This window comes from Amblyomma mixtum, chromosome 3, assembly GCF_055824585.1.
Source record: "Amblyomma mixtum isolate Tamu chromosome 3, ASM5582458v1, whole genome shotgun sequence".
In the NCBI taxonomy this organism is placed as follows: Eukaryota; Metazoa; Arthropoda; class Arachnida; order Ixodida; family Ixodidae; genus Amblyomma; species Amblyomma mixtum.
In genome coordinates this window covers 32862686-33136242 of record NC_143014.1, presented here as the reverse complement: position 1 = coordinate 33136242, position 273557 = coordinate 32862686, and the positions used below count along the sequence as shown (strand labels likewise).

Genomic DNA, 273557 nt, shown 5'->3' with positions numbered 1-273557 from the left:
ACTTCGCACGATATTCAGCCCATATCCCCCTGTACTGCCTCTTTCGTGGTTTTGCCGTCAGCACCTAGCGCTTATCTTCCAATAGCTCTCTGATTTATTTCTAGTCCCGACTGAACTTCTGCCCTTAGGCAAAAATCGCGTTCCCGAAAGTAAGCCCTGGCACCATTATTATTTCCCAAATACCTCTCAGTACTTCATACGTGTTGTACACCCATAATGTTATTTGTTTCATATCGCGGCATCTTTTCGCCCTTTCTCTCTAATAGTCTTTTCTTGCTCTTCCATGTATATCAGTGCTTCGTTTACCCCTACCCCGAGATATCTGTATTCAGCCAGCCTGGGCATTTCATGGCCTTAGATTGTTAGCACCTGATCAGTTGAATCGTTGAACATCACCAGACATGACTTGACTGCGCTAAAAGTGAAGCCAGGGCATGTCCTTCGCCTCCATAAGAATTAACCAGGTCCTGCAAATCTTCCTGGCTGTCTGATAATAGAACAATATCGTCCGCATACATTAATCCGAGGAGCCGCTGCTCTGCGTTAGACCTTTCCGCCTAATATGTACGGCAGATTATAACTTAGATTACTTTCTTGTAGCCTTCTTTTTATATTTTACATATAAAGCATGAACAGCAGCGGTGATAGAGGACAACCTTGCCTTAATCCTTTGTGTACCTCGACAGTTGTCGTACTTCCTACCTATTTCCTTCCTTCCTAATTCAACTTTATTATCTCGGTACACTTCTATTAGTAAATAAAATATATAATTACCGACACCTTCAAGTTACATAGGAGCTCCCTGCTCACGTTTCCGTATGCACCACTTATGTCCAGGAGGGCTAAATAAGAGGTATGTTTACCGCCCTAGCTATTCCTATGCACTTGGGTAAGCGTGAACAGGCTGTAATCTAAGCGCCTACCACTTCTGAACACGTTCTGATGTTCTCTGAGCACCTGATTATTTCCTATATATGACTGCATATTTAATTTCACCGCCTGCATTGCCAGTCTGTATATAACAGATGTTATCGTAATCGGTGTGAAGGATCTCGTTTCCGTTTATAAATCAAATTCATTTTACTCTGTCGCCAGCTGTACGGAATTTCCTTATTTCTTATGACCATTTACAATGCCTTTAACAACGTTTCCTTGATTCTTGGATCAAGTTCATAAATCATATTGATTGGAATTTCGTATAGCCCTGCGGATGTGCATTAAGAAACATTTGCTTCCATCGTTTTTCAGTTGACATTGGTCAGTCGTAAGGTCCTGTCTATTATGTTGTCCTGTGTTTCTCCTTCAATGGGGGAGATTGCTCTATCATTGCTCCTAAATGACTCAGATATAACTGATGTAATGTCGTCTGCCTCTGAACATTTTCCCTCGGCATTTTGAATCCATTCCTGCTTTCTCTGGGTTTTTTTTTTTTTTACCCAGTAAGCTTGGATAGCTCCAGAATTTCCTTGGCTCCCCTTCAGTCTAGAATGAACTTGTAATTATTTTTAGCCAACAGTGTTTTTAATGTATTCCATTCCATTTGCATTCGATTTGTACCTTTTTACTATGTGCCCATCCTGTAAAAATCCCGCTGGGATTGACAGTATCTGAAATAAACTTCTTGTTACCATCGGTGTATCCATCAAGATCATGGATGTGGCCATTCATGTTCCTCAATAAAAAAAAAAAATCAGTACCGTCTTCAAACTGGTGTGGCTGGCGCCATCTATGGGCCAGTCACTTTTCGACCAATCCGTATTTTTTGTAACAACAGGAACGCCGATGGCAACGCTGGCGGCAACGCCGATGGCGGCTTTCTGCAGAACGGGGCCCTTATGCTGTTGCGTACAACTACCCACTGGCGCGAGTGTGGGCATCCGTTCAGACAACGTTGCTAAAACAGGGACGCCAGTGCAGAAGTGTAGGGGGCATTCACGTGACGTCACAGGCGCCATTTTGCTGTCCAGGGCATGGCTTCAGTAGCGCCGGCCGCCGGAGCAGGAGATGATTATAGATGGTTATATCAAAGCGCGATCCGCGATCCACTACCGTGTTCTATTTCCGCGAGGCGCCTCTGCGCGTGCGCAGAACGCCTCTGAGTGCTCCAGATGGTGTCACGTGCCCGTCAGATGCCTGCGCTTTCCTGCGTCGGGACCAATCAGCGCGTATGTAGTGGTGCCCCGCGGCAACGGATCGCGCTACGCTATAACTCTCAAATCTCGTTAGAAACGTGCGCGGCCTTTCGCAGTGCTTCACAGACAACAAAACGGCGGCCGCTGTGACGTCGGTGAATACTTCGTATACACTAGCGACACCTGGCCACGCAGAATAAACACTTCCAGCTGAGCCGAGTTGAGGGCGTGACCGGCTGCATTTCCACTCACCAGATGTCACCAGGATGTGAATTCCCCATCCCCCTAAATTTACTGGAAGCTTTTGCGAAAACGTAGCGCTGCACCAGTGAGCGAAGTTTATATTTTTTCATACTATTTGTCCATGCATGGTACGAAAAAAAAAAAGTGTTGAAAGCACGAGGCTCATCAGCTGTCGTCTGCTATTGGTATTGTTGATCGCATGGTTAGTGCAGCATGCCCACAATGGTGGATTGTTCAAAACGAGGACGGTGAACAGCAGTGTCATAAAAAGATTTAAAAAGTTTAATCACGTGGTTAAATGCAAACCGAAAGAAAATACGTCGTGGCATGGGTGTGGGTCGAGTCCTCGACATCGCGAACGTTTTTCTGCTATGACCAGGGTGACGTCATCCTCGACGCGCTACGTCATCTGGAGCAGCAAATATTAGCAGAGGACAAAATGAAACGAAAATTAAATGGAACGTTACAAAATATGTCCTCAGCGCGCAGACAGTAGCGGTATGCGTTGCAGACATGTTGCAAGGGGAAACCAGCCAATAAGACGAAGGACAAGAAAAGGAGGCGCACATGAGGTCGCGGTTCTTCTGCATTGCAGACAACTCAAAGAAGCTTTTGGCTCTAGTGTTGTGTGCAAGCGCGATTAATTCCATCCTCCGTACAGCTGCGTATAATGTTGTAACGGTAATAATGCTGTATACAGACATATAGAGGGGGAATTTGTGCGCCAATTGAGCCTGAACATCGGTAACTTTTTCCCACAAGTATAGGCATGGCGCACGAAAACTTCTATCAGATAACTAAATATAAGGGTCGGCAAAGTTGTCATGCTTCGCTAACATTGGCAAGCTGAGCGCAAGCCAAAACATATTGTCATCATTAATATCGACGCCATAGTGAACATTCGAGGGGAAGCGATGCATAAGCCACAGAATAAGATATCTGGGTCTATTTGAGGCCCTAGTAACGCTGTCAAGTTGTACCAAAACAGACCGTCCTTGACAAACCTGGTGTGCTTAATTTTGAATGATGAAGTCGACAACGCTGAAGGAATTGCCCCCCTGTTAGACCCGAGGCTTTGGGCACCGTATGAAGGGCCTTTTTGGTGAGCCCCAGTCCGGGCTTGCGACACAGATGAGGAGAGGGGTTCGCCACTCGGAGAGCAGTTACGCCCATAAGAGACTCCAGGAAGCTCGGAGAGAAAAAATGGTTGAACTCAATGATTGACTGAATTAATACGAAGCAGTGAGAACGCAGAGGACGGCTCTAGATTTACCCTCAAATCCTGCGGTTCATTAGACTGCTCTGAAATCTGCATGTCACCCTCACTGAATGCGGCCATAGGTGCAAGTGGGAGATAAAAGAAAAAATCGCGTCCAGAAAACGATTCTGGCACATGCATTTGGTACACGGCATTCGCCACCACTAAAACGCAGACTGCGTTCTAGAATTCAGCACTTAGTTAGTATGAGCGATAAGGTCCTGTGATTCGAAGAACGGATGTTTCATGGACAGCATTTCAGAACAGGCGGCGCACGTGCGCTACGACAAGCGCCGAAGTGCGCGAATAACACCCTGAGCAGATGGTGGCCTTCACCGCATGCATTGCACCCGTTGGTGAAGCACGCTTTCCGGTATTCTGACCAAGATCACTGCGCCAAAATGCGGTAGCCGCACCAGTCAAAGGCAACAACAACGACAACAACAACAACAAATGAGCAACCAGCCACGGGAAATCAATAATCGCGAAGTGAAAGAAAAATTACAGGATTGCAATTAGGTCTGCGTAGGAGCGGAAATGCGAAAGCCTTTCCCTGTCTTCTTTTTCTCCCTGCATGTTTTTGGTCAACCTTTTGATTGCTAGATTTATTATTTTTGTTTTTATTTTTATTACTTTTCTTATTTATTTATTTTATTGTTCTTAATTTCCGCCTATTTTTGTTTGTTATTTCTGTTCTTTTTAATTTTTGTTTCAAGATCACTGTGCCGACCCGCATTGGAGTAATGGGAAAGCAAAACGCCTACATACTGTATAGACGTCCATGGCTATTTTGACGTCGAAATGTATTTTTTTCTCATTTTTCACGTTTAATTAATCAGCTAATTACACCTCATCAACCAAATTTTTCCCTCAGCGACATTTTATCATGCACTATCTCAGACAAACATTCTCGCACATTCATCTTCTGAGAACGACGGAATCGTGCGGATAAAATTGCGGAGACATTTTGCTGACATGACAGAGCCATATAATGCGTTCGCATTAATAAAAAAAAAATGATAGACGCTCAGATGGTCTGGTGCGATGAACTGCGCAAGCAGAAAGCGCTTTTGGGATGTTGCTTTTCCGTTTGATGCGTTTCCCGTTTGCCGCATCCCATTGCCCGAAAGTAGCGCCTATTAATTTCCCCTTACTTCGGCTGGCTTTATGGCTCGCTAATGATTTTTTTAGTTTTAAATTTGCTGCATTATGCACATTTCGCCTTATCTGGCGAGTCGCGTTGGATCTGCCGATGACGCGCACTCGCTCAACACTGAGTCCCGGAAAGCAAGAACTTACCAAACAACCTACAAAACTTACAAAACAACGACACCACCGAACAACTTGCCCAGGTTACTAAACAGATTACATCAAGAACACTTACACCTTGAAGATTTGACATTCAAAGCACTACGACATGCATTTTAAAACATTCTAGGCTGTTTTATTTCCTTTTCAGTTCTCCAAGTTTCTCTGTTCCGATATTTCCCAATTGTGTGTCTTATTAGTTTCCGTCTTTTCTTGTTTCAAATGACAATGTGTCTTTTATTCGTTTTGTTTTTGCTTGCCTCACCATCACTGTATATGTATTGTTATTATTTCTACTGGATAACTAAAACTGCGTTTGCGATTCTTCCTTTGGTCGACTGCCCCGTCACTGTGTATCTCTTCTTGGTTTTCTATTGCATCAGAAAAATTATAATTTTGTAATTGTCTTCTCTTCCCTAATTCCAGCATATTCATGTCTCTTACAATTAGTTTAGGAAAGAGAATTTCTAATTTCGAACATGTATTGCATTTTTTTTCTCTTGTAAGAAAAAAAATGGCGCTGTGACGCTGTTTACTGTAAGTGGGCGTGCGGCTCTGTCAAGCCGTCTTACATGACAGCTTTTACTGCCGGCCTCCACTTTTAAGTATCTTTTATATGGCACAAATAAAAGGATTATTATTATTATTATTATTATTATTATTATTATTATTATTATTATTATTATTATTATTATTATTATTATTATTATTATTATTATTATTATTATTATTATTATTATTATTATTATTATTATTATTATTATAAGAGGTAGGGTCAGTTGCAAAACTCTCCGGCTTCTCCAGGAAGCTGAAGTGGCCCGAAAATTTAGGCGTGAGGTGGCGCTACCATCGTAACAGGCCCCCTCTGGCCGCCGACAAAACTTGTGCAGACGCTGCGGTGGCTGCTGGCTCGGTCGCCCATTGCCGTAGCATGCAATCCTTCCAGAGTGTGAAATTGAATGGCGTCATAAGCGCCGCACGTGCCCATATTTATCGTAAAGACACCTGTCCAGTCTGAACCCTGCACAGCGACGATAGTTGACGAAAAGGCAAGCTGACGAAAAGGCAATCGAAAAGGGAAGGAGCTAGCTGACGAAAAGGCAATCCGAAACAAACCACGTGCACTGCAGGAATGACTAAAAAAGTTACTGGTAGAATTTCTTTCTTTCTTTCTTTCTTTCTTTCTTTCTTTCTTTCTTTCTTTCTTTCTTTCTTTCTTTCTTTCTTTCTTTCTTTCTTTCTTTCTTTCTTTCTTTCTTTCTTTCTTTCTTTCTTTCTTTCTTTCTTTCTTTCTTTCTTTCTTTCTTTCTTTTCTTCTTTCTATCTTTTCTTCTTTCTATCTTTTCTTCTTTCTATCTTTCTTTCTTTCTTTTTCTTTCTTTCTTTCTTTCTTTCTTTCTTTCTTTCTTTAATTTCTCTCCGCAGAGAAAATGGCGCAGGAGCTAAATGCTCATGGCCTTACAAAGGCTCCTGCTCCAGGTGCTAAAGTTTGGCACACACTGCACAGTACTCAAGTATATAATCGAAAGAGTTTAACATCCAACACATTTGTATTGCAGCATAACAGTGCAAATAAATGCACAATTGCAGAAAAAAAAAGTAAAAATACTGAATGGTTTTCAATGAACTTAAGATATGAAAAAGCACTTGTGCAAATATAAAGCTTCCGCTTCTGTAGACTTAAGAACAGGAAGTGGTCATGGGAAATTCAGAATTCCGAGGCTAAAATAAAATAAACAAGCCATTTTGCTATAGCAAAGGATGACGAGCAGGGTTAAAGGGTCTGTAGAAGCAAAAGTTTGGTTTTACGGGTTTTAGCGTCCCAAAGCATGATGGACGCCGCAGTGGGAGGCTCCGGATAATTTGGACCACCCGGGGTTCTGGCATCGCACTGACATCGCACCGTACACGGGCCTCTGGCATTTCGCTCTATCGAACCTGTGTCTTTCGGGTTAGCAGCCGCGAACCATAACCATTATAGTGGAAGAGAGTTAAGGCAATGTCATTAAAAAGAAAGATGAGTTCTTCATCGGGTTCGCACAATAGGTAAGCTAACCGGAGATCTATATATTGAAATTTTGGCGCCGAAGCTACAGTTGTGACTAAAGAAATAAGGAAAGCGTTAAAAGTAAACGCAACTCCAGAACTGATAGCCGCAAGATACCGAAAGCGCAATCGATCGAGGACGACGTTGTTATGTAGTAACGAGCTTCGGAAATTTGCTGGGATGATGTTGTCGCAGTTGGTATTGGAGCGGTTGGTGCGAGGGAGGCGCAAGGAATAACTGTAGGTCATTGGCCAATCACTTGCAGACAGCTCGATTCTAATGTTGATTATGGCGATCACTTACCGGAACCGACACTTGAGTGGTATCCCAGTGGTGCCCCAGTTCATCTGTGTACACTAAAACACTTCTTGGCATTACAGCAGCGAGTGGTTACGTCAGGAAAACACGAGATTAAAAACATACTCGTTATTTTGTTTAGCTTTGCCCTGACAATCTTTTGCGAGTAACCATTTGAAAGCGCAGTGAGATTTCTATGCATGACGCACAAGGAGCGGCTGAGCAGAGCACGAACTAAAAAAAAAATGTTTTTTTCTTGTTTACTGCAGCCGTGGAACGCCGCCGTACACGCACCCTTGCCGAGCTTTCCTGGACGCCAGCAGCCAGCGTCATCTGTCGGCCGCCAGTAGCAGGCATCGCTTAACTGTATGGGAGTATTTTAAGCTAGTAATTTTAAAAAGATTAGAGTATCTCGACAAATTCTGCGTGGACATGGGGACTATCATGGCCGACTCTTCTTCTGGCAGCAAAATCTGACCTATAAATTGCTTTCTGCGCTCACATCGACTACTCCCGACGGCCACAGGCTATCAGTGGGGTGTGCTGAACATTGAAAGTCCCCGCGGTAAGCTCCACGCGAAACGTTGTGGAAGCCGTGCGAACTTGGAGCGTTTGTCCAGATTTCCTGGGCTTGTTTACTTTAGCGGATTTGTCCCGTTGAACTTTCACGCATTGCACATCCTTAACGACGCCCTCTTCAAAGGGACCGTGATTTAGAAAACCTCTCCCATATAACAGATTGGCCTGCGAACGAGAGGTGGCAGACTTATCAAGTTTCCTAGGTCTCAGCCCTGGGCGCTTTCCAACGCGGAGCCGCCCACAGTTCGAGGACGGAGGTGCTTTGAGGTGAAGGCCTTTCAGAATGCCCAGACAGTGGCGCCCAGTGACGGTAGGGAGACGCACTAGTTAGGCTGTGCGCTTGTCTACATTGCAGCACGCATGGCAGGCGCAGTTTGACATCCAGTTTGATACGTGAGAGACACATCCGCTACGCCATCCTCCAGCAAAATCTACGATTGACCCCTTGCTACGTGAGCTGGACATGAGTTTTGAAGACCTACGCTATTTTTATTTTCATCCTTTTTTTTTTTTCTTACGCTAGATTGCTCGTACAATGAAACTCCACTTGAGCTACACGCAAAATAGCCCGGAAAATCTTTATCCAAAGAGAGTAAAGAAAAGCGAACGAATCGAGCTCAATACCAGCTTCAGTGCAGCAGGAGCGGCCTTCTTCCTATGACACATTTTCCGTGGATGCCATTATTACGTGCAAAAACGGCAGCTGGCGCCAATCAGTCGGGCAGTCTTGGATAACAGGCCTCCGCACCTTTTGGATCCGCGCGTTGAAGGAGAGCCTCTTCGAGTACGTACACAGCACCTTCACACCGATCCTCACCATCTCATACTTCTCCTTCTCCCAAAGCTATAGTAAGCAGAAGACGAAACTGTTGCTGAGGCCGACCACCTATCTTTTCTTAAATGGACCCATTTCTTTCCTTATTTCTGAGAGTGCTCTCTTTATGCTGATTACCCTAAAAGCCGTTAAGAGAAAAAAGCCACCGCCTTATGCCGCAGCCTTATCCAATTCATTCTTTCGCCTCTACTGTCATCGGTCGCCGCCTTTGGAATGAAAGATGGTACTGACCAATGCCAGAAGAACGTATCGGGAAAAGTACTGATACATAATGCGGTCCCTTGCTTTACCTTAAGTTCGCAGCTGAGCTGTGTCGAAGTTTCCGTGAAGCCGTTGACTCAGCGCATCGCCAAGTTTGCGCAGTACGCGAGGGCTCTGACCAAATGGACGAGGCCTTACTTGAACCGCTGGTTAGCGGTTTTTGTTCTTCAAATCAGTGGGATGGGGCAGCGGGACCGTTGATAGTGAACGCCGCTATGCGAGCGTATGACGAGCCAGCTCGCGACCCTGCGTTCAAGCCCAGCGCGATGCCAGATCTTCGGGAGAAGTAGAGGTCTACGAAACGTGTCAAGCCAGCAAGAGGAGCGCATCTCTTCTCGTTTCTTTTCAAAATTGAAAAAAAAAATGAAAGCAGCGTCTCAATTTATTTTTCAACCCAGGCAGCCCACGTACAGGAGGCCTCTCACGCTCCCTCTTCCTCCTCGACGCCCTTGGTGAGGATCGAGGCGAACTTCTTGAGGTCAACGTTGCCGGCGCTGTCGACGGGGGCCTCGGCGAACGCGTCGTTGGCCTACGAGGTGAGAGGGCAGGTGTGTCAGCTCGGGGGCGTATGCCATGCGCCAGCCCGAAAAAGACTCGCCACTTACCTCCTGGTCGTTGAGCTTCTCGCCGAAAGTGGTCAGCATCTGCCGCAGCCTGCAAGGTAAAGTCTATCAGCACCACTCAAGAGCGCGGTATTCCATTCGGGCTTGTCAAAGACTTCGTCTGCCAGCTAGGAGCGTGAAAAGGCGCAAACAACATTCCCAATGGCTTTCTTTTCCCCTCAGGTTCACATCACCCAACCAGAGTTCTAAGCGGGTCCTATCAAAAGCGTCCAGTATATGGACGACCGTGCCGCTTCTCCGAGTTCTCAACTGGCTTGTCACTCTCAGTCTTCACAGGTAGACCGAGACAGCACGAAGTCGCTAGAAATGGTACGCCGCACTGTGATGACACGTTAAGAATTGCTCCTTTCATCGTGTATCGTTGTAATGTAAGGACTACATCCAACCGCGGTCCTAACACGAGTTTTGTTAATTAGTGTAGCGCAAAAAGAGTGCACCAGGTTTGCTTGAATGCTCAAGTTCTCACTAAACAGCGCTTTGGCAAACTGCCATGTTGCGGCCTCACCTGTCCTCGCTGCACATGCCGTTGCCTTGGTCAAAGAGGTTGAAGGCGTTAACGATGACCTCCTCGTCGTCGACACCCGTGATGCGGTCACCAAAGATGGTCAGGAACATGGTGAAGTTGATGGGTCCCGGCGCCTCCGAGATCATGGACTCAAGCTCGGTGTCGTTGGTGAGCCTGCCGAGCGAGTCGAAAGTGGCGCGGATGTCGTTCTTGCTGATGAAGCCGTCCTTGTCCTGGTCGATGAACTGGAAGGCCTCCTTGAACTCCTGGACCTGGTGCTGGGTGAACATGGCGAACACGTTGGAGGTGCTGCGCTGGGCCCGCTTCTTGGTCGAGCTCTTCGCCGGCGCGGCGGCCGGCGCGGCGGCCGGGGCCGCAGCAGCGGGAGCCGCCGCGGGGGCCTTGTCCGGCTCAGACTCCTTCTTGCTCTTCTTCTTCTTCTCCTTCACTGAGTCTCCCTGCACGAGCGACTCTCGTCACACTCGAGGCTAACAAGACTTCGCACGATATCTGCGACGTGTGCGCCACCTGACCGTTCCGCCACACTGCTCGCAAGCGAGGCTACCAGCACGCTTCTTGCATGTCGCGACTGTGCATGCATAGAAGCCATGCACAAGGTTTGCGTTAAGATTCAGGGCTGTTAGGGCAGGCCCGGAGGCTGTAGACCGAGCGGGGGTGTCTGAGAGTTGTATTTTGCCTACCAAACACCTCCCTCCTGGAGTGCCCGCTTGATCTCGGATCAGATGAAGGAACACCTAGGCCCACTGGCCCCCCTGGGCGACCAACACAAAGTCGCTGGCTGATTAAAGTGCTTCCTCTCTCTCGCTCTCTATGTAAGCTTGTCATCACATGTAACTGTTACATGTAAGCTAACTGTTTTTTTTTTTTCCTTTCCCTTAGAGCTGTATATATTGCCACATCATCCTTGCAAGTGCCACGTCATTTGTTGTTAAGTCATTGTTGTAGGCGCGCTTTTTTTTGTAACAGCAAAATCGCCAACCAAACGTTCCGAGCGATTCAGAGCGAAATGTATCTGCTGTGACTAAACCCCGTTGCCTTTGCTTTTTATTCTTTCCGCAACCACCGCGTCCATAACACGTCGCAAGCGGCTCCCTGTAACACGAGCTTTGCGAAAACCCTCCAGAATTCGCAACGTTAGCAAAAGGAAAAAAAAAGAAAAAGGAGCCGCAACAGCCAGCTGTCGGCATCCAGCCTGATAGGAGCCGGCCAAGCGGCAGGACCCCGTGGTGCTCTGAAGAGTTTGGGTGGGGGGTGGGGGGAGGGGGGAGGAGAGGGGTAGAGGCCGCGATCAGAATCCCGGGATCCCACTAAAAATAGCGAGCGCCGACTCCGCGGCCATATAAGACTGAGCGCGAAGCCGCAGGCTGCACTACTATTCTCGTTCTGTTCCGCGCAGCCGCGGCGGGGCAGAGCGCGCTGACGAAGAGCTGTGGCTTGGCGGTGGCGAAAATAGTACCCTGCCGAAGCCGCCGCTGCCGTGTTGTGCGCCCTTCCCCACTCGCTCTATTGTCGGAATTCTCCGTCGCGTCTGCGTGCCTGGCCAAGTTGCGTCATTTTAGAGCTCCCGCGCGTTTTGGAAGCTGCAAGAAGCTATGATTGCGAAGCTACGGCTTGCTTGTCATGTGTCTGAGAGTCCAATGCCCTTATGTTTCTCGTAAACATACTCGTCTTCGTACACTGCATAACGCGTACTCTCCTGAATTCCGTCTGTAATACTATACACGAACGGTTCCAAGCGACTGTCGTACTGTGCCAATGATGTGAAATGCAAAAACGCCAGCCAAGTTCTCATCATTATTCCTCACTCCTGCACTCTGACTAGCCCACGGAACATGCCAAGGCACTGATTACGCAGTAACGTCATAAATGACCATCGGCTCCAAGCAGGCGCCTTCCATCCTTCCTCTGCGCTTCTTTGCAGATTTAGAACGCCATGTCCCGCTTAGGCGGGCGTAACGGCAATGGAAAATGTGACGTTAAGCGGGCAGGGGATGCCCAAAGTGATATTTGTACTCTTAATGTCCCTCTCCCTCCACCCTTCGTTGAAAAAAAACAAACAAGAACGAGCAGGCCCCATCAACTGAATCACGGACAGTTTGGACAGGTGAGTAATGATAGCAGCCGTGTTTTGTGAGTAAAAGCTATGAGCATGGACCAAGTGGCAGTGAGGTGGGTTAGGCACGCCGTCTTCACAAGCGAGTGTTTTTATTCTACATTTTACTTTCTCCTGAAGCATGGGCTTCTTAGCATATTAGTCGTGCATGAGGAGAACTGGTAATCTTTAGCCAGCCTATCCGCAAAACCATGTTTTCTTGTAGCGAGATTCTTCGCAACGGTTACAAGGGCGACAATTTGTCGTCCGCAAGGATGTTCTTATGAAGCCGACCAGGAAGCTGCTCTACCTGCTTCTCTTGCATGTTTCATCAAAGGAGACGCAAAGGTGAACAGGGATCAACGTCAACCTAGCCCCTATTAAAAGGGTCAGATAGGGTCACACTGCCGAAGCATCTCTCTGGAACTGGCCTTTAGTATCAGATTTATGCTTCTGGCAAATGGCCCTTTAGTGATGCTATTCCAAAGCCACAATTCTCGAAGTGTACAAGGAACACTAGAAATACAAGTATGAGGTCTTTCGATAGCGCGATAAGAATAATTAAGAAAGTACAAATATTTTCTGGCTCATCAGCTTGTTTAGGCCTAACTCAAGTTCACTGTACTCCAAAGCCGTCAGCAGAAACTGCAGCAGCACATTTCTCCTCTGCAGTGTTGTTAGCGTTACAATCGAGTAGCCCCGCCATTGGCACTGCTCCAGGAGAGGCGTAAACGGTATTTTCTCATGCCAAAAACCGCCCCACATTACAATCAACATCCGCATGCAAAGCTACTAAAACGGGCAACAGTTTAACACTTTCAGCAAACACAGCTGTTGATGCACGTATCAAAACGCATTGACATGATTTGGCAGATTGAAGGAAACCCAATGTAAAGGGCTCACCAAACTACACTGGCCAGCGACCCTATGGAGGCTGGGTACATATATGGAAACTGCGGACGGATATAGCATGCACGAGGTGAAACAGCTGCGAACCACGCAGAAGCGCACACCTCACAAGGGAAAGTGTCCAGCGTATCGTGCCCTCCAGCACTCGTCTTGAGCCCGACTCTTAATTAGCGAAGGAAACGACCGCTGAAGCGCTCCCAGATCGCGCACACACGAGCACACCGCACCAGAGAAGCGCGCATCGAGGCACTGCGGGGCCGTCTCCCGGGGCAGGCAAGGTCACCTTGGCTGGCAAAACCAGAGCGGACGGCCGCGAGCGACCGCGCCGAAGCCGTCGGTCGCGGCCTCGCTGCGGCCAGCCACGGTCGCGATCTCCGCGGGGAAAAGCCAGCGGGGGGTTGCGTCCTCCGGCGCTACTCACCATGGCTGCCGGTGCGAGTGTGTGCGAGAGCGCGGCTGTTCGAGCGAAGGCGAGCGGCGGAAAGGCCCGACGTTCCTGCTCGACCGGGGCTCAAGTACTGGGCCGCGGCTCACGTGGTCGGCGCGCCATTGGCCCGCCCTCAAATCTACATATATGGCGGAATGCCAGGCCGGCGGAGCATTAACAAACAAGACGACGTACCCTCCCCTCCCGCGCCGCCGAGGCTGGGGAGGCTATATCGGGCCCGGCCCAAGTTAGCTTGGGGCGGGGAATTACTCGCCTTCTACAATGGTCCCGCCGGCAGCAGGTTCCCCGCCACCTCGGTACCTGCGGCAGCTGCACTTGGCTCGCCGGGCAGCGCGTGGCACGATGCCGTTGTCGCCCGGTGCACGGACCACGCGTGAGCGCGGATGTACTGCACGATGGGTAGGGTATACACTCACGCTTCGCTTCCCTGTGCACTCCTGAGTGAGGTACAGCCTTTCTCGAAAGTAAAGAGGGTCTGCTTCTAGGGCATGCATCCGTGGAGGTAACATTATCGCAGGGTTCTTGCACGAAAGCCCTCGCCCACTGTCGCCCGCCTGGTGTGTGACACTGCTGTCTAAGGGTCTGGCGAGCCATGTTCTGACAAGGACGCCCACCATCTGCGTCGACGGCGGTTGAACCATTTGAACATCGATACAACACTGGCAGCGGCGGTGACTCAGGCTGAACAAATGCCGACAGACCACTGTAAGGCTAATCTCGCGTGTGGGAAAACACCACGACCACCACAGCCACCGGAGGACATCACTCGGACCGAGCATCTTTCTTAGGGCAGCCGGCTGGCATCACCTCCGTTGGACTCAATTACGGATGAATTCGGCAGCAAAAGTCTGGTATTCGATATACCGAATATAGATTTTACTGCGTCTAATATTTATTATGATTTTGCGGCAAACTATGCCGACTTAGCATTTTCACTTCGAGTAGAGTTCACAAACGAAACGTTCTTTCTGCGGACTGAATATGAATTTCTGTGTCGTCACTGCGCAGTTCTGGGTACTTTAGTGATCACAAATCATTAAGCACCGCTGCGAGCCATCGCAACGCAGTAGTGAAGTCAGGGCTTGACCAGCCCTGTGCCTTCGTGAGAAAGCCACGACGGTGACGTCACCGACTGCCGTTGCCCTTGCCGGCTGTGCTTGCTCACACAGACGCGGGCATCGAGCCAGCCGCTCCTGCAGGCCAGGCACGCAGTTACACCCGCCAGCTCCACCGGGCCTCTCTCACTGCCCTGCTCGACTGGAAAGATCCTCTTGAGTCGCTTACAGGCTGACCAACGAAAGTAAAGTGATAAAAATGGGTTCAGGTGTGATATCAGCACGCAGGCTATCGGAAATTACGTTATCCCGACGTTCTATAGAGCAGCTCAGTGCATTTTTCGTCATCCGTATGGTAGGACGGTTCGTGATTGTGCGACGTCTTGGCTTTTTGTACCGTGCCTTAGATTTCCGGATACCCCATCTCTCATGTCTATAACCTCACACTGAAGGCTAGTAGCGCACTGAAAGTTGCCAAAACGATAAGCGCTCCTTCGTAGGCGTGAGTGTATTCAGGCAGGAGCAGATTGCATTGGGACTCGTGACTGCGACTAGCCAGAAGAAATTGTACTATATATGGAGGAGGCTGCAAAATTCACGTTGTCTGTCCCCGCGTCATCTGTACTGTAATGTTGCTGTCGCTTTTAAGCCCACATGTGAGGGCGTTCTGTGCATCTGAACAAAGAATAATGAATGAAATGTTGTGTCCTAATCTCCTGAGGTACGATTAGTAAACAGCACTTCGCTTTCCATGATATGGAAAACACATCGCACGTTCATGCAGCAGACACCAAAACTTCTTTACTGTTTCGTGCTAGGGCAGGTGACGTGCGCTGTCATGTTGTCCACTTTCAGTTCCAACGAGAATGGACTGGAGGCGACGTGAACGTCCGTACTATAGTAGGATGCAACTAAAGAAACAGCAGTTGGTAACAATGGCCCATGGTCCGCAGCGTTCTGTATACTCATCTGATCTATCACAAGAGCAAACAAAATCAGCTATTCGAAGGCTTACTACATCATACAAGCCAGAGGCCTCAAAATCCGTGACCCTCTAATTTTGTCTGATGGTTAGCTTTTTGTTTAGGCAACAAGAAAAGCTTTAACAGATGTCTGCTTCTTTTTACGGAGGAATTCTGCGCGAAGGTCACTGCATACTTAAGCTGTATCCGACAATAGCACCGTCCGGCCGTGGCTCGACGAACGGTTCAACCTATACGAACTGGGGCCAGTTGGTTCCTCTAGCAACTGCACTTTTTAGTGCGTAAGAATCCGATGGGTACTGTCCCCGAGCAAAATCGTCCTTTGTCGCGTTGTCTGTTGGCCTAGCGCGAGCGCTCCGTCAATAGTCAGCGCTAGTGCTGGCATTATATGGGTCATTTCCTCTGCAGCAATTCGTACTGATTCTCTATTGACGCAGCTATCGAAATTCTGCGCGCAACAGGAACCATGAAGCAGCGCCTGCTGCGGAGAGCGTTCGCCAGGGTTTACCTTTCACGTTGCTAACGAGTGGCAAGGCCGGAACGGTCGGAGCCTGAGGAGTTATTTGCGGCCTGTGTAAACATACACGGGCCAGCTCGCCGTTCCAGGATTAGGTAACACGCGGTCTGCAACGACCGACTCGAGAGCCCTCACAAAAAGGATAAAAATAAAGAGCGACTCCAAAAACGACCAATTCTTGGGCTCATCCGCCGCGCCTACTGGTATATCACGTCGATAAGACGTGACGGTGCTTCAAAAAATAGATTTTATCTTCGTTCCAAAAAATCATGGAAATATGCTGCGTCACAAAAATGAGCTCGAACCACCGGTGTTCAGCGTTAATAGTACATTTGAAACGATTTTGTACCGGCAGTTTCGGTCTCGCTCAGCGCCAGCGCAGAACTGCTCTTTGACGTCACGGTCGAACAGCCAACCGCCTGTGCAACCCAATACTGATGACGTCGGCGTCGTCGGGAAGCACTGTTTGTTCACGACTTCGATGAAGTAACAATAATTGGGGCGAGCACACCTTTAAGTCACTCGCTGCGTGTCGACTTGTCTAGCGGCTCCTAGGAGGGAATTCGAAATAATATTACGTTATGTTCCACTAAGCGCCTGCCACTGAAACTTGCTAGGTTTCTCCTTAGGCCCATGAAACAAATCATATCGTTTGTTCACGTTCGAAATTTTATGTCTGTACCCCTTCAAAAACCCTCTGAGGAAAAAAAAAGCGCGTATTATGGGGAGACGCTTGGGAAACGAATGAAGCGCATACGGCAACAAGAGCCCATCGTGTAGGCAGCCCGTTAACACCGAATGAAGGGCGTGCCGTCAGCAGCCGCAGATCGCGGCGTGCCCGACGGTGGAGCTGCCGCTGGTGCGACAATGCAGGGCTATTTCCAGTGTGCAACGTCGCCTGCGGGCTACGCGACGCCGGCATCTCGTCGCAACTGGCCGCCGACAAGCTGGCGGCGTGCGCTATTTTGCGCCTCCACTTCGGCTCGAACGCCCGAGCCAAAGCCCGCCCAGGAATTTTCTCCGCGCGCCAACCTCGGTACTACTCCGAAAGAACCGGCATGTATAGTAGAGACTGTCACGTGTTTAATGCCAAAACAACGGATCGAGCACGTAACCAAGCCGGCATGTGAAACCCCGCATGATCCGTTCCGGTGAACTCGGGAGAGCCGGCGTAGGAAAAGCTGTGAATAAATACTTTCCCGTCCGTTTCTTTTTTTTTTTTTCTTTCTGAATTTCGAAAACTCTTCGTCCAATTTCGCAGGCATCAGAGTCATAGAACATGAAGCAATATCTTCCAAAGCAACTGCACAGCCAACGTACGCAGGCCCGTAGCTTCATGCTGATACCCCATAAAACAATGGCCTTCTCGATGTACAGTCGGAGACGAAAGTCTCCGGACCACGTGTTCCTCTAACGAAGCCGATAGCTCTGCTATAGGTCGGCGGCTGGATACCACACTTGTGGAGGTAAAAGTTAAATTTTTGTTCTTTCATCTCCACGAGTGCAGTCTCCAGCCGCTGTCTGGTAGTAGAGCTATAAGCTTCGTTTGAGGAACACGAGGTCCGGAGACTTTTGTCCCCGACTGTACAGAGGGCAAAACACATGTCTGGAACGACCGAACTATTGTGTGTTCCGCAGATGGCAAAGCCGCTGCGACCGAGAAGGCAAGAAATGATGAAATCCTGTGATTTTAACTGAACATGCGTACACCTAGACCATTTTTAACCAAATTTTATCGCTAGATATCGCGCGCGCACGCACACGCACGCACGCACGAGATGTTGAGAGCTTATGACATTATAACGCATACCGTGTGTCGAACTGGAATTTTTACGGGTTCCGCTCCAGCGCGGTAGTCTGTTCCTCTGGGATCCGGAACTAAAAAAAAAAAAAAAAGTTACGTACGTGAAGCGAATTTGATGCCTTGTTTCCTGTTGTTGCTGTTTTTTTTTCTCCCTGTTTCTATCTCGTCTTCTTGCATTCAGTCCTCGCTCGCAGTCAATCAAAGCCAGAGATGCATAGGTAGCAGGTCACCATTCCTGAACGTGACACTGAAGGAGGGCGACACCGAGGCCAAAGCAAGATGCATCGGTGGACCCCTTTGTCTTCAGCTTTGGGTCGTAGAAGTCCTGAAGTGGTGTCGCCGCAAATGCTGTGGTAAGGTCGTTCCAGACATTGGAGAGGCCGGTGTTCCAGTTGAACTCCGCATCGATTTTCAGCAGTGCACAAGGCGGGGCTGTTACACCCCTATCCATGGGCGTCCGGAGGGGGGGCAAGGGGGGGCGGCTGCACCCCCCTGGAAAATCACTCACTCGAACCGTGAGTGATGGCCGCACGCCAGGGACGGTGGTGCGCTCAGCCAAAAGGGTAAAAGCAGCCCCTCTTCCACGCTTTGGGTCACATATCTCCGAAATGCCGCGTCCGGGCGCGCGTCGTTCCGCAGTTTTCAAACCACGCCATCGTTAACTCTACTGAAGGGCGACCTGTTGCAGACATACAGCGGCACCAGCGAGCATGTGTTTCGAGCCGTCTTGAGATGGGTGTCTGTTTCTTTGATCTCTAGAGAGATAGCGACACGGAGGCAGACAGTGCACAGGGCATCTTGTTTTCGCCTTCGTTACGCCGGTCACCGATGAATCCTTCAGGAGGGAAGGACAAATCAGCCGTGTCCACCCCCGCTTTGTCCGACTGCTCAGGGGCAAGCGGGCGATCAGACGGCGCCACCGCCGCTCGCTGTCTCCTCCGATCCTCGGGAGAGCGCAGTTCGGTAGAAGCGCCGCTTTCAGAATCTTCGGCAAAGGGGATTAGCTGCTTTTGTTCACGGCGACGCAGTCTCCAGAGGCGCCCCACACCAGCGTTCCTTACGTCTTCTCCGAAAACCAGCGCCTTTGGTCAACGCAGCCCGATAGCGCCCGCCTGGCTCGCCTGTCCCCTCTGTCTGGGCCTCAAATCACAACAGCGCCCATGTACTGTGCGATGTCAGTGCATGGTAAACAAACCCAGGTGGTCGACATTGAGTCGTTTTGGGGCTCTGAACCCCATAAAAACACAAAAACAAATTTTCCGACAGGAGTGGCGAGTGTCCCTTCCCCTCGGAAGTCGCGCGGCGTTCCTTTCACCCCCAGAGTGCGCATTCGGGGATATTACGGCAAGTAAGCCCTTGCACGTGTGCGCGCCTCTGTGTTTGTGCTTCGGTGTTTTTAGTGGCCGGTTGTCAACGAAGCTGGAACAACCAAGACAGCGGACGAGAAAACGACGAGCGGCGAGCAGTGTGTGTGCGGTTGCCCGACTGTGCGGATGCGCGAGCAAGATGGAGCGAGGTGTATGAAGTTGCGAGCGTGCATTTATCTTGTAAATAAGTTTTAGTTGTATATATAGTCATCTTTTGTTTTCGACGTACGCGTTCAACCGTTTTTCCAATCAATATGTATGATGAGTGTGCATCGAGAGCGTGTAATGAAGCACTGAAATGAATTTATCACCCGTGTAATTACGCAATTCGCCCAGAAAAATCCGAGGCGCCTACAGTTGCTGTTCAAGGAAGACTGACTGAGTGAGTGAGTGACTGTAGTTGCGTGTTTGTGAACATATTGTGCTGTGTGCTGGTCATCAATCCGGGTGAGTCGAGAACCCGTATGCAGCAAGACTGAGCACACTTCTCCACGAAGTGATAGTATCTTTTTGCATTTTTTTATTAGTTTTAATGGTTTCTTCGTTGATAAACTCCAATGTATCTCTCCTAGCCGCGCTTTAGTTTTCTGTTTGTACTTTTTCTTTCATGTGTGTTTTTTACTTATTTTTTATTTATATACAAATAAATAAGTTTATTCCGCAAATAGTGCCTTTTTGCTACGAATATACCCCCCCCCCCCCCCCCCCCCCCCCTCCGGCGCCAACAACCAATGGGCCCCCCCCTGCAAAAATTTCTGCGGACGCCCTTGCCCCTATCCAGTGTATTATCCATTCGAGGAATAAACTTTTGACGATAAAAAAAAATGTTGTGGTTTTCTGCGACAAATTTGGAAGAGAAAGCAGTATAAAAAAAAAGAAAAAGCTATCCAGAGAAACCGGAAGAAACAGTTATCGTCACACTGTGAAAAATAAAAAGGTCGAAAACCAAAAGAAAGAACCGATAAGATCTATTTTGAGAGAAAAAATAACGAAGATGCCATGAACAAACAATGAAAACCACAAAGTTGAGGCATATATTTATGCTACGTAGGGCTTTATGACGTAAAAGAAGCTGGGATATCTTGCGCCAAACCCAGTGTTGAGCGCAAAGTAAAAAAAAAATGAAAATATTTTTTTTGTTGCTCTGCAAACTCTGCTAGAGTACAACAACTAAAAAAGTATTTTATGGAATAGGTTGTTGAAAACCACATCGACTTAAGAAGCCATCACATCGGAATATCTACCAGATATGTCCTAGCTCATTCTTACTTATTTTATTTATTTATTTTATTTACAGATACCTTACAGGCCTCCAGGGAGGCATTGTGTAAGGGGGGAGCAATAAATATGTACAACAGTAGCTAGAAAAAAACAAAAAATGCGTAGGAACACAAAAACTGTTACGTTCTAAAAGCTGATTAGTGATTACAAATTATCACGACTGTACAAAATACAGGCAGAAAAACATTGGATCAAAAAAATAAAATATAAATAAGACATAATAGTAACGGCAAAAAAAGAACATGAGCAAATACACAGGAAGGCAAATGGGCTGATAAACAGGGTGTGACAAAAAAAAAAGGCATGACTCGGGCAAAGAAGAAAACGTGCTAGGTGTTATCGGTATAATGTTTGACCAGATGATTATGAAACGTGCCGTGGTTGCGCTGCAATGCAATGCAGTTTGGAAGATCATTCCATAGACATATACCACGTAGGAGCGGAGAAAAGTTAAAGGCCTGAGTACTGCCATAAATGCATGAGTAGCTGAGGTTATTGTGCGATCTGGTTGATGAATAAGAGGGTCGTTGCAGGTGCGATAAAGGTGACCGAGTGGCATGGATTAATTTGTGAAACAGAGATAAAAGGGCTATGTCTCGACGAATTCTTAATGGAAGGAGTGAAAGTTCCAGCTTCATTTGGGTAACGCTTGATTGAAAACTATAATTTCGCGAAATAAATCGACTAGCCCTATTTTGGATTGCTTCTAACATGTCAATTAAGTATTTCTGGTGAGGAGACCAAATGGAAGACGCATACTCAAGCTAGGATCTAACAAAAGTTAAATAGGCTTGTTTACGCACATTAGCAGTAGAGCTTTGTAAGTTGCGGCGCAGGAAACCTAATGATCGCGAAGCATTGGCAGAAATGGTAGTTATGTGAGCAGTCAAAGAAAGGTTTGGTGAGAAGTTAACACCTAAGTATTCATATTGAGTAGCCCGACCCAATATGTTGTTATTAATGTGGTAAGGGAAGTAAGAGTTTGCTGATTTTCGAGAAAAAGAGATTATTTTACACTTGGCAACATTTAGGGTCATTAGCCATGTTCTATACCAATCACGAATTAAATCCAGGTCACTTTGAAGTGAAATGTGGTCGTCAGTACCCTTTATGCATCGGTATACAATACAATCGTCAGCAAACATCGTCAGCAATCGTCAGCAAAAGTCGAGGAATGCACAATCAGATTGTAAGTTGTTCATGTTGGAATGAAGGTCAGTAGTGAATTCGAATTTATTTATTTATTTATTTCAGTACCCTCAGGGCCCGAGGACATTACAGAGGGGAGTGGGGTACAATATACAAAATGACAAAAGAACAGCAGTCACAAGTAACACAAAATGTGAACAAAAATATGGCTCGCGCAAATCAGTAGGTTACAGCAAATACAATCAAACAAATTAACAGTCATTTAACACGAAATTATGAGCAAAGAATAAAAGTAAGCATACCACGCAAACAAAAAAAAACACGAGGAAATTGTTGAAAATGGCAGGAAAACACTGGTGCACACATTCTGTGATTCACATAACTGTGATTCACAGGAAAAGCCTTTCCTAAAGCCATGCTGATTGGGGACAAAGAAATGAACAGATTCCAAGTGACCGTAAATATGAGACGCAATAATGTGCTCGAGCATCTTGCAGCAGATACATGTTAGAGAAGTCGGTCGATAATTTTCACATGAATGTTTATTTCCACTTTTGTAAACTGGTACCACTTTTGCTATCTTCCAGTCATTCGGAAGCATGCCTGTTAATAATGACTGCCGAAAGACATGAAGTAATATGTTACTAGACGTGGATATGGTGTTCTTTAATATTTTGGAATTAATTTCATCGACGCCACATGAAGAAGAGACTTTCAGGTTAGTGATCAATCGGGTTATGCCTTCGAAAGTAACATGAATCGGAGCCATGTATGGGTTATCTAGTCTTTCATTATTTTTCTCCTCAATGAATGCTTGGCCATGTAATTGCACACAAGAGCCGCTTCGACTATCTTCCTACTTGTGAGAAAATTATTTACCAGTCATTACCTTAACTGCAGTACATTACTTAATACATCTTATAATTTTCAAACCCACCTGTCTGCAGTACCTCATGATCTCCTCAAATGTTTGCTGCAAGTCAATTCTAGAGTTACTCAAAAGGGTAATGTCATCAGCAAACTACTAGAGGTCGCTGAGGTACTTCCCACCGATCCCCATACCTCATTCTATTCAATTTATTGCTCGGAACACATATTGGAATGCGTCAGTGATTAAAGTTTTGGAAGTGCATCTGCATGCGTGATAAGTATTTTCCCACCATTTTGCTGAAGAATTATGGTGGCAGTGTGGTCTATGTAGATACTTAATTGTTCACAGATACTGGGACACCCTGGTTATGAAATGTGCGTATGATTGCAGACACATTCATCAATCAAGTGTTCTTTCATCATTATGAAGTTAATATAGAATGGTTAGATAGTGTAACATTTTTTCTATATCCTGAATGTCATGAACATGATTTATGGTTGACACTAATATGCAAAGATACACTCCACTACTTTCAAGGGTAACTTATGCAGATTAGGGAATTTATTCAAGAGAAACTGGCACAGATGTACTTATATTCGTCACAACTAGCAAATAAGATAGCAGCTAGTGCACTGATTCACTAATTCTCGCTTACATTTCCTGGTTATAATTTGAGGTAGTCTTGTCGGTCTGGCGCGGTCATTTTCCCCATGACGCTGCTGCTATGCGGTAAAGCCATCTTACATGAGGACACTGTTATTATGTAGTGAAGTCCACACGGCATGCGTGTAGTTGCAAATTTTTCTGAAGAACACTGCGCAAGAGTGCAGAACATTCCACTGCCTGCACAGACTGACTGGCGACATATCATTTGATTGACACATGCGCACTATACAAAATTCAACGCTCTCCAATTGTCAGATGATTCGGACGCGCAGTCGTTTCTTTTCGCATTGCCTCTCAGGCTTTCTGGGCTTGAAAATGAAGGGGTCCTGTGCAGCTAGCTTCTCAGATCTTATTACCTTCCATATTCAAAATGTGCATATTATAAAAACAGGGTTACATGTTCATTTCCCCTGCGCCAGGGCACCACAGAGTTCAGGCGCTGACTGAAGGCATCAAAGCACTACGACCGGCACGAGAGGCGAACATCAGTTGCGTGATGCCCTTAAAAAAAAAAAATCAAAAGCTTTGTATAGAGTTTCAATTCATCAAAGAGAGTTGGAAAGCTTGCGGAAGCGAAAGAAGGTATGTCGTATCACTGCATGCACTGGTCTACACTGAACGGTTACCAGCGGATGTGGTGTTCCTCTAAGTCGAGCTCGCTCAAAAGAGCGCGTCGTAGTCACATCGTTGTTTTATCGCGTTGCTCATGCCACCAGCAAGCAGTACTGGGATTTTTGCGACTTCTGAGTACGCGCAGCCAAGGCATGCACTTAATAATAATAGTTTGTAGATTCAGGCCTGCCTAAGCCAAAGAAGGCTTGAGGGGCAGAGCCTGTCAGTTAGCGACAAAACAGGCATATAAACAAATATTTAGAGAAGAAAAAAGCACACACAAGAGGGAGAAACAAACAGATCATGGACTACTGCTCAAGAACAGCTTGTTTTACAAGTTTCCGGCTTGTTAAAACAAAGGCATCGTCCCGCAAACTGTTCAATACCAACGGTACATAGTATGGTCGTACACGTTCTCCGTACCTGGTGCGCGTACGGGGCAAAAGAAAACGTTATCGCGGGCGAAGTCCTCGTGCTGGAGTACACAAATGACAAAATTCTTTAGTCAATATATATTTTAGAACAACTGTTAATTTATACAAAAGATCAAAATTAGGAAGATGCAGGTGTTCGAAGACATTCGTAACCAAAGGTAAAGACATACCATAGCAGACAGATTTGAGCAGACTTTTTAGAAAACTGTTAAGTTTATCACGTCAAAAAACTGGGCAGTAAAAAAAACAAAACAAATTACACCATATCGCAATACACTGTAAGCAAGAGCATTGACAATGTGTTTACGGATAACTAATGGGCATAGAAATTTAATAGAATACAATAAACATGCTACCTCGCCCAGCTCGATGCACACATGAGCTAAATGTGTGCTCCAGACAATATCAGCATCGAGATGAATTCCAAGGTATTTGATAGATGATACACATTCAATAGGGTCGCATGTGCATATTATCGCACGTAGGTAAGTGTATGACAGAAGCCAACAGCCACAGAAACCAAGGGGCACAGGGGATTTTTTTTTCTTTTATGATTAATTTCTTTATTTTGTGGTGTTGATCAATTTATAATATTACTGAATGTGCCATCGCTTAAAGCTAATTGATTAGAAAAGCAGAAGAAAAAACAACCACATGCCGCCGGTGGGATCCGAACCCACGACCTCCGAATTACGCGTCCGGTGCTCTACCTCTGAGCTACGGCGACTTTTTTTTTCTTTATTGCTCTGAGCTACGGCGACGGCTGTCAAACCTTCTGCTTTCGGGGGTATTTATGTTTACAAGTAACCTAACGTTGAGGTCGTGGGTTCGGATCCCACCGGCGGCATGTGGTTGTTTTTTCTTCTGCTTTTCTAATCAATTAGCTTTAAGCGACAACATATTCAGTAATATTCTTACATGATCAACACCACAAAAAAGGGGAAAAAAATTAATTAAAAAAATCCCCTGCGCTCCTTGGTTTCTGTGGCTGTTGGCTTCTCTCATATCTAACCTTGAGTGTGTTCATCAGCGCCACCCACGTTCATAAGCGGCGGACCTAGAACGACTTGAGTTACCGCAGGTGTGACGTAGAACGTCATCGAACGGAGAGGGTGGAAGCTGTGTGAGAACCCTCTTATGCTTCCTATGGCGTCAAGGCTGCCAGAACCGAGGCCCTCGCTAAGCAATTAAGCAAACAAGGGAAGGGGAATGAGGGGCTCGTTATAAATATGAGAGAAGCCAACCGCCACAGAAACCAAGAAGCACAGGGGATTTTTAATTTATTTTTTTTTGTGGTGTTGATCAAGTAAGAATATTACTGATATGTCGTCGCTTAAAGCTAATTGATTAGAAAAGCAGAAGAAAAAACAACCACATGCCGCCGGTGGGATCCGAACCCACGACCTCCGAATTACGCGTCCGGTGCTCTACCTCTGAGCTACGGCGACGGCTGTCAAACTTTCTGCTTTCGGGGGTATTTATGTTTACAAATAACCTAACCTTGAGAGTGTTCATCAGCGCCACCCGCGTTCGTAAGCGGCGGACGTGGAACGTCCTGAGTTACCGCTGGTGTGACGTAGAACGCCATCGAACGGCGAGGGTGGAAGCTGTGTGAGAACCCTCTTATGCTTCCTACTGGGTTATCTGTAGCCATAATCTGAATTTCAGCATCTTCGTGCCTTTCCTCTCCTCTAGTCACTTTTGCACTCTGAAAGGCCGGCGTTCCTACGCCCGCCACACCGCCGACGAACGCGCGATGGCGCGCGGGAATTTCCCGGAGGACGGAGCTTCCCGATTCACTGGAGCTACGCGGATTAAGGCCCATTCACCGACTATACACGACAGACGAAATCGGTTTCGTCCGGGCGCAGACACAGCACCACGTGACCCTACGTCCCTGGCTCCGCCTATCCGCGGACGGCGCAGGCTTCCCAAGCCAAGAACGGCCGCGCGGATATGCCACCATAGCGCGGATTGCCAAATGCCGCCTGAGCTGCAGTCTGCTGCGCTTTTGGAGTACAACTCTTGAGAGTGCGCCCTCATTCCCGAGCGAGCCCCCTGAATAACCTCAATTATTGGCATTTTTGCTTATTTCCCCTTTCACTAGAATAGGGGTTCCCTGGACTGCCCATTTCATTTGTGCTGGTGCAGTTGTGGGGTGCGGCACTGGCGCCGCTCTTGGGAGGGAAGTGCGAGAAGGGCAATAGAAGGCAACGAGAGGTCGACGGCGCGGGAGGGAGAGGCTTGCCCCAACTACTTTTCAAGTCCGTCCGCGCGGTCCGCGCAGTCGTGCGCTCTCGCCGTACGCCATGCGCATGCAAGCCGCTGCCGCCCGCGAACGAAGCAGAGCCAGTGACGTGTGGCGTGGTGCTCTGTCCGCGGTCGGAATCAGTGCTTTCACTCGTCGTGTGAATCGGCCTGCCTGATGCCTGAAAGACTGTAATAGCCAACTCTGGACTGGCATATACGCAGGAGCGTGCGACAGAGGAGGAAAGTCGCCGGAAAGGGTTCGCTAACTCTCGCGCGCGATTGTGGGCTCTAGAAGTGCATTATTTGGCTCAAGTGTTCATGGCAACACAATGCAGTGATTGAGCGAGTTGTGTGCTCTCCTCAAAAGGTGTTTCGGAGCCCCTTTAAGCGGAATCAATTATTTTATAAAGTTGCACCATTTGAGACATGCGGTGATCTTTAATCGCATTAGATGTCGTTTTTTAATGATTTTCATTCCACAGGTCCACATGTGAGTGAGCTGCGCTGCACGACGCCGCCGACTAGGCGAAGCCGCTTTGTCCGCTGAACGGGACCCTTAACGCTATGGCGTTAAAATGCGATTATCGGGCTTCAGGGAGCCCTATCGGGCTTGCCCAAATGCCTGTCAAACAACACTCATTTAATTTAGCTTATATACGCCAAATCTAAGACCCTGCTGTTTGTGATTCTGTGATGACACAAACGAGAAATGCAAATGAGTGGATTGCATTGCAAGTACCTTCTATTAAACAAAAAAAACAATTTTCCCGTTTACAGCCTTTGTTGTGAACATTATGCAAACGTAATGAGACTAGATTTCTTCAGGCACCACGACTGCGCGACATTCGCGTGTCATGGTCATACTTTTGTATACATTAAAAACGTTCCACCGGCTGTTACACGTAGGATTAAGACGTAGCGTTCTGACCAGCGGCTGTGCCCTAATTACGCATAATTGTCTCAACTTTCCTTAAAGGGCAACTCCGCCGATTTTTCGATATTCATCGATCGAAATGAAATTTTAAGTCTCTATTCTTTATGGTAGTCTGATATCTCGTAAAATTTCGCACCTGAAAGCGGCGTAGTTTTTCGCAAACGAATCTTGAAGACAAGTGCTCCTCGACGCGAGCGGCACCCATTGATCGAGCAACTTCTACAGGCCACCCTGTACTGTGACGTCACTAGCGTGTCGGCGTGTCAAGCTGGTCGGGCGCGCGCTGGCGTTGACAGTGCAGGGGAAAACTGAAAATTTATTTTGAGGAAAGTAAATGACGTAGTAACGGACACCCGAACCGCGACGTAAGGGAGGAGTGAAAGAAGAAAGGAAGAAAGAGGTGCTGTAGTGCAGGTCTCCGGGAATTATTTCGACCACCTGTGCCATTTCGCGCCATCTCAACGTGCCTGATGTGATGTTTACGCCACAGTGATGGGTCACGGCAACTTCTGATGTGTGGGCTGCACAAATTCTTCATCTGTGACAACGGGCGTGATCTACCAAAGGTTTCCTAGCGATAAGAACCTTCGCGACAATTGGGTAAGAGCTGTCCGCCGTGTCAGCTGGTCTCCGAGGAGTCATTCCCGCTTGTGCTCGGAACATTTCGCGCCAGATTGATATGAAGACAGCGTGTACCTCAGAGGGAGCTTTGGACTCGCCAAGGCTTCGTTCAACCGGAGCTTGAAGGCAGATTCTGTGCCAACGTTATTCGAGTACAACCGCCCATCGCAGCGGCCAGCTGAACGAAGCGCGGCCGTCAAGAGGAAGCCGACCACAGTGAGCGTGCTCAATCTATGTTGGATTGTAGAACTGTAGCTTGCGTGAATTCGCTTCCGAAAGCTCGCCGTCGAGACAAAGCTTCGCAAAGAGATGACTGCTGGTGATGCATTCCCCTGTAAGGACGTTGTGCACCGCGGCAACGTTCCGGCAGCAGATTCTTTCATCAGGCTGGGTCGGCCGGCACTCGCCAAACAAACAGCTATCAGCGGGAGAATCACATTAACTTTTGTTCTGACCACTGTGTCACAAATGCATGTATGAGAAATGATTCAAATACTTACTTCTCCGAGTTCAGACCGTCTCCATGCTGCAGGTGACGCGGCCTGTGGTGTGACTCGGCTAGCTAGCGCGGTGGTGGATCATACCTGAAAGGCGACTCGTCCAGTCCGAAATCGTCGAATGAGTCGTCTTCTAAAGTCTCGCTGGTCTCGGAAAAGCTGTTCTCCGCGCTTCAGTCACATCGACAGCGCGGCTTCGAACTTCGCAGCGCGGCGAACACGCTAGTGACGTCACAGTGAATACCGCACGTGATACCGAAGGCATCTCCCCGGTTTCGGTTTCGCGGTTTCGGTTTCGAATTTTGCGTTTTCTGCTGTTTAAAAATTATTTTAGGGTTTCTTTTGAAAACCTTGTATCGTACACATTACAGGAGATTCATAGGAACACAAAAGAGCCAATAACTTAAAATGGCTGAAAAATCGCCGGAGTTGCCCTAGTGGTTGGTGGCCAGCGGTGGCCCGGTGTCGGCCTGTGTTTGCTTGCCTATGCGTCGGCGGCTATTGCCAGGCGTTTGCCAGCAATCGGTTGTTTGCCTTTTGCCAATCATAGGCCGACAGAGCAGTTGGCGAGCCGTTGCCCTACGCTGGCCCGAGCAAAGTCGGCCGAGCACATCCATCGGCTACCAACTCGAGGCCGGCGAGTTACCAACCATCGGCCCTTGGCAAATTTCTCTTGGGTGATCGGTAACTGCGTGCTGCCTCGGGAATAATTTAGACCACCTGGCGTTATTTAACGTACGCTTACATCACAATTCACAGAGGAATTTTTTTTACGTATTTCGCTTCCATCGAAACGCGGTCGCCGCGGCTGGGATTGAATCTTGGTCCCGATTTAGAAGCGCCCCGCGGAAGGTAAACTGCTCTAATCAACTACTCTGAAAAATTTTCACATACCGCGCTTGAGAGGTCTGACATCACAACCGGCCAGGTACAGTCTAAAGCCTGTACAATGCAGAAATCTTAGATGTCAATAACATGCGAAGCTCACATATGTTCCGACGAGAAACTACACCCTTCCTAGCTGTAGTGCAGCTGGGTACCTGCGATGGTCATTCGACCGATTTGGCTGCTCTGTCGAAAAATTGTTGCACGCGCTCCCGATGAGGTCTGAATTACTGCGAGCTGCCTGGTGTAAGCTCACTTGACATCGCTCTTGGAAAATTTTTCACATTTACAGACACCAATTTGCATAACTTTAGTATATGTGCGTGATTTACTTTCACTCATATACCACTGCAACCTGTTTATAAGTTTGTTCTGCAAGATGTCAAAATAAAAAAAAACTAGAGAGAGTGTTTACTACATTTGGATCAATGCAAAGCATCAGGGCTGGAGCAGCCCTTACCCCGTCGGTCACGTGCTGATGGGGCTCTGAAGAATACACAGAGCCCATCACTTGCCCGAAGTGTTCCACACCGGCTACAGAGGTGGATGTTCACCACCTTCTGTGGACTTGTGCAGGGATAAGAGCTTCAAGGACACGAATTTTATAGGAAGTGGGACTCAGGCGACAAGGGAGGAGGATATCTCAAAGTGGTTGACTGACAACATTAAGAGAAGAAGCCTTCATCGGTTCGATGCTGCATGAAAACAGCTTACATCATTTCCTTTAGTATGCAGCGAACCCAAATTATGCCTTGATGGCAAGTGTGCGAAATAGAAAAAAAAAAGAAAGCACAAAGCACTTACGCTAGGCCAGCTGTGGATATGCAAGAGACGATTTTGCTCGGGTCAGAACCATCGGATTAGTGCCACGTCATCGACAACGAACGGTTTTGCTCGAGGTTGGTAGTTAGTGCTTATGCACCAAAAAATACATCCACATGTAAATCATAACAGCTCTTACAACAGCTCAGCTAGTTATTAGACTCCAGTGTTCCCTAATAAATCTAAGCACTGAAATGGCTCATTCTTTTCCATTTTATGTAAAACCTTCTTTACAAGGTGTACATAGATAGTTCAAACAGCATTTCAGGAACATAATCTCCGTAGACAAAGTCTCTTGCTTTCCACCACTTATTTAATAATATGCATGCGAACATAAAAATGGATTATTTTTCTCCATGATTTCATTCTGGAGAAAGCACCTGGAGTATATATTTGCACGAGCGTTTATTGAAGCAAAAGCTTCACTACGCCATGTAAAGCCAAGGCCGCGGACTGCAGGACTCTGACCTTGAAGCGAGTCAGAGTTCAAACCAAGAAGCAGTCGTGGTATAAGTATGGTGTTCTACCACACGGCACCAAAGTCAAAGACCAAGGTCAAAGAAAAGGAAGTGAGAGGAGGGGATGATTGTGTGTAGATTCACATGACCACGTAGCCGATGACGTGTCGACAAACCCCCTGCTGGTGGAGCTAAGACTAACACGTGACTACTGGCGTCAACAATTGTGAGTATAAAAGTGGACACTGCTGCGTCTAGCGGCAGGCTCAACGGCATTCATTGTGTTCATTGGTGTTGACGTTTTAGACTGATGATTTCATAGAAAGGAAGTGTGCATAACTGGCTCCCTGGGTCAGTGAATGCCTGAATCGCGCTTTGAGGTACATGGGGTGGTTAGAGAGATGTGGGCTGCATTCGTTAACACTAACAGTTAACGTTGCGGCAGACACGTGGCACTGCAGCAATAGGCCACAGCATTCATATGGTGAGCAAACTCTCGCGATCAACCATTAACTGCACCAAGGTGGCAGGGTGGCCGCACTACCTATCCAATGTTGGGAACACACTCAACGTTGCAGGCGCCAAACCACGTATAGTTGCCCGATACGCCATAGCTTTCACTCTCTAACCAGGTTCAGCAGTAGTTAAACCGCACCCCATTTTTTTAGGCTCCTTATAAAAGTCAATTTATGGGCTGAAAGTCATGAATAATCAGTGCTTTTATTGTTGTGCATCAAAGGTGCCGAATTCCTGAACATTTGAAACAACCTACTTCACCGTGTGAACATAAAAATACTCTATGGTAATCCTGGCAAGCCGCAAACGCTAACACAAGCAAGAAAAAAGGAAAGTCTCCTAGCTGGCAATGAAGCTAGAAAGCAGTACCTAACCACCTCTTTCTGCAAAAACAATCACCAGCGCAAGGCAACTTGCTGCAGTTGGTGGAGATAGTCTCGCTGAAGAGAGACGATAGACATAGCTCAAATTCATGTTTGCACTGAACAAGATAGTGAAGTGCTAGTGAAGATAGTGAACAAGATAGTGAAGTGCTATCAAGGATGTGCTCAACATGGCTGCATTTTCACTGAAACAACTAGTCAAAGGTCAGAAATTTAATAAATCCACTCTACACTTGACAACTGAGGAACGGTTGATTGAATAGACTACAAATGCAAACGATAATAAATCTGTGGAGCAGTAGTGCACTGCAGTAAATGACTTCCCTGCTGGACACAGAGAGACAACATAGATTTTAACGTAATTTACGGAAGACATGTTTTGAGTTTTTAACAATGCCATCCGATTGCTTTTCATCAGCCTAGAAACAATGTTCAAATGCATTCTCCCCTAAACATACACTAGGGCGAATGACCTGGGCGTGCATATAATCCTAATTTCTTTATAGTTTTTCTTTTCTACACAAATTTTTTTTCCTGTTCTACTCTGCAAGTCTTCCAGGCTTCATCAAGCTGTTCTGAAGGAACTTATGATCCACAAGAGAGACCAGGGTTGCTCAGATCAGAATGAAGGGAGCTGATCACTAAAATGCACATCAACACATGTGAATCTGGCATGTCGCCACACAACATTTCACATCAGTAGCAACCCACGCCGGGTAGCAGGTATGTACATACAATCAGAAACAGAAGTCTCCACGTTGCGCAAGTGGAAACCAAAGTCAGCAGCTGCATTACAAGCTGTGGCTAGAGACCACAACGGTGGAGGTGAAAGTGATCCACATGCTCTGTGTGGTAGTCAAATGAGGCGATGGTCGAGAAGCAATACCTATGCACCCAGATCATTTTTCACGCATCCTGGAGACTTGTCCCCGATAGTTGATAGTACATCATATATTTGTAACTGGAGGCTGAACAGAGGAAAGTTGGCAGAAGTCAATATATAGGTTTGTATTAGTACTCATTACCACAACACATCCTACAATCTCTTGATGCGCTGCAAGCTACCATTTGATACATGCTCAGCAAACAAGAAAAGGGTCAAAGGCTAATGGGGGTTTGATGTTTAGAAGATGCGGGAGACAAGGCCTTGGCATGTTTGGTCTTCAGCCATAGGTGGCAAAATAAGAGCCTAACCCAACTGTGGTTATTTACAAATACTATAAAGCCATTATGCGGCTGCAATGCTTCCATGCGACCATCAAGTGAACGAACTAACAGTGATTACCTGCTTCACAACAGTAAAGTAACCACACCACAGCAGTATAGTTCTTGGAAAATATTTTATTACCTAAAAATTGGCCAATACAAGGCAGATAAACAGTTAAGAATTGTATTCAATACAGGAGAGGAGGAAAATCCAGGATGAGCAAGGAGCTGACAAGGCTAGTTCCACAAAAGGAGCAGAAATTTGATATTTCCAGAGAAGCCATTGCATACTGCAGACGAGCAGATGGCAAGTGAGCCAAGTGGATTGCGCTAGTACATATATATAAAAAAAATTTACACAATGTACATATCTCCTGCTCGAAAGAACACAAGCTTGCCACAATGCAACTCTGGGCTGGCGCACTCTTCGAACATGCATGTCCTGATGAAAAGGCCAGCCCAGCCAAGACCAGCCTAGCCCAAGTGGGCGCTACTTGTTAAGGCCACTGATTGGCTAGCTGCCTTGTGGTAGATGTGCACATGCGCGCAGCTAAAAATAGGGGAGGAGGCGAGTCAAACAGCTGCCTACTGGTGTTGTGTCTCAGGCGCACGCTCTGCATCTTCATCATCGTCATCAGTGTCATGGTGGTGCGTTATCTGACTTGGTGTCTCCGGAATGCGATGAGGCACCTGCGCATGTTACAGGCATGCAAGCATCAACATCACGAGTTTATTTTGTCCTTCACATTTTGAACAGATGTGCTTGCCCCCAGCACGTCAGGTGCTGCCACTGAAGAGTGCTGATCAGAATAAAGAGAAAAGAAAGATTGGACAAAAAGGAAGCTGCCATTACAAACTTTTATGCTCGAGTGTCTCCCCCTTCTGGCAAGCAAACTCACCTGTTCGCGTTTTGGAAACTCGCGCATAGACTCAGCTGTGCCCTTGAACACTTCACCATCCAACATGCTGTCGCCATTCATCTGGTGGGTTGGGTCCTGCTCATGGTTCACAGTAGACTCGTGTGGCATCTGAAGAGAGTGCAGTAAAGAAAGACATCTAAGGCTATGAGCAACATATCATGAAAATCGAGGGACTATGCTATATCCACCAATGGCAAGTGATCAATGTCACACCAAGTGTTGCCATACTCAAGGGGTGTAAAAAACAAAAGCCAAACAAGCAGCATCTGGAGGTGCATGTGGAAAGCAGTGGCAGGTCAGGATAGCAAGTGCTGTTTACTACATTTTACTACGATTGCCACGATACTTAAAGGGTAAGATGAAATGAAAGAGGACACAAAGAGATGTTCATATTATATATGACGTTCCACGTCACACCAGCGGTAACTCAGGACGTACTACGTCCGTCGCTTATGAATGTGGTGGGTGGCGCTGATAAACACTCTCAAGGTTAGGCCACTTGTAAACATAAATACCCCCGAAAGCAGAAGATCTCACAGCCGCCACTGTAGCTCAGTTGGTAGAGCACCAGACGCGTGATTCGGAGGTCGTTGGTTCGGTTCCCACTGGCGGCATGTGGTCTAGGAGAGACGTGGAGCTATCCAAGCCAGCGACATATGTGTTCCAAGCCATGGCAAGCCCGCTTAAATTCAAAGGGGCATCTAGCCTCCCAGGATTGCAACATGTCAACAGTGCTTCAGTAAATTTGAAGGAATGATAATTACCTAAAGCTTACAATGAATCAGTGAAGCTGCTGAATTGGGCAACCTGGTTAATTAAAAGACTAGCACATAAAACTAGGACAAAGACAGAGAAGGAGACAGGACGAGCGCTAAACATCAACTGAAGGTTTACTACACCAAACATGTACTTAAAACACAAAATGTTGGAGGGAAGTGCGGTGTGGACGTCATGTTCACCGCCCCCGAAAAGCTGGTGCGCATGTGCAAAGCCGTCAATGAGAAGAGGAAACTGGTATGCACCATAAAACACCTGTGCAAGTTCGTTCCGTGCACTGCTGGCATTGTATACCGCATACCCCTCTCATGCGGTAGATGCTACGTGGGACAGTCTGGACGCTGCCTAAATGAACGGCTACGAGAGCATCGCACGCTGGTGGATTCATTGGCGGGGGGCAGCCATTTGGCTACGCATTGTAAGCGGTGCGGGTGCGTGCCGGCGTTTGATGCCACGTGTGTGCTTGGTAGGGGAGGCACAAGGTTAGGTCGTGAGATCTGTGAGGCTTATCACATTATCAGGGAAGGTGACAAGTGTGTAAGCACGACGTCACTTGCCCTGACCAGGAAAGAAACCATGTATCTTCGAAACAGTTTGCCACTTCTTGATTAGTTTTTTGTAACTCAGTGTGCGCATGTGCCACTGAAGTGTTTTAAGTACATGTTTGGTGTAGTAAACCTTCAGTTGATGTTTGGCGCTCGTCCTGTCTCCTTCTCTGTCTTTGTCCTAGTTTTATGCGCTAGTCTTTTAATTAACTATGTCAAACCAACTAGCCCAGCTTTCCGCCTTGATTGGGCAACCTGAACATACTCCAGCTTCATCTTCTTCGTCACAATATTGTTAGAGTCTCCGAGTTTGACACTCAAGAACAGCGGATGAAGCAGATACTTTTGTTTTCAGGGTATGGCAAAAGGTTCAAAATTTTTCTTGCAGCATGAAAAGTGATGCAACGAGGCTGCCATGTGCGAACATTCTGATCTACAATTATCTACACAATGTTCACCTACAGTTGCCCCTTTTGAGAGGGCTGTGGAATTATGGCAATCTTTTTCACTGTCATCAAAAGCCGTCCCCACTAGTAGTGTACCCCTTTTAGACACTGATTATGTTCTACTGTCGACAAAAATTCGAAAATTTCTGTGTGTATATTTAAAGCCCCCTGTTTCACAAAAACAACATGGAGGCCCCAGAAACTTAAGGAATTCTATACTGTGAAAGTATGTGGCATACGAGAATTTGCATGGAGGCCCCAGAAACTTAAGGAATTCTATACTGTGAAAGTATGTGGCATACGAGAATTTGCAGCCTTATTCTTCGGTCAAACACATTAATGCCAAATTGATTACCTGCCTTATCTGTAGCTGTTTCCACAGTGAAAACTCAGATACACTTTAGTAGGACATCACACCATGCCAACATAGAAAGGAGAGACAGCACAAGACAGCACTTCCTAGGTGTGCTGCAGAACCTCATGATGTCAACCTCCACTTCTTGGTTTGGAAAAGAGATTTTGTTCTCTAGCCTCTAAATGGTCGTGACATTTGATTCAGCAGAAATTTCAAATGTAGCCGGCATCACTGACTTCCTGAAAACAATGCTAGATGCTTTAAAAAAATTTTTGTAATGTCACGTGCACAAACGTAGACGCCGTGCCGCAAAGGGCTCTGTAAATGTAAAACAACTGCTCTGAATGTCACTGAAATTCAAATGACCACATATAACGGTACAGAGATGCCCGTAAAAATTAATACTTCGGTCTAACTAAAGCTGCCAGATCTGTGTGCAGTTTTTGCAACAATGCTTGTGTTTACATTTGGCTAGCATTAAGTTTCTGGCTTGCAGTGGTTTCAGCCCAGCAAGTGTATAATATGCAAGCAGCCACAATCTCGTACTCCTCACACATAGAAACCAAATTGTTCACAAAATACAACAACTTAAAATAGTGGCATACTGGTCTTGAAAATAACATATCCACATTTCGTCTATCCATCTAGAACCACAATCTGAAACTGACATGGATTTTCAGTGGTTCATACGAACTAATCTTGAGTCTATTAACTGGCAAACAAGACTGCGCCAGCAAGACCTCCAAAAAGCCACCTCTAGTCCACAGAGCTCAAAATTCTGGCTCCAGTTATGTGGCGTTATCCTGTCTAATGACAAGCACACTGCTAAGGCTTCCAACAAAGGGTCTTGTGCAGTCTACTTCCTAGTCCCCAAGAACAAAGGCTCTATTTTGTTGGTAGCAGTGTCCTACAATGAAGGCAGCTTACCAGCATCGGTGGAGCCCGAAACATGTAGCTGAACGGGTAATACATGAGGTTGACAAAAGTGAAGGCATAGATGTCAGCATAGCGGCAAATTTGGTTGGCGAAAAATGTCTGCCGAGAACCTGAAATAGCCCAAACATGACAAGAGTAAAAGCCCTGGCCTAGCGTGTGCCCCAAAGAGAATAATTCCGTCGCACTCACCACTACGGAACATGCTGCCAAGAATTCCATAGCACATGTCCAACTCATGAGAGGTTTCCTAAATAAAAGAAGAGGTAATTCAATTGCCTAATGCCCTCTGTGTAACCACAATGTACTACTTGGCAGCCAGTGCAACCACTCACCCGGATAGACTGACGCAGCTTGCCTATGTCAGGCACATCCGTGGAACTGCTGTCCAGGTTCCTTCACGAAGAATAAAAAACACATAATGAATAGAACGCACTAAGGAAGTGAAATGTACTACAGGAGGAATAACACTGACTTGTAGATATCGCCCAAGCATATGTCCAGTTCCTGCAGCTTCTCAAACAATGTCCATCTGTTTATGCTGACGTTGATTTCCTTTTCCAGCTCGGGAATCATGAGGAAGGTGCGCCAGCCACGTGTCTTTTTAGACTTGAGAATGTCTCCATAAATGTGGTCACCGATGTAGAGGACATCCTTTCCCTTTGCTCCTACAAACTCCGTGAAGACATCACAGCTGCCTGCAATTGACCACAAGAACATTGCACTCCTGACGCAGCTCATGTCTAAAGAAAACATGATGTTACCAAATTAACTATTCTAGGAGCATGTGATACAAACATTCCAGGAAATTCCGAGGGCTCTGCTTCACTGTCTTGAAAATGTATACAGGCTACAGAGAGATACAATACAATACTCACAATGTGGTTAATGTTTCTCTATGAAAGCTTGAACAGATTTAAATCTGCAGTTCTCTGTATATGATCTTTTTTTATACACGTTATGAGCTTTTTTATATAGAAGTTCATTTAGCCGCCGCGATGGCTCAATGGTTATGGCACTTGGCTGCTGACCCAAACGACGCGGGTTCAATCCCGGCCACGGCAGTCGAATTTCGATGGAGGCAAAATTCCACAGGCCTGTGTACTGTGCGATGTCAGGGCAAGGTAAAGAACCCCAGGTGGTCGAAATTTCCGGAGCCCTTCCCTACGGTGTCCGGCATGGCCCGAGTCGCTTTGGAACGTTAAGCCCCCATAAAACAAGCCAGAAGTTGTTTCACTCTCAAAGTCACTTTGTTGCAAAAATTTACTTAAGGCTTTAAGTGCATTAGATTTACAAGCGACAAGCACACACAACATGGCAACGAAGTTCTTTTGATCAAGTACTTTTGCTAGCTACCCCCCCTTGTCCCCCTGGTTTTCAGCATCATGTTTATAAACACGGCAATTCATGTCTGCTACTGGCTACGTGTTGTCATGTCGTAAAGAAATAAATCTGTTTGCACAACAACAACAACAACATGGATTCAAGGTAAGAGGTGAATACACTGTGCTTGGCAGAGAAGCAACTGCAATGCAAATGCATATCAGCCATTACAGGCAGAAGATATCTATAATCAGGAATGAGAGCCATAGGAAGAATCAAGAATAGAAACAACCTCCCATTATTGCTCATAACTTGATTTCAAGGAAACATTCGCTGGACCACGTTCTTTCCAATAAACCCCAGTTGCTTGTTACCGCCCATCCTGTCCACTTCTCTTCCCACATCCTGTTCCAGTCATGGCTCTTTTTACCCTTTGAAATTTTCTGCAGGGAATACATACCACAATTTCAGGCTTTTCAAACAGCGAAATTGAGGAACACATGCTTTAGAGGCCCAGGTTAGGAAGACGTTCAAAAAAGCACTGAAAAAGCACCTGAGCACATTGTAAAGTTGCTAGTACAATTCCATAGTAGTGGCCACCTTTCAATTTTTTTCTTTTTTCTGCATCAACAGAAACTACACTGCAGCCAGTCAATAGCACTGAATTCAGGTTCCTACGCTAGAGGCAACCTGAGGATTGTGCACTAGTCACCAAAGCTTGCAGCTCTGCACGAGGCACATTGTATGTACGAGCAGCTGATGATACAATAAAGCTATCTTTCCAACTTAAAAAGAAGGTAAGAGTCATGATGCTATACCTTCACTTCGGTGCAGTGTGTGCAACAATAATGACACTTCCCTCTTTTGCTCTGCGCAAATCAATTCAACAGATTTACTTCCTCCAAATTTCATTCAGGTGGAGGAAGCAGCATGTAGAGCTTTTGCCAAATATATGCAGTCCAACCCCATGCTGTGTGGCTCGTTCCGAGTCATCAGCACTTCAAATCTCTTGAAGGTGAAAGAAACATTCGCCCTCGCCCTTCCAATGCTTGAGACTTAAAGGGATGCCAGAAAGCATCACTGTACAGCTTAGAAGCAAATCTTATGGGCTGTGTACTCCTGACAAAGGCCATACATCTGAGCACTTAAAAACAAATGCTTACTTGAATATTCTCGAATGCCGGGACCAACCATATCAAAGTAGTACTTTCTGAATTTTTAACGTTAACTGTCTTTCTTAGCGAACACAGTTCCAAGATATAATCGGTACCAACTGAAAACTAAAAACTATTTCAAATTGGTTTGCAAATGTTTGGAATTTTTTTGCTGCATTACAAAACTTCAATATAGTGCTATATAATTACACTTTTTTTTTATGTACAAATGCTGGTTCAGGTTAGCTGACTTATCCTGCATGCGGTCCACAGATGTTCAAGCCAAGTGTTCAGCACTGCAGTTGCTACTAACATCACTTTTTGCAAGCAACAGATGGGAGTTAACAAAGTGAGTTTTCGCACAATTTGTACAGTTGAAATGTCTTTTGTGGGGTGCTTTGTTAAACATTTGTCAATAACTTGTAAAAGGATAAGTAATGGCCTGTATCACCTCCTGCAGAAATTCCCAGGCCAACATGTATGGAGTGCGGCCACAAGTGCATGCTGCCAATATGGCTCCATTACTTGGTCCATACAACTTCATGAGCAATATAGTGAAAGTCTTCCTAGACATATTTTGAATTGAAAAAAATAGCAAGTGGCACAGTCTTTGCATAGTCATGCACTCACTACGGTCGGGAGTGCCTTTAACCTGGCAATTTTTGCAACAGACGAGACACATAAGGTAATATGCGAGCTAGTCATGCAAACAAGAAATCCCCCAACCCCTAACTGATGGCTCCATAGACCAACATCGCTACTTTCTCAGTTTCACTGAAAAATTGACTCGACGAATATTCAAGATATAAAATCACACTCGCCTCCAGAGTAGACCTGGCCAAGCTGCAGAGGGCCAATGTGGCTACCAATACGAAGGGCTCCTGTGCTCTAAAGACATGAAACAGTTCAAATAAATAAACATAGAGTATGAAATACTCTGCATGTCTTCTCTACACTAAGGCTGTTTCACTTACCGTGTCTACCTGCCGCAAGATTGTGCCCTCGCCAAAGAACAAAGGCTTTCGTGCATCGACGACAATGTAGTCGAAGTACGACTCCCAGGTTCGCTACAAAAAACAGCCGAATGGTTACTATTCTGACAAAGCTGAAAACAAAGCAGTTTCCATAACTACTTCAGATACTTACATGGTTTGTGCTTGGAAAGTCAAACAGGTACTGCATAACTTTCTGCAAAAGCAAGTGAAATTTAAAATATGCTAGAACTAGCTCTTGGAACAAGCTCTAAACTATAAAAGTGCAACGACTTAATGACTTACTGCTGTGTATGCATAGTCACTGTTGGTCAGCAAGAAGAGCTTCTTATCGTGTGCACGCATCCTAAGAAAAAAAAAGAACTCTCATATAAACATGCCATCAGATTATCAGTAAACCGTCAGAATTTCAAGGCACAGTTGCACAGAACAGAGCCATATAATGTATGGCTGAAAAAAAAAAAAAAAGCAGTATAGCTCTGTCTTGATATTTTGTTCACAACTTGAATATTTTAAATGAAGCATTTGGTACTGCCTAGTAAAGAGACCAGAACATGATTTCGGAAACCTGAGTGATCAAAACAAAAAAAGTGATCAAACAAGCATAGTGTGGTTGCAAGCATCTTGTATACACAGAACTTGAGCCACAAAAAACAACAGGCAAGGAAGAAGCACACCTCAAATTCTGGTTTCCACTTTTGCCAAGATCTTGCAAGGCTCCTGTTAAATTGACAACCTGTCATGACCTTCAGTAAGGGTTAACAGTATGAATAAATAAATAAATAATAAATAAAGCACACAGCTGCAAGGCATGCTTGGACCTGTGATATGTCATGGAGCCACTCAAACTTCCAAACAAAGTTGTCTGTCAGTGGCTGTAGTCTTTTCTGCATCCTTACCTCTGTGTACACCCCTGCAATAATGCTCCTTGGCCACCGCAAGTAGCGTAAGTAAATACTAAATAAATTTACCAAGGCTACTTCAGCATGTCATGCTTCAAATTACATAGTGTTTTCTTCTAGTTATTCCATGCATTTCACCATGGTTTTCCTTAGTTTTTAAACAATTGAATCAGCACGAACATAAACATCTAAATAACTGTTGAGTTACTCATGTTCTCTGCATTCAACAGCTGAGTGAAACATATTATGACAATGCTGAAGAATGATAATGATAAACTTCAGGCTATGGTTGAAAACAGACTTTTCTTGATGCATAATTTCATTGCTATTTATTCGTATCCACTAGTTTGTGCATTTATGTTATCTGTGTTCTGCTGAAGGCATGCATCACCTACCATGCACAAAGCAATACTACAGCTGCCTCTCATGGGACTACCAGTATCAAAAATAAGCGAGCATACTTCATTGCATGAAGCACACAGTTTTTCGGAACTGTAAAACTTCTAAATATGCATACAGTAGAATCTCGATAAACGGAAATCGGTTAAACGGAACTACCGCTTAAACGGAACAAACGCCTCGCGATTGGTTGGTTTTGTATTAAGCCAATGTAAAAAAAATCTCGTTAATTGGAACTCAAATTTTGCGACCACCGCGTTAACGGAACCGAAAAACTCGAAACCGCAACTAGTTGGACAAGCGCAGTGCCATCGCGGTACGCATCAATGCTCCCCTCCTCCTCCTCCCCGCGTCACCTCTCCGGTTTCCGTCTCCGGCGGTTTCCGGTTTGCTCGTACACTGCCCTCCGCATCGCTCGCTTGGGTTCACGGCGGTTGTGTTCAGTTAGGCCTAAGCCCTAGAGCTTTTGTTCGGTCCGATGGCAGCGCAAAAACGACCGCACAATGCACTTGCGTTGGAAAGGAAGATGGAGATCATCAACGACTTCGAGAGTGGTCGCTTCACGAAAACAGCGCTAGCGACGAAGTACGCCGTCCCCAAAAGCAGCCTAACAAGAATTCTTCAGGACAAGGACAAGCTGCGGGAGGCGTTCGAGACGTCACGCTTTGGTCCTCAAAGAAAACGACTGCGAGCGGCTGACCACGAAGACTTGGAGAAATGCCTGGTGCTTTGGCTGCGCAGAGCCCGCAGTGAAAACATCCCAATCAGCGGGCCACTAATTCGTGCAAAAGCGGATGAATTTGTTCTTCACCTCGGCATCGAGGGTTTCTCGTGCAGCGAGGGGTGGCTGACCCGGTTTAAAGAGCGCAATGGACTGGTGTTTCGTGCTGTTTCAGGGGAAGCTGCCGCTGCTGACGCGACGGCATGCGGAGACTGGCGAGAAAGACGGCTGCCCGAGATTCTGGAGGAATACGATCCAGAGAACATCTACAATGTAGATGAGCCTGCACTCTTTTACAAGTTGCTCCCCTCAAAATCGCTATCATTTAGAGGAGAGAAATGCACCGGAGGGAAGCTGAGCAAGGACAGGCTGACCGTCCTTATCGGTGCCAACATGACGGGCAGCGATAAGTTGAAGCCGCTAGTGATTGGCAAATCGAAGCATCCTCGTTGCTTCAAAAACGTCGCAACCTTGCCCGTTTCATACCAGGCCAATGGCAAGGCGTGGATGACGCAAGCCATTTTTAGTGAGTGGATTTATCGCGAGGATGCGCGCTTCTCTCGCAACAAGCGGAAAGTTTTGTTCCTGGTGGATAACTGCCCTGGACACGGAACTGTGCCAGGTTTGAAGTCCATACAGCTGGAATTCCTGCCAGCGAACACCACAGCACTGCTGCAGCCTATGGATCAGGGTGTGATTCAAGCGCTCAAGTCGCGCTTCCGCAAAAATCTTCTTAGGAGGATGCTCTTATGCATGGATCAGGGGAAAGAGTACAAGGTAGATGTACTGCGTGCCGTTTACCTCCTGGATGATGCTTGGCGGCAGGTTAGTGCAACCACCATTGCCAGCTGCTTCAGGCATGCGGGGTTTGCCGCAACCACAGAAAAACCCAGCACACAGAGTGAGCCTGATGATGTTCACGACGCAGCCGAGGAAGATTTGCTACTAGAGAATTGTGCTGCGATGGGCATTCAACTTGATGAATATGTCCAGATCGACAGCGATGTGGCAACGTGCCCAGAAAATACCGTGCACAGCATTATAGCTGATGTCTGCCCCCCTGATGAAAGTGAAGACGAGGAGGAAGAGCTTGAAAACGAGACCGCTGACTGATCCTGTGGTGACACCTGCGCAGGCGGAATCGGCAGTCCAAATGCTGAAGAGTTTCTTCCAACGAGAAGAAGGTTCGGAAGTGTTTCTGCACAGCCTGTCAAGTATGGGTGATGCCATTAACAAAAAACGGCTGCGAGAGCTCAAACAAGCAAATATAAAATCCTTTTTCACTAGCCAATAAGTGGTAATTCCCACTCTTTTGACATTTTTTTTTAAATTTCAGTACTAGTACTACTGGAAAAAAAATTCACTGCTTATTTTTCTCTAATAAAGTTTGTTCTCATAGTGTACCGTTCTCCTTATTACCTAGATTTCGCAAATTGAGATCAGCTGAGACTGCCAACTGCGCGCGCGCGCGCCAGCCGCGTAGGGATCACGCGGAAGCGGATTGCGCAATGCTGAACCTATTCTCTCTCTAAACGAAACTCCTGATAAACGGAACATATTTTCCCGGTCCCTTGAGGTTCCGTTTAACGAGAGTCCACTGTATGTACTAGCTTTCTCCCTAGCCACAGTCTCCTTTATATCACTCCTAATATGTCTGCCCAACTGCATTAAAATGCAAGGGAAGTGTGTCACACTGAGGCAGAACCACTACTATACAGAACTTGTGCTGTCGATGCACACCCTGACAGCAAAAACAGCTGACACAGAGACAACTAGGACACAGATTACATTTTTTTTTTTTGACAATTACCAATGCTGCAGCATGCATTGATACAGGATTGTCACCACGCCCACCACACTTTTCCAACAGTAACAAACGTCTAGAACACTGGCAACCTCAAATGCCAAAAAGTGGATTTGGTATTGGCAATGACTCAGCAGACATTATAGCAGTAGTATAACGGAGGCTATGTTCTACTCACAGCATCCTCTACATGAACTTGCTTCATTTAGATGCACTCTGCAACAATTGTGAAAGTGAGGTGGCTGATTGGTATATGCAGCTACAGAATACAGCAATTAGTGTAATCACTACGAACCTATCAAGTAGCAAAGGTAGCCTCTCATCCTTCTCCAAGTACTTGTCAAGGTTGTTAATGGTCTCAGTCTTAAGTTGACCCTGTGAACAGAGCAATGCAGAAAAGCACCAGTGTATATGTAACAAGGAAAACCACATACTGGATAGCTAAATAATTACGGATGACAAAACCCATATATCAGTTCCACTGATGCTCAGAATTTTGTTACAACAACAGTGCATGTTGGTTGGTAGCAGCACTGCTTAAAATATATTCTCATGAAAATTCATGACAAGCCAGAGTACAAAGCAGTGAAATCATATGGCAACTGCTAGTCAAAAATGGGCTCAATAGCTTTCCATATCCTTTTGCCATGTGCCGCTAGCAGCAGAGGAGTGCAGTGCTCAGCAGTGGCGGCACATGGAGCAGGGGCAAGATCAAGGACAAAGTGTACCAGTGCTCCTTGATAGTGCCAATGTCGACATGGAGGTTTCAAAACAGACAGTTTGGCACTGTTCAAGCCAGGCAATGGACAAGTGTGAGCAAGCACACACGTGCACACACTTTCTACACTAGGGGATTTTCACAATCTAAAATTTCAGACCTCAGCAGGATTCACAAGCCTGAAGAGTACATTACCCAGTTCAGATTGGCAGGCATAGAAATGGAAGCTACAGTTGGCATCAGCAAGTCAGCAGCTGAATTCTAAACAATGTACCTGTGTTGAACCTCTCTGCCATTAGCTGGCATCTTGGCCATGCTCAATTACCTTTGTCATTCGTCCTGAAGTGCCTGGCTGGCACCCATCATCCAAACCTATTATCCTTATTACGCCAAACCACTGCTTGAAATACAACTTACATTTCTGTTTCTATTTATGTGTAGCACTGTGGATTGACTTGGACATATTCGTTTGTGCACCCTGGGCATGTCACGTGATGTTAACATAAACAACAACCATGATGCAAACAAACACCAATGCTTTGGTTCAATAAGTCGCTTTTGTTGGTGCTCCAGTTTGTGAGCCTCTGCTCTCTTACTTGGAACCCCAGCCAATTAAGAGTCGAAGGCGAGCAAGCGAGCGCCCTTTACATTTACCTGTTTGTTTCCATGGGCGTAGTACCTTGTTAGCAAGCATCTCTTTAGTGTCTTATATATGTTTCTGTGAGGGGACCTTCCCTCCGACTTACGACCAGAGTGCAGGGTGCCCCTTTGGTTCATAAGTTGGGCGGAGCACTTTTTCGGCCCCGTAGCCAGGTGTCCAATCTTTTATGATAGCCAAAACATGGATCCAAGAACTCTCTGCATTTCTTGGAAAGAGCCCCTGCACATGTGCGCGCCTCTGCGTGCATTTCTTTTGTATATATTTGTGTGTTTTCAGGGCCCTGAAGTGCGCAAATTTCAAAGGTGCCATGAGAAACAAGTAAAGCAGCAGAGTAGATGTGAAAGTGATAAGGGGAAGCACTGCATGTGCAGTGCCCGACTGCAAGTGCACAAGCGATATGTGCAACTTTGTCAACATGTATTCTAGCACTGTAAATAAGTTTTCCTTGCAAATATAGCCTTTGGTGTTTATCCACACACAAATTTAATTATCTAATAATCCGCGAGTTTCTAACAGGTGCTATACATTCATGAATGTGCAAGATGCTCACAAATTTCAGCCCTAATTTCCTGGCGTCACCTGCAATTTAGTTTTAGCGAACTGTATTTTGAAGTACAGTATGCTGTACTTTGATATTCGTTGATTAATTGTCAGCAAAATGCATCAAATTGTATCTCAAAAAAAACTATAGCTAAGTTTTAGGTTTATCAGTAGACTCCATAATGCAGAACATTTTAACAATTTTTTTTTTCTTCTTTCACATATCAATTTTCTTTACAAACACAGTTACTGGGCACAGCAAATAATGACGCACAGCAAATAATGCTGCACAGTGGTGCATCATATATTCCTTTGTACAGAAATCGCAACAACGAAAAATTTAGAAAAAAAAAGTGAATTATATACTGGCAACAATGGTATATACACCTTTCCAACCTGGGCGCTGCCATATAGTTCCCTGGACTGCAGTGGGCACTGCGCTAGCACGGTGGAAGCGGCGGCGGAACCGGTTTCCGACAGTCCAGAGAGGAGGCATTTCGCCGCTTCCACCGTGCTAGCGCGAGGTGCCCACTGCAGTCCAGGGAACAATATGGCAGCGCCCAGGGAGCCCTTTTTGGAAAGGTGTATATACTTCACCTCCCAAGCAGTCTGTAGCACTGTAGCTACTATGGCAATTTGAGCCAATCAGGATAGCATGCACTCCATAAATGTGTTCCTCCTCACTCTAATACGTATTAGCCAACCGGTCGCTCCATCTCTGGGCAGAAAGGAGTACCAGAAGTCAGCTGCTCTACCTTCACAGTAAGTGGTGCTTGGTGTCTCTAAGCTTTTTTTTTCGACTGGAAATGTGATGTAAAGAGATTTGAGGACTTTAAAGGTAAACAGCTGCTCGCTTGCTTGGCGAAAAAAATTGGCTGTGGTTTGACCAATGGCCATCCCGAGAAGAATTGCGGAAGCAAAAGCACGGCAATCACAGCGGTGGCAGCATCTCAGGGGGCACTTTGACTGCGTAGAGTGAAGTGCGTAGAGGCGAAAGCGTTTTCCGCACCACTTTGACTGCCTCTGTGGCACTGGTGACGCCACCACTGGATGACGTCACACATAATTATTGACTAATTACTAAGTAAGGGCAAGTTACTAATCAATTGTTAATTACTGATTAATGAGTAAATAATAATCAACTGCTAATTAATTACACTTAAGCTTCGCCTTTAGGAGTGGAACGCGACAGAGTGTTGTAGCGCTACCAGGGAGTCCACGGAACGCCACCACCCATTCGGAACGATGCCTTGCTCTTTGAACACAATGCTTTTTGAGGAAAGGAAATGGCGCAGTAATTTTCTGTCATCTCGGTAGACACCTGAACCACACCGTACAGGAAGGAAGGAAGTCTGAGTGAAAGAAGAAAGAGAAAGAGGGGCCGTAATGAAGAAAATGAAAATTGCATTTGAGGAAAGGAAAATACGCAGTAACTGTCTCGCATATCTCGGTGGACACCCGTCATCGTTTGTAGAGGAAGGGAGGAAGTGGGAGTGAAAGAAGAAAAAGAAAGAGGGGCGTAATGAAGAAAATGAATTGTATTTGAGGAAAGGAAATTACGCAGTAACTGTTTCTCACTCGCTCCTCGCACATCCACATTTGGGGCTCTCCGGGGCTCCGCGAAATCACTCACACCTAGCGTAGTGTTGCTTCCACAACAAAAGTGAACTTTCAACAGATGGCGTATAGGAAGCATGACCAACTCGATGAACGCTATGCTTGCGAATGGCAGCACACCACTTTGCAGCAGGCCTCCACAGAGCTGCATCCATGTGGGATTTCTCTGCTAATTTGACCAGTTATTTAAACACCCGCAGCATTTGAAAAACACTAGCCTGAACTACAGGTTCAATTATTATTTTAATTATTCGAAAACAATTCAACATTGTCCACATATCTGAGGGACTGTTTGTTGTGTTCCTGCAGCACTGACCACACTGCTGCAATCTACTGGCGAGATGGAGTACAGTTTCTACCCCCTCCCCCCCCCCCCCCCCCTCAAACAAAACAACAGCAGTGCTAAAGGTTTGTAGATCTCATCCTCTGCACGCAATATAAACTGCTACAGTGAGCAATCTGTCATACAATCACGACAGAGAAGATTTCCCTGAACTCTTAATGACACAGTATTATGCCTCATATTCCACTCTACTATGGCAGAACAGGATCAGAACGAATGACCAGCTCTTATAAGCCAAAAATTATGCCTATTGATTCCTTAAACACACAAAATACTTACATGTCACTGTAATGATTTACACAAATTATCCAAAACCTCAATGTAAAATATTATGAAACACTCCAAACAGTCAGCATCATGAAACATGACAAAAGGTGCTCATCACAAAAGAAGCCTTTTCTCAATTTCAATAAAAATACTATTAAGGAAGATTCTGTACAAGCTTACGTAGGTGTGGATGTTGTCCACAGCCCCACGGACATCCTGGAAGATGGATTTGTAAGACATGAACAAATTGCCAATCTTCACTCCAGTCTTTGTTCTGAAAAAGAACAAGAAAATGAAGCCAACTCAAGATATGAGCCCATTTTCAGTAATCCGTACTACCAAAATGATCTACCAGGTTGAAACAATTCACTAGTTCACTAGTCCTCTTGCCGACTAGTAGGAGGTTGTTCAACAGTTCTGGGGGGTTACAAATCGGATTCAGCTAATATTCCAGTGACATCAGTAGGACAATGCAAATACAAGCTGAAAGACAGACTTTTAGAAAGCTTAAGTCCCTGCCAAGAGTCCACTCTAAACAGCACCTGCTGCTGTGTACCAACACATACCTAATAAACATTAAAAACTTAGTTAAAATTTTGTTAACCAAGGTGAGGTACCTACCACAATTTCAAAAATGAGATATGGCTGCTGTAGATCACATTTCCCCAAAAATATTTCCCGTTCCACAGAGCAGTACTATAGTGTTCCACCCACTTAATTCACTGCCTGTGCATACAACTATGCTTAGATATTTTTCAGCACATCTTGCTGAGAAACCAGCTACACAGAACACTTTGGCTCGTGAGCATCACGCGTGGATAAAATTTGTCAAATGTGAGTTCCGAATTGGATATTAGCGTACAACATGCACAGTTCATCATCAGTTAAATGGTTAAAGCCAGCCCTGACCACATGTTCTCTCAAACCATGTCTTTCGGGTCAGCAGCCAAGCACCATAACCACTGAGCCACCATGGCGGCAGACTGTCAATATCATTGACTGAATAAAGCTGTAGTCTTCCTGTAAACCAAATGGTACAAATGCCCAAGTCTTAAACAGCGCCCTTACCAAGTACTGGAAAATAAGCAAAGTGATTCCATTCAATAAATCTGGTGACAAGCACTCAGCTAACGGCTATCGACCACTCAATTTCACATCTGTTTGACGAAGCTTTAGGAAGCTTATTTCATGCGACATCCAATTAATAAATTAAATTCTCCCTTCTCTTGATCGTAATTCTGCAAGCTGAGTGGAAGGCATTTGACAAAGTACCTCATGCCTTACTTCTGCATAAACTCAGTTCTCTTTGCATTGATCCAGATGTACCAGGATGTAGTCATAGCTTTCTGACCAAACATTTGCAAATTTTTCATTACATGTCTACTTAATACATGTCACAGTCAGTGTTGGGGCACCATTTTTTCCAGTTTATTCTGATCTACCTGACAATATAACAACATCAATGAGGTTGTTTCGTAACAATCGTTTATACTAGGAGATATTAATGGCACAGCACAACTACACGACGACCTTAACATGATACCCAAGCTGGTGCTCCAAATGGCACATGACCCTTAATATAGAATGTAAAGTAGTACACTTCTGATGTAAGATTCTTGAAAAAATCTGTTACTAATGCTAATCAGATGCTGGATTTTTAAAATGCTATTATACATGGCATCTCCATCAGCAAAGTTATTACGTTACATAGACACAGCACATTAATTTATTAAATCCCTACTCATCACACTGCAAAGTTAAAAGCTTCAGCATTCTCTTAATTCTTAATCATCATCACTTGTCTAGCGTAGCACTCGCAATGAATACAAAATCATTAACAGCCTTCTCCCTCTAAAACAAAACTGCCTGCCTGTGCATCTCTAATACATATAACAATAACAAAACCCTTTTATTAAAACCTAAACACACATTTCATCATGAATAAATTATTCATGATGAATGCTGCATCATGTTGTATGAAGATTAATTTCCTCTTAAAGACCATCAATGCAGCAAAACCACTCGACAATTTAGTTTCAACAGTATTGAAAAATTTTTAGAAGGCATTGAGCACTACCTACTTGCATCCATGACCATTTTCATTTTTTATTGTTTTGCTGCCTGTGGCCCTTTAATTTTCTTTTTCCAACACTTGGCAATGACTACCCGGAAATGATATTGTCCGTTATCACTTTTTCCTGTTTTTGTGTTTACTTGCAACACTGTTGCTGTATTCTGTAGAAATGCATTTCTCTTTTCTTGCATTAACATCTTTTTCTTCATTGGGCAGCTTTTTATATGTCCCATTCCCCTCAATAATGCCCTCTTGGTTATGACAGTGCTTGAAATATGTTTGGTTCTAGAGGTACATCATAAAATCCTCAATAAAAGTTATGTGAGCAACTCTACAAGGATAAAAACTCAACTCACGGGATATATTGTGGAGATGTGGAGAAGAAGTCGACAAGGCAGGCAAGCAGGTAAGTTTCTGTAAAAAAATAAAAGGCAGAAAGCAATGCAACAAGAAAATAAGTCAGTGAAATCACAAAATTATCACCTGTGACTCCCAGACTATACGCTAGCCTTGAGATAAGTTGGCAAGGTATGGTATAGTACAAGGGGTTTAATGGCCCACATCCAAAATGTGAACTAGGGCGACGAGAGACTCCGTGTGGATGACTCAATTTTGACCATCTGAGGCTCTTTAACATGTACTGACATCACACAGCAAGCAGGCATTTTTGCATTTCACCTCGTCCAGTGCGGTGCCATGGCTGAGGTTTGATCCCCCAAACTTGGGCTGAGCAGCCAAATGCACTAGCCACTAGAGAACATAAGGAGGTTAAGATATGGTTGCCTTCGATTGGTTCAAAACTCCACTCTGAAGAAGGAAAGTTGACTGGATGTTACTCTGATGGTTCAGACAAGATCCAACAAACACCTAATGAAAAACAAACATGCAACTAACTTTCACCATGGAATCAAATATACAAAGCTACTTAAAAAATGTTTTCAGAGGCTACTGCATATAAGTCACCATTAAACGCACATGAGCATCAGGGGACTTTATGGCAACATAGGCAACTGTGCATGTCCTGCCAAAAACAGGTGAAACAAAGAGCAGATTAAAAAAAATTGAGGGAGTGCACGAATATTTGGAAAGTTCAAACACCGAATCAAACATCCTCCTATTCAATTATTCGAACGAATCAAATAGTGTATGTTCAAAATTCTTCAAAAAAATCAAATATGTCCTGAAGTTTGACTAATTTTCAAATAACTGGCGTGAAGTTTGAATAACGTCTGCCGTATTTTTCCTCCACGACTATTCCAACAACAGGAACCATACACGCTGTGTACCATGCTGCCACAATCGGCATGTGCAGGTTGGAAGTTTCAGCACCACGATGCAGACCATTCGTGCGGCAGTGTTCATAATCATACACCACCTCCGAGATAGGATGAGGCAAACCCGGCCTTAATGCCTGACCTCAGAGGCCATGCCTCACACGTAGTTATCACCCGTCTCATGCACCAAGATGTGGCACCAGTTTAGATGATTACATTAGTGGCACAAGTTTAACAAAAGGTACTTTTCCTATGTGCATAACGTGACAGTGATAAAGTTGCGACTTCGTGTTGCGACCCTCCACGTCGCAACACGAAGTTTTAAAAGATACAGCTATAACTGCGAAAGCAGTGCTTCGCTGTTTCTCACGATTGCTCACTGAACATATGCACAAGAAGCGAATATTCATAAAAACATTCTATTTGTACTAGATTGAGTTCTCTCACTATTCTATTGATAATTGAATCATTAGCAAAGCTACACTACTGATATTTGATTCATTTCAGAAAAATTACTATTTGCTCCCCCCCCCCCCCCCCCAAAAAAAAAAAAAAATGTTACTGGAAAGCGTTAAAAGCCCAGTAGGACCTCAGAAAAGAGACGTTTGTTATGCGCTATCACAATCTTCCCAAAACTGCCCTAAAACTGCTTCATCCAGCTGACATGTACATGATATCTGTCCAGAAATGCAAAGGCTTTGTAGGCATTCCAAGATTTGTGAATGGGTGGCTACACCAGAAAAAGCAGATGATGCACACAGTTCTGAATAGAGCCTTAAATCAATCCTGCCCATTCCAAGAGCATGTCAGATGTCAACAAGAGATTCCTCCAGGATAGCCTTATTGCAAGTAAAATTAATTCTTCTGGCCGGGCTATCTTTTAATGTCTCCACAAAAATAGCAAACTAAAAAAAAAATAAGTGACGGGCTGTCTTTCAGGGTGGATCACATGAAATTTTGCAGCAGTGCTGTCTGTACATGACTGTAATGCTAATAGATAAGTAAAAAGACTATATAATCCTTAAAAGGTTGAAGACACCAGATTTTTGTACCATAGTCTTCCTTTAGAACAATGCACAAGACATTGTTCATGAATCACTACGTAGAATGTGCCCATTCCCAGAAAATGTTTCAAAATCTAATCGTTGTGACGTTGTGAAAGGATGGTTGTGACATCACACGTAGGTTGAAGGTTCTGTAAGCCATACAAAAACTGCAATATAATCGCTGCTTCATTAGTTCAGTCTGCTCCAACTCTTACGCTAGCTTTCCTTTGTAGCCAGAATGGCAAACCTACCTGTGATGTCACAGCCGCTGTTCGACTGCTGAAACTGAAACGGAGACTTCATTGGGGATGAAATTAAATTAATGGGAACAGGCAACTTCCACCTGGATCAATATTAAATAACATCTTGCAGATCATTTCGTAGAAAAAAAAAAAGAAGTTCAACTACAAACCTGGTGCTTTTATCTCTTCAGAGAAACATTTTACCACCAATAGCATGCAAGCCTATAAAGCTGCAGTCAAACAGCTGTAAATACATAACTGAAAAGCTTATTAAGTTATGTTTGGTTTTTGATGCTTCCCCTAACTGTCGAATCGATTTTTTCATTCAAGTTCAAAAGACAGCAAAGGTAAAACAGGAAAGCAATCCTCAAACACTTCCATGTAAACAGAAAAGCAAGCCAGTGCCGACCTTCTCAAGCATGATGGCATGGAAGATTTGAAAATACCAACTCCTCTCCTCAACTTTGAATAATGCTCAGTCAGTTCACTATTAAAAGGTAGCGCTGAAGTGTATAAAGTATAACACTACAGGACAGAGTGACAGGAGCATGGTAAACTTTACAATTACTCACCAGGTAAGTTGAATAGAGTGTTGAGCACAAATACCCTGGATTCATCGAGCTTGATGAACTTGTTCGGGTAGATCTTGTAAATCTCTCCTCTGATAATGAGCAACAAAACTTTATAAGCAAGGAAAATTCCAAAAGAGAGTCTCTTGCTTGCTCCTCAAATTGCATACTCACGTCTTCAGAAACTGGAAGCCATGACAGCACACCAAGATGTTTCCATAGGGATCAACTTTGAGAAGGTTTCCGTACTGAGAATCAAACCACAGCCCCCTGCAGAAGCACCATTAAAGATAAAGTATGAAAAAAACTATGCCATTTTGTTGAAGAGAGTTTGATCATTCAATTAAGGATTACGTGTGCAAGCATATTTTTTCCCATTTTATAAGTTTTCCTCTTGGTGTATAAAATTCAGAAGTCATTTTCAACTTTATATGTATGTATCAGCAGCGCGAACACCACACAGGAAGAAGAAGGAGAAGAAGGTAAAGAGCGCTGAACTTCCAACTTTTATTTGAGCAAAAATTGAACCCGCACTTTTATACACATACCAGGTAAAATCCCACCAGGGGGTAATCAAGGCGTTCTATCGAATTGAGACCAACACGATGTCCAGGGCATCAAAATGATAACTACTATCACACTATTCAAAGACTTCCATGAAAAGCACGAATGACATGCGGAAAAAAACAAGACAATGTAAAAACAGGGCTGAGTGTGCGCGAATGGAAAAAATGGAAAAACAGGGTTGAGGGCGCGAATTTTGCTAAAACCATGAGAAGGCAAGAACACGGTAAAAAGGTAAAAAAAGGGTGATTACCCCCTGGTGGGATTTTACCTGGTATGTGTATAAAAGTGCGGGTTCAATTTTTGCTCAAATAAAAGTTGGAAGTTCAGCGCTCTTTACCTTCTTCTCCTTCTTCCTGTGTGGTGTTCGCGCTGCTGATACATATGGATCGCAACCAACTAGCCCGACAGATGGTGTTATTCATTTTCAACTTTACTAGAGAAATAACCAAAACATTAAGTCTTTTTGTGCAAAATTGCTGATCCTTTTCATTTGGAGAGAGATGTACATGAAAATAGGGCATACAACTGATGAAATTCTTACAAAACGTACACCCAGGGTGATACTACTTAGCATGCAGGCTACATATTCAGTATGCCTAACAGCAGGCACATGCTTGCTTAAAATACAAAAGGATGCAGCTGCTTTCATAGTTCCTATCCTATTTATATTATTTCCATCAACCTGTGATAATTGGAGCCCCTACACCATGAATACCAAGATAAGCACTTCTAACAACATCCTCATACCTCTTACACCCACTTCACCCCAAAACCAGTACATTGCATAGCTGCTCAGCACTGGTGGAGTGCAGTGTGGAGGTCAGGTCAATGCCAAAGTGCACCCACCAGTACTTGCAGCTGGTACCTATTAACAACAATGACTATATATCCTGCTTGATAGCCAGCACTGCAATGTGCCATTTCCATGTGGCCACATCTGCTATGCTGTTTTTTCATTACTTCACCACCATATGCACTAAATGTGACCCATGTGCACACATACATGCATATCAGGCTCCAGATTAACACTGACCACATGGGTGACATTTTAGAACACTGGCATTCAGTTCATAGATCATGGTGAAAAAAAAAAATAAAAAATTCAGACACCGTGGTGACGTTGCTCTTATTTTACCTGCCCTATTTTCACCCACACCATCGCATGACCTTGACAGAAGCATACAGCAGTGGAACAATACCTTTGACAGGTCAGCTGATCTCGAATCATCTCACATGCGAGACCACACTTTACATAGCAGATAATGTATATAAACGGGCACGAGGGCAAAAAGCACGAAAAATCAAAATAACCCTCACCTAATTGGAAACAGTGAGTCATACTGAAACTGCTTGAGCTCTGTTGGGTATCCTATGGACAGCAGCTGGTCGACTAGCAGATGAAACTGGAAGGCTTCATAGTCGGGGGACTTGTACTCTATGGACAAGAAAAAAATGTCACTTCTGAACGGACACAAATGGATGCCAAAACTCACGAGCAATGGTATAGTCCATGTCAAAGCCAAAAAACTTGATCTTCTCCAGATGAAGGCTCCGGTTGACAAAGATCCTGAAAGTTGGCGTCACGTGTAGTTTTACTCCCTCCCAGGAGTCTGTGTACTCCGGGATAAGGGCATCTTTACTGACCTGTGAAGCGGCGCCCGGTAATACTTCTTGGGGGCCCCCGACTGGGTGCCATCGTCGAAGGGAGCTGCCGGCATGCCGTCGGTTATTGTTTGCGACGCCCTGTGAACCTAGAAAAAGACCACAGTCTCATTTACTGGTCACAAACCACCGGCACGACAAAGACAAGATTTCACGTCATGATGCACGCTCTGGATCAAATTGCACGCGAGTCGCACTGTGCCTTCGGCGGAGCCTGTAACCTGTCCAGTCAAGGCCAGCACTGGCCTCCGCGCGGCCTACAAATCGCGCAGGCTCTTAGACACCGCGAGAGACAGCCTTCGGCATTTCACCGCCGCCCCAGCGGGCCGCTGTAGCCACGATAACGTCGCCGGGGCTGCAGGACCAGCCGCGCACCTCTTCATGGGCGGCGGGCCACTCGGCCTCCATGAAAGAGGCTTCACGAAAGCGATCCTTGCGTAAGCAGCTATCGCCGTCGTCCGCACAACCGAGCATGTCAACAGGTCTCCCGCGCTCGGGCGCGCCACGAGTCAAAAACGCTCGTGGTCAGCGGCTGCGCTTCTTCAGCGCCACCCGAATGACCGTCTGTTGCAGCGAAGAAAAAGCATCGCTTACGCGCGGCATCCTTGGTGCAGCGCCGACCCCGATCTCGCGCAGTGAAGCAGCCCTAGACGACGATCGCCGTCTTATCGGGAAGATATGGTGCCCCCCCACAAGAGTGCCTCTGGGGTGCAGATAAAGCGAAGGGTAGACTTGGTAGCTTTCCTTCCGGGAAAGTCCCGCCCTGGCGTCGCCTATCAGCCTACGATGCGTGGCCCCCGGCGCAGATTGCCACAATAGCCGTCTGAGACGACGCCGCGCTTGCGCCAGCGCGCTTATCTGATGCAATCGCCCTCCTCTCCACGGCGCTCTTTGCGAAGGTCCATCGGCCAGCAACCCGCGCAGAGACCTCCAGCTCGACTTCGGCCTCCCAGTCGGCGACAAACACTGTCCAGTCTACCGACAGTCGATTGTGGAAATTTGTACACTACTGCTGGCTGCTAAAAATCTACCGCAGCTACGTGTAGTGGTTTTCGGAGGAGGAAAGGATAGCAACCTGACGGAAACATGCGCATTGACGATGGCTCAGAGCATTCCACCGTGGAATACTGCAGCCTCAAAAGAAGAAAAACTCATGAACCGACTTTCGATGATCTACCCTGGATGACTGCCAACAAAGCGAAGCGAATCCACCAAATTTTCTTCTGCCCGCAATCCACACAGCATCCGAGGGATTCAACGAATTCAGATAAGAACTCGCAAGCACCAATTAAAAACGAGCGGAAAGGCAGTGACACAACTTAGATACGTTCGTGCTGACAATCTAGGCGGCTATAAGACGCCGCAATACCCTCGAAATGGGCCAAGACAATAATAACACGTGATGTGCAGTCATCCAACAAAGGAAGAAGAGTTTTTTTGCTGCCAATGCTAGAATAATAGCACCACAAAGTCGCCTTCATAGCTCTGTTAAAATAAAAGTTGTGACCCCCGCCACCAGCCGTCCAATGGCACATGCCCGCACTACCCACACAAGCGGATAGGTCACGAATCGAGACAACAGGACATGAAGAAAGTCATTCTTACGATCAAAAAGAACGAGAGACCCTCCCGCTCTTGCCTTCTGATGAATACATTAGTAAACATGGAACACCACTTGGGACTTCGTCAACACTAAATAAATAATTTGCAACCGATTTTCGTTTCTCCTGTAGTTTTCAATTTTGGTTTCAGTACCCGAAAGATGGTTGCGACGTCACAAGTATGAACGAGATCACGTGATGCATACAAAAGCTACAATACAATCGCTGTTTTGCCGTTTAAATTCACGCAGATTCTTACGCTAGCCGCTCCACCAGCCGGAATGACAGCGAGCGAACAAAGAGCTATTGCAGACTTGCCTCACGAGATCTCATACCTAACTGTGACGTTGCAACCATCGTTCAACTACCGAAACTATATGGCAGAACAAATTCAATTATAAATCACTTATTCTAATAAAGCAGTAATTGCTCATTAGCATGTACCCAAGCGTAGCCACAATACTACAAAGAAAAGCTATACAGTTTCCACAGAAGAACTATTCGCCCTGGTCCGGGGTTATTACTTATTGAGCGTAGGCTATAATTCACGCGGTCATACATGTTACTAATGTCTTACGCAACATTCGAAAGCAAAAACGCACTAAGAAAAATATGGTGTCTTTACCTCTTCGACACATAAAATTGCCCCACGTGCCATCGGCTAGCTGCCGCACCAGCGAACGACAGTCAGTGGTAATAAGATTCGCGGTAAAGAGTACAGACACTTAATTGCTTATTTCCTTTTTTGTAAGGATGAGTAAGGCATTAGTATACATGGACTACCACGTGGTATCCGCCTACGACCGCTAAATAATTTGTAATCGAATTTCTATCATGCGGTTTCGGTTTCCACAACCGAACAGTGGCTGTGACGTCAAAGTTGCGTATAGGTCATGTGAGGCATGAAAAAAAACTTGCGATATAATTGCTGCTTCGTAGTTTAAATTCACTACAACGCTACGGCCAGCCTGCCTCAACAGTTGGAATGACAGTGAATGAAGAAGCAATGTTGAAACCGAAACCGACACAGCATGAGAAAAAAAATTCCACTATAAATTATTAAGCGGTCGTAGGCGAATACAACGCGATGACCCACGTACGCAATGTCTTACGCGTCACTGCAAAGAAGAAAACATATACGCCACCAAAATCAGGAGTCTCACTGAAGCGCGCCTGCGCACACGGCTGCCCTGAGAGCGCCTTAGAAACACAATGACGAGCTAAGACTTCCATTTGGATTTGCAATCATAAATGTCACACTGCACAGAAACGGCCCCCTCAAACCTCTGTGCACGCTGTAAGCTGCCAAGACATAGCAGGACTAAGTATATTCTAACGCAGACTTCAAGGCCCTTGGAAAAAAAAAAAAAAAACTATCACCGGCGGCCCGCCAGGACTGTTGGTGGCGCATAGCTAGGCACGAGGTGCTTCGGTGGCTGCCGCAACCTAGTGGTATATCAGAAAGCGGATGACATTGCACCTAATGGTTACCTTTATGACACGAGTACTATTTACCAACAAATGAAGCCCGAAGTGAATACGGCATAGTGACGAATGACAGAGATGACAGAGTCACCTTTGCCTACTCGAAAGGTACAATTCTGAGAATGATAAATCCGCGGGAACATATCACCGATACGGACGGAGTGTTGAGACGAAACGCGCCGCCGACCGCCGACATGCGTAAACACTTGATCGTGGCACGCAGAGGACGAAAAAAATAACAGGTTTTTGGCCCCGCCGACCACTGCAGCATGCAGAGTCAAAGCCCTAGAAAAGCGCTTGTTTTCGTTGCTCAGCGCAATTGGCTTTCTTTCAAAAACCCCCTAAACCCCCAAACGGACTCCTCATCTCTTGTCCAAAATATTTTCTTCCTCCCTCTGGCCTCATCTGAAAATAACATGAAAAGCCTTTTCATTTTTTTTTTTATTTTCTGTTTCCATCTATAGCACTCCAGCCTCTCAAAGGGCTTTGCCTCAGAAATCCCGGCTTCTCGCGTATCATGTGCAGACGAAGAACGACGCTCCATCCTCCAGTCAGGAGCCCCCTCCCCGTTATGTTGCCTACACCCTGCCTGTCTGTTTCCGAGGGGAAAGCGGCGGATCACAGCAAGGACAGACAGGGTGCCTCGATGGGCGAGCGCATCACCGAGGCACAGAGGTGGCTGACACTTGGTTGGCGATCAGGGGCCCCTCCGTGCCACGGCGACATTTGTGGTGCTTGTGTAAAGCCGACATTTGGCTTGAAATCAAAGAAACTGCCTAAGCCGATAGAGCCAATTACACACAGCGTGCGCTTCGCGAATTCCGCAGAAACTGCCCCTGAAAAAAATCGGCAGAGTCACTTAACACTGCTTACGTGCGGGAATGCGAAAGATTTACTGTCCCTCGGTGCATTGTTTACGCGTGATGTTTGCACATGCATTAAAGTTCTTCTCTACGAGTTTGTGTGTTTGCGTATTACTGCGCACCAGACCGCGAACGTTCGGACCCTCTCGCTGCACGGCGATGATATGGTGGACGAGTTTGCACGTCGTGGTCACGAGGCGTGGACGTTTGGGACACACACACGCGCGCGCGTATGACACCACCCGGAACGCTGTACGACGAACGATCGCGTCACAATTTTGATACGAAAGCTGTGGAAAGCATACAACTGAAGGTGCATATGCTGTCAGTTCGAATCCCTGTCGCAAGCTAGCCTCCAACTTGACCAGTACATGTAAGCATATATGCAACGAGAAAGGAACACTGTGCGATAAACGACTGCGTCACAATTTTGGTACGAATGCCGGGAAAACTGGCACCACATGGAGGTCGGCCAGTGGCCAGTATATATAGACGAACGATAAGTAGATGATTGACTGAAGTGGCGGTGCTAAGCTTGCTGTGTGCGTCATACGGCCGCTTGATGACATCACCCTACTTTTCTTGCCATCGCTCGGATTTTCTGTACCATCTGCGAGTACACACACACGCGCGCCGCTCGCTTTTCGCGTAATGGGACCAGTAATGCTTCCGCATTAAAACCCACTTGTTGCACCAGCAATAGGCAGGAGTTGTCACTTTACGAGTCCTTAGTTGAAGGCGCGTGCTGCGGGTACTCCTCCGCCTTGAGTTCACTTTAAAGGAGCATAGACACTAAATTTTTTGCTCTTGTAATGATGCGTAAGATATTATAGTCGTATGCAACTGAAGTCTGCAAAGACCATCGCACAAAATTCCTCCGTGCCAAATGTAGTCCCCGGTTAAACCATTTCTTGTTACCTTTAACAAAAGGGTAACCACCAGACGAAATTATAAACTCAAGAATTTTGATGTCTCTGGCTTATCTGACGTAGTTGAACATAAAAATGATGATTTCGTTCACTGCTGTGATTGGGCAGCGGAGCATTACAAGACGCCGCAGACCATGGCCCATTGTTACCACGTGCTCTTTCTTTTTAAGTCAGTATGCACCTACGACCGCTAAATAATTTATAACTGGGTTTCTTCTGTGGAACTGCTTTGGCATAACCGAAAAACGGACGCGACGTCAGAGGGGGGTTTACGTCACGTGAGACATGGAAAAACCGAAAAATAATCGCCGCGACTTCGTTTTAATGCACTACAACGCTTAACGAATTATTGACACCTAATTTTAGTTGCGTGTTTTCTTCTAGCAAATTGCCGGGTATACACTGAAATACATGGATCCATACATGGATGTTTCGGTTTCATCAACCGAACAATGGCTGTGACGTGTAGTCTGCCTTTAGGTCAAGTGACGCACGAAAAAAAAACAACAGCAATATAACTGCTGATACGTTGTCCGTTTGCATTCTAGCTCTTCAAGCAGGCTGGTTTAAGTGTTGTATGGTGTGGAGGTGAGTTGGTAAGGTGCTGATGTAGTGTGCATGGTGACATTGAGAATACAAAGCAGCAGGTGTGTGCTTTGCCATGTCATGTACTGCTTTCATCAATGAGACTTGTGCTGTTGTTTTGTAGTGAATCAAAACCACCTATCAGCGTTCATATTGCAGATTTTTTTTTTTTTTTTTGCGTGCCTCATGTGGCCTATGGGCCAACTACACGCCACAGCCATCGTTCGGTTGATGAAACCGAAACAGCTTCAACAAGAAATTCAATTGTAAATTATTTAGCGGTCGCAGAGTAATATCACGGGGTCATCCATGTATATAATGTCTAACCCATCATTTGAAATAAGGAAACGCAAGCAAGCATTTGGCGTCTGTACTCCTTCAAGCCGGCCTGCCTGAAGAGCTGGAATGATGACTAACAATGTGCATGCGATTATATTGCAGTTTTTTTTTATGCCTATCGTGATCTAAACCCATCTTTGACGTCACAGTCATTGTTCGGTCGTTCAAACGAAAACAGCACCAGAGATGAACACGTTCGGCATTCTTGCGGACAAAAATTTTTAATATTGTAATACTGTAAGGTACTGTTAAGGAAATATTGAAGGTAATGGCCCACTCTTACGATGCGTAGCAAAATCTTTTTTCCCTCGCTCGCATCCGGCACTTAAGACTGCCATAGAAAACCAATCGGAAACGTTTTTTGACGATACCGAAACATTAATAGCAAAAAAAAAAAACGCAAGTTTGCCGACGGGGGATCTGCGGATATATTGACTGCTATAGTTAAATCTTCCAATATATGAAAAAACTGCGTTCATGAACCCTTTCCTGCTGAAAAATGCTTTTGTCAGAATCAATTACAAATGACTTAGCGATCGCATGCGAATACCACGTGGTGATCCATCTATACTAATGTCTTATGCGTCATTACAGAGAAGCAAACAACAAAAATGAGGTTTTTCAAAGGGATAAGAGAGTGCGGGTCTACCTTGCCTTAAAGGGAATGTGCAATACATTAATTGAGATTACGTGAAGCAGACGGGAGATAGGCGTTCCATCCCTCGTCACCCCAGCGCAAGAATTTCTGAGCTAGTATCAATAACAACGAAGTTATGGACGATTAAAAATTACGCTCCTCCTCTCCCCCTCAACTCGTACGCGCGGGGCACCAGAAAAAAATAAAGAAAGACAGCTCTGGGACTGGGCCCTGCCCATGAATACGTCATTCGCTGACGTTCGGTTTGCGACTTCCGGTTGTCGCACCCAGAACCCCAGCAGCAGCATCGGCAGTGTCTCTCCGGATTATAGCGAGTGGCTCCGGAACTCCCAAGAGAAAGAGGCGGCAGAGGCAAATTGAAACTATATGCGCGAAGGGGCGCGCGCTTGCCCGAGGGAGTCGCGCGGCGGCACGAGCAGACGATTTTCACGGCTACAGGAAGTGTGCCCGTGACGTCGTGGCTGCCGTGGCTCCAGCGAATGACAGCGTGTGGTGGCCTGCCGACGTCACGGGACTAGTGACGTCTACTCTCACGATTTTAGTTTCAAAATCGTTCACTACGAAGACACCATCGGCCCGCGAATTTTAAAAAACACGGTTTTTAAAAATTCATAATAAATCGCCAGCTCAGCTCCGAAGACTCACACTTGGTGTGAATGCTTCTTAGCATCATTTCTAAGCACTGAAAATATTTACAAGCGACTTTTAATTCGTTGCATAGTCCCTTCATCGAAAATAAAATTGATTGGTAATGAAGAACCCAGTTACCTTTTTCTTTTGTGTGACAAAATTAAAGAAATGCATGACAGTTAAGGTGGAGTACATTTCAATTAGAGAATAGCTGCTCACTAGCGGCAACCCGAGTCCAGTCATACGGCTACAAAAGAAAGCTATATTCCACAGAAGCTTCGCAGTTGAAGAGAAATTCGTCCTGGTCCTCGCTAATGAATAATTATTCCGAAATTAAAAAAAAATATATGCATGGTGTACATGGAATCGCCCCCTTCTCTTATCACAAAACGCTCAGAACTGCGCGTACTTGAGCTGGAGACATTTCGTATAGTTCATAAAACCCGGATACATCGAAAAACCTGTTGCTGTTCCGAAACGCAGTAACATTCTTAGCAAGCACTCCGCGTAACTGCTGTGTGTCAAGCCAAGCGAGTTTTTCCTTTTGTCTCCTACTCATTGAGTTACTTCTTTCACTTAAAAGGACACAACGTAAAGCCCGTGTGCCGAACAGGCATAAACAAAAATGCTGCGCACAAAATAATGCAGCCCAATGGAAACCTCAGCGGCCCACAAAATTACATATACGCAAAAGGTACGCGCAGGTAAACTTATTGACGAAGGAGATAAACAAATAGGGCGCGATGAACCGCGGGAACAAAGCTTAGAGAGACAGCCTAACAGTGTCACAACGACGGAAACCAGGCCAGGGCCAGCGGCTTATCTCACAAGAGCCGAAGGCCCACGAAGAGAAGGCAGGCAAACCGTAACGCAGAGCTTCGATCCCTTTATCTTCGCGCGCTGTATTACTAACGCCGATCGAAAACGCGCGGCTGACATGACTTCATAACAAGGACAGTTCAAAGCATCTGACACGCACGGGACGAAATTTGGCCATTCGACTGACACGGCAGCCGAAAACTGCAACAAACGCAAAACAGTACACCATTAACTTCTGAAATGTACTAAAAGCTGAGCCGCATCCTCGATATCTGCGAAAGTGCGAGTCTCCACGTCGGCAACGTATGCGAGGAGGTAACGGGAAGAGAATGCCAACGAAGTGCCGACGGAGCGCTTTCGACAGCACCTATAGCCACCGGCCTCGGACTGCACAGAGCTGCTTTTTCTCCCTCTCCCCCGTTACACCAGCATATTACAGTAGCGCGTTTCCTCGCATGTTGTATATTTTTATCACTCGCTGACTTGCAGAAGGAACAGCGCTTGACAGCTCGTAAAGCTGAGCAACCGCCAATCAACAGGCCAAGCACATGCCGAGCGGGGCAACAGACCGCTGACGACATTCCAGCGGTAACTGCGGCGATTAGCAGGGACGAAACGCTGACATCGTAATTACGCTGCTCATGCCTGTTGATAAGCCAACAGAAAAGGTCGCAAAGACAAATAAAATGACGAAAAAAGAAAAGCATGCAGCTGACCTCGTCAGTATCCACTATGTAAGAAAGTTATTTGTCTACGGGACCTGCCAATCTCAAACGACAAATTCATCAAATTTTCAACGGTAGCAGCGTAATATGCAGCATTGGGTCACATTAAAAATATACATCAAAAAGAACGCCAACTAAGAGCCCTCACAAAAATCAATGTTTTCGCACAGGTAAGCACCGAAAGAACATATCGACATAACGAAGTACAACAACAGAATATGGAATAAAAGTAGCTCGCAAAAGGCTGAACCAATGTAAACGCTCCAACAACCTGGTTTAAAGGCCGATTCACACGACGGACCGTTCGCCCGCGGCCCGCGTACTACGTGTTCATACGTCAGCACATTTAGAGGCGCGCTGCCGGCAGCGCGCCTCTAAATGTGCTGACGTATGAACACGTAGTACGCGGGCCGCGGGCGAACGGTCCGTCGTGTGAATCGGCACCGTTCGGAGACCCCACACGGGGACCTGTGCTCGCTGCGCGCCAATACAGGCTGAGCTGCAAGCATCGCGCTTCAATACAATCAGGCAACGAGTGCGGCCATGCTGGAATGTGCGTTAACGGAACAGCTACCACACTCCCAGCTGACGCGGCGCGCTTGCTTGTCAGACACGTAGTGGCAGCGAAACCAGCCGCGCAAAATGAAACGGCACGCGGACAGAACCAGGCATCATTCATTACTGGGCCCATTCACACTCGCGGCTGCAAAAGCGGCCGCTCTGCCGCAGTGAGATCACGCTTTCTCCGCGATGCCACGGCGCATTCAACAAGACAGCAGCGCCAGCACAGCGCCCCAGCGGAATCCGCTCGGCCAGCCGCCAGTGCGAATGGTACGCGCGTCAGCCGACGGTGATCCCCCGGGACACGTCAACGCTCCTCTTGACGCAAGCGGCCAAGGCCGCAGACGTCGCAGCAGTGGCGTGATGCCGCCCCGACAAACATCGTTCCCGTTTCTGGCTCAGAGGAGCGCCCCTCTCCTCCGCGGGAGGAGCGAAAGGCTGCTCGGCGCCGCGGCAGCAGCAGCAGCAGCAGCAGCATCCACGGGCGGTCCTCCCGCGGAGTCCACACGAAATAAACACAAAATCGGGAGAAAGGAGCAGCCGGCCACATGCGTAATCGCCTCTCTCCGACCCACTTCCCCCTCCGCGGGGTGTCATCAACCCCAGCTGCGACTTACGTCGTCGTAGAAGGTGTGCGACGCACTGCATTCCGTGGTCCGCATCGTGTGCCTGACGGGCAAAACCACCGCGACGACACGCCGGACGGTCTTATATACGACGCCCTCGCAGCTTCCGCCGCCGTGAACGGCCAATGGCTGCGCCGGCAGCGGGGAGGGGGGAAAGACCGCCTCGAGACTCCCTCGCCGCTCGCTCAGCGCGGCTCCGCATAGACCGTTCACACCGCCGCACCTGTGCGGTCGCCGAGTCTAGAGTCAGATTAACTCCAGCTGATCGAAACTGATCAGAAGCTACGGACCGCCTCATAGCCCACGTCAGGAAAACCACGAACCAAAGAGCCGGCTGGGAGCGAGCTAAGTGCACAGCAGGCAGTTCCACGTTTAGGCCAACATCATGATCCACTCGGGCCACACATCTACCGCTCGGATAACTTACGCCCGAGGACACAATGAACTATGATGACAACGCCAATTCATTCATGCAGAAAAAAAAAAAAAGTGACGATAAGTCGGAAGTTGATAGCAAAGCCTAGTCGTCTGCGCAGTCACCGCAGTTCTGCGATGGACTGAAACTCTCGCTCCCCCGTTTCGCTTCATAAGCTAGGAGGACGTGAGCAAATTCCATCGAGTTGAACACTCTCACGGATAACATGAAGATTTTACAGCAGCTTTTGGTGAGAATTGGGTAAAATGAAACTTTAAAAATATACGGGCTGGTAACTAGCCATACACTCAGATTCCCATTTAAAAAAAAACGGACTGATAGTGCGGATACCAGCATTTATCTGTCCTCTATTCGCAAATAATGTCACTTTGGCCGCGTTCAGAAAAAACGAAAAACTGAAAATTACAAGGGTGACGGAATTTCTGTGCAATGAACGCGGCAGTTTTCGCTGATTCCTTGAGAACAAAGGGTGCTCGTACGTGTCGTCGCGGAATGACTGTACCTGTGCGAGGCGTGAAGTAGGCCGCGTAAAGGAGACGTACGCTTGAAAGGTTCAACAGCCAACTGGCGTCCACTGAGTACAATGGACGAGTCTTCAGCCCTTAACGCCAGTCGAATAAAGATAATGCTCTTGCTGCTGCATATTTGCGATAATACAGCTCGAACTGCAATCTATCAAGGCTACCGCTCAGAGAACGTCGGTGCATAGCGTTTTGCAGGACTTTTCTGGCGCGTTTACAACAAAGGGAAAATTCATCTATAAGCTGTTTTCTTACCAACCAAGCGCACACAAAGTGGAGGCGTAAATTAAAAAAAAAATAGACAAACACACATAAGTCGTATTTTTTTTTTAAGGTCACGAGGGTTTTACAGACTTTCGATCTGAAAACAACCACGATAAATACGATAGTTAATCATACTGACGAGCACGTTGTTCGGTATATCTGTCGCCAAAATTTTTTTCTCTCACTCGGCCTAATCTTTCGCCGTCAAAAAGCGGAAAGCCTGCCCACACTCAGAGGTTGGGTGTAGGCTGGCCGTATTAAGTTTCCAACCGGCAGATACTCTTATCTAGAGTGCGCCCGCACCGTGGGCAACCCCATATGTGGCCGCCTTGCATCACAATGGAAGCGCGGCGATGGGGTGCAACTCGGCACGTACTCAAGTAGAGTGAGGGATAAAATATGAAACGTCCGTTTCAAGAATTTTGCAAAACTGTGCAATCTTCAACAAGGATTACTTTAAACGGCGAACTGCGAACACCCGCTGCACAGTGGGCGATATAAAAAATTATTAAAGGAACATTTGTGAATCGGTCCTTCCTCTGGAAAGCTGATGCATTACTTGGCAGCCACCACAACAAACAATACAGCTGCACGCGTGCAGTTTGCGTATTTTGCAGCTGCTGCTGCTACAAGTGCATGCGCATTTGATCGTCATCCAGTGCTTTTGAGGACTGAGCACACGCCAGTGCCGTCGTTAACGTCCCTCTTCAAAATCAGGCTCTTCGGTGCGCTTCAGAAAGGTATTCACGGCGCAACGCTGTCCGGCTGAAATATTCCCTTACCTTCCTTGAACGCGCTGTTTCAAACGGTCAACGAAAAAAAAAAAATCAATGCAGCATCGGCACGAGCTTCGAAGGTCGTTTCATGGAACGCGGAAGCATACTGTTTCGTACGTACCCGCATAAATTTTCAGAGCACATAAGCCTCGCAAAGGCTGAATTTTATCACTGCCTGGAAGCGTGGTCGGACACTCCGGGGAGTCGGTCGAACAAGTGCTGAAATTTAGGCTTTTCGCAGCTTCCGTGCAACGGAAACTTTTTCGGGTACCCGGAGGTTTGCCGCCGCTCAGGCAGCGATACGCATCTCTGTACAGGCTTTCGCCGGTCAGTAAGCGCATCGATCATGGAGACGCTCAGCGCGACATACACTATACGCAGACACGCATTACGAACTCAAGAACGAAGCGGCAAACGCCCTTCAAAGAATGCGCTCCAGTCAACTGGCACCCAACTTATAGTCATGATGTCGCTTTGCACCTATCAGCACGAGCATGACAGCGCCTGTGGCAGGTGTCAAAGCGGCTGACCGCGATGTTACGGCAGTAGGTCGACGCCACTGGCTGGAACGCCTTCTTTGAAGGGCGTTTGCCGCTTAATTCGTTCCTAAGCTCTATCCGACAGTAGCCTGTAAGGTGCACGCTGGCTCAACATGTGCAAGTCGAGCATGGAAGTCGGATGGCCAGAGCTTCAAGCCGTTTGTCTGAGACCGAACAAACAGCTCTGCCCTCGAGACGAGACCGACGCAGTCATTCAGAACACACAGCATACCCAAGATGCAGGGCCAAGCCTCGTCATGGAGAACGAAAAGTCAGGGCTGCTTAATCATTTCCTTCCACAGCTGCCATTCGTTTCACGCATAGTTAAAGAGCATAAAAAAATAACGCCAAGGCAGCGGCAAGAGAAAGGCGGGGCACGCCCAACTTTCAATCATCACCTCGCATTTCGCGCAGATTCGCAAGAGACCCCACAATCGCCGTCGCAGGCTTACGCTCGGAGAGAAGATTACGGCCCGGGGCGAGCAGTAGGACGGAAGCAGAGCGGTTACCGAAACTGCACTTATGTAACCCAATTACTTCCACCCCCTCATCACGCTAGCGCGCGCGCGCGGAAAAGCCGCCGGCGCGACCCCTGTACGAAGCCACTCACCACGACGCGCCGCTATCGTGCGCCGCTATCCGACAGCAGCTGGAGTACCAGAGACCCCCTCGACGGTGGGCGTGCACGCTGCCGCCGGACAAATGGATAGAGTGAAGAGCAGAGGCTGCTCTTGGAGGCCGGCTATCGCGCCGCACGAGATCGGCGGGCAGGGAAAAGGACAAAGTATTCATCTTTTTAACGCAACTTGAAACTGATTTATTGAAGGTATAAAACCACGGTATATATACCCACAGGCCTGCGCAGCCGCAGCCTAACAAGTAACCAAGAAACTAGCCATGCAGAAAGCTATCGCACTAGACGCGATAGAAAAATCACCTCAGCATTGCGCAGGGCAATTGAAGTGTCACAATCCGATCCCGCTTTCCTTATAAAAAAACGCCTCCAAGATTTCACGAGCGGTTTTTTGATGACTTCTGCCTAGGATTGACGCGCAACGGAAATACGGTTCACAAGCTGTGCGAGCAAGGCAGTGGTCAACAAGATTCGTGCGCTCCCTATTAGCCAGGTCTTCTGCTGCTCCCCGAGTCGGTCGTTAACGCAACGCCCCGTCTGGCCGATGTATACGTACACTTTGCCACAAGACAGGGGGATCTCGTATACAACGTTCATGGCGCATTTACCAAAGCGGACAGAACGCACGCAGCTATGTCGACTGTTTCTTCCACTCGGCTCTATAACGTGACACCACCGATCAAGTTTCGAGAATCCCGCAGCGCTTTCCGGGGCGACAAGGAAACGGTCAAACTGACCGCCACCGATATCGCTGCCGCCCTTCGCTAGCGCCTGCGAACGGAGATGCAGGCGCCCTCAAGATGCACAGCCACACAATTCACATCCACCTCCGTGCAGCCGTCAGCATGGATTGCCATGCAAGAGGACGCAGCGAAACAAAGTAACCGCCGCGGACGCACAGCGTCCATCCCAGCTCTTCTGGCTCGGAGACTAACCAGCCGCTGCTGCGATTCAGGGAAATATTAACACATTATAGCGACAACCACCGCCTTTTCCCGGCCCCTGCAAAAGGGCTGAGTAAGACGGAGGAGCGAACTTTAAGGCGCCTGCAGACAGGTACTCTACTCTGTCCTGCAATAATAAAACATTACGATCCTAACATGGATGGGCGATGCCCACACTGTGGGGAGACCTGTGATATCTTCCACATGGTGTGGGCATGTACTCAAAATACCCACCTCCCCCCTTCCCCTACCCCTTCCAGAGAGGCATGGGAGACTGCCCTCCTCAACTGCTCCTCGCTTGAGTCCCAAAGGGCTCTGGTGAAACGGGCGAGAGACGGGGCCTCGTCGTGCGGTGTCCCGGACTAGGGACGCCGACCATGTAGCGGGGCCACTCTGTGGCTCCCAAACTCTTTTTCACAAAATAAAAGTTTTCACCACCACCATAACGGTGTCCCCAATATCGGGTCGCACAAGACGTCAAAATGTCCGACCACAGAAGCAAAGTCCCGGGCGCTTACAAGACCGACGCAAGTTTCCGCGAGCAGGCTTCGTTACTATTACCAGGAGCCACGAAAACGAACCCTCGGAGACAGACACTGAAGGGCACGTGATACTGTGCTGTCGGATACAGCTCAAGAACGAAGCGGCAGATGCCCCTCAAAGGAGGCCCTCCGGCCGGTGGAGTCGACCGATTCTCATTTTGGCAATGCAGCAGAGGCTAGGTAGGAAAGGGAGAGAGGCTGGCCTTTGAACCCCGTGCCGTGAGGGGTGAGGTTTTCGTTGTTGGGCCGCAGGGCTAAGAAGCCCACTCCCAACAGCACGGGGACAAAGGCCCGACTCTCGCTTTTTCTTACCTAGCATCCGCTGCACTGACCACGACGTAACAAGAATCGGCCGACGCTACTGGCTAGCGGGCCCCCACTGAGGGCAATTTGCCGCTTCGGTCTTGAGTTGTATTCATCTATACAGAAGCCATCACTTTGCGCCGCCATGATCGAAATGCCGCAGTAATCCTAACATAGCCTACATAGCGCATGTTAGCAAGAAGTGGCCGGATTCTTCTACAACAAAGCAAACCGGTTTATTTAAACTTAAGGATGAAAGAATAAAATAACTGGATCATTGATACGCAGGAGGTTAGGCGGATCTGCAGAGTTGGGGGGACTTTTCCGACGAGTCTCGTTTCGTCGGCGTCTCTCGGTCGTCTCTCCTGGGCCTCGCTCGAAGCATTCGTCGCTTGGTGCTCTCCCCAGCGCGCCTGTCGACGGCTCACGTTACGCCGGCATTCTTCGCTTGCGTGGTGCAGAGGCTTCGGAAATTTACGAGTTCGGAGTCCGAATGCGGGCGCGGGCACGCCTCGTGAGCGCGTGGTTTACGTTGCACGGCGCCGAATGTCCCGGGCCGCGGGGTCTGTGTTTTGACAGGCTTGGGAACGAATGTGCTGCCCATCCCGAGTCAGCGTGGCTCGAAGGCAGCCCCCCATGCGTTGCTCCGCTCGGCGCTCACCGCGTGAACCTTAGAGTCGGATGCGGGGCGCCTCGTGGATACTGTGCAGGAGCGCTGTCTCGCGCGGGCGTGTTGAGACCTCGCGGCGTGTAAGTTATGGGGGTGCTAACCCACACATCCATTGCACACAGTACATGCCTTGCGCCAATACATGCACCAGCACCCCCCGGCTACACGTCCGTCTAAATTGATTCCAGAGCACCATTCCAGGGAACAAGGAGGAAAGATCCGCAGCTTAAGCTGGCGATAAGTGGCCTTACCACACAAACGCACTCGATCTACAACACGCCGACACCGCCTCCGAGGGAGACGCTGTTCACTGCACGATCCAGGTGCAGAGCTGCGCAACAAGCACGAACCCTGAAGACAAGCACAGAGAACACACGCACAACATCAACCGCCCCTGCCAGGTCTGAGGCGGATGCACGCTTGCTGGGCACGCCCTCTCGTATAGTGCTCAAGGCCGCAGGACGAGCCACATTGTAAAAGCGCAGCATTTTAATTAGTTCGCGACAACTGATTATGGGGAAAGGAAAGACCCCTGCCTTATTCAGGTGGACACCGGAACCGCGCCGTGAGGGAAGGGATGAAGCAGTGGATGGCTTCTCAGGATTAATTTCGACCACATAGCACACGGGAGTCTTGAATTTCGCCTCCATTGAAATGAGGCCGCCGCGGCCAAGATTCGATGCCGCGTCTTCATGAAACCGAACGCCACAACCACTGAGCCATTGCGGTGAGGTGGTCAAATGGAGCTTCGCAGATGTTGTTTCTAAACGTCCCATATCCAACAATGAGTGAGAAAAAAAACTGATGTTCCTGGCGCCAAGACATACGCGAGGGAAGAAAAAACGAAGGGAGACATCGAATTAGGCCAAAATGGGGAACACGATCTCTCTCCCTCTGTGCTTCGCTTGACCATGGCATACATAACCCGATGGCGTCTCTCAGATAATGATACGCATGTCGTTCACGTAGCATTTTGCAGCTGTGCGCTGTGAATGGGCAAACAGGAACAAGCTTCTGGCCAGGGAAGGTTGTCCCCGAGCATATAACCTATACGAATTCCCACTATTTACGTGCGGTCAAGGTAGGGACGTCTTTTGGCGCCGCCTTCTGCAGGCATCTAAATGCTTCTCCAGCAAACGGAATACCACTGTTTGCCTCGGCGGGCATGCACAGCCGGCAGCAGAAGTCTGAAGCGCAGCAGTTTCTGACTAAGTGTTTACTGTTTTCATGGCTTCAACGAATGCGCAGCGCGATATACAACCCGAGCAGCCTGAGCAACAACCACCGCAGCAGCACATCCGTTCTCACGCGCGCCAGCCGAGTCATCCTCCCTACCTGCGCGGGAAGCGAGCTAGCACGGGCATGCCTCGCAAACTGCGCAGCACTGAGGAGGCAGCACGGTCGCCGGGACAAGCGAAGAAGCGCGCATCCTCCCGCGGGTGTATGGTTGCCGCGTTCGCTCTCCTCGGCGCCGCCGCGCGAAACAGGATGCCGATCGGTTGCGCGCGGCCTCCGTGGGAACATGTCCCGACGGAGACGTCGACACGACGGCACTACCACAAGCCGTGTTTTCACGCGTCGAGTCTCTGTGAACATACAGCACTGCGCGCGCACTTTTACTGAGCTGCGAAATCCCGGGGTTTTACCTGTCGCATGCAGGCAGTCATTGCAGGAAATCACACAATCGATGCACATGCAAGGAAAATAGCAGCAGTAACACAGCGAATGGAAGCCGCACTGATTTTGTAGAAAACGTGAACCGACGGCATTCTAGCTTATAATTAGGAGGAGGACGGGATGTGAATAGAGGAGAACAGAGAGAGAGTGGATCCCAAGTGAAGGGAGACGCAGCAGGCATCGACAGACACAGGGCGGGAGAGGATGACACAGAAAAAAAGGCAGTCGGAGAGCGCTGCCCTGCATTGGGCTTGATTCGGTTGATGACTATTACGAATATATACTGAACTGGTAGAGTAACGGGAGTTACCTTCACACAGCTAGGGTGCCTTACGTGTTTGCGAAGGATTGCGAACAACCTCCGAAACAGAAGGAAGAACAACGTAAACGCATATCAGTTTTAGTTCTTTTCAGCGCACTTCAAAAGGAGGTAGACGCACGCGTCGACCGACGGACGCCTGGCTACATTCTTTCCGAGCAGGATCTCAAGTGCCTGCACGTTTTAAGCTCAGAAACTAGTCGCCCACTTCAGCTCTCAACGCACTATCGCTGAGAGACGCAGGGTTTTCTATCTGGCATGTTTTGGAACCACGCGACAGGCTACTCACTGTTAATTTTCTTTTTAGTCCCTTTTCTCGCCCATTCTACTCTTCGTTATTGTTTACGAGCAGCATATCCGGATGAGGAAGTCACGGGGCGCGACAACCCAAAATCGTCTGCTCCAGGAGCTGTGCGACGTCAGTGCACGTCAATATCCCCAGGTGGTTGAAATTATTCCGGAGCCCTCAACTACGGCAACTCTTTCTTCTTTCACTCCCACCTTTCACCCTTCCCTTACGGCGCGGTTAAGGTGTCCATCGAGAAGTGGGACTGCGCCATTTCCTTTAATCAAAAACCCCTAAAACATAAATACGCCTCGGCAGGGGAATGCAGTTATGAAGACGATGTACGTATAGACCAGAATCCAGAGCCGCTCCTGGGCGCGGCCATTTTCTGCCGACTGGTGCGCCGCGGTGCGGGCATTTCTTTGGGGACTGCGGGGCTGCGGCAGCTCCGCGGCCGTTCGGGCGGTAAAAAAACATTGCCGAGCATACTTCCGCTGCGTGGCTGTGTTGCAGGAAGTATTCACGTTATCAAAGGGAGCACATTGATGCGTTTTAATGACATTTAGTTTGACATTCACGTGAATTGTGCTGACGCTTAGAACGCGCACGTGCTTATATCGCTACCGTCTTGGTGCTCCACTGCAAAAAAAAAAAAAAACTTTTTGTTCAATATAAAGTATTAGGTGTGCGGCTAGCATGCAGTTCCAATTCCAATGCACTCTTAATCCTTCGGCCATAAAGTACCACCCGCAAACAGGGCTTTCTTGTCGCATGCGTGGTGCACCAGTTTATAAACAAATTACCGCTGTGAGCTTAACTGAGTCGCAGCGCCAACAAAAAACAAAATTTGCCATGGTTTATGCAACCTGGTGCATAAAAACGTACTTTTGCTCAAATTATCAAAGCTTGAATAGATATTAGCAGCGAATCCAGCTTTCACGAATTGTGAGGTCCGAAGTTGCGTTCATTTTATTCGGTAGCTCTCGCCGCGTGTGACAGCATTGCGTAGGCGTTTGGCCAAGTGTGAATGAATGTATTAAAATTGCGCATATTTTTCTATGATTAAGGTAGATAGCAAAAACATAAAGACACTACGGTAAACTCTTTACCCCCCCTTGATCCCTATGACATGCGTGCGCAAAGAGCAACTGAAATCGGTAGCGGTCGTGCTTACAATCCTGTGCATGAAATGTGTTCGATGGGAACTAGAGCAAGCTCAGCGCAAGGAGGTGATCGAAAACACGCGCTTCGTCGCGACAACCTTCAGTCTGCACCTCGCCTATCCAGTTACTACACCACTGATTCAAATCAATAAATCCACAATCCTGCGCCTAAAATTATCATAGATGCTAGCGCACGTAAAAGACGGCAACAAACGACATGCAGTGCAGAAATCTGCTTAGAAGTGCCAGTTTCCAGTCCGTACGGTACCTGGCCGACTACTCCGCGGGAAAAATCCTTGCTGTTTGCAATACTATTCCAGAATTTCCCTGAGCAGCGCCGCCGCACCAGCGGCTCGGTGGAGTAGCGTCGCCGCTGCGGTGCCAGCGTTTAGAATTCTGAGCCAACAGAATATCATCATTGAAAAACGTAGCGCGAAAAACGAGATACAGAAAAGGTGAAGACAGGACACGAGCGCTAATCATCAATATCAATATCATCATGGTGGGCACAAACAACGAGACATTACTCACATCCAAATGAACGGGAAAAAACTCGGAGATGTCACGTTAACGACTAACTGCGCGCAAGATAACCGCAGTACTGTCTGGTAGAGGGAAAATGTGAGTAGTGACGCACAGCACACACCCTCATACGTTATGATGAAGCACTACAACGACAGAAGCGAACACGTAAACATGCATTCTACGCGCGGCGCCGGCGCGACCCGCAGTCCATCGGTCCGCGCGCGCCGATAGATGGCGACTGGTGTCGAGAGTAGGGGCGCGCCAGCAGCCTGCGTGTGAGGGTAAAAGAATCTGGTCTATATCGGAAGATAATTTATATTTACTCTGCAAGACGAAGCCGCGAAGAAAAACCATGAGCTCGGTAATCGCCAAGCCGTTATCTAAACTTTCCTTTTCGCATTTTCCGCCCTTTCTTGGTCGTTAGAATGCACGCTTCCGCACATGAAAATTCACCCGCTCGGACTACCTTAACCAATGCAAAAAGCACCAGTGCGTCTGGGGCGACAGGATCGCCATTCTTATTTCAGCCTCCAAAGCCGAAGCACGCCCGTGAGGGTAATCCAGACGCCCCGCCAGGTCTTTCCGCTGTCTTGTTCCTGGTTACGACAGAAGACTCGCTAGGCGGACAGACCGGCGGCGGCAGAGCTCCCTCTCGACGTCGCTCGATGGACGTGCTCGCCGGCACGGCGCGCACAGAGACGCGTATGCGGACACTGTTAGGGCCCCTTGAAGGGCGCGGCCATGGACTGATAGAAAATTAACAGGTAGAGAAAGACGGCGCGCGCTTTAGCACACCCCACTCCACAGGACGCACACACCATTGCCTCTCCGCCCTGACAGCCGCTGTTACATTTTTTTTCTCAACAGTTAAGCTGTCAACAAAACGATCACAACGAAAAACTCACAATGCCTAGTCTCGGAACGAATGGCATCCGTTCAACGTTCGATTAGCCATCTTTCTCTGCCACTTCTATGCGCAGATAAAGGCGTTTTCCCGAGACAGGAGCGCGAAAGTGCAGCCATCCGTAGCGAGACTGTTCCGCGTGAGCGCTCCCTGTAAACGAAGCAGAATTACGAGCTCGGGAGCCGCATAACAGACTTCGCGTGTAGCCAAAAAAAGCGTACTGCCGCTGCTGCAGGACGCGGCTCCCCACGGCGAGGCTGCCCGCTGCGACGCTGCCTGTCTCAATGCACGCGCAAACGCGGCCCTCGTCTTGCAGGGCTCACGCGCGAAGGCATCACAGCGAATCGCACTTTGCTCGCCGCGGGTCGCGCTACTTTGCCGAGCAGAAAGGGCGCACACTGTGTTCTGTTCCTAGCTACTGAACGAAAAGGCTGGAACTAGAGTCCTTTCCAGTGTGTGTAGCTTCTACGCGTACAGTGTTGTGTTTATTAAGGCGATGGCGTTAATGCTGCCGTTCTGCAGAAAGTCCGGCGTCTTCGTCGGCATTACGAGCTAAAAATCGGCCGGGGTAGGGCGGCCACCTTGGGGCACAAGATTTTGCTCGGCCTCGCGCAACCCGCCACGGTCGAAAAATGGGCCGGTCACACGACCTTGTCCCGTCAACCTAGGTAAAGTGGCATTGTGGCGTCATCATAACCTGCCCACCGAATTGTGAGCAAAAAGCCCGCCGTGGCAGGTGGCAGTTAGATTAATGACTGGTCGCGAGAGGTTGCTCGGGAAGACCAACCTGGGTCGCACAAGCTCTACCGGTGGCAGGCAGTGGCGTTTGTATCGCTTAACGGCTGCACCATTGCGCCAGCAGTGGTACGAGGACTCCCAGCGATCTACGAATGTAGAGTAGAGAATGAACAATTCTGCGTACATAGGCATTAACGCTATCGCCTCATACCCTTAAGGCCGCGCTCCTCCAACTGTTTGTTCTCCGCTTTGCTAAGCAAGCTGGCGACGTTCCCGCGACAGTATTCCGGGTCCCACGTCGCCTCGTCGTCCAGTTGTGGGCCAAGCAGTGTTGAGAAAAACTGCAAGCGGGAGCGTACTGCACGTAGTATTACAATGATGGATCGGAACCCCAGCTGACACACCAAAAGACACGTCTATCGCTGACAGGCACGACAGGCTGTGAAGCGACAGCCGGTGAATAACAGTCCTGGGCGCAACTGCACTGGAACGCGGGCCAAAGCGTTTACCTCACGGTTTGCCTCAAGCGCTAAAATGTATGCAACGTGTGTCGCAACAGATGAACAAAACAACCCCGACAGCGTCATTTCTGACGACAGGCACCCAGTGGAGGCAGCAGTTAGGTAAAACCTCGAGCGGCTTTTCACCGTCAAAGGGCCCCCCTCCCCTTCCAGCCAATGGCGTCGGCCCATTCTCATGAGCCTGCTAGCGTGACAATGCAAGGAGTGGAAGACGCCCCGCCCTGCACTGTCACTATATTGACTATAACTGTCACACTAGCAGCTTCATGAGAATCGGCAGACGCCATTGGCTGGAAGGGGAGGCGGGTCCTTTGACGGTGAAAAGCCGCTACGTTCTCGAGTTGCATGCGACTGTACAAAGGAAACGGGATGAGCAAACAAGTGCACGGGTGCAAGGTGAAAGATTAAGCTGGTGTGTCTAAAGCTTTAAAAGATACACATTTATCGAGGAATGCGCGGTTCCGCGAGCAACGTCAAGGTGTTCATAAGTGCATTCAGGATCCTACAGGCGCGATTCGGTTGGCAGGGGGACGGGTAAGCACCGACGTGGGAGAGAATTGCCAGCTGCCATTTCCCTCGCCAGGCTACAGAAGCGTCTACGGCAGTTAGCCCGGTCGGTGCACTATTCGAAGGCACTGCGTTAGCCAGGGTCGAAGAGCGGCACAGGAAGGAAAAGATTCCACGCAGGGGCCAAGAAAGAAGATGGGGAGTGAGAGGGGAAATACAAGGACGCAACTCAAGTGCACTACTCAAACAAAGAAAACGATTGCGACTCGCCTTGTTCTCTCGAGCAGAAGCGTTCTGCAAGGAGAAGGACAATGGTTGTGGTAAAGTGCTCACAACATCAGAAACCAACACACAGCACATAACACAAAATAAACACAACCATAACAATTCATGCAGCCTCACTTGCACCTCCGTTGCTGTTGTTATTGTTGCTGAACGTGGTGCTCAAACAAAGCAAATGATTTAAGGACCGTGAACAAAGACCGTCTGTCACAAAGCTATAGTATTAAGGCTCCAGTTGTGCACTAAACCTGGCGTCGTCGGTGTCGTCCCCGTTGTGACCGAAAAGTCCCCGAAGAGGCAACCAGGTGGGCCACTTTCGTCACGTGACCTTATGGCGTCATCACAACCTGCCCACCCGATTGTGAGCAAACTGACCACTGTGGCAGGTTAAATTAATGACTGATCGCTACTGAAGGGTAACCCGGGTCGTTCGAATGTTTGCGCGCGCATACACGAAACAAACCCCGGCTGTCTTGTGAGATCGGCGACCTCACAAAATAGCCGAGCGCATGCAATGCCAATTACGCCATGCCATGGCCAAAGTGTTAGTTCGTGCGCCACACACGTGTATCCGCTGTGGTTTTGCACTGAACGTCAAAAGAAAGGGTGGCACAAGCCCTCCGGTTAAAGGCGTTTTAAACTGTACACAAACTCAGTCGAGTTTAAGCGCACAGAAGATAGTCTTTTATTTTAAAAAGCTAATACGAGCATAACAGCAGTAAGCACAGTATGGGCATCGAAAACATTTTCGCTGCACAACTTCCACTTAATAACGACAAACAGCTGCCGACCATGGGCGGTACACGGAGAAGGCAGACGAGGGGGGGATCACTCGCTAGAATAATGCACCGCTGAGTGCAAGCAACCAGAAAAAAAAAAAAAGGAAGAGCGAAACATGAATGGATGAATGGTGCTCAGAGGAGCATTTGTGTTCCTTCCGCCAGGACATAGTGAGGAAGACCCCGCTCTACTACGCCAATGTGGGCCACGCAGGTAGGCACACTAACTCGACACAACGCAGGCGCGCGCGTTGAGCACTGCTTACGAATTATCAAAGTTGATGTCAGCTCGCAAAATCGCGCCTGTCCGGCGTGGCCTATTTCGAAATGGACCCGCCGTTAAAGCACGAAGCGACGTCTTTTTTTTTTCTTTTTTTTCTGAGCTCCGTCTACAGCGGGCGAGGGGCTCGGGACACGAGCGGTGAGAGGACCACGGCCCGCACGCATTTCTTTTTTCTTTTTCCTCTCCCTCGACTTGCCGGGGACCGAGCGGAGTCGGATGTTCGCTCGCGCGTCAGTCAGAAGACGGCCCTTATCAGCGGCCACGAGTCCGCATGCAGCAAAGCTAAAGAGGCGAGGGAGCAAGATGGCCGACAGCTGACGAGCCAGAAGGGAAACAACTGGAGCCTCACGGCCCGCAGCATTCGCACAATCCACCCGCTGGACATGCCGCAGCTGCCTTCGCAAAGTGACAACATTCGAACAGGAACTCGCAGATGGACGCTCGCGTTGCGACAGTCCTGCTTCTGCGATCGGCTACTCTGCAGGACCGACCCAAAGAGAACACTCCTCGCATTTTCATTCCAAGTCGGCGGCGCGGCCCAACGCAAGCCGCCCGGAATGCGCGCCTCTCTACTACTCGCGTGTGTCGCGGTGGCATCATCGTAAAAGGCCTGCCTCGCCTCGGGCGGCGGAGGAAAAAAGACCTCCGGCGAAGATCTCTGGCCGATTATTGTGCCCGGGCATTTCCGCCAAGAGCCACGTCGCCCGAGATAAACGCCGAACGAGAGCAAGTGCGCCACGGGGCCCTGTGGCTTGTTTTCACTCCGCACACACACACCCTGAAGCACGGCGTCTGAACACGAACACGATTCACCGCCGCGCGACATGCGACCAACCGAGCGAGTGAAAGCCACGCCGCGCCGATCACACCTCCGCCGCAGCCCTCTCGTGCACCGATACGATCGCATGAAAAATTCACGAGGCGTCCGGCCACCGTATTATATCGTATCTCGCGAAACACGCTCGTGACGTCAAAAGAGGGGCGCCTTTCATCACAGCCGGCAGTGCTCGGACGGGTATACCAGCAGGCATCCCCGCCATAAGAGCACCGCCTCTCACGACCAGAACGGCGTCGTCCGTCTGGCCGAGCGCGAGTGTCGCCTTCCTGCACAACGACTAGCAGGCCACGCAGAGAAGCCCGTCACGGCCGAGTCACCGAAATTAGTGGCCACACGTCAGCTAACGGTGACGCTCATCATCACAAAGCGCAAAGCGGGCACGAAGCCCTCTTTGGCCTCATCAGCCGCGTTCCCTGCAGGGCCCGACGGCTGACGTGGCCCATTCGATCAGCTAAGAAAGGCGGTATCAAGACCACACAGCGTTCGCTCGTGCTTTGTATCTGCCAAGGACGATGGCGTTTGCCAACCCTCGATGAGTCGCCCCTCTATACACTGGGCACTTCCGTGAGCAGCGCTTCCGTGGCCTTGCCAAAGCGCGAGATAGGACTATCGAAACTAGACGGACGCCCGCAGGTGTTTACGAATCAGCATATCAGTTATTTTAATGTTTTTATTTTTTAAAGATGACGTGAGCTTGTCCCGCGGCGGTTAGATATTTAACTGTCTTTTTTTTTCGATTAAACAGCCAGTTGACAGTTCGGCGCTTGTACGTGCCTATCCTTTCCCTCGTCCTTCGTTTTAGTCGCGCTGTTTCGTTCTTTCAAGATGTAACACCAACTCGCCCACTACGCTATGTTGCTCCCGCTTATCCCTCCCGTTTAATGCATACACCTCACACACAGCGCGCGGAAACTCCACGTCTCCGCTCACGTCCCTACTGACTGGAGTGATATTAAAATCACACCCTAGTTCGACGCTGCCAGTCCAAGCAAACAGGGAACCTTGCTATCGGCTAGACTGGCCGGAAAGTGTGGGAAGTCGCTAGTCGACTCCGGTCCTGACCCCTGGGAAACCGCGCTCTTACAGGCTGCTACGCTACCACACTTCGGAGTCCGCCCCTCAAGGAAACCACCGGCGGCCCTGCTTTTATCACCACCTGCGCCCAGCCCTCAGCCGGGCCGATAAGATAGAGCACGGCGCAATTTTCGTCATCACGCCCCTCTCTGCGTAAGCGACATTCACGGTTATCTCCAGCTGCCATCAAAGCCAAGAAGAGAAAGAAAAAAGGGACGACGCGCAGACATCACATCCGGGCTCCGCGCCGCAATGAGCGCGCCCTGCCTGCGGAGAAGGCGGCCTTCACCGCACCCCGCGGCGCTCACATTCACTTCTACCTCGAAGCTGCGGCAACACGGGAAGGACTGAAACCACTACACTCAGAAGTAACAGTAGTGACGACCTCAAGCGCAAACACCCCAAAAAGAAAAAGCACGCGCCAACATTAAGGTTGACTGCTCCAGTGTTCTCCTACATACCCCAAAACGAACCCCCCCAAAAAAACATACCCGCTGAAACAGTTCACCGCTGAGATAACTGCCGCCAACTAAAATAAAGCAAAGTGCAAATAGGCCTCACACGGTAAAGTATTGTGGGAGCCCAAGAACACCGCCAACCGAATCGTTGTTCCCTTGCTGCGTGTCCTCTGGAACAGCTTCAGAGTGGATCCACACAGCGGACCGAACAGCACACTAATGGCGTATTCAAATCGGTGATCCGGAGCAGATCCCCAATCCGCGAAGGAGCAGTGGGTCTACGGAGCCAAGGGACCACACCATCGCGGTCTGTCCAGAACTCAGGATCTGAATCCAAATCGTCCATTGAAGCACGCTCTTCGCTACCGCCGAGCAAGACAACTTGCTCTGGATCCCGAATTGGAATACGCCATAAGTCTACGGTATCTGCCGCGAACGGCTCGCTCACAGTGTCTCTTCAATCCGTGCCGCTGAGTCACGTGACATTCATTCAGTAGGTTGGGGCAACCAACAAGAATGGAAAATAATAGCCCCTGCCTGCACCATGTACGTGCAACCGGCTTAAACCAACTGTTAGATTAGGATAGCCATGGGTCAATTTTAAGTTTTGCCACCTGAAGGTTGAAAAATAAAATAAACGTATACCTACTAGCTGTCGAGTGGTTTTCGAGGTTTTTCGATGAGTCACGTGAAAATCGATCCGCAGAGCACAACTGTGACTCGGTTTGTATGGAGGTAGTCCAGTTTAGAACCTTTGCCCAACAGCTTACTCTCTTTCGCCTGCGCGCGAAATGGCCGGAAAGCAGGGATCGCTTGATTGCCTCAGTTTTCACCGTCGTACCTGTGCCGAGAATAAAGGTAGCCCAGGCTAGCCCTCGCAATCAACAACCGCATGGCGACCTTTTCACGGACCAGTGCTAAGGTAATGTCCGATGTCCGATACGGAGCAAACTGAACCAGACCTGCCCCCCCCCCCCCCAAAGAAAGAAAGAAAGAAAGAAAGAAAGAAAGAAAGAAAGAAAGAAAGAAAGAAAGAAAGAAAGAAAGAAAGAAAGAAAGAAAGAAAGAAAGAAAGAAAGAAAGAAAGAAAGAAAGAAAGAAAGAAAGAAAGAAAGAAAGAAAGAAAGAAAGAAAGAAAGACGACGATGCTCTCCGTGTGCGTTTTCCGTACCTCCCAGCATGTTCAAGCTGGATTTTTTTTAATTGAACGCTGAGATAATCAGTCTGACCAATCAAAGTGATTAGATGGGTCACCTCTCGCACGTGCTGATCCTATCGCAACGAACTACCAACACAGCTCTGTGGGCCAGAAAGCCAGGTTCTGTAGGACCGCCGAGAACTACACGGCCGCATACCTCCTTTCTCTGCTATCGAGACGAAGGCTGACCTCGGATGCCTTGCTTAGAAAAAGAAAGAGGCGCATTGGCTGCGCATACGAATTAGTATTACCAGGTTGCAAATGCGAGGCGTCACGCCGACTGCCATGCGACACACTGCAAACGATGCCGCGTGCTAGCGGCTGCCGCAAAGAACCGCGAAAGCTAGACGGAGGCCCATCCTCTCCTTACAGACTGCACGGGGCCGTCCAGTCGAGTACCAAGTCCAGTTATGCCTGACGACAGTCATATTGCACAAACAACACTATGTGTATTTACTAAATTTACAAGCAAGCAACTGGATAGGTTATACATTGCATTGCTTCCTTGCTCACTTACTTTTAATTGGTTTACTTGCTTTTTATTGATTGTGTCATTGTGACTCCCCCCCCCCCCCCCCCCCCCTTTTCAATGCAATGCCTCACGGCGCGGTGGGCACAGTAATCAATAAATAACAATAATAAATACAGTAACCGGCCAGAAGATTGTGGTCCCTCTGCTCGTTTACTGGCGCCGGACGACTTGTCGCAGTGACACAACACGGTGACAAAGGGCCGTCTCATTCACTTCCCTGCCTAGAATTGACTACAGAGCCACAGAAAGTTTACCGCGAACAGATGTTTTAACAGCTATCCCCCCCCCCCCCCCCCCTAACGCTTCAGTGTGCCCCCCCCCCCCCCCCTTGCCGACGGGCTGAGATGCACTCGCTCCCGCCCATACGCACAAAACACGGCCACCTTAATGAACCCACTTGCAGTTCGGAGGTGCGAGAACGTCAGCAGCCGCATAGCCAGACGGACGACACAACTGCGCTGCAGATCTACGCATGCATTTCTCGTATTTCGACTCAGATCTGCCCTGTTTTACACGACAAACGATCTTAGCACATGTAAACGGCTCCCAATGCGTGAACCACATTTTGAATTCAACCGAAAATAATAAGAAATAAATTGGTTTTTGAGGAAAGGAAATGGCACAGTATCTGTCTCACATACCTCGGCGGACACCTGAACCGCGCCGTAAGGGAAGGGAGGAAGGTAGGAGTGAAAGAGGAAACAGAGAAAGCCTGTGTTGTCCGTTTCTTTCTCTGCTCTCTTCTTTGGCTTTCGGCCTTGCGCTGCTTCAAATCAAACAATGAATGACCAACTCGCCCATCAGCTTGTGCTTTCAGAGAAAGGGGTGCCGTAGTGGAGGTCTCCGGAATAATTTCGACCACCTGGGGATCTTTTAACGTGCACCGACATCGCACAGCACACGGGCGCCTCTTGCGTTTCGCCTCCATCGAAACGCGGCCGCCGCGGTCGGGTTCGAACCCGGGTATTCCGGCTCGGTAGACGAGCGCCTTACCACTGAGCCACCGCGGCGGGTCAAACCCTCGACTGTCGCATTGGGGCCAACATGCCGCAGTAAAACAGACTAAGGCCCGAAGCAGCAACAACCTATTTAGTGCTGAGGCCAGAGGCTGCAAGATTCACCCCACGAAAAAAAAAAGAAAAAAAGAAAGACATACAGGGACGGCGCAGCGGCAAAATATCCAAAGCAACCAGTAGACAATCTGCCTTATCTCTGACGTTTCCCGAGACGAAATGGCGCGACGTCTTATCTAGGGGCTCGGCAAGCAAGAACCTTGCATAGACACCGACTTGCATCAGCATGCCGTGCACCCGCGAGAAGCACCGGGGCTCGCTCCGCTATCGACGATGAAGATAACGGCTCAGTGCCCACTGAGCATTACGCAAAAGATAACCGCCCTCACCGCCGAACTCACGGCGACCGAGCTCGTAAAGGAGAAACTAAATGAGAAAACAAAGGGGGCGTGGGGTTCCTTCTTCAAAAGCGTGCATGAAAGCACACATCTTTGAGAAGTTGAAACGCGTAGATACCACGCAAAAAAAAAAGAGAAAAAATCCGTCCACAAAACCCGCAATAACAAACGGACAAATTTCTGTCCCGCACACCCGTGAGCCCAGAAATGTGAGGAAAAGACACTCAGTACGCAGAACACGGAACGAAGTGCTCGCCTTGAATGCGTCTTCCCTCTTCTGACCAAAATCATTTTCCTCATCAGCATGTAGCAAAACGCTCAAAAGTACGAGTTCTCGAACCGCGCGTTCTCCCTTATATGATAAATCTGTCATCGGTCTCTGTTTCCTCCTGCTATTGATTGGGAACTATATAAAGCACTAAACAGAAAAAAAATTTAAGTTTCTTTCTCAAAAGCGGGAGAGCAGAAGGAGGGGTCCTCTTACGAGTGACACAAGGCTGCAAATTCAGTTCGCCTAACGAAGCCCGCAAAGAGCCGATTACACGTGTACTGGACTCTAATTATGTATGACTGCTGGCTTTCTCGCGTGTTATTAGAAAGGCGAGGGCTGGGATCAGAGATACTGAACATATATTAAACATTTCGCGCAGCGCTCCGCAAGAAGGAAGCCATTGCCGGCCACGTCAGCGTAGTGTGACTGTTCACGCCATAGTTTCTAAGTATTACCTAGATGGAAAGATGGCGCCACCGATGCCGGTAAGGCGAGATTTCATGTTTGGCTTGGCTAGTGTTGGTCCGAAAACGTGGATTGTACCTCGAAACTGGTAGGTAATGATCTCCTCTGTGCGCAGATTAAATTATTTCAATATTAAGTTTTTCACTTCTTAAATAGATTTAACGCAAGTGAAAGCGCAGTGTTAGGATGAAATGGAAACTTTGACAGCATTTCTTCGAGTCCCTCGTGAAAGGTCGCATTTTTACGACTGAATCCACGTTTTATGCCCAACAATAGTCAAGCCAAGTGAGAAGCCTCGCCTTCCCGGCATTCCTGCATCCCTCCATGGTGGATAAAGTGTAGCGCCGCCAGCTTTCCCTCTAGTTAAATTAAGAAATTTACGGATTCCAGTCATCCTTTTCCAGTTGTGGTCCTTTTACATGTCGGACCAACTGGCCCAGAACTTCGCCATGCTGATTCAGCGGACTAAATAAGCGGACAATTTTGACGCAAGGAAACTTTTACAGCGGACATTTGTGACTCGTCGTCACAAAGGCAGGGAGGGAAGCCCCATCACATGTGTCAACTCTGCCAGCCATTAACGATGAAGATAAAGGTAGCAATGAACCGAGCGGATCCAAGGTTAAGCTGAGCTTGCACGACGTCGTTCAGCACATCACAACTTTCAAGGCCTACAGCAGCAAGACGACGGTTCGGCTCAAGTTCTGCAACTTCCACAAATTAACGAAAAGCTACTGCAGGTTCGCTTGTAGAATTCGCGCAGCGTCATTCAGCACATCGAGACAGCCAAAGGAATTCTCAGAGCAGCGAGAACACTGCACTGCTCAAGTTCTGCAACTAGGTGTTAGAAATGCAGTGCAAAGTTACTGCAGGTTCGTGCAACTGACTCGGGAGGCCCTTCATCGTTCAGTTTTTTTTTTTTTAATATATAGCAAAGTTTCGTGCCGTGAGGTTGCGTTGGAAAGAACTTATTTTTGTGCCCCTCCCTTTTTACTCCGGACACTACGGATGTTTTCTTCCTGATCATGCGAGGCCGTTACAACGAACTTTGCACGCACGCACGCACGCACGCACACACGTCACACACACACACACACACACACACACACACACACACACACACACACACACACACACACACACACACACACACACACACACACACACACACACACACACACACACACACACACACACACACACACACACACATATGCGCGCGCGTACTTGAGGGAAGCTTAGCACTAATTTTTAGAAAGGCTTTTTGAAGCAAGAAGATTGCTTATGCGGCAAAGTAATAACAGTGTTGGCGGACGTCAGAAAACCGCTGAATCATGTAAACTAGTACGTCGTCTAATTTCTAACAGTTAACTTTCAACTATTACAGACAGACGGCTGGTTGCAATTAGAGATCTAAAGCTTACCATTAGTAATACCCATATGTTTCGTAATTAGAGATCTGAAGCTTATCATTACTAACACCCATAAGTTTCCAGAATTTCAAAAGCCTGATTACCCTCAGCGCTAAGGCTGGACGATGGACCTCTCCCTGTTTGCAAACAATCTGGCGTCAGTGGAGCACGTGGGCAAGCAGGCGTGCCAAAAGAAAACAGGCTTGGTTGGCAAAAGCGGTCTTTCCGGTCCGCGGCCTGCCGCCTGCTGTGCAGAGCATCGCGAGCTCTCCGACGAAGTTTATTTTCTGCCTGAAATTATGCATTAACTATAATAAGGTAAGCCGAAGTGCGCGGCACTTCAGTGGCCGGATCCATTAGGGCCCTGCAGCTGGAAAAAATGATCTAGAGTCTGGCAAACATGCACTTCAGGTATATTTTCGTGTATCTAGTTAAAACAAGCCTGGCCTGAGCAGTGAGCAGGCATCGAAATCGCATCATCCACTTGAAAAATATAGGATCTCGCAGAGGGAGGCATGGTGGCAAGGGCGTTGGCAAGGGAGGCGCGGTACGCGAAGGACGTAGGGGCTAAAGCCCATCCATGACGTTTTCTGCCGAGCAGGGGCTTTAGTATAGGCCGCCACAAGGCAGGCGTAGATCGAACAATACCATCTCAGCTAGACAACAAAGCAGACTGCGCTCAAGCTGGGGGCGGCTGGACCTCTCCCTCGCGTGCATTGGGCGAGGGGGGTCACCGTCCCGAAAGACGATGTGGTACATGTACACAGTGGCGTGCGGCTCAGCGAGACACCCTATAGAAAATACGACACCCGCTGTCGTATTCACGTAAACGCGGCTTATGGAGCCTTCATCATCCGAAGTTGGCTCGCTCGCGTCTACATAACCAAGCGAGAGGGAGAGCAAAGCGTGGCCGGAAGCGGCAAAAAGTTCACTGCCGACGAAGTACGAGACCATCGCAACGCAGTGAGACAAAATTCACCCCCCGAGCATCCGACAACAGCACAAATACACACTCAGGACCTTCTAAAAACACACCGGGCGTTTTTAGAAGGGCCAAGATTTAAAAAAAAAAAAAGTAACTTGCATTTTATTTTTTTTTAGCCCTGGGGCTATATTGGGGGCTAGGGCGGGCACTAGGTAAGAGGCAGAATGCGTTAAGTAGTTCGCTAATTAACTACGTTAACTTTTCTAACTGTTACTTAGGGGAAACGTTGTATTTGCATTACTGGAGATAAACCTCCAAACAGTCTAGCCAAGAAAAAAAAGTTCATGAACAAATTTTTAGCGCACATTACCAAGCGAAAAAGATTCAAGGGGAGCACTTAAGTCACCTGAGGTGCCGCAAGGCCAAAGCCTCTGTGCCATTCTGCTGAGCTGTCTGGAACGCTTCTGATTCTTCATTGTGTGCATTTGTTTGGTGTTATGCTCTTTATAACCGATTTCGAGTTTCGACATACTACACCTTCGTTATATGCGGTGTGTTCGTTATAACCGACCTCGAGTTACGACATACTACACCTTTATTTCCAACGTTTGTGGTTTATGGGGGTTTAACGTCCCAAAGCGTCTCAGGCTATGAGGGACGCCGTGGTGATGGCCTCCGGAAATTTCGACCACCTGGGGCTCTTTTACGTCCACTGACATCGCACAGTACACGGGCCTCTAGAATTTCGCCTCCATCGAAATTCGACCGCCACAAAGACCAACAAGACAAATCGTTTGACATCACTTCGTTTGCGCGTGATGGACGTTTGAAGTTTCAAGAAGTCACGGTTTAAGGAAACAAAGGTCGTCGGTGCGAATCCCATGGCATGCTATGGTTTGAATACACTAGTAATTTTATGCTCCGTACCGCGCTGAATCGTTTGATACCCCTCCGAACATTCTACGACAATTAGGTGGTCCACAATCTGTGTACCAATGGTAACACCCACTGGTCCATAGGGGAACGAAGGTGTACTACCATATGCGGAGTGCCGCACTGTTTAACTAGGTTTGATTGACAGCTCGCGTGATTTCGCATGACTTCGACTTGTGACGTCACAGGTATGACTGACAAGTTCGCGCGGACGGACACGCAGGCTTTTCGCCTTTATAAGCAATATATGAAAAAGGAAAGGAAAGGCCTATAACGCCTATAAAGGAAAGCAAAAGGCTTTCGCCTTATACAGTAGGCAGCTTCATACCGTAATCCAGCGGCGGTGAGCGCCTCTGGAGTAGATTTCTCCGCCCTGCGCTTTGCACCACACTGATTACGCCACCTGTCGCCCAGGCTGGCCAGGGCCGGCTTTCTCGCTGCCAGTTTCGTTTCGCTCCGTGTCGGAACTGAATGCATGCTGTTAAAGCCGGCCATAACAAAGCCGGCCGGCTATAACAGCATGCATTCAGTTCCGACACGGACGAATCAAGAACGAAGCGGCTTTTCCCCATCAAAGGACCCCCTTCCAGCCAATAGCGTTGGCCGATTCTCACGGACGGGTGGCGCCGCCTCTCGGCGCTTCCCTCGTCGCCGTAATGGGCCGCGGCGCCAGACGGCGTTGGAGTGAGCAGTCTGTCGTTGGGTTTCTGTGGAGTTTGTTTCGGTGCTCTTAATTTAGGTAGTGTTGTGCGTGAAGATGTCCTGTGAAACGAAATCTAGGCCTTATTGTGTTGTTGGTAGCACTAACAGCTACGCAACCTCGTCGGATGCTTCTAAGCCAATACATTTTTTCCCTATTTTGGCACCGCATTTTGCATACACACTTACATACAATATATCACGTTTTCTTGCGAAACTTTAATTAAAATGCAAGCTGCGCTTTTTTTCCCGCAATAAAAAGTTGCGAGTATGTGCACTCTAGGTCCTCAAAGCTCATGTCTCTCAAGGAAGTCATAATATGAGCAGCGAAAATCTCAAAACTTTGCAACAAAAATCGCGATCGCACCATTCGGTTGTGAAACTGAGGGAAACTCTTCGGAAGCTAGCAAAGTACCCCCACGCATTATTAATGCGAAAGCATTTCTCGTCTCATGAGTGGCGTGTACAGGGCCTGTCATCAGAGCGTGTCGGCAGAGTGTGTCATCAGAGCGTGTCGGCAGAGTGTGTCATCAGAGCGTGTCCACATGAACTGTCAATCGTTCATCATCGGATTAATTAGCTACATATTTTATTATCATGCATGAATAATTAGATAACTAATATGATTAATTAACAGCAAATAATTAACTTGACGAAGTAATTAATGGGTTGAAATAATCAATTGACGAATTAAGCGGTAATTTAACCGAACCTGTGAACTGGCTAATTACTTATTTAATCAAACAATTAAACTGCACTGATTTCAGCTAAGTCAGCAAAATGGTTAATTAAATTATTGACCGAATTAATTAGTCCAATTAGTGAATTTCATAGATTCATTGTTGTGCTTACTAGACGCCCTAGCAACGGGACCCGCGTCTTCGGATGCGGGATGCGTCCAACTGCATGCAGGCAGTAATACGGCATGTAAAATCCGTTTTGTGTATTACAACGGTTTTGTCCGAAGGAATGAAGTTGCACTTACTTCCAGATACTACATATCCGAGCTTAGCGCATTCAGCTTTGTCTGTGGTATGCACTTACCGCGTATGAGCGCGACCACGCCTTGAACCTTGCCCATCGCAGAACGACCGCCACGGACATCCTCGCTGAGTGCAGCCGGCTACGTCACTCCCCCCTTATTCCTCTGACGAGCGTTTTGCCACGGGCGGCGCTGCTCCGCTGAGGCGACGGTGGCGCCACACAACGGCCGCCCGGTCCCTATAGCGTGACAGGCAGTGGCAGATGAAAGGGGATAGTCCCCTTCCTGCATCGTAACGCTACCAGGTTCATGAATACGCCGGAAGGGGGCCCTTTGACGGGGAGAAGCCGCTTCGTTCCTGGATCCGACTGTTGCGACCCGATGCCAAAGCGACTGCGTGGCCGTTGTCGTTCGTGGAAGCATCAAAAAGAAAGGCTAACGCTCATGTGACAGCATCGGCCTCGGAATGTCGTCGCGGAGTGAAGGAAGGTTATCTACAGAAGAAATAGAGGACATGGTTGACGCATATGTAACCATGAAGAACGAGCGTCTGGCGGCGCAGTTCTACGCTTCCAAGCACCCGGGGCGCCGGCTTCCAGCAGACATCGTTTGTGAGGATGAACAAATTTGCTTCTACAAGCTCTGTGGAGTGAACTAAAGCCCAAAGCATACGTTCCAGACGAATAGTTCGAAATCGGCGTGCATGCATTCGTAAGAGCGAAGCCGGAAGTCAGCATTCGGCAAATAGCCCACTGACATAGTGTGGGAAGTCCTTGTCAAGAACTGTATGTATCCGTTTCATGTGAGACGGCACCAGGATCTGAGTGCGACTGACTTTGAAGGAATCAGGATTTCTGTAACTGAGCCCTGATTCAGTTATACAGAGATCCTGGCTTTTTACACATGCGCTGTCAATAAGTTTGTCGTGAGCACCTAAAGGGTGCTCCATCTAGTCCGCCAGCATCGGGTGATGGCTCAGTTATCGAGTGATTTAGTTATTTTGCCTCCAGCGGAACAAGTACCTTGAACAGAAAATAAAATATTAATCCTCTTGGAGCTGTGCCCAAACCGCGGTTCGCAATAATTATTCCCACAAAGGGCTTCAAGCTCAAGGTTGTTCCGTGCAGAGTATGGTCAAGACAGATAATACATCTTAAGCGCTTGTGCGCAGTTCAGCGAATAAAAAGCTTTGCCGCTGCGAAATCAGCTGTCCACGTCGCGCACTGAGCGGTTGAAAATGACGTGAGCCTTTCTTTTTGGCGCTCCAACAGACGACAACGACCACGCAGTAGTCCTGAGGTCGCATGACAGCGCGCACTGGGCTCCGACGCAGCGGCAGTCCGAGAAGCCGCGGAGCGAAGCGAAACTGGCAGCGACATCGCCGGTCCACCCGTCTGGGCCTCAGGTGACGTCTGTAGTGTGATGCAAGGCGCAGGGCAGAGCGATGGACGTCAGAGGCGCCCATTGCCGCTGAGGTATACGGTGTCAGCTAGACTGACTTTTTCTCGCCACGTAACGCGCGCTAAAAATTTGTTCATTACTTTTTTTTTCTTGGCTAGACTGTTGAGAGGACGATCTCCAAATCTGGAAATACAACATCCCCCGGAAATAAAATTAAGAAAAGCTGACGTAGTTAATTAGCGAACTAATTAAAGAATTCTGCCTCTTACCTAGCGCCCGCCATTTCCCCCAATAAAGGCCTGCAGGGCTGAAAAAAATCTAAAGCAAATTACCTTTCTTTTTTTTTTTAATTTCGGACCTAAAAAAAACGGCCGCCCAGGTAGCACCGAACATTAGAATAGTGTTATAAAAATGTTATGTAAGTTGGAGTAATGTTACATGTTGCATTGTAACTTTACATTAACATTAAAATTAACATAAAACGTTATAAATTATACGGGAAACGTTACTTTCACGTTCTAAACAAACATTGTTTTAATATAATCTTCTGAATTTTATTATAATGTTAGAGTCGCAGCTACAAAACAACATTTCAAATATATTTCGAGCATGGATTTCCAGACATTTTTTCACTGTTCTTAGAGTAAAGATGTTTTTCAACTAACAGTACCTTGTAACCACATATCTTAGATAGTACTCGCCATAGATTACATGAAGAGCCCCATTATTCTGTCACAAAACTTTAGTTATTACCCATTCCCCACTATCACTCATGGGACATCCCGCAGTAGCGAGTATATAAGCTCGACGGCATGATATCCGTTTGGAGGTGAGTGAATATGAGTTGCATGTTGTGCTGAGTGGAAAAGGTGTCGCTCTTGTCGTTGGTTCTTGCAAAGTGTTGTAAGTTGAGTGCCGTCACCACTGGCAGGCCTGCATGCTTGTACGGGGCTGCTTTCATTTTCCAGAAAGTTCCATTTATGTTGTTTACATGTTTCACGAATATTTGGGGAAGGTTATTCGAACATTTATATGTAACATTACAAAAACATTAGAAAAAAAGGACATTAAGTACATTGAAATTACATTTGAGCATAACAAAAATGTAGCATTATCGCAATGTTTCGGTACTACCTGGGCGGTATTAGGGTGTTTTATTAAACTTGCGCAAAGGATTCAAAAAAGAAAAAACAATGGCAATCCACAGTTGGGCGAAACCAACGACACATTGTTTGCCGTCATCGGAGAATAGTTTGGAAGAATTTTTTTGTTTCTAGTTTTTTTTTAGTAAGTCCTAACAAGATTACGTTTGCCTCAACGCGTGCGTTCTACGCTTCTCGCTAATGGGAGTCAGAATTTTGCAGCATTTCAAAAGTATTTCAAGGTAATTTGGCTTCGAATGACTCATAAAAAGCATAGCTTAAACTTCCACGGCGTTTAGCTCAACCATAGCGCCTTTAATTAAACGAAAGTTTCGCGAAATGATATAGTCGTGCTTTGTCCTTCTATATGTACTCCAAAATGCGCCAGGAAAGCCCCTTAATCCCAGAAATAAGAAGATTGTGTAGATATCTCGGCAAGCTAGTGCCGCCTGCGTCATCGGTTCCAGCAAGCGTTGCACAAAAGATCAACTTTCGCCTTAAAACAATTTAAATTTTGTAGTGAGCACGAATACCAATGGCAACTTGCGAGTCGAAACGGTTAGTTATATAGTTGTGTCTTCTTTATTGCTATTAAAATAAATTTTAACAAAGGCCGCCGAGTTACTCCCCACAAGTACAGAGGATCTATTACAGCAGAATTTATGCATGAAGGAAGGCATATAGCTGTACGTAAAAAAATATAGTTCTGCATTTTCGCTATATCCGACAGTAAACAGTTCTGTTTTCAAATGCAGTCAAAACGCGCCAATGGCAAAAAAAAACAAAAACAAAACAAAAAACGTTATCGTTCTTCGCATGCGTTTCCACCTCAAAATATTCGCTGTGGCTTAGCTTGGTTAAGCCCGGTAATTGCGAAAGCAATATCCGTACCTACGCCATGGTTCAGCTGGTAGTGTAGCTGGTGGTGGTGCTTGTGGTTAGACTTGTGGTGATGCATCGGTTATACAATCCAATTCAATCCAATGTAATGTAATTTAATCTAATCTAATCTACTGTAATCTAATCCAATCTAATCTAACCTAATCCAATCTAATCTAAGGACGCCGGTGGTGGCACCGCCACTACTCGCAGACGGCGCGAGATGGTCGCCCAGCTCTTCGGCGTGACGTCACACAGAGGTCATGCGAAAGGTCAATGGTGGCACCGCCGCGTCACGGCAAAGGCTTGAAAGTGCAAGTAGTAAAGCTTTCGCTTTAAAAACTGGACGCGGAGATTCGCTATTATTTCCGAGGAAATGTATGACGAGGCGGCACATATGCGTGCATGGCTCCGTCGAAACCAAAGGCGCAACATGCATCAACACAGCGAACTTTTGCCCGCGAAAGGACTCCCACGTACTGTACGAGCAAATATTAAGGCGAAATCCTTTAATGCTTCATCGTCGTCGACAGAAGGTTGTCAGCAGAGGTGTCACGTTTTTCTAGTCAGACCAGAAAAAAAAATCTTTTGTGCTCGATGGGATTCGAGCCGCCATCCTTCCGCTCCGCAGCCGAGCGAGCTAATGGCTACGCTATACTTCCTTTTTTTTCTTTATTGCATGGAAGAACTTCCGTAGAAAGGAGGAAAACTTCAGTCAGACTGGTTCGCGTCACAAGTTACCGGGCTGCTTAATAGGAGCCCGCCATAGCCCTACCTCAACACTGCATCTCTATCCAAACATCAAAATTCAGGGAGGCACACACATTCATCTAGACACGGCAGCCAGCTTGGAGGTTCTTCGCGTGCAGCATATACACTCCTCACCAAAGCACACTGTTCACGAAACACAGATTTGGACGATCTTGGTGGCTTGGCATGTCTGTCCATCATACGGCTTTTCCAAAGACTGAATAGTCCCATCAACATAAACAGATCATAAGGCACAACAGAGTTTTTGTCAACAGGCAGAAATCTAATAGTGTATGGTGTAATTCCAATGTCCTTCTTAAGAGTTCGTTGTAGTATGTCCCAAAAGAACATGGCATCACGGCACAGGATGAAGCAATGATCAATTGTCTCAGGCACGTTACACAGACGGCAATTCACATTCCAGGGTACAAACATCCCCTTGTCACAAAGAAATGTCTTGACAGGCAGCGTCGCTGTGTGTAGTTTAAAAAAGAACGTTTTAGCGGCTGCCTGAATGCACATCCGCCTAACACGCTTTAGAACACTGATGTCCAAAGACCCCAGATAAGGCTGCCGATACAATGGTGTAGGGAAGAAAGACTCAGTGAGAGCCTGGGTCATCTGTTTTCTCGAGAGGCTATACAGGTAATCTAAAGAGAAGCGCACAGTGAGGAAATTGAAAGTGTCAGCAACCTCCTTAAGGAATCCCCACTACGCTATACTTCCTGCCAACGCATGTGTAGTTCTCCTTGTCTAGGACGCTGGAGTGTGTGTGCAGAAAGGTCGAATCAGAAGGATGCCTCCCGAACGCCCTCCAGTGTCTCCAGTATTTAAGATTCACAAACAATTGTGTACTTAACACCTTAACCACACATCAGTGACACAAGCAGCAACATCGCGCTAAAGGCTTTCGCCTCACCGCACTTTAGGTCAACAAAGTGCCCCCTTGAATTTTTTTTTTTTGTCGCGTGAGCTCCACTACAAAAATACAAAACGACAAAGGCGAGGTTTCCGGCCACAGGGCAAAACAAAAGTGCGTGCAACGGCGATGGTGGGGTAGTTAAAAAACGCTACGCACCTCGATCTCGATTGGATATGAGGGCATGGAAAGAGCCACAGGCTTCGTAGGCATACTCAAAGGAAAGCTAAATGATATTAGCATTCAGGGCATTCGGCATAGTCAGCTTACTGACTTGTAGGCCAGGACGGAAGAGTGGAAGACGGCAGAGAAAGTAAACGACAACCACATGCATCGAATGTAAAGATGGTGAATCCAATTTAGGCAATACTGGCTTAAACCACAGTTTCGGAGTGGAATCAGTTATGCACTAGTTAACGATCTTGTGCGGGGCCACTCCTTGTGGGGACAGTGACTTGAACGATTCCCCTTCGTTTGGTAGTTATGGGGTCACCCGCGAGCAGCCGGCCGGGAAGGCGCGCTTCCGTGCGAGCTATGCGCGGGCGTTCTCGTGTCCCCAACCCGTGGCGCAAAGTCACAGCCACGGCGGGTTCGGACGAAGTAGGCAACGAACAGAGTACGCTAGGAAACCGTTTATTTACCTAGCGCAAGGCAAAGCACACTGCGGAAGAATGTTCTATCCGATAATAGATGGTTCAGCAGCTTACCAGGTCGTCGTCGACCGGCGTTGAATAATCCGGGAGGACGCGGGCAGGACGGGGTCGGCAGGGCAGAGCGGCAGTAGCACCGCGGCGAGAAGAGAGGGCGAGTCCCTCGTTCCCGCGCGAACTTCGCCTTTTAACCCCTACGACATTACCTCCCTCTTGAGCAACTTGTTGCAATCAAGAGGGGTCGTTCACCCGTCCCTAAGACGCCAGAGCGTAGGCGTGACGTCACGTCCGAGCTGAGGGTGAGGAGAGTTGCCGGGTGCCCTCCTCTCCCCATTCTCTGCGGCGGGCGCTCTCGTCTCGTGACTCGGCGCGGGGTGGCGAGGGATATCTGTATATCCCACATAGTACAGTTTACGGAAACGGAGTCATGCGCCTGGAAAAGCTTTTTATTTGAAGACGTTCGAGCTTCGTTTAATACAATGGAATTCGAGACGATCACTTCAGTGCAGGATAGAGTTTGTCGACAGACTTTGGCATGTAGGAACATCATAACCTTAAAACGCTGTATACGCAAGAGACGAGAGCGTTATTGGCATAGAGTTAATATAACCAACTCTAGAGGGAAAGCTGGCCATTGAGCCCATGCATACCAGTGGGCAACGCATGAACGCCGCCATGATCCAGCGGTTTGTTCATGTTGCCAGCTGTTTAGACACTCTCTAAATCTGGACAAAGAACAGAGTTGGAACCTCGCAATGTAGACCGTGGGAAGATGGCGGTATGCAGAGTAGCTATCGACTACTCTAAACTGCTGTAAACAACGGGAAAATCGCCGCGTTTAGACCATTTCCAATTGTATGCAGTGTCGCATACCGACTGCAGTTTCATGTAGGTGGCTTGTGTGTACTGAATTGTTATTTGAAGGCAAGTACCGCGATTGTGACGCGCTTGGAGTGTATTTCGTCCGTAGAGCGCGCGGGATTTTGCATGTCCTCTGTTGCCGAGTGCAAATACACGTCGGAAATTTGCTTTGGCCCCTAAAGGACGAACACAATTCGCAAAGGAAACGTATGCCCAAGGTAAATGGAGCAACTGTTCTGCCTGGTTTTTTTATGTTCAGCGTTTTGTTATATTAAATGTCGAAGGTTTGTTGAACTACCGCGGGCCTCTCGCATTTTTTTTTTATCCTTCGCCGAGCAAGACTGCGCCGTGTCTTTACTCGCGCGGCACGAGCTCATAATGGTTTTTTTTCGTACGCAGCAACGCCCAGAGCTTCATCACGAACGACTGAAACAAGATGGAGGCAGAAATATATGAAACAGCATGTACCGCTCGAGAAACTTCCGTTCGATGTGTAGCATTGTGCACACTAAATTGTGGGTGCTTGGTTGGTTGTTGTGGTGCTTTTGTGTTTTGTGCTTTTGCTTCTAATGTATGACACTACTTTTTTTCTGAGATTTTTTGTATTCCTCTGTTTGGCTTAAAAACCTATTTATGAGAAGCTAGTGCCGCTAGTGCTTTATACGCACGGGATACGAAAGTGTCCTGCGATTACATGTATGCTGTCTTGTTTTCATGCCGATTTCCTGTCACTGCCTCTGTTCGGAGCGATAATGAGCTGTGTCACATGCTTGAGCTGAGGATCATTAGTGTGCCTCTTCTCCGTCTAATAAACAGTTTGTAGAGTGCGCATGTGTTGTCCTTCTTCTTGTGCCGTTGTCGTTGCGGGGCCGTTCATTTCAACAGTGTTACCTTTAATACCGCGTGCATTAGTGCTGAAAAACGTAATAAAAATGCATTTAAGCAAGAACACCTACATCCTTTATAAGTAGCACCGATTTGTACTCTGTCAAGCAGATTGAGGCAATGGCGTTAAGAAAGCCGAATACCGTGAAAAAGTAAACGGCAGCAAGGTTGATTCGCTTCGTGTCATCGGCCTTTAAAGAGAAATTCCGAGAACGGGAGATTTTCGTTCACACCCTTTGCAGTACACATTTGTCGCGAACTGTGCATATGTACCACTTCCCACGTTTACTCACAAAATGATGCGAAATGTCCGATTCTTTTGGAGCTTTTGACATGCATCAACGCACGAAGGTGGCATCGCGGTGCACGAAAGCGCGAGTGACTCCTGGTCGTATGCAGCTCCTTGCATTAAGTGCCTTGATCCCATAGCTTAAGCAACTTGAAATCAGATTCGAAAGCAGAAGTTTAAAACCGAAACTCCGAGAGCGTTTTCTCAGTTTACTCGTGAACATGTTCACAATCGTCCGATATTAAAAGAAATGACCGCTATCAGTATGCTAAAGATTACAAAACGTATTTAAAACATTGAAAATACGCGTATGAGTGACATAAAATTATTTTCTCTGCCGCAGTTTTCCGAATTTAAGTTCAACTTCACCCATCCTTGACTTCGCGAGAAAAAACTGTGCTGGTCACATTAATGTGCTGTAAGATGGCGTCCAAGATGGCGACTTACATGCGTGGACCGCTTTGCTGGCTCAGCTTTACCCGCCTGGTTATTGGGCTAATGCGCAATGCCACTGTCCTCTCAACGTCCACTGTGTAATAACCTGAACCCGCTCCGGCTTGAAGCTCAGCCTAAACTAACCGGCCAGTTAAAAGAGCCTTTTCACATCAAGATACTGATATTTACATTCGATGAGGTCTATCATCTTAAAACACGTAAATAATAACTTTTATCGGCAGTCAGTGGTAGTATAAAAGTCATTAAAAGAAGATAAAGTGACAGATTTTGCCTAACTTCTATTAACGTGCGAAAGCAGGATTGCATGAACGATAACGACGACGATGAAGACAGACAATTATCTGTGTCTTCGCGCCGCAGATGTAAGCTGATGAAGACGACGAAGTGCAATGCCCAGCGCAAGAGTGCGTTGCAGTTTAACACAAGCCCGCGGAGTTTAAAAAATACCACGTGACAGCGCGCTCCGTGCGCCCGGGATGCGCCGCGATTGCAGCGCTCTCATCCGTGCTTCGTAAAAAACATCACCCGCTTCGCGCCTTTCGTGCTGCCCAAGACAGGGCTTCGCGTTGTGCTCGGTTCCAAGATAAGCGCTAGTGGGTTCGGGCGGCAGTTGAAAGAAAGCGCGGGTCCTGTTTTTCAGAGTAATTCACACGACGTTATCAAGCTTGTTATATGCGTCTTTGCTTGTTGGGATCTTGATCCCAAATTCGAACTCATGAGATTGCCATCGTTCCTCCGCATGCATTCTGCTAACGTGAGGGCGCAATTATCGCCGCAGAAACGGGAGCCGCACTTTCTTTCAACTGCCGCCCGAACCCACCGGCGCTTATCTTGGAACCAAGCACAACGCGAAGCTCTGTCTTGGGCAGCACGAAAGGCGCGAAGCGAGTGATGTTTTTTTTTTTTTTTTTACAAAGCGAGAGCGCGGATGACAGCGCTGTAATCACGGCGCATCCGGGCGCACGGAGCGCGCTGTCACGTGGTATTTTTTAAACTCCGCGGGCTTTCGTTTTTCCCGAATAAAAATGGCCACGCTAGGTCTATCTCGTTGGAAATGCCTGGGTTGGACGATATTTGTGGAGCTCCACAACTTTCCTAATGACGCCTGAACGTTTCAAGCTATATTTAAAAAGTTTATTTATTTCGACTAATTGTTGCAATAGGACGAGCGAACTTCATCCACGCAATTTCAGTTCTGAAGAAAGCTTAGGTTTTTTTAAATTTTGGTCCAAGTTAGCTGGGACACCATGTATATTTTTTTTTTAAGTGATGTTTGTTTGTTGCCTCCGGGCATAAAAGGATATGTAACGATGGATGACGAGGATGCTTAAATAAGTGAAAAAAAGTTTCGCTGATATATAATTAAGTCGAGGAGTGAACGATGATGTGGTCCCTGCGTCCAAGCGGTATATGAATCAGGAATGTTCGGCGAGAGGCCAGCTGCCGCCAGCTGTTCGCGCCGCCGCGGGTTCGACTCACAGTCGCGGCAATATTTGTTTGATTTATTTTATTTATTTATTTACTTCTCTTGGCACAAGCCCACAAACATCGCAAGATGCGTGGCAAACTGACAAACATCGCGAGATCTTGCTCAGAGTTTATCCGTCGAAATATTGCTATGACACTTATTTAATAACTGACCAAGATTAACGGCACCTAAGCAATAAAATAACACTATAACTTTCATCTTGGGTCGGATTGAATATTTCATTTTGCTGGCATTAGCGAGACCTAGAGATTACACGAAACTGAGGACATACGTATATTAACGTTGAATGTGATTAAAACTGAGCTAACCAAAGCAATGCTTATTTCTGAGGTGATGCCAATATGCCAACTAAAATGTAACAGCGTGCACTCTGTTCTAAGTCGAATCACAAACGGTAACTCTTTTAACGCACCGTAACAAGTAATGGCAACTGAACGAAATATGGTCTGCATCGAGCTCTTATTTTTACAGCTTGAAACAATAACATTCAACACTTTTTTCTTGATATTGGCGCAGCTTCTTCTCCTCTGTCATGTTGGGGTCGGCGCGCTTGAAAAGACGGGCCATGTCTTCGGTGTACATGCGCACGCTTTCGTTCGTGCGCTGATTTCGGGAGTGCAGCGCAGCTTCGGCCTTCTCCCGGCGGTCAGCGTTGGGGAACGTAGCCAGGAGACTCCGGCAAAACGTCTCCCAGGTGGGAAGTGTAGCCTCGTGGTTTTCAAACCACGTCCGAGCAGACTCTTCCAGGGCAAAGTAGACGTTATTCAGCTTGCGCTCGTCGCACCAGCCGTTGTAGCGTGCGACCCGCTCGAACGTCTCCAGCCAGTCCTCAGCGTCTTCGAACACGTCACCGTGAAAAGATGGCGGTGTTCGCGGTGGGTGGCAAAGGATCGGCGCCAGGGGCCTGGTGTCAGCGGCCATGGCAGTTGGACTCGACGGTAGAGGCTGGATCGGCGGCTGGGTCCTGGTGTCAGTGGCCATGTCAGTTGGACTCGGCGGTCGAGGCTGCGTCGTCCTTGTTGGCGGGGGAAGGGGCCCAAATTCAGGCGACTCTCCGCGGAGACGGCGGCTGGGTCGCTGGTGAACCGGTGTGAGGTCCGTAGTGACGCTGTACGGAGTTTGCAGGTCGGGAAGCGTACCCAGCACTGCTCCACCAACATGACAGAGGAGAAGAAGCTGCGCCATCTCATGCGTGGGGTTAAGCAGGAGCTGTTCGCGGGCCTCGTGCGCAGCCCACCCCGCACGGTGGCGGAATTTCTAACCGAGGCGACCACGATGGAGACGACGCTGCAACAACGGGCCCGCCAGTACAACCGGGACATCAACTGCATGGTGCCCGAAGGCTTTTCGTCGTGTCTCGGCGGCAGTGTAGACACCTTGCGTGAACTAATTCGCTCCGTTGTCCGGGAGGAACTGCAACGGATCCATCTGCCTCAGGTTGCACCTGCGCCGCTGGCAGCGCTCTCCGAAGTTGTCAGGGACGAGGTGCGACAGGCTGCGCAGGCACCTCCTGTCCCCGAAGCGCCATCCCGGTTCGATGACCGACCCACGTACGCATCTGTTGTACGTCGCACGACAGGCTACGGTCCCATTACCCCAACGCCTGGCGTGAGCAACATCGGCACATGTCACGCAAGCGTGCCTGGCTACGGTGTGACCCCGTCGACCTCCGTGAGTAACATCGCCACGTATTCTGCAACCGCATCTGCTACAGCTGGGCCACGCCCTCGCAAGTCGGATTTGTGGCGTACACCGGACCGCAGGCCTCTCTGCTACCACTGTGGGGAGCCTGGTCACCTCTACCGCGCCTGTCCGTACCGCCAAGTGGGCCTTCGCGGTTTCCATCCCGACGCACCCTGCCCTCAGAACGGCGAACGACCGCATGAGATTGCACAGCATCTCTGGGCACGCCAGAACCCTGCCTACTCTGGAAGGCGCGAGTCCCGTTCCCCTTCGCCTCTCCGTTATCGCTCTTCCAGCCCTGGCCGCCAGAGTAGCTCTGCTGGCCGCCGCTCGCCGAGTACGCGTCGGGAAAACTAACACCAGCGACCTCTGGAGGCAAGGCCGCTGACATCGGGACGTGTCAAGATCCTCCATCGCGGAACCCTCGAGCCGACGATACCCGGACAGAGAGAGGCAGTGACAGTATCAGATACGCTGCATCCGATTTGCGTGTGACAATTGATGGCACTGACATTACCGCGCTGCTCGATACCGGTGCTGATTACTCTGTTATGAGCCGTGCCTTCACTGGAGAACTTAAGAAGGTTCTGACACCGTGGACGGGGACCCCCATTCGCACCGCTGGTGGCCACCTAATTTCCCCTGTGGGCAAGTGCACGGCTAGAGTTGGGATTAGTGGTTTTACGTACGTTGGTGAATTTGTCGTACTCCCCGAGTGTTCCAGAGACTTGATTCTGGGGATCGACTTCCTGCAGTCGAACGGCGCTGTGATTGACTTTCAGGAGGCACGTGTCACGTTCTCGACCAAACAGGCCGTGGCGCGCTTTGACTCCCGCGATCCCTGCAGCAACGCTCTGCGCATTGTCGAGAACGACGTCACGGTGCCGCCGCGGTGCAGTGTTCTGGTGCTCGTGCGGAACGACCTCTTTCATGACTACGAGGGCCTAGCGGACAGCCATAGTCCACTGCTGCTTAAGCGGGGACTTGCCGTTGCAAGAGGTCTCGTCCAACTACGTGACGGCCGCACCCACGTCCTCCTGACTAACTTTGCCAATGAATATCAGCACCTGGCCAAAGGCATGGCTATTGCCTTCCTCCACGACGTTGCTGAGGTTCCAGGTTTGTGCACCGTGGGAGGACCCTCTCCGGAGTATGCTGGCCCACATCACGTTCTTCAGTCAGTCAGAATAAATCCTGCCTTGCCGTCGGTTCAGAGGGATCTTCTGTCGGCCCTCTTGGCAGAATTTGCGGACTGTTTCGCTACGTGCTCGAAGGTCGGCCGAACTCCACTCGCCAAGCATCGTATCAACACTGACGAGACTACGCGACCCGTCTGCCAGCGCCCATATCGTGTTTCCCCGGTGGAGAGAGAAGCCATTCAGAATCAGGTTGCCGAGATGCTTGCAGACGATGTCATTCAGCCGTCCACCAGTCCGTGGGCATCGCCTGTGGTTCTTGTCAAAAAGAAGGACAATACTCTGCGTTTCTGCGTGGACTACAGGAAACTTAACAGCGTGACCAAAAATGACGTTTACCCGCTGCCCAGGATAGATGACGCGCTCGACCGATTGCGGAACGCCAGATACTTCTCGTCATTGGATCTTAAAAGCGGGTACTGGCAAATCGAAGTGGACGAGAGAGACCGGGAGAAGACGGCTTTCGTGACGCCTGACGGCCTCTATGAGTTTAAAGTGCTACCATTTGGTCTGTGCTCAGCACCGGCCACTTTCCAACGCATGATGGACACTGTCCTCTCCGGCTTGAAATGGCAGTCCTGCCTGGTGTACCTGGACGATGTCGTTATATTTTCGCCCACCTTTGACCAACACTTGGAGCGGTTGCGCATTGTGCTACAAGCGCTCAAATCCGCGCAACTCACCATCAAAGCCGAGAAATGCCATTTTGGCTTTGAGGAACTTCGCTTTCTTGGTCACGTTGTCAGCGCACAAGGTGTTCGCCCGGACCCTGACAAGACTGCTGCCGTCTCAGGTTTTCCACGCCCAACTGACAAGAAGGCCGTTCGCCGGTTTTTAGGCCTGTGCTCCTATAGGCGCTTTATTCAAGATTTCTCGAAAATCGCGGAACCGCTGAACGCACTGACCCGTGACGACACGCCCTTCCTGTGGGGGACCGACGAAGAGGCTGCATTTGTCGAGCTTCGCAGCCGTCTGCAAAGCACTCCGATACTCGGCCATTTCGACGAGCATGCTGCCACGGACATCCACACAGACGCCAGCAATGTTGGCCTTGGTGCAGTACTGATCCAGTGGCAAGACGGTGCAGAACGGGTCATCAGTTATGCTAGTCGGACACTTACGCGCTCCGAGACCAATTATTCTACGACGGAGAAAGAATGTCTTGCAGTGATATGGGCCATCTGCAAGTTCCGACCGTACCTCTACGGACGACCCTTCCGTGTGGTAAGCGACCACCACTCCTTATGCTGGCTGGCGAGCCTCAAAGACCCCTCAGGACGCTTGGCTAGATGGAGCTTACGCTTGCAAGAATACGACTTGACAGTAGTTTACAAGTCTGGCCGCAAGCATCAGGATGAGGATTGTCTGTCGCGCGCGCCTATCCCAATCAATACCGAAGAAACCACCGATGATTTTCCTTTCCTGGGCTCTGTTAGTACCACCCAAATGGCGCAGCTTCAGAGGGCGGACACGGAGTTGGCGCCGCTCATCGATTACCTCGAAGGCAGTGAAGCTCCCATTCCGCGTGTTTTTCTTCGAGGGCTTCACACCTTCACTTTACGGTCTGGTGTTCTCTACAAGCGCAACTTTGCCAACAGCGAAGAAGTGTTCCTACTTGTCGTACCATCACAGCTGCGGTCTGAGATCTTGAGTGCCTGTCATGATGCACCATCCGCCGGCCACCTTGGAGTCAGCCGTACACTCGCGCGGATTAGACAAAAGTATTATTGGCCCAGGTTACTCCCATCGGTGCGGGCCTACGTCAAAACATGCCGTGAATGCCAACGTCGGAAGACTCCTCCATTGAAACCGGCCGGATTTCTTCACCCCGTCGATCCACCGAAGACCCCTTTCCATCAAGTGGGCATGGACCTCCTTGGCCCATTTCCGAAGTCTTCGTCTGGAAAGCGTTGGATAGTCGTTGCGACTGACTACCTCACACGGTACGCTGAGACCACGTCTCTTGCCAAAGGCACTGCTGCTGAAGTGGCGCAGTTCTTCGTCCACAACATTGTCTTGCATCATGGAGCACCCGCCGTTGTTGTTACTGACCGGGGAACTGCTTTCACGGCCCGCTTAACCCAGTCCGTGATGACTCTGACGCACACGAGCCACCGACGTGCTACGGCGTATCACCCGCAGACAAACGGGTTGGTAGAGCGACTCAACCGCACACTAGCCGACATGCTATCAATGTACGTTGACGTCGAGCATCGAACTTGGGACGCCATTCTGCCGTACGTAACGTTTGCGTACAACACCGCCCTGCAGGAAACAACCCGACTGACCCCCTTTCAGCTTGTCTTCGGTCGCCAGGTGACCACTCCGTTGGATGCTATGTTGCCCGTCGACCCTTACTGCGACTCTGACGCTGACATCGACGTAGATACCTTCGTTCAGCGTGCTGAGGAAGCGCGTCAACTGGCCCGCCTGCGCATCCACCGTCAACAGGAGGCTGCCGCCACTAAGTACAACTGTGGACGCCGTTTCGTCAGTTATGCTCCCGGCGACCTTGTGTGGATTTGGATACCTGTTCGTCGCCGCGGGCTCTCTGAAAAGCTGCTGCGCCGATACTTCGGCCCTTACGAAGTAGTGCGCCGCATCAGTGATGTGACTTATGCAGTTGCTCCCGCCCCGACAGCTTGTTCATCGCGCCGGTCGCACCGAACTGAAGTCGTACACGTTGTTCGCATGAAGCCTTACCACGACCGGCTACCTGACTGAACTGCGGTCCACTGCAGCTGTGTTCTACCCTTTCGCTGACTTTTCACTCCCAGCCGCATCGTGTCGATGCTGCAGAAGAGGGGGGCAGTGATACACATGGGCGTCCGGAGGGGGGGGCAAGGGGGGGCGGCTGCAGCCCCCTGGAAAATCACTCACTCGAACCGTGAGTGATGGCCGCACGCCAGGGGCGGTGGTGCGCTCAGCCAAAAGGGTAAAAGCAGCCCCGCTTCGACGCTTGGTCACATCTGCGAAATGCCGCGTCCGGGCGCGCGTCGTGCCGCCGTTTTCAAACCACGCCACCGCCAGCTCTGCTGAAGGACGACCTGTTGCAGACATGCAGCGGCACCGGCGAGCATGTGTTTCGAGATGGGTGTCTGTTTCTTTGATCTCTAGAGAGATAGCGACACGGAGGCAGACAGTGCACAGGGCACAGGTCGCTCGCTATAATCATGATACGTTCGTACGCCGGCCACCGATGAATTCTTGAGGGGGGAAGGACAAATCAGCCGTGTCCACCCCCGCTTTGTCGGGCTGCTCAGGGGCAAGCGGGCGACGAGTTGGCGCCGCCGCCGCGCGCTGTCTCCTCCGATCCACGGGAGAGCTCGGTGCGGTAGAAGCGCCGCTTTCAGAACCTTCGGCAAAGGGGATTAGCTGCTTTTGTTCACGGCGACGCAGTCTCCAGAGGCGCCCCCACACCAGCGTTCCTTGCGTCTTCTCCGAAAACCAGCGCCTTTGGTCAACGCAGCCCGATGGCGCCTGCCTGGCTCGCCTGTCACCTCTGGCTGGGCCTCAAATCACAACAGCGCCCATGTACTGTGCGTGTCAGTGCATGGTAAAGAGACCCAGGTGGTCGACATTATCCGAAACTCTGTACTACTCCGTCCCTCATAGCCTGAGTCGTTTTGGGGCTCTGAACCCCATAAAAGCACAAAAACAAATTTTCCGGCCGAATTAGTTGCGGGTGTCCCTTCTCCTCGGAAGTCGCGCGGCGTTCCTTACACCCCAAAAGTGATTGTGGCAAGTAAGCCCTTGCACGTGTGCGCGCCTCTGTGTTTGTGCTTCGGTGTTTTTAGTGGCGGGTTGTCAACGAAGGTGAGAACAACCAAGACAGCGGACGAGAAAACGACGAGCGGCGAGCAGTGTGTGTGCGGTTGCTCGACTGTGCGGATGCGCGAGCAAGATGGAGCGAGGTGTATGAAGCTGCGAGCGTGCATTTATCTTGTAAATAAGTTTTCGTTGTATATATAGTCATCTTTTGTTTTCAACGTACTCGTTCAACCATTTTTCCAATCAATATATATGATGACTGTGCACTGAGAGCGTGTAATGAAGCACAGAAATGAATTTATCACCCGTGTAACTACGCAATTCGCCCAGAAAAATCCGAGGCGCCTACAGTTGCTGTTCAAGGAAGACTGACTGAGTGACTGTAGTTGCGTGTTTGTGAACATATTGCGCTGTGTGCTGGTCATCAATTCGGGTGAGTCGAGAACCCGTATGCAGTAAGACTGAGCACTTCGAGTATTGATAGTATCTTTTTGCATTTTTATTAATTTTAATTATAAACTCCAATGTATCTCTACAATCCGCGCTTTAATTTGCTGCTTGTAATTTTCTTTCATGTGTGTATTTTACTTATTTTTTATTTATATATAAATAAATAAATTTACTCCGCAAATAGTGCCTTTTCGCTACGAATATACCCCCCCCCCCCCCCTCCGGCGCCAACAACCAATGGGCCCCCCCCTGCAAAAAATTCTGCGGACGCCCTTGCTTGCAATTAGAGATTTGTAGCCGGTTGTTTTGTTAGTAATAGCCATATCAGCTTTTATAACTTCGAAAACGCGATTACGCTCTACACAGTAGCTCAACAAAATTTGGCTATTATAGTTACGAGCACTGAACTGGTTGCTTTGCCTGCATGCTTTTTGAAAGCTTATGTATTTTGGCGCGATGTAGCCAAAATTTGTTGGGCCAGAGCGCCGAGGGTAAGCGCGTTTTAGAAATTCTGAAAACTGATATGAATATTACTTACGGTGGGCTAGACGCCTCTCAATAATTACGGAGCCTATACGCTTACAGCGGAGCATATAAATTAAAAAGTTAACTATTCAATATTAATTAGTTAACACGCCTGCTAGCTAGCACGTCTGAGCTGTATTTTGACGCAATGCACCGCTGAAAATGTTATGCCAAAAAAAGCGCTCTTTTAACTCAAAGAGAATATTTTTAAAGTCTTAGGTGCAAAGACTTTGTACCTAAGAAAAAGTGCAAAGTGCAAAGTCTTAGGTGAAACACACTGCATATTCGGCGGCACTTTCACGAGCAGAAGGATAAACTCCGCCCATAATACCAATCGATCTATTGAATAAGGCGTACAGAGACACCGGAGGGGCACCTAAGTGGTGCCCATCAGTCTCGGCCTTCTGCGGGTCGATACTTTTCGTTCGCCGAGTGCCGTAGACTGGAACAGCAGTCCCTCACACGGTCCCGTATCCGGGGGACAATAGCCCTCTCGTCAACGAACGGCGGGGCTTCGGGAAGTGGCGAACACAGTTCGGCGCCCGCGTCCGGCGGCAGGCAAAATCAGATCGACCTTCGCAGTGCGGCCAATGCATTCCCCTTTCCTCGTGCCGCCGGTGTCGCGGCGGCGGCTGCCAGACTCGCGCGTGCGGAGGCGGCTTCGATCGGGCGGAAGAATAGCCGAGCAGAAACCGGACGGCGGGCGCCCAGGTTACGCCACACGTCCGCCGCTCACTCTCACCCACATTTTCCACCGCCCGGCCTTGGGGACCCCCTTTCGCGCCGCAGCCAGTGCGGTTTATGGGCCTCGCTAGCGGTAGCCGCTCCGCTGAGCAACCTCGACTGCAGTCAGGAACTCCGATATGGGTCGCTCATCTGAACGGCGGACACGGCGCACCCGCCAAAATATTGCGACTTTTTCTCCCAAGTCCCATCGCGCAATCTTAAATACCTCGATAAGTACACCTCATTTTCCAAACAAATAGTTTGGTTTATGGAGGTTTAACATCCTAAAGCGACTCGGGCTATGAGAGACGCCGTAGTGCAGGGCTCCGGAAATTTCGACCACCTGGGGTTCTTTAACGTGCACTGACAACGCACAGTACACGGGCCTCTAGCATTTCGCCTCCATCGAAATGCGACCGCCGCGGCCGGGATCGAACTTGCGTCTTAGCCCCCTCCTTAGCCGAATCTGCACGGCCGACAAACGAGATGGCGCCACCGGTGCAATCACTGCAGTGTGGGCTTGTTTTGTTTCGTTGCCGCCAGAGACGATGCGAATATTCGACTTTTTTTTTATCGATTCAGCAAAGTACCTCGAACAAATCTAGCACACAACAATGCTGCCGACCAAATGCCATTTCTGTGCAAAATTTGAGCTCGAACAATGCGCCCGTTTAACTGGGAGAAGCATGTGTTCAAATGCAGCACAGTCTGTAGACCTTTCCAATAAGGACTCCTTGGGCGTCGCCACATTGCTCGCTGAGCTGTTTTGTGTGCGCCCCGTGCTAGTGTGGTGGAAGCGGCAGTAGAATCGGTTTGCAACAGCTCAGAGGGGCGCGTTTCGACATCCTCTTCGCCCGATGGAAAGGTCTATACCGTGTACAGTATGGGAACGAAAACGTAATCGCAGGATGAAGCGAACTGAGGACAAACTGAAATTGGCCTGCATCGATAGACTATGGCATTCTAACTTCGAAGAGATCACTCTCAACAAAAGCATTTATAAGCTGGAAAAAACCGAAGAAAAACGAAATACAGGTGTCGCCACCACCGGTCGATTTCGCAAGTAAATTAAGTGCGTCGGGCCAGATTTTTTAGCGCGGATCATAGGCTACGCTACACTGCCATGAACATTTCTAAACGGCGGCAACCAATCCTTGTAGGTGTCGACGTCACATGTTTCATTCTAGTGGCGGGAAAATTCAAACATTCAATTTCCTCAGCCATGATGCCTTGCTGCCGGACAAACGTTAGAAAGAGGCAGATAATTTTTATAAAGAAAAAAAAATTGATGGAGTTGCCCTCAGTGCCCCATTTGCTGGAACAACGCGATCATGGCAGGTGCGGGATAAGGATAAATGGAGGTTATTGGAAGAGGCCTTTCCCCTCTGGTGCACTGCACTCGCTTGATGATGATGACGCTAAGTGCTGACACATGGCAGAACCAATGACTTTTTCTTTGCAGGCGTTTGCGTGTACATGTACTCTTTTTCGACATATGCAACTCTAACATCCGGCCTCGATTCGGCAGCTTCACATTTCGCCACTATAATGCCACTCACGAGCCTTCTGTCTCTATAAGGAACTCGCTAGAGCAAAGATATTTATATTTCATTATGTTCGATATAGGTTTTTTTTTTGTCATGGACGGAACTAACACGAGACCCCCAGACAGGCCAGCAGGCTCCGAAAAAAAGTTGCACGGGACGATCACCAGAAGTGTTTTGCGAATGTCAGCGGCGGCTATGCCCATGACATATGGTTAGAGAAGCTGGAGCGGCTGAGAGGGGAGACGGAGTTCACAGAAGAGGATTTGATAGATTACACTGCAACATGGTATTGCGGGAGATGCATTTTGAGAAACTGTTGACGCGTCGTTTGTACTGTATGGACATTATTCCGCAATTTCGAGGGCCGCTTCGTGGTCCATGCAATATGCCAGCATGTGCTTGCAGCGTAGAATGCGGACGCCCCTGGCTAATTGGCAGTAGTTTAGCTCTGGTTAAACCTGGAGGATTGCGAAAGCAACCAGGAAAGAGAGAGAGAGGCGATGGAGAGCGCGCGGCGACGGCCCCGGCCACCCCGGCACGCTAGCTATGCACCGCTACTGCGCATGCGCAACTCGCGAGCGCGGCGGCGGCGCGCGCGGCACCGCCGCCGCCGCTGGCATGTAACCTTAGTAGGAGCCAAGAGGTGGCGACACAGACTCTCCCCACGTGACAAAACCGGGCGCCCCTCATTGGTCTCCCCGCTCCGCGGCACGCGGCAAGCCGCCGAGAATGGCTCCTCGACCCATTCGCTGCGCGGCAGATCAACCCGCCGCCGCGGCAGGTTTCGCGGCAAGCGGCTTGCCGCGCGCGTTTTGCCGCCTGTGTGTCCGTACCCGCGCAGCGACGGCGCGCCAGCTGTGCGCCGTCCTCGCGCATGCGCAGTATGGCCTTGCGTCAGCTCCGCCAAATTGCTCGGCGACTCGCGTAGTGCGTAGTGTTGCTTTCGCAACAAAAAAGATCGATGTTTCCGCTCTTTGACTTTTGCCTCACGCTCCCGTAACTCCACGTCTTTGCCGGTCCTCTTTGCGCATCCTGCCCGCAGACCTCGGGGTCATCGCGCGTTGCCACCTACGCGCCGGTTCCCATGAGTGACCCCTCTGCGTTCTCGCGCTACCGCGTTAATTCGCCTATCCTGATCATCGCGTGATCTTGCACCTACTTGTATACATTAGCTCCCATATTACTTCTCGCTATCCCTCCTATCTGTGTTTCTCCTACCTATCTTTTCCTCTGCCCATTTTATTTCCGCCGGCCGCACCTGAGGTGTTGCCGCGGCCATCACTCATCTTTTCCTTCCGTTTTTGTTAACTATTTCAACAGTCCTCGGACGGCGCGCGAACTTTGTGCGAGCGACACGCCATCCAGCAAGCGGCGAACGAGAAAGAACGGGGGGGCATTTCGCCGAGATGGCCAGCTAACAGCTCCCGCTGAAAAAACATAAAAAGCAAAAGCGCAAAGGCCCCATCGAGCGCTCGCGGGACCATCAGGGGCTGAATGAGAGACGCGAGCACGTTACACAGCCACGGACGCCCCCATCACGAGGCAGGGTCGTAAAACCAGCGGTCGCCGTTAGCCGTGCCCCTATCGAACTAGACCAGGCTGTAAAAGGGCGCGCTGGTCGAAGGCAACACCAAGCCGACGAGATCTGCGCGAAAAATGTTACAGCTTGCCCGCTCACCCGAGCTTTCGCAGCGCAAGGGGCGAAAGCCCGACCAAGAAACCAGCCGCTAGAACACTCCGTCCCACTCATGCTGTCCAGGCTAAGAAAGCGTTTCAATTTATCTTCCTTAAGTGACAGAGGGAATAAGCGCGCAGGGAGTACCCCATCCTTTTTGAAGTGTCATGTCCGGAAATTTAGAGAGAGAGAAAAAAAGAACCAGCTCAGCAGCTGCTCAGCTTTGTCGAATCACTGTTGCAGTGCTCAGAAATACTGGGCACTATACCACTGTGGATAGCCTATCGTTGTAAAATAATCCAGTGCAAGGCAGGTTGTTTCGCTGCGGAAGTCAATCCCGAAACCATTTTTGGCGCCCACAAACAGCCGAGAGCACATCAGGGCAGAAATGAGCGTCGCGTTACTTGCATATTATTTCATGTTATAAAGAAACAAACAGAAAGTGCTGCCCTGACAAAAAAAAAGATATGCCCAGGCAAGAAGCCAAGAATGCGTTGCATATTGCGCGGTCTTTTTGCGCGCGGTATTGCTTGGCGGCACTCGATTTTCTCAGCAGCTTTTCCTCCGTCACGTATGGATGGATGGATGGATGGATGGATAGGAGCGCCCCCTTTGAAACGGGGCGGTGGCAACCGCCACCATGCTCAGCCGTCATTTTTATTTTTTTATTATTATTTTTTATTTTTTTTTCACGTAGTTTGGTGACGTCACGTCACGTGGTTTGGTGGCTGCCCGGCCGCGCCCAAGGGCTGAACTGAGTGATTGCAATATGCTACGCATAAAAGGGTGACCGCAAGGAAGGCTAATGTTCGTCTGGTCCGGAGGGAGATGGAGCCTTTAAGCGGAAAAAAAAATTGGCTGTGGTTTAGCTTTGGTTAAACCAGGAGTTAGCTACAGCTGGCCGAGTGGAACTCGCTGAGATGAATTGCAAAGCAGTCTTTCGCCGCTCCGTTTGATGATGATGATGTCCTCGGGCTGAATGGCACATACCCACGGCGGGGGATTGGCCGTTTCGCTGGGCGTTCCTTCTTCATCTTCGTCCCTGGACGTGGATTCAGTTACTGCGCAATTTCCTTTCCTCAAATTCATTTTCTTCATTGCGGTCCCTCTTTCTATTCCTTCTTTCACTCCCACTTCCTCCCTTCCTGTACAAACGGATGACGGGTGTCCACCGAGATATGTGAGACAGCTACTGCGCAATTTTCTGTCCTCAAATACAATTTTCATGTTCTTCATTACGCCCCCTCTTTGTCTTTCTTCTTTCACTCCCACTTCCTCCCTTCATGTACGGTGCGGTTCGGGTGTCCACCGAGGTGCGACCACGGCCGAGGTGCAACCACGGCGAAAGTGCGACCATGCTGCATAGGCGAAGCGGCTGGCGTAGTGTAGCTATCGCTACAAAACGCGCGGCAAGCCGCTGGCGGCACAAAGCGCGCTGCAAAAGGAACGGCCATACCGGTGGCGAGGAGTACGCGGGTAAGCGCCGCCACATCTGGAATGCAACTTTAGTAGGAGACAAGAGGCGGCAGCACTGACGCTCTTCACGTGACTAAGTCGGACGCCGCTCATTGGTCTCCCCGCTCCGCGGCGCGCGGAAAGCCGCCGCGGCAGGTTTCGCGGTTCCACCAGTGCGTTCGTACCTTTCTCTGATGGACGGCACGTGCGCGGTGCTCCCTGAGAACAGTCGTCTTCCCCTGCGCGCGAACATTTAACGCGATAGCGTAGAGTGGACGTTCGGAGGAAAAGCCGTGCGCGTCGTTACGCTCATTCAGGTTTGGTCGAGAGGGCTGTGACGTCACACGTTGAACTGCGGAATGAAAACAATTAAAACTAGTTAAATTGTGACTGAGCTCATACCATGACTGAAATGTCAAAGTAAACTAATTACGCTTAAAATAAAATTGGGGAATTAGTTAGAAATCCAACCATGACCCTTGGGTTTCGAGTAAGACACGCTACCCCTGAGGCACGTTCGCTCGACTTGATTAAAGGAAGACTGGGTACCTTGTGGTGCATCACGTACTCTAGTATGCTTACTGATGTATACTAATGGGTGCGTGCAATTAGAGAGAGACGAACACAAAAAAGAAAGTATCATCCGACCATTAATGCTGTCTCGACATACGGAGCTTGAGTGTTCCCCTAATTTTCTTCCATTAATGTAGAGATGCACTCTGGGGGCTTGCACCTATGGGCGTTCGGAAAGCACAACATCCGGATAGCAATTAAGTGCGTGGTTTGGTTTATGCGGGTTTAACGCCCCAAATAGCGACTCAGGCTATAAGGGACGCCGTAGTGAAGGGCTCCGGCAGTTTCCACCATTTGGGGTTCTTTAACGTGCGCTGCCATCGCACAATAACAAATACGTGGGATTTAACGCCCTCAAAACTGCACGCAACTAGCGGCAACGGAGGGCTCAGGATTAATTTCTACCATCCGGGGCTATTTTTGGACCCAGCAGCCGAACGCCAAAGCAACTTAGACAGGTCTTTGTAAACAGGACGCGTAGGCTTCAAAGAAGAGGAACGAGTATACATGGATTACCGCGAGTACGAAGAGCAGTGTAAAGGAACAAGCTCAGTCGGCGGGAATGCATTTCTGCAGCGCCCAGAGTTTCGCAAGTGTATCGGCTTCTCCTGTTTTATCCACAGTAAGCTGGCTACGCACTCCACTAGCTCTTGACACAGTTGAAATCGTGAAAGGTGCCGTCGGCCAGAAGCGCGGCGGCGCCTTCCCTTGGTTTGCGGCAGAGGAGACGCGCCGACCAGCAGCTTCGGCGGTGGTGGACGTACTAATCTCGCTGTTGGGGGAGGACAAAGCCTCCCGTCTCCCCTGCACAGGACGACGGAGACCAAGAGGAAGGAGCCAATCCAGCGTATAATATGGCAGTCCACAGGTAGCCATTACTGCAAACGTCTCTAACCTGGTACAGGACCTCGAACAAGGCCAGCCCGACTACGCCTCCTGCTTTGGGCGGCCACCCAAGGCAGCACGAGCATTCAGCCGATTGGACCGTTCTTAACTGAACAACATTCCCCAGCTGGGGGAATGGGGAATACAAACGCTATAAAACCAGTCGGATGGAGCGCTGTCGGATGTTTATTCCAACTCCTGTAGATGCGTAAATAAACAGTGCAGTCGTTTCGCTGCCCTCCGGCTCACGGTAATCCTTCAACAGGACAACGGGGTGCAGGACCTGCGGACCTGAGCGAGTCGGACACCCAAAGAACACCTCATATCCAACTACTTCGTTAACCATCATCATCATCATCACCAGCCTGACTACGCCCAATGCAGGACAAAGGTCTTTCCATGTCTACCCAATGAACCCTTTCCTGTGCCAGCTACGGCCACCCTATGTAAAAATACTAAAGATGTCTATAACGGCTGCATAGTCACCATAGTCCTCCATAAAGTCGGCAGTAAAATTGCAATACGGAAGGTGTCCCGCATGTTTACAGGAGGCATTCAGAGGCCTGGACTGGGAGCAGTTGGAGATAAAGAGTTAATGAAGAATACCTTAGCAATCTGCGATTCGCTGATGACATTGCCTTGCTAATCAGCAGACAAGGGAATGGAAAGACGTGCTCGTTACGACATAAATGACGGAAGCGAACAGGTACCGAAACCAAGCAGCATATGGATTTTTTTTTTCAATTTTGTAGCTTTTATCAAGGGGAGAATAATAAAAGGAGAAGAAAAAACAACCGCATGCCACCGGTGGGATCCGAACTCACAACATCTGAATTTCGCGTGCAGTGCTCTATTAACTGAGCTACGGCGACGGTTGTCCGTTGTTTTGCTTTGGGAGTATTTATTTGGGAGTATTTGGGAGTATTTAGTTGCCTTGGCGGATGAGTGATAAGTTCCCCCGCCAAGCAACAATAAATAAGCCCAATTTGTGGCCCTTTTGCTTTGTCTACACGACTCTCTGCCCATAGTGACGGGATTTGAAGGCGCAGGCTCCATTCCTAAGCAATGTAGCCCTAGTAAGCCGAGCACCAGGCCGGGCCATAGCTTGTACCCATTTTGAGAAAACCGGTGGGTTCCCGGCCGGTGGCGGGAGTCGAACCCACCACCTCCCGAAGCCGAGGCGGGCGCTCTGTCACGAGGCCACGACTGCGGTATTTATGTGCAGTGTAAGCAAACTTTGAAAGTGTTTACCAGCGCCACCCTCGTCCATAGCGGCGGACGTAGTACGTCCTGTATTACCGCGAGTGCTGTAGGAAAGTGGTCGAACGATGAGGGCGGAAGGCTGTGCGAGAACCCTCTTATGCTACCTATGGCATCAAGACTGCCATATTCAATTAAAATAAAAATAAAAATTAGAAATAAAAAAATCCCCAATGATCCTTGCTTTCGGTGTCATAACGAGCACCTCTTCATTCCTGCTGCACAGTTCATCGAGGGCCTCGAATCTGGCAGTCCTGTTGCCATAGGTAGCATAAGAGGGTCCTCGCAGAGTTTCCGTCCTCATCGTTCGACCACGTTCCTACGTTGGCACTGGCGATAATACAGGACGTACCACGTCCGCCGCTATAGACGAGGGTGGCGCTGGTGAACACTCTCAAGGTTCGCTTACACTACACATAAATACCCCCCAAAGCAGAACAACGGACAGCCGTCGCCGTTGCTCAGCTGGTAGAGCACCGGACGCAAAATTCGGTGGTCGTGGGTACGGATCCCACCGGCGGTATGTGGTTGTTTTTTCTTCTGCTTTGATTACGGCTTCCCTTGATAAAGACTACAAAATTAAGAAGAACATCCCCTAAGCTCCTTAGTTTCGGTCACTGTTGGCTTCTGTCATTTATTGCCTTGCTAAGTCACTCAGAGGATGAATTGCAAAGCATGACAAATGACTTAGGTTGGCCTAAAAATAAATATGCAGAAAATCAAAGCTATGTTCAACAGTTTAGCAACGGAACAGCAGTTCGCAATTGATAGCGGGGTGCTGGAAGTGGTAAGGGAATACATCTACTCATATAGGGCAGACGGTGACCACAGATCCTGATCACGAGAGTGAAATAACGAAGAATGGGATGCAGCGCATTTGGCAGGTTCTTTCAGATCATGAAAAGCAGTTTACCAATATCCCTCAAGAGAAAAGTATACAGGGCGTCCCAGCTAACTTGAGCCAAGGGTTAAAAAAATAAAATGAAAGAGGCAGGGGAGGAAAACCAGTTGCGTATTGCTGGCAGCCATCTTGTGCACCACAGGCAATTTTGTTTTGCAATTAATTGATTAATTAGATCATTTACCTACATTGCTAACTATGGACTTCACACTATAAATGTGGTTCGCAAAGTTGGACAGCAGCTACCCTCATTTCATTATTTGCAATACGGAATGCCTCCCCTGTGCCTTTTTTCCCAGCTCCAAAGAAAGCCCGCTACATACAACAACAAAAAGAACACGTGACTAGCGCATTCGCGCTCCAAGATCGTGCTGCGCTCAACCGTGGTTTGAGCAAACGTAATCAGTTGTGGCCGTGACTTCACGGCCCTGTTGAGGAGTAGGCCGATATGTTGGCGATGGTTCCTTCGCCCGAGTCAGGCAGTGGGCGCGCGTTGCGATTGCAGAGAACGCGCTCCCACTGGCTGACGCGGGCGAAGAAACCATTCCCAACATATGGGCCTACTGCTCGTGTGACGGGTGCGAGACACTGCCGTTTGTAAATGTCGCGATGTTTCGCCGCAAGTTTGGATGAACAAGACATTCGTAGTTTCTGAATATTTAAAAGGTTCGAACAGCGAAAGTGCGGTGCGAATCGATTCGAATAGAAAGTACTATTGGAAAAGTATTCCATAAGGGAGTAATTACTCGTTGGCATCCACCCAAGCGTAACCATATGGCTACAAAAGAACCCCGGACCTGAACGAACTTTTCTGCAAAAGCTGTATAGCGTTCCTTTGTATCCGTATGGCTGCGCCTGAGTGGATGTCAATGAGTAATTACTCTCTTATTACAAATCTATTCCACCTTGCGGGATTCCCCTAAACATTTGACCGCAACTATTCCAAGTTTCGCATATTCGCACACCCGTACTATGAACTGGAGTACATGTATAGAGTACAGCTGAGTCAGTCCGGCCACCGACAGCAGCCGCTCGCGTCGTGCCCGCTCAAAGAAGAAGTGATCCGGGATACCCGGGGAACAGAACACCTCGCTCGCTTCGCCGCGCGGTTGTATCGCGTTCCGACACCAGTCACGCTGATTCACCCCGACCAAAGAAAATGACAATGCCCACGGGGAGAAAATGAACTTCGTGCCTTGCGGACAGCAGAGAAAGCAGGGACAGTACTAGGACACTATTCCGTTCGGAACTGTTCCTTTCAATGCGTAAGGTGGTGTTACGACCACTCATCAGTGTCTCTTATCCTTGGAATAAAACTCCGTGCCGGAAGGGCCAATCGGAAGGCGCCGCTCCACAACGAGAAGAGTATACGGTCCTAGAGTGTGCTCATACAAAAACTAAATGCTAATCCGGTTAACCTTCCCCAGTTTATATAGAGTTATAGCACAGCGCGATCCGCTACCGTGATCCGCTTCCGCGGGGCGCCACTGCCCGTGCGCAGAACGTCATGGGGGCGACAGATGGCGCCACGTTGCCATCAGCTGCGTGCGCGCCTGCGCGTCGTGCATGTGCAATACGCACGCACGCACAAACAAAAAAACGCCTGTTCAGATAGATTATTAATCAGCTTCCCTCTTCTTTTTTCACCTCACAAGAAAATTATCTACGGTTGATCTGAATCTAATTAGGTTCTTGTCGAAAACTTCATATCTGAGTATTTTACTCCGACTGCTACATCTAACAAGTTCACCAGCACCAGTGAACGACAACGCTGTCACCAAATCTCGAGCTTAGAAAGTACCAACAGAAAAGGCCTAAAGACTGTGTTGGTAGTTCTGCGCCAGGCTTTTAGCAAGGTCTTAGAAGCCCGTTGCCTTCCGTTACGTCTGCAGGCCTCCAAAAAACTGCTTTTACAATTAGTTCACCCTGGAGACACCGGGACAGGTCAGGTGCTGCTTCGTCGACTACCGGCTAGGACCCAAGGTCACTTCTCTGCAGCCCTTCACACCCTAAGCACAGAGGGGTTGGTCACCCAAGGGACGCAGCTAGGTGTCAACAAAACCCGCCATGGTTTCACGATGACATTCACTGCCGCCTCGACATCCCAGGTTTACGCACAAAACGATCGCTACCCCTGGTGGAAGTAAGGTCCTTTGTTTCTGAACATCTGAACAGCGTCTACGATGACCATCTACAAGTTTATACTGATGGTTCTGTGAGCAGGCATGAACTCCTGATCAGCCGCATTTGTAGTGCCTGACCTCGAAATATCTCGGTTTGGAGACCTGCAAAGAGTAGTGTCGTGCACTTCGGCTGAATCATTGGCCACTGCAAGGTCGCTTAAACGCCTGTCTTTCTTCAGGCCACAAAGAGCCGTCATTTTTTCTGACTCAAAGGGCGCACTACAGCGCCTGCAACGAGGGACTCCCGATAATTTAGCCTCTGTTGTATCGAATGCGCACGAACTCTGCCTATACGCTGGTATGGTTGCACAAGACCGCGCAATCTCACCAATGTAAGTACACTATGATGCTGTGGGTGATGACCATTTTGTTTTAGCGTGCCCGCGTTTTTGTGCTGAGCTTGAGACACTCCTGGAAAACCTGAGGAGACTGAAAGAAAAAACAGTCACACGCACCTGTACCCTGAGGGCTGCCGAACTGAGCGGCGATTAGTGTCACGATCGCTGTTGACATTTTCAGAGGACACTGGCCTCATGGGACAGAAGTAGAAACGCAACCACTTAAATCAGTGACTCAGGCGGAGCAACTGCCGACAGGCCACTGTAAGGCTAATCCCGCCTGTACATTTACACCTACATCACCAACGAGCTTAGAAAGATAGAGCAAAATGCAGAAAGAGCATGCTTTAATCACAGTTCCACATCGTGAACACGACACGCATATAAGCAAAAAAAAAAAAATTCAGGGGGCACTTTGTCTAAAGAGCGTAGAGGCGTAGAGGTTTTCCGCATCACTTTGACTGCCTCTGTGGCACTGGTGACGTCACCACTGAATGAGGTCACACATAATGACTAATTACCAAGTAATGGCAAATTACTAATGGATAATTACTGATTCATGACTAAATAATAATTAACTGCTCATTAATGCCGTTTAAGCTTCGCCTTTAGGAGTGGAACGCGACAGCGTGTTGTAGTGCTGCCAGGGAGTCCACGGAACGCCACCACCCGTTCGGCGCGATGCCTTGCCCTTTGAACGCAACGCTTTTTGAGGAAAGGAAATGGCGCAGTAATTATCTGTCATCTCGGTGGACACCTGAACCGCACCGTACATGAAGGGAGGAAGTGGGAGTGAAAGAAGAAAGAGAAAGAGGGGCCGTAATGAAGAAAATGAAAATTGTGTTTGAGGAAAGGAAATTACGCAGTAACTGTCTCACATATCTCGGTGGACACCCGTCAAAAGCGTGACACCTCTGCTGACAAGCTTCTGCTGACAGCCTTCTGTCGACAACGATGAACAGCCCGAAGCGACACACCCATGAGCTATGAGTGACGTCTCACGCATAGAAACGCGAAACTAGCGCTGATGCAGGTTGGCTTAGGTATGTTTTAAGTTAGCCGTTTTCAACATCCACTGCGCTGCAAGAATTTTCCACCGCGAAGAGATGGTCGTATTCAAATATAAGCTTGTTTTTCTGTTGTTTTTTTTTTCCTACACGTCTTCCTTCTCCTGCTTGTGCTCACAACGACGTATTCAATGGGGTCAGACATTTCGCCATAATGCGGTGAAGAGGGATGAACTCGCTGACCACACGGAAGCTTATAAACAGAGAAATCTGATTTGCTGATTTACTCAACGTGTGACTCAAGGATTGATCCTTAATTACAGCGGTCATGCTGAGGTCCGAACATTACTACTCGGGGCATCTTAGCTCTGAGCGGTATAGTTCTAGGTCCATAACGATTTTCGAACGTTAAACTGAACGCATAAACCTCGCATCGAAAAAAAAAAAATGATTCGTTTCCTTCGCCTCATTAACGTGCTTCTGTGTAACCCGCTAGAGCCCTCTGGTTTCAAGAAGCCGCACCCTGGCTGGACCAGAGTTTGAAGGTCTACGTGTTTTGGATCGACGTATGGGCTCCTTTGTTCTTCGTACGGGCGTGCAGACGCAGTCAGTCACAATGAAATGGCCGATACCGAAGCGGAGTTTCACGCCTGCAGGCACATATGAGGAAAAAAAAAAAAGAAATGCGCTGCGCTTGAACGGGTCACCACGGGCTTAATACTTGAACACACCGCGAGATACATCTTGTAGCACAAGAATAACCACTCGCAGACCAGGACTTTTATCACACCAGTTGCAATCGAAAATCCAGCGAAAAAGAAAAGAACGAAAAGAGCTTTAACTCAGATGCAAACGCTCTGTCATTGATGTTCTGCTCAAAAAGCTAGAAAGCGGATGGGATCCGAAGTTATTAGAAGTTTTTGACTCTTGCACCGTTTGCAGCATCCCCAATATGAAAGCGAGAAATGTGGCTCGATCTAAATGCCGAGCGAAATTCGATCTTCCGCTGAAGGGGTGAAGCTGCCGACCGCTTTCTCGGACCTTAATCAGCAAGAAATGTTGTGGAAACCCATTTCGGTCCCTTCCTAATCTGTGAGGACTACGCTAAAACAAATCTAGGCAGGTACACAAACACAATGCTGTGTCTGGCCAAAAGCAACTGAGGAAAGTGTAGCAGTATATTCGTGCCGTCTCATTCTGCAGTCAACAGTTTGAACTGACACCTGCCGGGGTGGCTCAGTGCGCTGATGTACCGCATTTTGACGGAGGCGATTATAGGCACCTCGATACAGCGTTCGCGATGTGCAAAAGACAACCCCGTGCTGTGCAGTGCCAGTACACATCAAAGAGCCCCCCGTCGAAATGCGGCCGGTGCAGTTCCGATAACAATCTCCAGAACTCCTGGGCCCGTATTCTAAATTGCGTCCCTATGGAAAATGTCCCTTGCGGCGACACCTAGAATACGAGCCCTGATTTCGCGACAAGCGGTAGGCTAGTCATTCAAATGTTGAGCCCATTGGGAGTTCCGCAACCGGTACATTTAACCCCGTCCTGTCCGGGAAATAAATATAACGAATAAAACTTCTCGCCTTCCAAAATTTCGTCACACTGCGTTAGGCGACCCTTTCTCAAAATGCAGTTTGCGTATACTGTAATTTTATATACTGCGAGCGGGAACAATAACTGCTGGCATCTGTACAGTCTATATCGTAAGTGACAGGATGCCCAGCAAATTTGTCGGGCTGCAAAACCAGTGAAAGGCAGACAACGTTTTCACACACCGTGTCGACGCCTGGATATGCTAATCTCAGTGACGGTCAACGCACCAAGCCGTGCAAGCCAATCTAGCGATGTCAGAGAAGGCAATCAGTTACCGCGCGTAAGAAACTTATTAGCGGCACAGTTCGAAACATTCGCGTCGGCTGTACTTGCCATAACCGTACTGAGTGGCTCAGTGGTTATGGTGCTCGGCTGCTAACCCGAAAGACGCAGGTTCGATCCAGGCTGCGGCGGTCGAATTTCGATGGAGGCGAAATTCTAGAGGCCCGTGTACTGTGCGCTGTCAGTGCACGTTAAAGAACGCCAGTTGGTCGAAATTTCTCGAGCGCTTCACTACGGCGTCTCTCACAGCCTGAGTCGCTTCGGGAATAAATGAAACCATAACCGCACGAATGCGGAATGAGCGTTAAGTTCACACCGTCCTGCCACTGGCAACCCGAAGGATAAGGCGACTGATCACTGACCACCCCAGAATGGCAACTCCAGTCAACCAAAATTACAACCAATGGCCAACACGCGCCGTCACAGGCTCCAAAAGCAAGCACATAAGCTAACACCGCTTCATGGGTAAGCTGCTACCTGGCGCCTGCTTAACACATGCAGCGCTCAAACGTATAGACTGTTGCAACGCTAAAAGTGCACCGTAAAATGCTGCTCTCTGTTAAACCGCTGCTTATTCGCGCTGGAACTTGACGCAGAGGTGGCATACGACAGTCTTGTTTTTACAATACCAAGTTTGGATGATGTACTTTCCCGATTTGATCAGAATTAATTACATATACTCGTCGTCTGCAGCATTGGCCACACCCCATAAAAGCAGCTTTCGCATAGTGCGCATTTAGCGTTGCAAAAGTCTGCAGGGTCCTACGATATGAACGACAAGCAAGGTCTGAGCATTCAATTAACGATTACTCCATAAGCATGTTTCAATGCAGGCGAAACGCAAGGCGCCCGTGTACTGTGCGATGCCAACGCATGAAAGAACCCCAGGTACACCAGGAGGTCGGAATCATCCGGAGCCCTCCACTATGGCGACCCCCACAGTCTGAGTCGCTTTAGGACGTTGAACTCCACAAACCAAACCATACATAATTATGTGTGACAAACGCTTTTTCCTGTTTTCTAACTAGTTTTCCTCCTGGCGTTTAATACCTGAAAGTACTTTTTAGCTCTAGAAGAGAAATAACCCAAAAATTTGCGTGCGAACTGGTTTTTCCCTTACATCATGTGAGGCTACTAGCAAATAGCAACACGCGGCGGTGCTCTAGTCACTCAAATTTTGAAGCGAAGGCTTCACTACGGGACCTGGGGCTTCAATCGCGGACCGTGCAAATTTGACCTTCAGCTGAGTTAGAGGTCGAACCATGAAAAAGAGAGAAAGAAACTAAATCAATATCCATGACTGGGAGTCGCACCAGCGACTGCGCGAGCAGACCTCCTTTACGGGCCGCTCAGTGAGACCACTAGGCTGTCGCCGCTTTTTTTTCCCCCTGCTATCGCCGCAGCCAACACGCCTCGTGCTATTGTTGTTGTTGTCCTCTAGATAATGGCACCACGCTCTCGCGCTGTGCACTGGAGAACGTCGCCTTCGTCAACTTCCATCTGCTCCATCCCGCGGCACTACCTGCTCACCGTCGTCTTCTACGTAGCACAGATCGCTGCTTTCGCTCCGATTCGAAGGTAGTAAAAATTCTCTGTAGACTTTTGTGTGTGTGTGAAATGCTTGCGGTGGCAGTGAAAATAATTTTACTTCCATTCCAGAGCGACTGAAGCAGAAGAGCAATAACTGCCTCATTCACACTGATTATTACAACGATTCCAACTTGCTATATGCAGCAGGTCATTCGCACGGAGCCAATGAAGTGGCTACAGCTGCTACACAAAACACTAACGCGCGTACAGGCGCGGCTTACTGCAGACGTGTGGCGCATGCATGACACTGTCTTTCCGAACTGATGCAATAATAAAAAAAAAATTAAGGGTGGGAACAAAGGCCACTGTAACAACACGACGAGCTACTTGAGCCACCTTTCAGCACACGCCGCTCCCATCATACAAGTGCATGCAACTTCAATGCTCTCCATCTGTGCGCTTGACAAAATAGTTTTGCAATCAACCATTTCACTTATCATTGCCTTGACGTAATGCACAGCTCTGCCTGTCTAACACGACACAGCGAAACAGGGGCGCTGCGCGGCCGCCGGCTCTGGAGTCTGGTCTCGGTCGTCAAAAAGACCGCGAGCGCCACGATTTCTGCGAAAGCCGGAGACCGACTCTGTTTAGGACGATCAGCTGCTCGCGGACAGACCGTCGAGTCCAGACGCCACAGCCGCGACGCGCTTGCGCAACTAGGGCGCTTTCGTGACTCAGCTAGGCGCTTATGCATGCACTGTTGAGCGCCTCCAGCTACATCGATGGACAAAAGACGTAATAAATGAAGATCGGTAACTTACGCAGATCTCCTCGCCGGATGCCATGCCTCGGAATTACAAGAGAGTTCACGCTACGAAAAAGCACAAGTTTTTATTTGTTGCATGTTAGCTTTACAGAAACTCACGCGTCACTACCCAACAAATTTCAGAACCCGTATTATAGGAACGCTCTACCATTTCACAAAGCACTAATATGAGAAATACTTTTACTTTCACACTGCACAGCCAGCGAGCTTCCCATATTGCCAAATGAGAGGAGAGACATCAAAGCACACAATGCTATTTTTTATATCTGGAACGCAACCGCAGCTAGCATTGAGACTGTTTCTCTTAGCGCCGATTCATCTGCTGGCTGAGCACACGAGTTTTTGTATCTAGAGCAACGTAACCGCTTAAGAGTGCGGTCGCTAGATTTAACGCGGCACTTGGTTAAGCCTTTAAATTCCTGCAATTGTTAACTTTTCAGCGGGCTACTAATGGGTTCTATCAGCACTAACCTGTAGAAATGCAAGCACGTAACAACCGATTACCGCATTGGGCGGATGAGCAGTATCGGCTGTGTCACGAGCTCCTGTCTCCACCTCCAAGCGTCCAAATTCGTTCAACGTAGAACAAACCATCCGACCATTTGACCGTCCGTCACTGCGCGCTGATACGGAAACAGTGTTGCTGGTGTCGTGGGCGTCGTTGCGCAAGCGCAAGTTCGCAGCTCGCATGCGTGGTTCGTGACGAGCCGGCGCCAAAAGCTGCCAGTGGCTTCCAGATTCGTTAGATATTATAACTTCACTAACAAATACAGCGGTCCAATCCGTCTCGAATACCGCGCACCGACCTTCGTTTTCATCGTCACAAACGTGAGCTTACATATCTCATGTATCATACCCAAGTCTTACCTCCTGCACTTTATATCATTCAGCCGTTTTGCGCCGGCTGTGGACGGGAGAAAGCTAGTCAGTAAACAGCATATTTTCACTGTTGTCATTAATGAACACAATTATTCTTAAGAACAAATTGTCCTATTTTACGCTTACAAACGCTTCTTCAAATCGAACTGTGTGCCAGCCGCCAGGGGTCCTGAAATCGCTGTGACAGCTGCTTAGCTCAGAATGGCTCGCGCTGCCTGAGGTTGCTAGCCGAGTACTCCATGTCTAGTGCCATGTAGACTTCCAGCTGCTCGCGAATACCTGTCAGCAAGAGCGTGTATCGGTAGCGTACCTATGGTTAGTATATCTGCGATCTCCTGTTCGCGCCCCTTGAGTGTCTTTTTAATTTGCGTGTTTGCGTGTGGAATAGCTGGGAAGCTGGAATTTAGGCTTAGGAATGTTCGTACCTCTGTGGATCTCTGCTTCAGCAGTAATTGGTGCCTTACTCTGAGCGATAAAAACCACTAAGAAAAGTGAGCAGCCTGTGCCGCCTTTCGTGCGGCCGTTCACCGTTCTATTTTCATGATGACTTTGGCAGCCAAGAACGCACCAGGCGCATTTCGCAGCTGTCACATTTGCAGGCAGCATCTTTAATCGTCGAACGAGCCGGCTTGCGTGATAGCTGTTTGTGCTGGCATCTTGTTTTCCGTATTCCGGACTGCTTGCATTTCTTCGTAGTCTTGAGCGAGAACCAGGTTCGCGCACGAGCTAGTGCCTAACGTTTAGCTTCGATAGCCGATGTCTTGTGGCTTGGTGACTGAGGATTGTCAGGTATTGTGGACGACAGCGGCTCGCTGTCTGACCCGGACAGTTCTTTCTCGTCAACGGGGGTGCCTGGTTTGTCCAGGAGCCGTGCTGCCGCGCTCTTTTCTGATCTGGAAAACACGGCACAGCTGTCCTGAGCTCCCAGGCCGAACTGCAGACACCGAAGTAATAGGATGGATCATACAGACTGACGGTAAGTGTGTTAATAGTGATATAGTGAAACTCGCCGCGTTTCGTGTTCAGCACGTGACGCGGCGTGTTCTGGATGGTATTCGTATCCTTCAGCCTTTTTTTTTTCTTGTGAACCTTGTGTATGGCCGCCTTTCTGGACCTGTGAAGCGTATATCGACCAGTGGAATGCAGTGGACTACACTTGTTCGAACATCGACCACCGGTTAGCTGTTTGTATGTTTTGCCTTTCGTTTTTGCGATTGATTGGTTTTGGCTAAGGGCAGGAACATGCGTGCCTGGGATTGCGGTTTTTTTTTTTTTTTTTTACTTACCACTTCACGCTGTAGTCAGGGGGTGCATGACGTTTAGTAGTAGATTGTGCAGATGTGTATGCAACGGGAGAGGATGCAGTGTTGAGCCATTGGATGAATGCATAACTCTGAAAGTAATCAGATTAAGCATCGAAAAAGTTTTGCACTTATTCATGAAATTGTTCACAAAATCATGCACTGTTCGCAAGCAAGACTAACTTCAGTCAGATGAAAGGCATATGAAAATGAGTTATTCAACCCTTCATATTTTGTGTGTAAAAAAAAAAAGCCTGTAACTGTTCCAACAAAAAATTGCGAATCTGGAAAGCCTGCTTCATCGTTTGTAGAATATTCAGCACTTGTTTGTTTGTTTGAGTCAGAATGCTTTTTAGGTTGAATTCTCGCTTAATTGGTGCATCGGAACAGCATAGAAATAGTTGAAGGGCACAGATTAAAATTGTGATGTTAAGTTTAGTTAGATCGACTGCCATCTTTTTGTGTGTGCAAAATTCTTTTAATGCCACAGTTAGCATGGTAGTTTGCTGTGTTTGTGTGCATAAACAACGCTGCCTTAAGCTGCCAGCAGTACTTGTGTGTAATGCTGTGGCAGTACTTGCAACCTTAGTGATGACTTGTGTGGTAAAGTCACTAAAGATATTTTGCTATTCCAGAAATATTTATGAAAGCAATAGAGTAGTTCATTATGCATAGTTAGAGGCCAGGATGCAGGCCGGGCAGAGGAAAGCAGGCCAACCTGTCAGGTCGGTCTGCTATCTGTTTGCTACGGAACAAGGTTTAGCCCCGAGAAGTTTGAGCAGTGCCATCTCCTGTCCAGCATATGTGATGTCGCTGCAGACTTGATGCATGTGTGCAGTGCTTTGTAAAGGCCATTTACTGGTTGCAGCTGCGTCTCAGCTTTAGGTTAAAAAACGCTTTTTTTTTAAAAGACCTCTGACGTTATGGTTATGGCCTCTGTCAACCAATAAAAATTCAGGGGGCACTTTGGCTATCTAAAGTGTGTAGAGGCGAAAGTGTTTTCCGCACCACATTGACTGCCTCTGTGGCACTGGTGACGTCACCACTGGATGACATCACACAGAATTAGGCACTAATTACAAAGTAATTAATACTAATTACTAACTACTAAATTCTAATTAACTGCTAATTAATGACGCTCAAGCTTCGCCTTTAGGAGTGGAACGTGACAGCGTGTTGTAGCGCTGCCAGGGAGTCCACGGAACGCCACCACCCATTCAGCCTTGCCCTTTGAACGCAACACTTTTTGAGGAAAGGAAATGGCGCAGTAATTCTCTGTCATCTCGGTGGACACCTGAACTGCACCGTACAGGAAGGGAAGAAGTAGGAGTGAAAGAAGAAAGAAAGAGGGGCCGTACTGAAGAAAATGAAAATTGTATTTGAGGAAAGGAAATTACACAGTAACTGTCTCACATATCTCGGTGGACACCCGTCAAAAGCTTGACACCTCTGCTGACAGCCTTGTGTCGACAACGATGAGGCATTAAAGGCTTTCGCCTTAATATAATTCTAAAGCCTGATGCTGTTGAGCTGAGGTACTCCCATGTATGCCAAAAAGTTTGACAGTAAAGATGATGCGAAAGGCACGAGTTTGTCCTTGGTGTGTGCTTAACTTTTCTGTTGTGCCTGATATGAGCCCACTTTCATATGCCACATGTGAGCGTGATCTAGCCGTTTAGCACCATTTATGTGCCTTTCAGTTTGGAGAAATTACCTGAACAGAGTTTTTATTAGTAACTGTGAGCTTGTGAAGCCCTACTTCTGTACCTGAGTGCCTTCTAAATTGTGTGCAAGAGCAGCCTGGTTTACAGCCTATCATGCATGTGCCACACTAGCGAGGTTGGTGACACTAAAGGATTGAGGACTTCAGTTCCTTAATGTCATCCTTTTTGTAACTGGTGCCACACAGCCAGACTTGGGTCGTTACATGCCGTGATGATTTTTTGGATAACGTTGCATGCCCTGAGCATCCTGTGAGTAATTGATATATGCGTGCAACAAAAGGCAAAATATATGGCTATGGGTGCCTTCATGGTGAGTAGTGCCTTTTTTGTTTTCATCTTTTCTTTTTGGGTTTCATGCTTTTGACTGCACCTGCCAGCCCTTCCCACATGGACACAAAGAATGGAATTTAGTTCTTAATATTTGAAGTTTGTTTGTGCAATTTATTTTCAAAGCCTCTGCTACATGTTCGTGCATAATACCATTATATGCCACAGTCATGAAAGCTGTTAGAAACTTTTTAAAGGTTTCACATCAATCTTGAATATAGTCTTTGTCTATCAGCTCAGGAGATTGTGGGTATTTTTATAATTGGTATTTTGGTTGGTATTTTTACAAGCGAAATGTGTTGGGACATTACGGTGGAAGTGAAAAGCTCTTGTCTTATATTGATAGAAATTGGATGTGATGTGTGCAGGAAATGAGGAATTGCAATTTTAAATTTGCATTGAAGATCATGCAAAACAAGTGAAGTGACATTCTGTGGTGAGACTTGGGTACATAGTGTATCCCACAAATGTCACTACATTACCTAACTAGTATTAATTAATAAATTATGGTTGTTAGGCTCTCTTCAGTGCATCCTCACATGAAACTGCCATAGCGTTGACAAGTAGAATGCTAGAGTAGCGGCAGCCCTTACAATTTCACACATACCAGTGTGCTTACAAGAACCTACAAGTGTGCATATGTTAGCCTAGAAGTAAAGCGGCACTCATGTAGGAATGCGACAAGACTACAATCACAGTATTGCTTTCTTGTGGCTGGAACTGTGTTTTTGGTTGCAGAATTTTGCCAGCATCCAATTGCTGCGGCATTGTGGACGCACTTTATATGTATCCCGATCCTGGAAACAGTCATCAATGTTTCCAGCATAAAAATAAGTGAAAATGAGTGCGTAAACCGTTTGAAGAATTGTTGAAAATGTTTTAAGGCACTTCTGACTCACCTTGTTTCAAGATGGGGTTATTTGGAGACCAAGCTTTCCATTGCACCCCCCCCCCCCCCTCAAAAAAAAAAAGAAAATGAAGGGCCGATTCCTTTAATGTTAGAATTAGTGAATAGCGTCGTTTTTCTTTAGTACGTGAGGAAATTAGCCATTACTCCATAAGTCATCTCACTAGCTGAACAGCATCAGCCTGAAGTGTATTTAGGAACTCTACTTGTCATATACACTCTTCAGTAGTATGTTTTCTGACTGAAAGTTGGAAATAAATTATTTGTTACTTAATGGTATCTTGTTTGCAAAGAAGTGTGTCTCGGTGTCTATGCATGAAATTATTGGGAGTTATAGCATAGTAGGGCCTGTTTTGGTCAGGGAAAGTGAAGTTTGATCTTCTTTCATGGTGAGTGAAATCCCCATAGTGGTTGCACTGCCAGTTAACTAGCATGTTGTTCGGTGCAAGTGTTGGAAATGAGAGCATGCGTTTCATATTTTTTTGCTTGTATTTTGTGTAGCTTGGGCTTTGTGCTTGTGTATCGGGTGAAACACCAAACATGCATGTATGCGTGTATAACAAAACCTAGCCAGTATAGGCGCTGGGACTATTAAGTGAAATGGTAGTCACGCTGCAATACAGAAAATAGTTTTTAGCAGAGCTATTCTTTTTGTTCTTGCTAATTGTGGATCATTGATTTTAATGGTTGAGGTACACCTGCTGAAAAATGGTTAAGAATTTTGCATTTTTTAGAATTTTACAGAATGTGTGCTGCTTTATTTGGTTAATTCTTTTAAGCTCAAATGGTGTTTGTGGCATTCTGTGTTGAAGTTTTTTTTTTTAATTATTTAGTACCTTTTGATAAAAATCCAAGTTGAAATTTCATTAATCCCATCGTAAGCAAGGAGGAATATACTGGGACTGCATGCAGCTAAAAGAAGCAGGAACCGTACTTGCATGGAGTAACAGAAAGTGTCAAATTTGATACGCACAACCTTACAGGAAGTGTGGCTGTGCCTGGAAGAAAAATTGTCATGAAGACTACAGACATGCTAGGCTTTGCTGAGCTCTGTGATCAGGAGGGATCGCTGTTTCTTGTTTGTTAAACCATTGTTTTGCCTTTGCGTGGGTGGAACATACCGGACCAGAGAGTGGTGTCTAAAGAATGGAGCTTGCACATGCAGGGCCCTGAGTGGCGGCGGCGGCCTGCCCCCATCCGGGCAGCCGGCCGGCAGCGGCCTGGCCAGCCTTGACGGGGCCCTCGACGGCCTGGCCTTGGTGTACGAGCCTTCCACTCGGCTACTACGCCGCGCCCCTCCCGACGGGCCACCAGACTCGGTATCTCTCACCAGTGGCTCCTCCGTAAGCACCGACTTGTCAGCCTCGGACGACGGAGCCAGGCAGCATGGCCGCCTCTCTGCAATTCTCAGCAAAGGCCTGCTGGTGTGGAAGTCTAAAAGCTCTGCAGACGAGCCGAGAGACCCTTCTCCGACTCCGTCAAAGCAGAGCGGTGAAAGTTGTGTCCCGAGTTCAACAACAGCACTCATCCTGGAGAAGCGACCATCGTAAGTGGTCTTATGTTGTGCTGCATTCTGGTAATTGTCTGTTGAGCAACTGCATGTGATGGCTTTGCAGCAGCATGTGGCACAGAACTTTGTTGGCAACGTTTGTGGTGGCAGTTTCATGAAGCATCATCAAAGTATGGGTGACATTACATTTACTGGCATGTACATACTGTTTTTGTGGAAGTAATCTTTATGGCAGGGTTAGTAGCTTGATTCTGTTAGTATATGTACTGTATACAAAAGACAGTAACCTAATGGCAGTAGCTTTTCAACTTGGTTGCGATCAGTTTTCTAGTCTTCCATAGCTATGGGAGATTTGGGGACATGATGCGTTGTGTGTACAGGGTTGCAAGCTTTCCTAGCTTGAGGTTTCTCAAATGATATTGTTGGCTTGATCTTCACATGCCGTTGCCCTCTTCTCATTGCTCAAAACTCTTATTTCTTCTTTAGCTGGAACTGAAATTTTTATATTTTCAGTGCCAGCATGTCTAGGAATAGTTCTGTGGTTGCTTTTGTTGTTGTACAACTTAGTATAGCATTTCTCTCTTGCCTTGGCTATCTTATCCAAATTGCTAACTTCAAAATATTATTGCCACTACGTACAAGTCCCTCCAATATAAAAGGGAACAAAAAGTATGCACACAAAGATGAATTTATTGGTTATTTCTCCACTAAAGTTGAAAATTGCTTTTGGATATTATGTGCCATGAGGAGAACTAGTCAAGTGTGCTTGTTGCATATAATTATAGAGCAATCATTAATAGAATGTTCAAACTTTGTTTCCTTTCATATTGAAGGGGCCTGTATGTCTGGTATGTACTTGAGCCGAGTTTCTTCCTTGCTGCTCACAGTCTTCCTTTGTGCTTTAGTGCTTCCTTAAAGGTGCACTAAGAGGATTCTGAGCTTACTCTTTTACCGCGGGAACTCGATCTGCACGCTCCGAGGATTCTTGGAAACTTAGAATTATTGTCCTGTGCGTCCGAGCTCTCGCCTTTTAAGGTGAAAACTAAGTGCTCATACTCGCGGCCATGACTGTCCGTCCGTCCGTCCGTTACATCTGAAGTGAAAGTCGTAACTAGTTATTACTAGTCGCAAGTAATGACTAAGTAGTCATTAACCAGCCATGACTAGTTATTCATGACTGGCTAGTCATGACTAGTTAGTCATTAACCAGTCATGACTGGTTCGGCATGACTAATTAGTCATCAACAAGTCGTGGCTAATTAGTCGTGACTGGTTTGTCATGGCTTGTCAGTCATTATCCAGTCGTGACTAATTAGTTATGGCTAATTAGTCATTAACCAAATCGTGACTAATTTTCGTGACTGGTTTGTCATGGCTTGCCAGTCATTAACCAGTCGTGACTAATTAGTCATCAACTAATTAGTCATTGCTAACAAGTCATTGACCAGTCATGGCTAGTTAGTCATTAACCAGTCATGACTAGTTAGTACGGTACCTTTGACACACCATATATGCCATGAGAACTGGTATGGATATACAGAGGAGGAAAATGTGATATGACATTTGTAAAATTGGTCTCTTGTGAGAAACATCTGCATGCGTCATGTCTTTACAGCAATACTTGTAAGGGGGCTTCCTCTTGGGTTGATGGGGTTGGTGTCACTGTCGTATACCATGACCAACAACTTCCACTTTCATTTGCTGGCCAACGAGAGCGTTATGGAGGCAGTGCAAGCAGTGTCATTGATGGGTGCCCTTGCCGGTCTTGTGATGCTCTCATAGATGGCAGTGGGCTACAGCGTAGTTGTTACTGTTTCTTCATCATCCCAGAGGAGAGAGAAGTCTTGTTGTTTTTCTTTAAGTTTTGAACTCTTTCTTTTATCATTTTGTGCATCATTGAACTTTGGTTGCCCTTTCGCTTATGTTTACAGGAATTTGCCAGCGAAGAATCCCGAAGAAGAGCAGAAGCATAAGCAGGAGTATGAGGAGATGGTGAAGGCCGCCCGTAAGAAAGGTGGGTTGCAGTGCCCTCATCCTCCCTGCAGCTTTTGCTGCCGACTTGTGCGACAAAATTGGAATATTCTGGTTGCCTGCCTGTTAACATCGACAGCTGTCTCATGTTGTGTATTATAGTTAAAAGTTATAGTTAAAAAGAGGAAAGAAAGGAAGAATGCTTCAGCGTTGTTACCGTAACACAGCTTGCAAGCCATTTGCTAAAATGTGTAGGCCACTTCGATCAAAGTGCTTGTGCTGCTTGTGTGTCATTTGCTATGGAACTCCTCTTTGTAGGGTATAACAGCATGCCAAGCCGGTTTTGGTTTAGCCCTTGGACCTTTTGCTACATGTGTACTATTCTCCCACTGTGTCCAGAGTTGAAAGATGCCCGTGCCCGCAAGAAGCAGATGCAGCAGCAGTGGAAGCAGGAGGAGCAACTGGCACAGGCCACACGCACTTGGCTTTCTGACGTACTACCCTGTTGGGACGTGGCACGTAGCCAGCGACGAACACGCGACCTCTGGTGGCAGGGCCTTCCACCCAGCATACGGGGCCGTGTCTGGAAGTTGGCCATTGGCAATGAACTGAACATCACGCCTGAGCTGTATGAAATCTGCGCCTCGCGCTCACGCAGAATTTGGCGCAGTGAGGCTGTGCCTGAGGAGGGCCCTGTTCTGCACACACGTGAGCAGTCTGCGCACCTGATCCGACTGGATGTGTCTCGTACCTTCCCACAGCTGGGTATCTTCCAGGAAGCAGGTCCCTACTTTGATGTCCTGCACTGCATCCTTGGTGCCTACGTGGTGTACAGGCCAGACATTGGCTATGTGAGTATTATGCTGCATTCATGCTGTGAAAGATGCCTCAGTATAAATGTGTTACCTTATCATGCCTTGCATTGTTAACATTCATAGAGAGGTGCACAGGTACTAAGAAGAAGTGTTTTCTTTTATAAGTTGTTCATCAACTGCACTGTGTAAAGGCATCAGCTATGGAATCATGATCATTGGACTAGGCTGACTGAAAGTACCTTTCAGTGTTGAAGCAGTATGTGTAGTTTTTGCAAAGAATGTCTATCTGTGTGGAACCTGCACACCCAGATGATGCTGAAATTGTTTGACTGTGCAACCAAAAAGAGCTGGTGACAGCCACTTCGGTTGCAAAAAAAAAAGCAAGGTTCCATCCTGAACTTCGACAGATGCATGCCTGACTCATAATGTTCATAACACTGTCCCCTACACAGATGCAACACCGTATGTGGCTTCAGTAGAGTGCAACACTCATGCCTTGAGATGTTCTTCTGCAGTTGGCATCATGAAGGATTTGCTCATCTTAATCAAAGCTTCTTCCTCTGCTCACTACACTGTGTGTTAACACACTGTGGTCAGCATGGAAACTTGCAGCACAGCTTCAGTGTATGTATGGTGTATTCAGTTGTGAGCATGTGTAATTTTAGTAGAGTTGGTACTCTGCATTATCTGCATTTATGAGGTCACATTGCTATTACAGTTATCACAGTGATGAAATCTGAAATGTAGAGATTGTAATTTCTGTTTAAGGTTCCTTTTTTTTTTCATAGCTTTTTCACGGCTATACTCCGTATCATACATAGCAGGCAACACAGCTGAGGCTGCGCAAGTAGTGCACCCGCAAAACCATGTTGCTCCGCCACATGTCATTCATTTCTCTAGAAGCCTCGGTGAGTGTTTGAACAAAAACAAAGAGATAGCATTGAGAATCATGGTTGAAGCTTTGAGGCGCTCAGGGTTTTGGCCCTCTGGCTGTAATTTTCACTGAGTGTGCACTGCTTTTTTAGGCACGGATAAAGCCCAAGTGATTCTCCCTACTACGCCACTTGTCATTCTTACTTCTTGAAGTCTCGATGAGTTGCAGGATGAAAATGTGGCAAGAGGTGAAATGAAGTGCAGGAAGTTGCCAGTAGCAGTACCTGATAATTTTCGAAATGAAATATGCCTGCGTTCACTTTGCTTGTGTAGCGAACTACTTTTTGGGCACGGACTCACGAGCAGGTGCACTAGCTTTGCCAGCGTTGACTGCTATGTATGCAATGAAGTATAGTGTGTTCTTACGTCTATAGAAAGCTGGATGCTGAAGGGTTAAATCAGGCTAACTCCTACTAATGTTTGTCACTTTTACTAAAAGGCTATCTTCTCATTTGTGTGTGTGAGGGCCACAGTGGTGGCCTAGTGGCCTGAGCATCCGCCTCACATGTGGGAGGTGCGGGGTTTGATTCCCAGTGCTGCTTGGGAAATGGGTCTGCAAGCCCACCACGTGTAACATAAATACTTGTGCCTTGGCGTCCACTGCCCAAAGCTGTACTTCCACCATTAAAATCCATCACCATCATTATCAACATCATTTGTGAGCATATGTCGCGCTATGTAGTTATTGTAGTTTGTGTGAATGGTTGAGCTGCACAAAAATATGCCTCAATAGCAGCAGCATTCTTGAGTGCTTACTGATGTCACAGATCAGCACAGCTGCTTACATATTCTCTTGGTTGTCAACTTTTATTTGGACGTCAGATATTTTGAACTTTTCTTTTAGTTTTACTTGGTTCGAAAGAGTCCGCGTTTTTCAGTGGAGGAAGTAGTTTGTTAATTCAAGTGTCCGTTATTGGGTATTTGAACTAGAGACTTGCCCATGAGTACATTGCGAGCACATTGTGTCATTCTAGCCATGCCATGAGAAGAATCAAGCTATGAGGCCCATGGCACCTGATGCTAATTTAGTGCTGCTTGTCACTCAGATAGACAACTCGACGAAGATGCCTAATCGTCTATGCCTGACAATGTCTGGGATCTGTAACTGAACATGGCTAAAGAAAATGCCACTTCCTCTTTTCTTTCATATGAAACACTCCCCTCTGCATTCAGAGAGAGTGTTTAGCAGGCTTTACACTGCTTAGTATTAGTATTGCATGACTGTTTTTACCTACCTAGTGCACCTACAGGCATCTGTGCTCATGTCTTGAAGGGGGGACACTGGTCTTGAAAAAAAAATGTTTATTAATGAAGTCACAGTTACAAAATCTTCAGGGCATATGTATTTTTGTGTGCTGATTCCGAATATATCATTTAATTTCATGTAAAGCAATTCCTTCAGCACTTGTGCACTTTTTATGCTAGTATTTTGCGGAGAGTTTTGAAGAAAATTTGCTGCGGGAAACTCGCTGAAATGTATGCCATTGGGTTCTCTTGACACCAAGGAATGCAATAAGGGTGAAATTGTCTTCCTGCCTATCAAAGAACTTAAGTTATAGAGTTTTGAAGTTGTCGCTTCAGAAATGAGAAGGAAAATGTGTATTCCTGTGTGTGAAGTGGCAGCTTCAGTACCCTATTACTCAAGTTCTATGAGAGCCAGGATGATAATTTTACCCTTATTGTATTCCTTGGTGTCAAGAGAACCCAATGGCATACATTTCAGCAAGTTTCCTGCAGCAAATTTTCTTGAAAACTCTCCGCAAAATACTTGCATAAAAATTGCATAAGTGCTCATGGAATTGTTTTACATGAAATTAAATGACATATCTAGAATCAGCGCACAAAAATACATGTGCCCTGAAAATTTCATAACTATGACTTAATTAATAAAATTTTCTTTTCAAGACCAGTGTCCCCCCTTAAACGCAGACTTTTAGATTGAATTGACTGAAATTAGCTTCATGTAAACAGGAGGAAGGTGCTTGGGAGAGATACGGCTGATTGCTAGAAGCAATAAGTTGTGCTAAGCCTTCCGCTTTTTTATAAAAAAAAACTGTTCTCCTGTCATTGTTTGCACTATATAGGCTATTGAATGAAATCAGCCCTCTCCAAGTGGTGTTTGCTTATGCATTCATAATCTGCCAATGGCAGGTTTCTACAGCGACATCCCTCAAGGCCGTGTTTCCCATTTATGTGGCACTGTTGACGTTGTAACACACCAGGTGATGTTGCACGTGACGTGGCATCATTACAGCATGTGACGCTGATTGGCCAGAATGCCTATCAATGATTGTCATAACGTCATGAGTTCGCCCTCTCCCCCCTTCCACCCATCTCCCCCACTGCATTAATCACTCCAGATGTGCGCCTTATATGGATGGATGGATAAGCGACCTTCCACCTCTATCTCCACACCCCATGACTGGTTATTGCACCTGGCTAGTCCAACACACTTGGAAAAAGGCAGCCCTACCCAGAGTTACTAAACACTCTAACTGGCATATATCACCACCATAGCTGTCGCTGAACAGCTATGGTGGTTTTTGAAGCAGTAGCTTCACTACTAGAGGTCTCGGGCCGAGATTGCCATCCGTTGCCGATAGCCTTTAAGGCTCAGCTAAGGTCAAACCTTAGTTTGAACCTTGGAGAACCGGTGGATGGTCAATGGTCATCCAATTGAACAAGTCAAGGTCAAGTCAAGGTCAAGCCGGGATGTCAGGGTCACATCAAGGTCAACCAAAATTTGGTCACGTGATCGACGCTCGCCGAGGAGCCTAAACGCGGTGTTTACGTGTTCGGGTGTGACGTCATGCCATCTTTAACAGAGCAACTGAAAGAGCGCCGGCGCACCTAGGAACAAGTCGACATGCGGTGTTCACATGCTAGGCCGTGACGTCACGGCCTTCTAAACTGAGTACATAATGGAAGTAGCACCGGCGCCCCTGTCACGAAGTGCACATGTAGTGTTCACGTGCTAGGCCATGACGTCAGGGTATGCATCAGCAGCGCGCCTTCGCACGAATTACACATGTGTTCACGTGCTAGGCGCTTGAGCAGCGGCGCACCTACGCACGAAGTCCACATACGGTCTTCACGTGCTAGACCATGACGTCATGCGTTCAGGCGAGCATAAAAAATTAACGGTGCTTTAGCTTTGGTTAAGGGGGGACATGGGTTTTAGATCATTTTTTTATTTACAGACCAAATGCAATGAAACTGCACATACTTATTCAGTTTTTTCTGCTGATTTCAAATATGCAATTTATTTCTAGGCCAATTAGTTCCTGAGATATTATATATATCATGCCATTGTCTGCTGAAACAATAGAAAAGAGATGGGCCACCAGAAATTTAATTTTAATGTGTGGGTAGATACTACAAAGTGTGAGGAATGCAACGCTGGAAGCAGTTTTCAGTTTTTTGTCCGTGTGGACAAATGGGCTTAATAGTTAGTTTCATGTGTGTCATGTTTTCTGGCACTGTATGTCTGGTCAACTCACTTGAAAACTAACTACTAAGCCCATTTGTCCACACGGACAAAAAACTGAAAACTGCTTCCAGTGTTGCATTCCTCACACTTTGTAGTATCTACCCACACATTAAAATTAAATTTCTGGTGGCCCATTTTTTTTATATTGTTTGAGCAGACAATGGCATGATATGTATTAATATCTCAGGAACTAATTGGTCTAGAACTAAACACATTGCATATTTGAAATCAGCAGAAGAAACAAAATAAGTATGTGCAGTTTCATTGCATTTGGTCTGTAAATAAAAAAAAATGCTCTAAGACCCATGTCCCCCCTTAAACCGAGTGAGCAGCAGTAGCTTCATGATGGTTTAGCCTGGAAAATACCAAAGAAACAGTCAACGAACAGCATAACAAGACTTTGCCAGGCTAAACCATCGTGAAGCAACCGCTTCTCATTCGATTTAACCAAACCTAAAGCACCGTTAATTTATTCATGGAGCTCAACTGAATCACGTTTTATTCTGCGTTAAAGCAGAACCACATGACAGTTAGCATGGTATAGTGCTGGTTAATATTGTTTGTTTATCTTCTACAGTAGAATCTCTATGATACAAATCTCATGGGGTCACGAAAAAATTTGTATAATCCAAAACAAACAAAATCCTTGTGTAGAAGCTTGGGAAATGCATTCACACATATCTGTTATGCGGCTAGCGGTATTTATTTGCAGCCGTGCAGCCACAGCTTGCTACTGGTGGTGCATTCAGTGCGATGCGATCTTAACATCGGCGATGTGCGGGCCGCGCGCCAACACTTACTGCTCCCTGTGCGTACAATGCAACTTGCAGTCGTGGAGCCTATGATGTGCGGCGGGCCGCGTGCCGCCGCTCACTGCTCGTGGTGTGTACCACACGACTAGCGATCGTGGCATCGATCGATGTTTAGGCAGTGCTTAATGGTCAAGGGCGCCTGCACGGCTTGTGCGTTTGTATCATCTGTAGTGGCGTGGGAGAGTGTTCGGAACATCCAAAACTTTGCACATTGTACACAGTGCACTCAGGCTGGGGGATTTTTACGAATTGGTATCATCCTTGTTTGTATCACTGATATTCTGCTTTATTATAGTGTCGAAAAGCTGTGCTGCTTTTCAGCATCATCTGGGAGCCGCGTCACCCTTAACCATGGTTTAGCAGCCATGGTGGCTCAGTGGTTATAGTGCTTGGCTGCTGACCCAAAAGACACAGGTTTGATCCCGGCCGCAGCGGTCGAATTTCGATGGAGGCGAAATTCTAGAGGCCTGTGTACTGTGCAGTGTCAATGCACATTAAAGAACCCGAGGTGGTTGAAATTTCTTGAGCCCTTCACTACGGCGTCCCTCATAGCCCGAGTCTCTTTGGAACATTAAACCCCCATAAACCATAAACCAAACTTAATCGCGTGGCTGTTCTCTGTTCTGCAGGTGCAAGGCATGTCCTTCCTGGCTGCCATGCTGCTGCTCAATCTGGAGGTGGCTGATGCCTTCATCTGCTTTGCTAACCTGCTCAACAGACCCTGCCAACTGGCATTTTTTCGTGTCGATCAGGCACAGGTAATTTCTTGTGTTATAGCACTAATTATTGTGTGCAGCTCGAATATATCAACGATACATGTGCTGTTTTTGTTTGTGTGCACATGTGCAACTACATGTGGTCACACAATTTAGACACTTCTTCACAAGGTGATCAGAGCAGCAAAGACTCCTAAATCTTGGGTAATTATTAGTCATGTGACTCGTGAAATTTCAGCTTTAATTCAGATTGAGTCAATGCTGCTGAATGGTGGCAAAAAAGTAGAATTCAGTTTGAACTCAAATATTGAGACTTTAAAGTCAAGTGCTCAGAAACAAATGAACCAAAAGAAGGCTGCTTACAATAAAAAACTAGGCATATGTGAATAGTGAATTTTCAGTTCGAAGCGAATATTTTCTAAGCAAAGCGAATAGTTAGCAACTCCAAATGTGGTAGTAAAAAGGCAATTCGTTAGAGCTGAGTAGCATATGCCGAAATGGATGGTTTGCAGAATTCACTTGCTGCAGATTTTTGGATGCTGAAATTTCTGACACGATTCATACTTGCACGGCACCGAGTAGTGCGTCCTACAGAGTTCAGTGTACAACCGTGGCTGAAATTTCAGACGTGTCGCTTCTGATGCTGCACTTTCTCAGACCTCATTCACGTGGCATACAGTCACGTGGACCCACTGCACTGGCACGGTATATGCATTCGTGCCACTGCTGGAAGAGGCTATGGCGTAAGATGTCAGTGCAGGCACCATTCGCACCACCGTATACGAATCAGAGGACGCAGTACCAGCGATTTCTGGGATGGGCCTTTGCATAGACCATACTCTCGACTTTACATGTTGCGCTGCTCCTGGTGGAGGCGCGTTGGCATCATGGGCCAGCACAAGAGACTCGAGCATGTCCCCTTCCCCCGTTCACATGCGCCACTGCGCAAAGGCGCGGGGTGCACTATCCATGGAGAGTAGCTTTAAATGGAGCTCTTCTGAAACATCCTTTCGTCTAAACACGCGAAAAGAAGCGTGGGAGGCATACCCCTACGTCAAGATTGTGAGCGCAATAAAATGGCGGTGCTCTTCGAAGTGAAGACTGCGCACCTGTATCAAAACGCTTCGTAGTCCCGGCTGTCTCATCATGGTCTTTACAATTACTGGCGTTTCACCTCAACTAATTTCAACCGTTGAAGGATGCAAACAGTGAGGTGTCACCTGCTTCAAAGTTGCTTTCCCGTGACACCACAATTATATGCAAGCCAACACCGACGGAGCGCTCGCCTTGGTCATATTGATAGTGCTGGATCCTTATCTTTTTTGACATCTTTGTTTTTGAGGCCTTCTGTGCGGCTGGCTCATTTTCGCCTTTGGGCTTTGTCCCATCACGTGCGTTCATCAGCGACATGCAGAACAGTGCAGCTGTGAAATGAGTTTGTGGACGCGGTGGCCATGTGCACGACAAGTGCCGACATCCAGCTCGGTGCAATCCCGCGGAAGTGCCAAAGCGTGCATAAGACCATCAACTGGTTCTCCGTGCAGCTTCTTTTTCTAAATTCACGAACTTTGAAAATATTCGCGGTTTTCAAATATTGCTATTTGATTCAAAGCCCGAATTGAATACCACATTATTTGCTTTGATATTCAAAATGTTTGAATGTTCGCACAACCCTATAAAAAACAAGTTCATTTCTTTTCTTCATGGAATGCTCGTCAGATCAGTCCTGTAAATCAGTGATGCTGAATCAGAATCATTGAAGGCATAAGAAATGGCCAATGTCTAAAACAGCAATGAATAAAAGTCTGCATGACGTTGCACTTGCTCGTGGTCCCTGTATACATTTCACTGTGGAACTGGGGTTCCTGAAGCTTAACATATTTACTCGATTCTAACAATGTTGCAGTGCAGTGCAATGTTTTCACTTGTAACACACACCAGGTTTTCATGCTTTGATAAAGAAATGAATCTTCTCACTTGGAACAACCAACTTTTATTGCAACTGCTTTGTCAAATGAAATAAACTGTGCCACTGCCTCACTCAAACTTTCCCTATCTGGCTGGCAAGATAGTCAACTCTCCTTGTCACTCATAGCAGCCCAAAGCATTTCATCCTCGGTGCTGTCTACGGCATTTGAAATTCCACTCTTCTTGAAGGCCTTGTTAACCATGGCAGACAGGATCATGCACCACGCATCCTTCACTTATCCTGCAAAGCCCTGTAGCCTGGCACGCTTCATCCTGTTGCTTGTCGTTTCTGGAAATCTTCGGCCTGTTGAAATGCTTTCTTGGAATCTAGTCCGTTACCCTTAACGACCATTGGCTATCTTGCCTTCACAAAAATCCTGTCCCCTTGCTCACGCCAGTCACGTGAACAAGTTTCAGGAACACCAAACACACGAGGTGGCCCAATTGTCATTTGCCTCTGCTCTCGAGATCACTTTTTCAACTCAGCATTATAGTGAACTCTGCACATCTTTGTCACCAACGCTTCCATGTTGGCTCAAATCCAGGTCAGAGCCTTCCCGATGGGACACTTTGGTGTCCATGAGGCATATTCATAGCCATGTCTGTGGTAGTCGATATGGTGATATCAGTGCACAAAAAATACTAAGCCACCATTCTGTAATGGCGACGACAGTAGGGTGTCGCTGACGCAGTTTGATTTTTATGCTCGATTGTAACACATCATTTTTAGATATTTTTTTTTCCGGAAAAAAGGTGAGCATTAGAATCGAGTAAATATGTACCCGATGCACGGTAGTAACTGAAGTGCAGCTTAATATGTGGCAAAGCACTAGCATGGCATGTATTATGGTTACTGTAGCACTGAGTTGTAATCATTAGCTCATTTATAGTCAGATAGGAGTCTGCAGTGAAGCTCCGCCCTCATTCAGGACCACCAAACGGAATTTTCTCATGACAAAGTGGCAGGGTTTGTAATGTAGTTAAACTGAGTAGACGTGTGAAAGCATGTGTTTAGCCTGGTTGGCTCATGGTTTTGCTTTGCTGGGTCGTCGGCACGTCTGGCGACGATATTAGATCCGGGTTAAGGTCTGATCGAGGTTGAGCTGATGTGATCTGCTTGCGTCGGAAGTTGATGAAGACAATGATGTGCACAGCGTTAGAGTATATTGCAGTTTAACATGGGGCGTGATCGGCTGCACCGATAGCATAGTGCTCTCATGCAGTGGCCAGCGAAGCTGATCTGTTCACGCCACTGTGGGTTTCAAACTCAGTTGAGGCAATATTTATTTTAGTTCTGCACCCTCAAGGTCAAGGCTGCACCCTCAAGGTCAAGGACACTGCAAGGTTCTTGGTTGGGTTTGACCCCGTGAACTAATGCTTTTGCTCTAAAAGTAGGCCGTTTAAAAGTTTTCTTGCTACTTAAATGATTATCACGAGACGAAATTATAAGCTCAAGAATTTTGATGCCTCTGGATTGTTTGATACAGTCAAGTTTAAAGATCTGATTTTGTTCATTGTTGTAATTGGCCAGCGCAGTAATCTGGGATGCTGCAGACCGTGGCCAGTGTTGCCAACTGCAGTTTTTTTTTTCTTTTTTTTTAAGTTGTATCCTGCTATAGCAACACAAGCTATATCATCATTCGCTGGGGTAGCTCAGTGGCAATGGTGTTCGGCTGCTGAACAGAAGTTGGTGGTTTGGTCCTGGATGCAGTGTGGCATATCAGTAGAGACAAAATGTAAAAGCGCCTGTTAATGATTTCATTGCATGTTGAAGAACCTCTGGTGGTCAAAATTAACCCGTAGCCCTCCACTACAGTATTCCTCACAGCTCGAAGAGTTGCTTTGGCATGTAAAAATTCATTAACAAGCTGCTCTATAATTTTCCACTGAAGGCACGTCTTAAAGCGCTGGCTTCATGTTTGTGTCGGCATAATTCTCGTGCAAACTACAGCATTTTTGCAGCACCACCTGTGACTTCAGAGGCCCTGTAGAAGAAGAAGAAAAGCATAGAAGCTGCTTGTCTTGTTGATTGAAAAACCCACGAATGCACCATAACACATGCAGCCTGTGACTACACTGTCTCATCTCTTAGGCTTAGCCTTGGTGTACAGTCTGGATCAAAGGTCCTGCCCCCCTCCAAATTCCGAACCGTGCTGCCCTGCATGCAGTCTGACGATACACTCCTGGTGTCAAGACCGGCACATGGATGGGGGGTCAGAGACTTTTAACCTCGACTGTACATGCTTTTGATGATTGTTTTCAAATGCAATACCAGTTGCAACTATTCACATAACTTGAACTCGCAAAGTAGGTTGTACTAGTGCCTCGTTTTTGTCGTAGTGCACCTCCTTTGTTCAGTGGTGACTGTTGGTAGCCGCAAGAACATTGATACTTTGGGATCGGCAGGATGCATTGCTGGGCTACTTTGGTTTCTGTCAAATACAGGGATATGAGTTGAACAAATAAGACACTCACAAAAGAGAAGATGGGACGGGTGCCCATCCTGCCTTGTCTCTCTTGTGAATGTCTCATTTGCTTGAGTCTCCCTGTATACTTTGAGTACACCAGTTGTGATGTCAACATGCAAGATGTGTGATGTGTCAGGCAGGCATTGTGGATGCTATGTCCCCAGTAGTTGCAGGTGGCAAATTTTCGGTAGCAAAAAGTGGAAAAAAGTAGCTTCATTCAGCAAAGTCAGCAAACGGCATAGCACTGTGGCCTCCAAAATATGAATCTGCAAGCATTGGTCTCAGAAGCCACGTTTTTGTGCAATTATTTGGAGCTCAAATTGTTTGTGAACTTCTATACTAGGTACTCGAAAGCTGAATTAGTTTATTTGCCTGACTGCTATTGGAATTCGAATGCAGGGTCAAAATTCCTGTATATTTGTACATGCGTGAGAATAGACCAGTTTCTGTTTTCAAATAATATGACATCAGGGGAGCAAGTGGGCAGGCTGAAAGAAACCTGGCTTGGTTCGCAAAAGCACCCTTTCTGGCTCGGTATTCCTGCTGCACAGAGTCTCCCGGAGCTATCCAAAGATATGCATTTTCTGCCTGAAATTGGGCATTAGTGATAGGTAAAACTGAAGTAATGGCTCTCCTCAGTGCTGGCACCATGAGTGATTGGCAGCCGGGAAAATGATCTCACGTGTCCGCCAAACGTGCATTTCAAAGATATTTTCCTGTACCTAAAACAAGCCTGTCCCATACAGTGCTCAGGCACTGAAATCCTACTACCATTCGAAAGGCCTTGCTATGGAAGGGCATGTTATCAAAGGGGGTTATTTCAGACCTTGGCATCGGGTACTGCTTTTTGAAGGCCCTTCACAAAAGCGACTATCGAGCTTTACGAAGCGTGGGCACTTGTGAGCGAGGACAGCAGCATATGCATGAGCGCCATGCTTGGCTGAGTGCTTTCTCTCTCAAACATGGACATTTCTAGTACGTCTCATTCATATTGATACATGAAATTGTAGGCGAAGTAGCGCATGCATGCTGTCGGACCACTTTGGGACTGCCACAGTTTTTCGGCTCTGCTTCGTGGTTCTTGGGTACGCTTCCCGACCTGCGCACTCCTTCCAGCATAATACGCAATTACTGGTTCACCAGCAACCCACCCGCCGACTCCGCAGAGTCGCCTGAATTTGGGCCCCTTCCCACGCCCATAAGGACGACGCAGCCTAGACCATGGAGTCCAACAGCCGTGGCCACTGACACCAGGCCCCCGGTACTGATCCTCTGCCACCCATCGCGACCACCGCCATCTTCTCATGGCGACGTGTTTGAAGACGCTGAAGATTGGCTGGAGACCTTCGAGCAGGTTGCCCACTACAACGGCTGGAGCAATGAGCGCAAGCTCACTAACATATACTTTGCTCTTGAAGAGTTTGCCCAGATGTGGTTTTGAAACTACGAGGCTACCCTTCCCGCCTGGAATACATTTTGCTGTAATCCCCTGGCCACCTTCCCCAACACTGACCGCCGGGAGAAGGCTGAAGCTGCACTGCACACTCGAAACCATCGCACAAACAAAAGTGTGCGCATGTATTTTGAAGACATGGCCCATCTTTTCAAGAACGCCGATTTCAACGCGACTGAGGAGAAGCTTCGCCATCTTATGCGTGGGGTTAAGCAGGAGCTGTTCACGGGCCTTGTGCACTGCCCACCCCGCACTGTTGCGGAATTTCTTATTGAGGCGACCACCGTGGAGACAACGCTCCACCAATGGGCCCGCCAATACAATTGGGACGTCAACAGCATGGTGCCTGAAGCCTTTCGTCATGCCCCAGCAGCAGTGCAGACGCCTTGCGCTAACTAATTAGCTCCGTTGTCCAAGAGGGGGGAAAAAAAACGGAGAGGAGGAACTGCAAGCCCCTCTATCAGAAAAACTAAAAGCAGAACTAAGAACAAATTTAATGTGCAGCACGTGCCAGATCTGCTGCTGTTTGATGTTCTCGGGCGACTGCTTTTCCAGGTGGCAGAGCATTCATGATAGCCAACTTAACGGCCATAACATTGTACTGTGTACACAGCCGAAATTGACAAGGATGGTAGCTAAGAATGTGGGCAATGTTTTGTATATGTTTTGCAAACGACTTCCGGCTGGGTGCAGCCGCTTTTTTGCTTGTGATTTTTTTTGTGTGTATGTTACCAGCATATTTAACCAATAAATTTTCAAAAACATTTGAACACGCAACTCTGGAATTTTGAACAAAAAAAAGTAACTAATAAGCTACAGTTTGATGCATTACAATGTGCAATACATTTGGCACTTCTTGAAGGAATAATTTTTATTTCGAAACACTGAAAATCGACCATTTTTTTCGTAGTGGTGAGAGTTAACTCCTTGAAATGAGGCAACTAGCACGCAAGAAGGTTCTTCAAAGGCACTCATTGGGGTTTATTGTGTGACAGAGAAACGTTTGGCTTGGCCAGTATTTCAGTATGCGAGCTATTCAATGTTTACTGTACATACTGAAACCAATGTTGTGTGGCACATTGTTTGCTGTAATGCCATCTTTTGTTTAATGCAGATGAATGCCTATTACTCCCTGTATGAAGAGTTTTTCCGTGAGAACCTGCCCAAGCTGTTTGCGCACTTCGAGAAGCACAACCTCACTTCAGACCTGTACCTGGTTGACTGGTAAGCTCAGATTTTGTAGATGTTTGCAGGCAACTATTAAGAAGTGCCTTCTTTGCAGGATATACACACTTTACAGCAGATCGTTGCCCCTGGATGTGGCATGCAGGGTTTGGGATGTCTTCTTACGGGACGGCGAGGAGTTCCTGTTCAGGTCTGCTCTCGGTGAGCCTTGTACAGATTATTCTAGGCAGTCCACTTAATGCATTTCTGGTTCCAGGCATACTGCGGCTGTATGAAGATGTGCTCATGCGCCTGGACTTCATCAACCTGGCTCAGTTTTTGACGAAGTTGCCCGAAGATATGAGCGCCGATGTTTTATTTGATGCCATCAGTGCCATTCGCATGACTGTAAACAAGCGAAATTTTGCCCAGGTGTTGGCCAAGCACCGAGAGTCAGCTGGGACTTGCCAGAGCTGAGGATGGCTTGTACATTTGCGACTGGGCCTATGTCGCCGAGCTGTGTACCATGAAAAAAAGATGTTCGCAAAAAAAAAAAAAGAAAAGAAACTCAAGGGGACACAAAGTGGCATGTCACACAACTTTCTTTCTTCATAGCATCCTTTTCCTGTTTTTCTTTTCTCACTGTTGTTTGAGTTCATTTTCATGGAGGTAGAAGTTGACGTCACCTGGCTCGCATTTGTCTAGTGTCCAGTTCTAGTCAATACTCACAACCAGCTGGGAAACTTTGGAGGAGGGGAATCTAGCGTGTGAAGGGGCTGCCAGGGCCCTGCTGAACATGGGTTGTGGCAACCACAGTGTCTGGTAAGTACATGCTGTTTGTAATGGGGAGGGAAGGGTGGTGCAGGCTGGCTAGAGCTGGGGAGTGTTGCGCCTGGCACTGCCCAGAAAACATCGAATCACAGTGTTATGCAGAAGTATGTATGGTGCAGTGTTTTCTGCTGCTGTGAGTGTCTTGTAGTGTCCCTTTTTATTTTGGGTACTGCATCTGTTCCAAGGACTTGAGGTTATGATGGGCTGTCTCATTGTGGTAGTTATTTTTATATCTCTGACCATTGCTTCCGGTGACATGAGGTACTACTGCAAGGGCATATCAATAAAGTAATGTGATGCTTGCAAGCTAGTAGCAAAATGCAAACTTAGATGGTTCCGACTAGTGAACTGTGCTGCTAACCCGTGGGCCTGTAAAGGCCACCCATGCTGGGCATTCCTTCAGAAGGAACTCCCACCATACAATTTTTCTCAGTATTTATACCATTCCACGAGTTTGGCAGAGTACAGTGTTGTTGCTGGTAGGCCAGATTCTGTAAGCAGCAAGGCTGCGTCATCTGTTCCATACCATGGTATGCATTCTAGCTGATGGAAGAACTGTTACTCTCTAAGGCAAGAAAAAGTCTTCCATCCAGCTTGATGTACAGGAGGTTAATCTCTCAAGTGCAGTGGAGTAGTTGGAGTTATTGGATCTGTTTTTCAGTATTGTGCTCTACAAAGTTTGTGCAGATGAACCATGTGGCCTGTTATTGATGAAATGAACACACACCAGTGATGGCCGATATGCATGCTGCTTTATTTTCTTTTTTCGGCAGAGAGGAAGAAACAAGTTATAGGTGGGTTAAAAGATTTTATACAATGTTTGCACCCACATGAATGAACATGTGCAACTCAGCGGTGAGGTGCTGCTACAATCAAATGCATACCTGCTGGTTTTTTTGCAGGCTTAGACTTAAGCTTTTTTTGAAGTTGTAAAGACAAGGAGGGTATACACCTGTATAGAAATGCTTAGGTGCGTATTGAAATGTACAAATATGTATAAAAATAAATAGACCTTCTGTACATACAGCTCGTCTTTACTCCATTACTCTGTTTCATCATGGCATCACCTAAAAGCTATACACTGTCAGAAAAAATGCTTCACATCAATCCAGATAATTCTGTCGGCTCTGTCCCCGCCAACGCCCATGCAAGCCCATGGTGTCGGACGCTCGCCGATTCAGATGCTACTGGTCTCGCACTAGTTAATTTAAACGAGCTCCCAAAAGGAGGCCATGTCCAGGAATGACCAGCGCGGCAAGGGATTGTTGAAATAGTACTGCTTAAAACCTGAACTCCATGCTGCATAGTCTCTCACAGCTCTGACGTGCTCGGCACGGAAGGCATAACGACAACCTGGCAGCAGCAACGTAGCAGAGAGCATTCCGACCGCTTAGTTTTGGTTTTCCGTTCCTAAGCTTCGCAGCAGCCTGAGCAACTCAATCAGCCAACCTAACCGGCTGAGCACCGTTTGGAACAATTGGTGCATGCGACATCAGCACAGTGGAAGCTGCAGCGGAACCGGTTTAGGTGCTTCAACAATTCCCTATGCACTCTTTGATGTCATGAGAAACCAATGGTAGGCATTTTGGCAAGCTTCCTGCAGCAAAATTTCTTGTAGCTCTCGACAAAAAACAACTTGCTACTTAAGTGCACAAGGATACTAGATGAAAATAAATGGCATATTTGGAATCGGAGCACAAACGTTTGCAGGGATAACATGGCCTCAGCTGGCACAGGATAGGGTTACTTGGAGGGATATGGTTTGGTTTGGTTTGGTTTATGGGGTTTAACGTCCCAAAGCGACTGAGGCTATGAGAGACGCCGTAGTGGAGGGCTCCGGAAATTTCGACCACCTGGGGTTCTTTAACGTGCACTGACATCGCACAGTACACAGCCCTCTAGAATTTCTCCTCCAAAGAAATTCCAGCCGCCGCGGCCGGGATCGAACCCGCGTCTTTCGGGTCAGCAGCCGAGCACCATAACCGCTGAGCCACCGCGGCGGCACTTGGAGGGATATGGGAAAGGCCCTTGTTTTGCAGTAAAGGATGTTGGGCTGATGATGATGACAGTAGTGAAATTTGGTTGGTCCCAGCTATTGTTTACTATTTGATTTACGAAGGCCTCCTGCACTCTTGTTACATGCATTCTGTGCATTTCCGGAGAACAGCATTCATCATATGGCAGCACTGCAACCAATTGCCCTGAATGAACAACTTATAGCTCTGTACCTTTCAAACTCAAGTACAGTGTCGGGAATGTTGTGCGTCCATTAAAGCTTTGGCAGCATGCTGAACGCTGCCTATTTCATAGGCATTTCAAATATTCTGGAGATGGTGACTGCTGTGAAACATTACCTGTCCCAGACACTACAGGTTGCAACACCACTTGTGCCACAGCCTTCCTCGCATGCGTACTGGAGCACACGCAACTTCTTGGGCATCTGCAATACATAATGCTTCTCAATACAAGCAAGTTTTACGAACAGTTTAGTAAGTTGCAACTGTAACCCACATTTGACCCACCAAAAAGTTCTTGGGTCAATGCACCCTGCAGACATTAACCTGCTCCCATTCATTTATACACACATTCAACAGTCAAAGGAACCGGGTCAAAGTAAAAATGCTCCAAGTGGCTCCATTTGGTTATGGCACATGCAACACAGGCTATGTAATCTGGGAAACTATTGCGACTATTGGGTAGACGACCAGAGCTTATACGCACACTCACCGTTCGTTCTGAGCAGGGGAGATACCCTGTTTGAGGAGAAAAGTCTCCCACTTGTAGCAGAAGCCAGTGCAGTACGCTGAGCAGGATGAGCTAATTCCAACAACTCTCGGTAAGTGCTCAAATCCTGCAAACCACTCTTGGCACTGTCATTCAAATCTGAATGTTCCACACGAGCAATGCACAAAGCTGCGTCATATTTAAGTTGAGCTGCTGTCTGTTCACTGAAAGGGAAAAAAAAAAAAGATTTCAGTATCTAAGCACAAGTCTCCACTCGGGCTCCACTGACTTTCAAGTGGCAACAAATGCAGAGAACAGCTCACCTAAACTTTAAATCCCTTACTTCCAGTGTCCTTCTCCAGGCCTTGAATACTGCTTCTAGTGTAAGCCTCACATATAATGTTTGCATATCTGCTGGCAATCCAACAAGAGCCTGTATCACTGGATCCAAAATGTGATCCAGGGTAGGTGTTATATAGTCACATTTTTTGCTCTCCACTGCAAGGATAAGAAAAAAAAATGAAACATTATTCACATTCTGCCTCTATTTGCGAACAAGAGGTGGTGCCATGTTTATGAATTAAGATGGTGTACCTTGCTTCTGAAAATGTTTAGCAGCTGGCACCACAGAGTTCATTTTCTGCTGGCAGGCTTTGTAGCAGCTATCTTGGTAACGTGCAGCAACTGACGTCTGCAGACACTGGATTTGTAGAAAAAGGAAATGAACACGATGTCCTCAGTGAGCAGGTTTCATAGGCATTTTGAAAGTATGGCGACCACCGTTTCAATGTGTGCCACCTCTGGCAAGTTTTTTCTCATACCTCTAGTGCATCCACAGCTGAAGCGCATGCCGAGTTGACACGGGCAACCAACTCTGTTGGGTCCTCAGGCTTGTCCCATGAAGGTTTCGCGCACTTTGCTGAAGCAATGATTGACTGAAAACAAAATGTTTGTGTGAAATAACGCAGCAGGCACAAACCAGCTGCACATTTTTGCATTTATGTGAATGATACCTCTGCACCTACTTAATATGAGCAACTTATACATTCCAAGGAAAAGTAATGGAGATGCACTCCAAATCAAACAGCTCCGCGGGCATAACCACATTTAAACCTGCCAACTTGTGCAATTTTACCACAAAATGCCCGAATTTCTAGGGTTCATTTACGGTACCACATTGATACTAATTATTTAAATTTTTCTTTTTGCATCTTGCTTGAAAAGAAAAAAGGTGGATCTTAAAAATACAAATATCACCCGTGGTATCAAATTATAATGCATTGTGTATTTCTTTGGTGATAGCAGCAGCCAGTCTTGTCTGGAAGTTGGAGAGAACTTGCAGCTGAAATAACGGAGCAGTGACGAATGGACAAGCAGTGGTGCCTAATTAGCAGCCTTGAAACACAGACGGTACCTTGATGTGAATGATGTGCTTTCAGAAGTTATGCTTGCACTTCTGAGCAAAAGAGGCCCTTCGATAGGGTAAAGAATACCCACCCTTATTCCGTTCCTCGGTGACAAAAAAATGCCATTGAGCAGCTGCTGAGTGTAAAAAGAAACTAGTCCAAGACGTGCTATAACCAGTCTCTTTCAGAAACGCAGCAAAGGCAATTGCATCATCTTCACTTAAGAAATGGGTGCTCAGAAGTTGTATGTCCGATTCATAGCAGTTTTGATCAAAATGCAACTTACGCCGCAAGGAGACTTTTTGCAATCTTGACATAATTTCAGGATCTTTTGACTTTGACCTCAGCAGTTGCAGCATTTTGGAGTTGGCAAGTTTAAATTTAATTATAATCACTGTGAAGCCTAGAGAGAAGCTTCAGCTTCAACTCTTCTAGTAAATATTTTCTTTGAATCAGCACACAGCCTGTGAGGGAAAATTCACTATACTCAAAAAGGAATGTTAATTCTAATGACTCATATGCAAAAGAAAAAAATTGACGCGGGTTTGTCACAATTCCGCCGAACCTTAATGCAGAGCAAAAGCTGCTTTTTATTTATTTTATTTCTATTTTATGCTCATTGCATTTTTGACAATTCTTTTTGATGCTGTTATTTTTGTTTTTATTTTATTTCACTATTCTTGTTTTCATTTTTTTTTTTTTGCGCTCTGCTGCCTCCCAAGGTTGTTTGCATACCAACGTGACCCCAAAGAACCAAAGCAGTAGAGCTCTCGCTCAAAAAAAAAAGCAAGCATAAAATATATAGGCACACACAGAGCAGAAGGGGCATCACAAGTGTAGTACACCAACTAAGTGTTTATGGCAAAAATATTCACAGTAAGAGACTAAGAAAAAGCATGCACAAAGCAGGGAGCCATGGCAAAGAACCATAAGTAGAACAAACAAAAAGGTTGGAACTTTAGTACTAACCAACACCAAATGCAACATACACGAAATATTTCAACAAATGCCACCCAGCACTGCTGAATAGCCCTTTTTTTTTTTTGGAAGGGGGGGGGGGGTAGCAAAACTAAGTTTTTTGTGATCATTCATTAAGCAGCTGGAGCAGCGTCTTCAAACCTCCTGCAAAACACATCCCCTGCTCTGCCGAATCTCCACAGCTGACAAACGAGATGGCGCCACTGGTGCAGTCGCTGAGAGAGCGGCTTGTTGCGTTTCGTCGTTACCACAGACGATGCGAATACCTGACTTCTTATCGATTCTGGCAAGTACCACAAACAAATATTGTATAAAACAATTCTGCGGACCAAATGCCATTTCTCAGCGAAATTTGAGCTTGGACAATTCACCGGTTTAGCTGAAAAAAAAAAGCATCCTATGGTGCACATTTAATTGCAGAACAGTCTGTATTCGTTGCCGCATTATTTACTTGTAAATACGGCACACCAATTTGTTTGCACAATACTCTTTTGGTTCACACTCTTGTTTTAAGTATAGCTAACCATTACTGTCATAATGAAATTGTTCTTTGCCCCAGCCAAGTTACTTGCATAGCTTTCAGCCTGAAAGACATTCTGCTGTTTCTAAATAATGACTGACTTGACTGAATTCCAATGCAGTGAACCTGATGCGAGTAATACACAGGTGACCTTAAGCAGACTTTTAAGTTCCAAGCTCTCAGTGGTTACTACACTCCGTTTCATGCATATCGGGCAACACTGCAGAGGCTGCGGAAGTAGTGCGTGCACGAAACCATATAACTCAGCTACTTATCATTTGTTCTTACTGAAATCTCTGTTAGTGTTTGGACGAAAACAAAGAGCAGTAATAAAACGAAGTGGTCACATTGAAGAAAATAACGGTCAAAGCTATGAGGCGTTCAGTGCTTGGGCCCGCTGGCTATAATTGTCACTGAGTGCAAACTGCTTTCTGGGTGCAGATGAAGCGCGGATTCTTACTTCTCGAAGTCTCGATGAGTCGCAGGACAAAAATGTGGCACTTCTGGTAAAACGAAGTCCAGGAGGTGCCGGTCACAGCACTTAAGGTTTTGTCGCAACGAAATATGCCTATGTTCACTATGGCTGCAAGGCAAACTACTTTTTGGGCATGGATATAGCCAGCGCAAACAGACGTGCTAGCTTCAGCACAGTTGACTGCTATTGTATGAAACGGAGTATTAGTGCAACTACAATTAGTGTGGTTAAAATGCAAACTTCATCATGGTAAACCGAGTAGTTCAGCGATCCACGCAAGAGCACTGCTGCACCCTCCTTGACCTGCAGTGCAATAGTGGTGAAAACATTCTCAAATATGGAAGCACTTGACCTCGTGCTTTCTAATCTTTTCTGGATGGCCAATAGGAGAACAGCATTTTTTCAAGCCATCAGAATGAACACGCTCTTGTCACTGCTACAGGAGATAATGCTGCCACCACACTGAGATAGGCACACAAAGCTAAGCATATGTTGTACAGCAGGTTAGCACGTGGTCTGCAGCTCAAAGGGATGCAAGTGGCATAAGTAAGGAGGTTGGTGCTATGTGCCCTAAATTATCCTGTCCTCTTTATGCTATTCAGAACACGCTAAAAAAAAAAAAAAAAAACTTTCCCAACCTCATTCGTTTCCTGTGACACTACTGCTCAACTGCACAATATAAAATCAGCAGTGACGGTAAAATTAAAAGGGACGGCGTACCCTACTGAGAGGTACCCCCTTTACCAAAAGTTTGGAGCCCGGGCGGGGTATGCTACTGGGCCATGCTGTGAGGCTAATTATGCATCCCCAGCGTACCAAGTCTGCTGAGCATAAGAGCAACTCTGGTTCTACCCTTTACGTTAAGACTTTCACAGATGCTGCAAGAGCTCCATTACACGGCTTAGAAGCAAACCCCCCTGGGCTTTAAACTTTTTACAAAGGCTGTGCACATTATAGAGCTTTCAATAGCTGCAGCAATAACAGCCGATCGCTCCTGAAGCAATTAGAAGGCACCTAACCCAAAAATGTCTCTTGTAGTCATTGTGAACTCATTAATTTGGAAGATTAAAGTTAGTTCAAATTTGCAGCACCACGAGTGATGAGGAGTGACAAAGGCATTTGCAGCAAAACTTGCCTGCAAGTCGCAGGAAACAACATGAGGTAGCAAAGGTGGCGCCCAAGAGCGTAGGTTGCTCCGTAGGCTAGCTTCAGCCCAATGCAGCCCATACCACAAAGTCAGGGCCAGATGAACCTTAGCTGCACATTTGAATAAGAACGTCATTAGATTTCTTCTGCACTGACACCATGTGCAATGGCAAGCTTTGTGCATAGACAGCAGAAATTCTAAAACAGCTTTTACCTCAACTGTGTAGATGTGCACTAGGACAGGTTCGATTGCATGCAGATGTCACTGCCTTCCAACAAAATTTTACCCAGCTAAAAAAAGATTTTTAATTTCTGTATGGGCTACACCTTCAAAATTCCCTCCAGAATTCAAAAAGAAAAGTGCAGCCCTTACAAGAGTTTATAAGGTAAACATGTTAATCAATAAGTTATATTTAGGAAATAAATGATTTGTAATGTAGCAGAAAACAATTGACTTAAAACAGTAGCAACTATGATGTTTGCATCTGTCAGTACCAGCAAGCTACAATAAATACAAACAGCAATGCAACTTGTACAGCCACTAGCAAAACCACAGTTTGCTGCACCTAGAGAGCTGTCTTTGCAGTCTGTCCTTGGTGCTGCAGCCAAGTAGGCACTCAGGGGCTGCACTGCCTGAAGCAACAGGTCCCTCATGGCCTGTTTGACTGTTCCATGGTAAGATTTGACCAAGGCTGAGCTCAGGCCTGCAAAAGGCACACACCCACATTCAACAAAAAGCTAAAAAATTCTGAAGACAATTACGATTCTCCCTAATGCGAAATTTGAGTGCAGCTCTGTCGGTGTCTCAGGCTCTGTGGGCTCACTGTTCTGCTTTGCTGGGCCATCGGCATGCCTGGTGATGACACTAGTTATATAGTAGTATTACTTGATGAAGACGACAATGTGTGATGGTTTGTTTATAGTTTATGGGGGTTTAACGTCCCAAAGCAACTCAGGCTATGATGGACACCATAGTGAAGGGCTCCGGAAATTTTGACCACCTGGGGTTCTTTAATGTGCACTGACATCGCATAGTACACAGGCCTCTAGCATTTCGCCTCCATGGAAAATGCGACCGCCACGGCCGGGATCAAACCCACATCTTTCGGGTCAGCAGCAGAGCACCATAACCACTGAGCCACCGCAGCGGCCCGACGATGATTGATGCACAGCGTGCGAGAAAGTGTACATTAGTTTGATAGCAGTATTAGCAGAAGACAACGATGATGTGCAATGCACAGCGCAAAGGTGTGCTGCAGTTTAACACAAGGCGGGACCGGCTGCGGCAATAGCCTAGTGCTCTCGTGCAGTGGCCAGCAAAGCTGATCTGTTCGCAGTGGCGCAGGTTCAAATCCCAGTTGCAACAATGTTTATTCTTATTTATGGTTTGGCTCGTTTTACACCGATGGTGTCGACACGGCTCAACCCACGAACAGGCGCTGCACTCTAAACGAAAATTAAACGGCAGTAATGAGGTTAACCCTGCAGTTATTAAGTTTTAATGAAGCACTTCCATACAGATTGAGAGCCTTCAGCCAAGATCTGCTTTGCACAAAATTTATTCGGCGACTGCCATAAGATGCAGACAGCACCTGCTCTAGTTTGACAGCAACTAGTACATGCCCCCTAATGCACATAGTATATTCTAGACGCTGTTAATATCTGTGCTGTTGTTTCATAATGCAAGTGTCTACCTCTGTGCAAGTGCACCTCTTGCAAAAGGTAGCATATTTTGGCCATGACAGTGCCCAGGATGATTCAAGACGTGGTGCATATTATAGGGCATTTATATTCAGCTGGCCAGCAGATGGCTGTGCACAACCAGTACTGTGCAGGAAGGAAGAAAACACTGTGCGTTCACAAACACCAGTAGAACCCATTCATTGAGCCTTATTCCTCACAGCCGTGCACAAGTATGCCCAACATAGGATGCACAGGTCACAGTGTGCGGAATGGTGTGCATGCTTGACTGAAGACTGCTGGAAACCAGGACTGGGTTTAGAAGAATTATTACACAGAAAAAGAGGGTCCACATCAGTACACAGAGACGCTGGTATCCAACAGAACTTGGCTAAATGAAATCAAAAACTTGAGTTCACCATGCATACCCTGTTTCCAAGCCACCAGTGAGAGCTGAGCAAGAAGGATCTGGGAAACACACTTCATTGAGGCCACTGCACCATTTGGCAAATCTGAAATGTGTTGGTCAAAGCACAAGAAAGAGCATGATGCCACCAAAGTGCATTGTTTGCAGAAAAAAATGTATCGGCATACTACTGTTTGTTCTTATAACTTATTTGTGCTGGGCAACAGTAATAGCTCAAAGGCAGATTTACGCATCAACCTCCTCTAGGAAGCTAAAATGAGCTAAGTGCATCATGCTCCTCTGGAGAACAAACAGCTTGTGACTGTGACACGAGCACTAATGAGACCCAACAATTCCAACTAGTGCACCACTCTACGAAAGCTCAGCAAAGCTTGATGAGCAAATGTGAAAAATATGCACCACTAGTTTGCTAGCATAGTGCATTGCACGGTAGCTGTGCTCGCAGGAGGAAACAACTTAGTGGCCTCTGCAGTGCTTTCTGCATTACTGCATCTGCCGGACAATAGTCTATGGACAGTGTATATTCACGAGTTTAGAAATTTTGCAGTGTGAGTAATTTCAGCTGTAGACTATATACATGATTTCATCCTGCAAGATACTTCATAACAACAATAAAGGGCCTCTCTTGCGTGTCAAAAATATTCCCTTTTACTCTGGACATGCATCACAATAAGACCCTAAAATTCACTGACATTAGGTGGACATTTTCATTTATTTATTTGTGTGCTAGTAAACATATTTTCGAATAGGTTGGTATGCATGTGGACTGAACAATGCATGCAAACTAGGTAAGGTAAGGAGTCGGCTCAAAAATGTGCCTGCAGACAATGCACCAGCTGCAAAATGTAACCTGGAAAAAGTAGCAGAAATTGCAAAAATTGTGCAGTTAGATGACCTGCACCAAAATACCACTCTCATAATTTATACCCCAGAACACTATCAAGACAGTATTTCATGTGTCAGTGTATTTCACAGGGCCTTCCTGGGAACGCAATTTGTTTATGTGAAAACAATGGAGACCTGAGAACAATATTTACTTGCAGTACTGTAACAAGGCAAAGTGGAAGGTCCTCCACTGAACCCAAAGTATGAATCTCCCGTTCAAATTCACAGGCCACCGGGTTTGCTTCTGGGCCCTGCAGTGTACAGCATTCTCCCCATCCCTGGAAGGTAAGGAGGGAATCCCTCCTCATCCCTTCCCAGCTTTCAAGTGCCAGAGGTGCTACAAGCTCTCGGCAACATAAGCCAGCAGTAAACCGTGTGGCCTGAGAGCTTGAAAAGAATGGTACAGTCAGGCCGGAATGAAACGCGAACAGAGCATGTCAAGAAAACAAAATATTTTACCTGCCTACTTTCAGCTGAAGTGTACAACTAGCCTGATTCATGTGTCTGGATAAAGGGCCGACTGAAATGCATAATCGGAAATAGGTTGTAAAGGAATATCTCGCTGCAAAGCAGAAATGTATGACATATGCGTGTTCGCGTTTCATTCCGGCCTGACTGTACATGCATACAGGAACTATTGTAGTATGCAATCTTGGCTACGCTACAGCACCAAGGAAAAAAAAAGAGTCAGAATATGTAAAGGGATGCACCATGGCTCTGGCAGGCCAGCATGTGGAGTAGCGAGAAGTCTGACTTTGCTGGGGCACCCACAAGCTCCCCAAACTCAGGGCTCGAGTTCAGGGTGGCCAGCCTGGCAAGCAGCTGGCTGGCAAAGCAATCCCAGTAGTGGTCCCAGTACAGGTTTTCCAGCTCAAAGCAGCTGGGACGGGTTGCCCTTGGCGGCTGCTTCTGCCAAAGTGCCCTGCCTGCAGGCAGCGCCAGGCCATCAGAATGTGCAGCAGTGACATGAGGAGGAGGAGAGAAAGAACGGTATGGCTGGCTACTTTTACGACGACGATAAACACCACACAGCCACCTGTGGCACTTACAGACATTGTAATAGGCCCATTCTGAGAAATATGCACACATAGCGCAACTAGGGCATTTTTAAATTCCCAAAAGATGCAGGTTCACTTTCCTACCAGTAATTTGGATGATTGGTGTGGGGGCCACATTCCTGAAAGATAGAAAAGCAAAAATGGCCTTGCATGCAGATTTGTAGCATATTAAAAAAATTCCAGGCAGCAAAAATAATACACAGCTCTTCGCCACGTTATTACACACAGTTTGTATTCACATTCAAATGCAAAACCTCGCATGGCATTATTGCAAATCGTAAATAAGGGGGTTTAAAGGGACAGTGAGGTCAGCATTATCACATACTTTTTTTTTGTTAGTGAAATCCGACAGTTCGGCATTTCGTGCATTTGCTGCCACTTGTCCGGCAGCAAAAGATGCATTTACTGCTAAAAGATTTGGATTCGAAGTAGAAAAACTTTCCCGCTACTCTGATTCAAACTCTGGACTCTCTGATGATGAAATAGGAGAAAAGTGATGTAAAGTGGCGGAAACGGGCACTCCATGATTGCTGGCTGCGAGCGCTGTGCTGCCGCCTAGCAGCAGCCGAAACGAAAACTACAACCAGCCGAACGTTGCAGGCCTTTATCAGCCGCCGTCGCTTCGTTTACATTACGATGGATCCTGTTACCAGTTCCCACAACGAAGTTCTCACAAAGAACTGCAGCCTGCACTTCAGCGACCTCAATCCCACACAGCGTGTGATGCTTTTGAGGGCTGAGGCGGCGGGTCTGGCAAGAAAGTCCGAGCACCGAGGAGTCAGCAGCGTCGCTGTCACTGCCAAGCCACCGACAAGGCTGACGTGGAGAGATTGGCACTTGCAGTCATATTTAAAGGGGCTGCGAAACACTGCTTGGGGGGATACCGGCTTATACTTCAGGTGGATTCTTTATGTCACACAGATGCTGTCTTAAAAAGAATTACAGGAATCGATGCACAGGAATGGGAGTTATTCAATGAAGAAATTTCAAAATACAAGCAAACAAAACGCTGCCCTCAACTCTATTGTGGCGGGGCTTCCCACTCCTATTTCGCTCTCCCAATGACGGCACCTGGTGCAACCAATCAAAACAGCCTGCCATAGCACGTCGCGGAAGTTTGCACTCCATGGTTGCCTGCTCTCTATAACTCGTTCTTGCTGACACTGGCAGCGTCGTTTCCATGCCAGAGCCCCTGGTGGTGTATTTTTATTTTACTTGCTTTGCAGGGCTTTCATCTAAGACGAACAAGTTGTTTTTGTTTATCTAATATAAAAAACCGACAGGTGACAAAATGTGTCTCTATTTATTCACACAATTTGCAGTATATTTTCTGTTTGTCCAATCATCAAACTCGCGCCAGGTGATGTCATATCCGCTGCTAAAATCCGCCACAGTGTGTGGACACCATCAGAGCCATGAATTTGTTTTTGGGAGGGCAATAAAATATTAAAAAACGGACTATACGCGGTATTACCGATGCTAATAGCAGCATTATAACTCACTGTATGCAATCGACAGGCAAAACAGTCAACTAAAATTGTGTTTCTGGGCCCCTTGAAACTGTGATAATAATTCTGTAATAATAGGCCTGGTTATGCAGCCCAGCATTTTGGTATGTTGCCGAAGCAAACACGCCCAGCAATGTGTTTGCTAACGTGCAGAGAGAGAGAAAAAAAATCCATTTCTTCAATCAAATTCGAGAAGGTTCTGACCTCCAAGGCTACGAGTCAGCAAGGCTCCCTTGGGACCTAGTGACTGCCTGGGCTTGATTTATGACTTCCTTTTTGCTTATCAGGGTCCGAGTTGAGCACCAGGGCCTGTGCGTGGAACATTAACTATCCGCAGCTCTTTTTCCTTGTCGCAAGTGAATGCCTTTGCACGAACTTCGTCCGAGGAGCACTTAGAGAGGCACTTGGAGGTCCTCTGCTGCTCCGCCCTTGTAAATCGAGATGCGTCAAAAAGAAACCACAGGGGCGTGTGCACAGCTGCGAGGTACTTCAAAGCGTACCGAAACTCAGCTGGCTGCCCACTGTGCCGCCAATTGTGATAAAAGTGAACTAGCGGTTTCAAAACAAAACTTATATACTTCAATACCGATCAAACATGTAACCTTCATGCACGTTCGCCAGCCTCAGAGATCCATGGTGCCTTCTCTCCTGTTTCGTCATCATGCTTGTACTTGCGAGATGGGCCTGTGGCGGCGATACCTGTATTTTAGTTCTTGCTCTTTTCTACCTTACAAGAGCTGTGTTTTCAGTAGTCGTGTTTTTGTGGTTAGGAGCTGTTATTCCATCAATACAAGTCAACTTCAATTTCTCCTCAGTGTCTCCTTAATGTCTCGAAGCGAAACACGGGCTATGAGGGACGCATTAGTGAGGGTTATTTAATGCGCGCTGACACTGCACATCACATGGGCATTCTTTATGATGCTGGGTTTTTTTGGCGCAAGGGCATCTAAGGCCAAAGAGCGCCAAACACAAGGTTTTTGGTTGGCTCAGGCTAAAATATGTGCACATGTCAAAATCAACACTGGGTGTATAGGGCCTAAGAGTAGAGAGCATGTGCATGACTATATTGTGTCAGGAGGGTGTATAAGTCAGGTAGAATGGTTTAAAGTGGTGTATAGTGCCTAAAAATTGTGGTAAGAGTCCCTGCATATAAAAGACAGAAAGCAAGGTAGCCTCAACCACAGTCCTTGCTTGAGCAAGAAGGATGAGGCATCTGGCAGCTAAGGCTAAGCCCAGCGTTCTCCTCAGCAATGAGGAGGGGCTGAGGTTAGTTGGAATAAGAGATAACTTGTAAAAAGCCTACATGAGTTAAAAATTTAAAAACCTTATCCAATGAAACCATGCGGTCACCATCTAAAAATAAAGAACGGTGCGTTGGTATTTTAAACGTGTATAGTTCTGGGAAGTGCTGTCGTCTTTCTGTCTCCAATCTCGGGCACATGATTAATGTGCGGACAACTGAGATGTGGGCTCCACATCTCAAGCATTGTGGTGCCGGTGGATCCTGTAAAAAAGTGTGAATGCGTGACATATGTATGTCCTATCCTCAAGTCTGCAGGGAGCAACTTCTTTGAATCTATTTTGTTTTTCTGTGGCATACCTTACAATCCTTGGTTGTACTGTGTACAGTTCGTCCTCTGTTTTGTTCGTCCCAATCCTGCTGCCACTGTTTGCAGAGTGCAGTCCTAATATGTGGCCTGAGGCCCTGATATGGAAGTTGGTTTATATCCATCCGACTCACTTTGGCAGCTGACGCAGCAAGCCTATCAGCTCCTTCATTTTCATCTATGCCACATTGACCTGGTACCCAGCATATTGTAATTTTAAGGTTCAGTGTGCATGCAGACATAAGGCATTTCAAGAGGGAATTCATCACAGAGTTTTTATAGGGTTCCCCACAGGACAGGGCCATAACCACACTTAAGGAATCTGAGTAAATAACAGAGATTGGGATTTTCTTTTGCAGGATGGTTCTAACAGCCATCAGGATACTATGACATTCTGCAGTAAATATGCTTGAGTGTCTATTCACTGTTTTTGTTTCCGAATATTGACAGCTGTGAACTACACAAAGAATAAGTCTTGGAGACATCAGTGTAATAAACTGTGCGCTGATACTTTGTTTGTAGGGACATTAAGGGCTGTTTTATGCCATTTGGCGACCCATGCTTGCCAACCTCACGAAAATATGTGTCACAGTCAACTGGATAAACTTCCCGGGGAGCAATTATGTGTTTAGAAGAAGTCACCAGAATATTGGAGAGTGGTATGCTCATGTCTTGGACAAGTGTGATGGGGTTTCAGATGGTTGGTTTGAAAACAGCAGTGTACTGGTTGGGTTTCGCTATAGCACGTTGCATGGGTGGGCAGCATGAGATAATACCTTTGTGGAGTATGTTATTCTTGCAAACTTCTGCCGTCATTCAAGTGACCATCGGTCTGCCTCAACGTACAAACTGGCAATTGGGCTTGTACAGAAAGCACCAGTAGCCAACCGCAGACAGAGGTGGTACACTGCATCAAGCATTTTTAAGATGGTTCTTCGTGCTGACTCTTACACTACTCAGCCGTAGTCTATACGTGATAGAACTACACGATTTAGAAGACTCAGCAGGCAGTTTCAATCTGCATGATCTACACCCCAGGACTGGTGTGACAGGATCTTTAGAACGTTCAGTGCCTTCATGCATTTAAGTCGTAACTGCTTAATGTGTGTGACGAATGTTAACTTTTTTTCGACCATGACGGCAAGAAATCTGTGGCCTTTTTTGGGTAGCAATACTCTGCCCGGTAAGTGCGATGTCACGTTTGGGTCTAACACCACATTTTTTTGTGAAGAGTACACTCACTGTCTCTTCTGTGCTGAGTTTAAATCCATTTTCGTGAGCCCAGTTTGATACATTTTTTACTCCTAGCTGAATTTGCCGCTCACACATGGACCAATTACATGACTGTAGCTTATTTGTACATCGCCAACATAAACAGAGTAGGATATTGATCTAGGGAGAATGCTCTTTGATGAATTCATTTTGACTATGAAAAGTGTGCAGCTAAGAACGCTGCCTTGAGGGACTCCATTCTCTTGTAAAAACTGCTTAGATAAAGAATTCTCTATATGGACCTTGAATGTTCGTTCAGACAGGTCACTCTGAATGGTGGTCAGCATATTCCCTGACATCCCAAAGACTAACAGGTGACGGATGATAGCATAGTGCCATGTGGTATCGTATGCTTTATCTAGATCAAAGAAAGCAGATAAACAGTGCTGTTTATACACAAAAGCGTCCCCTATGTAAGATTCGAAGGCAACGAGCTGGTCAGCGGTTGACCGATTAGCCCTAAATCCAGCTTGATGCTGGTCAAGAAAACCACTAAATTCAAGTAAATGCACAAGGCAACGATTTATCATTTTTTCTAAGAGTTTACAAAAACAACTGGTTAGGGCAATTGACCAATAACTGGCAGCAAGCGTGGCTTCTCTGCCTTGCTTAATATCGAAATAATAATCGCTTCTTTCCCGGTTTTGGGAAAACGTCCAGCGGCCCACATCTTATTAAACAGGCACAGGATAGTTTCAAAGGTTTCTTCATGCAGGTGCTTGAGCATTCCATTAGTGGCCCTGCCAGGGCCTGCTGCTCTTGGGTTGCCACATGTGCCTAAGGCAACCTTCAACTCTTGTCAAGTAAATGGGCTAACTGTATCCTCCTACAGACGGCTTTTTTTTTATAATAGGTTTGCGTTCCTCAGCTGGCTTGTATCTCAAGAAGGAATCTGCATAATGCAATAAGCTAAAAGTGTATTCGAAGTGCTTGCCTAGTGCATCTGCTTGGTGCTCCAATGTATCGCCAGCAGTGCTAACAAGAGGAATTGGATATGCGCTATGCCTTTTAGGTGCTTTTAGTCTATTGTAAACTTTATGCATACCTGTTTAAGAATTCAGAGGTGAGAAACGACTGCCAACTTTCCCGTCTGGATATACGTCGAGTACACCTGCCATTTGCTTTAGCTCGCTTAAAGTTTATGAAGTTGTCAACTGTAGGATAACGGTGGAATTTTGACCATGCATTATTTTGGTTATGACGAGCTTTATTGCACTGTGCATTCCACCATGGTTGTCATTTGTTTTGTACTTTACCTGATGTCTCTAGAATGGATTTCTAAGCAGCATCTATAATATGCAGTGTGATCAAGGATTGAGATTCATCTATACCTAGGTCTGTAATTGATGAATAGGGCAATGTTGAGAGTTCCCGGAACAACTGCCAGTCAGCAATCTGTTATTTAAACTTCCTAGGATTATTTACCCTCGGAATTATATTTTCTGTGCATTCTAAAGAAATGGGAAACAGAGTCACTTCCGTGGAGGTTTTCAATAACAGCCCACTCAGTCTTCTTTCATCTGATTGTCTCTTTTGCACAGCCCATCTTTACATATGTCTTCCTGTTTTTGGTTTCTGCATTTTTTCTTCCTTTCTTGCAACCAAATTGATGTGAACAATTTATTTTTTATCTCTGTGTTTTCTTAAAAGCCGATCTTTGAATTATGTTTTTTCTGCTAGTTTTCTTAATGTCGCTTTCACTGATTTTGCCGGGCCTAGTCCCTCAGGCCATTTTTGGCTTTGACAGCCATGTAACTGAAAAATGTAACATGGAAGCTAGCAATAAACATTATTATCATTATTATTATTATTATTATTATTATTATTATTATTATTATTATTATTACCACCACCACCACTACCACTTTTTGTGAAGACTAGCTGTTCAGACCCCACAACGCCTGTGGCACTAACAGTTACACATTATAATAACGCAGTTCTGAAACTTAGAATGTATGACGGCATGCCACTCACTAGAGCACATTTCTACTGATCCAAGGCCATGGTTTTAATTCGGGTTCCTACCCCCCACCCTCTCTATCCATCACCACCTGGTTCGACTGGCTTGGCGCTGAAGGGGAAGAAGAACAGCGACTTCTGGTTGCCCAGGCGGTCGACATGCTCGGCCTATGAATTATGGTCGAATAAAGGTCTTTTACTACTACTTAATTCTCTCCAAACAGTTTAGTTGAAGGATATGAAGGCTACATTCAAAATTGATCAGAAAATGAATCAAACTTCTCCACATAAGTTTGAATGTAAACACCTGTACACCACCATCTCCAACATCCCTTTGTTTTCACGAAAAGTCATGCTTCCAGACGTGATCTCAACCTGAGCAAGAGATTAGCAGCAGTTATTGGTATTTAACCAATTTCCTTTTCCAGGGCTTAACTTCTCATCATTATTAGTGAACTTAGGCAGACACAACATTGCTACAAATAGGGAACTTATATGGAACAGCTCTGCCCATAGAGAACCTAAAATCTGAAATAAGGTGCATTCTGTGTTGACCGTAGCAAAACGAAAATATAAACTGTTGCATTAACTAAAGAAAGTATGGCACAAGCACACAAGAGTGGTGTCTGAGAAACAAACCAATGCCTAAAAACAAGTTGCGCATGAAACAGCTAAGATTTAAGTTTTGAATGAACATGCCTCATAAAAGGATCCATTAAAGTTCCGCAGTATTAATTAAGTGCAATAAATGGTTTGGTTTGGTTTGGTTTATGGGGTTTAACGTCCCAAAGCGACTAAGGCTATGAGAGACGCCGTAGTGGAGGGCTCCGGAAATTTCGACCACCTGGGGTTCTTTAACGTGCACTGACATCGCACAGTACACGGGCCTCGAATTTCTCCTCCAAAGAAATTCAGCCGCCGCGGCCGGGATCGAACCTGCGTCTTTCGGGCCAGCAGCCGAGCACCATAGCCACTGAGCCACCGCTGCGGCCAAGTGCAATAAATGCTTAATGCAATTAAATGTAGCATGAAAGCTTATTAATCACTTCACAGACAAATAACAATTAATAATAATGTTAATCTTGAACAGCAAGCAGTGGCGCTGGCCTTAGTTCAAGCATTGAACTGTACATTCCCTGCGACCTTCCAGCAGTTCACAGCCGAGTGCATATTAAAGCCTTTCAACACCCAAAGGAACATCCCAAGAAATAAACATGCATGCCAAAAAGAACCCAGACATACATGCACAACAATGCTTGACCAAACTGGCCTCTGGCCGCCACTGCATGGGAAATGCGTGAAACAGATTACACGCTCATAAACCTGGTCTCCACGCCACTCTAGAAACCTCGGGGTCATTCTGTCCAACCACGGCAATAATGCCCTAATGGAAGGCTTGCAAGAAAGGTCTAATTAGGGACAACAGGCACGTCGCTTCAGCGCGAAGAGGAAAAGACGTGTGCCCCTGCGGGTGTGGTCCGCTGTGCCGAGCAGCAAAATGCCGGGGTGCCCCACCCACACAAGACAAGTGCAATTAGTGTATTGATTTGAGGGCCAGCTTTGTACACTACTCCTGCAATCTGGATTTGTACAAATCAATAGACTAGACATACCTAAGCCGGGACAAGTAAAGCAACAGTAGTACTACATATGTGCCAAGATCTTAAGTGCAATAACCAGTGTCGCAAAACAGCAAGCCAAATGGGCAATATTGGTGGATTTCACTCATAATTAGAAAAAAACTAGCATGAGGAAAAGGTACTTTTCACTGCAGGTATCAATTGCTAAGTGACTAGCAAAACTTTCAGGAAGCACACCGACGTGCTTGTTATTGGCATATAAAAAACCAGTCTACTTAAAGATACTTTATAGTTACTGTATTAACAAAACAAAATCTATGCTTCATGAGTTAAATAACACTTTATGACGTAAAGACAAGATGGAAAGTAAAACAGCGGGTGATGTTCAGTAGGCCCTCCTCGTCACTTTTAGTGCAATGTACCAACTGGTCTAGCATGTAACACTGGTTAGAACTAGAAATTAAAAAACATTTTCAGCTTTCTATTAAACATTGTAACATCCTTAACACTTATTGTTCACACAGAAAAATAATGAAATGCCCATTACAATCATCTAGCGTCGCATGTGACCTTCCCTACTGTAAAGCCCTTTCACAAAGAAGGTGACAGGGGCTAGGATAACTTGGATGGCATTATCAGCAGCATTTCATGATGCTCTCAAGGCAGCTCATGGTGATAATGTGATGTCTGTTACTTTATATTAGCAGGTTTCATCCTTGTAAGTCTACTGCACACAGTCAAGCAGGCAGAAACTCTGTGCGGCAAAGAGGTGACCACAACAGCTTCTCAGCATATAGCACCGGCCACCCTCCCGCCCTTCTTCCCTGCTACAGATTCAGGAAAACCTAAGGCCCTGGATACATGCCCATAGAAGGCACATATTACACGACGGCGACGCCCACTACATTTATAAACCCCAGCTATCGCTCTGAAAGATAATGCAGTTTCAGGCACCTTGTTTCTGCCTGGCAGCTTGAGGTGGGGCTGAGTGATCAATGCATGTGGCAGCATAGAGGTACTTGAGAAGCAACGTCTGGCCGGACTGGATCAGGGCAGTCAGAAGAGCGGCGGTGCTAGGTGCGTCGGAAGCCATGCTCCAAAAGTCGATACCGCCGACATCTTCCCAAGTATATGCTCGCACAGCGCCTTCAGGACCCTTCCTGCCTTCGCCACAAACGAACGCAGCAAGTCTGGCCGCAGAGGTTTCGGCCTGGTGCGCTGCAAGCGTGTAGAGCACCGTTGACACAAGCAGAGGAGTCACTCTAGATCCGTGAGCGCCGAGCAACTGGTTGAAGAAGTGGCACGATGAGAACACGCCGCCAATCCAGTCAGCGTGCAGGTCAGCAGCATCCATTTGACACAGCAGCAAGATGTCGTTGCGCAAACTCAACCATGCCCACCGCAGCGCTTGCTCAGTCAACGAGTCTAGACGAACCTGCGTCCAGCGCAGCACGACGTCCAAAGAACTGTGCCACTGCGCGTCGAAGCTATTAAACGTGTGGCCGAGAAACTTGAGGAGGCAAGGCCAGGCGAAGGTGGCCGCTTGCAAGTTGTCAAGAAACGCAGACTTGCGAAGGAAAGACAGGTGCAGGACGTCCTTGGGTAGGATGGGGTGCCCCGAGGACAGCAGCTGTCCAATCAAAGTGTCTTCAGCCAGAGCTAGGTTTTTGATGCGGTCGCGCAACTTTCGGACTGCGGCGACCTGGTGGCTGCATTCCTTTTTAATTACCAGCAAACAGCGTTCCTTCATGAGCGACTTCATTTGGTCGTGCAGGGCCTTGACGCGCTCTTTATCGCGCGCGGAGCACAACTCCTGACGGCCGTCTGTCCCAGACGAGGAGCTGCAAACAGAAGAATCGGACTGAAGCAAAATGCTGAGCGTCTCCATGACTTCGGCAGTGTGGAGGAGAATCTTCTGTTCTCCCAGCAACGCGGGCGCGCTGCTGCATGCTTGATCTTCAGGTGGCGGAGGTTTGGTCACAGGTGTCACCGGCGGTGCTTTCGGCTTCGGTCCAGCTGGTTGTTTCTGAACAGCCTGAGGCGCCTTGTCGTAACTGGAGCTTGAAGAAATTTGTTTGGAAGACCGAGAGGACGTGAGAAGGAGGTGCTGCTGAATTTCTACCATTTTTTTCCACTCTCGTCGTTCTGAGGCGAAACGACGCCGCTGAACAGGCGGAAGTTCAGCTTCTCCCATCTCACTAGGAAATATATCTTACGTGCGTAAAACATAAAAATTTGAGCTCCCTAGAACACAGCTTCATTACTTCAGTGCATACTGCTGATGAGGCGGCCAACTTCCAACACGTTATCGACGACATGCCGGCGCACTTCCAATGAAATGATGCACTCCACAAGAAAATCCGACGGTACGCCGGTCGCCACGGTAGCCACGGTTTTTTTTTTTTTTTCTTTATTGGCCACGGTAGCCACGGTGTCGCGCTGTTGGCGCTGTTGCGAAGCGACAGGAGGCATGTACACACAGAAGCGTTTGCGGGACGGCAGGCTGGAAACGCTGATTGGTCGATGGGATGCGCTTCTCCGTGACGTTTTTTGACTTCGCCCTCGTTCTCAACCGGACGTGGCGTCAGCGCGCCTTTCTCGACCTCTCCCTAGAGCGCCTGGGGAATCGCTAGGTGCACCCGCCGCGCCGCGCGTGCGTGCGTGGTGAGCGGGCATTCGTTTCGTGATCCTCGGCGCGCTCGTTTCGAGGCGTGTGCAGCTATGGCGTTCGTGCGTGGTGCGCTCGGCGGCGGCAGCCAGCTGAAATTTCTGTGCAGTTTTTGCTTGCGGCTTTCGCAGTTTCCCCAGGAGCACGTGGCTAGTGTCGTGCTCGTATTTAAAGTTTTTGCCGCGGCACTACAAGGATCCGCATCAGGCGCGCTTTGAGGACCGCCGTTTGACAGCTACGCTGACGCGCTTGTCGGGGGTGCGCATTCTCAACCCTGAGGTAAGGACTGAACTACATTGTCGCAAGTTTTCTCGTGCATTGAGGACTCACCAAATTGCGGTGCTTGTAACGAAACTTTTTTTTTTTTTTTGCAGCGTCGTTCCCTGGATATGCTTCTCGGAAGCCGATGTCATTGTTCGCCGCGGACGCTGGGCCTACTGCTCGCCGCCACGCCGCTGTAGGTTGACGTTGAAGAGCTGCTCCAAACGGCCCTTTTCAGGGCCGCTTCATTGCTTCCTGGAAGATTGCGGGCATCAATCTCGCGGCCGTGTTCCCTCTCTTTGTCGAAATCGGCGCCAGACATCAGAACCCGCGCTAGGCCTCGTTGCAGGGTTAAACGAGTGCATTGTGGCTTTAGAGAAGTTATGACTTGCGCTTAGTCTATCTATATCATTCATTCAGTGCAGTGTGCCTTTGCTTCTTTAGCGACTTCTCACGCCTTGTCGAAATCGGATTTAAAGCTCACGCCACGCCTCGTTGAATGGGTTAACCGAGTGCAGCGCCTAGCTTTGTTTTTGTGTTCTAACCTGTAAGCAGTGCACCTTTCTTCGCTCCTTACTTTTGTTCTTTTCAGTCGTTTCCTGAATCCGTCGAAAGAGCCAGGCTTGCCGGATGGTTGTTCGCCGTGAATGGAACCACGAGGCGATCGCATCTGCATACACAGCACGACTTTGTTCCCTCGTGTTTTTTTTTTACCAAGGATTGCTTCGACAGCTCGTGCAAAACGAGGACTGCGCACGCCGTGTCGTCGCTGCTTAGTGAAGAGGCACAAAACGGATGTCGTCCTTACTAAAGGCCCTTCTCGGGGCCACCTCAGTGTTTCCTGGCAGACCACGCACTTTCCGCCCTGTGCACATGTTCCCCTCATTTCCAATCATTTGTAAGTTGCATATCAATGAATTAATAAATCAGTCAATGCACTTTATTTACCAGAAAAATCTGGCTGGTCACCCTGGGCTAAAAGCTGTGCACACAGCTTGACAAGGCCCAGGGGACCATTAGATGACAGTTTTGAACGTAGGAAAAACAAGTTGGTACTTTAAAAGAACATGGAAAGTACACCAAACAATATAAGAGATAAACATTACAATCGCGCATTACAGTAAAGAAAAAGAAAACACTTTGACAGCAGACATACAGTATCAATTTACACTACAATACATACAAAAATCACGACATTCAGCATTATGGCACGAAATATAAGAACAGCACATAAAGCAAAAAAGAGAATGCAAGTTACAATAGTACAGATAGATTAGCTGTTTACATTTGCATATGCATAAAATTAGTCCTCGTCTCCTTGGGCCTCCTTCAAATCCTGCAGAAGGCTTGAATTTGCAACTGCTAATATCAAAGAAGATTTAGAAGAACTTCAGTTTGGGATACACGGTGCATAGTACTTGAGAAAACAAACAATAGCGCCTACAATGACACACACAGAAGAATAACTATGCAGCACAAGCGCTATCCTGCGCTCTACAGTATGGAACTGTGACTGAAAAATGAACCTTCACGTCAGTGAAATATGAGCCTTTAGGCTGTCTACAAATTGTTATTACAGAAAGAAAGAAATATTAGTGAATGTTGTGTGAGAGGCTTGCATATTACTCTGTTTGTTTATTTATTTATTTACCCCTCAAGGCCAGTGGCATTACACAGATGTTAGGGTGGGCTAGTCTAAAAGGAAAGTAAAATAATAGAGCCCGGCCCGCACCGCTTAGAGCACAACGGGCTAGTGGCATTACACAGGGGGAATGGTAAATATACTAAAACTGAGAGAAAAATACAGTTGATTACATGAACATTAAACAGCGCCTGAATATACAATGTTAGCTAGTGCTACGCGGAACTGCTCGTAATTTTCAGTGCCGGCAACTTCTGCGGTAAGGTGGTTCCAGTCGCATGAGGTTCGCGGCAGGAATGACTGCGAGCAGCATTTTCTGTTGCATGACATACTTCCAACTTTGTGATCATGATCAATGCGGCGGGATACAGAAATTGTACGGGGGATGAGGTGATCACGAAGAGCGGGATGATGGTACAGCTTGTGGAACAGGGTGATACGAAACACTTTTCTACGCGATGTCAGTTATGGGAGGCAGATATTAGACTTCATAGCTGTGCGGTTGTAGTTAACAAGGATTAAACGCACAGAGTTATTTTGCACCAGCTCAAGATCATTAATGAAGTCATGAGCAGGGTGCCATACACGTGTTGCATGCTCGAGTTTTTATCGTATTAGTGTTTGATAAAGCAGTAGTTTCAAATTGGAAGGAACGTTAAAGAAGTTGCGACGTAAGTAGCAAAGCATGCGATTAGCATTTTCAATTATGTTCTCGGTATGAAGAGACCAGTTAAGATAATAAGTAATGTGGACGCCGATGCACTTATATGATGAGGCTGATTCCAACGAAATGTTATCGATGTAGTAGTGAGGTGGGACGGAAGTTTTTCTAGATACACGCATGACTTTGCATTTGTTCATATATAGCTGCATTCACCATTCTTCGCACTGAAGTCAGTGGCGGTCTCGTCAAGTAGTCCCCTGCTTTGTACGTTCACCTTGTTAGCGGCTGTCTTATTTCACACAATTCCACGTTCTACACGTTGATAGGTATCGTGTTCCTGCCTTGGTGGTAGTGGTTTATTTTTTAAAAAAAAGGAAGCAAAAGAGTGTTGCCGGCTGCGGCAATTGCTATCTAATATCTTAAGCACCCGAGCTGCAGCCGGCGGAAACGACAGGGAAAGGGAGAGGATAGTAAGGAGAAGTATAGAGGGGAGCGACAGCAAGAAAGGGCAGGGGAGAGCTTTGTACACTATTTACAAAATACAAAAGTAATCAAGTTCCCGCCACCGTTGTCTTGCCATGCCGCCGGCGCGGCGGCGACGGCGGTGCCATTTACCTGCGGTTGCGGTGGCCAACAACCTCGTCGGCGGGAGGGGGGGAGCCACCCATTCATGTCTTTATCCCACCAGGGACACAGCGACGCAAGCGAGGGGACCATCCCTTTCTGGCTTGACAAGGAGCGCCGACCAGCCGCCTTGGGGACTGAGGGCAGAACAAATTAAGCCACTTCCCAGAACTGATAAATGAAGGCCGCTAAACCCACTGGTGAAATGTCCGGGCAGGTGCTTTGACCTTAGTGGACATGTCGTGGCAATTATCTCAGACGTCGACTCGTTTCGCCTGGTATCGAAATGAATATTGCTCGCGTAAGCGTTAACATTCAAAGATTGAGTAATGGTATAACGTCTATACCTTTCGCCATTTATTTTTCAATAACAAAGCGCAAAAAATTTTTGTGCAAATAAAATGAAAAATCGTTGTTTCTATTTTTTCTTTTTTTATATACAGCAGTCTGTCCGCTCCCCCTAAAACCACTCTCTGTGACCGCCACTGACTGAAGTAATGTAAGGTTGTTAGTGTTGGTTATTTCTCTAAAAATGACGCAAACATCAGCGAATAGGTGAATATGAGAATCCATAAGAGAGCGGGGATCATTAATGTTAGATCAGGAACAGTAGCTAGGGTCCAAGAACTGAACCTTGTGGAACTCCGGAAGACACCTCTGTAAAACAGGTGTTATAACCGTAAGCAATAACTAATTGTGAGCGATTAAGTAGACATTCAATCCATTTCAATAAGTTACAGTCAATATTAAGATGTTTTAGTTTGTGAGCCAAAAGGTTGTGACATACATCGTCGAAAGCCTTTGAAAAATTCAGAAATATACAGCCAGTTAGTGATGATAGGTCTAGAATACAGTGCAATGCATGTGTAAACTATATTAACTGTGTTTCGCAAGAGTAAAGTTTTCGAAAACAATGTTGCGCTGACATAAAAAGTTGTTCAATGAAAGGAAGTTAACAAGGTTGGTGAATATTATATGTTTGAACATTTTGGGTCAAGTATTGGTAAGGGATATGGGACGATAATTAATAGGGGATGCTTTGCTGCCGGATTTGTAGACTGTAACCACCTTTCCGATCTTCCACTCAGTAGCAGCGTTGACTGGTCAATGCTGGAAAAGTTTGGTTAGTATAATGGGCGAATAAGCTGCAGTGCTTTTTAAGTAACGCAGTCATAACCCGGAGCGGAATGAACACTGAGTCCATCAATAAGCTTATTCACACCAGTAGGAGCAACAGTTATAGGTGGCATGAAAACATAGTTGAAGTGGTGAGTTGTAGGCATATGTATACATCAGATATGGGTGTAAAGTTGTCAGTGATTACGCGGTTAAGAATCGTGACGCGAACGTCGGAAGGGATGAGGTCGCCTAACGGGTCAGATAACGCAAAACTATCGTCGGTGGAAGGATTAATGACCCGCCAGAATTTTTGACATTGGTGGTTACATGTGAGTGGAAGTGCTTTTAGCGCTTTTGAGCGCCTGAACATACATGTTGGAAGCCGCTGAATACGAAGTCCGATCGCTCACTAGTTGGCGAGAACTTTGCGATGCGGTAGAGGCTTTCTTTTTGTTAGATAAACGTTTAATGTGATTATTACACTAGGGAGCTATTGAGTGTGTGGTAGCAGTGCGTTCAGGAGTGTATTGTTCTGTGAGTTGGGTGATTATAGCTGTGAACATGCTCCAGTTGGTTTGAATGCTGCGGACACCAAAGCTATGGGAAAGCATCGATAAAAAAAAATAGTTCATTATTTATCGCCTGAAAATTTGCTCCATTGTAGTCTCGTATTATTATTTTTTTTCTTTTTGTTAGTGTTCGGAGTGGCTAGATTAATGTCATAGTGCATTAGCAAGTGGTCGCTGATGCCTGGCAGGTATGTAATAGGTGAGACTATGTCAGATCGATTTGTCAGGATTAAATCTAGCGTATTAGCCGCGTTGGCTGTTATAGTCCCTTGTGAGCACAAATGCACTAACAAGAATACTGAGCGCACATCTAAAAATTCGCGACTTCGAGACGAGAACGGGGACATTAAAGGGGAGTTGGTATCCCATATTATCTTCGAAAAAATTAGATCGGCAAATAAAACAATACTGAAATAGATCATGGTGCTTTGTTTTTAAGTGTTTCCATAAAAAAGTATGGCAACAGATAAGGAAAGGCTTAGGTGATCGTGATCGAGGAGGTTAGACTGAATTATAGTGCAACAGCTTGAAACAGGTCTTCACATCATTCATATATACTAGAACATTGCAGGAGCCCGGACAAAGCAAAATTACACAAATTACGTTTGAATAGAGATTATGGCAGGAAAGTGGATGAAATATAGCTAACAGAAGAATTGTGAACCGAAGCAAAGTATGTAATGAGCCAGAAATATGCATATCAAAGAAGACACTGCACTGAGAAAATGGACAGCATGAAATAAATGAGCAGCACAAGTGCAGCGTACAGGCCTTTATCAAAGAATTTATTTTTTGTTTATTTACCACGTCCTGGTAGTGTTAGCTCCATAAAGCATTATCAAAATTATCACAATTTTCAGTTTTATTTGCTTAGGAGAACGTTAGAGCAATAAGAACTTGGCTCATAAATGCACCTCAAATATTGCCATAAATCATCGTACTCTTCGTCCTGGGCCACAAGAGCTGGGGCTTCATGAGATAATTATTACGGTGCATTAACGAAAATTTCAACATGCCGTCAGCATGCAAAGATTTTATACTGGCGCTGAAAAACCCGCATTTTTTTAATTTTCGCTGGCAGGAGGGAGTAACTTTCTTGACTGCGCTGCTTTCTTCCTAAGCAAATGAAAGACGTGTATGCCGAGCAAAAACAATTCGAAAATATGTAGCGTAAGATATAACACTAATGCACTGTGAAGCTTGATGCCTTATTGGTCCAGTAGAGTGGAGAGCTGGGCGAGTTAATTGGTTCACGATTGTAGAAAGAAAACCAGCGCAAAAGACGGGGACACAGAACTCGGAACACAGAATACAGGAACACAGAACACAGCGTCGTCCTGTGTTCCTGTTGTGCGTCTCCGTCCTTTGCCCTTGTTTTTTTTTCCTTAATTGGCCATGCACTTGTGGCAATTTAAGTGCACTTCCTGTGAATTTTGCACAAAAGTAGTGTATTTTTGCATTCACCTTTTTTACACGCTGAGTTGTTTTATCTTTTGGTCACTTCAGAAGGGAGGAGTTAGTATAGAAGTAATTTACTTGGAGAATACAAGGAAATATATCTTGCGATGAATTTTCTCATATTTTAATTCTGCCTGATGGGAATGCATTACGCGCCATACGGTGTTACTCACAACCAAACGCCCAAGGCTCTAAGTTGGGCAAAGCATGTATCATATATGTGGAAGTGCGAATATGGCTGTGGTGCGCTGGGCGTCTTGCATGCACAGCAGGAAGTGATTTGTGTCTAGACCATCCAGGAGGGCATGTACAAGGACGGGAGGATAGTACAAACGCTAAAAAGAAAAAAGCTAGCTGGGGCTAGAAACGCATTTTTCGTTCTAGCAAGTACCAACGTTGGGGCAAAGCAACCAGTTTTGGGCGCCTTGTAAGAAGAAAGGATGGTTCTGGGAAGCGGAGGCAGGGCTGCGTACGGCGCACGCGAGGTCGCGGGGTCACGGAGTAGCGCTGCAGCAGCACATCGGGAAAAGGTTAAATTCTTCCACTCGCCACTCGCAGCGCACCGCAGAGCCGGCAGCCTTCTCTCTTGTCCGCCTACCCGGCAGGTTCCGGCCGGGGAGACGGACAATAGTCGCGGGCGAGAGCGAAGGAGGGGGGGGGGGGGGGGGGGGGGGGGGGGCCCACCACATGAAAGGCATTAGAAGAATGTCACTGGCGCCTCCACTACGGCTCAGCTTGTACTATTCTGGCGCAGTGCTGCGTTTCGCCGTAATCGCTTGTCAGCAAAGTGAACACAGCACCGTGCCTTCCCGTGAATAGTACAAGCAGGGACGTCGCGGCCACATCGGCATTCGCAGTATAGCGCCGCCCTGTCGCTTATTTGCTCGCTTATCCTCTAACAAGTCAAAAAGTCTTCCTGTTGTGGCACACCATCCATGGCTTACGACACCACGTCTGTCATTCCCCTTCATACTTCAAGCGTTTCTCTTGCTATGGAAGTATTAGCCGCTGCGGCCACCAATTCAAGCAGCGAGAAAAATTTCAGCGCCGCAGGATTCGTAATGAAAGAGCGCCGCTCTTGTTTCGATCAAGCCATCATCAATGAACAACTTGCATATTTAGAGTGATAAATCTATACCTTTATGCGTTGTGTCTTGTGTATAATCCCAAACTGTGATCTGGAATGCGAGGTCAAAATTTGAATGTCATTGAAATAAACTCATTTTCCTGAAATTCTCTTTTTGTGTCGTCGCCGCTTTGCAGGTCGGGCCGAGCACGAGCGTGCTCAGGGTCCTTCAGTGTCGGGCCGGGCTTCCTGTCGGTAGGTTAAGTCCCGGGCCGGGCGCGGGTTCGAAATTGCGGCCCGTGCACAGCTCTATTCAGAAACCTAATCACATTTCCTTTTGTGAAAAAAGAGCTATGTGCAGAGTTTAAATGGTGCAAGTATGAAGCTACAATGAAGTCAATTACCAAACACATCGAAACATCAGTTGTGATGCCTGAAAAAAGATGTACTGCAACATATAAATACTTAAGTCTGGATAAGCAGGAATACTGAAGGGGAATAAAAACAGTTTTCTTTTGTTCGGGCTCACGCACCTGCTACAAACATATTCTTTATACATAGCAATAAAACTTGAAATAACTGTTTAAGAAGCCTTTTGGTCAAAGTATAGCTAAGTATGACTGAAAGGAGTCCGCAAGAAATGCACGGAAGCAGGCATGCAGTGTGACAGCGCAGCGCGACAGGTGCGCTTTTTAATCTCGCGCGCGCACTGAAGAACATGGGTTTATGGTTTATTGGGGTTTTAACGTCGCAAAACGAGTCAGGCTATGAGGGACGCCGTAGTGAAAGGGGTTCGGAAATTTCGACCACCTGGGGTTCTTTAACGTGCACTGACATCGCACAGTACACGGGCCTCTAGAATTTAGCCTCCATCGAAATTCGACCACCCCGACCGGGATCGAACCCGCGTCTTTCGGATCAGCGGCCGAGCGCCATAGCCACTGAGCCACCGCGGCGGGTCGAAAGACATGACGGGGACACGCCGAGGAGGCAACGCTGCAGTGAACGCTGCCTCCTCGCCTCTCGGCTCCTCGCGAGCAGCCCCGTCCGCTGACGAGCGGTGGCGGGAGAAAATCTAGGGAAAACATGCCTGTCCCCAACCGGACATGACGTCATTAAATATCACGTGACCTATGACGTCACGCGTATGACGTCATATTTTTTTGACCAATCAGCGTTTCCAGCCTGCCGTCCCGCAAACGCTTGTTGTACACACACCACTCGCAGGAAGCGGAACTGACGACATCGGCCGAGGATCGGCATTAAAAGTTAAAAATTTGAGTTACATAGATTATTCTTGATTCTTTGAAACGAACTGCAAATTTTATATCAATATGAATGATAAGTATGCTAATAGGTGAGTGAATGCAAAGGACCATGGGAAAATCGTCTGCCAGCTACTTCTGGTTCCAAATTTCTCCCATGCCTTTGCCGTGCATCGTTTATTCGCTAATCTATTTGTGCTGCGACATTGCGTATTGCACCGCATCGCCGTAAGATTAGTGCGTGCTGCGTATGAACGCGTCCTGAGCGCAGAGAATGACATTAACGAAAGGCGCGGGGATTTTTTCGTGGTTATTATATGCCAGCGTAGGCTGGCTGTTCCTGTTCTGCGTATGCACGGGAGTCGGTTGTGTGTGCGGTTGAACTATAGTTTAACGCGTTGGTCATCATTAGTTTTTTTTTTTTTTTTCGCTGCACTACGAAGGTAACGAAGGGATGAGCTTGCGCAGTTTAGCAAACGATAGATGCATTTTCCTCACAGCGTGTAAAAGCTGCCAGCGGGCTAGCAGCTCCATACATGCAGCTGTGCGCACAGGGCGTCTCAACACATCGCACTGCATACGCATAGAAAGCCTTCTACCGTTTACATCATTTTGGTTGTACTTCATGCAAAAACACGCTACGAAGCAGAACAGAATCGACGTCTATGGTTGGTTTTGCGATGATGCGATACAATTAGCGGTGTTGCAGCGAAAATAAATTAGTGTAAGAAGCGAATTAGCACAGCGACTGCCGTGAAGCAAGCGAGCAGGGGCCCGATTCTCGATATTCACATTCGCCTGTCGGCGCCATATTGCCTCTCTGATTGGCTGTCAGAAGTGTCAATCGCCGTCAATGGGCGTGCCAATCAGGGTCGGTTACACGAGCACTTTTTGCGGTGACGTCAATTTGACGTGGAATTGAAAATGCATTTTCGTAGCGCTATTCTTGGTGCCCGGCTGGTACATATATGTGATTGTGAAGAGAAAAGAAGCTTCAAGTGGTCCGCCGCGAGAGCACTTGCGCTCGACTTGCCAATTTGGAGAAAATAGCTGCACACCGGAAATGGCAACATCCTAGAATCTGATTGGTTGGAACAATATCACGTAAAGCACGTGATAGGCACACATTTTGGAGTGATGTCAGAATGACGTTTCATCACGTTTACGTTGTGCCGCCATTGCAAAAAATGGCTGAAATTCGCCGCCATCATTTCGCCCGGCGAAAGCTACCCGAATCATGCAAATGAGTTAGTGAAATGCTGATTTATACGGCGTTAGGTAGCCGCACTTTAATGGATATTTATTTCAAGACAAAACTAAGCTTATAAAAGTCTTGTTTTGATTGCACAATGTAATGGTATGGCGTTATAAGAGCACATCTGAAATAAGCAACCATTGAGAGCGTTAATAATGAAGGCTTAAGCGTACAGCCGCATAGGGGCGCTGACTGCTCTCCCGTTGCAAATCCTTCGCTCGCAGTGAGAAATCATCGGTCCGTGCGGTTAGTGAAGCGCGAAAATTGCTCGAATGGCGGTGCCGGCGCAGCGATTTGCTGCTCGTTGCATTCATTCGTCGTTTGTTAAATCCTATCAGTGGGAAAGGTGAGCGACCTTCGAGGTCACCGCGATGCTTTCGAGTTGTCTCTGACTAGACAGCTCGTCTGTGCAATCACCTGACGAGGCATATGGTGTGGTGGCTATGCAAGAATGCATTGCGGCGAGAAGCAGTGCCGAACTGTCGAGCTCTGAGGGGCGATCGCCAGCTGTGAAACTTCGCAGAACGGATGGGCTTTGCGCGCGTGATGAGCGGATGACACGACAGGTGCTCGCGCGGCCGAGCAACAAACTCCAGGAATGTGTCGTGCTTCTCGACGAGACATCCGTGTGTGTGTGTAGCGTCATTCTCATTGCTTTTGCATGCATGCTGCGAATCCGAAATTTTTATTCGGCATTTCGCGTTGCTTTTTTTTTTCATCATACTGTTTTCAGTTCTTGCACACGGCTCAAGTTGAGAAAACGAAGTCAAGCATGCTAGTACGTTGGTCGATTTCTTTGTTTTTGGTGTTGATGAATGAAAAAGGCAGCATAGGTGAAATCAGCTGGAAGGCGTCGTTTCCTTAAGTGTGGAAAAAAAAATTGCGTGAAACTCTAAAAGAATACTATACCCTGGCTTAAGCATTATTAGTGAAGCACACAAAAGTGATTTTGCTATTCAAGGTAATATTTTCATAACAGTGTTACATTATCAGTTACACAGCAGTCACGTGGAAATGACCGTAGGAGGGTGAAAAAAATCATCTCTCTTAGGGCGCGCGAAAAACAAACATGTACGACTCTTGTACATTTTATTTACAGGTGTGTTGTTCCTGCTGGTGAAGGTTCCAGCTCACTCGAAGTCTGTGCGGGATCCATCCATGACCCGTTTATGTGCAATCTCTCTTCATGTGCTGCCCGCATGGAAATCGTCAAGCTGGTGAGCACGCGCTTAGTGTGTTGGGGCAAGCATTAAGGGATAACATGTTTGCCTTTAGTAAGATTGCATACGGCTAATGATATCTGATTGCATTTATATATAGTTTATTCAGCAAGCAAGAACAGTGTAAATAGAACCACATATGAAAATAATGTAAATTAATCATGTCTGTACTTTTCAGGTGACAGCGGAGATAGGTGTGCATGACACGCAGTGTTGTTCTGTGGTTTTGAATTTCTCTCAGTGACTGCAATGTCAAGGTAGCCCCATTTCGATTGGTGCAAAATGCGAAAGCATGCATATACTAAAAAACTCAAGGTAGTCATAAACAGTTAAACTTGTGCCCTTCCTTGCAGTGCATTCTGTAGCGGTTTTCTTGAGCATAAAAAGACTGTAGTAATTATTTCTGTGCATCAGTTTGGGAAATCTGCCATCAAGTACCTCTAGCTATATAGAAACAGTTTTCTTTGATACTAATGATTGGTTTTGCAGTGAGCGTATTTTACATTTGTACGTAAAACTAAACAACTGAAACTATTTCTGAACACTATGTCTAGCTCGTTGGAAGATTTCAGTGCACAGCATTGATTAGTGTGCAGGTGATGGTGTGCATCTTATGCAGATGTGGCAGACCACCCTCACCATGGGGTCTCATGTGCTCTGGAGCCAGGATACCAGATTCATGTTTGGTCACCTCCCAGCTGGTCTGGTTACCAGCTGGGTGGCCATACCGGGCTCCTGAGGTGTCTGCAAAGGCCATGGTACAGCATGATCAAGAGTCCTCTGCGAAGGTCACCACAGCTTGCATTGTGCAACCCAACATATTCATCCACACTCAGCTGCAGGACCATGACACCTCTGGCATGTGGTGATAATAGCAGGAGCACCAACATCTACAACAAGGAGGAGGACACAGCACCATTTGGGTTCTGCCTGACAGACCGGAAGTGCATGATCAGCAGCTGCGTGCGGGAATTGCACTCACTGTCACGGTTTTCACGTGTAGCTATGCCACAAGTAATCAGTGTACATTTGCTCTGCTTCAAGTTTGATGGCATACTGCTAGGAAGACGGTGAAGTCTTCATCATTTCGGTGTTCTTCATTAAACTGCACCATATTGGTGGTATCCATGACAGTAGAAATCAGTTTTGTCTGGTGCTGCAGTTTTTTGTGAGTCAGGAAGTGTCCCAAGTGTTTTCAGCCTACCGTCTGCCAACTTGCTGAGTGCGTGCTTCAACACATGCTTTGGTGATTGTGAAGTGCTTTCCTTCGAGTGGTGCCTCCCTATGTGCTCTGCTTGTACACAACGCACATTTTATTTGGTGCTTAAGTTCAGTGAAAGACAGGAAGTCACCAAAATGTTTTCCTTCTAGCACCAGGGTGTTCACTGCACATGCGTTCACCAGTGCTTTTCTGTTTGCTTTGGTGTTTGTTGAGAGCCAGCAGTCCGCAACATCCTCAACATACAGCATGGTCGCTGTGTCTCTAGTCATTTACAACATCTGTTCTTCAGGGTGCAACATGCCTTGTGTGGCACTGTTTGTGTGATAAGATCACAACATGCTTTGTCTCATGGCATCTGGTTGCCTCTGTGTGCCTGCTTTTGACTGCCTCTTTCACAAGCTGCTTGTAGTTATACAGCAGTGAACTATTTTTCCTGAAGGAGAAGTCAGTAATTGTTTCATGGTCATTTTCCCAGATGAAAATGCAAGGCCTGGCCAGCGTCTTCACACGTCTACCCATTCCCATCTTCTAGCTCAAATTTGTACCTGTGACGAAAACCTAGAATTTGTATATTAATTCAGTTGAAGGTAAATGGAGGTATAAATTATGCAGCTGGACGTAATTTGTGTTTCAATAATAAAGCTCCAAATGGCATTTTGTAGCTGGAAGGGCATGATCCGGTTCAATAATTCTACAGGAAATGGATCATAATAGTCATAGTAGTAGTAGTAAACTTTGTTGATCTTTCTGGGTTACTCAGGCGGTCTTCCCAGGTTTGGGATCTTTTTCTCCTTCCAGGATTTGTGGTCTGTGTTCTTTTTCTGTGCTGGGCCATCAACCTTGAATGCATGCATTGGAAGATCACTGCCCACCTGTCCTCCCAGTGAAACTCTGTTAGATCCCATTTTCATTGACATGTTTCCATGCGTTTTGCTTCATGAAAATTGGGGATGCTGTTTGGTCATTTTATGAAAAATCCTAGACAACCTGCTCACCCCCTGAACCCTTAGTGTGACTGGACCATATCAGTGTACGTGCTGCCATTTTTCTGTTTAGCAAAGGCGACTGCTGGCTACTTAAGTTTGCGAACTAGGCAACACTAATGTGCATGTATACCACTGTCAAATGGTTATGAAAGACGGGTCTGTCCCAAAAAAATTCTTATCTTTGTAGACGCGACATATTCGTCAATGTGTATTGTTGCACTAGGTAATGATTCGCAGTTAGGCTGCATAATGAATTCTAGGATGCATGAAGTTCAGTGATGGAAATAAATTATTTTGCCAATAATGGCTTCCACAAACTTTTCACTCTGCGTGTAAAAGACACCTCACTGTTTTTAAGAAAATTGTAACACCTAAGAAGCAATGCAACTTGTCTCGCTCCCCAAAAATGTAGGGGCACACTTAAGCTCAGCATTCATGGGTATCACACAACAGTGTTTATGGCTCCCTGCAGCGGTTTCTCTTCACACACACAGTCACTGTTCTTCATTCGTGTTCACACATTTATCACAGTTGCCTCAACACAGGTTCTTTGAACTCTTCCACACTGTAGTTCACCTACATAATGTTATTGTAATTAGTTTCTCACTAATTGGCACATCTCTAGTTCACTGCAGTAATTACATAGCTAGGCTTCAAATTAAGCCAACAGCACCCGTGCATCACTCCCTCCCACTTTGTACCTCAGTAAAGTCAATGTGCCTGCATGGCCTAGTTAGTAGCGTGCCTGGCTGGCGATCCAGGGGTCATGGGTTTCAAGGCAGACAGAAATTTATTAATTTTCTGTACGTAAAATCTATTATTTTATAAAGTGAAGTAGTTTCAGACATGTGCTGACGTTTGATTCAGATTACAAATCCTCTTTTCAGTGTCTTTCCCTGCCGACATACACGCGTGAAGCACGTTTTTTGACACAATGCTGGCTGGATAACACTGGGTCTTCTGCAGAATCGCAGCCTCTCTCCTTGACAGTGGTGTGTGCAGGCTTTCCGTACCTTTCTTTTCTGGTTGCACATGGCACCCAATAACTTCTTAGCACTAATTGCGATGCCATCACATACCATACAGCACTAATGATATTACTTGGTGGTAGTCAGAAAAAAGAAATTATTCTTATAGTGTGAAAAAAGAATAGCAGCCTGTTTCCACCTGACTTGGTTTGGTTTCATACTTCTGCTAGAACTTTAAGAAAAATTAGCCAGCAAAGCTGTACAAGACGGTAATTTTTCAGGGGGCTTAAATTTTATGCACAGGCACTTGCAATGACTCCAATTTCATCAACATTTTGCAACCTGTTCTATCATTATATTGGTGATGAATAGCTTCTGTTCATTAATTTAACACTCTCCTTGTGGAAACTCTGAGTCAAACTTGCTTGACATTTTTCAAGCTGCCTTAATCATGCTAAAAAAAAACAATTTACCCTCCATGCGCATACACCACTAGGCATTTTAAGTGTTGTATTTTTTTTTTTCATGCAGTGGAGTGTAATACATACATAGAAGGGAGAAATCTCCAACCTGTCACTTATGCTCAAGCACCAGAGTGGATTTTAAATGCACATATCAGGCTTGCCCAAACAAACCGAAACCTCCTTTCCAAGGGATGGAATCACAGGAGCGATGGGAGGCTGCTCTGCGCATTGCATCATGGCCTGGGCCTTGAAGGTCACCGCAGCCAAACAGTGCCTCGTCACCTAGAGTGGCCTGAGGGCCGTCACCGACCTGTTCAACACCCCTTCACCCACCCTCACCTGATCCACTGAAGTGGGACTAATAAAGTTGTTACCAACCAAGGGCTCCTTCCTGCCAACGCACTTCACCACAGTAATTTTGAACTGCTTCATTGAACAAATAATCTCTGAGCTGTACACAAGCTTTGTTCTCAGTACAGGTAGGCCCTTTGTTATTGGAATGTGGTAATCTACTTTTGCAGAGCAACTTTGATTGGTCCTCAGTGTCCTTTCAGACATTTGCCGACATTTCAGCACCTACATCTGGTATGGTGCCCTTCACTGAACTGTAGATGTCATATTTTGAGTGTACATAGAGGGTTATCTATTTTAGTTCACAGTAAAGGAAAGTACTTTGAGAGTGAACGCATTTCATTGAGCATTACTCTCCTGTAGTGCACAATAGTGGCATCACAGGGTCTTTATTGCATCAGCGTATGGTGTAAATGTTGCCTAACGGCATTGTGATCCACCACTCAAAGAGAACCAACAATGGCCCTGATATGTATGTGATCAGGAGTTTGCACAGAGGGAAAGTCATGCACTTGCACATCAGGCTAGAAACATGACTGAGGCCTCTTGTAGATTGCTCGTGGAGTGCACATGGCTTGCCAAAACGAATCCACATTATCCAGTGTTATGCTGCATTAATGGACCTTCTGCCAGAATACCACTGCTTGTCTGTGATGCCGCCTCCCTCAAATACTGTGGGCCATGTTAGCCTTGCATTTCATGCCCCCTTTGTGTGTTATCTTGCTGCTGTGCAATGCTTGTGCTCTTCTTGTTGTGTTGCTGTTCTTCCTTCTTAACTCACCATTGGTTTTATTCTCCTTCAGCTCCTTTACCTGACACCGAGGCATGTTCAGGCTTAATATGACATGTGCACTAGATAATACGCGTGTATGTGCATCCTATGATAATAACTTGCATGCACGTTAAAGAACCCCAGGTGGCCGAAATTTCCGGAGCCCTCCACTACGGCGTCCCTCATAGCCTGAGTTGCTTTGGGACATTAAACCCCAATAAACCAAACCAATAACTTGCATGAAGCGAATAAAGCAAGTGTCCTGCACACTGCATTAGCTGTTTGTAATGTGGCATCACCCTCCACTTTCACTATCCTCTTCTATATTAGTCCCACTCCCCAATGTTGAGTAGCATATGTGAAGATATCTTTTTCCAGCCGACTTCACCTCTCTTGACATCATACGATGCCCTCTTACAAGGAATTTTGCTGCATTGAAAGGAGCTGCCTGGTGCTGCTGTAGATGCATTACTGTTGTCCTACAGCAAAGGAATTGTAGGGATGGGCATGACAAATTTTGTTTCACCTCTCACATTTTGGTGCGTACTTGCATCACACGAGTGGTGTAGCTGCCTATATGCCCTTGGTAAGTGCTGTGTGCTCATTGTTAGACAGAATTGAAGAGATTGAGGGCCTTTTCAAACATTGAAATTAAATAGCATTATTGAGAGCCTTTTTTATTTGAATGGAATAATGTACCTGCCACTCTACGACATGCATTCGTGAGGTGCTTTTATATAAAGTCCGTGAAGTCTGCTTGCAGGCAGACTTAGTTAATGTTCACAAAGCAAAAGATGAGTGCCATGTCCTATTCAGATTAAGTGAAACGCCAACACTGTGAAATACATGCTTCTGTTGACAGTGGACTTTTAGCTGTGTCTTTTTCTTTAAGTACTGGCGGGAAAAAATATCTCCCTATTTTGCTTTCGCATTTGACGCTTTTGATAATAAGAAGTACGCGCTCATAGCGTTGCACTTGACGCGATTCGCAGTCGCGTTTCGTGCGCGGCCGCCTGCAAACGTAACCAAGGGTAGCGTTAAGTTCTATGCACCTGAAGAAGTGACACGGTGAGGTAAAGCTTTCCAACGCCACTGACGCGTTGAGGTTACGATCGAGAGCCAGCCGTTTCTCCGCCAATTCCTCTCCCCGTGACGCTGATCGCATCTCAAGTACGGAGACGCGACACGCTGCGCGATGGCTTCGGGCAATAAGCGGTCGCTCTTATTTCCGTGACGACCGGCCACAGGGTCTTTAGCGTCGCATTCAGCACCATCACTCAGCTAATGTGTGCGGCGAGTACGCCGAGACCGCCGCCGCAACGCATTTCACCGTCCATCTCTACGGTGCTACTGTGCTAACTCACCTTCGCGCCGCAACTCGGCGTTGTTTTTTGTACTTGGCGCCAAGTAGCAGACGACACTTCATTTTTTTGTCGTACTTTTTTCTTTATTCTTCGATGTCGTCATTCTATTCTGCTGTTACGCATTTTCGTACCGCCCCGATTCACACGTCACGGGTATGCCCCGCTCATGGCGGATTGGCGAATATCGAGAATCGGGCCCCAGGGGGAGAAATTTGGAACCGGAAGTAGAGGTAGCAGACGACTTTCCCATGAGCCTCTGTGCTGAATCTGTAAACGCACCTCACCCATCATACATACATACATACATACATACATACATACATACATACATACATACATAATTCACTGTACTTCCTCTATGACTGTACTCTTAGACGAAGGAAAATTTATGGTGTCTTCAGCTGACGGCACTCGTGGAGTTTTCTACGCACTCGTGCGGTGCCCTACGTTCGGCTGGATGCCACTCGTGCAGTGCCGTGCATTCGGGTGGGAAGAGCACGACACGCGTGCGCGCCACCGCGCCACCGTGAAGACCGACGGTGGAGCGCGGTGCCATCCCGTCGTGCAGCGCGCGCTAGCAGACGACGCTGTTCACGCTCGTTGGTTGACGCAGCATCGACGAAGAGGAAAAACGGACGAAGCATTACAAGTGGACACATTTTAAAGAAATGGTGAATATTATAGCAGCTGCAATGCATTTATTCGCGCTGCAATCACGCAGCCACCGGCCGGCGAGCCATGAGCCTTCCGTTATGAGGAAATTAAAGGTTTGACAATATTTTTAGTCTTGCAAGTTCTGCCTTAGCTCTTGCAGCGAACGGCATATGCTGTTCATCCGGCATGCCTGCACTTTATAACATCGTACTTTTTGCCAACGTATGCGCAGGTTAAAGGATATCAATAAAGCGACGATGTGAGGCGCTTAGTGGATTGAGAATCACCTGCTGATGAGCTCTAAAGGCGTATGCATCGAAACCGGCAAGAATAACGCCTTGGTGTGGTGCACGTGGTGTGGTGTCTTACAAACCTGCGCCCCCATAATTAATCGCAGTATCTTACGAGCACGCTCGTGGGTCCCGCGTTTCCCGCCGATTCTATCAACGCCTGTTGCAAGCGCGGTACTGCACTGTTCTGAAGAGGTGTGGACTGCGCTCGTTGGCGTCGGCCGCTCGTAGGAATAGCCTCTGAGATTATCGAGGGTCTCGGAGGTCTCGGTTAACAGACGGCAGAAAGAGCAATGGCTGGCAGTGGCACTCCGCGAGTGTTTCGCACGTTCAGCTGATGTGCAAGGAGACGTGCCACTCGTGTAGTATTTGACGTCACTTCCTGCGCATTGGCACGTAGGCAGTGCGTGTCAGCCGAAGACACCATTAGATTTTTGAAGCGAAAAGCTTCTCTAGGCTCGTCAACACCGCGCTTCGCGTCAGCCACACTACAGATTTGCCGCAGCTGCGCATGCGCGAAACCATGGAGGAAGGAAAACTAAGGAGAGGCCCTTCGTAATGCATTGGCGAGAATGTGGCGGAAGTGACGTCAAAATTTAGGCTTAAAAAGTCGGGCCACTAGCAACGTTGTCGTTGTTGCTAAGAAAACTCGGGCCACTAGCAACGGCGTACGGCGTCGTTCGTCGTTGTTGCTAGGGGCCCGAGTGTTTCTCGGTGGCGGTGGACGGGCTTTCGGCACGGTGCGTTCGGCCTTGCGTGTTAAAGTCTACATGCCTGGCGTCGTAACGTTACGCACGCATCTAGGATTGCTTTTAAATGCGGCAAATAACCGCTCATTTGATATCTTGTTCGTCAAACTTGGTGTCGTTACGCGGAGCGATCGATGCATTGCAATGAATCTCGCGAAAAGGTGGCACTCCAGAACCGCGCTTCGACACGCGAAGAAGCGTTGATTGTTTTGATCAGCGAACTTTCGCACCTCACCAAAAAGCACAGAAACACGAAGCCGCTCTCGGCGATGCTGAGCTGCGTTTCGAAGGCCACACGGCGGGTGTACGGTAGCCCGAGGAGGATGGTGAGCTGAAGCGGCGCGCAATGTCGTCTTTCTTCGCCTGGCGTCGGAAAAGGTTCACCGCACCTGTGCTCCGGTCTGTGTCTAGGTGCGTGTTTGCGGGGAGGGAGGTGTAGGAGTGTAGCGGCGAGCGGCGCGGTTTTTTTGATACCTTTCTTTTACGAAGTGCTTGCGAGCCGCGCGCGAAACCCGCCCCGTAGCTCGGTGGAGAAGGAAGATAGTGAGGAAAGCCGAGCCAACTTCCGGTTGCGGGGCGGCTTCACAAAATGTGACGTCAGGGCCTCTCCTTAGTTCTTCCTTCCTCCATGCGCGAAACCGAGTGACGTCACGCGGAGCGCAGCAGGTGGCCGCTGCTGCCGCAGCCGTCGTCGTCGCCGCGTCGCAGAAGGAAGCCTATGCAGCGCTTCGCCAGATAATTCCGTCTGGCGAACAGGTTGAAAAAGTGCTGAACTGCTCTCCGGTCACCAACAGAAATGTTTCTAACCAAAAGCGACGCGCACGCTTTGAAATATGCGCGCCCACGAGTTGGTTTCGAAGGCAGCATCGCTTGGCGCGGGGTAGGCATGCTACGTTTTTGCTACACCCCGCGTCGCTGCCGACCGCAGCGTCACCTTTGTTTACAAACATGACGCGTCACCTTTCGCCGCCGCCGCGCGCTCGCCGCTACTGCGCATGTGCGTCGCTGCTTCTCCTCCTCGCCACCGTTTTACCCTTCGCCGCTGCCGCGCGGTCGCCGCCGCCGTCCCAAGAAGGAAGGAAGGAAGGAAAAACTTTATTTTACTCTAGTCCTTTTTCCTGCGGTTTGGGAGCATCTTCAGAGACGTTTTCTCCTTGATTTTACCCCCAGGAGTCTTCTCTGTCGAAGTCGTCCGCCTCTAATCAGTGGTCGGTTGCCCTCAGTCCAGGGCTCCGCTGGCCACTGCCGCCCGTTGAGCTCGCTGTACCAGACCTTCTTGGTCTTCACAGCGGTCGCTGGACAGCAGAGTCTCCCACTGCTCCGCACTCGGGTTTTGTATTTTGGGGACCACGTCTATCTTTTGGCAGGCCCATGTGATGTGATAGAGAGTAGGTTTTCCGTCGCACCAGGGACATTTGTCCGCGTATATGGTAGGGTGCATTTTGTTTAGTATATGTAGGTTTGGGAAAGAGCCTGTTTGTAATTGTCTCCAAGTGACAGCTTCCTCTCTGCTGAGAGATTTGTGCGGTGGGGGATACCGCAATCTTCTGCCTCTGTAGTTTTGTAGTATGGCCGAGTAATCCCTGGGTGCTGGCGCGAGTTCCGCGGGCTCATCGGATGCTCAGAAAGTAATGTATCCTCGAGCTATCCTGTCGGCCTCTTGGTTCCCTGCCACCCCCGTGTGCCCCGGTACCCACACAATTTTGTGTGGGATCTTGTCGCTTTGTTCTTCCTGGTTTTTAATTCTGTCGCTCGCTGCGAGGAGTATACGGAGCACGTGACGACCTATCCTGCCATTCATGTAATTTCGGCAGGCTGTTTGAGAGTCGGTGAGTATTGTTAGCGACCGCCCGGTTCTATAGCCCTCCGCCACCGCTAGAGCAACGGCTACTTCCTCGGACTCTGCAGCTGTGCAGCCTCGGAGAGACGCGCTGGTCATTTCGCGTAAAGACGAATCGACCACCGCCGCCACAGCGATTTTGGTGTCTCCTCCTCTCCAAGACGCGTCTGCATACACGGTCGTGGCTTGAGGAGCGTATGTTCTTTCGATGAAGTCGGCCCTCGCTTCTCTTCTGCCTCGATGGAGGTTGGGATCCATGTTTTTTGGTATTGGCGCTACCTTGAGGGTCTTGCGAAGCTCGTCGGGGATCGTTGCCGTCCTCGTCATTTCTCGCATCTGCTCGCGGTATCCGAGCCTCTGCAGGAGCGCGCTTCCAGTCGTTGTCTGCAACAGCCTGAGTTTTTGCGACTCAAGCTGCGCCTCTCGTAGCTCCTCAAAGGTGTTATGTAATCCCAGGGCCATGAGTTTTTCGGTTGACGTGTTGCGCGGAAGTCGGAGCGCTGTCTTATACGCTTTGCGTAGCAGGGCATCCGCTTGTTGTATTTCGTTTTTGTTGAGGCACTAGTAGGGTAGGCTGTACGTGATTCTACTAACTACAAAAAGTTATTTCGCAAGGCTAGCAAGGCGTTGCGAGAACGCGTCAGCGGCGGCCATAGGAGAGGCGGCCATCCTCGCCACCGTTTGACTAGTTTGACCTTTCGCCGCAGCCGTGCGCAGTGCACATTTGAAAGGAGGGGTATATAAGGCGCGCTTGTCCATAGAACAGGCGCAGACACTCGCCATGCAAGGAGAAGAAGAAACAACAGTCGGACGGCGCAAGAACACCGATCCAGAAGTGGTATAGCTTGGGAGTTGGCTGAAAAGCAGCGAGAGCTTTTCGCTTCGAGATATCCAGGCTTAGCCTTAGCTAAGCCACAGCCAATTTTTTTTCCTTCCTCCATGACTGTACCCATATTAATGGCCGCGTTTTTGGACAACGTTGTCGCACCTGAGCCCAATGCCTGAGCCTGTAGCGCAGCCATCGCTATGTCGCGAGTAGTTCGAACACCTTTGATGTGCGACGAGTTGGTTGTGCAGCCCAGGGAACAGACTAGGGGGTTTTCTCTTCGAAAGACAAAATACTGCGTGCGGGTCCGACAGAGGACATAAACTGCCAATGCAGCGGGGCGCTGCGACTGTCGATTAGGGGGACTGACCGGAGGCCGTGGAAGTAACGAGGGCTTCTGGTGGGTGCCAGTGCCGCAACGCTAAGTCCTCGGGTCCGAGCGTGGGGAGTCTACACTGCCTCGACCGGGAACCATCGGATCAGTGAGGGCTTCTGGTGGGTGCCAGTGCCGCAACGCTAAGTCCTCGGGTCCGAGCGTGGGGAGTCTACACTGCCTCGACCGGGAACCATCGGATCAGTGAGGGCTTCTGGTGGGTACCAGTGCCGCAACGCTAACTCCGACGGCCCACGGCGAACTAAGGAGAGAGGGCTTATGCTCCCTTCTAGCTCCGGGGACCACTGGTTCCCTTGTTGTTGTTGTGACTGAGAGAAGGATGAAAAGGAAATTGCACGGGCCTGCTACTGGCTCTAGCCAAGCCACCACCGCTGCCAACGTGCAGATAGAGGAGAGGTATAAGAGATCAGAGGAAAGAGAAAACGGCAAGAAAAGACGCGCGTCGCAGCAACAACTGCGTCCGCCGGAGCGCACGCTGCTGAAAAAATCAGATAAGCGGCCGAAGCCGCGCTCGCCGAAGCGAGGTCAGATACTCATCAGGTTCCCTTCGCTCCCGACTTGCACCACGGGAGTGAAAGGAGTCGTTAACTTTTGGGTTGTTGCCGATTGCACCACGGGAGTGAAAGGAGTCGTTAACTTCCGTGGCTCCCCCTGTCGAACCTCATCGCAGGCTGTTCGTGCTTTTTATTTCTACTTCACGAGTACAGGTGGCGCTGCTGCGCTACATTCCTCCCCGGTACAAAAACTGGTGAGTGTCCTCACTCACAGGTTCTCGGTACAACAAAACACACACACACACAAAAAAAAATTCACAACGCTGCACACACTCTACATATGGCGGTAGTTTTTGAATTGTTGCACTTTCTTTGCTAGTTCCACAGCGTGCAGAGCACAGTCAGTCACGCAGCCGTTTCGCGCGAGTTCACTGTGAGCTTCAGGGGAGAGGGAGTGAAGCCGAAGTTCCTTCTTCCGCGGAGCACAAACGCGTGCACGCACGCGCTACACTTGTTCACGCACGTGCGCGCACACAATGACGGTTCCAGTTAGCATGATGTAGATGTGGTTCCTGCGTCCAGTTTGATTTCTCGCGTACGCCTTTTCCCGCACTCACACACGCACGTATGGTGTTTCGCTTACGAATTCACTCACATGCACACACGCCGGTTAATAGTAGATAAAGTCATCACGTCGTGGAGGTACTATATGGCGACGGGTCCTTTCACTGGTAGTCTCGGTGTTGTGGCATGGGAACGTGTCCGATGCATCGAAGAATTCGTCATCGTCACTGTCACTACATGGGAGCTCATCTGTGCTCGCTTCTGGTTCTGTGGCATCCTCTGTACCGGTGGTGGCGCGCTCTTCGGAGTCGCGTTCCTTGGGGCTGGGGGCTGGGTTTTCATCGCGGTCAACGTAGGGCTTGATCCGGTTAATGTTGACAATGTCGCGACGTCCGCGGCGATTCTCTACTTCCCAGTCGTTTTCTGCGGTTTGTCTCACAAGGCGGAAGGGACCATGGTAGGGGTGCAGAAATTTCGATATACGGCCTCGCTTGGATGTAGGCATACGTACATAGACGAGATCTCCAGCGGTCAGTGGCTGCATGCGGTGTGTTTGATCGTACCGCAGCTTATTTGCCTCTTGTGCCCTTCGTTCTCGTTCTAGCACCAGGTCTCTCGCGTTATTCCATCGGCGCACTCCCTAGTAGCACAGTATGTTACTGCAACGTTGCAACAACATTGCCAATGTTGTACTATGTTGCGCTAACATTCTTCAACATTAGATAATGTTGCTGCCATGTTACCAAGCAACATGCTGATAACGTTGCCCTAAAGTGGTCTTTTTACATTGCAGCAATATTGTCAAATGATGAGTAAATGTTGAATCACATACGATGACATTGATATAACATTCATGCTATAGGTTAATTGTCTGCCCTCTCGGGCTATTTCTGAAGCCCAAATAGAAAAGCCGGTACCAGATCACTTCTACTCACCATGACAGTATTAATTTATTTATTTATTAATTTTTACTTCGAGGGCAAGTTTGCATATGCAAATGGTGAGCAGTCCAAGTGTACTTGCACTCCGTGACACTAATGTAGAAAGATATATTTCTATCTAAAATATTTTTAATGAGCTGGAAGTACTTTGTTTTTCAATTAAACATGCAGACAAAATTAAAACTGCCGAAGAAATTTAGTTCTCGTTTCACTGACGCCCCGCAGTCTAATGGCCATGGAGATCACTATCACAAATCCAAATCCAAACCGCGGCCGCGCCGAGAGCCAATCCTGCGATGCGCGCTCATCGGACAACCTGCGTTGCGTGTCAGCGGCAGTCGTGGCAAGATATTCACGTTTTTTGTTCTTCTAGTACAGTTTTTCTTGCGGTCGCCGTGCCCGCGCTGCTGTGTTTCGTTGTGGTTTCACTGGAATTCAGCTGAAACAACAAAGGCTTGCCCAGAGGATGACCTCAATGGTGAGTGATTTCTAGACTTCCATTGTTGTGCTGTGAGTTGTGTTGGTTCTTCGTGATAGTTTGATAAAGTGTTACATTCGTTGTATCATGAAGAGAATGAAGTGTTCGCTAAGCGAAGTGTCCATTCAGCAACGACGCCGAAGAACAGCAGAGGTTGTTCACGACGAACTAGAAAACTGTTTTTCTGTTGTTAGGCTTGATAATGGTCATGGCAGCAGATTGTACGCAACATGAGCAGAACAGTCTCAAGATGCCTTTTGATCGCATAATATTATTTTATCCTCTTTATCAGCGCCAGGCGAGGACGCAGTTGAAAGCCGCAGTTCGCTTGTCGAATTTTAGCACCGCTAGCAGCATCTTTGACATAGAAAGGGCAACATAGGAGTTGTCGCGGATTTCTGACAATAAGGAGTTGGTGGTTTATGAAGATAGGATGACACTTGAGTCTGGTGCCGCTACTCAATGTCTAGAGCATGACTTGCGCGTGTGGGCAATTAATAGCCTGCTTCTCACCTGCATTCCCTGCTTAAAGTGCTGAAGCCATACCATCCAGAGTTACCCACGGATGCTAGAAAATTACTGAAGACGCAGAGGCATACTGATCCAGCAGTGATGACCGATGGTCATTACCACTACTTTGGAATGTTTCGTTCTCTGGAAGAACATGTGCATGTTCCTTAACGTCTGCACTTTGTGCGAGGGCATTACACCAGTTCTCATGCATTCTACTGGAAGATAGCATAAATCCAGCGGCATTTTAAGCAAGGAACCAGAATTTATTCTTTCACTCGAAACTGACGCTGCTGCATTATACTAGTCTTTGCCCTCTCATTCCCAATCAGATGTATACCCTTATAACCAACATTTATGGGACTGTGCAGCGATTTGCGCCAAGGGTAAGAAAAGTGAAATATTCATTGGTGTTCAATCATCCTTCATCATCGTCAGCCAGACTATACCCACTGCAGGGCGACAGCCTCTCCCATATTCCCCAAATTAGTTCTTTCCTGTGCTAGCTGCATCCACTTGACCCCTGCACCCATCATCAGTTTGTGATCTAGCTTATGTAGCTCAGGAAGAATCGGCCGTTAGCAACTTTGCCTTTCAAATTGTGCACAGCAGTGAGACTGAAAAAGACTATAGGCTGTGCCTGCCCTCTTCGCTCGGTTTACTTTGTCGGCCACCTGCCATGGCACAATTGAGGGAAGACAAAGGGAGTGATGTGCAACCACCTCCAGCCAGCTACGCCTTCATCTACAAACACCCTTGTGGTTTTAAGCAATTGAATGGTCGTCCCCATGGATGACATCAGTATGTCCGCTTGTAAGGCAAGATTCAAGCGAGACAGCAGCACTGGCCATTGCTGTGAGGTGCGGGAATGGGAATTTTTGTTTGTAAATTATTTGCTTGCTTTGGAGGAATTTTAGGTGGCATCAATAGTCGCTGTCTTTTATGTAATGAATGCATTTTTTAGCCACTTTCAGAACAATTTGTTGCTCAGGCTGTTAAAATATGCTCACGGTGCCAGGGAAGGGCATTTTTTTGTTCACTATTTTGGTTTGAGCCAAGTGACTGGACATAAGTTCTTTGAACAGAGCTGTCCAATGTCTGTGTTCCTTGAGGAGTGTAGAAGATTTGTTATTAGACGTGTATGCTTATATTAGGAAATTTTTGTTCTTTTTTTTTGCAGGGATGCAGCTTCGCTTGTGACATCATGAATTAGAAGAGACCATCATCGTGAGCAGCTGGAGGCTACCAGAAGACAAGCATATTTTAGACGTGCTAAATTGTTCAGGCAAATGTTGACAGTACTTTAAATTTGTAGTTTTCCAGTGCAACGGTGCATGACCAAAGAAGGGAAGAAGGATACTTGAAGAAATCAGCGCAGCAACAGGGACAAGAGAGATGATGAGACAGGTGCTGACCAGCAACTGAAGGTTTATTGAAAAGGAACTCATAAAACATACTCTCTTCACAACCAAAAGCGCGCATGAGCTGCAGGAACAACACTGATAACCTGTCAACTTCAGTCATGGTGGTCAGGATACAATAGTTCACAATCATGAACAAGGACGGACAGTCGTTCATGACTGTGAACTGTTGAATCTTGACCACCATGACTGAAGTTGATAGCTTATTGGTGTTGTTTGCGCAGCTCATGTGCGCTCTTGGTTGTACAGTGAGTATATTTTAAGTGTTCCTTTTCAATAAACCTTCAGTTGCTGGTCAGCACCTGTCCCATCTTCTCTCTTGTGCTTGTTGCTGCGCTGTTTTCTTCAAGTATGTACCAACTTGCTGTTTTACTGAAGTTAGGAAGAAGGATAAAACACAGCGCTCACCGACAACTGGTTATTTAACGGCACAGACACTGCTTAAATGCCCTCAGACCAGCCTTTATCATAAAAACTATGAAAGAAACATCATATCTGCATTATATGATACAATTGAAGTATTGCTCGCACATTGTGAACCAGCTTTTTTAATATAATGTGTCTCTGTCGCTTCACATGTGGTTTGTGGTCTGCTTCTGCTAAGGATCTTCGCACTTGAAAATCTCTGTACAATCACTGCAGTGCTTGACAAGTTTGGAACCTGTCTTCATTCTTTAGATCTCTTGCATGCAGATTGCATTTACGGGCCTCTAGCATTTTGCCTCCATCGAAATGCAACCGCCGCGGCCAGGATAGAACCCGTGTCTTAACAGGCCAGCAGCCGAGCACCATAACCACTGAACCACCGCGGCGGCTCATGTATCTGTGTGTGTGTGTTCCGTAGGGCTGGAAAACTATGCACTTAAATCAGTGATGTTAAACAGCCCAACAACTAACTCTGCTGTTCATAATACCTCTGCTCCTTGTTTCTGAATGGCCAACTAGGTTGAACTGCTACTTTGTTTATTTGTTGCAATTTTGTGCACAAAATGAATGTGTTATATTTGGGAAATACAAAGTCCAGGTGGTGCATGTTTTCAAGGTGGGCTATTGTTGTGTAAATAGTTTACTCAAGTGTTTTGTATTTATAACATGCCAGTTGAGAGGTGTGTGCACGTTTTCATGCTATAGTAATGTGCCTAGTAACTGTTTAAAACATTAGCTCTGGTTCTTGTTCCCGAGTAGCTCACATGTGTACTGTTTTTTTTAGATTTGTTGCAAAATTCTTTATGAAGTAAATAAATAAATCATATTCGTGAAAATGTAAGCCCTCGTGTTGCATTTTTCAAGCTGTATTGTTGAGTGTATTATAAGTCTGCTTCCTTTTTCGAAATTATATTTGTCTATTTAAATAAATCAGTCTAATTGTCAGAATAACCATGTCATGGAATCTTGTTGCATCTAAACGATAGGAGCACTGGTAGAGAGCTAATGAATGTAACATTTAAGGATTTATTTAGAGTAAGCGGTCTGGAAAGTATGGAAATACAATGTGTTGTGCAGTGCAGTCTTGTATTTGTATTCTATAGCAAGCATCGCATTACTGTGTAGCAAGGAGTAATGCTCAATTGCTCATTCTTGTGACCTTAAGCTGCTGTAACCATTCTGGTATGATGCCATTGTACACAGTTTAGTCTTTCAAGAGATCACTTTATTGAGCAGCAGCCATTATTGGTCGCTGAAATATTTCAGTAATTTAGAATGCTGTCTGAATGTTTCTGAAACATTATGACAGCATTGCAGCAATATTGTAGTAACATTGTCGTGGGAAGGTTGCATGTGTGCGAATAAAAAGTTGTATCAACATTAAGAAAATGTTGTAGCAATGTTGCATTAATATTGTCTCCAGAAGTTGCTTTAACATTGACTGAAAGTTGATGTAACATTGGAGCAATATTATCTCAACGTTGTCTTATGTATGTTGCGTTAACGTGGCAAAAAGAGGACGCTAGCCACGTTAAGGCAATGTTAGAAGGTAACGTTGTGGCCACACTGAGGCAACAAAGCGTGCTACTAGGGCTGTCTCCTCGTTTGTCGGACCCATCGCACCCCCAGGGACTGCCCCTAGGGCTGCATCAATTGGCAATGTTGGCTCGTGACCATACAGCAAAAAAAAAAAAAAAGGAGAATAACCAGTCGTCTCTTGTATGGATGAGTTGTAAGCGAACGTCACGAAGGGAAGAAATTGATCCCAGTCGCGGTGATCGGACGAGACATATTGACTGATCATCTCGGCGAGTGTCCGGTTGAAGCGCTCGCAAAGGCCGTTTGTTTGAGGATGATACGCCGTTGTACGCGTGTGGTTCCTGTTAGTGAGATGGAACAGCTCTTCTATCATATCAGCCACAAAATGCTGTCCTCGGTCTGTGCTCCGGCGCTCCGTGCCGTAGAACCACTCTTTCCAGGAATGCCTTCGCGGCGTTTGCAGCTGTTGCTTCCGGCACGGCGACCGTTTCCGCCCACTTAGTGTGATAGTCAATTAGTACAATCACATGCCGGTTTCCTTCCGAGGACTGCGTTAGGGGACCCAAAAAATCCATTCCGAGCCGCTGAAAAGGGCGCCGAGCGGGCGGTACGGGCTGCAGCAGGCCGGATGGTTTAGTCGGTGGGGTCTTACGCGTTTGGCAGTCGGGGCAGGACAGGACGTATCTCGTTATTTCGGCAAACATTTTTGGCCAAAAGTAGCGCTGGCTGATTTTCTCCAAAGTTCTCTTCATGCCTAGGTGCCCTGCCGTTATGTCATCGTGACAGGACGCCAGAATTTCTCGGCGTAGTGGTTTTGGAACTGCGAGGGCCAGTCTATCTTCTTCGAAACCTTTGGCTCTTCTGAACAGTACCCCATCTGCTGCTTTCAGTTTTGTGTGAAGAGGGGGCAATTTTAAGCTCGTTTCAGTGGAGCTGGGGAACTTCGCTGCACAGACAGTACAAAAGAAGTTGACGTTTACGTGCATTTATTCACATATATTTACAACAATTTACAGTAATAGTATATACAACTCTTTGTATTTATAGCCATTTACATTTTTAGAATTGGTGTCTATTTGCTTGTATTAGCAGGTATTTACAGCCTTAAGAAGTTTGCATTGTAGCGCAACCACTTTTGTACGCACGAGGAGGACAAAGCATCTCGTGCGCGAGCGGAGCTCAACAACAATCAAAACACACCTAACGCCCGGGTGGAGACGCCAGTTCGTACGCCCTCTCTTGAGGCGCCGAACGACAACGCCGGTAGAAGAGACGATGACGCGGCGCCGAAGAAACTCTGCCTTGCGGTTCGGCCTTTACGGTGACTGCCCCTGAACACGTGCTGAAGAGGTCTTGAATTCCGTTTTATCTGCCTCCTTTTCTTCAGGCGCTTTTCTTTGTTTTGTATTGTTTTATTAGCGCCTGGTTGCAGTAAGGACAAGGCAGAACTTCCGATATGCTTTGGCAACAGCTGCTGCGCCGTATATTTGCGAATGAAGTTCATTTTTCGCTTCTCAAAACAATCGTAGCTGCAGGCTGCCAAGGACAGAGAATAATCTTTATCTAGTCGTCGTAACAATGACAGCTTATCCTGACAAAAATACAGCTACGACTTCAAAACTATTGCTGTCTGGTAGTCTTGAACAATGCCTTGTCATGGAGATTTGTCATGCCTTCTTCATTTCATTCTCCAATTTTGCTTACTGAACATATGATAGAATCCGAAGCCAAAATAGCTTAACTTATTACTAAATACGTTTACCATCTGATTTCATATTTTCGCCAAGCAGTTTCAGTTCATCTCCCGGAATGTTTCAGCGTTGTAGCTTAGCTAAAAGACCGACATGATTCGGCAAAGCCGCCACACCTTCCGCTGCAATGCCAACGCCGCTGCGCCGCTCTCTCTGTGACTCCTTTTAAAACCAGCGCCTGCAGCGGCTTCGCAATGACCAGCGCTCCACGGTGAGCAGCGCTATAGGGGACCGCAGCTTCGCAGGGGGGCGCTGCGGACGCCAGTGAAAAGCGCCCTCTCCGACCGACTCCGTATTTTTGTCCGGGCAAACCGGTCACCCCTCCCATTGAGTAGCTGCGCGAGCAGCGCGCTTTCCCCTGAAAAAAAGCCAGTTCTGCACGTACTTTGCACGTGTTGGCCAGCGTGCAAATCTCTTTGTGCAGTCCCGAGCTTTTTCCCTCGTGCTTGAATGCTGGCGAGCTTCAGAGGATTAGCAAAATGTACAGGGGCGCTAGAAAAAAATGCGAACAGCACGGCGCCCACGCGCTGCGCAGTCGGAATTTATCTTCAATGCGTTTTTATCTCGGTAGTAACAAAAAGACGCTAGAGTGGTACGTTATTGTATCACGGATGTCTCTAGCGTATTTGTGTTGCGAGCCAAGTATAAGCGTGACGAAAATAAATTCCAACAGCGGAGAGCCTAGGCACTCCGCTGTTCGCACTTCTTTCGGTCGCGGCAGTACGCTCTGAGATGTAGGTTAAAAGAAATAGTGGACAGTGAATTTTTTTTTTCGCTGCGAACTTGAAAAAAGAACTGCTAGTGGATCAGGCCCACTACGTGAAGCAGATTGTTGACGAAAAAGCCGGTACCGTAACGGCGAAATGTGTATCGCAAGTAAATGACGAGATCATTTAAGACGTGGAATTCGAGGTAAATACCATTTTTTTTTGGCACGGCCATCTTCGCAAGATGCTTAATTTCGTTGGGTGACTGAGCACTTCGGTGCATGCAGGTTTGCTGGCCAAATAATAATGATTTTGTTACGTGTTTCGATGAATAATGATGGAAATAATTTTTATTTTAACTTAAAATAAAGTGGCCGTAAGGCGACACGCGAGGCTGAGGAGAAAAACGAAAACACGCACGAAATGCGCCTACCAGCTGCTTGCTATATACGGCTAAGATGGTTTGGTTTATGGGGTTTAACGTCCCAAAGCGACTAAGGCTATGAGAGACGCCGTAGTGAAGGGCTCCGGAATTTTCGACCACCTGGGGTTCTTTAACGTGCACTGACATCGCACAGTACACGGGCCTCTAGAATTTCTCCTCCAAAGAAATTCTAGCCGCCGCGGCCGGGATCGAACCCGCGTCTTTTGGGTCAGCAGCCGAGCACCATAGCCGCTGAGCCACCGCGGCGGCTAAGAGAAAAAATGCTCGTTTGTCAATCGCTACAACGGAGATAAGCGGTTCGTATATTTATTTTAATTCCGATTACAGCGCACGCGCATTCCCAAAACAATTATTTGCAGAGCCATCGCTCATATGCAAACGCTCATTCATGTGCAAGCAAACATTTTGATTATTTTTATTTTTTTGAAATTTTTTACATGTAAAGCAACTTCGAAAATTGAGCCCGGCGTCACAAGTCGGAACATTCAGGCGATCATTGACCTTGCCTCACACGCGTCTGCATAATGCCGCTAGCTGCAGCCAGTCTCCAAAATAAAAAACGGTAAAAAAAATGAGTTTCGTTAGCGCGAGCTTTACTAAACACTGCATGCTTAGTGAATTACAGCAAAAACTGCGCAGAAATAATATTACGCGTGCGACATACCAAACGTGTTTAGTAACAGGAAAAAGCTTACTTCACCCTGCCCATACCAGTTATCGAGGCCTGCCGTTTCTCGTTCTGATCCATTTCATACGCAACAATTCCGGACAAAAACATTTTTGAATAGTAAAAAATGTATGACCGCATTTTTTTTCATATACTGGAAGATTTGACTATAGCAATCTCCCATCGATAGGCTTCATTTTTTTTTCGTATTAACGTTTTTCCTATCGTCAACTGCTCGATACGAGCGATGAAAAATATTTAAGATTTTGCTGCATATAGAAAGGGTGGACCATTACCTTCAATATTTCCGTTACTGTACGTTACAATTTTCCAATATTAAATTTTTTTTCCCAAGAATGTAGGACATCACCAGGAAATCTGTAGATTTACACGGGCATTCCTTGGCCGTTGATGTTCAGAGAACTATTGTGACAGCCGCACACACAACCAGTTTCTCCACTCTTAGAACGTCGCGGAATTCACAGCGAGCGGTAACACCACTTTTGTGCGCCCGCGAGCAGGACGGCACGTGCTCACAATGAAAGAGAGAGTGCCAGCTGCGCGAGCAGCACGCGCGTACCAGCCGACAGGCTGCTGGCTCAATGCGCTCCGCCGGCGACGTGCCCGGACAGCAACGCCAAAATGACCGGCAGGGGAGAAGTGGCGCTGGTGCAGTGGAAGCAAACTTCAGGTGCGCTTCCCTATGCCACCATAGCAGCGCCACGAACAGCGCGCTCAATGACGCGTCCGTACCTGACAGGCAGCCTGATTGTCATGAAGGATGCAGAGCGCCGCCTCACGAAGAAAGATAGAAATGATAACAAAGTGGCCTCGTCCGCTTTCCGTTGTCTGGCGCCACCCAGATGGTCCTCTCCCCCACAGACGCACAGCAGGCGCGAAGGCTAGCCGACGGGAGAGGGTAGGAAAGGAGGACAGGAGAGGGTTTTGGACGGTCGGATCGGCCCTACTCGGCAGGCATTGTAAAAATAGAGGAGGCGCTGGCTCGGGCAGCCGCATTCGCAGCTTCGTTTCCGGGGGCTCCCTGGGCTGTCGAAGGCAGACGAACTACAGGCGAACACCTACTGGTGTCCCGCTATGGCTGCTCGCTATGACCCGAAAGTGAATACTTTGTGCCCACACTGTGACGAGCTATGGTGTGGGCCTGTCAACACAGTCCCCACTTCCCTCCCCACCCCCACTAAAGAGGCTTGGGAGACCTTCCTCCTCGAGTGCGATGGTGCAGCCTGCCCTCGCGAGCCCGGCGGCGTGATCTTGTGGCATCCCGGTCTAGGGACGCGGACCAAGATGATGCCAGCTTTTACTACCTGCGCCGGCCCATCCTGTATATTTGTATATTAAAGGTTTGCTCTCTCTCTCTCTTTAACTGACATTTCGTTTACGAGGTGATGGTGAAAAATATTAACGCGACGACAGAATTCCTGAAACCCAAACTCCAAACGTGGAGTCAAAATTTTTGATACCAAGTTTAATATGTATCAAAAGATGGAGATAGTGAACGGGGCAAGAAAAACACCTTTCGGGCTGTTGCAGTATTAATACTAACCAAACTCGCCCAGCTTTTTGTCTTACAAAAATATCTGTAATGAGCTGAGCGGCTCTCCGCGACATGAAGCCCGATCACGTTTTCCCGCCTGAAGAGATCAAGTTGAGGTTCTCACGTGTCCTTCGCAGCTTTGGCCAAACCAGAGTGCCGTCATCCCACTCCTTTACAACCATGGTAATGTGAAACACTGCCTGTCGGAACCGAACGATCAGACGCAGCAGACGTTGCGACGAGTCGCGCGCCGAGTGAGTGAGTGAAAAACATTTATTGCTCCAAAAATCAGGTTTTAGCGGTGGGCCGATGTATTCATGTCTTCGGCCTCTTCACAAGGTCGGCGCCCCTATTCCAGGGCACCGCTGAGTCTTGCTGCTTCGCAGGCGTGCTGCACCAGTGCCCTTTGGGCCGTGAGCTCGCTGCTGGTCAGCAGGCCCTCCCATTGTTCCGCATTCGGGGCATTTAGCTTGTGAAATGCTCTGTTACGTTCACATTCCCATGTGATGAGATATAGCGTGGGGGTTGCTCCGCACCACGGACATGTGTCCCTGTATTGTGTAGGGAACATCTTATGTAGTATGTATAAATTGTAGAAAGTCCCTGCTTGCAGTCTCTGCCAGCAGACCGCCTCGTGCTGTGTTAATGATGTGTGGGGTGGTGGGTATTTGAATCTCCGCCCTCTGTGGTAGTTTAATATTGTTACGTGGCCCGAAGTCTATGTCGGCACAAGGACGACCGGAGCACAGGGTCCAGATCACAGCTATAGCCCCGAGCGGCAAGCGCGCACACACCGGGCACTTCCTCTGCGTCGTCTTCAGGGAGATTATCCGTTGCATGGCCCCCCGGTCGGAAAGGCACCGTCTCGGTGCTCATCAGGGCAGTGAGGGGGACTGCAAGACGTAGGGCTCGAGGCGAGAGACGTGCACAACATCGGTCTGATGCTGAGAGGACGTGGCACCGGGGAAGGCCGGAGCGATCTCGTAGGTGACTGCGGTGACTTGGCGCAGGACACGGTACGGGCCGATGTAGCGGGACAGAAGTTTTTCAGAGAGCCCCACGCGGCGAGATGGCGACCAAAGCAAGACGAGGGAGCCAGGGGTGAAGGAGACCACACGGTGACGGCGGTTGTAGAATTCCTGCTGAGAGGTCTGGGAAGCGAGGAGCCGGGAGCGTGCGAGTTGGCGAGCGTGGTCAGCGCGGGTAATGGCGTCGTGGGCGTATGCAGACGGCGGAGCAGTAGAAGTGGGAAGCAGCGTGTCCAGAGGCAGCAGGGGCTCGCGGCCATACAAAAGATAAAAAGGGGAGTAACCGGCAGTGTCATGGCGGGAGGAGTTGTAGGCGAAGGTCACATAGGGGAGAGCGGTATCCCAGTCGCGATGGTCCGGAGAAACGTACATAACCAGCATATCGGTGAGAGTGCGATTGAAGCGTTCTGTGAGGCCGTTCGTCTGCGGGTGGTAGGCGGTGGTGAGCTTATGTTTCGTAGAGCACGATCGAAGAATGTCAGCGACAACTCTGGACAGAAAGCATCGGCCTCGGTCGGTCAGAAGTTGACGGGGAGCTCCATGATGTAGGATAAGGTCGGTCAAAAGAAAGTCGGCAACATCAGTAGCCGTACTGGTGGGCAGTGCGCGTGTGATCGCGTAACGGGTAGCGTAGTCTGTGGCAACAATATTTCTGCATACGTTGGTTCCACCGTCATGGGGTCCTCCAGGGTTTCTGACTGCCCTGCTCGGCTCGTGATCTCGCGAACTAGGCTGTCTACGCTCGAGTTACCCTCTATCCCGGTGTGTGCCGGTATCCAGAAAATCCTGTGTCTTAAGGTCTTATTTGGAAGCTTTGCTTCGAGGAGGATGCTCAGCGCTTCCTTGCTTATTTTGCCCTGTATGTAGTCATGCGCGCCGAGCAGCGTGTAATGGCGGCGTGATCATGTGATCAAAGATGGCAGCCCCCATGACCTATGCCCATGACACGGCGCTGTAAAGCGTCTATAGCATGGTCTATAGTATATAAGGCGCGCTTGCCCATAGAACAGGCGCACGCTGCCGCGCGCTGTGCGTCATCGTTTGACGTTCGCCGCAAGCGCGTGTTTAGCGCAGAGGCCGGCTGGAAAGCAATAGCTTCTCCCAGGCGGCGGATTGATAAAAGGCGGGAAGCGCTTTCTCTCGTTCTAGCCGAGACTGAGCGAATGACACGGCGCGATTTTACTAAACAAGGCAGACGTATAGCATAACCACCAAAGCATAACCATAAGTTAAACCGTAAGCATAACGTACATAGGCTAAATCATAAGCATAACCATAACTTAAACCGTAAGCATTTCCATAGGCTAAATCATAAAGCATAACCATAAGCTAAACCGTAAGCATATCCATAGGCTAAATCATAAACCAAAACCATAAGGTAAGCAGTTTGTCAATGGCACGATGTGTATGCCATTGACAAACTGCGGGCAGGGCGAATCTGAGCGTGCTTTGCCACAACGGCCGCGCGCGCGGTTACCTTTCCTTGCTGCGCTAAGCATGCATGCAGATGTCGCAGGTATTTGCCGCCGCCTGGCCCTGCCGCTTCGGCTAAAGGGACGCCGCCGGAACAAGCGCTAAGCAGCGAGGAAGCCCTCTAGAGCTACCGAAGGACTTTTTTTTTTTAATCAGTACTTATAAAGAGCTAAATGAGTGGCGGGACCCGAGGCGTTGGAAAATATATGCAGAGGCCTTGAATCGCGTCCAAAGTTCCTCGAACCTCTATCTGGAGAGTCTGATTAATTAGCCTCGTGATTTCGATATTGAAGTATCTTGCAACCACGTTTTCATAGTACTTCGGAATTCGACTGCGGTCTGTCCGACGAACCAACGGCGTCGGTTTCCTCATCTTTACTGTCGAAGAGAACTCCATAACAAGGAACTATGTGATGTCGTCGTCGTCGTCCGTTGCTGACTCAAGTCACGAAAACGACCACGCACAAAAAATGCAAAATGCACGCGAGAACTGAACACCTCCCCGGCGAGCCATATGAACATATGATCTTTCTGTATGATATATGAACGGCGAGTAGACAAGGCCTGTGCCTGCAAGCACTCGATTGAAAATTGCCGCGTGTGGCACTGCTGATGCGCTGCACGTGCACTACAGAACTGGTTCTGCACCGCGCTAGCACCAGCGGCACTTCAGGATCGGTACCTCGAACCAGCTCTGTATCGAATGCAGCAGATTTCTTGAACCACACCTGTACGACGCCTGCACTTTTTTGGAACGAATGGCGTCGTGCAGAGGCCCCATCTTGCAACGTTGAAACTGCAGTGTTCTAGAAAGGCCTTTAGTTGAAACCATGGCTGGAACGAATGTCGAAGTGCTGCTGCACCGCGAGAACCAGCTCATGTAGGACCACGACGTGTGTAGGACATAGGAGCTGTAGGAGCATGTGTTGGAGTCGGTGCCGCTAGGTGGGCTAACAACGCGGGAAAGCGAGGAAAGCATGGAAAGCGGGCCGCTCTTCTCTCCAGTAAATATGTACTATGCGATGAGGGCGCCCTCATGCCGAGCCAGCGGCGCGGCGGCGCTGGTTTGCTTGCCGCCACCGTAAACCATTGGCACGAGTTGTCCTTACCCCTTACGACAAGTTATTTCTGGTATTTCTAAGCAAAAATGTAGGGGTTTTGGACGCTATCACGCACCTGTATTTCTAAATTGTGTCCTTAAGGTTAATAATTCCAAGGCGGCCTTTTGATCGTCTCTTGATCTTATGGAGTTCGAGGACTATGAAAGTCTACCGACGACCAATGTGGTTACCCACATGCTTGCGGGTGCCGCGGCAGGAGTCATGGAGCACTGCGTAATGTACCCTTTGGATTCTGTCAAGGTGAGTTCATACCAGACACGTGGAGCTCGGAAAACGCGATGCCTGCTTGTGCACGTTGTGGGAAGCGCTTTACACGTTTCATTGCTAGTACTGTAAATGCGTTGCGGTTACTAGTTTGTCTTAATTTGTTTGTAGGACAGCGCATTTGCTTGCTTTGCTTGTGATCAGTTTTACGGTAACGTAAGCGACTTGTCTTGAAGGCTGCACTGAAAGTTGCCATGCTACGAGAGTCGCTGTACCAGTTTCGCGAGTGTTGAAAAACGCGACCTTGACTGCTGTCGGCCACAGGTGCAGACTACTTTGGCGATATGGGTTCATTTGCTTAACAAAAGTGGACTGTCTTGTTCCTGGACGCAGCCACAGAACTAGTCGCGCAGCTGTGAGCAATTTGGTGGCTAGACGACGTCGCAGTGTAGTCTGCTGTGAGCGCAGAGTTACGCAGATGAGCCTGTCTCAAGTCGCTTGAGCATTATCGTGCTCGCAGGTTGTAACGGCGTGCTCGAGTTATGCCCTGTGACATCTCTACAAATGGCCTTTTTTGCCCAGTGCGTGCACATAGTGTTTGAAAACTATGGGCTTAGTATGTGTTCAAAAGCGAATCAAATGTTGACCATTCATTTATATATACTCGTGTGTAACTCTCATTCTTTGCAGACTAGAATGCAAAGCTTGCGGCCTAGCCCCGGCGGTAGATACAGCTCAATTTCTGATGCATTCTACAAGATGGTACGACATGAAGGTGCACTCCGACCTGTCCGGGGGATGAGTGCAGTGGTTATCGGTGCTGGCCCAGCCCATGCCTTGTACTTCTCATGTTATGAAAAGCTCAAGCGAAGTATCAGCGGCACGGAACACGGAACAAACAGCCCCATTTCTCAAGGTGCTTGGGTCATTTCATTTCTGTGCTGCATGGCGGAATTCCTTGCAGTGCCTTCTTACTGATGACGCACTTTGCTGTTACACAGCTGCACTGGTGGGCTTTTGCTGTTTGTGGAATAACATTGGTCTGTTGAGTTGCTCTATGGCAGTGGAATTTTTGCAGTGTGAAAGCTATATTGTGTAGTTCATAAAGACCTAACCTAATCTCCACGTATTCCTGTGCTCAAGCGTGGTGGTTAGTGTCTGTAGGCTGAGTCTTTCACTGCAGCTTCTGCAGAAAGGCTATTCGATGTTTTTGTTTTACAAATGCACATATGGTGTATTTCAATCGGCGATATGGAGCAGAGCCCTGAATCTGTGAAGGAGCACGAATTCTGTCTCTGCCAGTTACTCGGGATTTTAATCCAAATTGTCCATTAAAACACTCTTCTCGTTTCACAGAGCATGAAAACATGTTCCGTATTGCCGATTGGAATATGCCGTAAAATATCACTGGGTGATGCACAACCACAAACATTTGACCAACATTGTTCCCACTTCGAGTTATTGATCAATTCGCTCTCGCCCTACCATAAGCTTGCCGTCCCGGTTAGCTCAATTGGTAGAGCGACTGCTCCGGTGAAGCGGTGGTCCCGGGTTCGATCCCCGGATCAGGACGAATTTTTCTTTAACTACGAAGTTTCTGAGAAAGCTGTATAGCTTTCCTTTGTAGCCGTAAGGCTGCGCTCGGGTGGATGTCAATGAGTAACTACTCCCTTATTGCACAACCTTCTTGCACATATATTTTGGTTTTATAAAGTTATTAAAAGGGCTGTGAAACACTGCTTGAAGGGATGCGGGCTATACTTCAGGTGAATTCTTTATGTCACACAGATGCTGACACAGAGAGAATTACTGGAATCAGCGCATAGGTGTGAGAGTTATTCAGTGAACAAATTTCAGAATACAAGCAAACAAAATGCTGCCCTCAACTCGATTTTCACGGTGCTTCCCATTTCCATTTCACTTTCCCAGTGATGACATTGGGTGGGACCAATCAAAACAGCCTATCTGAGTATGTCGTCGTGGAAGTTTGCACACCATGGTTGCCTGTTTGCTGTAACTCGTTCTTGCCAAAGCTGGCAGAGTCGTTTCCATTGTTACAACAACCATGTGGACGCCCAGCTGGCTTAGGGATGCTTCACCGTCATGTTGATGGCGTGGAAGGGAACATTGATCAATGGCCGTCCTTGACTTACCCAAATTCGAGCATGAGATATTGCAACGGAGTGACGACCTACGCGAGATACTTTCTAGCAAAACGCATACCGCTACCATCACTGCTTACCGCGTACCGTGCCCTGCCACTGCACGCTGTTGATAGGAATGTGGCGCCACCTGGCACCGCCACCCGGTGATCCTCCACAAGCTGACGATGTGCACTGGTAAATGTGAAAAGAATGGTTTTTTTCTTTGTGTCTTTCCTTGGGAGCGAAACGAACACTTGTAGAATGCAATGGCTCGATCAGATCGATTCTGCCAAGCTGTTCTCAGTTATCTAGAGAGTAGACTTAAGTGCTTTGCGCTTGGTCATAGATGTGTACAGAGAAGTGCAAAGTCCTTCGATGCAAAACAATAACCAGAGCGTCTGGTGGTGGTTTTTTTGTTTTGCTTCCTTTGCAGTGCGTTTACATAGGCAAACATGTTGGTTTTGTTGATCTAATACCCCTGTCACACGGGCACTTTCGATCCTCATTGAGTCAATGCTCATCGAACTCAATGCAGATCGACGGTTGTCACACGGCCACTTTCAAGCGCAATCGAGCTCGATCCTGCTTGACTCGATGCCGGCCCCTCAAGAGTGCTTGAGGTTCCAAGCACAATCGAAAGCACTCTCGCTCTCACGAAGCTATAAAAATAAACACTAGTTAACAAAACAAAACTACAACTGTTGTTGTTGTAATTGATTAAAATGCAAGACAGAACATTTTCAGGCACTATGCCTGCTTATATGCAAACATATTTATATATAATCTCGGTACCACGCTCCAAGCTTCGCCGTCAGTGTAAACAACAAAGATGGCGTCCTCCTGCTCGTCGACGCGTACACTGTGGAGCGAGCGCGAGACAGCCGCTCTCATCCACTGTTGGCTAGACCGCCTAGATAATTTGCGGCACCAGAAGAGAAACGCCGTAGTCTACGCAGAAATCGCGGAGGCATTGTGGACCCTCGGGTTCCATCGCACAACAGCAGAGGCACAGAGGTGCGTCGCACGTCTGGCTACGGATTTGGCTGCCGCTGCCCCCGACTGCACAGTGTTGCCAGACATCACCTTGTTATGGCTGTTGGAGAAACATTTGGCGCCACCTAACACACATGAGGGAAACTTCTCAAGGAGCATTGAAAATGCACGTGTAGCACCGGATGTTTCGAGCGTGCTCGAAAATCTCGATGCAGATCGAGTTCAATGAGCATCGAAAGTGTCCGTGTGACAGGGGTATAATACCCCTGTCACACTTTGCTTTCCCGTTTAGCACCGCGTAGCCTAAAGTGTCACTCGAGATGCCGAAGCGCACTCCCGGTAAGTGCACTTAACTTGCACGCCTGACAGGGGTATAAGTTATCTAGTCAAAATTTGAATTTCAGTGTTTTCACGCCTTTCACTCTCCTCTTGTCACTTTTTGAATAGTTTACAAATAGTCGACCTGAATACCGTATTTTCCAGTGTATAAGACGCACCCCTGTATAAGACGCACATGCCATATATGCAGGCTGTCATTGAAAAAGTTGGTATATAAGACGCACCCCAATTTAGCCAGTTAGGCTAGTGAGGCTTAATTAAACACGCTTGCATGACCATCACGAAATTCACCGTACCAGTGAGAAATTCTTAAGCAAACGCTAAATGATCGAAAAAGGCAACACTCACGCCATACCCGCCCACGATTTAGAAAAAAGGAAGAACGAAAGAGCTCTCCCATATGTCCATAACAACATTTTATTTCTGCTTAAAACCTTCGAAGTCTTCATCTTCGAATGTGCTATCAAAAAGTTCGCCCATTTCTGGAGGCAACGCGGCTGACACATTCTCTTCTCACTACAAACGCGGAGCAAAGAAAGTTGCAAAGGGTGGCTAAAAAAGAACACCGGCTTGTCTTGGCTTGTCCTGACAATGGCGAGAAGCGTGTTTGTCGGCATATTTTGGCATTTCACATTACTTTTGCTTGGGGCCTCCGTGCGTGTTTGATAAAGTTCACTTAAAAAAAGTGGCTCATGGCGGTCCACGAATTGAAGTATTAACCGTGTTACAACAGCGTCACTGGTAGTGATATTTTTTCGGTGAAAAAAACTTCAACAAGAGCCTGAGTTATTTCTGAACTCGCAAAAAAAGGAAAAATTAGCGTATAAGACGCACCCTTGTATGGGACGCATCAACAAGATTTTTGAAAAAAAGTCGCGTCTTATACACCGGAAAATACGGTAAGTGCCTTCCGCGACTGTTTCAAAAACTGCGTACTGTGGTACCGCATGGTGTGCTGTCGCGATTGGTTTGTGTGGGAAAGAGGTTTCAGTGCCGTGCCGCAGTCCTTTCATGTGGACATGTTCATAAAGCACATATATGGTTTCCAAGATTTTGGAATGCGGCAGGGTTCAACGAGGCTTAGAAGCCCCTACTGTGATGCCAGATCTCAGAAGCCATGGCTCATAGCTCGTGCGCCCCGCATCTACTTATATATGGGGCTAGTTTATTCGCTGTTGTTGTTGGTAAAAAATAAAATTAGCTGTGGTTCAACTACTGCTGAATCTGGTTAGAGAGCGAAAGCTACGGCGTATCGGGCAACTATAAGGGGCTTGGCGTCTGTAACGCTGAGTGCGTTCGGACACTGGATAGGTAGCACACCCACCCTGCCACCCTGGCATGTGGCAGTTAATGGTTGATCAAGAGAGTTTGCTCACCCAATAAACGCTGCGGCCTAGGGCTTCAGTGCCGCGTGTCTGCCACAACGTTGTCAGCGCTAACGCATGCAGCCCACATCTCTCTCTCATCACCCCACGTACCTATAAGGGCGATTCAGGCGTCCACTGACCCAGGGAGCCAGTTATGCGCACTTCCTTTCCTTAAAATCATCGGAGTATGAAATGTTGTCAATGCCAACGCCAGTGAACATAATGAAAATGAACGCCAACGGCCTATGGCTTCAGTGCCGCATTTCTGCCACAACGTTGTCAATGCTAACGCATGCAGCACACATCTGTAAATTGGTAAATTGGTTTTTGAAGAAAAAAAATGGTGCAGTATCTGTCTCACATATCTCGGGGGCACCTGAACCGTGCCGTAAGGGAAGGGAGGAAGGTGGGAGTGAAAGAAGAAAGAGAGAAAGAGGTGTCGTAGTGGAGGTCTCCGGAATAATTTCGACCACCTGTGAATCTTTAACGTGCACTGACATTGCACAGCACACGGGCGCCTTTGCGTTCTGCCTCCATCGAAACGCTGCTGCCGCGGTCGGGTTTGAACCCGTACAGTCCGGCTCAGTAGACGAGCGCCTTAACCACTGAGCCACCGCGGTGGGTTGCACATCTGTCACTACCGCCACGTAGCTTAAAGCACGACAGGTGTCCACTGTTCCAAGAGGGCAGTTATGTGCCTTTCCTTTGCTTTCCAAGCTCCCGCTCCATTGGTTTCATAGTTTAAAACGCGACTAAGGTGTCCACTGTCCCCGGGGGGGCCGGTTATGTGCCTTTCCTTTGCTTTCGAAGCTCAAGGTCATTTGAAGGTGAAAACTAGGCACACAGCGATCGAAGTTCGAGGTCCCGTAGTTAAGCTTTTGCTTCAAAAAAAAAAATTCTTTGCTTACAGAATGGTGGTCATGGCATTAATATACTGACTCCATGTTGCGTCCCTTGTAGTAGATATCAATGTTCCTTTGTTTGACAGCTGTAGTTATAACTGCATGAGTTATGGTGCTGTGCCATAGCGCCGCTGCTAGCACTTCGCTGTTTTTGCTTAAATGCCACTAGTAATGAATATGCGTATGAATAATGCACTCACATTCGATTCACTTATTTCACCCTGATTTATATTCAGTTTGCTGGCAAACCTACACTATTGGTATGCAATTTGATTTCGAAGCAGCACAATTTTCACACCCCTAATGATGATGATGATAATGAGTAGCTTGAATGCAGAGTTCACAGTTTTTGTTGTGCGTGCGTGCACGTGTGTGTGTGTGAGAGAGAGTGAGTGAGAGAGAGAGAGAGAGAGAGATAGAGAGAAACGAAAAAACTTGTCTTTTTGAATTTGGGGCACATTCAAGATATGTAGACCATCTGTACACAAAATGAATATTTGCCGCCGCGGTGGCTCAGTGGCTATGGTGCTCGGCTGCTGACCCAAAAGACGCGGGTTCGATCCCGGCCGCGGCGGCTAGAATTTCTTTGGAGGAGAAATTCTAGAGGCCCGTGTGCTGTGCGATGTCAGTGCACGTTAAAGAACCCCAGGTGGTCGAAATTTCCGGAGCCCTTCACTACGGCGTCTCTCATAGCCTTAGTCGCTTTGGGACGTTAAACCCCATAAACCATAAACCATAAACCAAAATGAATATTTCAAAAAATTCCTTGAGAACAGCGATCTGTGGATAATTCTAAAAGCAAATTTAGATGGAGGACTAACCATAGAAAACTTAAAATTTATCCTTGTATTTTTCAGGTGTGTGCCGGTATGGTGACGTGCACATTGTTGCAAAGCGTAAAAATTTTCTCGGCACAAAATGTGCTTACAGGTTCATTGACCAGCCACATATACCCTAAACTTTGTGCGATACGTGTACTGTCTTTGCCAGAAATAACCAGGCTGCTGTGACTAAGGAAACAGTGAGCTGGGTACCACCTGCGTAAAATGAAACCATACCATCACTGTCTTTCAATGTATGATGATGAATCTCATGATAGTATGAGAAGCAGTAAGGGCATTCTAGTTTATTTTTACTCTATGCACTTCTCCCATGGCACAGTTCAGGTATCCACCCAGACAGAGACGTTCACTGGACCCATTAGTTTGCCAGGCAATCTCATCCTGACGATTCACGGCAATCTTTCACTTCCACAAGTCAATTTTTAAGTTGTGTGCAAAAGCGCATCGTCTAACTTGTGCATAAAATTTTGATCGATATCTTGCTGCTGTGGCATCTTGTTTGTATCATCATTCTTCATTTCACCGATTGCTCGGTTGGTATGCCTGGTGGAAAGTCAGAACCAGTGTGGTAGTATATGGGGTTTAAGTGATGGGCTCCAGATTAATTTGGCTTCATAGTGCATTTCATGTGCTTGTCCTGCCTAATAAGTATGGGTTCCGTACAGCACTGTAGTGTGCCATGGTGGAGCAGGGGACTTGACTTTCACAGAGTAGGTTGGAGTAGATGGTTATAAGTGGATCAGAAAAATGCAGTTCTTTGCCATCTTCCTGGTCTCCAACATAGCAGCTGTTCTGGCTTTGGTACAAGCCATCTATACTAAACCAGACTGTTGCTGCTTGAATTAGTTACTTGCTGTCATCAAACCTAAAAGTGGCTAATTTTATACCGAGGCAGTATTTGGTCAGGTGTGCATGACTTGATTCTGCGGCCTTTACACTCATGGTAAAGTGCCTACAACTCATAGAAGTCATTTCATGACCAGTGCTGGCGAAGGCACAGCATTTTTGAAACTGTGGCATCAATACACTTCTCTTAGCCTGAGTTTGGCTCTTATTTGATGGCTGTGTAGTCTTTATCAAAAGTGCCCAAGGTGTTTGCTTCTAAAGAATGTAATGGGGTTCTTGTAGGCTTTAGATGGGTGAGAACAAGAGTTCTTCTCACCTTCAGGAAATTTGGAATGCCGGAGATGCATAGCAAGCCACAGAGCTTGGCTCTGAAGGCTGTACATTTACTAACGCCTCTGTGTGCTGCGAGTGCATTTATGAACATGTACAGACCAGAAAGGTAACACAGAATGCAGGCATATTGTGGAATAGTCATGTGTGAGCAAAACAGAGTAGTTTATGCTTAGCCTTGTTGAACAAGATGAACAAGACATGACAAATCGTCTGAATCCATGACCCAGATTTCGTCCCTCCTGAAGACGTTCATTTCAAACGTTTAAGCAATGACTCAATCCTGCTTCATGTTGTAGTAGGTTGGCGGAATACATTTCAAGTTCATTTGCAGAAAAAGGGGGTCAGTGTCTTTCTTTGATATAAAATTAAGGTATGTTAGATTGCTGTTAAAGTCACTCATCATCATTATCAATAGAAATTCTTTTGCTCTAGATGGAGGGTGGTCATATCCTAGATCTGCCCTAGGTTTGATTTGTTCGAAGGCGACTTCTCTTTGGTGGAGGCAAATTGCAAAATTGGCTTATACTAACGTATCAGTGCACATTAAAAAATCATAGTTGTTGACATTAATTTGGAGCCCTTCTCTTTGGTGTGCCTCATAGGCCATAGTGTTGCTTGGACAGGTAAAAATTCATCAGTCAGCCAGCTTCAGTCCGGCCAGCAAGGTAACATTTGACTTAAAAATAGGAAACATGCACAGAACAAGTTAGGGCATATTCGACACGTAAATGCATTCATGCAGTCCCTGTACAGTGTGACGCTTCCTTGATACAGGATTACAGCAGATTGAGGATTTGGTTCCGGTATAATGCCCAACATATGCTTTGCACTACAGTGCTTATATGGTGATGATAGGCCCACACATCGTCAGTTGAAGTGAGTGGTTGTCACAAAGGAGCCCAATAGCCATGGTTAAATTCTTGTTACACTCCCATTGTATTTTTGTATGCTCAAGAGTGTTAAAAGCTGGCACCTTTTATTCCATTTTGTTTTGTTTCTTTGAAAAGCTTTCTTCTTTTAGTTACATACATAGGAAACATAAGCTGAGCTGTGTGCAAGTATTGCTGTTGTTAGAATTGCCTAAAATGTTTGTTTCTTTTCACTTCTATTTGGGAAAGTTGTTTATAATGAAAGGAAAATAGATTTTTTTTTGTCTGGTTTGTGTAATCTGATATTTTCTTGACAGAAACCAAAGTGTTCAGGACTCATGTTGTGAAAAAAATATTGACCTTGCAGGTTTCTTTCACTGACGTGCTGACCATTTACTGCATTGCAAACATTCTATAAAGGACCAGTACTGACTGGAGCTGTATAAGGCTTTTAATTCAGAAAAGTGTGCAGCTGGTTTTATGCTGCTCTTTCCTGCAGCTTGATTTTGCACCTTGTTGCATAAAAGATAAAAGTGCACATTTTTTCTAGTATGTATAACAAATGTCATATTTTTAAATCATTAAAACCTGGCGCTTACTCAGTTTCAGTGAGTTTTTTGTTGTATATAAGGCAGCAGCTTTGAAATGCACATGTTGTTTTCGCATAAAAAAAATGTTTGCTTCTAGAGGCTGGTGGTTGGTAACCATTTTTCTCGATGTATGCCGTGCTTGCTGTAACATTTAGGCATTTACACAGCTTGAATCTTTGAATACCTATATGTATATTGGGTAATTTTTTAGAAACATTCTAGCTATGCAGCTTTTTAGGCCAAATACTGGTACAGGTAATGCTAAAGCACTACCTGTATCAGTACAAAGCTTAAGCTAGTTGACAATGTTGCCATGAGACTTCTTTGGTACTGGGAACCTGGCAGTGTGGAAGTTACATGCCTTCACAAACAGTGGTACATTTTACAATTGTTGCATGAAGTTCGGTCATAGATGCATATGTCATTCCTTTTAATTTCAGGTCTTGCAGGGTGTCTGGCTACAGTGATGCATGACAGTATAATGAACCCGGCTGAAGGTGAGTTCGCAGCCAAGTGGGTTTGCAAATTTCATTTCTTCTCAACCAACAGTGCACTGAATTGAGGTTGTTTTCTGTGCAGTGGTAAAGCAGCGAATGCAGATGTACAACAGCCAGTTTAAGCGATGTACAGAGTGCTTCTTGCACGTGTGGCAGCATGAGGGAGCACGTGCCTTCTACCGGAGCTACACAACCCAGCTGTCCATGAACATTCCTTTCCAATGCGTCCACTTTGTCACCTATGAGTTCATGCAGGTGGTGACTAACAAAGAACGTACCTATAATCCGATGGCACATATGCTATCTGGTGGTGTAGCAGGTGCGTTTGCCGCAGCCGTCACCACTCCATTGGATGTGTGCAAGACATTGCTGAACACACAAGAGACTTCTCTACTCAAGACTACCCACCAACCTCAGATCAGTGGCCTCATCAATGCTGCAACGACCATCTACAGCTGTTGTGGCTTGAAGGGATACTTTCGGGTAGGCCACCTATCTCATTTTGCGACCTGGAAGAAAATGTATAAAGTGTTCAGTTGAGGTTTCCTCTTAAAGGGCAACTGAAACGGTTTTAGAATTCGATGTGTTTAAAAGGGCCGAATGTACAAAATGTGCAGGTAAAGCCTGCAAAATTGTCTTGCTCTAGCATTTGAAATGGTGGCGTAATCGCCGAATTAAGTCGTGTTCGGCGTTCAGCTTCTCTGAAGTGCACAGCGACGGGCAGAGACCCCGGTAATGACGTCACCTATGACGGCACTACGTTTCCAGTGAAGAAACGGTTATTCCATGGAAGAAAACCGACGCTATCGAAGGTGAAGCTCACGGTGCAATGTTTGGAGCCATCTGACGAAGCACAGCAGCACGCAGGCGTAAGCAGCGGACATCTCAAATTTCGGCAACAATGACGTCACTGTCAAGTTTCCTCGCACTCCTCCAACGTAGTGAGGAGAAGCCTAACCATCATCGCGGTTTTAATCGACGATTATGTCACCATTTTAAATGCTAGTGAAAAAATACTTTGCATGCTTTATCTAGAAGCTTGATAGATTCGAATTCTTGAATAACCTCGAATTCTCAAAAATCCGTTTCAGCTTCCCTTTAATGTCCACATGCTTTGCCGTCATGTTGAACAAACTTGCGTTAATCACATATATGCAGATAAGAGTAAACTCGTAACTATTCATTTTTCTCGTTGCCTTTTTTTTTGTTAAAGTACAAAAATTCAACCTTGTTCATGGTTAACTTAGAAATGTGAGATATACTGTTGATGCAAGAAAAAATGAGCCGATGCTCAGGCATTGATCGAATATCGAGTACGCCGCCGCGGTGGCTCAGTGGCTATGGTGCTCGGCTGCTGGCCCGAAAGACGCGGGTTCGATCCCGGCCGTGGCGGCTGAATTTCTTTGGAGGAGAAATTCGAGGCCCGTGTACTGTGCGATGTCAGTGCACGTTAAAGAACCCCAGGTGGTCGAAATTTCCGGATCCCTCCACTACGGCGTCTCTCATAGCCTTAGTCGCTTTGGGACGTTAAACCCCATAAACCAAACCGAATATCGAGTGTTAACACCTAGCATAGGTCACTGGTTCGAATCCCTGCCGCGATCTAGACTCTAACTTAACCATTAAGTTTATGCTGCACAAAAGGTGAAATCCTTGACAAATGGTTGAGCCAGTGTTCATAGGAAGATTCGTAAAGACATGGAATTTGGTGTACATAGGTCACTGGTTCGAATCCCTACCGTGAGGTAGGCTCTAACTTAACTAGTAAGTTTATGCTGCACAAAACGCTAGATCGTATGACACCATCCGGAACATTCTGCGGCCGACGATTGGTCCACAAATGTTACACGAATGGCGGGACTAAGTGGCCCGGCTTTGACGCTTGCCAGACAGGGATTTATATACCTGATTGATATACCTGATTGATATAGCGTAGTTTCGAGTTGGGGTGCTTGGGCATCATGCTGCCGCTTGTTATTTTATTGTTATGTAACCACTACGGTTACCATGGCAACTACTGGGATACAGTGTCGTTGCTATAGAGGCCGCCATCTTGGATTCTATCCGTGGAGTCAGCATAACTTGGAGGCTCGAAACACGACCAGTAGAGCTAACACTCTAAAAGTTGTACCTAGCCTTTTGATCTGTAGAAATTCAGTGGAACTCTGCTGGCAGTTTTTTTTTTTGCTTCACTTCTCTTATCCTGGTATTTGTTCCATCGTCATATTGAAAGACTCAGTAAAAAAAAAAATAAACGAAGTTGGCACATTGAGATTGGTAAATGGAATAAAATGAGATATGTTCAGTGCATTGTTTGTTAACTTGCATAATATTCATTAAACTACTAGCATGAAAGTGGATGTTTAATATACTGCCATCATGTTATTCAGCAACCAACCCTATACACACCAAAATGCTTGGTTGGAATACTGCTACAAATTGCACGGACAGTGAGACTAGTTCGTACCCATATCGGTTGTGTTTTACTTGAAACCATTGAGTGTTGTTTACATGAACTGAAGTATACTTTTCTCTGTGTCATTTCTCACTGCCATGTTAGCAACCAACGTGTTTACCCTTTTAACATAATGTGGCCTCTTTATGTACCAAAGTGCCCATGTTGACTTGTCCATCAGCCATTTAGTGATGCCCAGTTGTCACCATCTTGCCTCTTGTCTAGAGTAAAACGAAGCGCTCATAATATGCTGTCTGGTGTTCTGCGGGTTAAAACCTGAATTAGTGGGGAACAGGTACAAAGCTTTCTTATTTCTGCCATTATTGCTTTGGAAATGGACCTGTTAGATGTATGGAGAAGTAGTAGTGGCAACACACTCTGATAGCCTCATGGCACAGGGGCCATTGTAATGTGGAGTGTGCATGTGTAGCATCTGGTGCAGAGCATATGCCAAAGGCTGTGGTTAATGCGCACCACTTTGCCATGCAGTATGAGCTTTGCTTTTGTGAACATATGCTTTGCATGGTGTGCATGGTCTCTCCAGGAAAGTATGTGGACCTTTCTTCTTGTGTTATGAAAATTGAAGCAATGTTAGGTCTCTCACCTTCAAGTACTTCCTTCGACAGCTCATACTTTTAAACCAGTGTTCCTCCCACTCTCCGAAGCATGCTGCGAAATCCTCTTAAGTGGCATTCAACTGCTTATTCGCATTCTCTTTTACTTCTGTGGTATGGATCCTGTTGACTTTCTAATGAGGCTGCAGGCCTTAGAGTAACCAAAATTCATACTTATATGTGTAAGGGCTCTTGCAAGGTTGGAAGTCTCTGGTGATGTCAGACTTGTCAGCCAAACACATACAGTCGAACCTCATTATAACGAAACGGTTTAAAATGAAACAGTGGATATAATGAAGGAATGACGATTCCCCTTAGAAGCTCGGTCAACTCGGGTTGTAACAAAGCTACGGCCATAACGAAGTAATTGCCATCCCCCTTCAACTTTGTTACAACAAGGTTCAGCTGTAGTTGCTTTGCTATTTTGAGCATCAAGCTGGTGACGGCGATAGTGACAACTTGTGCATGCAGCACTGTTCACTTTAGCATGCAGCCAAATGCAGTGCAGCCTGAACTTAAGTTGGTTTTGGAGATAATAAATTTGGTTAAATGGTTTCTAGGCAGACCTCATGTGTGTTCCTGTTTGTAGTTGTGTAACAGATGTCAATATGGGTAGTGGTGATTAATGAAGAATGGGAGGTTGTTACCAGCAGAGTCATTTCAAGGGATGAAAGCAAGAATTAGACACCATCCAATTAGCAGTTCAGGGCTCTTTTGCAGACCTGTGTACAAAGAAAGCATTTCACTTTAGACCTTACCACAGGTTGAGAAATGGCTTGAAACCTTACTTCTTGCTGTAGATTTCTGCACATGGCCTTTAGTTGCCCAGTTTTTATAGTACTTTTAGCAGCATCAGGAGAACGGTTCATGCCTTGCTGCTTTGATAGTGTATTATGCTGTGGTACCATTTGTGATCTCAACTGCTCTCGACCTTTCCCCTGTGCCCTTTGGTTTCCTCAGATTGCCTTCTTCTAAAGGCCAGGCACATCTCAGCCCTTCTCTCAGTTAGTCTAGCCTATAAATAGAATGCCACTAAAGAGTTTGCAACTAGGCAAATGCACTGGTTTTCAGAGGTCGTGGGTTCGGATCCCACCAGCAGCATGTTACCTGCGCTATCTGCAATAACTGCACTATTAATTTCCCATTGATTAACACCACAAAATATAAAAAAAGGATACGAAATTTCTCCAATGCTTTCCTTGGTTTCGGTGACTGCTGGCTTTCTTCCTATGTACATCATAAGGAGCCCTACATTTCAGTGCGCTTGTGTACTCACACTTAGGAAGTGTTTATGAAGGGAGGTTGGTGGTGGTTGCATTTTGGAGCAGTTGGGGATGGAGGTTGAGTCAACCGTAGTGATGCTTCGTAAGCAAAGGTCAGTTAACAAACTACTCTGTTAAGAAGACTTTTCTTTGTGTTCACCCAAAATGCCATTTTATCTGACAAGTGCCATCAGCAGTCCTTTGGTCAAACTTAGCAGCACATATTTTTTCTCAAAGTCTGTGCATGGTGCAAACATGTAAGTATCAGACGTTGGCTTGCCCAGAGTGCTGGTTGGCTGCCATGCCTTGCATGGTGTGTTGTTGCTTAAGAACACGGCCATCAGCACAGCGACTATCATGTCATTACTTCTTTACACTAGTAGGCTTGCTTTACTTAAGGCCAGCATATCTGAATTTTAGACTTCACCTAATTAATGTCTTGTTTTCACCTCATCTGCAGGGGTTACAAGCTCGAGTGCTCTTCCAAATGCCTGGTACAGCAATCTCCTGGTCTGTCTACGAGTTCTTTAAGGCCAACCTGAACAGACGCAGTTCTAGGGAAAGTGAGTTCAGCACCGCAACCAGTATAGACACTGCAGTTGCTAGTGTATCCATGGGTCGTTCTGGCACAATCTAGGAACCTGTCGACTCGAGGGCATCGAGTTTCCTGCAGCAGGTTGTCTGCTAAAGCCAGAATGCATGACCACGGCTGTGCCTCGTTTGGAGGAGCTAGTCACCTGACAGCGTGTGTTCGGCGGAAGTGTCCGAGCCTGCCTCAGAGGTGAAATCTGTCCTGCTTGTGCCAAGGCAGGCCAAGCTGTCAGCAAGCTTTGAAGATGAAGAACAAGCTCAAAGCCTTCGTCTTTCAAAACAAGAGTTGAGGCGTCTCTGGTGCAGCAGTTGTGTGGCAGTGTGGTGTTTGGCTTTTGCCAAGGCATAGACGCTTGGCCATGTATGGACTCCAGAGACATTGGTGCTGCTAAATATACCATGCTACCATCCCCTCAGCACCTCACATTAGGTTGTTTGAAATATCAAAGCTGGCTAGTAAGGGTTATCCCAGTTATAAAAATGGGATTGGAGTAGCTCTACGTTAGTCGTGTTATGTACAGACGTTGTGATGGAAAGAAACTGTGAAGTAAACGGAGTAGTTGAGATTTTAAAATGAATAGTACGGTTAGTACTATCAGTGAACAGCAGCACCTTTTGCTGTGCCTTGAGTTTGGAGGTGAAAAACATAGGCAGTCTCGCATTTTGTAAATCAGCGCACATGTCAGCTTCTATGCCACTGCTTGTAGCAAAATGTTTGTGCTTGTCATTTACTTATATTACCGCTATATCATGACGTTCATTGCAGGGAAGAATGGACATGGCAAGTTAAAGCAAGCAGTGCCAAATGTGTGGAGCAAAAATGAGTGCCATTGACATTGTCTCCATCTAAGACCTAATGACGCGTTCATGCGCAGGCAAGATGTTTGTAGCAAGGCTCATAGTTTTAGTGAATGTTACTTTTCTCTCTGAGGGCTTCGGTTCAATGCAAAAGGACTTTGATATACAAAACTGCATTTTTTGTTTTTTTAGGCTTATCTGACTAGTCATATTGTTCAGAATCCTGAAGGATAACAGCTTTTCTTGAATGCTGTAGCTAGGGAAAAATTGGTGCCTTAATGAAGTTCGACAGCAGTTTATTTAAAAAAAAAATTGCAATGCAGACTTTTTCTTTGGAGCAAATGATTCCAGTAATGATCTTTTGTAATTAATCCACCACATTTCATCTCCTAAACCACTCATTCCTTGCTGGAGGAGTAGGACCCACTAATGTTGCTTCAAAGACTCGCTCTTATCACTCATCTAATGAGATGAAGAGTGAAATTTATAGCCTAAATGACACCAGAAAAAGAAAATTTTGTGCCTGTGGAAGTGTTATTGGCAACATGTGGCTACAGGATTTAGAGCTCGTTTAACAGTTTTTTTATAACTACAAAGTAAGCTTGAACCATTTAAAAAAATGCGTAATGTAAGGTGCATTTATTGGTAGTATGTGTGAAAAAGTCCTGGTTAAAGGAGCCCTGAACCCTCCCCCCCCCCCTCAATTTTTCTAAATGCGCAACAAGAGAGGGGAAACTAAACGCACATTGTTTAGCCTTTGCCTTTTCCCTCAACTCAGAGTCCGACTTTATATGCATATTGTTTAGCCTTTGCCTTTTCCCTCAACTTAGAGTCAAACTTTATTTTTTCTTGACTTACACTTCTGGGAGCATTGCTCCACTTGCCAAGCTCCCACTTGTGTGTTGAGCAGTGGGACTGTGGTTACAAGATTTAGAGCTTGTTTAGCAGTTCTTTTTTTTTATGACTACGAAGTAAGCTTGAACCATTTTAAAAGATGTGTAATGTAAAGTGCATTTTGTGGCAGCGTGTGAAAAGCCTTTGTTAAAGGAGCCCTGGTAAGGCTTCTCATGTTCACTGTAATCCTCTCCTCACCCCCCACCGCCTGTTTTCTTAATGCGCTACAAGAGAGGAGAAATTAAACGCACATTGTTTAGCCTTTGCCTTTTCCTTGAATCGGAATCAAACTTTGTTTTTTCTTGACTTACGCTTCCGGGAGCATTGCCTCATTTGCCAAGGTTGTCGCTGGTGCCATGGCCTGTGGCAATTCAGCTCCCACTTGTGTGTTGAGCTGTGGGGCTGTGGCTACAAGGTTCAGAGCTTGTTTAACAGTTTTTTTTTTATAACTACAGAGTAAGCTTGAACCATTAAAAAAAAAAAAAAGTGCAATGTAAAGTGCATTTTGTGGCGGTGTGTGAGAAAAGCCCTTGTTAAAGGAGCCCTGAACCCCTCCCCTATTCAGTCATGAGAAACGCCCAGGAGAATGTAAGGCTTCTCATGTTCACTGTCATCCTCACCCCACCCCCTACCCCCAATTTTCTTAATGCGCTACAAGAGAGGAGAAATTAAACGCACATTGTTTAGCCTTTGCCTTTTCCTTGAAGGCAGAATCAAACTTTGTGCTTTTTCTTGACTTACACTTCTGAGAGCATTGCCTCACTTGCCAAGGCTGTCGTTGGTGCCATGGCAGTGAGGTGGTGACTGCCTGGTTACTGGCTGCAGTATTGAGTCATAATTACGTGAGGTGAGGTGAGGTGGTGACTGCAGTGAGGTGGTGACTGCCTGGATACTGGCTGCAGTATTGAGTCATAATTACGTGTTATAAGAGCTGTAGTAAACTACACCTAATTTTGCACTTTGTTTATGAGTGCTGTATTGCACTGCGCAACTTAACTAAGGTGTTCACAGCTGTGTAATTTACCCATTGTACTTGGAGTGTTGAGTGAAATGCTAACAAGACAGTTCAGATGGGAGCAGCAAAAGAGATTTTTTAAATTCTTGTTTTGGCAGTAATGTTCTCCTGTGTGGGTTATTGCTGATGGCACTTGATAGCCTGCCAAGCTCAGTGGGAGCATTCAGGGCTTCTTGAACAGGACGGACATGAACCAAGGCACAGATCTCGTGTTTTACCTTGTTTGACCTGCACCAGGCAAAACATAAATCCAAAGCGTTGATGTTTATGTCGTCCTTCATTATTATTTGTAACAGTACTTCTTCTCATCTGGAACAAGCGTGTTGAAGTAAATTGGTGTGCTGAATTGCTGTGTACCAACTGAGTGAATGCGTAGGGTGGCGCTGAAGGATTTGAAGCCTTTGTCCATGGCTTCAGGAGTGCCTTTGCCCTTTTAGTTTAAACTGCAGCTGGAGTTTGAACTGCAGCTGGTATTGTCCATCACTAGGTTAGAAACACATTATATTTTTTTTATTGCTGGATATGTAAGTTCTTCCCTAACTTTTCATTACTTTTCTGCCCACAAATTTAAACTTGTATGTTTTTCATATTTGAAAATGTAGGATATATTTGACGCCTATTTTCCTGTTAGAATTCATCTTGTATTGAGAAATGCTCTTGAAGAGTTCATTATACTGCTGATATGTATGTAAAACTTCAGAAATATAAATTCCAAAGGCCAAATTTTCTGCTTATTTGAATTGGTCTATGGAACATTTGTATTTGTTTCAAGGCAGTTTCTAATGATGATAACTCTTGTACGCCAACATTAGCCGCAGCCCACATAAGCATGTAAAGACTGTCATTTTTCCAACGCCCTATTGTTGGTGGCATTGCAATTTTTGAATGAGTGGCATTGTTTCTGATTGTACTCGTGCTTTTATATCTGTATAAACTTGTTTTTGGAGGCTGATTGTAGGTCTAGACGATGTGTAGTTATCAAGTAGATACTGTATAAGAAAAGTTGGTCTCAAATGTCTGCCTAAGATTGTAGCTGGTAAAACTTTTCCTTGCACTGACCTCAGGAGTGTTGCCATGTTGGAGGACCAGGAGCAGAGTCTTTCATGTTTTTTTTTATTCTGCTTATTGCCTCCCGCACCATAGAAGCTTGGTGGAAGCTGTGCATGGAGTTCCAGCATGGCGCCTGTAAGATCTTGTACAGGCCGTCGGAACTGGTTTTGCTTGATCTAGAACATTATTTTTTTTTTTTTGCGTTATAGGACTTACATTCAATCTTTACCATTTTGGTTTGCCAATGTTAGTGCCATTTACAGCTACGTTTACTAATTCGGACTCGGTGCATCCAAATACCATATTTACTTGTGCCATTTGTGCACCCCTAATTTATTACCCGGCTTTCTAAGAAAAAAAACTTTTACTCTCATATTTTGCTCTCCGTGCTGTGCAAGCACACCAGCATGCATGCGGGTGCGCACAGGGCAGGCTTGGGAAGGTAGGCGCGACCACGTCGGCACGTGCGGCTTCGACGCGTGCGGCTGCGTAAGATGAGTGATGTGAAAAAGTTGGAGCATGCTTAAGCATCACCTTTAAGAGTAGAACGCGATAACGTGGTTGAGCCCAGTTCGCGAGCCACTATCGGCCCGCCTCTGCAGACGAACGGGATCGCAGCGTCCCTCTGCGGACTTCGTGACGGATGGACACTTTCCGCCAGAATGACCTAATGTCAAAGTAGTATCGGATCACTACGTGGTGGCACACTCGGCAGCCTCGCTGCGAGTTTATACTTCTCTCACTCTTTGCCCGATTGGTGATGCCCAAATCGCACCTTACACATTGATGCGTACGCTTCAAACCGTTAAAGCACAGCAAACCATCTCAGAAATCGAATTAATCTGGCTGAATTACCTAATAACTAATTAGCATAGTCACAAATAACTACGCACACATCAGTACTTCTTGACGCACCACAGCAAACCAAAGACCACGACGCTAGCACCAATTTATGCACTTTGCCTTGGTGGTTTGGTGTGCTGATGGAGCAGCAGGAGTATGATCACATGGGAGATGTTTGAATCACCTGTGCGAGATCATGTGCTTGTAACGTCATGAACCGGTTGGTTATGTTTAAATATTCGGTCACGCCACCAGTCAATGCCGACACTGGTGTTTCTGCAACATGGGGCCTTTAAAAAAATTGGTAATTCGTGTGCAAATTGGGTCCTGTTAGGAAAAGCCAACTATGCGTGTTTACCCTGCTCACTCATTCTGGCGGTTGCATGTGTCGCGCCAGAATCTGTAACTACCGAACCGTTTGCTGTTCTGTTTGCTGCTACTCAGCTGGGCTGCATGTGAGGGTGCCGTTTTATGGCCTTGTATCTCCATCTGCCTCTGACTGCTAGCTTTGAAATTGTATCGTTTCACGTTTATTGCTTTGAGCTGCGTACGCGCTGTCATGCTGTCACATGAGCAACTAAACATGGGTCCGCGGCGGGAGAGGGTGGGGTGGGGGCTATGCGTCGACGTATGTTTGGAGTGAACTTCTTTTGCGAATTGCGGGGTCGACTTAAACGGGGAAATATATCGTATACATTGTGCGTTATGACCTTTGTGGAGTTTTTTAGCACGCGTTCGCAGAATCTCCGCATAATTTGCGGACCCCAAAAATTGCGCAGAAAACTTGACTAAGTATGCTATACAAAGACCATAAAACTTGAGGTACACGTAAGTTCACCTCAAGGCGTGGGTCCCATGCTTGCGCGGCCATTGATCATTTTTTCACAATGTTTACACGATTGCTGTAGTAAAACAACTTTTAGCTCATTAGAGATAAATGCATTTACTTTTCTTGGTATGGATTGTTAATAGCAATAATTGTTCGTACATATACAGGGTGCAAAAAACGTAGTGCGTAAAACGATAAATTCATTCGACTTGTCAGCTTGCAGGATGTTATTAGGAAAATCTGTCGCACCAAAAAGAGGACTACTTCTGCAGCATTTAAAGGAAATGTTGATCTCGCAGCTTTGTGAGTGGTTTTTGGCTCCAGTGAATAGTTATTTTTGAAGCGGCGTTCTAAAAAAGACCAAAAATGACAAAAATGATGCACATTAGAGGCTCAATAGCTTCTCATCTAATTGATGAAACACTAGAATAGTTGGCACATTTGTGCGACGTGAATATTTCGTTAAGTGTGCAAAATTTGTTTGAGCTGTGTGCACTTTTTTTAGTTTAGTTTTAGTTTTCATTGTTCAGAGTTAACCTTCTTGGCCAAAATGCAACCGGAGCGGTCTGATACTGTGTCGTCAGTCTTCCGTGGGCAGTGTTTTGGCTGCACTGTGTAGTCGAGTGGTGAACGTTTTGAGTAGTCCGTCTGTTGTGCTGTAGAGCACAGCCAAGTGTGCGAATGGATTTGCTCGCTGGAATGGGGCGATTATTGACATGCATGTAAAAGCGGAGGGGTCCTGGAATCACCTGGAATCACCTCCAATAAGCACTGAGCCACAATCAGATGCCGACCACCTGTTAACCGTGACTACCCGGATAGTGGATACAGTCGAGCCCACTTATAACAGCCGCAGATATAACGAACGCTCGCTTAGTACGAACGAGGGCGGTGCTACCGTCAAAATATATATTGGGGCAATGGCACAGTGTCTCAAATAGAACGAACTGTTGTGGCCTCAACACTCGGTTAGAGCGAACGCGAAGCTTTCGGGCCCCCGTAAAATAAAGTAAAAAAAGAAAAAGCGCGCGTTGAAAAATGAAAACGAAAAAGCGCGCGCGCGCGGTGATGAAAGAGAAAGTGGCGCCGCCCGCGTCGCTGTGATGCATCCACGTGATTTGTTGCTCCGTTGCCACTCCGCGCTGAGGGCATTGCGCCGTCGATTCTTTCTGTGCGATGGCACTGCGTTGACATCGTTGCCGCATCCGTGCCTTTCCCAGATCGGGGAGTTGAAGGCTGCCTCAACGCGCGAGCCCAAGGGCTTGACTTGCGCCTGGTGCGATGGAGGACTGTACGCAGACCTCATCAGGTGCTAAAAGGAAAGCTGTCGACATCGCAACGAAGATGGCCATTGTTAATGAACTTGCTCAAGGTGCAAAAAACTGCGAACTGGTCAAGAAGTAAGGACTGTCGAAATCGACCATTTCAACCATTGCTAAGGGCAAGGAAAAGATTCTTGGTGCTACCGTGAATACCGACGCGACGACTAGAAAGCGCCTTCGGAAGGCGACCTACGCGGACGTTGAGGACGCACTGCTGAAGTGGTTCGCTGACGCCCGGTCTCGCAACATTCCGATCAGTGGACCGCTGATGCTCTCCAAGGCTAAAGACTTCGCCTCCCTTTTGGACTTTCCCGATTTCAGCCCAGGCAATGGATGGCTCCACCGGTTTAAGGCTCGCCACGGAATTGTTTTCAAGGCGTATTATAGGTGGTCCACTTACTACGAACTTTGGATACAACGAACAAATGCCGCGTGACGATCAAGTTCGTTATAAGTGGGCTCAACTGTAAAATGTTAGTTCTCATGAAGCAGTTGACCTCCCTCATCATAGAAGCTCTTCGACCTCTCGATGTATAGCGCATCATCTATATTGGTGCAGTGGAACTCGAGGCTTTGCTAATAAGGCCTCTTGGGGGAGCATATGCCTTCGCGACGGAAAGCTGAAGGCATAGGTGTTTCTGTTGCAAGAGCATAATTCATTTCCACGCCTTTTAGGATTCCGCGCATACCATTCACCCTCTATCCCTGATCGCCGTTGCATTGCCTCCTCCCTCAGCCCAGGTAGGTCTACAATTTATATTCACAGCTCGATTCCCCATACACCGCTAGACCTTTCACGGTGGTGCAAAACATGTCAAGAGGTCGTTGCCCTTCTTGTCGAAATTGCACGCACCCCCCTTATTCTAGTTTCTTTTTATGGCAGTCCTGGCTCCGTATCGCCCAATCTTGGATGGGTGCGTTTTCTCTGTTCTACCAACCCGAGTATCCCTATTCTAGTTGGTGGAGACTTCAACGGCGCACACACTTCGTGCGGTTACCTATCAGATTCCTCAAGGGGTGCACACATCCAAGGGAGCTTTTCAGATAATTTCTTTCAACTTTTAAACCACCCGAATACCTCTACCCGCCCACGAGGTGGCCCGTATTCACCTGACTTGACTTGGTGGTTAGGCCCCGGTAAACCTCGTTGGGCTGTTAAACCAGATACTTGAGGTAGTGATCACTGCCCTTTTTTCTATCTTCCTCACTCTTTCGCGTCTACGGAAAATATGCCGCAGCGTACGCATAACATCTTGGGACTCTGTATGCGCTGACAATCGTTTATCTACATTCAACCCGTCTTCAGCACTGTCTACTCTCTCTGCTGTTCTCGCAACTCATACTATTACCACTACGGTAAACAAAGACGACCCAAACCCGGACATACACCTCCTGAATCTGTGGGCTTGTCGTCGCCAGGCTGATCATTATGCTTCTCGTCATCCCGAGGACCCCTCGGCTCTTGCTTCTCTTCACCAAGCTACCTTACGTGCGTGTCATTATGCAAAGCAACTAGGCAGGCAATGCTGGGTTGCATGGTGTGCCCACCTGTCCTCTACGCAAGGCATTCGACATCTTTGGAGAGTGTTTCATGCCATGGAGCGCTCTTCTCAGGTTGCAGATTATGCAGAAAGCATTCGCCTCGCGCTGAATGTGTATAAGGATGCATTTGCACAGCAAGCGGCCCGTCGGTTTTTTCCGCACCATGACTGCACCTTTACATCTCCTCCTGACTTATTGGTTACGGAGCTCTCTGATCAGATTACTTCTGACCTAACCATGGCAGAATTGCTGGCCTCCGTTGAACGCTTCAAAACTACCATTTCTCCTGGGCACGACGGCATACCTAACTCTTTATTACGTAACTTGGAAGGAACTGCTTTGCAAGCCCTACTTGATACTTTCAACCAAGTGTGGCATTCTGACGTCATACCTGGAGAGTGGAAGCATTCTATTGTGGTCCCAATACCCATGTCAGGTCAGCCTCCAGTATCTCTCTCGGCCCTTCGTCCAATTTCTCTCATGCCTACCATCCGCACACTTCTCGTGGTGGCTGGAATCCCACGATTGTTACCCAGCTTCCCAAATCGGTTTCCACCCGCAAATTGGAACGGAAGGTGGTCTTGCTATACTTTGGCTGCTGGCGTGCTTCACCATTCTCTGCAGAGTCACCTTGTCCGAACCGTGATCACTACAGACATAACAAAGCCATATGATAACAGGCTTCACTCTGCCATTCTTGCCTCCCTTCAAACTCTTGGTCTCCCTCACCAGTTTCTCCTCCATTCACGCCTTTTTAACAATCGAACCTTCAGTGTACGTGTCCACGGAAAGCGCTTCGGTAACTTCACTTCCAATAGAGGAGTGCCCCAGGGCTCCGTTCTCGCCCCACATTATTCAATGTGGCTTTTGTTCTCTTGTTCGAGCCCTAGAGACCATCATGTGCTTGCGTACGCCAATGAGATAACCTTGTGGTGCTGTCACCCAGATGCATCTATCCATCAGTCGGTCCTCCAGCACGCGCTGGATATCTTGACATCTCGCCTCCCACCTCTGGGTCTAACCCTCTCGCCTACTAAATCATGTTTCATTCGCATTGGAAACAAAGCCGGCTTACGGAAAGCTCCCCCTTTAAATTTTACAGTAGATAGTTCTCTGATTCCTCAGGTACAAACTGTTCGTATTCTTGGCCTCCTCCTTCATATATCTGGGACTGGCACCCCGTGGCTGACAGCCACCCGTAAATTGGCTCATGCTACTATAGGTCTGATTCATCGCATAGCTATGCGATCTGGTGGCGCGCGCCAGCTTGTGCGCTCTGTCCTTCAGCCACGGATAATATATCAGACACAATTTCAACGTCTCACCCACAGACAGTGGGACTCCCTTGAAGCTATCAATTGTGAGGCTATGTGCGCCATAACATATTTGCTCCATTTAACACCCATACCCATGCTTCAGGAGTTCACCCAACTTAATACTCTTAGTGAACTCATCGATCAGCGGGTAGCAAACAGAGCTTGCAAACAGTCTCTACAACTTCATCATTTAAAGACACTCCCTCCGTGGTCGTACTGTCAGCTCACAATCGCCCCACTGTTTCCTCTTCGGTATCAGCCGCGTATCTGCCTAAAGAGTGCATATTGTACACCGAAGCATCACATGCTGCAGAGCGGGGATTTACTGCTGTGTATAGTCCCTCCCATCCGCACCTCAACTCTCGCGTGACATACACCTCGGATGCGTGCACCCCCCTGGTATTGGAACTTCAAGCCATTTACAGTGCCCTTGCTTCCCTTCCACTCGTTCCCACATTCAATGCAGTTCATCTTTACACTGACTCCCTCTGTGCCCTTAAACAGCTTAAGTCTGTTTGACGCACATTCCAGATTACGCAATCAATTCATCTGCTCTGCGTGAAGTACCCATGTCCTGTGCACATACACTGGATTTGCGGCCATGCTCATGATCCACATAACATTCAAGCGGATGCTATCACTCCCCTATGACTCTCTCAGACGACCTGCCACCTTCCCCTCTTCCCCCAGATCCGCTCCTGTCCTGTCTCCGATTCACAAGCTCTGCACCAGCGAACATGCACTCTAATTCCTCCGTGTTCGCATCCTCGCCCCCGTTGTCTTACTCGGTAGAAGGTTTAGGTTTATTAGGGTTTAACGTCTCAAAGCGACTCAGGCTATGAGGGACGCCATAGTGAAGGGCTCCGGAAATTTTGATCACCTGGGGTTTTTTAACGTGCATTGACATAACACAGTACACGGGCCTCTAGAATTTCACCTCCATCGAAATTCGGCCGCCGCGGCCGGGATCGAACCCGCACCTTTCGGGTCAGCAGCCGAGTGCCGTAACCACTGAGCCAACGTGGCGGGGACTCGGCAGGAGAAGGTATCAGTGTGCTGGATTCAGGCAGGGGCGGCTCTGACCCCATCTGTCCGTCATCGGTGGCGTGATAAAGATCTGCCAGCAACTGACAGGTGCCCTCACTGCGGCGTTGCACCGGACATTTGTGATGTGCGGCACCTGTTGTGGACTTGCCCAGCGACGGCTCCTATTAGAAAACGGCTCCTCAGGGAGGTGGGCCTGCTGTGGAAACGCGAAGGTGACTATGTGAAGTGGACTATGAACAATCAGTTCATGAGCAGCCTATGCGACTACCTCGCTGAAACTGCTCTCCATCCCTTCTTTTAACTTTCTATGTCCTACATTCCACTCCCCCTTTCTCAACTTATGCCTCATGGCAGACTTCTCGAATAAAAAAGAAAAAAAGTCTTGGGATCGTGTGGTTTGTTACAATGAGGAGCTAGGATTTCTCAGGCAAGTAAAGGCAACCCCGCCATCCCCCTTAGCTACGTAACTGTAAATGTTGGATGCAGCTGCTTGAACTTGGGTCCTGATGTGGCCGTGGGAGCTCCGGTGGATCAGATGATAATGCCTGCATAGGTAGTATAATATTGTGAGGTATCTTGAGCTGGTTAAAGAGGCACGAGGCTAAAAATGAAGGGCAAAAGCCCAAATGGAGTGAAGGAAGATCGTAGGTATCTTGAAGGAGGCGGTCCCATATGTGTAGTTTAACAGAAAAGTGGTTCAGTGTGGTTTTTAAAACGTTTTCATTTCTCCCCCTTTCGTTTAAATCCGCCCATGGTAGTTATGTCATATGGCTTGACTCTCCTGGAGGAAACCGTGGACATGATTGCAGATTCCGGCCGCGCTGTTTGTGGGCTGAAGGTGTGTAAATGTCAAATGAGAGGCTTAGACTTTGTCCAGGTTTGGGGATAAGGACGATTACGGAACCACGTGGTGTGGTACATGACATTGTCCTCACTGCCTAGGGTGCCAAGGTTTTAGGCAGGAGCCGTGCCGACAGAAACGTGAACCGCAGCTGACCGTCACTGTAGTGTAATATGAACCTCGACTCGCAGAACGGTTTTCCAGCAATAAAGTCAATTAACAGAGAAAATCTAACGTGCAGAATGGTGCCCACTTCTGATTGTGAGCACAGAAATCCTTAAAAAGTGTGAGGTTTTATGCGATTTAATTCGGTAATAACCCGAACTGATTTCACATGTCCAGGACGAAATAACGCATGTCTACTGATACCAGCCAATGATGTGCGTTCAGCTTTTACCTAGCCTTCACCTGCATGCTCCGCAGGTAACACGTCCTCTTCAGGACCAACGCCGACTTCAAGCTAGCCGACAGCTTCAGGCCAGGGCTTCTCGGAGACGCACGCCAGTTCGTGATTGCACCGACGAATATACTTGTCGCGGTGTCTCCTGGCCAAGGGTTACTTTTGCTGGACCGCAGTTATAGGCATCTGCTTGGCCTGCCACAACCCGCAGCCTCCCAACACGGTAGGCTTTGTGGTTACATACAGCAGCGTGCTTCTGATCACACCGATTGTTGCGCAGTTGCTCGAGCACTCTCGGCTAGAATATATTTCAGGACGAAGGAAAACTTGGGAATATGTGCCCGTCACATATGTAATGCAGTGCTGAGTTCGATAGCAAAAAGCTGTCAAATGATCTGCCAAAATGGACCACTTGGCAACTCGAATGGCTGTTTGCCCCTGCCCTGAAACGACCTACGAAGCATTCGCCCCACAAAGACCAGCTGTCGTGAAGCACTTTGAACGGTCCAGGGCGTTTTTATGTGGGCATTTCAGTCCGCACCTGAGGCCACGCTAATACCCTTGTTACACGGGCAGAGTTAACTGCGGTCAAGCGTAACCGTGAGGTCTAACTGACGCACAGACGGTGATGCCAAGCTAGGTCGACGTGATGTCACCTAAAAATCCCTAGATTGGAAAAATCTTCAACGTTTTAAATTTAATTAGTGACGAGCTCAATAACGTTGACAAAGTTCCCCATAGATTGAAACAGCAGGTTGCACTCTAAAAGAGCCAGCAAGGCAGATTTCTGCCTCTTTGACTCCTTCCATTTACTGAAGGCATGAATATACAGGATGTTTCACATACGATTTTACACAATTTAAAAAAAAGTTGGCTTTTCAAGTTAGGAGGGCGCTTTTTTCGGCATAACATTGTCAGCTGTGTAGTACATCAGAATACAACTAAGGTGTGCCGACTAGCTAGTTGGTTAACTAATATATTATACCTTATCTCATAAGTTCCTTGCAGCGCTATGGAAGGTAGAGACCTGCTCAGCCAATCAGGAGAGTGCATTAAACGTGTTCCTCCGCGAGACGTCGTCTGCTCTGCTCGCGGCATATCCAGATATGGTTAGGAAATAGCCTAAATCGACTATGTCTACGTACCATAAGGGTATGCATGCATACGTGTCTTAAGCGCCAGCATTTTGTGGGATGTTACCCACTTGTCACGTTTATATATTTAGTTCCGCATATACAAACGAAGAAGAAACGATAAGCTAAGTGCAAGTTAGGTGCACTTACGAACAGTGTCACTCGCCGAAGAGTGCACTCTGCTAGGAGTGCGTTCACGGACCACACTTTGAGGGCTGAGTGCGTATACCCTCGCCAGCAGCGATTTCAAACGCAAAATATGTATAGTGTATAAAAAGTACTTAGTTTTATTTTACATGGTATAACACTGTTTTCAGAAAAAAAATGTTCGTTATAACTACAAGTAAGGCAACAAAACAAGGAAACGTGATCACTTGCAACCATGGAGGATGCTTGCAACACCACTGCCCATTTCCTTCCTCCGTGCCACTGCCTGTCGCCATCTTGTTTGTTGCTGCAATTCTGGATAGTCTTGGCTGGTCTTGGCTTTTCTTCTATTTTTCATCATTAAAAACTGTTGAACCTTGTTTTATTTGCGCTAACACGTTAAGCAATCAATTATTATGAGTCTTTTTTCTTTTCCATCGACAAGAAATTCCGCTCATTTTCTGACGCCATTTTTTTTTACTACGAGGCACTTTGCTTTCCTGTTTGGGACCGCGTAGCCCAAAGTGTCACTCGGGATGTTGAAGCGCACTCCCCGTAAGTGCACTTATCTTGTGCGCTTGACAGGGGTATAAGTCTGCAGTGAAGCTCCGTCCACATTCAGGACCGCCGCACCGAATTCCGCCACGACGAAAAAGTAGTTCGTTGTTGAAACTTGTATACCTAACTAAGAAGCTTAACGCAAGAAAAAAAATAAGCTCTAGAGCTTTGATACCTGGCTTGTTTAAGATAGTCAAACATTAAAAAGCTCCCGCCGCGGCGGCTCAGTGGTTACGGCGCTCGGCTGCTGACCCGAAAGACGCGGGTTCGATCCCGGCCGCGGCGGCTGAATTTAGATGAAGGCGAAATTCCAGAGGCCCGTGTGCTGTGCGATGTCAGTGCACGTTAAAGAACCCCAGGTGGTCGAAATTTCCGGAGCCTTTCACTACGGCGTCCCTCATAGCCTGAGTTGCTTCGGGACGTTAAACCCCAATAAAACCAAACCATTAAAAAGCTGACTTTGTTTACTGTTACGGTTGGCCAGCGGAGTAATACAGGACGCCGTGGTTTGTGGCCCAGTGTTAGCAACTGCAGTTATTTAAAGTTGTATCATACTATAGAAGCGGAAGAATCGTCACCCTGAATAAAAAAGTGAATTAACCGCTCATATGTTTTTGTTATAGGCGAGATGAGACGAAGAGAAAGCCCAGTGGCCCATTTAGGGCCAGTGAATGTGATGCAAACGGCAGTAACGACGGCAGTAATTCAGTCCGACGTGAGGGTAGAGCTGTAGAGCGAAAGACCTTCGAAGAGGGCTGCCATTTTGGAAACGATGTTTGAACCACGACCTATGAACGTACGCAAGAGGCGCATACGTCGACAGTGGTGGCGTAGAGGTAGAGCATCCGCCTCGCATCCCAAACCACTAGGTTTGGGAGAAAAATTACGGGGTTGCACTGAAGTCTTCTTGAGAGCTGAAGTTTCTTTCCCTCACCTGTCTTTCTCCCCTATTTTTGTTTTATTTTCTTTATTTTTAATTTTTATTCTCTTATTTATTTTCGTTTTAAACTTATTTTAATTTTGTTATTTTTGTGTTTTTTATTTATTTTTATTTGTTTAACTTCATTACATATATGTTGTTTCTCAACTGTTGCCTAATCTACTTTTACATTTTATTTTAATTACCACACAACTTGTGACTGACAGTTCGGGCGGACAGCTTCCGTCTACAACTTCCGTCCATGCCGCTCATGAGCCAAGAAAGGCTTACGCCTTCAAAAAACTCCGCGTGTAGATGGAATTGCATAACCAGGCCTGGGGTGCAGCCTGATCACGGTGACCTGGACCGACAGTGCACTTCCTCACCAGAGCATGATTTGGCCACCCTGGTATAGTGCTTGGCCACAACCTTCTATGAACAAACCAATTAACCCTCGACCCTTAGTCCCCATCTGCTGTGGAGCAACTGACCAAGGCTGGGTTCAGACCTGTGACGGAGCGGAGAGTGCTAGGAATCTCTGGCTCTGGACAGGCTGCCATTGAAAACTGACCCTGGCAGTGTTTAACGCTAAAAACTTGTCCACTGAGGCTAGCCTAGCAGGGCTGTTCGAGGAACTAGCAGGTATTAAATGGGATATCATAGGGCTTAGTCAGGTTAGGAGGACAGATGAGGCGTATATGGTACCAAGGGGCGGGCTTGTACTGTGCTATCGTGGATTTGCAGACAGACAACAACTAGCCAGGTGTGGGATTCCTCATCAATCGAGATATAGCTGGCAACATAGAGGAGTTCTTAGTATTAACGAGAGGGTGGCAGCTGTCGTAATTAGGCTTAATAAAAGGTACAAGCTGAAGGTGGTACAGGCCTATGAGCCTACATCCAGCCATGATGACCAGATCGTTGAAAGCGTCTATGAAGACGTGGAATCGGCAATAACCAAATTAAAATAGTAGTACACTGTACCAATGGGCGACTTCAATGCGAAGGTAGGCAAGAAGCAGGCTGGAGATGGAATAGCAGGGGGAAGTTATTAGTAAAGTTTACAGAGATAAATAATTTACTAGTGATGAATACCTTCTTCTAGAAATGTGAGAACAGGAAGTGGACGTGGAAGAGCACCAATGGTGAGACTAAAAATGGAATAGACTTCATACTATGCGGTCACCCTGATATTGTGCAGTGTGTGGAGGTCCTCGAAAAAGTGTGTTGTAGCGACCACAAAATGGTATAAAGTCTCGAATTAGCTTAGACCTGAAGAGGGAACGGAAGAAACTGAAGCGGAAGCCCATTAACAAATTAGCGGTAAGAGGGAAATTAGAGGTGTTCAGGATATCGCTGCAGAACAGATATTCGCCTTTAACTGAGGACGATGACCTTATGTTCAAGCTGTGAACGATAATCGTACAGCTATAATTACAAAGTGCGCAGTAGAATTAGGCAGTAGGATGGCTTGACAGGATACCGGCAAGCTGTCTCGGGAGATAAAAGGTCTCATTAAGAAACGCCAAAGCATGAAAGTGTCAAACCCCGCAGACAGAATACAAATGGCAGAGCTATCAAAGTTAATCAACAAGCGCAAGGTAACTGACAAGGAAGTTTAAAATGGATAGAATTGAGCATGCCCTAAAGAATGGAGGTAGCCTAAAAGCAGTGAAGAGGAAATTGGTTGCGTAGGCAAAAATCAGAGGACAATGTCAGTAGCAATATGGATAAGATAAAGTAGGTGAAGAGTTCTGCACAAATCTATACAGTAGCCAAAGCAGTCTGGATGTAAATGAGATAGGCAATATCACACAGCAATGGGACATCCTGCCAGTAACAAAAGAAGGAGTGAAAAAACCCTTAGGAGCAATGCAAAGGAGAAAAGCAGCTGGTGAAGATCAGGTAACAGCAAATATGTTGAAGGACGGAGAGGAGATTGTGGTATAAAAACTAGCCACCCTGTATACGCAATGCCTTATGACCTCGAGTGTACTAGAAGCTTGGAAGGACGTTAACAATATCTTAATTCATAAGAAAGGAGACGTCAAGTGCTTGAAAAATTACAGACCGATCAGCTTACTGTCTGTTGCCTACAAGGTATTTACTAAGGTAATCGCTAACAGAGTCAGGAAAACCTTAGACTTCAATCAACCAAATGATCAGGCAGGCTTTCGTAAACGACGCTCGACAATGGACCATATTCACACGATCAGTCAGGTAATAGAGAAATGTGCAGAATATAACCAACCCCTGTAGCTTTGGTAGTGCTGCAAGGAACTACTGAGATGGGTACTCGGTGTGATGTATCCGGCGATCGTCGTTTTGCCAGAGTGGAGTCTCCGGATCCGGCGTGCCACCGTACATGTGTGAAACACATTCTCAGTGCATTGTTTTCTCTGTTGGTTGCATAGAATGAGTTATAGTGATGCTATTAGCATTGGTCGTACAACGTATATAACGGTTTTTAATATTTTAATTAGCTCGCAAAAACAAATTCATGGCGCTGATGGTGTCACCACACAGTAGCGGTTTTCAGCAGTGGATGTGACATCACTGGGCGCGAGCTTGATAAGCAGTAAATATACTGGAAACTGCGTTATTAAATGAATATACGTTTTGTCATTTTTTGGAGTTTCGTATTAGATCAACAAAACCGACACATTTGCCTTGCATAAAAGCACTTCAAAGGAAGCAAAACCAAAAGACCACCAGAGGCTCTGTCATATTTATAACGAGCCCTTCATTCCCCTCTCCTTGTCTGCTTAATTGCTTAACGAGGGCCTCGGTTCTGGCAGCCTTGATGCCTTAGGAAGCATGAGAGGGTTCTCACACAGCTTCCACCCTCGCCGTTCGATGGCGTTCTACGTCACATAGGCGGTAACAGGACGTGCTACGTCCGCCGCTTAAGAACGTGGGTGGCGCTGGTGAACACTCCCAAGGTTAGGTTATTTGTAAACATAAATACCCCAGAAAGCAGAAGGTTTGACAGCCGTTGCCGTAGCTCAGCGGTAGAGCACTGGACACGTAATTCGGAGGTCGTGGGTTCGGATCCCACCGGCAGCATGTGGTTGTTTTTTCTTCTGCTTTTCTAATCAGTTAGCTTTAAGCGATAACATTAAGTAATATTATAAATTGATCAATTAACAATCCCCTGTGCCCCTTGGTTTCTGTGGCTGTTGGCTTCTCTCATATTTATAACGAGCCCCTCATTCCCCTTTCCTTGTCTGCTTAGTTGTACGGAGTGTGAGGCGTCGGTGAATTTAAAAGAAACGCGGTTCGATTCGGTGGAGGAGGCCGAAGGCGCAGATTTTATGTGCAAATTCTGCGTATTAGGTGCACACCTGGACAGGGCTGAACAGGCGAACAGCGAACTAGTGCTAAGGATGGATGCTCTAGAAACAGAGTTACAGATAGAGAGGGCATAGAAGCGTAAGCTTCAAGAACAGCTTTGTCAGTTGGAGTCAAAAACGGCTGACACCGCCATTGGAAGCCACAATGGCGGGCATCCAAGCGCCAGCCACGTGGATGGGGCTTGCACTGGCATGGACAGCGAGAAGCCAGTAGGTCAGACATGTTCAGGCAGGAACAGCTACGCACAGGTGGCAGCTGGGAAGTCGAGAGGCGATACTGAGAAGGGGAACGAGCTAATTCCAGGAAATGAGGTCACAGTCGCTGATAAGAGGCAACAAGATCCGGAAGTTAGGAGGGAGGGGCAGAGCACGCTAGTGCTTATCGCTGGGGACTCAAACATGAGGCGCTGCAAAAGAGCTATTCTGGACCGGGTGAAGGGTGATAGGCGGGTAGCAGTCAGGGTGTTTCCAGGAAGGACAATGGACGATGTTCTCAGAGCGACTAAAAGTGAACTTTCCGAGAAGGCTGCAAGGCGTAACTTGGTAGTGGTAGCGGCGGGGCTAAATGATGTCCTGAATGGTAACGCCACACAAGTAGGGAAAAGATTAGCTGAGGGAGTTGACGGTATAAGGGTGATAGCACAGCAAGCGCAGATCGTGGTGTGTACAGTGCCGGAGGTACAAGAAAGGAATGTAGAGGTTGCTTAAGACGTTGTGAATCTTAATCGAGAGATAAGGCAGTTAGGCCTCGAGAAAGGCTTTGAGGTGGTAGACATAAACAAGGAAATGCACAGAGCAGGTTCGGGCAGAGACTTTGGACGAGATGGCATCTATTTCAGTGGAAGGGTGGGAGAAGAGATAGGCGGGCGCCTGGGAGGCCGAGCGGTAGCTTTTTTAGGGGGTCCACGGTGGCTCAGGGCGTAGGGGTAGGTAGAAGCGATGTAGTAAATGTAACAATGGCGGCTGAGCCCAACAAAATGGCCACTAGGAGGCCCAGAAAGAAAACTACGAAAAAGAAATTTAACGCCAGGATCAGTTACATAAACATGCAAGGGGGTAGAAAGAGAGCGAAATGGCTAGAAATAGAACAGCAGTTAAAGGACGAAGCAGTAGGTGTGTACGCTCTATGCGAGACACATCTGAGGGATCTAGAAGATTCACCTTTAATCGCTGGCTATATCTGGGAAGGGTGCAACAGAACAACGGAGAAGAAGGGACGAGGAGTAGGTATGCTGATACATCAAGGAACAAATTGGCAAAGAATAAAATCAACTTGGAAAGAACATGTCTGGGTATCAGGTACAATTGCTGGCAAAAGGACATGGCTAGGGGTAGTTTATTTAGGGACCGGGGACGAATGCAGGCAAGAAAACAAGGATCTAGTAAAGTTCCTCAATGACGATATAAAGCAGATTGGAGACGGTGTCGATATTATTTTGCTTGGAGACATGAACGGCCACATCGAGGATCTGGATGGATACACAGATTGTAACGGGAAGTTAATGCTAGACTTGTGTGAGCGGCACAACCTAGTTATTGTGAACAGAGAAACTAAATGTGAGGGACAAATCACGTGGGAATCCCGTAACAGGCAAACAACCATTGACTACTGTCTAATGTCGCAGGGCATCTATAGCAAGCTCGCAATAATGGAAATAGACGAAGAGGGGAAGTACAGCCTAGGAAGTGATCATAAACGTATTAGTCTACAGTTGGGAGCCCTATAGTCAAAAAGAGAAATGCAGAGAAGTCAAAAAGACAACGCAAAATTAAACGATGAACAAATAGCGCTAATATCAGCCGAAATAGAAGAAGTAATCGAGAAACGCCCCATGGAAAAGTGGGATTATAATCAGAACTGCTCATCGCTACAAAAATGAAACAAGTGAAAGGAGTAAACCACTGGAGAGGAAAGAGGAAGCCACGAAGCTGGTGGAATATGGAAATTAACGGGTAGGGAACACAGAGAAGCAAAGAAGGTGCAGTTATCTGAAGAGGAAATAGGTGAAAAATGGGAATCTTATCGACAAAAGAAACAGCAAGTGCAGGTCCTAGTCCAGGCTAAAATGGAGCAGTCCTCTGATAACTGGCTGGCTGAAGTTCGCGAGGCAAATAAAGGGGGCCAAGAAAATTCTGGAACCATATAAGCTGGTTGGGAAAAACAAATAAAAGAACGCAGGAACAGATTATAGATGCTGAGGGAAAATGTTTAGAGGGAGACGATGCTGTGAACTACATTATATCATTTATAGCTGCGTCTTTTAGCAACGACAATGGGGTAATCTCCCTAAGTGAGGCGGCAACACAGGACAGCACAATAGAGAACAGCTTAGAACTGACTAGTCTTAATTGGGAAAAGGCGGAAGCGAATATTCCTAAAACCACATCCGCAGGGATAGACGAAATTCCAATTAAGCTGATTAATGAACTTGGCCCAAGAAGCAAGGAAGCGCTGATAAAAGCATTTGAGACAGTCACAACAAATCAGCAAATTCCGCACAGCTGGAGACAGAGTAAAATGAATTTAGTTTATAAAGGGAAAGGAGATAAGATGAACATAAAATCCTACCGTCCGATTACGATAACGTCTTTTATGTACAGGCTGGCAATGCAGGCGGTGAAATTAAAAATGCAGGCATGGGTAGAAGGTAATCGGATACTCTTAGAACTTCAGAATGGGTTCAGAAGGGGTAGGCGTTTAGATGATAGCCTGTTCGTGCTTACCCAATGCATAGAAATAGCTAAGGCGGAAAACAGACCTCTGTTTTTAGCCTTTCTGGACATAAGCGGTGCATACGATAAAGTGAACAGGGAACTCCTGTGGAGCATATTGAAAGATTTAGGTATCGGTCATGAGGTAATTGATTTTCTACAAGAAATCTACCGAGATAATGAAGTTGAAATTACATGGGAAGGGAAAAAAAGTACCACAACTGTGGGGGTGCACAAAGGATTAAGGCAAGGTTGTCCTCTTTCAGCGCTGCTGTTCATGCTTTACGTGATAAATATGGAAAGAAGGCTAGAAGACAGTAATCTAGGTTATAATCTGTCGTACAGATTAGGCGCAAATGTAGCTGAGCAGCGACTCCCGGGTTTAATGTATGCGGACGATATTGTACTGTTAGCAGATAGCCAGTAAGATTTACAAACTTTGGTTAATTGCTGTGGAGACGAAGGAGACGCTCTAGGATTCACTTTTAGCGCAACTAAATCAGGTGTGATGATTTTTAACGATGCAACTGACCAGGTGCTTACAGTACAAGGCCACAAAATACCCAAAGTGGCCGAATACAAATACCTCGAGATATGGCTAATCGAAGGGCAGATATACACGGAAAAGCACGAACAGGCTCTTAGGGCAAAAGGACGAAGAGACGCCGGGATAATGAAACATAGGGCATTATGGGGGTACAACAAATATGAAGTACTAAGAGGTATTTGGAAAGGAATAATGGTGCCGGGACTTACTTTCTGCAATGCGGTTCTGTGCTTAAGGGCAGAAGTTCAGTCGAGATTAGACGTAAATCAGAGAGCTGTTAGAAGATTAGCACTATGTGCCCACGGCAAAACCACAAACGAGGCAGTACAAAGGGATATGGGCTGGGCATCGTTCGAAGCACGGGAAGCTAAGAGTAAAATACTATATGAAGAACGCCTGAGGAAATTGGACGATAACAGGTGGGCAGCTAAGGTATTTAAATATTTATACAGAAAGAGCGTTGACTCACAGTGGCGGAAAAGAACTAGAAAACTAACCAGCAAGTATGCAGGTCATGAGGACGGAGAAAGAAAGAGCATTAAACGACAGGTTAAAAACGATGAAGTTAAGAATTGGATGAAGTCAATGGAAAAGAAACATAGTGTAGAACTATATCGATACTGGAAAAGGCAGATCAGGAAAGAATTTTTCTATGATAACTCAAGAGGCAGTGCCCTACTTTTTGAAGCTAGGTCAGGGTGTCTTAGAACGCGCAGCTACAAAAAGAAATTTAACGAAGAAGATGACACATGTGCAGTGTGTGTCATCCGGATGTCGATGCAGGCGCAGTCACTCTTCCTGAGGCCCTAGGGTTTAAAGATAACAATGGTCATGTAAATAAATCTGCAGTGGAAGTTAGCAAAAAGCGATTGGAGGATTGGTGGCTGAAAAGCATTGATTTAAACCACCGCGGGATTCTAAACAGTGGCGTTTCATTTTTTCGTATTTCGCGACCATCGAAGTACGGCCGCAGCTGCCGGGATCGAACCTGCCACCTCGGGATCAAAAGCGGAACTCCAAAGCCACTAGGCATACCGATCGAGGTGGGTTCGAATGCAGAACAGAGTCCAGGGTAGAATGAATGACACTCAATACACATTTTGGAGCGTTGTGACACAACGAGGATAAAGACCACATCGCTTGGTTCGACAAAAAGATGTCGAAGGGCGCCGTCATATTGGACATTGGGCTGTGTGCGGAGCTGCGAACACCTGCTCTACAATGTTCTAGAAGGGGGACACTGTACCTGCTCGTAGAACAGGAAAGAGTCGAGGTATGCTTGCTTCCTCGCTCTCTGCCCCCCCCCCCCCCCCGGTCAAGAAAAAAAATAAATAAAAAGAAATTGCTGCTCCAAGGGCCGTGAAAAGGTTTATGCTTGCCATGAAGTAGCTTGGTAGTGCAGACATCGCGTTGGAATAACGCTAAATTCGTAACGGGTGGCCTGCCTGCGAATTTTCGGCTTGGGGACCAACTCGTTCATATACCCCTATTCGCCTCTCTCCGTCCTTTTGATTAACACCAGACAATTTGGTGTTACCGCGACATAGTCGCAGACGCTACCTCTAATACAGCTCTCCGTTTACTCCGCGTGGGGCCTCCTGACGGTGAATTAACACGACGGACCATTGGTCCGTTGACCAGGCGTCATGTGACGACCCACTTGCGCTCCGTAAAGGGAATAACTCAATGAACACTTCCTTCGCGTACATGCGGAGCGCCTGCGCGCCCAGCACGCGCCGCGACTAGGCCCATCTCCATGGGCGCATCCGAGGCGCACGAGCGCAGCGCCTACGCGTACCAGCGTACGCCGGAGCCGGTCCGCGCATGTGCGACTTGCCGACGCGAGCCGGCGCTTGGCAAATATCTGTCCATGTCAGATATTCGCGCCTCGCTCGTGCCGGCGCCGGAAGTCGCCGCTGGTTTGCGGGCGGTGTAACCAATCAGAGAACGCAGTTCTCTCGGCATCCGGTACGGCCCTTCGCGCCGTTTGCTTCGCCGAGCCGAGCTGAACGCGGTAGCAGCGACAGGTCATCGAGTTGCATATGTTTTCCGACGCTTGCCGCGGTGTGGCGCTGGGCGCGTTAGCGCTGCTCTGGTGCGCCTCGGATGTGTCTATGGAGATGAGCCTTAACGTCGAAAAGGGGCATGCATCTCCATGCTCCTGGTGCTGGCTCGCTCCCCCTCTCGAGCCGAATCAAAGAATGTCAAGCCGTGAACAAAAGATGGTTGGGGAGCTGCAAGGATTCCAAGAAAATTTGCGGGAACCTGAAAGAGCTTCCAGCCACGAAGAAAAGAGTCCCCGAGAGCACCGCGGTCCTCCGATTGTTGTAAACCGAATTCCGCTTCCGACGCGCGCGCTAGCGCCCGTGCACAGGCGCCGACATCTGACATGCACAAATATCTGCGCCTCGCTCGCGCATGCGCAGACAGGCTCCAGCGTGCGCCCGCCCGTGCGCGTAGGCGCTCCGCCCGTACGCCTAGGAAGGGTCGCGCCTGACGCGCGTACAGAGAAAGCCTGCACGCATCCGTTTATTGTCGCTCCTCCGAGCTTTGTCTTGGCAGTTGGCGATAAGCAGATTAGGCGTGCCCACGGTCTTTCGACAGTCTACATTCGCCAACGTCGCGGGCCAGGCCTGTCCAGTCGCGATCCTCACGAAGTGGAAGTGGGATGTTCCGTGGCGCCTGGTGCGTGTGCCAATGGTCAGTCCTGTGATAATGAGCGAGAGCTGTTCGAGCGGCTGGGAGGCCGAAAGTAGAGTTGCACGGGCCGTAATTATTGGCCCGAGTGCGGCAGCCTTTCCGTTAAGGCCCATCTCCATGGGCGCATCCGAGGCGCACGAGCGCAGCGCCTACGCGTACCAGCGTACGCCGGAGCCGGTCCGCGCATGTGCGACTTGCCGACGCGAGCCGGCGCTTGGCAAATATCTGTCCATGTCAGATATCGGCGCCTCGCTCGCGCCGGCGCCGGAAGTGGCCGCTGGTTTGCGGTCGGTGTAACCAATCAGAGAACGCAGTTCTCTCAGCATCCGGTACGGCCCTTCGCGCCGTTTGCTTCGCCGAGCCGAGCTGAACGCGGTAGCAGCGACAGGCCATCGAGCTGCATATGTTTTCCGACGCTTGTCGCGGTGCGGTGCTGGGCGCGTAAGCGCTGCGCTGGTGCGCCTCGGATGTGTCCATGGAGATGGGCCTTTAAGCCCCACCTCGATGGACACTTCCGAGTCGTACACGCGAAGCGCCTACGCGCACGGGCGTACGCTGGAGCATGTCTGCGCATGCGCAAGGCGCGACGCGCGAGCGGGGCGCAGATATCTGTGCATGTTAGATATCTGCGCCTGCGCACGGGCGCTCGCGCGCGCGTCGGAAGCGGGGTCCGGTTTACAACAATGGGAGGACCGCGGGGCTCTCGGGGACTTTTCTTCACTGCTTGAAACTCTTTCAGACTCCCCCCCAAGTTTTCTTGGAATAATGGCCTGAGGGGCGAGTTGGTGCATGATGAAATGAACGGCGGCGCAACAAGAAGAACACAACAAGAGAGGGGACACCACATGCGCATGTGGTGTCCCCTCTCTTGTTGTGTTCTTCTTGTTGCGCCGCCGTTCATTTCATCTTTTTCTTGGAATCCTTGACGCTCCCCGACCATCTTCTGTTCACGGCTTGACATTTTTTCAGACAGCTCGCGAGGGGGATCGAGCCAGCACCAGGAGCATGGAGGTCCATGCCACTTTTCGACGCCCGTCGCTGCGCGTGCTGGGCGCGCAGGCGCTTCGCGTGTACGCCTCGGAAGTGTGTCCATCGAGGTGGGGCTTTAGCCACCCGAGCCCAAAAAAGCGACCTAAAAAAGCGACCCAAAAAAGCGACCTGGCACTGCCCGCGAAGTAGGCGGTTGCAGCTCAGGCTTGTATCTACGAAATTTAGTGAAAAAAAGCCTCGCTAATGAAAACATTAACCGAGGTGTGAAATTCTCTAGTTTTTCTTTCTATTTGTGCTGTTCTTTGTGTGTGTGTGTGTGTGTGTGTGTGTGCGCGTGCGCGCTGAACGTAATGCTGTCCAGCAGCAAGAAAACGCAGGAGCACCATCTGGACTCTGCTATATTGCGTGAAAATGTCCCCTTGCTTCGCTTGAATTACGTTACGCATAAACCAAATGAAAATTAGTCAGCTTTGGTGCTTTCCCTGTTATGCACACCGGCTTCGCGGGCTGTTCAGACCAGCCATAGTACCTATGCGTCTGGTAGTACTACTGCGATAAATGACGAAAGCGGGCCACACGTGTACACGCGCACCGTTTTGTTATTGGAAGTGCGCCACTGCACCGCGGGGCAGCGAAGAGGGCAACGGCGGGAGTATTGTAAAACCAACGGATACAATTTTTCCCTCTTCCTTTCTACTAAACGGCTGCGGGCTATTTTTCTTTCATCACGCTAAATGTTACCTTACTAAATGTTAAATTACTAGCATACAAAACACTTGTCAGATCAAAATTAGAATTGCCTCACCTATTTGGAGCCCGCATCATGCTTACCTTATCAACGCACTTGAAGCAGTACAAAACAGAGCAGCCAGATTCATTCATTCTTCATATTCCTACGACATCAGTGTGTCAGGGTTGAAAGATAAATCAGGGTTATCACTCCTCTCAGTTCGTCGTCGCATCGCTAGTCTTTGCTTATTCTACAAATTTTACCACAGTTCACTTTCCTGCGCGCCCTACATCGTCCCGCCAACCCGCATATCTCATCGCACTTGTCATCCTTTCCTTCCAAGTTTCTCGACCACGTGCCCGCACGGTTACTTTTGCAGCCTCATTTTTTCCCCGTACCATTGTGGACTGGAACGACCTTCCCAGCGACATTGCAGCCATCATGTACTCCGCGACCTTCGCTGATAATCTTCATGCTCATTTGTCATCATGTTAACACTTGCCGCCAACGAATATTGTACCCACCCCTTATGTAATGCCCCTCACCAGGCCTTTAAGGAAAATAAATGAAATGAAATGAAATGTGAGCAACCAACTACGTGTGCGCCGCGCTGGGGCGCTTGCCTCGTGGCACCAGGCAGGGGTACGAGTGCAATGCTTTGGAGGTGCACAACGGACAAACCAAGGTGCGCCGACCTATCTTGGGTCTTCCCGTCCTTATGCTCTTCCTTCCTCGACTGCCTTCAACGGAGCTGCCTGGGTGTAGGTGAGCTTTCCGGTTTCGCAGAAAAGCGCTCCGATGTCAACATGTTTGTGCCGAAAGTAAACGCATCCAAAATACCGTTCATAGAATCCCACCCGCACGACCGCTGGCTGGAGGCGACAGTGCATCCCAACCGTGCAACTGGCACCCCTCTCGCGGCAACGTCGTTTGTACGAACGAATCGCATTCAGAAGCATCTGTGGCGGCTGCTAACGTCGTGCACAACCTTCCTCGGAGCTTATTTTAAGGCGAAAGCCTTTAGTGGCTCATTCTCCCGTCCGTCCGGCGTTACATCCAACGCCTGGGGTGACTCATCGACGAGCGCAGTTGCCAAAAGGTGACGTCATCTTCGTCGACAGGTGGAGCTGTCGGCGCGGCGGCGCCGAGCGCTGCTCCGTCGTCAGTCCAAGGTTGGTGGTCAGTCGGTGTGCGGCAGCTAGGCTGTCAAAGTGCCCCCATAGTTTTTGCGCGAAATATAGCTTCATAGATACTGGCCTGCCGACAGCATATGTTTAAATAGAACAGCGCAAGAAAGCTGGTTAATCCTGGAGGATAGCCAAAGCAAAGAGGGGAGATAGAGAGGTGATGAAGAGCGCGCGGCAGCTGCCCCGGCACGCTAGCTATGCGCCTCTACTGCGCATGCGCAACTGGCTAGCGCGGAGGCGGCGCGCCAGCCACTGCTCCTCGCGCATGCGCAGTATGGCCTTTCCTCGGCTCCGCGAAATGGCTTGGCGACTCGCGTAGTGTTGCTTTCGCAACAAAACTGGCCTCGTTACTGTGCATCAATGTTGTCCTGAACGAACGTTGTATAGGCGTTCGCACGGTTTTGGATAAGGAAAGTTCAAGCCACGAACACTCAACCGTTGAAGAAGTATATACATTAGAACTAGATTACATGTTTCCCTGTTTGCAATGACGCGTAAAACATTACTATATATGGATCACCACGTGGTATTTGCCTGTGAGCGCTAAATAATTTATAATCGGATTTCTTCTTTCACCTGGTTTGTTTCTGTCTACACAGCCGAGCAATGGGAATGACTGTGTCCGTATATATAGTTGGCGCCAGTGGACGGCAGTAGTTTTTCGGACATCGCTTGGTTCTTGTCACGTGACAGCAGTTTTAACATATTTCATGACTACCTAGCGTCGTCGCCGTCTCTGCGCGCTTTTGTAGCGATAGCTACACTACGCCAGCCGCTTCGCGAGGTCAGCGTGGCTGCTCTCTGAGCCGTGGCACCACCGCTCCGCCAGCTGTGCGCATGCGCGGAGTGACGTCATAGCCCGCAGCTGGTGTGCGCGTCGCGCGCCTCGTCAGTTGTACGCATGCGCGTAGTGATGTCAGAGCACGCAGCTGGCATGCGTGCATTTCGAGCCTTCAGCATGGCGGCGCCGTGGCTGGTCACGTGGTTGGTCACGTGGTTGGCCACGTGGTGCGGAGCAGCTGCCGGCGGCGCGGCGCGCCGGTGAAACAGAGTGGGGGAGAGAGTGAATCCACGTCCAGGGACGAAGATGAAGGAACGCCCAGCGAAACCGAGCGGCGAAAGACTGACTTTGCAATTCGACTGAGCGAGTTCCACTCGGCCAGCTGTAGCTATCGCGTCACTCCAGGTTTAACCAGAGCTAAACCACAGGCAATTTATAAGAACTTTTTTTTTCGGTGGCAAATGCGCGGTGGGGGGGCATCAAGCGTCCGCACACTGGTTTTTGAGAAAGGAAAAGCGCAATAACCGTCTCACTTCTCGGTGGACGCCTCAACCGCGCCATGAGGGAAGGAGGAAGAAAACAAGAGGCGCCGTAGTGGAAGGCTGTAGATAAATTTCGACCGCCCGAGGTTCTTTAACATGCACTTTAACATGCGAGGGACGCACGCCTGATTTCTATAGCGTCTTTGTGTATCATGGTCTGTCGCTTTCACTCCTTAATTCTTTCACGGCACAGTGCAGGTGTCCACCTTCTGAGTGACTTTTTTTCTTATAACTACCAATAACCGAGACTCAGGCGCGCACGCACACTGCGGCTTGAGCGTCTCTCGTTCCTTTCGGGCGCAGCATCCTCAGAGCAAGGGCGCTCATGTCTCGAGCAGTGGTGGCGTCACAACCTCGAACGCATAAATAGCAAAATCGTTAATCGCAAAAGCACATCGAAAAATCTGCTCGCGCTCGTTCGCATTACCACAAATGTGTAATTGACATATGTCCCTTTTTGCCCTGTGGTGTATACGTGTCATATTATTTGTACACTATTTTTTGAACTTTTGGATGTCTTGTTTGTGGTCTTGTACATTCCTGTTGCTGTGGAGTTTCTTGGTGGTATAGTGCAGTATTCTCTTTAAAAAGACCGCTCCCCTACAACAATGTTTAGGCGCTGCAGCGTGTGCTACAAACAATAGTTAAAAATTTCCGTAAGAAATCGTTGTCTTGAGCCCGCAACGGTGTGGCAAAGACAAAGGACTCATAAGGTGGTAAAGACCAGACTGCACAAATGGCTGTAGGGAGCAAAAGTGGTATAATCCCACGCGCCGCTGCGTGGTTCGCTGCTCTTGCGATATAAATTGGTAGATTTGTTTATTTATTTATTTTTTTATTTATTTATTTATTTATTTATTTCGGATACTTTCCAGGTCCGAAGGCATTTCAGAAAGGATTGGGAAGGTACATAAAGTAAACAGTGCGTGTTATACAATATTATTTGGTTTTTGTTTTTTTGGGAAAGGAAATGGCGCAGTACTCTGTCTCACATATATGTGGACACCTGAACCGCGCGGTAAGGAAAGGGAGGAAGGTGGGAGTGAAAGAAGAGGGAAAGAGGTGCCGTAGTGGAGGTCTCCGGAATAATTTCGACCACCTGGGGATCTTTAACGTGCACTGATACCGCACAGCACACGGGCGCCTTTTGCGTTCCGCCTCCATCGAAACGCGGCCGCTGCGGTCGGGTTCGAACCCGGATACTCCGGCTCAGTAGACGAGCGCCTTAACCACTGAGCCACCGTGGCGGTTGCTCTTGCGACGCCCTTCGGTGTTTTCGCCAAGCAGGCGCGCCACGGATCTACACGAGCAATCGGCACACCTCTGGATAAAAGCGATCACCACCTCGCTTGTCTTAAAGGGGCTGCGAAACACTGCTTGGGGGGATACCGGCTATACTTCAGGCGGATTCTTTATGTCACACAGATGCTGACTTAAAAAGAATTACAGGATTCGATGCACAGGAACGGGAGTTATTCAGTGAAGAAATTTCAAAATACAAGCAAACAAAACGCTGCCCTCAACTGTATTGTGGCGGGGCTTCCCACTCCTATTTCGCTCTCCCAATGACGGCACCTGGTGCAACCAATCAAAACAGCCTGCCAGAGCACGTCGCGGAAGTTTGCACTCCATGGTTGCCTGCTCTCTATAACTCGTTCTTGCTGACACTGGCAGCGTCGTTTCCATGCCAGAGCCCCTGGTGGTGTATTTTTATTTTTCTTGCTTTGCAGGGCTTTTATCTAAGACGAACAATTTGTTTTTGTTGATGTAATATAAAACATCGACAGGTGACAAAATGTGTCTCTATATATTCCTACAATTTGCAATATACTTACTGTTTGTCCAACCATCAAGCTCGCGCCAGGTGATGTCATATCCGCTGCCATCCGCTGCTAAAACCCGCCACTGTATGAGGACACCATCAGAGCCATGAATTTGTTTTTGGGAGGATATTAAAATATTAAAAAACGGAATATGCGCGGTATTACCGACGCTAATAGCCCCATTGTAACTCAGTGTATGCGATCAACAGGCAAAACAGTTAACTAAGATTGTGTTTCTGGGCCCCTTTAACATCACGCGCTGCCGCAAAGTGGCTTGGCACTGTAGTCTAAACGAAGTCCGCGGGACGTATACACAATTTTGTTCCCGGTACAAGACAAACGGTGTCACTTGTGAAACACATTCAACGTACGAGAAATATATCGTATGCTCCATTGGTATGCACCGGTGAAGGCATGACGCAGGTGACCTCAAAGAGCTGGTTCGGGACTTCCTGCTTCACCCACATTCCGTGCACGTTGCTCTTCCCTCCCTCATGAGGACGGGTGTTATGTCGGGTCAGGGTTGCCGTTGGGCAGCAAAATAGAATAGAAGCGATATTATGGATATAATTTCTGTTAATGAACAATAAATTCAGCATTTTTAATCAACACAAGAAACAGAATAAAGAGCACAACATGCGTTGCAAATAAATTATTTAAAGTTCTGTACGCGTGCACCCTGTTCTTGGTCCCATGTTTCAGGGAATCCCCCAAGGTGGAGTAGCTTTGTAATAAGGGAGTAATTCCTCATTAGCATCCACCCAATCGCTGCCATACGGCTGCATAGAAAAGTCACAGACCTTTCACGGAAACATTGTGGTTGAAGAAAGATTAGTACTGGTTCGGGGTTCGAATTTGGGATCAGCGCCTGTTGGGGCAGTAGCTATTCCAACAGCGCTAACCAGTACGGCTAGCAGATGGTAGGACGAGAGCTATTTGATCAACTCGAAGTGGAACGGTGTTGGTCCAGTGCTTAAGGTAATCCCCAAGGTGAAGTAGATTTGTAATAAGGGAGTAATTACTCATTTGCCCCCATCCAAGCTCAGCCAACGGCTACAGTTTCTTGTCCTTTCACCATTCTCGGAACGCACTCTTTGCACTTGCATGCTTTCCGTGGGCAGACGCCGGTCCCGGCACGCTGAAGGCGTAAAGCAGAAGCTCTGTCACCTTGGCAGCATAAGTGTTTTCTTGTCGGTATTGTGCTACTCGTGTTGTAGCAGCAGAGTTGCGCCATCCACGCGGCTGCGTCTTCGTGCACGGCTTCGGGTGCCTCGATGCGCACCATCCCCGCTGTCGCAAAATTTGGCGCATTTCTGAAAAAAAACATCACACCACACTCTTCTTGTTGCGTCGAAGCGATCGCCTGCAATAGTGCGGGCTTAGGTAGGCAGCCGCGAACCGTGGCGGCCTTGTCGCTTTCGGGAGCGGCCGCATAATCATGGCGTTGTCGGCAAGGGCGAGCAGTCTTCTGCTGTGGCGTATCACTCGCAAAGCGATCGCTTTCCACAAGACGCTTCCTACCTCATTAAGGATAGTTGCCGGGCCAGTTGGTACATGATCTCACCGTAAAACAGCGCGCTTACACGGGACGAAGAAAGAAGACACGCACACACACAGCGCTGAACTTACAACTGCATGGTTTATTGCATTGCTCGCAATAAATACCAGAAAGGAATACAAAAAACAAAAAAAAACAAAGGAAGGCGAGGAAGATAGCCTCCTGTCGCATCATGTCGTCAATGGTTATTCAAGATATTGAATCTCTTTTCTTGTCAGTGCCATCGATGGAGTGCTAACGCATGACGCGCCTTTCCTATCTATGATGAATGCTTCATATAGTTCACGTTTGTGTTGATGATTATACCGCCTCAAAATCTGGCTTCGTCCAAGGTTAAGTGTGCAATGACAGGCAGATACGTGTTTTGCCAGCGTGCTGTCGTATCCCGTGCGGATGTTAATGGCGTGCTCTCGTAGACGGTCGTTTATGCAGCGTCCACTTTGGCCCACATAAGATGCGCCGCATGACAGTGGTATCTCGTTGATTACCTCCGTGTCACAAGTGGTGAACATTTTTTCATGGTTCTTACTGCACCGCGCTGGTTTAGGGGCATTTTCGTTCACCATTCTTCAAAGCATATTGAGCTTTCTGGGTGCGGTTAGGATCAAATTCACTCCAGCACGCCCTACTATCTTCTTCAACAAGTGGCTGATCCCGTGCAGATACGGCATAACAGCCATCTTCTCTCTTTCTTTGCGTGGCCTCATCGGGAGGCTAGATAGGCGGATATCTTTCAGGAGCTTGAAGCCGATCCCTAAAATGAGGGCATCCGGGAAACCCGCTTCGCGTAGACGGTTCAGCTGAGATTCCATGCTGGCTCGTGGAAAAGATCGTGCCATCACCGACAGCAAGCCAGCCTTCTCTCTTGTCCGTCTACCCGGCAGGAGCTACTCTCTCCGGTTCCGGCAGGGGAGACGGACAATATTCGCGGGCGAGAGCGAAGGGGGGGGGGGGGGGGCACCACATGAATGGCATTAGAAGAATGTCACTGGTGCCTCCACTATACGGCTCAGCTCGTACTATTCTGGCGCAGCCTTGGTTGCTGCGTTTCGCCGTAATCGCTTGTCAGCGAAGTGAACACAGCACCGTGCCTTCCCGTGAATAGCAGAAGCAGGGACGTCGCGGCCACATCGGCATTCGCAGGATAGCGCCGCGCTGTCGCTTATTTGCTCGCTTATCCTCTGACAAACCAAATAATCTTCCTGTCGTGGCACGCCATCCATGGCTTACGACACCACGCCTGTCACTCCCCTTCGTACTTCAAGCGTTTCTCTTCTTGCTATGAAAGTATTAGCCGTTGCGGCCACCAATTCAAGCAGCGAGAAAAATTTCAGCGCCGCAGGATTTGTAATGAAAGAGCGCCGCTCTTGTTTCAATCAAGCCATCATCAATGAACAACTTGCATATTAACTTAGAGTGATAAATCTATACCTTTATGCGTTGTGTCTTGTGTATATTCGCAAACTGTGATCTGGAATGCGAGGTCAAATTTTGAATGTCATTGAAATAAACTCATTTTCCTGAAATTCTCTTTTTGTGTCGTCGGCGCTTTGCAGGTCGGGCCGGGCACGAGCGTGCTCAGGGTCCTTCAGTGTCGGGCCGGGCTTCCTGTCGGTGGGCCCGGGCCGGGCGCGGGTTCGAAATTGCGGCCCGTGCACAGCTCTATTCAGAAACGGTGGTTGCGGCATGTTGCGGCGCCCGCGCGAGCCAGTCTGCAAGCGTGACGGTGCAAGTTGCAGCAAACGCGCCGGGCACTGTGAGTTATGAAATGGCCACAGGTGACAAACACAAATGCGACGAGTTTTATTCGTTACTGAGAAGTAAAAGAAGATATTTTACTTATCTTCTTTTGCCTCTCATTGGCGAATAAAACTCCTCGAAGTTGTGTTTGTCACCTTTGGCCATGTCGTAGCTGGGCGTTCGCTGCAACTTGCACCGTCACACTTGCAGACTGGCTCGCGCGGGCGCCGCAACCACCGTTGACATATCGGCCTGCCGGCGCATTGAGGTCGTCGCGCCTTGCCAGCAGCTGGTTTCGTTCACTCAAGCCACGGCTGAGAGCAGCACAATCGTGGCGCGCGAATGCGCTAGTCACGTGATTTTTTTTTATATTTCGCGGGCTTTCTTTGAAGTTCGGAAAGAAGATACACGTGAGGTTTTGTTTACCGAAAATAAATGGAATGGGGGTTCCTGAAGGTGCTCTCCAACTTTGCTATTCACATTTGATGTCTAAAGTCAATACTTACGCGTTTAGAAAAATTATCTTAATTACTAATTGATTAATTGCAAAATAAAAAAATCCCTATGATGCGCAAGCCGGTTGGTAGGTGTATGTAAGTGGTTTCCCTGGCCTACCTCAAAGATTTCATTTTTTAACCCTTGGCTAAAGTTAGCGTGGACACCCTGTATAAGTGACGCTACGGTGGAGCAGTTGCCGACAGAATAAGCAAGGCTAATTCCACCTGTAGCTTAAAACAACTCAACTGAACTCTGGAAGGCCGTGTGGCACTGTGTAAGGCAATGTTGTATATCTGCAAATATTTGTGGACAGTTTGAGCACTGAGGTGTGGAAGTGTACCGGTACAAATAAAGTTTGGCTAGTGTATGAAGGAGATCAAATTGTATTCGGCGAAGAATGCGAACTTCACGGATCGATAAGGTTGGGTGTGGCGGTGGTAAATTGGCTAAGTCCAATTTTTGCTGCGTGTAGTATTCGTGGACAGTGAGTTTGTAAGCCCTGACTGCGTGCACCGTCGGTGGGCTCGTCCATCGGAACCCCCCCCCCCCCCCCCCATGTATAATATTGCCCGGTGTATAATATTGCAGGCAAGCTGATGGCCAGCTCATTGGCGGGAAAGTCCATGTGACCAGGGATCCACCGAAGGGTCACCTGTCGTGGGCTCAATGCTGTGAGTGTGGCATCTAAGGCCGACCAGGTAGGGAAGTGGAGGTTTCGTGAAAAGCACGCAAGAGCTGCTTGCGAGTCTGTGTAGGCTACGTATGCAAGTGCGGGGGGGGGGGGGGTAAGGTGAAGTGTGTGATGGCATGGGCGGTCCCGGTACTTCCAGGGTGAGAGTGGAGGGTAGGGAAGTCTATCGTCCGGTTATGTGAATGGGCTTCTTCGATTAACCGGGCTCGGGCAGCCCGCTGGCGGCCCGCAAGTTTGTCTCTGACAGGAAAACGCATCATGGTCACGTGGGCTGGCGGCCACCGGAACCAGACGGTTGGCAATCTCGGCGGCAAGCAAGTCGCGAATCACGGAGGGCAGATGCTCTCTCTAGCTTCGCGTTCTGCGTCTCATTCACGCGTACGGTAGAAATAGGCTGCTTGGTATCGAAAACAACGACTTGCAGTTATTGAGGGCTGCGTGCCGCAGACTGCAGAACATGCACCTGATCAACCTCGCACTCGTATACATCGGCAACGACAACGCGAGCGTGTGCCTTCGGTGCACTGTGTAAGCTTCAAGAAATCCTCAAAAGCATGCGATGAGCAATCGCAATCTAACGTGTTTCAGTCGACACCACATAGAACGGAAAAACTGCCCGTGCGTTGTTTATCAAACGACAAGCCGTACTCTCGGATTATTGCGTGTTTGCTTACTACGCAGTAAGTATATATGACTGGTATGACCGCCGACGATCGACCCAGCTGGTGTACTCTGCTGTGGTCGTTGCGATTTCTACGCTCGTAACCTGCTTCCTGTAAGCTGTAAGCAGAAAAGAATCGGGATACGTTCGTTCAACTGTAGTCTGTCGGCCGCCGGCTTTTGCTGCGGGCAAGGAACGCCTAATCTCGGCAAAATTTGCGCATATCAGCTTGTTGAACGTCCACCTAGAACAAGCGGGTGCACTGTATAAATTTAGCTGCGTATCGTTTCTGTAATAATACAGCTTTATAGCAGAGAACTGGCAGTGAAATGAAAGGCGCTACAATAAAGCCCTGCGTGTCGGCTCCTCATGTTCCGCGTGTGTTTGCATGACGATCAGCGCTAGAGCTCATTTTTATCTATTTTTTTTAAAATGGGCCAAACGCGAGAAGGTGCATGCCTGCGGTACTTCTCAGATATTTTGAGCATATGTGGCAGAAGGCCCGAGCATGAAGCTGTTCAACAGTTGGTGACGACAGAATCAGCACTTGGTCGGCGCGACAATTCTGTGTGGCCATATGCCCGCAGAGATGCCTCGAGCAATGTGCTCGTTAGGGCTTTTAATAAAGGACATGTTTCAGTCAAGCGTTTTTCAAAGCATATCCACTTTTGCACTGCGCCAAACACAATGAAGACCATGCGCTCCCGTGTCGCGCTCAACCAACACTTCGTAAAACACGGTCAGCACATGCATCTATGCGCGCGTCTGAACGCGTACTCGGCACTGGAATCCGGCTGCTCCCGTGAAAGGCCTCGAACACCATCGCAATATCCGCCGGGCGCACGAAATTAACAGCCGAAATATTTTGTGAATCAGAAGTATGCGATCGTAATATGAAGCGAGCAATTGTGCTTTCGAGGTGGTGAGACGATCGAAATATGATCGCGCATACGCACGCAAAACATATCAATAAACAGCGAGAACTACCGCAAAAGGTGTCACTGCAGGCGACACAGTCGATATGCACCGTGGCCTAGTCGAAACAAGCGCCTGCATCGCGCAAAACATCGCATGAAGAACCGCGGTCCTTCTAGTCCTTATAAAAATGGCCGCGCGAGCTTCCCGCTACCGTACACCTCTCTGTCGTCTGCTAGCTGCCCGAGCGCTGCCAGCACAAAATCGTCCTGGCGAGTCTGGCCGCCGGCTGGCAGCCCGAAACCGCCCAGCCAGAGAAAAACGAACGCGTTCCGGGCAGCCACCGGAAGTGGGCGGAGCAACCCGAGAAAATCGAGCGCGCTCGGGCAGCCCGCAAGCAACCCGCGGGCTGCCAGAGGCGGATAATCGAAGAAGCCCAATGCTGGTTGTAGAGAGGGAAGGGTGGAGGAAGATGACCACTGTGGAGCCCGCGGTTTCCGTGAGGCAGGTGTCTGTGTTTGCCACCACCGCAGTGTCCAAGGGTGGCTTGTGGTTGTATGCGCAGCCTTGGCGGCGGCCTGCGTGCAGTGTGTGCGGACATGATGAGTGGAATGGGTGCGAGGCAGAGGTGGTAGATTGGAGACTGCGGTGGGTCTAGGAAGGAGGTGGGTGCGTAAGGGGTCTGGGATAGTATTCACCGCCCAGCTGGTGAGCTGGACAGACGGATGATTTGCCTCTCCTGGTGTGAAGGGGGCAGTACGGATGTAGTGTAGGAATTTGTTCAGGGCAAGCGCTTGAGCAAGGCGGCTGGTGTGTGTCTCGGTGAGGCCGGCATGTTTTAAGACTACGCGGTGAAGTGTGACTGAGTGATATTCACGTATGGCCTGATTGATGGCAGAGGTGAAAGTGTTGGAGGTCAGTGGCATTCCCAGGACGCGACAAGAGTCGACGCGGGGGATGCGCTGTCCGGTCATGGTGGGGTAGATGGAGGGGTTCATTGTGACTTGATATTTACTGCGTGTTATGAGTAGAAGTTCGGATTTCTCCGGAGCGGGTTGCAGGCCCGCTTGGGAGGGGTGTGCGTAAATGGTGTTAAGTGCCTGTTGTGGGGTTGGGACCTCTTCCGGTGAGCCAGTAGTGAGCCACTCGGTGAGATCGTCTGCATAGAAGAGGGAATGAAGGTCGGGAATGTCGGCCAGGGCTCGGGCGAGCGGGACCATGCCTAGGTTAAGGTATGACACTACTCTTGAAGGAAAAATGCTTATTTGAAGAAATAAAATTTATTTTGCTGTTTTTAATTGTTAGGCATACCATGTTAATATCATCAGATGGTATAAATCATCAAAAATATTTTGTATTTTTTTAATCATACCTTCTTTTCACAAGTGCAAAATTTGCTTCTAACGCCAACAATGATAACTTGCAAAGAATCTAATGCACACCTCATGCTTTGAGATTTATGCAAGTCTACCTATTAATTGTGCAGTGAACCAGGATAAAGAGTTCGCCGGGAATTATCGAAAAATAATCGAAAACATGCGCTAATATTGGCTTCCAAAAGCACGGATGTTTAGATAACAGGCCGCGACATGAAAAATTCTTAATGCATCTCAATAATACTATTTCATTGCATGCCTTTTTATGTAATAAATGAGTGTGCCAAGTTTCAAGAGAAAATCTCCACTGAGTGTAACGTTATTTATGTCGGTTTAACTCAGAAAATAAAATTTCATTTTGAGAAAAATAATAATGCAGGTTACTAGTTCAATGTGTATAATATAGCGTTGGAAAGAAACGTGAACAACGCGGCGCCGACAACTCCTCTGTTCGAATTTCTTTTCATCGCGCATTTACTTCGGTGACAGCAAAAAGATGCAATAGTTGTCCATGACGCATTCCAGGACGACTCTAACGTATTTTTCTTACCACCCAGGTAAAAGCGCCCTCAGAAGAAATTCGAACAGCGGAGCGCGTAGGGCCGCGTTGTTCGCGTTTCTTTCCATCGCGACAGTACAGTGGTGAGCAGCCTTGTCTAGAGCGCTCGGGCGGTGCACTTCCTTGCAAACAAATCCAGATTTTGTGGCAGCCTCTAGGGTCCAGCTGCAACGCTTGCACGGAAGTAGCGCCAGATAGCCTCGTAAACAAAGCAGGCACGAAAACTTTGCCCTGTAATGAGGGGCTGCTCTCTAATTTCGGTTTTTGTTACCAAGTGCGCACTGCTCAAGCGCTCTAGACAAGGCTACTCACCACTGTACACAAGTTTCTGTATACACAAGAAAGCGATGTCCTAGAGTGCTAAAATGCCCCATACCTATAGGAAGGTTCTCCTTGCGCGTTCCCCTCGTCTTTTTTTGCGCGTGTATCAGCTCCCCCTTCTTTTTGTTTTTCTTTTTGTTTATCACGGTGCAAGTAACGATTTAGCCTGTGACTTTTGAACGGCACTTTTTGTGCTAACGTAGAAGGATGTTTATGGCTATAAGTACACAAAAATGAAAAACGCCATTTTTCAACGTCATTTTTCAAGACTTGTCATGCCCGAGTGCCACGACTGAGTGGGATGGGGTGAGACGGTTTGTCGAAATAGCGCTTGCGGGCGGAGGGAGCGGTGAGAGAGGAAAGCTATTATGTATTAATGCGGAAGCATTTCTTGTCTCATGAGTGGCGTGTACAGGACCTGTCAGCAGAGCGTGTTTGCAGAACATGTCATCAGAGAGTGTCCGCACGAAAATGAACATTCGAAAAAAGAAATTCGGCGGCATTGCGCCCAGCAAACCACAAACCCCCCAGAGATGCCCAGATTACGTCTAAAGATCTACGTACCGAGGCATAATCTTTGAGACGTCTTATTTACCAACCTTTTTTCGTGGAGAAGCTGGAGATGTACCCACGACATTATGTCTGCCTTAACCTGGACTCCTCATAGATATTACTTGTCACGTCCTGGGAGTGTAAGTGAGGTATATTTTAAGAATTCCACATTTTTCAATCATTCGATATTTCCTTGCTTTACTATATTTAAAGTTGGAAATTGCTGTTGACTACAAATTGGAGGCATGACCAGCGATGCCCGTGTTTTTCTGTGTTTTCGTGCTCGCTTCGCGGCAACATTATCCTACCTATAGAAAGAAGAAAAATACGGGAAGTATAGTAAAGACAAATCTGAATGCACACCCATCAGGTTTCTGACTCAACTGTTCGCATTTGGTTTAAAATGCCAGTCACTTTGGTAAGGATTCGCATTGTTATTTCTTTACTGTTCTTACTTTCAATTTATACCTTGTGCTACAGCCAACGCAAGATATCTCAGCTTAAGGTCCGAGGCCACACTGAAAAACTTTTTTTGATCAGCAGCCAGGACTATAATAACCATTTTTTTTTCTGATTAAGCATGTTTTATTCAATTTATCCAACTATTTAAAGTAGAAAAAGTGGTTCAATTCAATTTGTGGGAGTTAATTTTTCTCAAAAATATGTTAAATCTGCTAGTCGCGCTCGCAATGATAACTACTATAATGCTGAACTGAGGAAAGCTTTGGCATTTGTGTAGCTGAATGTGTGACCTCATCTTCCTTGAGAGTAAACTTCTTGAGCCCCACTTTTTATCATCACCAGCCTATGTCCACTGCTGGCCAAAAATTTCTCCAGTTAACCCTGTCCTGTGCCAGCGGCGGCCACCTTATCCCCGCAAACTTCCGAACCTCATCTGCCCACCCGACCTGATCGCCTCTGCTTGCTTTCTCTCTAGCCTGTTACCCTTAATGATAACTGGTTACCTTGCCTTCATGTTACATGCGCTGCCCATTTATTTCGACTATGATGTTTTTAACTTAAGTTAATAACGTCGAAGTTGAAATAACAAAGCCGGCATGAGTCAAGGGAAAAAGGCAATTGCGTTTTTTCGTATGCGTAATTGTGTAAAGCATGGGTTGCAAGCACCCATGCTTTACGTGCTGCATTACAAAAAATATAAGGTCTTCATCCCACTGTCCCTTGGGCATTTCTTCCCGTGAGAGTCCGCTGGCATTGTGAACATAATGCTCTTTGCATTATGTTAGCATTATCATAGCATGCTATAGCAAAAGCCTCTAGGTAAGAGATGACCCAAGGAACAGTAAGATGAGGGCGTCAATAATTTTTTTTTTCAATGCAGAATTTTTCAGTTATTACAACTGCAGTATTTAAGACAAATCTTCAACTGCAAATTGAACTGGGAGTAACTGGTTCTAGTTGGAAGCCAACTGGTTCCACTTTGATACTCAGTTGGACACCAGTTGGGGCCAAGGGGGAGGCAAATGGTGCCAGTTTTCCAACAACTGGCAAACATCGTTTCCCAGTAGAGATCCAAATGGGACGAAATGGGGACCAACTGATGGGAAGTAAGTGGTTCCATATGTGGGTCAAGTGGGGAGCGAAAATTCCCAACTGAGGGCGCGCGCGGGCGGCCGGCGCGGCGGCAGACCCATCCGAGCAGCAGACGACGGAGCATCGTGGGGGCAGTTTAGTGCGCGTGAAAGCGTGCGGTGTCTTTGTTCGTGCGGGCAGACCGCAATTTTTTTCGTCTCTCTTGCCCTTCGACGCAGAACTCCTCCTGTTTATGACCGCGGCAAGGTGAGAAATGTTTATTTGTGGAAGTACGCTGCATTGCAAGCAATTTAGGCGGCCGCGCCGGCCGCACCCCTGTCTGCAGTTCGTGAAGCGGCGTGCCAGCCGGCTGTTGTTCATGGCATTCTTGCAGTTTGTGACAACGTCAAGGAAGGAATGTTTTGTTTTTGCAAAAGTACGCTACATTTCAAGCACTTTATGCAAAATTACGCTGCATTTCAAGCACTCTAGCTTAGTACGCCGGCGAAGTTGTGAAGGGCGCGCGCACGCTGTGTCATGCTACGCCCTGGGCGGGAGCGGCGTGAGGAATGATGCTGCATGATGCAGCCTCGCCGGTCGGTGCGTAGAAAAAAAAAAAAACCTGCCCACGGCCTGTGGCCCGACGCGCTGTGCCTAGCGGTTAGTTTTGCTTGGTTTTGCGCTGAGTTTCTCGGGACGTGACGTTTTTGTATGGCCCCCGACAATATGTAACTTCTTTTGGGTGACATTTGTCGGTGTAAGGTTAAAATGTACTTTTTTTGAAAGTGGACGAACGACGAAGACGACCGTTCCCGCGCAGCAAGTACGGGACCGTAGTTTTCAGGACTGGTGGAAAAAAAAAAGATGCCGCACGAAAAGCTCAAAAACCTTGCTCTTGTACGTATGTATGTACAGGAACACGGCTCCGCGTGGCCGCGCTCCGCGGAGCGCCAGCGGATCCGGCGCGTTCGCGCATCGAAGCAAAGCCGCGCAGGCGCACAGGGGCCCGGGGGAGGAGCTTCGTGTCGTCCCTTTCCAAAAAGGGCTCCCTGGGCGCTGCCATATTGTTCCCTGGACTGCAGTGGGCACCTCGCGCTAGCTGTGGAAGCGGCGAAACGCCTCCTCTCTGGACTGCTGGAAACCGGTTCCGCCGCCGCTTCCACCGTGCTAGCGCAGTGCCCACTGCAGTCCAGGGAACAATATGGCAGCGCCCAGGTTGGAAAGGTACAGCGCTGAAGCAGACGACACGAAGCTCCTCCCCCGGGCCCCTGTACGCCTGCGCGACTTTGTAGCAGACGGCACGAAGCTCCTCCCCCGGGCCCCTGTGCGCCTGCGCGGCTTTGCTTCGATGCGCGAACGCGCCGGATCCGCTGGCGCTCCGCGGAGCGCGGCCACGCGGAGCCGTGTTCGCACTAGAGTGGACCACCCTGTACGTGTGAAAGACTCCGTTATCTGCGCTCGTGGAAGCGCACATTTCACCCGTGCATTGGCAACACAGGAACGCGCTTTTGAAAACCGGCAAAAAAAGGCAACGCGTCGGCCTTTCTAAACTCTAAAGAGCTTGAAAACCAAGAACTGTTGCGCCGATAGTTTAATTTTCTATGCTTTTTAAAACATACGTTGCACCCGTGTATTTCTCAGTGTTCCTAACACATTGTGTACTACTGGTTCATAGTCTGTGTTGTGGCCGTCTGTGTACTAAATATTTTTCTCGAACATAGGTTTAGTACACAGACAGACCTATGTAGAAATGCTTGCAAAAAGTTGATTGGTATCTGCCGTGTAGTAGGGTATGTGTATTGTACTTTGCGCAACGACGTTCAGCACGCGAGGTTCGCAAAAACATGTTGACTCCGCTCGTAATTTCATTCCCTCGCCGCTTTCGCACCTTCTCACTGTTTACAGAGTTACAATATAAGGAGACTGAGAATGACCATACTTACGAATTTTTCAGGTGATATCACAGACTACGGACGTCACAGCTGCGATGCAACGCTGCCAGCTAGCTGAGCTGCTGGAGTTCAGGTGACAGTGCCGATGCGAACATGACCTGACTGATGCTAACTACTACTGTTAGGTGGGATGTCTCGTGCTTACAAGCAAACAGCCCGAGTGAAATGCGAGCCCACAGCACTGGAAGGGTGGGGGTGCTGGATTTAAGTGCACAAGAAATGTGCATGTATCCGCAGTATTGCTGTAGGTGCCGCTGTTGTGTCGTGCATGATGTGCCGCACTTTGCAAATGTACGACACACTAGTGTTTACTTTCTGCCTGTGTATTGTTTCTTTCGTCTTGAGAGTTGCAATTTCTGTGCGTTATTTGTTTTTGTACTTTGCACATCAGCTCATATGTCGTAAGTTTTGTATCTGAAGTCTCCACATGATGCACCAAATGGTAAAATTCATTGTATCGGCTTTGTTTATGTTGCACAAAATAAATGTTCTCATTTCACACAACACCTGATGTCTTTTGTGGAGTGCTAATATTTGGCAAAGGCTGTGATGCAGCTGCGTTCATGGCTGGTCAAAAACACTCGAAATCTATTTAATTATACGCTGCCAACGGCGCAGCGGGGCGCGGCGTATGCTAACATTCAAACCGCGCGCCCCTGAAACCGGAACCGGAAGTCGCCCCAGGCAGCGAGGCGCAGCGCATGCAGGCATTCAAACTGCGCGCGCCTGAAACCGAAACCAGACGTTATGAGACTCCGCCCGCTTGGTGCGTTGCAGTCAAATGGGCCGCTGGGCTATAGCTGGGCCCTATGGGTAGGGTCCCTAGAAATACTTACTATGGGAGTGTCCGCTCTTTACCAATATCTTTATGCCGCGCCGGCCACCCGCGCGCGGGCGCGCGCGTTTAAAGACTGGTGGCGCCATCCCCTAGTGGGCAGAGTATCTATTGGAGGAGGAGGATTGCAGGTCCTTTCCCGGGGTACTGGGGCCAGATTTCGCCGAGTGTCCGCTCTTTACCAATCTTTCTCTATGACGCCATCGCGTTGAAGTTCGTATCGTATTTTATGAATAATAGCGCAAACTGCGCATGGCGATTACAGCCTTGAAAAAATAATAACATGTTACAATTTAAAATTATTAATATAGTTTCCGTGGCACAGCAAGCAGACTACAAACTATAAAAAGTGACGATACAAAACATGCGCCAGTTTCGCACACACCACATGAGCTGTCAGCCATGGCGGCAATGATTGAATGCACCGCGTGTGCGATTTCTCAAGAGACGACCTGGATTCTCTAATTAGACAGTCATACAAAATTGCGCTCAACCTCCCTCGTCATACTCCAAATGAAAAACTATTACAGTTAGGAATTCATAACACCTTAGCGGAAATGATAGAAGCACACCTCACCGCACAATATGAAAGACTATCAGGCACTGAAACGGGACGTTTCATCCTAAAGAAAGCAGGAATATAATATCAAGGAATCCGTACACACACCTTGCCAATTCCAAGACACGTGCACGAACACTTAACAGTCCCTCTTCTGCCCAAAAACATGCATCCACACTACGATACGGACAGAAGAAAGGCTAGGGCACAAAAACTTCACGAAAGATTTTCAGTTCAGAAAGACACGGCGCACGTGGACGTGGCAGAACATGCGGACAGAGACGCCTTTTCTCTGGCAGTTGTCGATCATCGAGGTTCTCCCCTTGCATCGGCGACAATAGATAAAAAAAATTTCCGGAGGAGGCCGAAGAAGCTGCCATAGCTTTAGCCATTACCTCCACCACTGCCAAATACATCATAAGTGACTCCAAAACAGCAATTCGAAATTTTGCAAAAGGAAGGGCCTACTCAGCAGCCATCAAAATCTTACAGAAAATCTCCAATACCCGCCAGATAACATTGATCTGGGTCCCCGCCCATTCGGACCATCCTGGAAACGAGGCGGCGCACTAATTTGCCCGAGGATTCGTGGTTAACCGGGAGGTGCGCTACCCCGAGCTCAGGTCGGCCAAGGAGCGAATGACAACCTACAAAGAAATTACTACCCACTTCAAGAAAGAGAGACAGATCTTCCCAGAACCACATAAATCCCTGAGTAAAACACAAGTCAGTTGGCGGCAGCTCCAAACAGACACTTTCTTTAATCCGTACATGTACTCCATATGGTTCCCGGAGCAGTACAGCCCCGTCTGTTCTCTCTGTGGGCACCAAAAGGCAGACACACCGCACATCCTATACTCATGTACTCAAGACAAGCCATCGCAGAGTCTGCAGCTCTCTACCCAATCTCAGTGGGAGGCCGCGCTACTCAGCTCGGACCCGGAGGTTCAACTTCGAGTCACAGAGCGAGCCGAAGAGGTCGCCGAACGGCATCGTCGGTCGGCCACCTGGCGTCCGGCCTAGAAGAGGAGCCCACCGCGGGGAGGGGAACATCACCCCAATCCGCGCCTAAGACCTCTTCTTTAATAAAGTTTACCTCCTCCTCCTCATCGTGTTCCGTGGGAACGTTGTGTTTGAAGAACCTCGACATAGAATTAATTATTCGCTTATTATTGCTGGCGAGATTGTTCAACAGTTCTTTCCTTGATGGAGCTGAAGGAAGACAGTCTGCTTGCTTTTATTACTCGGTGAAGTGGACCCGTCAGTACGAATTAGGACAAGTCGTTTTCACCAGCTGGAATGGTGACCTTTCCAGGTGCGTACTCAGTTCGCACATTGAAGCGTATTTTATGCTATTTTTGCGTTCGTGAAACGCATTTATCGGCACGTTATACTTTTACGCTCACTCATTTGGCTGTTTTGCCAAACTCGCTGTGCACTGAAACAAAGGCTGGTGATGTATGAAACTGAACTGCACTACGGGAATGTGGGCATACGTTCGGATGGTGTGCCGAAGTGCATGTGGAAGCACCAAGGAGGATATACCTATATCCTCCTTGGGAAGCACACTCCGCTCAGCACGACTGCTTTTTAGTGCCGCAAGGGCATTCTTTGACGCTTCATAGACTTGCGTCGGTAAAAATGGCGTAAATTACTGGGCTTGTTTGTAGTGGTTGCTGTGCTATTCTCTTGTTTGTCACCTGTAAAAATGAACAGTTAAGCATTGTTTTGCAGCAACCCTGACCTATTGAGCTCGGCCACCGCAGCTATAAACCTGACGATTATGCTCAACGACAAGATTCAAGATTCAGTGAAAGCGCCGAGCGCAATAAAACACTGACACACTCAAAAGTCATCTGCAGTGTTTCGGGCTCCCGTAATGGCAATGCACTCGCTAGCTCAAATGTATTTGATCTAGCTAGAGTGCTTGGACGTCCCGACGCCTCCGTAGGAAAGTCTGTGTCTAGGATGCAGTAGGTCCGGCCGTTATGTCTGGAATCGCAACAGGTGCCAGCTGCATCTGGGATTGCAACGGGTATCAGTTGCATCTGGGATAGCAACGGGTCCCAGTTACATCTGGGATTGCAACCGGTTCCAGTCGAAACTGGTTCCAGATGCAACTGGTTCCAGTTGCAACTGGTTTAAGGAATAAATCTCGATTTGCAACTACTGGAAATGTGTTCCTTAAACCAGTTGGACTGGAACCAGTTCGAAATTTTCACCTGGGATATTGGTCTATGTATAGTCATATTCTCTTTATACTTACACCATGCACAAATATCTGGTAAATGTCGAGCTGGATGTCTGCACTACGTTCTATACCCCGGACTGGACACTAATTTTGCTGTTGTAGGTACGTAGATTTTTGGTAAACGTTACTAAAATGGATGTCTGGTGGAGATGTCTAATGTCCAGCGTAGATATCTCGCTGATGTTCATGTGTCATTTTATGGCTTACTGGGCGCCTCGAACCCACGCCCTCTGGGCGGCTGACATCCCGTTCGATGGCCTCGACAGCGGTTGCATCCTCAACAGCAATGGCGAGGGTCACTTTTTAATCCGATAGCATTTAGGCTGTCGTCAAGCAGTGTCCGGTTTCTCCATAACGTAGTTTTCTGGTCAATTGGGAGATGTCCGCATGGTCACGTGACTCCTAAGGAACCAGTCAGAGAGCACCACCAAATTTGCAATTCCGAATGATTGGTCGAGAGAGGTCACGTGATTTTGCGGCGTCATCACAAAATGGCCACCATGACACATGGCAACCTGCCCACCGGGTTGTGAGCTACATTACCCACGTATGTCAATGCAATTCATTCAAATAAATTCAACGCGGTTACCACCTCCACCGTGGCGCTGCGCATTACGGGAGCTCGGGAAGAGCAACCTGGGTTTCACAAGCCCCACCGGTAGCTGTTTGAAGAAGCTCCTGCCGGGGCAGTCGTGCAGCTCTTAACTGCTGCACCACTGCGCCAGTAGCGATATGACGACTCCCCGCGATCTGTGAATGCGATTGAAAAAGTCGTGACATCTTCACCACCACTGGACCAATCATACAGCGCCTAAGTTTGAAAGTGAAAATCTGAGGACCCCGAAGGACCTCCAAAATCTTGGAACTAGGCACACCCCAAAAATTAATTAAGGGGACAAGTTAAGCCCTATCTTTCCCATGTATTTTAGAGCATGTTTAGGTACACGTTTCTCAACAACCAATAGAGATAGCGCCTTCCTATTTATGTCATTTTTATCGTTGCTTTCTGCCCTTTCTAATTTTTTGTGAACTTTTTCTTTCTAGGACAAGATTTGGGGGCAGTTTTGGTGTTGTTTCTGTCAATAAAATAAAATTAGATAAGTTCACATGCGTGATTTTGTTTCAGCATGCTCCCACACGCTCACATAAAGTATACACCAAGATTTGGCCTTCTGCATTGCACCGTTTTGAAAATAATGGTACCGTCGTAAAAAAAAAACCTTGTTTTGAGATTTATTTATTTATTTATTTATTAATACTGCAATCCCAGGAAGGGATTTTCGCAGGGTGAGCATACAGAATATAGGTAAGTACAAATATTAAGAAAAAAAAGTACAAAGGCCACAAATTAATAATAAGCAACAAAAACACAACAGCAAAAATGAAAGGCTCAATGACGTAACACAGCAAAAAAGTACAATAAGGTTTGGGGCATATAAATACACTACTATCAAGTCATCAGTGAACATGGTCAACAGGGAATTAATTAAATGAAGAAAGAGCACCAAAACGATCACAATATTAAAATCAGGTCATAAAAAAATGGGAAACGGGAATGCATGACAGAGGACATTATTGTGCACTGAGGTTGCCGATGAATGATGTTACAGATAGCTGTAGGACTTCGTCGTTAGTAAGTTGATTCCACTCCGTTACTGTTCGCGGAAAAAAGGAATATTTAAAGCAGTTATTACGCTGGGTGAAAGGGGTGATTGTAAGATTGTGACGTTGTCTTGTAGAATAACCTGAAGAGAAGGATATTAGTCCATCAATGTTAATTTTAAAATGACCTTTGACCAATTGGTATAGGAACTTTAGTCGAGCAACGCGATTCCTTTCGGTTATAGATATTAAAGCAGCCCTGTTTAAGAGGTCACTTACTGATGTGCGTCCATAGCTATTGTAAACAAAACGTACTGCTTTCTTTTGTATTTTTTCAATTTTATTTACGTTTGTTTTGGTGAATGGATCCCAGATTATTGCCGCATAATCTAGTATTGGAAGGACAATCGATTTATACGCTAGAAGCCGAACTCGGGGTGTGGAAAGTCTCAATGCACGCCTAAGAAAGAAAAGTTTACGGTTTGCATTATTTACAGTTTGATCAATGTGTTTAGTCCAGTCAAGGTTGTTAGTAATCCATAGCCCTAGATATTTGTAGTGTGAGACTTCGGAAAGAATGTTGTTATCAAATGAATATTGGAACATCAGTGGACTTTTCTTGTGAGTGATTCTCATATACACGGTTTTTTGAAAGTTGATAGGCATCTGCCATGCATCACACCAGGCATTAATTTTCTGAAAAGCCTCATTAAGTTTTACCTGATCTGACATGTTTTTAATTTCGGAGTATAGCACACAATCATCCGCATATAGTTTAATATTAACAGGAATGTCTTTCACGATGTCGTTAATGTAAATGATAAACAAGAGTGGCCCAAGCACTGAGCCCTGAGGGACGCCAGAGTCAACAAAAACAGTTTGAGAGGAATGTTCCCCAAAAGAGACATATTGCTGACGGTTACTCAAATATGCTGAAATCCAATTAATGATTTTGTTATTTCTGAGTGTGCTATTAATTTTGGAAAGCAGTTTTTTGTGAGAGACCTTATCAAATGCTTTGGCGAAATCCATAAAAATGGCATCTGTTTGGCTACTATTGTTAATAGCATTCGCAAAATCGTGTATAGTCTGAACTAATTGGGTACAAGTAGAATAACCTTTCCGGAATCCGTGTTGGAAATTTGTAATAAAATTGTGTTGTTCAAGAAAATGGGAAATGTGGGTGTGTATTATGTGTTCCATAATTTTGCAAACGGTCGATGTTAATGAAATCGGTCGGTAATTATTAATGTACTGTTTGTTTCCATTTTTATGAATTGGTTGAACTCTGGCTGTCCTCCAGTCGCCCGGAACCTGTCCTTCGTTTAGAGACCTAGAAAAAATTATAAACAAATACTTGGACACCCATTCTGCATACCTCGTTAGGAATGCATTGGGTATTTTATCAGGCCCAAGGGATTTTTTTACGTTAAGATTCAAAAGCATTTTAGTTATACCCTGTTCACTGATGACAAGATCAGGCATCGGAGGTAAGCATGTTTCGAACACAGGTTGTATGCCATTATCCTTAGTAAAAACGGATTTGAAGTATTCGTTAAAGGCGGTTGATATTACCTTTCCGTCATGTGTTAATGTGCCATTGATTTCAAATGCATGAGAATCCCTAGATACTGGTGAGATTGTACGCCAAAATTTTTCAGGTGAGCTAGTTATAAAATTAGGCAACAAATCGCCAAAATAATTTTCTTTATCAAGTGCTACCTGTCCTCGTAGTTGACTTGACAGAGCGGAAATTTTATCCAGCAGGCCTTCAGGTTGGACAACTGCTTGCCTTTTCTTTTTCAACTTTTTTAATTTTCTACGCATTTGTATTGAAGTGCGGGAAATCCAGGGATTGTCACGTTTTGTCTTTTTAACAATGCTTGGCACAAAACGGTTAATACACATCATAACCAGATCCTTAAAAGAAATCCACAGATCGTCTACATTTACGGTAGACTTCGAAAAACTATCAAAATAAAAGGATAAGGTATCGATTATTGATGTGTCATCAGCGCGTGAGAAGTTAGGAAAACATGACTGCTTTGGATGGCTGTCAATAGCGGCATCAGATAAGGTAAGGAACACGGCCTGGTGATCGGAGATTCCTGGGATTATTTCGCATTTTGTTTTAGTACTAATAGATCCGCTTACGAAGAAAAGGTCCAGTATAGATTTAGCGCTATCGTGTACCCTGGTGTACTCGTCAACAAGTTGGGATAAATCAAATGCAAATGCTATGTCCAACATGGCATCACCTGTTTTGTCGTTATGGTTTTTGAGGGACATCGTGCGCCAGTCAATATTAGGCAGATTAAAGTCGCCAGCTAGAATTATCCGATCGCCAGGTTTTAAATATGTGTTCATGTAAGTTTTCAAATCATTTAAAACCGATATGGAAGAAGAAGGGGGCCTGTACAACACACCTATAATGTACCTGATTGTACCACAATATGTTTTACTGAAAATGCACTCTACATTAGGCACATCAGGCATCCTTAAAACTCGTAATGATTTCTTGTATATCATACAGACGCCGCCACCTCTTCCAGTACGGTCTTTCCGGAGTACATTGTAACCAGTAGGCACGAATTCACTGTCGAAAATTGCATCATGTAACCATGTTTCGGTTAGCACAGCAATGTCTGAATCGTTAGTAAAAAGGAGCCCTTCAAGCTCGGTTACTTTATTGATTACACTTCTGCAGTTAATGTTTAAGATTTTCAAGGATGTAGGATCATGCTTTTTCTGTCAGTTATTTTTCTTATTGACCAATCTGACACGCTCTCCTTTCTGGGCATCCCAAGCAAACATAACACTATCAATGCTAATTTTATCAAAGACCAGCTTTACCTTAGCGCCATTTGCTTTTTCTTCCGCTGCGCTGTCCCACAAAAGTTTACGTAAGTCACGCACGCGCTTTGAGAAGTCTTCCGAGATAGAGTACGACGATCCTTTTAGTTTGTAGGCTGCTTGTAAAATGGATGCCTTTTCCCGATAGTCAAGAAATTTTATGATAACCGGTCTAGATCTGTCACTGGATTTACGCCCAAGCCTATGAAGTCTTTCTATACCTGTAGGTGTTATACCTATCTTCTCTTTTATTATGTCGTCTTTCACTGTGTTTTCAAGTTCTTCAAGCGTCTCGTTTTCTGACTCTTCTAAACCATAAATTATAAGATTATTGCGACGGCTTCTGTTTTCTAAGTCGTCCACCTTATTCATCAGAAAGGACAACTGGCTGTCAAAATCTGCTATTGTTTTTTCTATTTCGCTTACTTGTTTTGACAGCGTGCCTAGTTTGGACAACTGTTGTTCAATGCTATCTATTCTGTTGTTTAGTGTAACCATTTGCTCTTTTATTTCGTTCTGACCGTCGATAATTCCTTCAATAGTTCCTTGCACTTTCTTTTGGCCGTCTAGCAGTTCCGACAGCAATTGCTTCTCAGTTGGTCCCGGGTTTGTCTCAATATCGCCCGAAAGAAGTAGGTTAGTAGGCAATAAAGCAATGTGCGCCAGAATACATTTGAAACACTGTGGGCAGGGCAGCAGCAACAGAAACCGGTTGTCACTACGATAACAGTACATGGAAACGTTTTTACTAACCTGTAGAGCAAGACAAAAATGGTTGCTGAGCATGTTGCCGATACTGCTGCTGGCCTGCCCACTGAAGAAAGTCGATGTTGCTCGCTCTTTTAAAGGGGCTTGCTGAGCCATGTGATGTGACGTCACAGTTGTCGAGATGAAGCGATGCGCTGTCAGTTGCGGAACGGAAAACAATGTAATCGCCGGGCACCTGGCACGAGCCAGATTTTCCGATGCCGGCTCACTGAACACATCCACGTCGATTGCCCTTGATGCGTAGGCGCTGGGCCACCATTCATTCCCGCGATGCGAGGGCTCGTTGACCAGGTCAAACGACGTAGCCACTGGGTCGTAGCCACGCGGTGGAACTGGTCCGCACAGAAGGGCCGCCAAAATCTGTAGAGCAAGACAAAAATGGTTGCTGAGCATGTTGCCGATACTGCTGCTGGCCTGCCCACTGAAGAAAGTCGATGTTGCTCGCTCTTTTAAAGGGGCTTGCTGAGCCATGTGATGTGACGTCACAGTTGTCGAGATGAAGCGATGCGCTGTCAGTTGCGGAACGGAAAACAATGTAATCGCCGGGCACCTGGCACGAGCCAGATTTTCCGATGCCGGCTCACTGAACACATCCACGTCGATTGCCCTTGATGCGTAGGCGCTGGGCCACCATTCATTCCCGCGATGCGAGGGCTCGTTGACCAGGTCAAACGAC

The 273557-nt window shown here is 47.3% G+C and overlaps 7 protein-coding genes and 1 pseudogene across 14 annotated transcripts; 4 read left to right on the top strand and 4 right to left on the bottom strand.

Moving 5' to 3' along the window:
* Positions 1–9324: 9324 nt before the first annotated feature.
* LOC149349609 (myosin regulatory light polypeptide 9-like) lies at positions 9325–13687 on the bottom strand. Its single transcript, XM_089578630.1, has 4 exons — positions 13532–13687; positions 10089–10546; positions 9566–9614; positions 9325–9489 (listed from the first exon to the last, which is right to left on the bottom strand). Exons 1-4 carry the CDS (start codon positions 13532–13534, stop codon positions 9382–9384), a joined length of 618 nt encoding a protein of 205 aa, XP_089434756.1. The 5' UTR covers positions 13535–13687; the 3' UTR covers positions 9325–9381.
* A 19299-nt stretch (positions 13688–32986) lies between these two features.
* On the bottom strand, positions 32987–125304 carry Nt5b (5' nucleotidase B). Of its 5 annotated transcripts, XM_089578636.1 has the most exons (21): positions 124957–125304; positions 124481–124530; positions 78081–78104; positions 55703–55809; positions 55552–55625; positions 55376–55493; positions 53666–53761; positions 53495–53583; positions 50717–50774; positions 48467–48560; positions 44436–44515; positions 40600–40660; positions 40469–40510; positions 40297–40389; positions 40140–40210; positions 37321–37539; positions 37181–37241; positions 37038–37095; positions 36840–36958; positions 33769–33897; positions 32987–33559 (listed from the first exon to the last, which is right to left on the bottom strand). In XM_089578636.1, exons 2-21 carry the CDS (start codon positions 124502–124504, stop codon positions 33455–33457), a joined length of 1722 nt encoding a protein of 573 aa, XP_089434762.1. In that variant the 5' UTR covers positions 124505–124530; positions 124957–125304; the 3' UTR covers positions 32987–33454. The 5 variants fall into 5 exon arrangements, with proteins under 5 accessions (XP_089434762.1, XP_089434763.1, XP_089434761.1 ...); XM_089578637.1 differs by lacking the exon at positions 78081–78104; XM_089578635.1 differs by lacking the exons at positions 78081–78104; positions 124481–124530; positions 124957–125304 and adding an exon at positions 90415–90433.
* Positions 90633–97675, top strand: LOC149349608 (uncharacterized). 2 transcript variants are annotated; one of them, XR_016290136.1, is made up of 3 exons: positions 90633–90963; positions 91624–91827; positions 97354–97675. XR_016290136.1 is itself a non-coding variant. In XM_089578641.1 (3 exons), the coding sequence occupies exons 1-3, from the start codon at positions 90819–90821 to the stop codon at positions 97408–97410; spliced, it is 336 nt and encodes a 111-aa protein (XP_089434767.1). In that variant the 5' UTR covers positions 90633–90818; the 3' UTR covers positions 97411–97675. The 2 variants fall into 2 exon arrangements, 1 of the variants encoding a protein (XP_089434767.1); XM_089578641.1 differs by having other exon boundaries at positions 91624–91757.
* LOC149349606 (TBC1 domain family member 12-like) lies at positions 124503–148780 on the top strand. Its single transcript, XM_089575469.1, has 11 exons — positions 124503–124523; positions 125259–125313; positions 126230–126340; positions 126487–126541; positions 130789–131169; positions 133065–133147; positions 133504–133955; positions 139784–139912; positions 146874–146983; positions 147042–147145; positions 147201–148780. Exons 1-11 carry the CDS (start codon positions 124503–124505, stop codon positions 147398–147400), a joined length of 1701 nt encoding a protein of 566 aa, XP_089431595.1. The 3' UTR covers positions 147401–148780.
* Positions 148485–169452, bottom strand: LOC149349605 (uncharacterized). Of its 2 annotated transcripts, XM_089578632.1 has the most exons (10): positions 167934–169451; positions 158706–158921; positions 157112–157195; positions 155570–155707; positions 154993–155114; positions 151300–151413; positions 151073–151178; positions 150802–150976; positions 150482–150702; positions 148485–150194 (listed from the first exon to the last, which is right to left on the bottom strand). In XM_089578632.1, exons 1-10 carry the CDS (start codon positions 169171–169173, stop codon positions 150121–150123), a joined length of 2490 nt encoding a protein of 829 aa, XP_089434758.1. In that variant the 5' UTR covers positions 169174–169451; the 3' UTR covers positions 148485–150120. The 2 variants fall into 2 exon arrangements, with proteins under 2 accessions (XP_089434758.1, XP_089434759.1); XM_089578633.1 differs by lacking the exon at positions 157112–157195 and having other exon boundaries at positions 167934–169452.
* A 10306-nt stretch (positions 169453–179758) lies between these two features.
* On the top strand, positions 179759–185062 carry LOC149349604 (uncharacterized). Of its 2 annotated transcripts, none has more exons than XM_089578629.1 (3): positions 179759–179916; positions 180670–180787; positions 181410–185062. In XM_089578629.1, exons 1-3 carry the CDS (start codon positions 179843–179845, stop codon positions 181527–181529), a joined length of 312 nt encoding a protein of 103 aa, XP_089434755.1. In that variant the 5' UTR covers positions 179759–179842; the 3' UTR covers positions 181530–185062. The 2 variants fall into 2 exon arrangements, with proteins under 2 accessions (XP_089434755.1, XP_089434754.1); XM_089578628.1 differs by having other exon boundaries at positions 179759–180202.
* A 21640-nt stretch (positions 185063–206702) lies between these two features.
* Positions 206703–225403, top strand: LOC149349603 (mitoferrin-2-like). Its single transcript, XM_089578627.1, has 5 exons — positions 206703–207030; positions 207685–207910; positions 216660–216716; positions 216799–217199; positions 221508–225403. Exons 1-5 carry the CDS (start codon positions 206914–206916, stop codon positions 221682–221684), a joined length of 978 nt encoding a protein of 325 aa, XP_089434753.1. The 5' UTR covers positions 206703–206913; the 3' UTR covers positions 221685–225403.
* A 44078-nt stretch (positions 225404–269481) lies between these two features.
* LOC149349602 (uncharacterized) overlaps positions 269482–273557 on the bottom strand; it is a 6344-nt pseudogene continuing 2268 nt past the window's right edge.

What these genes read in the sequence shown, in the direction of transcription:
- LOC149349609 (XM_089578630.1), bottom strand. An exon ending in GGCATGTGCAGCGAGGACAG is followed by an intron (nt 9,615 to 10,088) that starts GTGAGGCCGCAA and finishes TTTACCTTGCAG; the next exon opens with GCTGCGGCAGATGCTGACCA. An exon ending in AGAAGCTCAACGACCAGGAG is followed by an intron (nt 9,490 to 9,565) that starts GTAAGTGGCGAG and finishes CTCACCTCGTAG; the next exon opens with GCCAACGACGCGTTCGCCGA.
- LOC149349608 (XM_089578641.1), top strand. Translation starts at nt 90,819, where the DNA reads ATGTCGTCGCGGAGTGAAGGAAGGTTATCTACAGAAGAAATAGAGGAC. An exon ending in GCTTCCAGCAGACATCGTTT is followed by an intron (nt 90,964 to 91,623) that starts GTGAGGATGAAC and finishes GCGCTCCAACAG; the next exon opens with ACGACAACGACCACGCAGTA. An exon ending in TCCACCCGTCTGGGCCTCAG is followed by an intron (nt 91,758 to 97,353) that starts GTGACGTCTGTA and finishes TTTCGTACGCAG; the next exon opens with CAACGCCCAGAGCTTCATCA.
- LOC149349605 (XM_089578632.1), bottom strand. Translation starts at nt 169,173, where the DNA reads ATGGGAGAAGCTGAACTTCCGCCTGTTCAGCGGCGTCGTTTCGCCTCA. An exon ending in CTGCAAAGACAGCTCTCTAG is followed by an intron (nt 155,115 to 155,569) that starts GTGCAGCAAACT and finishes TCAAATGTGCAG; the next exon opens with CTAAGGTTCATCTGGCCCTG. An exon ending in CAGCTGTGGATGCACTAGAG is followed by an intron (nt 151,179 to 151,299) that starts GTATGAGAAAAA and finishes CTACAAATCCAG; the next exon opens with TGTCTGCAGACGTCAGTTGC.
- LOC149349604 (XM_089578628.1), top strand. Translation starts at nt 180,757, where the DNA reads ATGTGCTGCCCGCATGGAAATCGTCAAGCTG. An exon ending in GCATGGAAATCGTCAAGCTG is followed by an intron (nt 180,788 to 181,409) that starts GTGAGCACGCGC and finishes CATCTTATGCAG; the next exon opens with ATGTGGCAGACCACCCTCAC.
- LOC149349606 (XM_089575469.1), top strand. Translation starts at nt 124,503, where the DNA reads ATGCCTCGGAATTACAAGAGA. An exon ending in TGCCTCGGAATTACAAGAGA is followed by an intron (nt 124,524 to 125,258) that starts GTTCACGCTACG and finishes TAACAAATACAG; the next exon opens with CGGTCCAATCCGTCTCGAAT. An exon ending in TTCGTGTCGATCAGGCACAG is followed by an intron (nt 139,913 to 146,873) that starts GTAATTTCTTGT and finishes TGTTTAATGCAG; the next exon opens with ATGAATGCCTATTACTCCCT.
- LOC149349603 (XM_089578627.1), top strand. Translation starts at nt 206,914, where the DNA reads ATGGAGTTCGAGGACTATGAAAGTCTACCGACGACCAATGTGGTTACC. An exon ending in ACCCTTTGGATTCTGTCAAG is followed by an intron (nt 207,031 to 207,684) that starts GTGAGTTCATAC and finishes CATTCTTTGCAG; the next exon opens with ACTAGAATGCAAAGCTTGCG. An exon ending in GCTTGAAGGGATACTTTCGG is followed by an intron (nt 217,200 to 221,507) that starts GTAGGCCACCTA and finishes CCTCATCTGCAG; the next exon opens with GGGTTACAAGCTCGAGTGCT.
- Nt5b (XM_089578634.1), bottom strand. Translation starts at nt 56,194, where the DNA reads ATGCTCGGTTGTGCGGACGACGGCGATAGCTGCTTACGCAAGGATCGC. An exon ending in ACTTTCCAAGCACAAACCAT is followed by an intron (nt 40,390 to 40,468) that starts GTAAGTATCTGA and finishes TGTTTTTTGTAG; the next exon opens with CGAACCTGGGAGTCGTACTT. An exon ending in CAGGTCTACTCTGGAGGCGA is followed by an intron (nt 37,540 to 40,139) that starts GTGTGATTTTAT and finishes AATTGCAGGCAG; the next exon opens with CTGTGATGTCTTCACGGAGT.